We start from the raw sequence: 288358 nt of genomic DNA on the forward strand, positions 1-288358 counted from the left end.
ATGGAAGACGACTTGCGATCAGTGCACGAAGCACGAACATGGATACTTGTCGACAGGAAGCCAGGAATGAAGGTTGTAAAATCAAAGTGGGTCTACCGGATAAAACGAGATGAAAAAGAAGCAATTCACAAATATAAAGCTCGCCTCGTTGCAGTCGGTGCTAGTCAAGTTCACGGCATCGATTACTACGAAACGTACTCGCCAGTAGTCAAGTTGACAAGCTTACGATTGTTACTTGCTCTTGCTAATGAAGAAAGCATGCACTTGCGTCAACTCGACGTCAAGACGGCGTATCTGCATGGTGTCCTCGAAGAGGAGGTATACATGGAACAGCCGCCCGGAAACACAATGCAACCACACAAAGTCTGTGAACTGCACAAATCCATCTATGGCCTGAAACAATCCGGAAGAAAGTGGTACCAGACCTTAGACAAAACTCTGCGATGCCTCGGTTACAGACGACTCGAATCAGATAGATGCGTCTACGTTCTGGAAAACGCGAATGATAAGATCCTCCTGAGCGTTTACGTCGACGATATGCTTATGGCCGCAACTAGTCAGCATGCGTTGGTCAAGGCAATCGGTGACCTGGGGAAAAAGATAGACCTGAAAGACTTAGGAGAGCCGAAATATATTCTAGGCATTGACGTGAACCACGAAAAGCGTAATCGCTGCATAAAACTGCATCAGCGGAAGTATATCGACGAAATCTTGGAGAAATTCGGAATGGCTTCATGCAAGGAAGTCGGAACGCCGATAGTAAAGGGCTTGGGCACAAAACAAGAACACAACGTCGATCAAGGTGGCGTTCACCATGCAAACACGCAGCAACAGTGCAGTCCGAGAAACATTCCGTACCAAAACCTTATCGGAAGCTTAATGTATCTAGCCCAAGCAACGAGACCTGACATCGCTTTTGCTACTAGTTATCTCAGCCAATTTAACAACAACTTCACCGAATCACATTGGCAAATGGCTAAACGAGTGCTGCGTTATCTCAATGGAACGAGAAGCACCGGGATCACGTATCGTGCTTCTGGTTCTCAAATCACAGGTTACACGGATGCAAGCTGGAATGAGGACGAAACCGGCAAATCTAGGAGCGCCTACGTGCACATAATGTCAGAAGGCGCCGTCTCCTGGAAATCAACCAGGCAACATCCAATAGCCCTCTCAACCTGCGAATCCGAATATGTTGCCCTGACAGAAGCAATGAAGCAGGGCAAATGGCTGAAATCTTTCATGGATGAACTCGGTTTCCGACAGTATTGCACTGGGGAGGTGCAACTCTACTGTGATAATCAATCGGCGATTAAGCTAATTGATAATCCCATCCATCATCAACGGTCTAAACATATCCAACTGCGCTCCCTGTACGCGAGAAACGAAGTTGAGAACAAAGAGTTCAAGATGTCTTACATGCCAACTGAGCACATGATAGCGGACTCCTTGACCAAACCTGTTCCCAGGGACAAGAACGCCTTCTGCGCAAGAGGCTTCGGCCTTGGCGTTACTTAGCGCCAACATATGCTTATCACCAGCTGGCTTGGGGGGGAGTTTGTTGCCATCCTCGCCAGCTGATGTCCGACAACACAGGACCTCGACTGACTTCCACTTCTTCTCCAGTGAATAATAAAAAATAGCTGATTGTCACGGGGCACGCGATGACACACAGTCATTCTGCCCGCAGCCTCAAAACGATAACGATGCCTTTTGTCTGACTCTAGTCCTGTCTCATCACTTGGTCCCTGGCCACATCCAGCCCACCAACGCTCTGCCCTCAAAGCTCTCTTCACCGTTCTGGATACCATACGACTTCGATCCTTATTGTGAAGGGGCTCATTGTTTCATTCCCTGCACCACCACCAGCAATGGGGCAGAGTATCGCACCTCGCGATGAAACTCCCCATTCATCATCTCCTAATAAAGTTGTTGTTGTTGTGCGTTGTGCATACGCTGCCTGTAGGCTCGTCGGAGCATTCGCCGCCACCCGTCCCGTCGGCGCGGTCCGCTGCTATGCTGACCTGCTATGCAGGAAGGCGGACTTGCAGTGGAAAATTGCAAATTATCTGCGAAAGGGAATACACATTTCAAGATGTCATCGTCTAACACGGAAGAACACCATGGAAAGAAGCCCTGGAAGCATGAAAGGCGCTAACAGGATATAAGTGTAGTGCACCCTGGCCAAATGAACTCTCTGCATTACGCCATTGCGCCTCGTCGATTTTTGCACAGGGTCCATGTTTAGACTATGATTTTTCGACAAAGGGAGTAAAGTTCTTGAAATGTCGTCTCCTATTTTGAGTCAGTATGTCCTACAGGCCATATGCAGCCGCAGCACGACTTGTAAGTGTTTACCCTGATGCACCCGTGGCCTTGAAAGATGCGACCGAGACGCGATTCCTTTCCTAGGCGCTATACGGACAATGTTCCAGTATTACCGTAACAGACGTGCTCTTACACTCTACGGCCGGTCCGAAGGAGTTTGACAGGCGAAGGGGAATTTTTTACCGATCTCCAAAAAACTCGTAGAACTTTGCAACATGAAGTTCTTTATATGAAAATTATAGTTTTACACTTTATATCGTTTTGAGGTTATACAATTTGATAAAATTGTCCGTGTGTCCCATCACTGTCAGGGACGGATCTAGACCCAGGTTTGGGGCGGGGGAGACGTCGTGTCATTGTCGAAGAGCCTAATTGGGGAGGGAGAGGTGGAAGACTGCCTTTCGGAGGGACTGCGGGGGGCATTTCGGAGGAAGGGGCGCCACTGACTAGAGTGCATGTCTCGGAGACGATTTTGTCAAACGCGACCTCTTAGGGTGCAACAGGAGAAACAGTTATGTCTTAGCACCATGATTAGTAAACGGGTTTTGCAGGTTTCAAAGGGCTCTACTGCTGCCTTTCCGAACTGTGGTTGGCTGTGTGTGGTTGCCTCTGTTACAACCGCAGTAGAACGGCATGACATAAACCGTTAATGATATCCCGTTGGCACCATGATACAAGTCGTTTCGACCGCTTAGGACATTTTTTATTTTATTATTATTCCTCATGATGTTAAGCACTGAAGATGATGAATTTGCCATTTCGTCGTGAGAAGTGCAGTTCTGGAAGCGATTTTGTCAAATGCGACACTCTGAGGTGCAAAAGGGGAAATAGGTACGAGGCTGAGACTCCGTATTCTTAAAGGAACTGTAAAGTGAATTTCAACGCAGGGTAACCTTATTATTTTATGAAAGCCTAGGAAGAGTACATCTCAGTTACGAAATATTTCTTCTGGAATCCCTTTTTTCTTTTAGAATTCGAATTTAAAAGATTGCATTTAAACGCAAGGCTGAGTACTCCTTAAGCAACAACACTGGGTTGGCTTCTGTCGGCACGGCTAGTCTCGCCTTTCTCATCCGCGTCCCGGTCTGTGGCGGAACAGTAATGACCGAAATGTTTTGGGGTACGTGCCGTGTGATGTCGAATTTACCAAACCTGAATGTCTTCGAGCTTCGGATAGTCCAGCAGTCACGCCGGCAAAAGGTTTTTTTTACGAGGGCACACCGGAGACAGAACACGACACGATGCCATCCGCAGAATCGTCGACGGAGGATGAAATGCCGTCATCGCCGTCACCTGGCCGCGTGGGAAACCGTCTTTATGTGTAATGAAAATGTTGAGAGCCTCACAGCGGAAATGTGGTATTGCTCCTTCAGTTCAGGTGTACTTGCGGCAAATGCGTGCCGATGCCGACGGCAGAGGAATGCCTTTGTTGCCGCGAAATGAGACGTTACTGAAGCAGCGCAGCGGTTGCATTACAACAAATCAGTACTCTGGAATACAGTGCCCCGACACTGAGGTGTTCCAGGTTTCCTACTGTTACGTGAGAGAAATCGACGACTACGCCCTTATCAGGAACAGCGAAGTGAACAAGTGAGTTCATTCACGTGTATCTTCAGTTTGTTACCGGTAAAGTTACGTACCATCATAATTTTACGCTGCCCATGGTACATGCAGGAAGTTTCGGTACGTCGCCTACAAACAGTGGCCAGGTGGCTTTGGGGACCATTAGGAAAGCACTGCAGAAACGTCCTCAAAGCATGTGTTGTACATGCCATAAGAGAAAACTTTCCTTCTGAAGCATACACACGTTTTTGCCTTTTTGATGTGTGATGCTGTAGGTGCTGTCTGACAATGTGTATATTCCCTTTCACTGAGGCGAAGCTTTCACTTTTCTTTCAGGAGCTTGTGGGCAGCAATGAATGCCTGCCATCTTGACAGAGGTACACTGGATGGTTTGGTCGTGGACCCTGCAAAATCACAACAGTAACCCTTTCACGCACAATAGAGATCTGTTACTCTTCTGGAGTAACCAGACAGCCACGACAAAGTAAAATACATTCTACAAACATCAGAGCTTGTAAATATTGCTTTATTGATCACTGTGTTTGTAAATGAGCGTATGAGTGATAGCAGTAAGCAAACAAGGAAGCAAGGAGAACATACCCTTACTGTGTCCATATCAATTTGCAAGTGCTTCACCTCAAACCAACCAGTAACGCTATGTATGCATGCTTTTCTTTTTCTTTTCAGTGCACAGGTGTTTGCTACAAACACGTTTCAGTCCATAAGCTCTACGAGAGCATAGGCTATCATCTTGCCTATCAGGCATCACATGTGTTCATGACTTCATCAGTATAAGGAGAGCCTCAGGTGGGGACATGCCAATGTCTTCAACAGAGGCTTCTCCTCAGAGGCATCCCTATCATTGACTCCACAAGCATCTGAAGAAAAATTTTGGACCTTTTCTGTGCACATCCATCTTTGTAACACTTTCTCAATTTCTCATTGTAAATTTCCCATGTTTTCCCTCATACCCAGTCCAATTATAGTCATTGGTGCGTGTTCAGGGCTTTTGCAGACCGCTACTATTTCACTGTAGCTCACATCTATGCAAGTTGCCGTTGTTTCACTCAGGAGATGATCTACATCCTCTGCCAAGAAAAGATAGTATGGTCATGGCTAAATGTCTTCCCTATACTCTTTATATCAAAACATGGTCCCTCATGGCTGTCATGGATGTTGATAGCGTGCCGGGTCAAATCTAGACCCATTATTCGAAGTTAGTATACACTGTTTCCTGAATAACAGCTGGTTGACATATATGTAGGCTCATACTTCTCCACATGCTAAGCAGAAGCTCTGTATTTCCCTCAGAATTTCAGCAACACTAGTAAAGGTGGTTACAAATATGCTGCACCCGCGTGTTTAGGTCAGCACATGCACAGGGCTTGGCCGCAGCTTCAGGCTTTTTCTGAACCCTTTGTTACAAGATCCTCTTGTGGGCTACATGGCCCATAAGCATTTCCAAGCATGGCAATTGCATATTACAATTGGTAACCACAAGCTAGTTCTTTTTACCTTTTAGGTCACGTCATTCTTACAGATAGAATTATTGTAACGGAAAATTCAAGTACGCAAAGCTTGTGTGCCTTCTTTTGTATTATTTTTCACGCCCTCAATCCTCTCTAACAAGAATTTGTATTTCCTCCTCACCACCTTCTTTGTCCAATTTCTCTGATGTACATCAGTACAAATATCTGTACCAAGTGTTAAATGTACCACATCTGGTGAAGGACGGACTCTGTCCGAAAGCTTGTGTTTTAGTAAAGTTATTTGAATGTTTCAATCTCTTATTCACTTGCGAGTGCTAGACTTTTCCCATTTCTGCCTGTTGGCTTCCACTCTATGCTCTGCAACACGACCGTGAGTTCTGATAATCATACCTGTGTCGCGACAGGGAGTCTGCATCCTATCTGGTAGGTGTTGTAGGTGAGATCACTTGAATATTAATCGACTCGAGTAACCAGAGAACCTGGTCAACCATTACCATTACCCTTCTTCCCATGAAAGCTTCCCCCTGGTCGTGGAAACCATGCATGTTTCACAGGTTTCGCACTAGACCTGCGCTCGCCAACTCACAACTATGCAAGATTGGCTCTAGTGATGATACGAGCCGCGAAGATTGTCAACAACCTGAAACTATCGAACATATCCTGAAAGACGTGCACGATGATGTAGAGCGTGTTGGCTGTCCTGAAATATGTCAAAGCAAGATGTTGGTTCTCGTCTGCTTCACGTTGCTTTCACATGCATCCTGAAAGAATGCCGCGCATGTAATACTATGCGGGAAAACTACCTTGCACACTACAGGACTGGCGCGTTGGTGGACATGATATACTTCAGAGGTTCTTATGCGGAGCAATTCAGAAAAACTCGCAACCTCATGCATTTTCTTCAGGGAACGGGCCTTGCGCTAACACACCTCTAGCGTACCCCACGTCCGCAGTGCACCATCGTACTCTTCCATCCTTAACTTACCTGTTCTCCGACTCTTGACCTTCAACCCCTCCATCCCTTTCTGGCTATAGTCATAACGATGCCCACTCGCGTGTGGCCAACAACGGCGAGTCAATATCGACATCCTCCCCCCTCTGCGACCCCCCTGTGTGAGGTGCAATATTGCCTCGTCCAGTCCTGCTTCAAGTAGGATCTCAATCGAAGTTATCTCCGCTGACCACGCGCAGCGCGGTTCTAACGTCAAGTCGGCCCATGGCAGTGGCGACGTACTCGAGGTCTGCAAAAAGATCGTCCTGAAGAATGCAAGCTTTCTGCGCTAGCGCCACTGGAGCGGCGGGCTCGAAAATAAGGCGAAAAACGAGGGTGGCACTGGCGAATAGCGTGTGGAACACTAGCGGTATAGGATCAGCTCTATACTGTGGAGCTTTTGTAAGGCCCGAATGAATTCCGTTCCCAAGTGCTGGGATCACCTATTCAGCGTTCCAGGATACCGTCAGGGAAGGATAGCGGACGTATTTTCGTTACCGTTTCTGATACCAGGTTTTAATTTCGTTTCCGTTACTGTTTCCAGTAATGGAACGGCTGTTACAGAGCTGCGGGAGGACAGCCCATCCTGCGCTGTCAGCACCCTGTTTTGCCCAAGTGCTGCTTCGGTGTCACGCGTACACACTGTACAAGTAATTTTACGTAGTTGGGTTGCGCACATCTTGCAAGATTTTTATAGAAGTGTAGGAACATGTCTTCAGTCAGTCTTCCGTTTTCAGTCACTCTGAGTCCAGCAACCCATGATGGGCGTAACTTACCTTCATCCAATGTTGCATTCATAGGCGGACGCTCCCAGTAGTAAAAAATACTGCCATAGCCACGGTGAAATGAAGAAAGTACAAAAAAATCACATGCTGTCATCCTAGTGCTATGGTGGAGTAGAGTGCGTGGTGTCTATGTTGTGTAAGTCTCATGTCTTATGTCATGTAGGTAGGCACCCTCGATATTCAGTATTACGCTTTGTTTCCATGCTGTCGTGTAGTATTTAGAGCATTACAGGGAATGGAGTCATCAAAATACAAAAAGAAAATCAAAAGTCATTGAAATGCCATCGCAGAACAGTAACAACCATTACCCGAATTCAATACCGGACAATAATTTGCGTTTCCGTTATTGTTACTATCTCCAATTTAGGTAATATACCGTTTCTGTTTCCGTTACCATTACCGTTACCCTTCCTTGGATACGGTGTTCGTTATTCGGGGAAGAAAATCGTTCCCAAATTGATGCTGGAAGTCCCACAAGGAAGTAAACCTCGGCTGCATCCGAAGCCAGAGAGTGGCATCTCCGACCAAGGCAACCTGCAAGATACGTTCAATCAGACTTTCGTCCGAGGTTGCCGTCCTAGTCTGATATGTTGAGAGATCATCCGGGAATTCTGCGACCGACTTTTTACCGGTATACCTCAAGAAGGTAGGGACAGGTTTATTAAAAGGACTATCGCATCCGTCCCTGTCGATTTTGAAACTGTTATGCCGTTTTATTCCGCTTTTATCATTGATAATAACACAGAAAACCCGACCCGAATCGGTGGCGTTGTTCCTGTGCAGTTTGATATAACAAATGACAAGAGCAAACGACGCATATTGAGAATATTCCGTGGTTCCCTCTCTAGAAACGTCACCCACATAAGGCCAATCAGTGAGCGCCCTTTGGCGCGGATGAGACCAATCAGGGAGCGGCTGGAGGGAACTTGGAGCTGCCTTGGCGATCGACCAACAGGTGGACGGGCGAGCCGCCATACTACGGGACAGGTCACGAGAAACGCAAAAAAAAAAAAAAAACGCACACATGACGCAGAGCAGTTCTCTTCATGGGAAGCGGTAAGTTTCCCCTTCATATCCTCCTGGGTTTCCGGACCCATTTTTCAAAAGCTTTATCTATTAACTCGTGGTACTTGTCGGCGCTGCCATCAGGAATCACCTGCTGTCGCGGAATCTGTGGCTCTTCGATGGATATCTTCATCAGAGCGTCAACATGTGCAGGAAGCAATCGCGAACGTTCTGAGCAGAGTATTCGATTCATAGAACCATTCACGAAACCAATATTTTAGTGCGAGAGCCAAACGTGATCCACCGAGTGCACCGTACTCTCGCACGATGATCTGGTGTAACCACGTTAAACCGCTGTTACTTTTTTTATGCTTTACTCATAGCGTTCAAAACCAGTAGGCATCGTAAATATCAAGGTTTGATTTGAATAATCGAACTCCCCTGGGGGTGGGGGGGTCATGAGCAATTCCTGTGGGGGGGGGGGGGGTGTTCAACAAATTTTGCGGTGTGTGGAGGGGTGCTGGGAAAGTCACAGTGCTACTGTCTTCCCAGAATCACTTTTTTCACACGCACAGTTCCAGGAAGATACACTAAAAGGAAGCCAAATAAGATACACAGAACTTTACATAGACTACGGTACTGACTCGGCGCACTGCATTCGCACTGTGAATAGACCTGAAACCGTACTGTCGAAAATAAATCTGCCAGCCGTGCTCTGTCCGAGCTCACAGCAGTGTACCAGTTAATCCACAACACAAAGGCAATGTGTCACAACAATGTGTCACGACACAACTGCCCTACCAGTAAGCAGGACCACATTTATTTTTCAAAGCACCACCAATCATACAGGCACCGTTCCGCGTCTCGTCCCTCAACTTGTCATGTTTCTGACTCGTTTAATTTGTACTGTTCACGTATAAGGGAAATGTTGGGTGCTTGTTAAATCACATATTCGTCTTATAGAGCTACACATTCGTGCTTCATTCAGTCGACGATGCTAGGCCGCTCACCTTTCGGAAAACACAGCAGTTGCTATCAGAGGAATGCGTTTAACAAGCGTCCGCATGGCGCCTTCTCTCTGAAGAGCAGTCACCGCAGTACGTGGGTGGGGCTGTGGCCGCGACACTCATAATGACAACTACGCTTGAACTAACAACTGCGCTAATGAACTATCATAAAAGATGCTGAAAGCATACTTACAATGCGTCCTCGTTTTGACTGCTAGGTGAAAATTTGCGAAATCGATGACATGGAGACCAGTGTATCCTCGTCCGGGGATTCAGAGGCACTTGAAATCTTATGCTGACATCATCGATGTCCGAAACCTTTCGTTGCGAACCGGTTACCGCTATTATTTTTCCCGGTTCTGCTCCGGTTCGGGTTCAACAGTGTCATGAAAATTTTGGTTCGAGTTCGGTTCCGGCAAAAAGAACGGTTCGGGTACGGTTTTGGTTCGGGTTCGGTTCGACACACCGGTTCTTAGAGCCAGGAGCGTAACACCGTGTTACACGCAACATGGTCACGTCAGAAGTCACACTGGTAAGCGAAAGTCGGCGTGATTGCCGAGGACTTTTCACTAAGTATATTGCGATGCGAACGCCAAGCAGACGATCACGGAGACAATCACCTGCGCTGAGCTCCCATTCGGCCCATGTGCCAGGCTTACGTCAACATGGTGTTAGCTGCAGAGGGAGCAAAGGCGAAAAAAAAATGAACTGGGAAGTCAACTGGTACCAGTTCGTTCCCAGGTTGCACCAACTGGTGATCAACTGGTACCAAACTGGGCTACAATCCCCATTTTTTTCTTTCTTTCAATCATCATCTGGTACCAAACTGGTGGCAACTGGGCACTATGTGGTACCAATCAGGCTAGACTGGTGTCAACTGGAAAGTGAAGTGGTGCCAGTTCAAGCTGGCCTGTTGGCAACTGGGCTGGACTGGCCCTAACTGGAGAGTGAAATGGAACCAGTTCAAGCTCGACCAGTTCACATGCTTGGGGGAAGTTTCGGTTTCGGTACCGGGACAGGTTTACAATAATATTTACGAAGATTGCAAGAGGAAGTTATAGGAACGGTCAGAAAGTAACTTTAGAGGAGAAAAAAATCGTATTTCAATTGTCGTAAAGTTCGTTAGTGTAACCGAAAGCTAATTTGGAATTGTTATATTTGTATTTTGCGCGTTCCTGCTCCCGCGATAAACGATGCGTTTGCACCACTGATCTCTATGTATAAAGGCTGGATCGCGCATGGGAGAGGGGCTCGTGGGGGAGAGGCACGCATTCGGGCCGCCATGTTGGGAGGCCCTAAAGCGCTCTGTGCGCCCATAGAAAACAATGGGAGACAACAGAGATTGTGAGTATTTATTGCGCTGCAGGCGTTGATCGTTGTTGTCGTCACACAATTTTGTAAGGTGCCAGTATACCTGATGTATCCTAACAGTGCTTCACAGGTGTCCTGCCGTTCGATTCTTAATTACGTTATGTTTTGCATTCCCAAACTAGACCGTCACTGCAGTGCAGCGCTGGGGATTGTACTACAGCACATATTGATGACACCACTATCAGTGTAGTGTAACATGTTCTCTCCAGCATATTATGCACTCAAACTGTATTTGCCGCCGGGTAAAATGCAAGTGTGTTCGATTGAACCTCGGCAGAGCGATGAAACAACTTGCACCCAGTGCTGGTTTTGGGCAAAATGACACTTCATAATTTTCAAATAAATGTATAGAATGGACGCCTATTTATTCCTTGATAAAGAATGACTCACTTGTAGAATTTTCGGCCCTGTATCCTTTCCGGTACGGTTGGTACGACCGTAAGTGCAAGAAGTTGCCATGATCGCCGCGGCGACTGTTTTGGGTACAGTAAGATGGCGGCTGGTTGCCGCACGCTCGCGCTCCGTATCCGCGATCCAGCCTTTTACAATCGAGATCAGTGGTTTGCACATTATTGTGTAACTGCCGCTTGCTTCGCTCACTTCGTCATCGTCTGACGTGTTTTGATTTTTCGCGCTCGTCCTAGCACGCCTGAACTGAGCTTTTTGCTCCTTATGTAACGTAATCTGATATATAGACGTTGTGCCTATAATCTGAAGGATTTGTTTGCAAGTTAAGAGAGTGGGACAATATAAACTACAATGAGCGTCAACGGCTTGAGTACGGCGGAACTGGTGTCATGGGATTACAGCTCGGCTACAACTGTGGAGACCGCTTTATCGTGAGTACTATGCGGAAGTGCTTTTCCTTGTGTATCATTTAGAAATCACGAGAACCTCTTCTCTCTGTTCCGAGTCACATTCCTGGCACCTGCAAGTGCATGCCCTTTTACGAATAACATCCGGTTTATGATAACGTTACCAATGGAACTTTTTTTTCACAACGGCGTACGTTCACTGTTCACTGTCGTGTTCCAGATCCTTCACATGGAAACACGGATAGCTCTCGAACCAGCGTAGCACGCCAGAGTACTCGTCGTCTCGGAAAGCATGCGAACCTCTCAATTAAAATGCACAGCGTGCTTTACGAGGCCACGAGTGCTCGAATTGAATGACTGTCCAGGCACACACTACGATTTACATGTTGCAGTGGTAGATATGGATGTTTTTGCGCCGTCTCAACGTTCCAGAAACTTTAAGCTGCTGGGGCTCAACGAAAAATATTGATCCATCATGTACTACTAGGAACATCTCAAATACTCTGTTGGACACAAGATTCAAGATGTCCACAAGTCAATCATGCAAGGAATCAACCAAACTTGAAGTATTATATCTGTATTCCATGTAACTTTGTAGTCCCTCAACTGCCGTAGTTTAATTACGTTAAAGTTGCGTTACATGTACATCAGAATGTGCGTAATGTCTGAGTACAAATAAAATTCATTTTTGCGGTGCAGTTCCTTAGATCTGCTTTCGTTGGGAACAGCGATCCTGTAAAGGGGCACCGGTTACATTCCACTGGCTGTCAGCTAAACTGTGTTATCGAAGAGGGACTACTTCAACCAGTCCCAACTCAGCAATCAGATTTGCAACCGGTCCCACTTTCAACGGGTCTCTGGTACCACACTGGAGTCTCTGGAGTGGTCCGTGTTCGATAACAGAATTCAGCTGGTACAAGTTGCAACCGGTCCCAGTCTCAACTGGTACCAGTTTAAACTGGGACAAGTTGCAAAACTGATTGTTGAGCTGGGACCGGTTGAAGTGGTTCCACTTTAAGTGGTCGCTGTTCAATAACACAGTTCAGCTGGTACCAGTTGCAACCGGTCCCAGCCTCAACTGGTACCAGTTGAAACTGGGACAGGTTGGAAACCTGATTGTTGAGCTGGGACCAGTTGAAGCATCCCTCTTCGATAACACAGTTCGGCTGGTACCAGTTAAAAAAAATCGCCTGAGAATGCACATTTATTTAATATGTAATCACTTTTCGGATGAGAAACTTAGCAAAGTTGACTGTGAAGCGTTAACGAGCGTTACCGTATCGGTCTCGTGCATACGTTCAAGGATGGGATAGTCGATCCCTTTAAAGGAGCACAGAAAGACTCGAAAACAAATATGTCGGGAGAACTGTAAATTAGGATAACAAGCCCTGTGACACACATTCGCACAAACTGTACGAGTGTAGCGCGTAATCCTGGAGCGCAAGAGAGCTTTCAACCTCGCGTGTCAGAAAACCTTCTCCGCTGGGCTGCCAGTCTGCAACGTCATATGCCTCGCCAATACTGAGGTGAGCGCCTTCTTTGTTTCTTTTTGCTGTCGCATTTCGTTTCGCCCTCCCCGTGTCTCGACTGGTCGCTCTCGCAAGCAGATGATTCTCGGTGGCAAATGAAGAGCCCTCTGCAACCTGACGTCACAAGACGCGAGGAGCCGCTGTGTGCTCCCTTGCAAAGCAATTTTCTCAGTAAATTCGCACTTCCAAAGGAAATATTTTGCGTGACGGTTCCTGAAGGTTGTATGCTCATATGATGCTGTAAAAAAGTATATGTTCCAAGTCTCTTCCATGCTCCTTTAAGTCGCAGAGGCGCTTGTGGTTACGGCGGTGGAACGATCCCTGCACCAAGGCTTTGTGCCACCAACGAGCAGAGTTCTATCATGCGCGACAGGAGTTCTGCTCTTGGTGTGGCATTGGATTGGGGCACTGCAGATACCGCCCCGATACGCAGCCACCATGCGTTCCTTCGTCTGGTACGTTAGTGCTCGCGGGCCTGCTGGCACTGGTGGGTGTGGTCTTCGCCTGTCTTCCGAGCGGTAACCACGGATGTGCAAGACACTGGATCGTTCGACGCGTTTTGCAGTCCTGTGGCGGGGTATGGCGCACACCAAGGTGGTTCGCTTCAAATGCTCGCGCATGGGGCGGGAGCTGAAAAACAGTACAGAACCCAAAAGACCCAGAACGGAGACGAAAACGAAAGAACTAATGTAAGATTTATGAACAGTTTCACGACATTTTTAGCGCCGACAGAGGGAAGCGTCATAGGGCGCGGCATATGAACCGGGGGCCGGCGTGATTCTGGGAGAGAAATACGGAAACGCTCGGTCGAAAACAGGTCTCTTCTTCTTTGGGGAGACGCGTGTAGCGTTCCGTAGGCCATCGAAACTTAATTGTTGTTGTTGTTGTTTGTTCAATTTGGTTGTCTTGTCTTCTCCTACAAGGAGAACGACAGGCTTCGTCTCTAGTGTAGGACATATTTCCACAGCCTAAGTCAAATCTACGGATGTCGGGGAAAAGATTAACAACCGAACCGCGCTGCTTCCGCCGCAGCAGGCGGACAGACGGCGAAGGCCCCATATTAGGCGCCACTTGTAGGAAAACTGCTTTCGTCCCACGACGGCAAGTCCCAGTGTCGGGCGCGTCCCTGCCGTCTCTGAGAAAGGCACAGCAACCCATATAAGTAGAATGACAATGATTGGAATTATGGAATTACCTGAAGTAACTAGCGCGTTGAAACCACTGCGGAACGCAGACGAAGCAAACTGTTACTGGCCTTGTGGTGTACGCCTGCCAGCTGGCAAACGCGAGCCAGCAAAAATAAAATAAAATAAATAAATAAAAAATAAAAAGCCTTCCGTAATCAACCAGCTCCCCTTTTTAAGCCTACCTCAATAATACCTTAACAGGATATCCCCCAGTTTATCTACCTGTCTGCCGCGAGTCGAATTGCCTTGGAGCGTCATGGCTTCCTTGGAACATTTTGATCAGTACAAAGAACATTACAATTGTTTGGTTTAAAGAAACCACGTTTATGGGTGCCTCAGAAACAGAGCAACCCCACATCGCAGCCACAGATCCTGATCTCCGTTGCAGGGCAGAGACAACGTTGTAATGACCTTCTCCCTCTTCGTGCTGGTATAGAGTGGTACATTGATCACATCGCTGTATGGGACTTCGTATCCCTGAAAGAGGACACATAACCGCTGCATTAGACAGTGGAGACAAAATTCTTATTTTTTTCTGGGGAGAGCACAATACGGGGTGTGACTGTTAAGTAACGAGACTGGAGGAGAAAAGCGTGTTTATTATTACACCTGGAGTTCGGATCCCGGGATCCCAAAATTCCGGGATTTCAGCATAATTTCATGACCCCGAAATCCCGGGATTTCGCAAGGCCAAATCCTGGGATTTCGAGATTATAAATTTCAGCTTCCTTGACAACAATTATTCGGTGATACGAGTGAAAGGGAAAAAACGGGGTCCAATCAACTTTTTGTTTCAAGCGTCCCTTCTCCGACAAATATGATTAGCAATCTGAAACCGAACCAACCTTGTCGTTTACGACACATTACGACGACGTTAGCTGCTGACTCATGTGAACTACGCAAGCCATAGCGGAGAACAGCCCTCAAGTAGCATAAAACTCCCATGAAATCAGAAGGAGTCTTCCAGTGCTATACAACAAGAAATGTTGCAGAATCTCTTTCTCTCTCTCTCTCTCTGCAGAATCTCTCTTTTTGTTCTTTTGATCCTCACGAATACGTATATTTGAAACGTCAATATATATATATATATATATATATATATATATATATGAATGTATGACTGAGTACAGATGGACGCGAAAACAAATAGACTACAAGTAATGAAGAGACTTGGGAGGCCGTATAAGGGTTAAAAACACTTGCTACTTTTATTACATTAATAATTAAGGGGGCGCTAGGAATAGATTTACAGTTAGGGGTCGACGTTTCGGCAGTCAGCGCTGCCTTCAACAGAACTAAACTTGGAAACTTGGAAACTAAACTTTTCCAAGTTTAGTTCTGTTGAAGGCAGCGCTGACTGCCGAAACGTCGACCCCTAACTGTAAATCTATTCCTAGCGCCCCCTTAATTATTAATGTAATAAAAGTAGCAAGTGTTTTTAACCCTTATACGGCCTCCCAAGTCTCTTCATTACTTGTAGTCTATATATATATATATATATAGTATATATTTGAAAGTAAACAGAGAAAATAGAGACAGCCTTTTCAGAAAATTATAGACTCGGCTGCTGCAGACTAGAACACAACAGTCACTGTGGATGAATAAAAGGCAAGACGAGCAAACCGCATTATTCCATGCATCCACACAAGTGACATTCCCCCGGATTACTCCAGCGGATGATGCGAAATACTTCGCTGATTTTAGCGGCTGCGTAAGTAGAACTGCTGTATGTACATACGTATGTATCTTCTCGTGCACTTCTAACTGCGGGAAATATCCTGGGGCGCAGCCAGAAGATATTCCGTAGCAGACGACAAGAAGAGACGCATTTCAGTTCACATTCCGGCACGGTGTTGCAGTTTTCTTTCTTTTTTTTCTTTTTTCGCTTTTTTCTCTCGCTAGAATGTTCCGTGGGGATGACAGAAGACGAAAACTATATCGCAATTTGTGATAGCATTGTTGTGCAAGTGGATACAGTCCTATACGACATCCTGGGTATAGTTGCGAAAAAATCCCGATCCTGTCCCGGGATCCCCATTTCGAAATCCCGGGATTGCAAAAACGGCTCGGGATTCCGAACCCTAATTACACCATTCCAAATTAACAGCTATATCGTTTAACATACTCCCCTCCCCTATCTATGCAACGCTGGACACGAATTTTCTACTGTTGGAAGCAGTGCTCCAGATCATCATGTGTCTTGCCGTTCTGGACTTGAGTTCGGGGAGAGTTTGGAAATGGGTCCCCTTCAACGCGAACTTCATCTTCGGAAACCGATAAAAGTCCCTACAGATCCGGCGAATAAGGAGGGTGGTCCAGCACTGGAACCTTCTTATGGGCAAGAAACTGTTTCACCGAGAGTGCATTGTGAGCTGGCGCATTGTCCATGGTGTACAATGCACGAGTTGTTTTTCCACAACTCGGGCCTCTTCTTCCTTAATCTTTCCCTGAGATGTCCACCATCTCTGCTGTTATCCGAATGCTTAATTGGCGATGGACAGTTTCATTAATTTTTGTAACATTATGTTGTGTTGCTGCAGTGACAGGCCGGCCTGGTCTGGCGCCGTCTTAAACATCCTCCCGTCCGACGGCAAACCGTTTGTGCCACCGACGCACGTGACATCGCATTGGCACAGTACGCCTCCTGCAACTGTTTCAGGCACTCTCTCGGTAACTTTTTTCAATTTCACTACGAATTTCAGATTGGCCAGCTGCTCCAGTTTGACGCGATTCACGATCCCGGCAAGACAACCGCGTGGCTGTAGCCGTGAGGACCGCTGGCACAAACACAACAAGTGACAACGAGGAGCTACTTGTCACATTCTCTGCTGGAAGGTTCGAGGTCCGCTATTGCGCATGCGCTTCTCGCTCGGGAATACACAAAGGCTACGAGACGCGGAGTCTCATTATTTAATAGTCACACCTCCTATGTCAGCATGTATCGCGTATGTAAAAGCAACAAAGCCGAACAGCAATTAGTACCCGTTTGCTTGTTGCTTGTAGTACGTGTTTGTTGCCAACGTTTCCAATTTTTTAACTTCTTGATCATGAACGTGATCCTGATGTGTTCACAAGACCGGGCGCCCCACAAAATATCCAGGAACGGTTGGCCAGTTCCAAACGAGTGAGCAAATATAAAGGATGGGACGGTTATCAGATATTGTACTACGCAGTGTTCTACCCCGTTGACCTAACAAACATCTGGTTTTTCAATCACAAAGCCGACCTTATCTCATGGTCTTTGTTTTGCTCCCGCGTCAAGGAATTATTTGGCCAGCCAGCGTGTGCGTAGAAAGGCAGCCCCAGCGCAACAACGCCCGTCTTACGCCGACATGGTCCACCAGGCTCCTAATATGATTTCTCACTATTTGCCTCAACCCTCTGGCGATGGTATTATGGCTGCAGTATAAGGCGCACACGGTCTTCACCCCAGTACACAGCGTTTTCCCGTTCAACAACCAGCTAAGGTCCGCACATGCTTTTACTGCTGTATACGGGGTCATATCGCTCACTGCTGTCGCAAGCGCAGAAGAGCTATGTCCGAATATAAAAGCTATCGTGTCGCTTTTTCGTCCCCAGATACCTAGCGTTATCGGCAGCCATACTTCAACATACTACACCACACAGGACTGTCGGCCTCATGACTCCAGTAATACCCAAAATTCACCGCGTGATCGGCCACGGCGTTCTCCTTCACCTCATCCTCGCCGACCACGTCCGTCTCCTTCCCGCAATCGGCTTCACCCGACATCACGCGATGAAAACCAGTACACGTGGTCCGAGGAGGGCGGACTACGACTGTTCACGCTGACGAATCTCCTCCTCGCAACCGATGATGAGATTCGTCATCATGTCGGTTGACAACGTCATAGACCTCTACCTGAGAAACGTCATCGTGACGTTGGTAGACAGACTGAATCCGAAGCAAATCGCAAGGAGAGGGCTGGCTTCCACGAATGGACACTTGTTCGCAACCTCCTATTGAAAGAAAAGTAGGAGCGAAGGTCGCGTCCCTTTCAGGGACCATCGTAATACCCTCAAGACCGTGGTTTTCGGGCGCGACCTTGTTCACCTCTAGCTTCCAGCGTAGTGCAACTCTACCAAATTGGTGGCGCTGTCGAACAGTATGATGTCATTTTTTACAAACAGGGAGTGGTCCATTGTTCCTGCCACAGGGGTGACACAAGCCCGCCGTTGTTGTAACTACCCTCAAGCGGGTGCCTTTGGCAAAACTGCCATCTTGTCCTGGTCGCACGTCATCGAAAAAGTCATTTTGAGGTCATGTGACTACATACATGTCGTTTCGCCGCTTACCGACTTATCTCCGTCGTCATAAAGCCATGAGATGGACATATTTTGCCAACGTAAACTATGGGGTGCTCCTTCCGCAACATGGTAGCCCATTTTTCCTTAGTTTAAGTACATCGCATCGGCTCAGTGAGTCTTAACGCGCGGTCGTCATCACATCTTTGGAAGTCGTCAACAGTACGAGGCCTTATGTGCACAACTGCGCGTCTTACTGCGAGATTATCGGATAAAAATAATTACCGTGATCGAAAGACATCCAAAACGTCGTGCAGAAACAACAACCGCATTGTTTACAAACGGCGTGGCTGCCGATCACGGTCGCCGCCATCTTTAAGGTCACGTGTGCCTTGACGTTTGCTGTGACGTGCGACCAGCATGCATTGCGTTCGCCCAGCACGCTTTCGACTACGCAGCAATACATTGAGTGCCACCCCTGTGGTTCCTGCTCTCATTGCCACTGATGCTGCTACACGTACCTCACGTTGCGCAACAGACTGCGTGAAGCTTCGACGCCATATGATGACAAAAGGGCAAGGGTGCAGGCCAGCTGGTACATGGTGAAAAAATTTGGAACCCGAGAAAAGGACACAGGAGGGACGACACGACAGGGTTTGCTGTGTTCGAGAACGTGTCGTGTCGTCCCTCCTCTGTCCCTTTCTCGGGTTCCAAAAATTTTTTCGTCATATGATGAACCTATCCTTAGGAGCGCTGCGAGTACTGCTGTGGTGCTTGCTGCGGGATGCACTGCTCGAATTACAGCAGGAAATTCACGGTACCCCGTGGAGTTCGTTGTGTCGTGGTACCAAAGTAGTTGCGGTGAATCACCTCATCCCATCGTCATTCACGTAGTTGCTGTTGTTGTTGTTCCGTTTTCCTGCTCTCATAGCCTCATAGCTCTTGGATGAGATTTTGTCAAGGACTAGGCGGCTCATATTGACTGCGATGCTGGTGAGAACACCATGTTTGGCTTGCCACGTTATGACAGCGACATGTCTAATTCGTCGTCACGAATGTTACGCATAGCTTCTCATTTAATAGATTCCTAAAAGAAGAACGTGTTTCGCATGTCCTCACTCAGACATATAGGGTGATCTTCACCCTGAAGTTGTGATTCCTGAACAAAGGCATCCCGGGAAAGCAGGTATAGCTGCACCGTTCTGCGTTTGTGGCTCCGAAGAGGACGGCCTTCTTTTGTCACTGACTCTGTCTGAAATCCTCCTGTGCTGCACCCTCAGGGTTTTGTGCCTGCAGTCCTCGATCCTCACGTGGAAACACGAGTCGTTACAGCGTTGGATCATCCTGCTAAATTCCTCTAGGGGCCAACTCCTGGTAACTTAGACTCTGTACTTGAGTTTATGATCTCACCGACATTGTCGTTATTGGAGAGGCACAAACTATTGGCAATACCCAGCGAGTACTCGGCGTTGTTTGATATCGACAAGTCAACTTTTGGTGTGCACGCCATACTGAACACCGCATCAACACTGGGGAATCCAAACCGCTACGCCAACGACGACCGTCCCGTGTTTCCACCTCAGAGCGTGCCCTGATCGAGAAGGAAACATGCCGGCAAGAACATCATTTGCCCGTCCTCGATTCAGTAGTCCACATCGGTTGTGCTTGTGACCAAGAGTGATGGCAGCATACAGTTCTGCATCGATTATCCCCCCAACTCGTCAAGACCAAAGGAATCCAATGGCAAGAATCGACAATGGCCTCGACTCTCCGCAGGGAGCCATCCACTTTTCTTCCCTCGATATGAGGTTTGGAAATGGGGAAATACCTACGGCACATAAAGACAGAAAACAAAAGAAGAAGAAAACAAGTTCGCTACACCCTTACGGTCTTTACGAGCTAAACGTAACGCCGTTTGGGCTAGGCACTGCTTGTTTAACCAATTAATTATCCACTGTTTTGTACTAACCATTGTACCATATTAGAAGGCCATCGCGCTGTTTATGGACAAGCTAATAAAACTATATATAAAACTACCCTGGCCACGATCGAACGCATGATGGATTTTGTGTTGCAAGGTCTGCCCTGGAAAACGTGCCTCTGTAACTTGAACGATGCCATTGTATATGTTTCATCCTTTGAAGAGCATAGCCGCCGCCTCAAAGCCGTGTTTGAATTTTTCAGAGCGGCTAGTCTCCAGCTGAACAAAGCTTTACCTTGGGCTAGTTGGTAATCCATAGATGAAAAAATCATGGTCGATCCATCGGTTGATCCGACGGAAATGCGTTAGCATTAAAATATGAAAACCCTTTGGGAACTCCCCTTCACAGCGCTACACAACCCTTCAACGACCCTTCACAAACGCTACACGAATCTTCACACGACCCTACACAACGCTACACAACGCTATCGCAAGGACAGCATTCGCAGCTAAACGAGCCTTTCTGGCTTACTCCGATTCAGCTTTGCGGCGCAGTTTCGCAGCCTTCTTTCGCCGCCGCTGCTTCGCACAGCTGTCATAACCCATGGCGCATCAATGCAGACACGTCTGAATCTGTCGACCACCACAGTGGTCGACCACCACAGACCATAGACCACCACAGTGGTCGACACCACAGGGGTGGCATCCATGGTACTGCTCCGTAGACGAAAGCGTGCTGGGTGAACGCAATGTATCCTGGACAGGCCCTGGTCGCACGTCACAGCAAACGTCAAGGCTCACGTGACCTTAACGATGGCGGCGGCCAAACCGTTTGTAAACAATGCGGTTGTTGTTTCTGCGCGACGTTTTGGATGTCTTTCGATCACGGTAATTATTGTTATTCGATAATCTCACAGTAAAACGTGCAGTTTCGCACATAAGGCCTCGTACTGTTGATGACTTCCAAAGATGTGATGACGACCGCACTTTAAGAGTCATTCAGCCGATGCGATGTACTTAAACTAAGGAGAAATGGGCTACCATGTTGCGGAAGAAGTAGTTTACTCTGGCAAAATACGTTAATCTCTTGGCGTTATGACGACGGAAATATGTCGGTAAGCGGCAAAACGACATCTAAACAAAATCACATGACCTCAAAATGACATTTTCTATGACGTGCGACCAGGATAAGATGGCAGTTTAGCCAAAAGCATCCGCTTGAGGGTAGTTACAACAATGGCGGATTTGTGTCACCCCTGTGGTCGACACTATCGGCTGCTGCCTGCCGAGTGCCGACGTCGTGGCCTCGTCGCACTCTCCATGCGCCGTCTCTTTCACTCACCACGCATGCGCGCCGCGCCGTGGCTACAGCCAGACTAGGCCGCGGTTCTTGCGTATAGCGAGGACCATAATGCTAACTCATTTATAATCAGTAGACCATATATTCCATAGATCAAAGCAGTTGACTGTTAGCGCTCGTCCTGTGTGTTTGTCTTGCGCCTTCACTTTGTCCCGCCCCAGTAACAGTCACTACAGCGCTTGGAATTATTTTGATCTACTATTCTCCAGCCCAATAAGAAGTGTTAATTTGGATATTTCATTTCATTTTACTCTAAAGGCCCAAACAGGGCATTACACAATGGGGACAGCGAGTGCTTACAATAGTGCATGTACAATAAAAGAATGACAGACAACAAAAGGATCCAAATAGTAGTAAAAATTAAGAACTCTGAAATGTCAACTCTACGTACGAGTAGATAAGTAGCTGTCTTGTTGAAAGAGTACTTTTGGAGGTAGGTTATTCCAATAGTTAATCATATGTTGATGAGGCGACATGTACGAATTTTTTATGGGTGAGAAAATCGAGATGTTGTGGGGACTCGTGGTGGACAGTAGAGTTGGTGGAAATGGAAAGGCGAGTAGTAAAAGAGTTTATGAAAGAACACGAAGCTTGTAGTTTTTCTCCTGACACAGAAATCAGCCTCTCGGAAAGGCTCCTCTGCCGCTGCATGGTTCCATACCGCGTCGTCCACCAACTTTCCGACGTTGCCTACACGGTAGAACCCATTGTCCCGCATTCGGACCCCTGCAGCCGCTCCACAGAAAACACCCACGTCTTTCGCTGAAAACCTGGCACCCGCCACACTGACCTCATCGACGCCAGGATGGCTACACACTCGAAGAAGGGATATGTGAGACAGAATCAGCACCCCTCATGACCACGACGTTATCATCAGCTTCGGGGCGCGAGCATTCGAACCCTTAGGAACGGCAGCTGGTTCGTGATCTGCTCGTATTATAAGAAGTACCTTTTTTATTTATTTATTTTATTTATTTATGATACCCTCAGGGCTTTTGTTATATCTTTCCTGCTGTCATAAGAATATTGATATCGAAAGACGTAAGCTGGTGGCGCGCAGAAACAACAATGACTCTGTTTAAAACGGTTTGACAGACAATCACAGGGTGTGACGTTACGTCTTCGTGCCCGAGGACAACTTAAAAATAATTTGGTGACGCACTATATTCCGCACGCTCGTCACCGTATGTTCTATACCTATAGCATTGAATTTTTGCGTTATTTTGGTTGCAGTTTTATCTAAAGTGGTTATAATGAGGGCAATATTGTTCACTCTGTACACAGCTCCCTTCGTGAACGGAAATTGATAAGGCATGGAAGGCAGGGACAGGTAACGGAATCTTTTTCGTTTCCGTTACCACCTCTGTTACTGGCACTTATTTGTTTCTGTTTCAGTTTCGGTTACCGCCATTGCTGCTTTCGTTTTCGTTACGTTCCCGTTTCGGTTTTCGGTTCCGCCCCCACATCCAGCTTTTTATTTTCCTTCTTTCTTTCCTTCCTTTCTTTTTTTTTAAAGACCATTGAGACCGTGACAAAACTTAATCCCTCTACGTTCTGAAGTCTATTTTGAGGACTCCAGGGATACATGCATACAAGAGACAACGTTTATTCAAAATACACATATAGGTACGTGATTTCTGTGAACAGCTAATATGGACATGGTTTCCAGGAATGTTACTCACGCTTGCAACTTCCAGGTCACCATAAGCGTATAAGAACTATGCTTCTTCTATTTACTGTATACTACTTACTTATATGCTCCAGTTTGATAGTTCATTTTAGTTTTAGTTCTTCAGTTAATTTTAGTTTGCTTCATTAAGGCTTATTTCGTAAATTTATCTACATGATATGGTGAAGAATTGCAATAATTGGGGTCCTGCGGTACCGGAATTATTACCGTAAATTATTGTCGTTTCTGTTTCTGTTTCAGGTATTCTAACCGTGCGATATCCGTTTCCGTTTCTGTACCGTTACCTGCTATATTTCCGGTATAATAACCGTTTCCGTTTCTGTTACCTTTCCCTGATGGAAGGTCGGCGAGCAGTACACAGAGAGCTCTGGAAGCACTTCATCAGCTGCATAGAATTGACCTTACCTTGGGTAGCCACGCTGCCGTGCACGAAGGGATGGAAGATATACTTGGAGAGTTATGGCGACATTCTGTTAGATGACGCCCGTCGAACCGGCAGCCTTCCAACTGAAGGCCGTCCAGTGTGATAGACACGGTCGCTTTAGATATGCGGCCCTTCCATGATGTGACGAACTGCAGACTGTCCATAGGATGGTGTGTTACCCTGAAATTCATGAAAAATTCTTTATGCATTGTTTTGGTTCATTGGGGAGTACGTATACCTAGCTGAATGTTGCCGTAATGCATTTAAGAATGTGTCAGGACGGAAGAGCTCGGCCAAGTCCAGGTGATCTTGCAATAGCAGTCCGGCTTCTGACCTCTGCACCCAGGTCTGGACTGCCAGAGCACGGCTCACGACGGCGCGCAAGTACTGGAGTGAATCATCTGGTCCTTCCCATAGCGTTTCCCATTTTGAAGGGACCTGCGTGGTGTAAGAAATTGATGCAGTTGCCTATAAAGCTCAATCGAAAGCCACCGTGCGGGCAAGTTGTAATAATAATAATAATCATTAGGAGTAGATTTAGAGATTTAGACGTAAGATGATGAGTACGTTGTGTTGTGTACCGAGAGCAAAAGAAAAAGAAGCTGGAGGGAAAGTGACCAAAAATGTTACTTGACACTGTCAGAATTTGCAAATGCATCCACCAGGGATCGCAATATATGCTTTAAGCTTCTATTTACTGAAAGAGCTGCAGGCCCCATTGAGTTATACAGTGTTCTCTGCTTGCTCTCGATAGGTTCTTTCTCTTTTTTTTTTTTTTTTTTTTTGTTCGATGGTATGGTGTTATTCCAAAAAATATGGTGGTGCTGACTTCGTTTACCATTGGTCTAATTAGCGTGACCTCGGTACTTCCACTTTTCGACACACACGGTACTTCACACTTTTCGAGGCGCGGAGGCGTATTTAGATTTACTAAAGAGCACAGCGCAGCGAGGAAAAGGGCGCAGCTAATTGGTGGAGAGTGAGGAAGTACACTCGAACGGAGCGGCTGTGTCCTCAGACGCTTTCAGACATATGTCGGCACAGTTCCCTTAGAAGTCGGCCCAGGACGCACATTCCCCCACGGCGTGAGTCGTGACGTTGCCCACATACGTGAGGCCGACAACGGCAAGCCCTATCACCACCACCACCACCACCACCACCAGCGGCTGTGTTTCTCTGCCGTCAAGCCGCTCTGTGCTTGGTGCTTGCTTGCTTGCTTGGGAAGGCAGCACGCAGCGGCGCGTGGGCGGTATGTATGTACATTGCGGTTCAAGAGAGACTCATCTCCGCTCTATTGCGCATCCACCGGTGTTAGTTCCCTTTCTCGAACTCTCACGCGAACGAAATATGCCAGAACACCTAACCTAACTGACCCTCGGCCGAGACTCTCACGGGAACGAAATCCCAACACCTAACCTAAGTGACCCTCGTGCCGGACACTCAGCGCGCCCGCCATACCAATCGTTCCCAAATGTGTGTGAGTGCACGTGTAAAATCAAGACCCATTACACGAAAGAGGCATGATCACATATGAAAAAGTGATAGTTCTCAGATGAGAATACCATGATATCCCATGCCCAATGGAAAAAAAAGTGACATGAAAATTCAGCTGTCCAGTCTCGTGAAATATGTTCGCGTAGATACCACACCATGGCCGGCGTTGTCAAGCCCGTACCTGGCCCGGGCCTGGTGGCTGAAGTCGAGCCCGGCCCAGGCCTGCATAAAAAACGCAAAGCCCGGCCCGGCCAGGCTGGGGCTTTCGGGTAAGCCCGGACCCGTGCAGTGCTCTATCCTGTATTACCTTCCACTGTAGTAAATGCACTACAATACAGGGTGTTTCACCTAAGGTGATAAAAAATTATAATTGGCGACGTACTCGCCGGAGGATCGTCGGACTTTCGGCATTTACCTTCTGGAAACTTTTGCCATAATTGAGGAAGGCTTAGGACAATTTTTAATTGCGGTAAATTTACTTTTTCAATTGCACTTTGAAAATTCCCAAGCGAACCCCACTTTTTTTTTTATTACAGAAATATGATGTCCTCCACGGATAACCGCAGACCCAACAAATACTACGCACAGTATCGAAGGAGAAATAGCCGAAAAAAATTTGTAAAATTTACGCTTTAGCGCCGCCTGCTTGATTTTCGCAGAGAAGCGCGCGCGAAATCTACGTCTAGACGAGTGTCCCCGCCTTCATTTGTCTTGGCTTCTTTGTGATAAGACAGTTGTTTTGTTTTCTTTGTGATAAGTCGGTTGTCACCAGCATCAAGGTCAACGCGGCGCAAAGAAAGGTAAAACAAGAGGCGGGAACACTCCCTCCTCTCCCCGCAAATACCGTGCGTTTTTCTTGCGCAGGCGGGGCTAAAGCCAGATTTTTACTAATTTTTTTAGACTATTTCTGTTGCGATACTGTGCATAGTTTCAATTGGGTGTGTGGCTATCCGTGTAGGACTTAGTAGTTCTGTAAAAAGAAGTGAGGTTCGCTTGGCAATTCTCAAAGTTCAATTGAAAAAAAAAATAAATTTCCAGCAATTAAAAATTGCAATCCTCCGGCGAGTACGTAGCCAGTTAGAAATAACGTACGTAGCTTTAATAAACAAGAAATACGAGGCAGGATCACACGGGATGGGGCGAACACAAAGACGGAAGCTGCAAAACGAGATGGAGCACTGCACGGGCCGCATTCTTAGGCCCAAGCCCGGCCCGAGTACGGCCTTCCTTTGATTTACCCGCCCGGGCTCGGCCCGACGGCTGCATACCTAGCGCGGGCCCGGCCGAAGCACAAAGGATTCCAAGTTTCTCTGCCAAGCCCGGCCCTAGCCCGAGAAATTTATAGGCTGCCCGGCCCGGCTTTGTGTATCAGGCTGTACAATTTGACCGTGGATAACTAACAGAGGGGTAACACAGGTACGAGCCCCCGACTAATGTACGAGGCCGGGCCCGGCCCATAATGGTAAAACCCGAACCCACCCAGGCCCACAAAAAGAAAGCTTTACCTGGCCCGACCCACTGGCCGGGCCGCGCTCTGGTTTTCGGGTAAGCACGAGCCCGTGCATCGCTCTAATGCAGAGCAACTGTTCTGAGGCTGGAACACAAAGAGACGAACACGCTATAATCCTCAAAGTGCCTGAGAACATGACAGATTGAAAGTAAGATTTTTAAGTCGTCAGCAAGCCGTCGCCAGCGCAGCGTAGTGGTTAGCGCACTTTTTCGGTAATCGAGATTCCCGCTGCTGTCTGGCTTTTTCGACGACTGCAATATTTATATATTTCAGAAACTGCGAAAATGCAATTTCTCCACATTCCCTATTATGTGCCTTCTCATTGAATGCGACATGGCAACCATCGTCTCATGTAGAAAACTGGAAAGCTGATGGAAAGTTTCAGTGGACGACGACAGGCATCACGTGTCAGGTGACAGACGTGCTTGTTCTCTTCAGGCATGTCTACAGGTGAGCATACGAGGTTTGATCCAGAATTTTCGGGACTGGCACTGTCACTTCTGCAAAATCCTGGCTTTGCCTGTTGGTGGCTACCCCACCACCTTCGAAGTAGTCCCACTCCGCACGTATGCACCGGTCCCAGCGTGTCTGTCCTTTTTGGAACGTGTCTGGAGGTCGTGTTCGGTGAGGGTGGCAGTGCCGCCTGCGTTTCTGCTTGAATCACCTCATTCATATCGAAACAATGGCCTTTCATCTTCAACGTTAGTCGGGATCAGAGGTGGGGAGTAATGCATTACAAAGTAATGCATTACCGGTAATGCATTACTTTTGGGTAATGAGTAATGGTAATGAATTACGTTTTGCCAGCAAGTAATGAGTAATGGTGATGCATTACACTTTGACTGAGTAATGCAGGGTGGCATTACTCATTACTTTTGTCGAACGTTCATTGCGCCACGTGAAGATTGGGAACATCGAGGTTTTCTTCAACCCGCCTTTAACAATGAGCACAGGGCAACAAGCAAAGAGAAAGGCGCAGCCTGGGGAATTCTGCAAGAGTTCAACAGTCGGCGGTGTGTGTCACAATTGTCTACATGATGATATCACTGATTTAGCTTGTGCGCATTTGGAGTAAAGGAAAATCAATGAAATAGAAACATAGCCTCTATGAGGGTAATACGTAACAATTGCTGTAGGGGTTCACTGTTTTGGTATGGTACCGTGTTAGCTTCTCTTGTGCTGTCAGAGGTAGTTTTTCTGCCAGGACAGAACTGTAGGCTGGGCCTCATCCGCCGGCTCCATAATGCCAGAAAAGGCATCATCTGCAATAAATCTTATCTGTAGATTTTGCCTATCAGACTCACTCCTGCGGGGATTTAGTGGCACCGATTTGGCGATACTCGGGTGGCTATTGCCTATAGCAAAAAAGCAAGGAAAAAACTTATGCATGGCACCTTTGAGGCTTATGCCCTAAAGCGTAAATGTAATGCCAGAGTAATGCCATTACTTCGTTAAAGTAATTGCATTACTAATGCATTACTAATATCCAAAAAGTAATGAGTAATGTAATGCATTAGTTTGTTATACAAGTAATGAGTAATGGTAATGCATTACAAAATAAAAGTAATTTCCCCACCTCTGGTCGGGATGATACAGGATAGTCACAGGGAACCAAGTCTGGCGAGTACGGTGGGTGCAGGGCAACAGTCGTATTGTTTCCGGTCAAGAAACCCCTGGTGAACAATCAAGTGTGAGAAGGTGCGCCCTCCTGGTGCATCAGCCAGTTCTGCTGTCGCCAAGGTCGGGACGGACAAACTGCGCTCGTATGCCCCGTAACCAACTCCCACTTCATCAGCAATGTCTCGAATAGTTCCGCGCCGATCCTTACGAACCAGTTGTTCAATATTGACAACCACGTCGGGTGTCGTGCGGCTGAGGGGCATGCCATTGTGCTCGTCATCCTCAACAGAAGCCCTGCCGGCTTTGAACCGAGCATACCATGCAAACACCCGTGCAGGGCTTATACTCTTTTTCCCGAACACTTGCCCGATCGTTCGCAGTATCTCCGTAGCGTGCTTGCCAAGCTTTGTACAAAATTTGATGCGCGCTCTCTGTTCCGTCTTCGGGTCCATCACGAAAAACGTCGATCGTCGAGGGCACGGTACGACATAAACGGACATATCATGTGAACGCGTCCGCCCAGAAGCGTGTAAATTACCACACTGACTCTCAATGTAAGCTAGTGTTTCCAATTACCTTTGCATTGCGCCACAACAAGTAGTGTTCAAATGGCAACGCTAGTCCCGAAAATTTTGGATCAAACCTCGTATGTCACCCAATGTTTCTGGTAGGCATTTCTGTTTATCTCGAGTAACGGTCTATTCTGCATCGACGGAGCGTTTTCAGTTTGGGAGCCCGGCTGGACTGCCTTGGACCGAACGTCGCTCCCCCAGAGTGAACGTGCTGTAGTTGGATGTTTTGTATTTGTACAAGATGACATAATATAACGTGCGGCGCTGAAAACTAATAGGAACTTAACGTAGCATGGCGTGATGCAAATCAAAACCAAGGTTACATCAAATGTAAACAAAATTTGATTGAAATCAGAAAAAGTCGGATGCACAGCGTTGCATGTGCAAAGTATCCAACACGTGAATTTTCTCCGCGATCAAGCACTTCTTGTCGGCAAGACTGAGATGAAGAGGAGGAAATATCTGAGAGAAAGGCTTGTCTTTCTAACTCGTGAATGGTCTCTCGAAGGCAAAATGAGATGATTTCGACTAGATTATATTTAGTTTCAAGATTGTTGAGAACAGGCCCTATATAGTGGCGACCATCGTGTAACCGCATGGTTCAGAAAAACCGTTTCTGTTTCCGCTGCTCAGCCATTTTCGTTCCAGTATCGTCTCTGGTACCGACATGGGATTTTGTACAATTATATTGCACGAAAATGTAGAGCGTGGTCGCACACTCATTACCACAGTCACAAGATTAAAGTTAAAATGGAGCTATTGGATCTGAACATCGCTGCCGCTTGAACCAAGAAGCGATTTTTTGAGATCAGAACACCACTACGAAATAAATTACAGAATCCTATATAGTACGCGTCTCACATGCACCACATTCTGTAAAAAAAGCATTTGTTAGTATTGTTATGATTGCTATATATTATTATTACAATTGTTACGTTACAATTATTATACGATCGTCAAATTGTTTTTGTATTGTTTCTCTGTGTGACGCGAAACTATCATAAAATTAATTTTGTAATCTTGAGAAGTACGACGTCATGCAGTCTGCCACGCGTTTGACAACATTGCTTCTCGAAGGTCGATTTCCGTCTCCTTACGACAGCTGCCGGCTGTCTTGGAACATGTTGTTACTGGGAGTCTGGGCATGCGGTGACGTCACCTCTCTCTTAGAGAATCCGTAACTATCAAATTCTTTCGAAACTTCGTGGAAGTACGTTGTGTTCACTGAATGCATTTATATTATGCGTCGAACTCCAGCGACGTCCACATATAATACGGAAAAGAAAAAAAAAGTATATCACTGCATTTCTTTAGTCTGTATTGGCGCTGTAAACCCCAGTAGGTACGAAAATGTGATATCACATGTATAGCTGTGGACCATGTTGCACTTGTCTTGTTGTGCGCTCTCATCCAGATATATTGGCAGTGCCGTAACATGGTGCATGTCATTGTGATGTCAGTGCATAACGGTGTAACGGTTGTCATTGAATTCACGACCTCCACCTCTAGCGTCGCAAAATAAAGACTGTTGGCATCATTCGTCATCGAGCGCAGGCTGCAGCCCAGTTCAAGGATTTCTCCTGATTATTCTGTAGCCTTAACGGTTAATGCAGTATACAAAGAAAAAGTGAGCGGCACCCACGAAGGGTTGTCTTACGCCACATACTTTATCTTGCTATCGCAAGTTGAATCTGGTTTCTCTAGTGAATCTGCATTGCCCCGTGCACGCGCACTTATGGTCGTGGGAGCCTATCGTAACTGCTTGTGCTGGGTTACAGCTGTCATCTCCGCTAGGTGGAATCTGGTGCCAGCGTCGCCTATATCAACGACCTGCAAGTGCCAGCGCCGACTAGTTAGTGGCAGTGGCACCTACAAAGATTTGGTCTGACGCCACATAATTCATCTTGCTATTGCAGATGGATAACTTTGCCACTGTTTATCCACACAACCACTTACCGCTTCCTCCACTGGAAGGGCTCGTACCCACATACGGTACACATCTGCGGAAGCCGCCTGCGGGCAGCCGCTGGGCGGCTTGCTGTGAGTGCAAAGAGTGCTTGCCGCCCAGCTGCCGCTACCGCCTGCGATTTCCTCGGCTCTCAAGATATGGATGCTGACGACGCTGTCAACGTTAGTCAGACTGTGTCGGTGGCCGAAAGAAAACAAGAGCGTGACACAATGCCCATTGACCACCTGATTAGAGGAAGATGCGTGACATGCCGCTAAAAATCGTGCAGTAGTTCTAGCGAAGATAAAACCCAGAAGGAGCATGATATCTGGAGAATGCTAAGTAGTATGAACCACAGAGTCGAACCGAAACGCTTATCGGTTCAGTTCGTGTTTAGGTTCGATGATAAGGGTTCAGTTCTGGTTCAGCTCCAGCAGGCAACCATATTGATTCGAACCGGTTTTTACCAAACGGTTCGGTTCACGAACCGGTTCAGGGGCCACGGGTGGGAATGACGCACAAACAGGTAATTCGTTGGTGTGGTACAGTGCTTGAAGTGGACAGGAAGGCGAAACGGTCGTTCAAGATTTTGAAAGATTTTGCGTGCTATGGAAAGACAACATTAATAATGGTTACGCTAGGAGCATAACCATGAATTACCAGGGTCGACTGCCCCAGCATCTAGTTCATGTCGCGGTGGTTAACTAACCCACGAGATTGCTGGCAGAATCTCGGCAGGAATGTAACAGTCAACCAAGCCTGCTACCCTAGCCTAAGTCATTTAAGTCGTTGAAATTATTGATTACCAGTCGGTAGACGCGAATACACGTTAAGCAGCAAACGGCGCTTCATGGTAGTTGGATTGGCTCATTTTAGCTCCCCGACACTCGAGGTTCTAGCGTTTTTGATTAAGTTGAATTGGAACGGTGCGATTCTGAGCCCGGGGTCTTTATGAAAAAGACGCGTTATCATGTTATCACTGACCGCCGCCTTGCTACCATGTCGTCGTTAGAGTGAATAATCTGTGGAACAAAGACAGAGCACGGGAAGAACAAGTGCAAACAGAGAGTTCGATCCATTTTCGACCAGCTCCCGTGGCATAGTGGTTAGGATGATCGCTTTCCACGTCGAGACTGGGAGGTGACACGGGTTCGAATCCTGTCACCGGCTGTGCTGTCTGAGGTTTTTCCTGGGTTTTCCGAAGACTTTCCAGACGAATGTCTGCACAGTTCCCCCTGAAGTCGGCCCAGGACGCATACTAACCCCCCTGTTCCCCACTCCTTCCTGCTGTTCTCTCCCCATCTGTCCACGTTTGTACGCTGCTCATAGCCAAGTTGCTTCGCGGCGCTAACACGGAATTAAAAAAAGAAACACCCACTGGCGATTCTTAAATGCCAGTATGGTTGTTTTTACCTGTTTTATTTCATATGCAGAAAGAAAACCAGCTCGGTATTCTTTTCATCCTGACCAGGATGAGGGTAGCTGGCCCTTTACTTTGTAAGGACCTTATGTAAGCTCACACGCGCTTTGTGTCAGCGATCAATTCTGCAGTTAGGGCGGACACCCTGTATAGCTGCGGCTGACTGGTATATTATTATAATATATGTCACTTCAAAACTATTGTTGATCGCTAATCCTTATATATATTCATGCATATGTCTTAGAGATTATAGTCCATCTTTATTATTATAGTCCATAGAGATTATAGAGATTATAGTCCATATAGTCCATAGTCCATATAGACCATCTTTGTTGTTGTTAGTTCGTGACTCCAGAAGATCCAGAGCATTCCTGCAGGGAACGACTTTTTCGGGAAGGCTATGAAGCTAATAAAAGAAGAAAAAAAGACGAAGCTTTTCTGTCCAAGCCCAACATGCAAAGTTCCGCTCTTAGCTCCGTATGAACCGTTATTGGAACCGGTTATCGGTATTTTTTTAACGGTCCAGTTCCGGTTCAGCTACAAGATGGCGTCGACTGCTTCGGTTCGGTTCAGTTTCGGTTCGGCCAAAAATAACGGTTAATAATGGTTTTCGGTTCGGGTTCGGTTCGACTCTCTGGTATGAACACAAAGCTGGAATCTCTGTTACCGATGCTTAAAGTTATAAATGACATGGAAGAGGCAATCTCAGTTCTTTCTGATAAATATGACGATATTTTTAAACAACTTGCTCAGCAGGACACTGAAATAAAGACTGTAAAAAAGCCTCTGAAATCTGTCGACAAAGTTGATGTTGCCTCTACAACAGCACAACTGCGAGCTGGAACTGACGAATTGGAATGGCGTAGTCGTAGGCAGAACGTTGTTGTACATGAAATGAAATGCATGCACATGTTGTTGTACAATGAAAATTTGTAAACCAAGGTAAACGAAGTTGCTATGAAATTTGGCGTACCCAATCTACAGCACACAGATGTTGCAGCAATACCTACCTGCAAGACCTAGGAATGTGCCCCCTACAATCGTAAGGTTTGAAAATCCGCGGTACTTGGTTAGATAACCTGAAGAAACTGAGGATGCCTGGAACAGAGTTGCATATCACGGAGAATTTGATTCGAAAAATTGGGCCCAGAGAAATGATTATCGGTTCGTGTGGTATAAAGGTGGAAAAGCGCAAAGAGAGCGAGGCAGCACATTTTTTTTTATTGCGTGTTAGCGCCGCAAAGCAACTGTGGCTATGAGCGGCGTACAGATGTGGACAGATGGAGAGAGGACAGGAGGAAGGAGTGGGGGACAGGGGGATTAGTATGCGTCCTGGGCCGACTTCAGGGGGAACTGTGCCGACATTCGTCTGGAAAGTCTTCGGAAAACCCAGGGAAAACCTCAGACAGCACAGCCGGCGGTAGGATTCGAACCCACCACCTCCCAGTCGACACGACCTTGGTTACCACCAACGAGCGGACGTCGAGGCAGCACAGATCGTGAAATGTGAAGCTGGCCTGTCATCCCTAAACTGTAATTCTTAGGCATATTCATTTAGTTTTATTGACCTTGTTGATGCGAGGTGAAATGGATGATCCTAATTGTCTACTCGTAGCTCTAGATGAACTGGAGAATCAGATTCTTTTGACACCTTCCCAGTTCCGTTGTTGCATTTAAAGGTAGCGTAAGGTGGGGCAACACGTGACATTTTTTGCTAGGCGCCGCCTGTCTCAGAGATGCGTTCCTCCATGCTCTTGAAACGTTACTCATAGGTGGCACTTCACGCCCGCTTAATTGCACGTGAGAATTGTCTGGATTAGTGTATGCGTTGAAGAGAGAGAGAGAGAAAAAAAGAAGAATCTGTCACTTCTTCCTAGAATGTAAAGACCCGCCAAGGAAGCGCGGTTTTCTGTAGTCATTTTTCTTGTCATTTGTGCAGCAGCGTTTCGCAGACTTCTTCTGTCAATGTAAGTCCACATCTATTCATTCATCCAGATACATGCAAAATATGGGCACTCTTAGTTATCCGGTGTTGAACAGAAAAATTAATGCATCTGATCATGTGCACGGGGCAAGACGCGACAATTTAATGTAATTGAAGTTAATGAAATTTAATGCTATTTACAAACGGATAAGTCAACTATTATGTGGTGTAGTACTTGTTCCTCATTTCTTCTTTGCGCATTGCCTAGGATTTTCCAGCAAATTTTCCTGTTTTCTAGGATATTTGCAGTAAAGGAGATGCGCACGCAAAAGCCAGCGACCAGGGACACATCACACTGGCGGTGCCTTGTTTGCTAAAGACGGCGGAGTAAAATAGCACCGGGTTCTGTGTGGTTTTTTATTGGACACCATTTGGATGGTGGGGTTCAAGGGGGTTGTGTAAGGGCCCACGGGCTTTACTTTATCTGCTTGGATTGCAAAAACTAATTTGTATAATTCATTACCACGGCGTGTCTCGTCTTGCCCCGAGGGTTGGGGCAAGATGAGACAATCTGCATTTTTTAATTTCTTGTTGTGTGTTTATTTTAGACCGGCTACGCCCAGTCCTGCATTTACGGGTCACAAGCTCTAGACTCCTGAGAACGTGCATATGGCTAGTTTCTTCTTTTTCTTGAAAAACACGAAAAATAAAAATTTCATATTCAATTACAAATTTCTGTCTCATCTTGCCCCAACTTACCCTACCATCTGCTTTGAATAAAATTGCGGAACTTGACCAATTGGTTTCACGGTTAGATACATTTGATGTATTTATGTTGTGTGAGACATGGTACATTTGCGAGGAGGATGTAATACATTGTCCGAGATGCGGTACTTATTTCATGGATAGGACTTCCCGTCGTAGAGATGGCGTTTCTGTCTCACTAAAAAGATCTCTTGTTTGCGAGTTGCCAACATTTTGTTGTTGTTGACTACGCAACAGTCTGTATGAAAAATGGAGAAACTATTATAGCTGTTTGTTATAGACCCCCCGGTCGTCGCCTTTGAAATAATTTGTCATTCGTGGACAACTTTCTAAGCTTCGTAAATACTCAGAATTACGAAGTGATTTTGGGTGGTGATTTTAATATAAATCTGATTGGTGATGTCTAACGATCTCCTTGCTGTTATTTCTGGAAACGGTTGTAACAATTCGATTAAGACGCCGACTGGGGTTACGATGAATACAAAATCGCTTATTTTTCTCGCTTCCTTCCGACGAGCCGTCTGCAGTGTCGACTGGTCAAACGTGTTTTCAACGACTGACGCTGGTGTGACGTATAGTGTATTTATTCATAAAATCAAAGCTATTTATGCTTCTTTTTTTTTTCATGTGGTGTATGCACCACCAAGGAAGGTTCGTAAGGATTGGATTACATCAGATTTGTTCGTACATGAGACCATTAATTATTAATAAAGTATAAAGCTTGCAGAAATAAGTTAACAAAGCAGCTAAAGAGAGCCCAACAATTGTATTACAACACGGCTTTCGAATCCTGTCAGAGGAATACTGGAAACCTTTGGGAAGAAAATAATAATGCTTATTACTATTTCACGGCATGCCAGTGTCCCACCTGAACTACTTATTCATGGTGAATCTGTGGCCGGGAAGGACTTGACAGAAGCATTTAATGCTTCATGAGTTAATGCTTCATGAGTTAATTTAAAAAGCATTTAATGGGTCCACAACATGACAGAAATGCGCGTGTTACAGGGGTTACTGATTTCTATCATAATCAGCAATCCACGTATGTTAACCCAGCTACAAACTCAGAAGTAGAAGCACTCTCTTTATACGTATGAGAAATAGCGGGTGTTGCGATACAGATGGTTTGCAGATACGACCGATCAAGTATGCAATAGGTATTTTAGCTCCCGTCCTTACACATACATTCAAACTGTGTCTTCAGTCGGGCGTTGAATAAAGGTGAATAAAGGTGTTATTGAATAAAGGTGATAAACACTGTATAGCAAATTATAGGGCGGTCTCTGTTTTACCTGTCTTCTCTAAAGGGATCGAGATTATTATTTACACTCGAATGGTATTCCTTCTTTGACAGGCATAAAATAATTTGCGATGCGCAATTTGGCTTCAGAAAGCATATGTCTACTGAGCTGGCATTGCTTCATCAAAAAGAATATATTATACGTTGCTTTGAGCAATGGAGAGTTGCCTGTGCCCAGGACGTACACTAACCACCTGTCCCCCACTCCTTCCTGCTGTCCTCTCTCAATCTGTCCACGTTTGTACGTCGCTCATAGCCACAGTTGCTTCGCGGCGCTAACACACACACAAAAAACAGTCTAGATAGCTAACATGCTCACACTAGTAAATGCAGAGCAAGTCTCTTTTTTTTCGAACCATTTTTCAGGTCAATACACCCAATAAACAGCCTTCTTTTGGGTGTAATATGTGACGCCCCTGTTACACCCATCGTTGGAGTGTAGCATTTACACCCATAAGGGTGTGAGTTATCTAACACTCATTTTACACTCATATGGGTGTAAATAAACTTACTGTGAAAGCTGTTGACACTGTAAAGCTGATGCTTTAAAAGAGTTTCGACAAAAATTTACCGCCAGCGACGGCCTATTACCGCATTGAACCGCATGTTTCACAATGCACAAAGTTAAGATTGTTTTTCTGCCTCGAAACTGCTTACCTTGTGGTTCATCAGCGAAGTCCCAACATCTCGAACCTCTCTGGTGACAAGTGCCGTCCCCCGGATGACTTTGCTTAATGCAGCCAATGATGCGTGGATCTCCTGTACCAAGCGAATCCCGTTGTAATACTCCATTTGCAGAAAATTGTCTATCGGTCCACCAATCCTGGAGCTGTTCGATGGAGGAGTCACTTGCTTGTGGATAAGTTGTGATCCCTGCGATGATTCAAGTCCAGTTACCACTTCACAACATTTCGAATGCTACAAAATGCGCTGACAACGATCCAAGACGCGTCAAAATAGCCGTTTGTGTGGAGGCGCAGTTACACCTTTGAACTGCGACACTGTACCTGATTAAGTTTTTTCCACAGGTTAAGTACTGGAGATAGTAGTGTGCTCCATTTCGCTGCGTCGAAGCCCTCGGACTTGTCTCCTGGACGCATGAGCTGCTTGAGTTGCCAGATAACGTCAGCGCTACGCGTGCGCTGAGCCGATCTGTCTATGTTTGATGGCAATCCAAAATAGCTGGGAGAGTCTTCGTCGGCAATCAGTTGAGTCACTTTCAGGTGTTCCTGTAAACGTTAAAAGAGAGGAAAAGCTATACTTGCCGGATTTTATCATTGTACTTTTTGTACTTTGCGCAGCTATATGTACCTTGCCCACAGTGATGTGCGGTACTTCAAGTACCAAGTACTGAAGTGCTACTTTAAGTACATTTCTGAGTGCTTGTATTTCTAATTGTGTACTTTGCACTGTACTTTAAGTACTTTTGTCTATAGTACTTTCCTATCAAGTACCCAAGTGGAAATGCAAAGGTAAAAAATGAAAAATATCGAGTAAGATTTTGTAACTAGAAGCAGCATTTTTGAACAAAAAAATGATCGCTGTCCTCGTTTTTCATATTGTGAGAGATGCAAGCTGTATAAATCAGAAATAAAAATACTTTCCAATAGAATAGCTGGTCACCTGAGCAGCTGTAAACGGAAATTATGACATCTGTTACGGTTCATATTGATGGGTAAGCATTAGCTAGGTAGCCGGGTTTCAGAACTGCCATTTGCGAAAAATGCTTACGCTGTCATTCAATCAATCAAAACGTCAACACTTTATCAAATTTTGTCACCACCAACGGTGTCACGTGACGCTATGCAAACTAACATTGCAATGTCGAGGATTGAGAACACAGCAAAATAAGAATAGAAAAAGGAACATATGCCAGCAACATACACTCCTCCTTATTCCCATTTTTTGCACTTGCACACACATTGCAAGTTTTCCCTCTTCAAGGTGTACATCTCTGCGAAGCTAACTTTAACGCGACGACGGTTGACGGAGCAGCTTGAAAGCCACCCTGTCGGCGCTAAATAGAACTATAAGGAGAGAGCGTTGCGGGCTATCCCACTCGTGCTTTGGGAGAGTTTTTCGAGAATGGTCTTCCTCACGATAACCTTCCTCCGCGGGTCACGTCGAGACTGGGAGGAACCCGGGTTCGAATCCCAGTGCCGACTGTATGGGATTTCCCTAGGTTTTCCTCAGACGCTATCAGACATATCTCGTCACAGTTCCCTTAGAAGTCGGCCCAGGACGCGCATTCCCCCCCAGCGTTAGTCGTGACGTTGCTCACCTATGTGAGGCCGACAACGGCGAGCTCTTTCAGCACTACTACTGCTACTACCACCACCTACTCCTCCGCGCATTCGGAGCGGAGTGCCTGCTCCTCGACAAACACCCTCAAGCATGAGTAGGATAGCCCACAACGCTCTCTCCATATAGTTTTACTTAGTGCCGATAGGGTGGCTCTCCAACTGCTCCGTCAGCCGTCGCTGCGTTAAAGTTAACGTTGCAGGGAGCTGTACCAACTTGCCTAAATTACTGCTCTAACGCAGTTTCACTGTAATTGACATGTATTTTAGAGTACAATTCCGAGTACCTTGTGCTTTAAATTCAGTTTTAGGTACTTTGCTCATCACTGCTTGTGTGTCCGAGACGTCTGCGCCGCAGTAGCGACGAAGAGAGTACCCAGTCACTACAGTGTTGTCTACAATACAGGTACGCCGGCAGGAAAACGCGGAGTTAGTGAAGCCTTGTGTACAGTGAAATGTTGTAACGTGAGAGTTTTTCTTTCTATTCATATTTAAGAAGTTTTCAGCTTCAAATGTACACAACTTGGGACAACCTAGCTTTAACATAGCAGTCCGAGTCAGTGGCGTAGCCAAGAGGGGCTTGGGAAGGGGGGAGGGTTCGACCCCTACCTGCCACGGACCGCCTCACGGAAATCACGCAAATCCGAAGGGAAAAAAATGTATGAGGGGGGAGTCCACTGTGACCATCGCAGAAGTTCTTGCAGTTACCAGCGTCTATATGAGCAACATTCTTGAATACTTCTGAAACCATGAAATGTTCAAGCTACTTTGGGCGACATAACCTCGTCAAGTTGCCTCTCGGCAACTTTTTGCTTTGCCGTCCTGTCACGTAAATGATAAATAAACTGAATTGAACATGAGAGAACTGATGTTCTGAGGCTGGAACAACATAGAAAGGACAAATACATACAAAGCCTCGAATTGCCCAATAAATTAACGATGAAAGATGAAAGTCACTGAAAAGGTTAGCCAGCTGTAGGATTCGAACCCACATCTTCTGGATTACCTGTCCAGGGCTCTACCAATTGAGTTAAGCTAACACACATCCTCAGCGACTTCCAAGGGCGCGTCATCTGAAGGGACAAACCAGCTACTCTCTCTCACTCATCCTCCTTTCACTCTTACATTTTTGCTCACTCATACACAGATTCATGCGACGGGAACGACGCAAGCGGCAACTGTTGAACATGAGGGAACTGATGTTCTGAGGCTGGAACAACATAGAAAGGACAAATACATACAAATCCTCAAATTGCCTAAGAAATAACGATGAAAGACGATTTTTGATGATATTTGTCCTTTCTATGTTGTTCCAGCCTCAGAACATCAGTTCTCTCATGTTCAACACTTGCCGCTTGCGTGTGTGAAACGGCTACAAGCGACAGCAGCACGTCGGCTTGCCATTGTCGTTCGCCGTCCCCGCCGTTGCTCTATATGTGAACTAGCATCTAATCTGTTGTTAAGACGTTGTCCAGTCTGTCATACGTACTGCTCGTCACACGAGAGGGGCATTGCATAGATTCACATAAAGGGACATTGACATTGTTATTATTAGAGAGTTTTAGTAGACAGTTTTTGCATCTCCGATACGATACGCGCCCCGGCGTTGGTCTCATGGCGCATGCGCGACGCTGTTGGAACTTCGCTAGCGTATCACAGGTACAGATCTTCCCGAGGAATAGCGTACCGCGTTACTGGAGACTTCACGCGGCTTGCGGGGTTCCACGAATAGAAGAAGACTAGGCCAACTACGCGAGAAGCGAGATGGCGGTGCCCGTAGCATTTTTATGCAGCACAAGGTGATTGCCAGCAGTCTTGGGTAGTAACTAAGTTACTTTTAACTTGTAACTTTAACTAGTTAGTTTTGGGGGTAACTAGTTACATTTCCAGAAAAGTAGCTTTTAACTGTAACTAGTTACTATCTCTGCGAATGTAAGTGCAAGATGTAACTAGTTCCTCAAATAAATGTCGCCTTTTTTCTTTTTTTTTTACCCTGCCCCTACCCTACTTCTCCCAAACAAGGTCGTCCTTTCTTTTGTCCGTAAGTTGCCATAGGTCTCGTACCTTGAGCTTTTGTCCGAGCAGGGAGCTGGAATTCCAGCTTTGCGAACGGAGGGCGTCGGAAAGCGGATCAGGGTGAGTCATGTGTGAGTAATTGTGTCACTGCCATGGCACGGGGTCCTACCTCCTGTGCATGGACAAGGTCACTAGCGAAAGATTATGTAGAAAGACAAACTCTCCGGTCAGCTCACTTGCGCACCGACCAGTGCAATGGCTAGTCCTGCTCCGGTTGCTATGAAGCTTCCATGGCCGCTCTATGAAGCAACGTTCGAGTTCTTATCCTGGAAGGACGACAATAATTTAACTGTAAAGTGCGAGCTATGCAATAAGACGTATTCGGCAAGCAGGACGTCAACTTCAAACCTGAAAAAGCATTGTTCTCGTGTACGTCGGTCTCTACAGGCTACAAAACGCGTGCGTGCCGCCTCTTTTGCACCGCGATGCGCCACTTCGCGTGCACATGTCGTATTTTTTTTGTGTGTGTTTATGTGGGATATCCGCGTATTAACTTCGTACATTATGCTCATTATTTATTCGTCGTAGACACAACACCCAGAGTCTGCGACAAAGAAACGCAAGCGTGCCGAGTCCCCCATGAAGCAACCCTCATTGCCGTCATATGTACAAGCGCAGTCAGCCGGGTGCAGTCGGGTATCCCAGGGTGCCCTTGACAGCATGATACTTGACTTTGTGGTTGGCAGCATGCATTGTTTCTCTGTAGAGGAAAACCCAGAGTTCAAGCATCTGATTCGAACATTGCTGCCATGCACGGAGGACTGTAATGACGCGAAAGACGCTCGTGTCGCATCAAACACTGCATTCGGTGCAATGAAAGCGGCTGTGACAGCATCTCTCAGTGAGGCATCAACTGTCTGCAGTACAGCCGATTGCTGGATGGCTTGCAACAGGTGGGTGCCGCCGAGGTTTAAAAATCCATGAATGAACACAATGAAATGAACACTCGCAGTTTGTTCATTTTTCTCACAGAAGCTTTATTGGTGTAACTGTGCACTGGCTGAATACATCAACGCCGGAGAGAAAGTCGGCAGTGTTGGCGTGCCGAAGACTCCCAAGGCGTCATACCTACGACAGGCTGGCTGTGGAGCTCTACACCATAATGAGCGACTACCAGATCACAAACAAAGTATCCAGCATGGTGACTGACAACGCTGCAAATTTTTTGAAGGCGTTTCGGTAAGTTTGTTTCTATTGCACACCGGCGCTTCTGGATATAGCACGCGTTGTTAGGCCATAGTTCTTATTACACGTGGTCATATTCTTCGTTATGGACACGCAGCATCTTTGGCGGTGACAGTGCTAAGGACGATGACGAAGGCATCAGTGCGCACAGCATCACGGACGAGCTGCGCAGAACGCCAGATGATATTCAGCTTCCGAAGCATCACCGTTGTGTTGCCCATACTCTGAACCTTGTGGCTACCGTCGACAGTGTGAACGCGAAAGAAGACCCGTTGTACGGCAGTGTGTCAGATTCTGTGTTCACAAAATGCAAAGCACTGTGGAAGAAGCAGAAGCAGCCAGTGCAAGCTGCGGAAGTTATCAAGGAAAAAAATAGAAGGTACCTCCACTTATGTGGCTATGGAGTTCATCAACAACGTAGGAAAACCGATGCTTGACAATGTTTTCGACGCTTTGTGTCTACCCCGGCTAAGGCGGGATGATGTGGCCTTCATAAATGAGTACTGCAGGTATGTCCCTCATAAGCTTGTATGGTTTCTGCTTTTTAACCTTCTAGACTTGATATCAGCGCATAGCCATGCTTTTCAATGCAGGCTATGAGTGGTGTCGCTAAAGCTCTCGACATATTGCAACGCCAAGATTACATGGGTACATTGCTGCCGACAATCCAGTCTCTTCTTCGCCGCCTGGATACGCTGCCTTTAATGCAGTATTGCACACCATTAGTGACCATCCTATTAGCGGCACTGAGACGAAGGTAGGGACGATTTTTTCAGACCCTCTACTAATGTGCACAATATTCACTCTTTATATGTGTGAGCACCGCGGGACTAAGGTACACTCGCATTGCAGGTTTTCAGACCAGCTGGCAGAATCCAGACTTGCCATCGCTGCCGCAGTCCATCCACGTTTTAAGTTTTCTTGGCAGGTTTTCGTGGATCACCGCTTTCAGAAGACCAGGATGACGAAGGTTCACACGACGACATCTTTATTTTGCAAAGCACCCGTGCAGGGAGTGAGCTTGATCGGTGGAGGGAAAAGTCGCCGCGGTGGACTCCAGACCCTCAACGACTTCCCCCTTACCAAAGACATGTTCGTAAAATTCAACACGGACATCCCGTCTAGTGCGCCTGTGGAACGCCTCTTCAGCGTAGGGAGGGACACGTCTGGTGTCAAAATGGAAAGCTGACAGACGAGAACTTTGAAGAATAGCTTGTGCTTAAGTGCAATAAAAACTTTCATCGCACTTAAGTAAATGTAAATAAATGTGTGCTTTTAACAGTTGTATCACCTTGCCATGTTTTTAAAAGTAACTGTAATGTAACTAAGTTACTTCCTTTCAGTAGCTGTAACTAGTTACTTGACCAAGAAAGTAACTATAACTGTAACTTAGTTACTATTTTTGGCAGATAAACTGTAAGTCAGTTACTTTTTAGAAGACTTTAGAGACTGACTGCGAGTAACCCTTTCGTGGATCTAACGAAATGGATTGCAATAACAGAACTCCTCAACAGCGTCACATCGAAAGGCGTCACGGTTCAGGGTTCGGAATTTGCCATGCAGGAGCGCTACGACGTTATTAACTGTACCGTCTCCTTCCACGGTGTACTAAAACGTCAACAACGTCAGTCTCGCGAATCGTGGTATCGTTTGAGATTATCGTACCGAGTGCCGTACCAGGACGTTTCAAAGTGGTTTACTAAAACTCACTATTACAGTAGTACAAAATGTTACAGGACCCTGTTAAGCCTCCGGCTTTTTGCCCAAATTTCCATGCCACACCTCGAAGTGTGAAAATAAATATATCATATATTATTTTGCGGGAGCACCATACGTAAGGATTTCTGTGCTTGGTCGGGAAGATTGGCGACTTGCTCTCAGAATTGTTCACTGCTGGTATCATTTGAGATAACTTGAACGGGCACGAGGAGATGACGTCACAGAACTGTGACGCCGCTTTTCTGATGTGGTGCGACACACCATGTGCGTATGGTATATGGTCACTCTTTTACGCTGTTGTTGTTGTGGTGGCTGTAGAGGTTGGTGCTGTAGAAGCAGGCGACGGGCAGTTCTCTCGATGAGGTCATCCAGGAAGCCGGCGGCAGAAAGACGCTCGATTTGGTGACACTTGACGAGAGGAAATGCCGATGACTTGCGGAGGGAGGAGAGTAACGCGGATTTTACGATGCTGTTTTTTGCAGCCTTCGTGTGATGACTTGAAAAGGGAAGGAGGGCTTCCCGGAGCGCTGCTGGCACAACCAGCACAAATTCTAGATGTGAAATTGCATGTATAGGAACTGTATCACGCCAGGGTGTTTCCAGGCGACTGCGTCGGTGAACAACTATGTAGTAGCCGATGCAATGAAATGAAGAAGACAAACAGAACAGCCCCCTTTCCGCTATTCCCGCTATTTACTGTCTCCCGCTGGCGAATCTCTCCGAGCTGTTCATATAATCCAAACAAATAGTGCGAAGAAAAACATCGCACTATGAAGAGTACGTCTTACCCGGTGGTCTGCCTCTGAGGGCACTGAAACGCTAGGAGCCACACGACATCTGCTACCCGGAGTTCCCGAGATAACACTAGAGTCAAAGTACTGCCGCAGGTATGAAGCGAGCACTTCCATGTCAAAAGCATTGTCCACGCGTCCTCCATATACAGCAGTTTCGAAGAGCCCGCGTAGAAATCTCCATTCCACTGTTTGTCGTTCTGCAATGATGGTCACCACAATTAGAGGGCACTAGAGAGACCTAATTGTCAGAGCTGCATAACTGTGCGTGAGCAAGCTGTGTTTAAAGTTATACGAAGTGCTTGCATTGCGCACGCTTAAATAACAGAATCATTTGTTACAGTGAATCATAGCGTACCTTTAAGACAGTGCCGGCTAATTATGTCCGCACCAGCTTTCAAGTCAGCCATGCCGAACTCGTAGAATTTCGTCCATCCCTGAAATGTCATTCTGCCGTGAGTGCCTGTCGTAACCATGATTGTGCAACATGTGATTAAAGGCTATATGCATAACCTGTGGAATGAAAGTTCGCCGTTCTTGAACTACGGCGTGGAACCAGGCCAGTGCGAAGAAGGACTGTGAACAAAGAAGGTTTCCACCAGCAGACACAAAATCCGGAGTCCAACCGTCGTAGGTTCTCTGCAAGTTCCGCTTTATCCCAGGAGGTGCCTGGGCACATGCACAAACGATACATCACTCGCATAGCACGCCACTGAACCGACAAATTGCTTACGATCTTGGGCATTTGTGTTTGGTTACTCATCAGCGACTTTTAGTAGGGAGTACTCTAAGAAATTTCTTCCATAAATAGAGCTGTTTCACCCATTTCTAAGGAATAGCGCGGTTGGCTTATCATATTTTCGAAACCATTACCGTGAGCATCTTCACAGAATGTCGAACATCTCACCATGTAAAAATTGCTTGGTCCATGGTCAAATCCAGCACAACAACGGTGTGCCCTAAAAGCACTACTAAACTTTTCGGACACGGTAAGACATTGGTCCTCACTGTGAGGTGACTCATCACCATATTTCACGACATTACCGTCGGCAATGAGGTACTGTCCCTGGCGATGCAACTCCCAATCATCATCACTAAAGTAACGTCGTTGTTCCGTCCATGTCTACCGGCTATAGCTTGCACCCTGTTACTCTGTTCTTGTTGTTGATCTTCATAGAAGTGCTTCAAACTTCCAATCATACTGAGTAAAAATAAAATATTAAAGGAAAGTACCCTTCGAAGAGATCAAATTTCAAGGGGAGCACTCTCGAAACCGCGATATTGAGGTAAATCGTCGGTCGGATCCACTAATGACACACCTGCTACGGAAGACCCAAACAACGCTCCATAGTCTTGGAACAGGGTCAGCGCTTAATAACGCGATGCTGCTCCAAATTACCACCGTGGATGAAGCGAATTGCAGGCACTGCTATAAGCTTGAGACCACCGAGGACATCACAAAGAACTGCGGCGCGCACGAAGGGGCGCACCAGATATCTCTTGCAGACCGCAAGAATTATGCCCTAAAGGTCATTATACACTCTAGCGGTTCCCGCTCCGCGGGACGCATATGAGGGCCCATAGCTTTGAACTCATTTCTTCGCGTAACAGAGCTGTCTTGGAAGCCTCTATGACTTAGGCCCAACTTGGTTTTCGACTTCGAGTGCTGCAGAACCGTCAACCCGGCTCACTTCACACCCGCAACTTTTATCATGGTCACCTCATGTCTTCTCTTGACAATGTCCACAGCTGTGAGGCTAACAATTGCAAGCAAGTCTCCAAGATCATCACTACCACCACCACCACCACCACCACCGAGAAACATGTTTCACTAAAACAAGCTGCATAAGTACAAGTGCTGGAGTATTATGAAACCTCACGCAAGGAATCATTATGTTTGTTACTTTTTCTTTACTTTACCAGATTACTCACCTCGTACGTCACCTTGAGGCACATCTGTATTAAGACATTGGAGAAGTTTGGGTGCCCTTCTGTGGTAAGCCACAGACGGAAGTCTTGGTGTGGCTTCAATGTACAGAGCTCCTGAAAATTGAAAGTAAGAACTAAGAAGCGATGTAATGACGGCTGTATTCTATGATACTTTTTGCTCCACTGCATTTTAACTCGTAGTAGACATATACATTCGTTGCAATTCGAGTTCACGCCTTTTCCTTTCAAGACTGGAAACACGATTCCTTAACGCTTCTTGTACAATTGAATGAGACAGGAGAACAGAGATGAAGAACGAACGTTCTCTTCATCGGAAAGACAAACGATGCGCTGCTGATACAGAGGTGTATATTTTGTACTAAAAAAACCTGTATGTTGGATACCAAATGTTACGTATACGAATCGCAGAAAACAAGTGAGATGGTACAAGAACTGTGCCTGAACGCGCAAGTATGTCACCAATTGATTGATTGATTGATTGAAAGAAAGAAAAAAATGGGGATGTCACCAATTGACTTAGCTACTGTACCAACGACAACTACTGTAGATCGAAGGTTTTTGTCACTGCGGGTGTACATTATTCCCGGACAGGTACCAGCTCAGGGCGTCGTCATCGCTTGCGCGCAATATCAGCTAGCATGCAACCTGCATAATCACTACAGACATTAACAACCGCAACAAGAGATACACGTTCGTTGCGTCCCGACCCCTGCATCTGACTCACTTCTAAAAGAAGTGGCATCACCCACACCCGTTCAACATTCATTTCACGTTCATCATTCCCAACTTTACATGAATACGACACAAAGGTATCGTATCCACTTGTTGAATAGAATCCGCTCATGTAAACTGGTCAGCTGATAGCTGGTAGCTGAGTCGGTAACGTGTTGGCTTGCTGAGCTCGAAATCGCAGGTTCAAACCCGGCCGAGGACGGTTGCAATGTGGGGGAGGTAAACATTGCTTCCAGTCCCGTGTGTCGGAGATTTCCGGCGCACGTCACAAGAACCCCAGGTGCATGGTCGAAATTATCCCCAGTCCTACCCTGCGACACGTGCAACATCACCCATACCACAGGCAGACAAACCTTACGTGTAACATAACGACGCTATTATTATTATGTTTTTCGAGGCTGTGGATGCGCATTCAGATTGTGCATGTGAACAGAAGATGTGCATCGAGGAAAGAGGAGAGGATTATGTGAAGGGGCGTTCGGCTGCGGGTCAGTTGCGTCGTCTGCTACCAGTGGCGTATAAAAAATGGGGGTTTCGCGGATTCAACCTCATTGCCCCCGAAATGGTACCTATGGTAGTGCATTTGGGGGAGAGAAAACGAGCGTAAATTCCTCTCCCCATGTATAGTTCGCGTAGAACCCCTCTCGCTACTCTCTGCGATTTCTAGTCGAGTTGGCAAGATGACGGTACTAAGGAATTCCAAGCCACACTCAGTTTTGGATGTGTAGGTTAGTCTACAATGACAGATGCTGCAGGGCTTGCAGTGGTGGACAAAGTACCTCAAAATTGTTCTTAAAGTAAAGTATGAAGTACCTGGCATCATTAGTACTTCAAGTACGGTACAAAGTACCCAATTCCAAATGTACTTTGAGTGAAGTACAAAGTACTCATCAAGTATACTGTCAATTTAATTTGTATCACTTTGCATTTCACAGTTTAGTAGCTGTGTCTTGCTTTTTTAACAAAACTTTAGCCAGCATTGTTGGTAAATGCAATGAAGCCATAAAGTCCTACAGGTTAAGTGCTAACCCGTGAATATGGACTGTATCAGATGGCATAATTTGCAGTTACATGTACAGAGGTAATCAGTCAGCTGTGCTGTGATTATGCAAAATAGTATTATACCCTGTCTGATTCAAGATCACCCGCAAAGTGTGGTATAACTAATCTTCATGAATAACAGGCTAGGAAATTTCGGGGGGGGGGGGGAAGCGCAGAAGCCAACAGAGATAATACATCATTGGGCTTCCCTTGCTTCTTTTTGAAATGCAACATGTTTAAAAATAATATGAAGCAAATAAACGATGAAGCATAACGTAAGCCTTTCTTTCTCTATTTCCGAAAGCACATTTACAGAAGGGACCCAGATAACATAAGTAGGTACAGCATAAGGTACAGATAAGGGACACCTTCATTTCTATATGACTGTGCAATGTAAACCATTTGACCAATAAAAGAGACGTACAATGTAAAAACGAAAAGTGAACCTACGTGCGTCTTTCAGACTGTTACTTTACTTCATCATGTAATTTACACATTGTTATATAGAATGATTATTTACTGCCAAGGAAGGAAACAGGATAAAGAAAGCATTTCGAGAAATTGAATGTGGACATTTGGACACAAATTGGTCTGGTTGGGAGATATATAGAAGTAGCAATAGAATTAGTTGGTGATTTCCACTGCTATTTGCATTGGGAGAACTGAAATAGCAATTGACCAAGTAACAGTGCTGTCGGTTGCAGCGCCATAATGTGTGCGTGTCTTTGCATTGAATTCGTTTAACATAAACATAGAAACCTTGCTACTTTTCAACATTTCGAGCCTCTCCACAGTGGGTTTTCTTCAACAAATATGCTAGTTAAAAGCACAAAAATCTTTTTGGTGAAACGTCAGACTGGGGGAGGGGGGAATATACATCTATTAGTGGGACTGTTTTATTAAGAGCGCTAAAATGATGGCAAGACGACGAAAACACACAGCGCTATCTGTGTGTTTTCATTTTCTTGTTGTCATTTTAGCGCTTTTTTTATTTTTGATACTTTTTGAGATTTTTGTCTGGAATTTAAGTTTGGGTGCTTGAGTATTTGATGGGAAATTAATGGGGGGAAAAGTAATGTAAGTACAGTACAAATTACACGATTTGAAATGTACTTAAAGTAAAGTACAAGTACTCTCACAACAGTACAGTCTCTCAGTACAAGTACAAAGTACTCAGAAATGTAATTACAGTACTACTTGAGTACTTGGTAGTTCAAGTACTTCTCATCACTCTCAGCCGCGCAGCAGAGTCCATTGTGAAGAATGCGTGAAAAAGGGGTAGACACTACGTTTTCGACGTTTTAACGTTCGGTGCCAAGATGACGGAACACCGCAAACGGCAGTATTTGCGAAAGTGCGCGTCTAACTTTCCAATAAGACCCTGCGGCCTGAACTCCATGCGCGCATCCATGTAAACGATGGTGCATCATCTTTTTCCGGTTTCGACTGGATTCGATACGCCTGTGTGGCATTCATGTAAACGATACTAAACTCCGGGCTCTCGTCACGTTATTGAAATAGTTCACGGTCGCGGAGTTGCCACTCCGGAGTTGGAATGATTCCGGAATCATTCCAGATTTAGCAGAGCCCGGAATGGAATTGGAATGGAATGGCGGAAACTGTCCTAGGAATGGGATGGTCTGGGTGCCCCGTTGGCAGTTTTGGTTTCAACGTGCTGGTTTCTGCCCTCGCACCCTTTGCACCGCACCTGCGCACGGTCAAGAGTGAAATAACCTTGTCTTTGTACTTTTTTCGTTCTTTGTAATATCAATCTCCTCTAGCACTGCTGGACTTGCCAGTATGGTTACCGGTCCTTTTCTTTTATTGAGGGAATTAACGGAATGGAAATGGGTTACCAAGCCATTCCAGAAGTGGGAAGTGGCCATACCTTTTCATTCCGAGGAATTGAAAGGAATGGAATTATCGCAAATCTCCATTCCTCGGAATGGAATTGTAACGGAATGGGGGACCCCATTCCGCAATTCTGGTTTTTCACCTCTTATTTCTGCCAGACATGTTGCTGCCAAGCCATGATATACATGATATAGGATACTATAAGGTGTGCATGTACCACACATTTCTCAATGCGTGCAAGTACGACTATGTTGACCAGGCAGTGTAGGCCATTGTCATAGGGCCGAAAAACCCTGTGTCTCAAGCACGGTACAATTACCATTTGTGAGGCCCACGCGACCCGTCAAACGGTAGAGGCAAGTCGTGTTTTGTGAAGTCACCAACCAGTCGTGACGCTCCCGTAAATAAATTGTGATCAAATTTTTCAGCTGTAATTCAGTTATTGTCTAATTGACTTCGTGTTGCTTCCAAGCGCCATCACACAATTGCACTTCCACAACCGTAATGCTTCTAAACTCTGAAAACCCTACACGTAATTGTTAAGTTAACCAACTGCATATTTTGTATACCCACCTTCACAAGAAGAGGCAGCCAGGAAGACACAAGGTGAAGGTTTGTAAAGCACACCCATGACCCTTCTCGAGCTCCCGTCTTCAAAAGTTCCAGCGCTGCGTCCATTTGTCCTTGACCCATTGAAATCTGTCGATACAAACGCTACTTTTTTTCATCGTGATATGTAATCTACATTCGTTCACTGCCAGGTAAGAAGAGCTAACGCTAATAGAGGGACAGACTTGTAGAGCATGCGTATTTTCTGGTATACGTAATGTATTTTTTTAGCTGTACCAGATTTTTAGGAAAAAATTTTCCCGGGAACAGCACCGCGAGGGATACTGCCCCGACGACCTTTTTATTGGCCGCTCATTCGAAGACACGGCATCATGGTGGAAGACCAGCCCTTCTCTTGGCTGGCTCCCTTTAACGCAAGCAAGCTGTTGCACGCCAGGGCTCATGGGAACTTACAGCGCCTTCAAGCATTACGAGGCTGCCTGAGACGGAGGTAGAAGAAGAACAACAACATTCCCTGTGTGCGCAGCAGCAGCGTCAGCCTGGGCAAACCATAACCGAAGCAGACGACAGAGCAGTGTCCCTCAAAATTCCCATGATGGTTAGCGTCGCGCGCTTGGTGGCGTGCGCATCTTTTTAAAATCGGCTATTCAAAGATATGCACGAAGAGAACAGTACATCAAGATGTCATTGTCTTGTTTTGCGCTCGATTTTTGTTCCCTTGTAACACTCGTGTCCTCCCTATACTTATCTCCTACGTTTTTTTTCTGTTTCACGTTAACGTGTACGAATCTACACGTAACAACAAGGAATATATGATTACAATGGTACGGGGTGGCACACCGCTTACGCTGTGGTACACTACTCCATTGCGTGTTTATTGCGCATTAAAGGACCCCCTAATCCCCTTATTCCTCTTCCTTTCTTTCTTTCTTAACTATTTCGCTTATTCGCTTTCCGGCCCATAACAAGGTCGTCGGGGCAGTATCGCTTGCGGTACTGTCTCCGGGAAATAATTTTTGTTTCGTCTTCTTTTCCTCCCTTACTCCCCTCACTTGGAAATGTAACTTGCCGCCATTATTCTGAGCAGGCAGACCACATTTCTTTTGCTTAATAAACGTCACTACCACCACCACCACCACCAAAGGAGCAGTGAGGTAAGGTACCCGACAAGGTACTTACCTCACTACTTACCTCAGGTATCAGAATTCAATGAGACTAGATCATGTCTCATTCATGTTGACTAGATCATGTGGTTGACCAAGATGTACCTATGATCCAGTTACGTCTGTTACGGATTAAAGACAACGAGGCGTTTTGGATGGGCTTGTGCTCGAGGACATGCTCGAGTATTTCCTATTTTCTTTCTATTAAACATATACCCCCCTCCCACCACAAGCTCGAACAGGTTTTTTGGGACAATAAATCGCTGACCCCTGTGCGTTCGTTCTTCAACACTTTTTGGTGCCGAAACCCGGGAGGCTCTCGCAGGGGAAGGATCACCTGGAAACCGTCTCTATACCTTCGACACGTACAGAAGCGTACACGACCTGGGTTCATTCCTACCTCAACCTCACCATGGCACATCTCAACGAGCTGATTGGCCAGGGAGATCCTCGCGTTGAAGTCATAGAAACTACAGTGGAGTACCTGGAGACGAAACGTGAGTACGGCCTAGATCGGAGTAGATGCAGTACGAACAGGGACACGAGGAGACGATTGTGCGAGCACGTAGACTTCTGAGATTGCCCCAGAGTAGCCCGCCATCCGGCCAACAGCATTACATAGGGCAAAGACCCAAACTCCAGATCTTGAAGTTTTCTGGAAAGCTATCAGGAATGGCAACATTTTTGGGAACACTTTGCGATGCGATCATTCACCCAAACCAGGCCTTGGCTCCTGTGGAGAAGTACTTGACCACCTACGTCACCGGTGATGCAAACCGTTCCATCGAAGGCGTTCGGACCGGCGGCGATAACTATGAGTCCGCCGTTTCCCTGCTTCGATACAGGTACGGCAGGCCGGGATTGCTTACTGCAGAACACATTTGACCAGCTGCTGGTCCCTGCCCCATTTCGAGCTCCCAAGATGCTTCGGAGCTCCGACGGCTCTACGACGAAATCGCGCTGCGGGTAGCGGCTCTGGACAAACTGGGAATCGCTGAGGCGCAGTATGCGGTCATTTTACACCGTGTAGTAACGCGGTGCTGCCTGAAGACCTCGGTACACTTCCAGCAACGGAGAAGAGGGGCCTAAGAAGTCAGCAGCTGAGGACCTAAAAGCATGCTATCATTCCTGCAACTGCAAGTGGAGGCACGAGAAGAAGTGCTAATGAGCTGTTCCGATACGCCCTCATCAACCCCACCTCATCGGATCAGGGGGCTTAATCACTTCCATAGTTCGCGAGCCAACGAGGGGCGGAGCTCTCGTTAACACGAACACGTGACACGTAGCGCGTGACGCGCTTTTTTTCGTTAACGGGACAAAGGCGTAATCTCTTGCTCGCGTAACGACCAACGGTGTCGTCTGCCTAACGAATGTGTTCACGTGCTCACAGGCTTCATCGCCTACATGGCTCATGATCTAACGAGGCGCGAGGCACTCGGGAGCTCGAGCACGTGGTGTATGACGCGCTCTTTTCGTTAAAGTGACAGGGGTGTAATCTCTCGGTCCAGTTACGATCAAATTAGATCGTTTGCCTAACGAGTGGGTCTACCCACTCGTTAGAATGTGAGACATCTTCATTTGGAGATTTGCAGAAACGGAATTTTTGCGGAAACGAACATGTATTGCTCCACGACTGTGTACAAAATGACATGCTCCCCTATTCATCGTATTTGCACCAGTGGTTACATGAGGGCTGTGAGATATTCTCGAGAAGATGCAGATGAAGACGGGAAAGAAGACGAAGAAGTGACAAAGACAAACCATAGACAAACCATGCGAGCTATCCAAACAAAATTAAACAATCTCATTGGTCGACAAGATCGCAGCCTCGTTGGCAGCTGCAGTTCGTTCAGGGCGGTGGCATCACAACACGTAACGGCTCGTTACGAGCACGACAGCCTCAACGAAGAGGCTAAACGAGGAGCAGAGATTGTGCCACAGCAGGGCCTCGATAAGTTTCTTCGTTTCGTTATTCGTAACGACTTGCTGACGTTGAAGCTGCCCAAGAAAGATGGCGGAGTGATTCTTCGCTCAGGCGATCATACCAGCAGCTAACCGTGCCCCATGGATGTGATGGTGTCAGGATGTCTTTCAACTGGACGAGACAGATTTTGTGAAGTTCTTCCGTCCGCCAAGAAACTCTCTCCGCAACCGTTTGTGAGGACTTGTGACCGTGTACTTCACTCCGTCTTGATAGCTACGGGTGTTGTGATGAACAAGGAAGGCGAAATGGATGCATATAGTGGTGTTCGAATTGTTCTCTTTAATAGTACATTGAGGACATAGTGTTGATGTAGCAATGAAAGGAAGAGCAAAGGATTCTGTGGATTTTCTGAAGTCGATTGTCTTGAATAGTTTCACAACATTCTCTTGCTTCGCGGTGCTAACATGGAATTTAAACAGTTCACTGACGTTCTGTTTAAGCTCACTAGAAAACTGTTGCACTGCGAAGTTATTTTATTTTAGGCGTCAGGATGCCTTTCAACTGGACCAGATAGATTTTGTAAAGTTGTTCCATCCGGGAAGAAATGCTGTTCGCACTCTTCATGAAGCCTGACTGCAAGGCTGCGCGTTGTACTTCCATGCTTCACGGAAAACGTTACATAAAGTTAATGAAATAAGTGTACACGTTGAGGAGAACGAGCAGCTTCCTCCTGTTCTTTTGATACTTCTGGTACCACTACGTCTTCCCTTTCTGGTCTGGGACTCCCACGTGCCCTATAGAGCTCAGCGCACACTGGTTTTCGTATCATACTTAGGACCATTCTCACCCGACAGGATCGTCAGGGTAGGAAAATGATTTACAATTTTTTGCGTGTTGCTCGACGATTATCCTTACAGTGATGTACATGTTTGTTAATTATTTTCACACGACTAGCGAGCCATAAGCCGTGTTTACATGAATACGACACAAGCGTATCGAATCGAGTCGAAACCGGAGAGAAGACGATACGCCACCGTTCACATGAATGCGCATCGATCCCAGACCGGAGGTGGCGCCACGCCGTCTCATATCGGAAAGTTAGAGGCGCACTTCCGCAAATACTGCCGTTTCCGGTGTCCCGCTACCTTCGCACCGAACGCTGAAACGTCGAAAACGTAGCATCTACGCCGCATTTTCAAGCGTACTTCAGAATGAAATCTGCTCTACGGCTGCAAGTCCTGATGCTTCTGTTAGTGTAGACTAACCTACATATCCAAAACGGAGCGTGGCTGCGAACTCCCTGATATCACCATTTTGTGATCCCGACTAGGAGTAGAAGACGACGCAACTAGCCCGCAGCCGAACGCCGCTTCCCATAATCCTCTCTTCTTGCCTTGATGCGCATCGTCTGTTTACATGCACAGTCTGAATGCGCATCCACCGTCTCGACCCACCTCTGTTTAGCGAATTGAATGCGATACGCTCTCCTAGCGAACTGACGCGTTTACATGGGTAGATTCGATTCGACAACTGGATACGATACGCTAGTGTCGTATTCATGTAAACGCGGCTATATATTGAGACGGGAAGAAAAAGAAGATGACGAACGAGCCTGGGAACGAACATTAGCCGCGTTTACATGAATACGACACAAGCGTATCGTATCCAGTTGTCGAATCGAATCCACCCATGTAAACGCGTCAATTCGCTAGGAGAGCGTATAGTCTTCAATTCGCTAAACAGAGGTGGATCGAGACGGTCGATGCGCATTCAGACTGTGCATGTAAACAGACGATGCGCATCAAGGCAAGAAGAGAGGATTATGGTAAGCGGCGTTCGGCTGCGGGCTAGTTGCGTCGTCTGCTACTCCTAGTCGGGATCACAAAATGATGATATCAGGGAGTTCGCAGCCACGCTCCGTTTTGTATATGTAGGTTAGTCTACACTAACAGTAAGCATCAGGACTTGCAGCCGTAGAGCAGATTTCATTCTGAAGTACGCTTGAAAATGCGGCGTAGATGCTACGTTTTCAACGTTTCAGCGTTCGGTGCGAAGGTAGCGGGACAGCGGAAACGACAGTATTTGCGGAAGTGCGCCTCTAACTTTTTGCTATGACACGGCGTGGCGCCACCTCCGGTCTGGGCTCGATGCGCATTCATGTAAACGGTGGCGTATCGACTTCTCTCCGGTTTCGACTCGATTCGATACGCTTGTGTCGTATTCATGTAAACACGGCTACTGGAACGCAATGAGCATGTATGAGAGCACGAGAATGCGAGCTATCGGAAGAAATGAAGCAGTCCTATTGGTCAGAGAAGACGCAGCCTTGCTGCCAGCCTGCTCTTCGCTCAGGGCGGTGACATCACAACACGTGAGCGCTCGCAATGTGCAAAATAACCACAATGAAGTAGCTTCACGAGGAGCACAGATTGTGACCCCGCAAAGCTAAAGTTAGTCGATAAAAGCTCGCTAAAAGTAAAGTCGATAAAATTGCTCGTTTCGTTACGACTCGTTCAGCTGTCTCGTGCCGTTAAGTTGAACTTGTGAAACGATTAAGCCCCCTGGGCTTCTAAGGACTCTCTCCGGCCTGCGACACTGTCAGCATTAGCTGCCACAAACAGTACTCGTTGCACAGCAGGAAGCCCACATCCACTTTCGACTGGTTGTCCTTTATGCCTTTCGACGGAGCACTCGCTGCACGCGTGTACGGCGGAAGTGTCACCAGAAGACACAAGGCTCCGAATCTCTCGAGCAGGAATATGTATGTGTGGAAAGCCAGGCCACTTCGGACGCCTGTGCAGGTCAGCTGTCCCGTGGCAATTGTCGTTGGCGCCACCTTTTAGTTAACTGCGACATTCAGAGATGAGCTCGGCTACGAATGCAAGCGGTGTCCTCTGCTGCAACCCTAGAGAGCGCACCAAATTCGAGCAGCACCTGCGCAGACCCTCGGTCGGCAGTGGCGTCCAACGTCCACTAAACGACTGGCACGACAGGCCTCTAAACTATGTATTACGATGGGCAACGGGACCAGCAGGCAGAAAACCAATTCGTTTGCTCCTAGACACTGGCAGTCAGCGAACTTCTATCCAGCGCCAACTCCTCAAGGAATTACGCTGCGAAACTGTGGGAGAAGAAGATCACTCAGTGTTCCCCTTCGCCTCGATGTGCAAGCCCAAGAGGTATCACTGCGAGCGTGTCGAACTCTGCCTTGAAGCTATGTCGGATGCAAGCTCCTTTCTAGAGTTAGAAGCTCTTGGCACCGATTAACTGTGCCGTGTATTCAACCCCAGTATTCGACTGCCCTCAGTCTTCTCCGTCAACGTGGCTTGGATGTCCCAGACACAGGTTGCACCGACCAAATCGGGGTTCTCGTCGGGTCAGACTATTACTGGAAAGTAGTCACAGGCCGAGTGGATCGCCTTGATCGCCAGGCGCCCTTGTAGCTGTCGAGCGAAAGCGGTATTAATAGAGACAAACTGGTAGCGATGAGCTAAGTTGGATTGAAAGAATAGAAGGGTAGAACCGCGGACCCCGTAGTGGTTTAATTTGCCTAGAAGAGTATTAGGGCTAATCTTGTCAAACGCATTGGAGAAATCAACGTACACCCCCAGAGTGACGTTCTTTTCTTCAAAATTGTGCAAGACGAGAGGTGAGAGAATGTTGTTGCGTTCAAGGTAAAGAACTAGCCTTTTGTAGATAATTTTCTCAGTGACCTTGGAGAAGTGTGGGAGAACGGAGATCGGCCGATAGTTAGTGAGCTTGTTCCGATCACCTTTCTTGAAAATGGGTAGCACTTTTGCAATTTTCATTTTATCTGGAAATCTGCCACATTGTACGCAAAGATTTATGATGTGCGTAAGAAGGGGAGCAATAATGTGGGCGGCATGTTTCATGCACTTTGCGCTTAGATCAAATGCATCAAGGGCGTTGCTATTGTTCAAGGACTTAATGGTGGCAAGTAATTCAAGCACGTCAGTCGGACCAAGAAACAATGAATCAGCAGGGGACTCATCATGAAAGACTGTAATCACTGGTGCCAAGTGACATAGCCAAGTGATGGTTAAATGCGGAGGCAAGCGCTGTGCCACAAATTTCCCGACCGTCAACAGGGATGGAAGTGCAATGATGTTGAGGTTCACGTCGTTCCATGAGAGAGTTTAAATTCCTCCAAAGCACCGCTCTATTACTCACTTCTAACTGGTTTCTTGTACGCTATCTTGCTTGCTCGAAGCTCGCTGTTAAGGGAGTTCCTGAATTGTTTGTATTTGAGCCAATTGGCTTGTGTGCGATGTTCAAAGAATTTCGCAAGCAACTTGTTGCGCTTCCGCATTTTGCGCAAATGGAGTGACATTATCCAGGGTTTACGTGCAGTTTATGCGTGACGTAGGTTTTGACCTCGACCATCTCTATGAGATGGTCGTGGTTTTGACAGGAAAACATATGTCATGCGCTTCTTTGTATTTGCTCAACATAATTTTAAATGCTACATCAGGGTCGTTTTGCCCCAGTATATCATCCGAGGAAGTTCGATGTAGTGTTTCTTCGAACATCGTGAGACTTGCGACAGGGATAATTTGTTTCACGATGACTGCACTAGTCGAGTTGCACTAGTTGGTGTAAGACCACGACAAGTTCATGGACAAAAAGACAGGGTAATGGTCACTGATATCACTTGTTATGCTGCCAGAAATTACTGTAGATACATTGGAATTTGTGATGATGAGGTCCAGCAAAGACGATGTGGTCCTTGTTTTCCGCGTTGGGGTATTAATAATTTCAGCAAATCCATAACTGGATAGAAGGTCAATTAGCCTTGAGCTACTGGGAGACTTGGTGGACATATCGATATTAAGATCTCCACAGACAATGGCAATGACCTTGGTGTCGCAACAGTAGGTCAGCAAGCGCTCCATCGCATTGAGAAAAATCAGCATGTTTCCTGAGGGTGGCCGGTAAGCAGCGACAAAAAGATGGTTTCTACTAATAACTGAAAGTAATTCACAGTCATTTGTTGATATGCATAGTTCATTAACAAGCGCGACTCCTGGAAAGCTATCATGTACTAGCATTTGAAGGCCACCGCCTCGTTTCTTTTTGCGGCACCTGGAGTAGCGCATATAGCCTTGCAATTTATAGCACTCTTCGTCCGTTAGAAACCACGTTTCACTAAACATAATGACACTAAATCTGAATCCTAAACGGACATTGTCCGTTTCCTTTGGGTGCAAGATATGTCGTGCACATCAGACTCTGCGAGCCCGATTATTGAATGGCGCATGACGAGAGTCCCTTCTGGAGCTACTTCTAGCTCCTTCGTCCTTGCGGCAACTTTGCAGCACCCCCTTGAGTCAGTACGCGCAGACTACCCTTCGACGGTGCGCCGTCTACACACGGGATCCTACGTTGACGACTTGGTTGTCGGCTGCACATCCGAAGATGACGCCCTTCACGCGTACAGAGACATTTCAGCCATACTTGAGGATGCCGGCATGGACATTCGGAAATGGACCTTCAGTTCACCAGCCATTCGGGAGAAGACTCTGGAGGACGGTACTTCCTACGACGATGCCTCCTAAGGCGACCCCATCGTCAAGGTGCTAGGAATGAACTGGGATCGAAGCTCGGATCAGCTACAGTTGCGAACATCTCGGGCACTTCAGTTCGCTGCAACGCAATCCGCACAAAAGCGCACTGTGGTAAGAGCGTTCACTCTAGCGTACGATCCCCTGGGTTATTTAGCGACGTTCGTCATCGCGACTAGGGTTCTTTCTCAAAACCTTTGGCGCAGGGAGTTACTATGGGATGCGTTTCTTAATGACTCAGAACGCGCAACTTGGGAGAAGTGGAAGAAGGACCTATCTGAGATCATTCAGCTGAAACTGCCACGCTGTGCTCTCCCGCTCGAAAGCTCACTTCGGATCGCTCACTGTTTAGCAGATGCCAGTCCTAAGGCCTATGGTGCTGCCATATACCTGCGAAGCTATCCTGAGGATAAATCTCGACAGGTGCATCTAGCGATAGCACGAGCTCGTGTCACACCTCTGAAATGCGTGTCACTTCCCTGCCTTGCGCTCCTTGCTTGCCTTTTGGCAACATGACTGTACGGCTATGCGTCCACCGTACGACCAGTCACCTCGGCCCTAGCATACTTTTGGAACGACTCAGACATCGCCCTGCAATGGATTCGTGATAACGGAAGCAAGCGTCAAAAGTTCGTTGTGTCCAGAGAAACAGATCACGTCGACATCGCTTCCCCAAAAGTGGTCCCACTGCAGAAGTCGGGACAACCCAGCCGAATTGCTTACTCGAGGCGTTTGTGCAACCACATTGAAGAAAAGCACCCTGTGGTGGCCCGCTCTAGACTTGCTCTCTTCAGCCAATTTCAAGACGCAGTTTTCAACATTCAACCACCGGACGAGCTCCCCAGCTGTGCTGAACTCGAACAGCCTCAATGTAGTACGCTCAGTGAGCCGGCAGTCGTTCCAGTTCCTGTTGCAACGGCCTCTGAAAGTTGAATAGACATTCTTGCCTACAGCACGTTGTCGAGGGTTCTTCTCGTTACCGCATGAGGCTTCTGATTCTCCTAGAACAGCAGTCCAGCCAAGCTGTCTACTTCGGGTCCAATCACGTTTCACGAGATTACCTGTGCCGAGAATTTGTGGATACATCGCATTCAGAAGGAGTCGTTGCTGAATTCAGGAACGAGGTCACTGCATCATCATCATCAAGGCCTCGTCTTCAATACGCGCATTGAGCCCCTTCGTGAGTCGCGGGCATGATGCATGTCGGGGACGCATACTCCAGCTTTTGGGATCTGACAACGTGAAACACCCGATTCTGTTACCAGCGAAACATCGTTACATGGACCTCGTCATACTCGATGTACACGCGTGGGTTCTACACGTCGAGGTTCAGGACACGGTCACCCAAGTAAGGAACAAATTCGGGATCATACGACCGCGGCAAACAGTTCGGCGTGAGCTCCGCTCCTGCCTCCACTGCCACAAAAGTCACGCGAAATTTGCTACTGCCCCGATCGCCGCATTGGCCCGCGAGAAGATCAACCAAGCGGACCCATTTACGGTTGCCTGCGTCAACTTTGTCGGACTCATGCACGTGACTGGTTCCACTTCTCGGAAAACTTACATCGTCTTGTTCTCTTGCAGCGTCACCAGGGCGGTACACTTAGAGCTTGTATCCACCATGAACGTCGCGGTCTTCTTTGCGTTTCCGCCTTCTATTTCGAGGCGCGGCGTCCCGACACTTGTATACTCGGACAATGCACGGGCGTTCCACAAGTGCTCGTCTATCGTTTCGGTACTCAGCGCAACAGAAGTTCAAAACGTCGCCACTCAACGCGGTACTGAATGGCGCTTCATCGTCGAGCGAGCTCCCTGGTAGGGAGGTTGGTGGGAGCGGCTGATACAGCGCGCCAAAGAAAAGCTGCTTCACCTTCGAAGAGGTCACAACCATCTTGTGCGAGGTAGAAGCACTCGTCAACTCCCGTCCCCTCACGCATATCAGTACTGACCCTGAAAGAATTCGAGCCGTTCACCCCAAGCCATTTCCTGCTGGGCAGACAAGCTCCCTACCGGGCAATCCGTATGCAGTTGCACGGTCGGGCGTTGCAGACTTGCAACACAACTTCACAACCATGACAAAGGTAAGGGACCAGTTTTGGAACCGTTGGAGGCACGAGTATCTACTCCAGCTACGATCAGCCCACCGAGCGTCGCCAACCGCAGAAACTCTTCTAAATGAAGGAGGCATTGTACAAGTACAAGAGGGCAACATCCGACCTCTATTTTGGAAGCTCGGCCGCATCTCCAAGGTTATACGCAGAAGAGACGGTGTTATACGGGCCTGTTCTCTGCGTCTTCCTAACGTATCGTCAATCACCTGTCCTATATAGAGAGTTTCCCGTCTTGAAGTAGACATCCCGGAAGCCGCAGCCGGGATGATGTTGCAGATTAAAGACGACGGCGGGCCTTGGAAGGGTTTGTGAGCGAGGACATGCTCGAGCAGGTTTTTTGGGAAAGTTGATGCCCGGGCGTTCGTTCTTCAACAATGTCGAAGGAGCAGTGTGTTTACGCAGAAAAAAGGAGTATGTATCGGCTCAAGAGTGGCCGTTATATTAAGCAACTTGTACTTGCACTACGAACAAGATGAAAGAAGCGTTGGGGATAGCTCGAATCTTTCGCTATGCCGATGACTATCTGATGGTCACGGAAGAGGGCGCAGAAGGAAAACAGGGAAACGTGCTGTCGTTATTCCGGCAGTCGGCTCGGGATCTAGCATTTACAGTAGCGAATATAAAAAAAGATAGGCTCCACGTCCTTGACCTTTTGCTTATAAGCAAACGGAACCATTTCTGTTGGAGATACGAACAAAGGGCCCGGAACCCTCTAATGACTTTTGAATCTAATGTTTCAAAAACTATAAAACGAGCATAATACTGGGCGTTACCATGAGATCCAAGAAACTTTCGCACTGCAGATGACTAAGTGACTAGGTTAGAAGAAGCCGAGAACTGTAGAAAATCATATACATGGTGTCTCATGTAATGCTCGCGAAGCTTTAAAAAAAACACAAAAAACTATATTCATGGTCGAATCCAACTGGGTGTTGGTAAGAGTCGCTGAAGCTGTTAGTCAGTATTTTTCATTTATACTAATTAGCTAACTAATTGAAATTAATTAATTACCTCTTTAATTAGTGACTTGAGAGCCAGAGTGTCAATGGGCAGCTTGAGTAAGTTGAGGCATTTTCAAATAAGGGGTCGTCAACGCGGTACCCTTTACGGGTTTCTTTTTTTTTTTTTTGCCAAAAAAGAAAGCCCGCGAAATTTAAAAGAATACCACGTGACTGCCTGCTCGCGCGTTTGGCGCGCGTCGCTCTTGGAACGCCGTCACGCGCTTGTTACAGCAACGACATCCACATTGTCCTTACATGCTCTGCCAGACCTTTGTCCCAAGCTGTACCATTCATGACCCAAATCATCATTATCAATATAAAGCTATTGTCACCTAGTGTGGGAGAATCTCATAAGCAAAGCGGATAGTAGAACGACAGGTCAATAGTAATGCTGAAAGTGTTACGACAGTTTGCTGCAAGTTAAGAAGGTTCCGTGTCGTGTGTTTACTGAGCAGGGTGAAAATTAATTTCGCAAGTACGAATGAGTCCTTTTTACTCTGTACAAAACCGAGACCACCCACCTGATGGTAGCGATCCACTCCGACAACTCGTGCAGCAACCTCACGAATTTCTTGGGATGGGTCTGCACCTGGAGACGTTATCATGAGCACTGGCTCAGTAGCACAGGTCTCCGAAGCATGAAGTCGTTGCAGGTTTAGAGCTGGAGGCGAAATTTCTTTCAAACCTGGAAACCGCCATTTTGTGGTTAACTGTGCTCATTCTCATTCTCCACGCTACCACAGGCAATGGGGGAGGGGGTGGGTATGTTTATTAAGAAAAAAGAAGGGAAACAGGCAATGGGGTAGAGCATCGCCCCTGGCGATGAAACTCTACAGTCATAATCACCAAATACAGTTGTTGTTGTCTCCTTCGCGCGTAAAATTACATGAAGGAGGTAAAAAAACACCCGTATGGTTATAGAATCTGCAAAAAAGTGCTCGAAAATAACGAGAGTTATAGGATTCGGCATGCCGTGTAACAAAATAGGAATGTCACAGGGTGATCATTATAATGTGCTTTCTCCAGGTACTTTTGCTGTCTTGAGCTAGGGCTTGTTCAACTCTCTATTCTGATCGTGCTGTAAATCCCCCTCGTACGACGTGATATAAATGGTGGCCCTCACAGGGGCAACTTTCGTTCTCCATTTGTAGGGTCATCCAATTGCGTCATATGCAGAACAAGTTTTTCTTGTCAGCCGTGACTGCTATATTATTTGCAATGTGGTTATAAGCTGCGAAAGAACTGTTGTATGCGCTCTGTAGCTATGGTGCGAACTCGCATTCCATTCGCACGCTACTGTACGAAATGAATAACTGGAGTGGTTTCATTTGAGACTTTATGACACGCCATCGCTGGTTGGAGGTTTTATAAAGTGCATTTCGGGCTCTGCTAAAAAGTTTTTCTAGAGAGCTCATATTTGACACCTTACGACTGTAACACGCGGTTTGCCATTCTTAAAGGAGCACAGGAAGCCATCTAAATTTTTTTTAGTTCCAAACGCGTTGTGAAAGCAAGTAACTTAACTTCATGATTAACACACAAATTTTCCCTGTACGCGATATCTTTCCTAGAAAGAAACACACTCGAACATCGCCACGCGCGTTCCGGTCGACTCGCTCCGCAGGGTCAAACGAGGAGGAGGAGAAGGAAACGTCATCAGTGATGTCATTACGGTTCAAAGGGGCGACCGCACTTTTATTGAGGTCAGCGCTGACCGGCTTTCTTTTCCTTTTTCTTCTTTGTTGCTTTCTTCCTGTCAAGTGGCGAAGAATGGAGGACTTCGAAGTGCCTGCGCAATATCGACACGTGTTGCCACTTTCAGAGTGGGAAATTGAGACTCTGCAGAGATGTCGAATGATGAATTGTACGCAGTACGATTATATGCTTTACATGTCGGCGGGCACAAACTTAACCGGCGTTGTCGGTCACCATGTGGTAACCAAACAAAAGGTGGTGGGACAGCTCGGGTGAAGTCAAACACCTGGAGTGTTCGTATCGTCCATCTTTGTAGCTTGCCTCGGTTAATTCTCGTTGTTTAGCTCGGTGATTGGCAAGTTCACCATAAATTGTGGTGGTTTTGTGACATGCTTGGCTGTGTTGGTCTCTACAACAGCCAGTGCATGGTCAACATTTGATCTTTGGTCAACGTTTGCTGCCACAACGTGCAGGCAACGGCATTGCGATCGATTTCTCTGGATGTGGTCTGACAACGTGTCGGCAAGAACACACCTCAAGTGATGGGCGAATTAATGGTCATTGCGATGCGACGATCACTATGAAGCGTGAACTGAACAACGCTTAGTGTTGCGCTGTGTTCACACTCATTGCCGCCACACAACAGTAACAATCATCACGATAGGGAATGCGACAGAAAACGCAGACACACCAGCTCTCGTGGTATAGTGGTTAGGATGATCGCTTTTCACGCCGAGACTGGGAAGTGACACGGGTTGGAATCTTGCCACCGGCCGTGCTGTCTGAGGTTTTCCCTGTGTTTTCCGAAGACTTTCCAGACGAGTGTCGGCACAGTTCCCGCTGAAGTCGGCCCAGGACGCATATTAATCCCCCCGTCCTTCCTGCATTTTTCCCTCCATCTGCCCACGTCTGTACTCCGCTCATAGCCACAGTTGGTTCGCGGCGCCAACACAGAATTTAAAAGAAAAACACGGACAAAACAGTGTTCAACTAGCAAGTGAGCACAAAGAAGCACTGAAGACTTGGGAGCTGAAGAGCTGGGACAGGTTGACCGATTTTTGACTAGCGTTGTTCTGGGACTTCTCAATGAGGGTGGCTTCCACAATCTCACGGCCGAATCTTGAACCGTGCCTTGAACGGTACCTGCGGACCGATGTTCGATTACTGTATCTGATAAGTCGAAGAAAAAGCGAAAATAAACACTTCTTCCACCGCTGTGGCTTACGGCGTCGTTCCGAGTGAAAAATAGCAGACAACGTTTCACTAAACATCAAGTATGCTGTACCGAGGGGACGTCAAAATGACGTGAGCGGCTGGTCGGCTCGTTCCGGGCATTGCCACCTTATGTACGACCGCGATTTTAAAAATCAAATTCTGGTATATTTATTCAACGGTTGAATGAATCACTTCGCATGGTGTATTTTAATAGGCAGGTTAATGGATTGGCTTGAAAAATTGGTAGTGACTGATGTGCCTTCTGAGCTAGGACAACCCGCATGCGACGTTTCCTCGACGCAAAAGGGTCGAGGGCTCGACGGTTTCCGCTCGGCTACAAAAGGATAGGCTCCGACCTGTTTTACCAACGTCTGGGACTTGAGTCGAAGGGCGGAAGTGACGCGCTGTCTTCACCAATAGCTAGCTGCCGGATGTGGTGGCCGGCACAGCAGTGTGCTCACAGGAGACGTGGACAGGCAAAGGAAGTAGCAGACTACTAAATTGGCGTACGGACAAAGTGGGCAATACAATTGAAGACTTCAGTTGAATAAGGAGGGCACAGGAGCTTTTCTAATGGGGAAGGAACAAAATAATTAGAAAAAGGAAAGAAAGAAGAAGAAAAGTCGTACCCGGTTACAAAATACCCAGATTCTCGCGACGGCTGCTTCCCTCTACCGTTAACAGGCCCCACAAAATGAGGGAGCTGTTTCCGCATTCCTCTTTCAAAGGGTCTCTGACAAGACGCTGAAGAGACGTTTCCTGCAGTAGCTACCGATAGAATACACAAAAGCAACTTCACATACGAAAATGCATGCCTCAACACCTCGTAGTTTTCGTAAACTCGAATTTTAAACATCGCGGTTCACGCCGACGCTGGCACACCTAGCGTCAAACCAAGAAAACGTACGCATATATAGAAAACTCATCTGGTCATCCCACTGGGGTGACGTCGTTCGCCCATGCAGTCAGCGTGCAGAATGCCGTCACGTGATCGAGCATTACAACAGCAACTTTCAGCAAAAACCAACATTTTTACACCGATATACTGTTGTCATAATGTCTGGAAATAAAAAGTATGTATATACTTCGAAATCTGCGACCTGTTTTGTAACTGCGATAATCCAATTAGCGACTTCCATGGAAAGAGGAACTAGCTACGAGGCTACGAGCTTCGACCTACGACGACTTTGGGATCCAGTGCGCTGTTTCACAGTGTTATAGCGAATTCGGGTGGTCATTTCGTAGCAAAACGGCCGAGCGCTCGGAAATTGCTAGGTCGGCGACCGAGGTGGATCACGTGATCGTTGCCACCCGAACATGATTGCTAGAAATCTAGCGGTTTTAGGTACTTGGATCACGCTAGGGGCGTCGCGGTCGCAAGTCTTCGAGTTCTGTCGTCTGCTAAACCACGTGATTTCAACATGCGGGCCAATGAGGGCACTCGCCACCATTGCAGTGCGGATGTGACGTCACCGGATACAGTTGAGCAATCTGCTGCTCGATCGTTTTGAGACCGGGCAAAAAAAGTGCTAGCTAGCAAATTCCGAGCGCTCGGAAAGCGCCACGCGAACATGCGAGATTTGCTTCATTTTGACCAAGCGAACACGACTGCTCGAGATCTGGCAAAAAAAGTTGCTCCGAAATGACCACCCGAATTCGCCATTAGTGTAGTGTGTGTATTTCCAAGTTTTCTTTATTTGTATCTTTTGGAACAACGACCAATTTGTCGAGGTACACAGACTTCGTTTGACATGCCTCGGTTGTGTCGCCAAAGCGAGATTTCTCGGCGGGCATTCAGTTCCGTACGATACTGCGCGTTCAACCGCGGCGGCAGGTATGGTTGGCAGCGGTTTTTGCCAATCGTATTTGAATAATGCAGACTATGAGACGGACCCCTCAGTTTGAGTACAAAGAACCTCCGTCTACAGCAGTCCGCAGTGCTTTCTTTGAATCTATCCTCCAAGACTGTTGCATCTGGACGTGACGAGGTTAGTGTCTTCTGTATAATTTATACAGTGATTACTCTCCTTGTGAGAATTACGTTGTGGCATGCAGACGTTAGGAGACCATTTACGCAACAAAGAAAGATAAGGATGAAAGAAAAGTTTACGCACTAAATCAAAAGATATACTGTACAATTCCGAGTGTTGTTCAGAATGCAGCCATGCCATTGCAGTAAACAACATCTACAGTACGCAAAATGAAGCTGTGTATTCCGCATCTAGGTTTAAGATTTTAATTGTCACAGCAGTGTGCACCAATGTAGTTCATGGATTCCTTGAACAAGATGTGGAACCAAATGTTGGAAATACAAGGCAGGGTACAAGTTTTCATATATTTGTTTTCCTTATAATATGCAGCATACTGCACATAGAAAAGAAGGGCTCTGGATTCTAAACCAACGCAGTTGAAATCCTTAGTTTACCCCAAGCTGTACTATTGTTGTCTAATCTGGGGACACACCACAGAGGGCAACTCCGATAAAATTGCACTGCACACACACACACAAAAGAAAAAGCCTGGTGTACGACAACCATGTCTACAGGTGCGATGTGCTGGACCTTCGTTGCAAAGAGGCCCACCAGGGGTGCCACTACAATCCTTCCATCCATCCAGCCCCTCATCTCCTTCAAGACATGCAAAATACAGTTGACGAAGTGTTCACCTGGAAATCAGACATTTACACAAAATTGTCTTGCAAATTCAGGATCTTTTAGCGCCATCCCAAATACTTGCCATTACGGTATGAAATCCATCACTGTACCACCTTACAAGGTTCCACTGCTACGGACCAACTACGGAAATCGACACGAACAAATTTTTTCATCTGATTGGAAATGGCCTTCCTGTGTCCAGTTTCAAAACAGAGTTACACAAACTTGTTGAAGTCTTATTAGAGACAGGCCACTATGTTATGTATTTTTTTGTGTGTGTGAAAATGTGCGCAGATCGGTGCAATTGTGTATTTTATTTATGTGGTTGTCATCTGCTGTATGCTCGTAATGGTAATATCTCAGTTACCGCACACTGTATTGGTGCTAGGCACCTCAACAGGCTGATGCCTTTCGTGCCTGGTAGCCTCATTTAACTGTCTAGGAAATGAGATCCTCATAAATTTAATGGCATTTTTTTAACAGTGTTAGGGTGATGACTTCATGGAAGTGGAAGGAACAGGAGAGGAAGACATCTGCAATGGTCATGACAGTTGTCCGTCAGGTACGGGACCAATTTCTTTTATAAATGTGGTATATAGCGTGAAGTTGTTACTAACAAAAAGTTTTTTGTTCCCTTTAAAGGAATCTACAAGTGGTGAGCACGCGTAAGGACTTGACATATCTCAATACAACTTACACCTGCCTGTTGCACATGAGATGTGTGACTCTACTTACACACACAAGCTTCTGTAGGTTCGATGCAAGTATATTTTGAAACATGAAATACAGAGTGCTAAAAATATATCTGAGGTGAAAAATTGAACAGTTCATTGCAGTAATTCTATCTATTTATTTTCAGCATTTTGGAAAATATATAGAGATGGCAAGATTACCTCTGTTGTACTACCAGACCATCTGCTATTGGAGTTCCATGCCCTAGTTATTATATATAATAGCTGTTTGAGGCTATTACATATTTTTTATGCAAGTTTTGTGCCTGTGAGTTCGTGCAAATGTGCTCTGCAGTGATCATACTGGACAGAGAGCTATACCTGCATATAATAACAGTGACTAATGTTCTCCTGCCCATAAACCGATATCCGCACCCTTGGAAGCCACTGGAGAGGCGTGTTAGCTTAGCTCAATTGGTAAGAGCCCAGGGGGCTCAATCGCTTCATCGTCGTTACGGTCGTTACAAGCTAACGAGTGGCGGGAAATTCAAAAAGGTCGGCACGTGACATATTGCGCGTGACGTGTACCAGCCCTACTACTAAGTACTACTGTAATGGGGCACTGTGGGACTGCCAATCTGGATTGCGTTATTGTGGGATTATTTCCATGTCTATGGGTATTATCCATGCTTTTCATTCAAAATGCAGGTTTCTGCAGTATAACGGGATACTGTGAGACTTTCTATCTGGTTTATGATATTGTGGGACTATTCCCATGTCTACGGTGTTTATCCGTGGCTTTCATTAAAAGGCGGGTTTCAGCACTGTAATGGGATACTGTGGGACTGTCAGTCTCGATTACGATATTGTGGGGCTATAAGCAAGTCTACGTGCATTCCCCGTGCTTTCCATTAAAGTTTTCGCACTGTAATGGGGTACTATGGGACCGTCAATCTGGATTACAATATTGTGGGACTATTTCCATGTCTATGGGTATTACGCATACTTTTCATTCAAAATGCAGGTTTCTGCAGTATAACGCGATACTGTGGGATTTTCTATCAGTTTTAGGATATCGTGGGACTATTGCCATGTGTGCGGGTATTACCCATGCTTTTAATTAAATATGTAGTTTTCTGCACTGTAATGGGATAGTGTGGGACTGTCAAACTTGATTACGGTATTTTGGGACTATTCCTATGTCTACAGACTTTACCCATGGTTCTCATTAAAAACGCGGGTTTCAGCACTGTAATGGGATACTGTGGAACTGTCAGTCTCGATCACGATATTGTGGGGCTATTCCCACGTCTACGGGTTTACCCGTGGTTTTCATTAAAAACGCGGGATTCTGCACGTAATGGGGTACTCTGGGACTGTGTATGTGGATTACGATATTGCGGGACTACTTCCATGTCTACGGGTATTACCCATGCTTTTCATTCAAAGTGCGGTTTTCTGCACCATAATGGGATACTGTGAGTCTGTCAATCTGGATTACGGTATTGCGGGACTATTTCGTTGTCTGCCGATTTTACCCATGGTTTTCACTAAAAACGCGGGTTTACGCACTGTAATGGGATATCTCGGGAGTGTCTATCTAGATTACATTATTGCGGGACTATTTCCATGTCTACGGTTACTACCCGTGCTATTTACTCTATATGTGGGTTTCTGCTCTCTAATGGAATCCTGTGGGACTGTCTATCTGGATTAGGACATTGTGGGACTATACCGATGTCTACGGGTATTACCCGTCCTTTTCATTAAAAACGCCGTTTTTTTGCACTCTAATGGGATACTGTGGGACGGCCTCTCTGGATTGCGATGTTGTGAGTCTATTCCTATGTCTACGGGTTTTACCTATGGTTTTCATTAAAAACACTGGTTTCTGCACTGCAATCTGGACTGGACTGTCAATCTGGATTGCAATATTGTGGGACTGTTCCCATGAAAGAACATGAAAGAACTGATGTTCTGAGGCTGGAACAACATAGAAGGGACAAATACATACAAAGCTCCAATTTCCCAAATTAACGATGAAAGATGAAAGTCACTGAAAAGGTTAGCCAGCAGTAGGACTCGACGTATTAACGTGTGTATGCGTGAGCAAAAATGTAAGAGTGAAAGGAGGATGAGTGAGAGAGAGTGGCTGGTTTGTCCCTTCAGATGACGCACCCCTGACGCAGCCCTGTAAAGGCAATCCATGTGGGTTCGAGTCCTACAGCTGGCTAACCTTTTCAGTGACTTTCATCTTTCATCGTTAATTTCTTAGGCAAATTGAGACTTTGTATGTATTTGTCCTTTCTATGTTGTTCCAGCCTCAGAACATCAGTTCTTTCATGTTCAACAATTGCCGCCTGCGTCGATCCCGTCGTGTGAATGTGTGTACGAGTGAGCAGAAATGTAAGAGTGAAAGGAGGATGAGTGAGAGAGAGTGGCTGGTTTGTACCTTCAGATGACGCACCTTTGGAAGTCGCTGAGAAGGCGTGTTAGCTTAGCTCAATTGGTAGAGCCCTGTACCGGCAATCCAGAAGATGTGGGTTCGAGTCCTACAGCTGGCTAACCTTTTCAGTGACTTTCATCTTTCATCGTTGACTTTCATCTTTCATTGTTCCGAATGTCTACGGGTATTACACATGCTTTTCATTCAAAGTGTGTACTATAATGGGATGCTGTGGGTCTGTGAATATCGATTACAATGTTGTGGCGCTATTCCCGTGCTGCGGGCATAACCCATGCTTTTCATTCAAAATACTGGTTTATGTACCGTAATGGGATACAATTCGACCGCCAACCTTGCTTACGGTGCCGTGGGACTGTTCCCATGTGTGCGGGTGTCACCCATGCTTTACATTAAATATGCGGGTTTCTACACCGTAATGGGATACTGTGTGACCGCCAGTCTCGACGACGATATTGTGGAGCTATTCTCACAGGATACTGTGATCCAGATAGAGTCCCACAGTATCCCATTACAGTGCGAAGCATGGAAATAGTCCCACACTACCGTAATTCAGATTGACAGACCCACAATATCCTATTACAGCGCAAAAACCCGCGTTTTAATTAAAATCACAGGGAATACCAGTTGACGTGGGAATAGCCCCAGAATATTGTAATCAAAACTGACAATTTCACAGTATCCCACTATAGTGTAGAAACTCGCGTTTGTAACGAAAACAAGGGTAAAATGCGTAGACATGGGAATAGTCCTACAATACCGTTATCCAGTTGGCAGTCCCATAGTATCCCATTATGGTGCAGAAAACCGCATCTTCAATGAAAAGCACGGGTAATACCCGTAGACATGGACATAGTCCCGCATTACCGTAATCCAGATTGACAGTCCCGCAGTATGGTGCAGAAACCCGCATTATCAATGAAAAGCATGTGCAATACAAGTAGACATGGAAATTGCACCAAAACATCGTAATAAAGATTGACAGTCCCGTAGTATCCCATTAGTGCAAAACCCCGCGTTTTTAGTGAAGAGTACGGGCAATACCCATAGACATGCTTACAGCCTCAGGGTATCGTAATCAAGATTGACAGTCAAACAGTATCCCATTACAGTGCAGAAACCCACATATTTAAAGAAACGCATGGCTAATACCCGCACACATGGGAATAGTCCCACCATATCATAAACCAGATGGACAGTCCCGCAGTATCCCGTTATACTGCAGAAACCCGCATTTTGAATGAAAACATGAATAGGCATGGAAATAGTCCCACAATATCGGAATTCAGATTGACGGTCGCATAGTACCCCATTACAGTGCGAAAAACGCGGTTTTAATGGAAAGCACGGAGAATACCTCTAGATTTGCTTATAGTCCCAGGATATCGTAACCAAGATAAACAGTCCCACAGTATCCCATTACAGTGGAGAAACCCGCATATTTAATGAAAAGCATGGGTAATACCCGTACACATGGGAATAGTCCCGCAATATCGTAATCCATATACACAATCCCACAGTGTCCCATTACAATGCAGGAACCCACGTTTTTAATAAAAGCATGAGAAATATCCGTAGACATGGAAATAGTCCCACAATATCGCAATCCAGACTGACAGTCCAACAGTATCCCACTATGGTGCAGAAACCCACATTATTAATGAAAAGCATGTGCAATACCCGTACACATGGAAATTGTCCCAAAATACAAAAAAAAGTCACATAGACCACACATAGTCGCTTGGATTAAATTGCACGAGACATGGATTAAATTATGTGAACTGAGGATTAAAAATAATGAAAGGAGGATTAATTCGGATGGCAAAGGGATTAAATGTCATGGTATAAGGATTAAAATGTACGACAAAATGATTAATAACAGCGGAAAGAGCTGTAGTGGTTGCACAGAAAGGAAAAGGAGGTCATCTGCATGTATTAGCAGGACCCAATTTCACACTGAATTTTAAGTTCGAAAAAACAACCCTCCTCCCCCCAACTCGAAAAGGTCAGACACTAAACGCAAATCAGAAGGACTCACAGGTATCCTTACACACTGCAGCGGTTGTGTGCATGCACTACGTCTTTGCAGATATGCTATGACCACGTCAAATTTCGACGATGGTTTCCTTCTTCAATAATTTAATTCCAATGTCTCTCGTAAACATCTCCTCAGAGAGTGGTCTCTATGGAAGAACTGCAGTAACGAAGGAAATCTTACGACAAGCGCCATTTTTCAAACTGTTACACTCAATTGAAGGTGCTTAGTGCTTACACGCAACAAGCTTTAGCCTAAATTAGGTTTTTCACTGTTCGCACTTTCTTTTTTGAATATTTTGAACGATTCCTGTGTACTCGTGCCATCGCAAACCGGAGACACGAAGCAGCAGAACAACGTCATTCACATACACACTTCACTGAAAACGTTGGCTATCTGTGTTGTTTTAGTTCAGTGTGAGCACCGCGAAGCAACTGTGGCTATGAGCGGCGTACAGATGTGGACAGATGAAGGAGGACAGCAGGAAGGAATGGGAGACAGGGGGATTAATATGCGTCATGGGCCGACTTCAGGGGGAACTGTGCCGACATTCGTCTGGAAAGTTTTCCGAAAACCCAGGCAAAACCTCAGACAGCGCAGCCGGCGGTAGAATTCGAATCCACCACTCCCCAGTCTTTCAGTACGAACTTGGGTACCACCAACGAGCGGGACGCTATCCGTGGTCTCACGTTCTCAAAAGCAAGGTACATAAACGTTCGAAGAACTTGCACAGTGCTTATCGAAATCGTAAGACACCTAAACGAATCCGTCTGTTACTTTTCATCCATCCGCCGCCCAGTAACACGCACCGAACACAAACATAGCGGCCGCCACGGCGTGTACAATGCATCGGGTCTTCAGGGTTTTCTGCCGCCGCAGCCACCGCTCTTCTGTATCGGTCAGGGTTTCGAAATACGCAACCCGGGTCCCCTCCCAGTCTCCGCGTGGAATGCCATCATCCTAGACACAGAAGGTGGTTCTGTAATTGCCGTGATAGTTTTGTCCTGTGTCTAGCAGTGCACGTCCCGTGGTATAGCTACTCCCGTCACTGCTATCATTGGACCACGCTGTCACTGCCACAACCCTTCAGTTTCAACGCACGCGGGTCCAGCATTCACTATGGTAAGTGCGTTGCTCTTGGCGCTAACGCTCATGTTGATGCAGCTTATACTCACAGGCCGGAGCCATGAAGCGAATATCGTATTTGGAACATATGGCGAGGACTCACCGAGAACTCTTGTAACAAAAAACGTGAGGGCACTTATAAGGCGATCTGGTCTAAGGGCCTGCACAAGCAGCACTTGCTGGAAAGGTGACAGCATTCGTGCCACATGCCCCGGAATTTCTTGTTCGCAGTGACTGCTCTCTGCAAAGCCACGCCACATGTCCTCTTTCTCTAGTCGCAGTGGTGCCCACATGTCCGGGAATAAGTTCTGTAAGCGTACATCAGCTCTAGTCACTCTTGATCAGTATTCTGCAAACAATTTTCACTTTGAACCTTACTACCTTGAGAACAGCGACTGCGAGAGCACGTTCGTCCTCGAGCCATCCGGGAAGCTCCGATCTAATGCTATCTTTGTCGAACTTGAGGTCTGTCAGCAGCATACCTGTAAAGGCTTCCCATTCCTAGGATGGACAAACAATAGTCAAGTAGTTCTGTGGTAACATAGGGGAAAGTAGTATACATAGCCTCCTGCAAATTTGAAACAGTGGCACACACTTACGTTTTCTTTGAAAAGCTCTGGGTACATTCCATGGACAATATGCAGGGCAAATGCGAGTCGATCTGACTTTAACAGTCCTCTGCTGACGTTTTCGTACACAAGTCTCTGGAAACACTTGAGAATCTCTTCTAAACGTTTTTCTTGCTTGTGCTCTGACTGTGAATGAGATGGGTTGATTTTTATACAAACATCACAGTGATCCCAATGCAATTTGTTCACGCGTGTAAAGGATGTTCACGAAGGTGATGTAGCATACAGCAAAGGCCGTGTCAGCTGTGAGGTAAAATGGTCGTTCTCCCTAGCTACGACTCACACGAATTATTATTATTTTTCATGTATTACTGTCATGAATGACTTGTCATGGATGATATTTAGGCGGCAGTACTGTTGAACGTACCACGTGATGCAGGCTGCACGAGGACTGACTGCAACCACTCAACAAAAGCGATAAAACGTAGAAAATGTCGGCTGAGAGGTGACCCATAAAAAAGCAGGACCTGCTGCTACTCTGCATTCGTGTTGGCGACAGATAAATTAAGTTACGTAATACAATGACAACGAGAAAACAAAGTGGCTCAATCTAAAAAGGATGTTAAAAAGGAGAGATTAAAATCGAAATAGCCAGTTGGTACAACATGGGTGTAGAGAATAGGAGATTTAGAAGACCCTCACAGACTGATATGCTGCGGAGATAATGTTTCCTTTGGCGGGTAATTAGTTGACATTAATTAGTAACTAAGTAATGTCTGCAGAGAATCGTCTCACGTGAAATTGGATTGTCGGGATGATTTTCTCCTACTGACACCTACGAAACGACTGAGGGACATAAGGAATGTACGCGTAGATATTCTATAGCACTGCGAATGCCAACAGTCGGAAGAATTCCTTCCGTATCTAGGCAGAGACAATAACGTGGAAAAAGCACGCCACCTAAACAGGTGTAGTCAGGAGCCAGGGGGGGAGGGGGAATATGTTTAATACAAAGTAAAGTCCTGGAGTAAAAGTGGAGTAAAGTTGGAATTAAGTAAAGTCAGGAGTGAGGTATAACGGTCTCCCCTGTATAAACTGAAAGCTGACCTTTTTCAGCATATTTTTACGCAAGATTGTAAACATACAGAGGCCTTTGAATAAAAGCTTGATTCCTCCGATTGATTGGTTACCTGACTTTTCCTCTAAAATAAGGAGAAATAGGGGACACAGAAATGTAGGAATATGGCAATTTGACCGTCGTGACCAGGTTTGAAGCTTCCATCTGACTCGTGCGATCTAGTTTACGTTCGCTTCCGGCGAGGAATGGCGGCACTGTCGGAAATTCTTTACTATTACTTTTTCTTTTGTCTTGCTTTGCTTTCCTTCAGCGCTCTAAGGAAGTGATGTACTCGCTGCCAGCATACAGAACATGCTAGCAAATGACAAAACCATTATTTTCATACACAGGGATCTGGAAAAATCCAGTAAGTTTGTCGGATTTGTTGATTGCAATCAATTCCTTGACTGTTACTGTATAGAATGACATCAGTTTGACCCAGGTATCGCGGCCCTGCGTGTCGAGACAAGCGATCCTGTTGCATCTCCCATGGACTCTGATGTATTGAAAATTTGACAAACTTTAATTCTCCAAAAATCAGTGGATCGCTTCAAGCCTTCGGAGATGTGTCATTCCCTAGACAAACTCGAGAGGAACATGCCTGTACCTGGTTCGTGTAGAAATTTAGCTAGGTTCACGAGAACCCTGTGAACAAAAATCCCACATAGACTTTCTTGAGAGCTGATTGTGCCTTAAACTTGGCCATACTGTGGTCCTTTCTATATTAATGGCAAGCGTTGTGCAGGAAATAGAAAAATCTCCAGGCGCCCTCAATAAAATGATCTTAGCTTCTTACTAGCCCCGGCGACATCCGTTCTCATAAATCAATCAAGCGCTACATAACCACGCAGATGTCACAGGAATTGTATTCGAATTCAGTGTCCAGCGACACTCTCGTATTCTCTCACTGACACTCCTCTCTGTGTTAATTCACCGTTGCTATGCGTGTACCCTATGTATCATAACAAACTCTTCCCCTAATTTTAAATATACACGTAAATATATTTCTACCGCGGTGTTATGACGACTTTCGTCGCGGTCCTCCGTATTGTTAGCACTGAGTCTCGGGCAAAGCGGAATATTTTTACCCCGTGTTCTTTTGTGCACTTACAGATGTCTGCTTGAGAGCCATTTTGAAGAGGTTCAGGAAGGAAGGAAGGCTGAAGACATACATGCTGTTCAGCTTTGGTAGCTCACTGATCAGGAAATGTAGAGAACTTCCAAACGATGCCAGTGGTAAATAGGCTTGTCTTTCCTAAGAGACGTATTAAGACATCAGGAACGACGTTTGAATGAATCACAAGACACACAAGTCTCTGGTAAGTTAGTTAATTAATAACCTCATCCAGGGCCGCTTGCAGCTGGTGCGATTCTTTGAGAGATGCTTCAATGCCAAGACTGCTTGCCTTCGTACGTTGCAGTGAAGCCAAAAGAGGTTTGTTTGCCAATAGGTTACCATGGGCCGACACAAGTTGCTCAAGAAGCGAGTCTTCCAGTTGCACCACTTGAAGTTGCAACTCTTCCTCTTTTCGCAGGAGCTCACTCCGGCGTTGTTCCAGTTCGGGCTTTTCATGCTGTAAAACTGCCTGTAAGAGCTGCGGAGAAACAATTGATATGGGGCATTCGACACATCTTTTGCTGTCGTGGTTGCACGAAGTAAGGATAATACCTGCTCAGAGAGTCCAGCTCGTGTGGTGGTGAAATTCACGATGGTGACTACAGATGCAGCGTAGTTGGGTAAGTTAACGTACGGGTTACGTGTAGCCAAAAAAAGCTTGAAATCGTCGTTGTAATCCACTGTTCTCTCCCCAATCTGAATGGAATTCCTCGGCCCTGAAAATAATACTTGTGAGCAACACCTACAATGCAACATCTACTATTAAGCGGCACAAACGAAAGATAAACGAACGCTGTCACATGGTTGTTAAGGTGCTCCGAGCACCACGCAAAATATACCAATCAAATTCCTAGCCAGTTCTTTGTAATTGAAGTGTTATGGACAGCACTTTCAATGCCGTGACATCACTGTCAGCAATTTCCGGTTTCTGTACCCGCAAAGTTTCCTCAATCACCTTTGTCTCGGCCTCACATCCTTGCGACGTCCGCCAAGGTTCGGTTTGCTAACGCTTACGTGACCGTAAAACTGAAACCGGATGTGAACATGACGTTCGATTTCCTTGTTTATGCTTAAAGATGTTTCTTTTCTTGTTTATCCTTTATCCTTGTTTATGTTGAGATCTGAAAATCTGCCAAACTTTCACGGATGAAATTTTGCATATGGCACCACCTAATACCCCTGTCACAATGACTAATTTAGTGTAACTTTCAACGAATGACACTTGCACTTAGTAGATGGGTAGAAATCCAGCGAACCGGTAGAGATGTAGGAAGGGAGTTGCCTCAGGACAGAAGCCGCCGATATTTCGAACAGAGACTGTTCTTCTTCTGGGCCCAGAAGAAGAACAGTCTCTGTTCGAAATATCGGCGGCTTCTGTCCTGAGGCAACTCCCTTCCTACTTGCACTGAGTGTCATTCGTGCGCGTCATTCGTCATGCGTCGTGTCACCCTTTAGTGACACTCGGAAGAAAGTGCACTAATGATTTAGTGAGTTCCTCAAACTCAGTCCACTTCACTTCGGCGGACCGAGTGCGTAGCCTCGACAGCAGGCTCTGAGGTACAGGTAAAACTATTGGTAACCTTGGTAACCACAATATTTTAAGCAAGTACTTTAAACGACGTGCTTAGTTAATTTTACTACGCTGTAACATTGTGTCAAAACAACACGTAATTACTCCCGCTAGCAGCCTGTGAAAACTATGCAGTCTTGCGATCGCATGCGGCCGTATTTGTTGGGGTTATACGAGCTACCAGAAACGGAGCAACGTTGCTACGCAATACGCATTTGTGTCATATGTCAGAACCCAAAGGCAAATTTTTTTGATCAAAGAAACACACTCTTACGACGGGATAGTGGCGCACGCCTAAAACTTTTGCCGTCGTTCATTCTCGTATGTCGTCATTGTGGTGAAAGTGACATTCGCTTGGGAGGAGTGTACTTCACGAAAATTACGCTAAATTTTCCCGTGTGACAGAGGTGCATTTTACAGTCGAATATAACCCCCAGTTTGAAATCATTTGCAAGCTCCGGGTTGTCACTTTAATGTAGTTTCAGGTACAGATAAGTTTCAAATCTTCTTACAGAGGGATGACATGCGTAGACTCCGAGATTTGAGAGGAAGTTTGCCCGCCCTTTTAGTTCTAACCGCACCATTCCCAATTTCGGATTCTCAAAAAGAAGCTACATAATGTAGATATCTAGTGACATCAACACTTCTGATAGTGTTGGTACTAGGATTGAGCTTTGTTTGACGTACCTTGGCTGATGAGCTCCTTCCTTAGAAGAGGATACAGGATAGGCTCTATTCTGTCAACTTCCTTTATGAGTAAGGCTTTACCAAACCGAACGGCCAGCTCCAAAACAGTCACGAAGTTTGCATCCTGCGGTGGAGGTCTTACTTTAGATCAAACTAGACGGTACCACTCACAAATGCTTTAGAAAAATTTTACGTGTTGAGTAACGACTTCAAGATGTGAATCCCGGAGATGTCTTTCGAGCCATACTGTCGCTTGTCCCGATGGATCCACAAGAAACGGGCAAAGCGAAGTCTGTAAGATGATACATAGTGTACTTATTTTGTGCGGAGTGCCTTACCAAGTGGCGTGAACCCTCGTTAATATGATCACCACCGTTCCCGCAGATTTTGGTCATAAAGCGAGTCGTCATACTAACGAAAAGCGCACAATCCGCTAACCTCAGAGACCGCTTCGTTCCGGCCATTAGGTGCACAACAACAGCAGCAGCACTGTGTGACTTGGCCTCGTGGTCACTGCTGTTTTAAGCACTTCAGTGCTTTGGCAGTTCGAAAAGCCCTATGAGTAATTCTGAGGTCAACAACATCAGGAGTCATCCCTAACCTTGGTGCCCTACTTCAACACATGTCACCCTCTGCCTGAGGTATGTGTGTAGCCTCTCTCTGGGGCTACTCGGCGGGTCATATGACGTGGTCATAATAACGAGAAGATAATACCTGTGTTTGACCCTACTTGTGACAATAATCTCAGTCATTGTCGGATAAGCGGATTGTCATGCTAACAAGATGGATTTACATGGCGGCGGAACGGTATTCCCAGGAAAAACGGTCATAAAGTGAAGGAAGGGAGTTGCCTCAGGACAGAAGCCGCCGATATTTCGAACAGAGACTGTTCTTCTTCTGGTACTAGGCCCAGAAGAAGAACAGTCTCTGTTCAAAATATCGGCGGCTTCTGTCCTGAGGCAACTCCCTTCCTACATCTCTACCGGTTCGCTGGATTTCTACCCATCTACGGTCATAAAGTGAGTATGTCATATTATCAGGGGTCATATTAACGAGGGTTCACTGTATATTTCTTTTTCATGCTTTGTCTCATGCAAGACTCTACCACTACAGCAAAGTTCTAACTACCCCGATGTGGGTTTTGATATTGGTGCTAGGGACCTTGTTGGTACATAGCAAAACGGTATGAGCGAAACGGCGTTTACGTTGGTTCAAATGTCCTTGGGGCACAAAGACGCCCGACGGCAAACTTTAACTCACTGGACACCCAGACCAGAACAGTCCTTGCTTGAAGATCGCTTAACGTTATGACGTTCCATACCAGAAAAGCGGTTTATGTGACTTCGGAATACCGCCAGGAAAACTACTCCCCGAGAACAATATTTTCGACTTGGATACCTTGCTTAAGTCGTCAAATTTTCACTTTCACACTGTTCCAGTTTTGTTACCACGCAAGCATTGTATTCCGAATGCAATTAGTAGAAACATCAAAGGGAGGTTAATTTAGCAACTTAGCACGGTTAGCCCTAGCGTTCAGGAAGGTTTCAGTGGTCACATATCACCAAAGCAATGGATATTTTTTTAGATAAAAATCTTATCATTACCCGGGCGAGACACACTTGATGTATAATTAATGTGCAGAGTGCGTAACAACGGCCGCTGTGGCAGTCTGTTATAATATTTGCCATGTCCTACCTGCAGAATGATAATAGCGTTCTCCAGAGAGAGGGGATCTGCTGGCAACCCTTCTGTCTTCCAAGTCAGTTGCTGTTTTTCAGTACCAAGAAATGCACTTGGTACAAAGATTGGGAGCCCGAGTACTTTACACCATAATGTGAGAGCTGCAGCCCGAACATCTTCAGAGCAGCCAGACAAGTAGGTTAGAAATGCGGACGCTGCCAAGCAGCGCAACGGTAGCTCTTTGAGTTCTTCCTCCATTTCAGCGAGCTGTGAAAGGACAATGTACGATGGTCACTTCCTGCGAAACCTGTTGACACGTTGGCATCGATGCCTGTGTCTTGTGAAAGTATAGCCTGTATGGTCACGTAACCGCTGGTGAAAAAAGAAAAGAAAGAAAGTAACCTCGATTGACCCTGTTGAAGTACGTAATTATCTTCCCTCTTGTTAACATTTGTGTTTGGCTGAAAAACGAATATGCGGCATAGTTCGCTATGGGGAGCAAACAATACTTTCTCTGTATGCACAATATTAAGCACATATTTTTGGACATTGAGTGCACTGTAGAACAGTACTCGCGACATCTTTGCTGCATAAATCTTTTGAACAACTGGTAACGCTTTGTAGAACGCGAATAACTTTGCGGCAAGAAGTTTACCTCATTTTTGAACTAACGCTTAAGTACCTTACAGACACACAGTTGATACGTCATGAGAGTCCATGGGATAAGTTTACCTCAGCTTTGAACTAACGCTTAAGTACCTTACAGACACACAGTTGATACGTCATGAGAGTCCAGGTGATAAAACCTTTGTGTTGCGAAAATGTCTTCATTCGAGAAGCGTAGGTGACGTTGTGTAAGTATCGCGTGACATATCAGTCATACGCTCCGTAAACATGGTTCTACAGCACAACTCATTCACGTTCATTTGGAGTAGAATTTATGTCTTTCTAGTAGAGTAGAAAGTTACAAATCCCAGCGATCCGGTGGGAAGAACGCCAGGACAAGAGCCGACGATACTTCCAACAGCGACTGTTCTTCTCCTAAAAGAAGAACAGTCAGTGTTCGAAATTTCGGCGGTTCTCGTCTTAACATTTTCCCTTAACATCTTGTAGAAGTGGTAGTGACACCTGGATGCAGCGTGCCGGCACCACACAGTGGGTTCATACCAATACCCCTGTACCGTTGAACCTCCTTACAGGAGTACAGGGGGCCATCAAAAATATTTTCAGTTTAAGACATCTGATGAAAGTATATGTGTCAATTTGCCTAACAACACAAAAAAGGTTTTGATGCATGCAGTCTTTTTTTCTTTTTCAAAACAAAACGAAACAAAACGTACACAAACAAAGGACGCTGGTTCACTCTCGACTCGCCTCCCGGGGTGTAACAAGGAGGAGAGGGACGATCAATGACGTCATAAAGTCTGCGCGGTCAGTCGAGGTCAGAGCTTGTCTTTCTCTTTTTGTGCCTGAGGGCCTTCTTTTGCAGTCTGTATACCTGTTCCTTCCGCTGAGGGGGCGGAGTGATTAGGAATTGAAAGAATGACCGTGGGCATGGATGATTTTATTGTCCTGCTGGAGTCTCCCAATTTCTTCAGCACCCTAAACTGCTGACTAGCAGACTATACTCTATACATAGCGATCGCAGACGGTGTAGCGTCAGCACAAGGTCACAGGCTGGTACTGCTCTCCTTCTCCGTTGCGCACGGTTGCTTTTTGCGGCGTACTTTAAATTCAATTTATGCAATAGTTATGACTCTGCGGGGTGAATTACCTCTGATGGTGCATTTTACTGGCCTACTTCACAGCTTTATAGAAAGAAAATGGGGTGTTGAAATGACTTCTGTTGTACTTGAGGTACCTTCTTGTGGGAGTTCAGTGTTCCATTTTTTTTTTTTTTTCACTTAGCTTGCATGTCTGCTAATCCACACAGTATGTCCGCCTTAACCCTGGACATAATTGATGAGGTATACCCAAGTGTCTTCTTTTCAATTACTATAAACTGTAGTATATTCTAGGTCAAGCTGGACCAGCGCCTTATGGCTGCACGAGCACCTTCCTGAGCCGTTGTCCTTACTCATGAAAGATAGAAGTTCGGCGCAATCACTCCATACCGGCCTCGGTAGCTCAATCGGTTGTTGGCTTGCTGAGCTCAAGATCGCGGGTTCCAACCCGGCCGAGGACGGTAGGAACGTGGAGGAGGTAAACATTGCTTCCAGCACCGTGTGTCGGAGATTTCCGTGGAAAGAATCCCAAGTGGTCGAAATTATCCGCAGTCCTACCCTGCGGCACGTCCAACATGTCGCCACACTGGGCAGACAGACGTAACATCACGGCACCATTATTAATCACGACATTATATTCCCTTTGGTACTGACGGCTTTGCCGTTTGCAGGAAAATGACCGAACCTATATAGTGCGAGAAAATAATCCAAAAAAACGGCATATATATAGAGGTGTTTTTTGCCGCTCCTCCAGACGCGCACTTTCTCCCTTTCCATCAAAGGCGATGGACAAAGATCAGGAACTCTTATTCTCGCTCGTATTTAAAGAATGAATGAGGTGCCATTCAATGTGGCTCGAAACCTTGCTTCACCTGTCATGCTGTCCACTACGAGTGCCGAAACAAAAAAAAAAGCGAAAACCGTCCTATTGCGGGTGGCGCGGCCTGCAAATTGGCGACCGCGCTCAGATCTCCCAAAGAGGCGATGCGAGGAGAATAGATACCTGGTCTTTCCCTTTTCCACTGATAAGGGCAAGACGGTTCCCAAGCAGCACAGTGCACTGAAAGTCGAGTGCAATTGGGGGGGACGGGTATGCGGAAGGCCTTGAACAGGCTCGTGAAACTAAAGAACATTGATAAGACACATACCGTCCACCCCTATTGCACTCGACTTTCAGTACATTGTGCTGCTTGGGTTGCAACGCGAAGTTATCTGGAACAAGAGAGAGAAGGAAACAGGAAGGGGCGGGTGACCGTTTTGCTTCCGCAGCATCTCGCATTGTCTTGACGCAGAATTGAGCTTGGCCGCCAATTTGCGCTTTTCGAAAGGACAGCTTTCGCAATTTTTTCTGGCTATTACCTTAGTAATAGTGAATGTATTTTGTGTTCGAATGGGGTGAGTCATGCGTGCGCTTTCTGTTTCTGTCCAAAAAACGTGAGGTGGACTGGGAAACATCGGAGTTCAAATGAGAAAATTCAATTCCTCGCGAATTAAATTCCATAAAAGTGCTCAGAAGTAATGGCAGAATCTTCTTCGAGATAAATAGCATTGTTCAGACAAGTAGATTTTTAGATCGAATTCTATGACCCGTTAGGTGAAACACCATGTATAGGAAGGCTCTAGAGAACGGACATCGCGAGCCAGCATTAGGCTCCTCCTATGCCGGCCTGTGACAGCGCGCCCGTAGCCATCCTTTAGCAATGGACAGTGTTAGTTGACGAGTTTCTCTCCACTACATACAGCGGACCTGTTCCGTTTGCGAACAAACCTACAAAGTTCCTTCCTTCCTTTTGGTGGCAGTGGCAGCCACCTGAGTTCAGCGGGCTTACTTATATCTTGTCCATTCCAGATGAGTGTCATCTGATTCCTGAAACGGGAAGGCTGTAAACTGCGCCTGTCTTACGTTTGTGACGGGTTACGTCTAGCTGTGCATTCCTGGCTTATCAACTTCGGCTACCGTGCTATCAGGAATAAGGCCAAACGAGACTTTTCTGCATGCCACGCCGCCTACGTCTCTGTCATCGCTTCTCGGCTATTTAAGGATTTCGACGTCATTTGCACCTTCCTTTTGGCGGCAGTGGCAGCCACCTGAGTGCCAACGGGCTTACTTATATCTTGTCCATTTCAGGTTGGTTTTTATGACGTTTCTTTCTATCAAATCTGTGTGCTGTCACTGCTGCCAAAGTTCTTTTGCTCTTCGGTACACTTGTCGTTACTGTCCGTTGGTCATCCCTGTTCCTTGAAAGATGTCGAAAGACCACTCTAAGGATATACTTAGGGAGATATCTAAAATGCTCGCTCACTTCAAATCGGAACTCAAGACAGATATCAGAGAAGACATGAAACGTGAATTCAAGTCTTTCCGTGACTCCTTTGAGAAGGAGATTCGAAATGAACTTCGGCATATAAAGACTGATTTACAAAGGTTAAAAAATCTATGGAAAAGATGGAAAAGGAAAGCGGAGATCAGAGGGCTGAGTTGAAACGTATGCAGAACGAAAATCGCAAATTGACTCAGTCGGTGGAAGCCTTGCAAATATAAATTGTCCAGCTAAACCAGTATTCCAGAAAATGCAATTTAGAGATGCAGGGTATTCCCGAAGGTAAAGGCGAAAATCTATCAGACATACTTGCCGTCTCGCTGGTGCCATTCGTGCTAGTGTCACGGATGCTGACTTTGAAGCCTGTCACATAGTGCCGACAAGACTCGGCAAGGTTGACCATGTTATCGTACAATTTAAACTACGAAGCAAACGGGATGAGCTACTGTTTTTTTTTGTTTTGTTTTTTTCAAAGAAGAAAAAATTAAAAGGCTCCGACCTTGGTTTTGAAAGCGACAAGTCTGTCTATGTAAATGAACATCTGTGTCCGGAATTAAAGCGCCTATTTGCCTTGGCATCCCAACGTAGGAGTGTGTGCGGATGGAAGTACTTATGGTCACGAAATAGAAAAATTTTTGCAAGCCAATCTGATTGTACATCTGTCATTCACTTGCGTTGCGAGACCGATATCGAAAAGTTATCGTAGATAGTTATACTGTTATCTTGTGTGACCCCTTTTTACATGTTGTACTATGCAGTTTTCAGCTTTCACCATTTTCTTTATTCCTTTGTTCTTTTTTTTTTTCGATACATGCCTCATCCTTCCTCATAGAGTTAAAAGTTTGTTATTATTATTATTATTATTATTTTTTTTTTTGCTGAATGCCAGATCTTTAAGGTCAAAGCCTGACTGTCTAAATACTTTGCTTGACGTTATCAATGTTGATTTTCATGTTCTTATGATTACCGAGACATGGTACGAGACGGAAAGTTACTTTTTTTTACTGCCTGGTTACACTCATTTTTCCTTAAACCGTTCAGATATGTCCGGTGGAGGTGTATCAATGTTACGGCGTTCGCCTGATTTTCAATTGTTAAATGATTATAGCATATCGCTGCCCGATTACGAAGTTCTGTGTGTTAGACGGGAATGTGAAATATCAGCCGTTCTTTACCGTCCCCCGCAGGGAAATGTGGCTAACTTTCTTGAATTTATGGAACGCCTTTTGTGTTACGCTTGTGAAAATAGGTGTCAGCTATTTCTTGGTGGTAATATCAATATAGATTTTTTGACAACTTCCCTTTCAATGCGAAATTTAGAATCAATGCTTCCATATGGTTTCTCAAATCATGTTAAAGAGGCAACACGTGTAACGGAATCCACCAGTGCATTACTAGATCTCTTTATAACAAACTATAATGAAAGTGACATTATCTCTGGTTGCATAACAAGTGATATCAGTGATCATCTTCCAGTTGTTGCTTTCATTAGGAAGGCCTGTAAGCGACCACAGTCGAGTTTTACATATGTTCAGGACATTACAACTGATAGATTAGAATTGTTCAGTTCTCGGTTATCACTAGAGGCTTGGGATTTTTTATGTCAATGTTCGGATATCAACGACGCATATCAAGGTTTTCTCTCTGCTGTTAAGCGCATATACGAAACATGCTTTCCACTGAAAAAAATTTTAAACCAAAGCGTGCCAGAAAACCATGGATTACGTATGAAGCACTAATTCGAAAAAAGTATGCGATGTCCAACACATTCCTTCAAACAAGGGAACCTCTTAAACTAATGCAATTCAAGAAATTTAGAAATCACGTTAATATCACGTTACGAAAGGCAAAGAAATAATATTGATTGATTGATTGAAAGAAAGAAAAAAATGGGGATTGTAGCCCTCATCACGAGGGCCGGCTACCCCAGATCACCTAAGGAAAGGAATTCCAGACACCTCCACCATCACCCACTGGAGATGTCACGAAGCGGCGACGAACGCCACAGACAGGTCATAGCCCATCTTACAGCTTGGTGTCCCTTAAAAACTGTGTAACGGCTCGCAAAGCTGGCAGTTGAGTGCTCATTGGCCATGGGCCCAGCACCTTCTGCACTCCGAAGGGTCGATTGTCAACCCGGCCTAACGCGGCTACAAGTCTGTCACGACACTCAGAAGAAATAATATTACAATTGTCCCTTTGACGAATCTTCTTGTAAACGCTCGGAGGTGGTTTGGAAAAATTTGAAGGGTATCATAGGCCGCACACGGAACACTAATGATATAGAAAGTATAGTGTTAGATGGACAAGTTGCCTCAGGGAGTGACTTGGCGAACATTTTTAATAATTATTTTGTTAACGTTGGAATATCATTTATCATTCCTCATTGTGACACGTTTGACATTGACCACAATGTAGATTCATTATTTTTATTTCCTACAGACGTAGCTGAAGTACGTAGCGTCGTCGTTAACCTCAACAATTCTAAATGTACGGACAAGCTAGACGCCTTACAAATTAAACCAGTTAAATTCGCTGTTGATCACTTAGTATCCCCGTTGACGTTTATCTGCAACCTAGCTCTAAGCACTGGGAAATTCCCAGATTCTATGCAAATAGCCAAGGTAATGGTGCTTTATAAAGGAGGTGACAAAAATGTGCTAAGAAATTATAGACCAATTTCTATACTGCCTGTATTCTCAAAAGTCTTGGAAAGCATAATCCATACGAGGATTCTGAAATTTTGTGATAAACATAAATTGATTGTTAAGGAACAGTTTGGTTTTCGAAATGGATTATCAACTGAACATGCACACACATTAGGCATTTTTCTAGATTTCAGTAAGGCTTCTGATTCCATTAATCACAATATTCTTCTAACTAAGTTAAATAAATATGGAATTACAGGTAAAGCATTAGAGCTTCTTAGTTCTTACCTTCGGTCTAGGAAACAAATGTTTGAAAGCAGGTACGTCTGTTACACTAGATCTGAAAGCCGGCGTCCCTCAAGGAAGTATTCTCGGGCCTTTGTTATTTATTTTACATATTAATGATATTGTCTCTATTGAGAGCGAGGTGCAGTTCGTTATATATGCGGATGACACCACGATACTAGCTTCAGCTACTCAAGTGTCTGAGTTAGTATCGAAAGGTAATATTTTGTCAGAAAAATTGAAGTCTGGACTACGAAAAATTGTTTACATGTAAATACTGATAAAACTAAATGTATAATTTTCAGACCCAAAAATAAGCCTTTTTCGTTGGTGTCGCCGTTATGTTTTGGAAACTTAAATATTCAATATGTAAATAATGTAAAATCTCTTGGCGTAATATTTTCTTATAATATGTCGTGGAATGATCATTGTCAATATTGAACAAGTAACTGTGTAAGGTAAGCGGTATATTAAGTAAGTGTAGATTAAACCACCCAGCAAACGTGAAGTTTATGTTATATAATTCTCTATTTTTCTCTCAGCTCAGTTATTGTATCCTTGTATGGGGCACAACATCAAAAAACAATTTGCATAAGCTTGACGTACTGCAAAAGAGAGTCATGCGTATGGTTGAGGGATTGAATTCTACTGATCACGCAGAACATTTGTTTAACAAATTTGAGATTTTAAGAGTGGGCTCACTGTATAATTGCCGCCTACTACAGCTGTATGCACGGATGGTCAAAACGGGGAATTCAGATTTTCGTGTTTTTTCTTTACAATACACAGAAAGCGTACATAGTTTTAGGACTCCTTCGTCATTCATCCTTCCATTTTGTCGGACTGGATACGGGTTGCAATGAGTCACACATCGACTGCCGTCATTATTGAATGATAGGGCATTCAGAAACATCAGCATTGCCATGTTAAATAACGTCAGCATCAAGAGATTGTTTCTTTGTTAGAAAACTGCTTATATGTAATTAGTGTTGTTTTTCCTTTGTTTGTATTTTGCTTGCTTTTTCACCTATTATGCTTTGCCGTTATGATAATGTCTATGTAGTCTATTTTATGTCACTGTTGTCCGAATGTAGAGAAGCTATGGCCTTTGTCAAACCACTTGGGTGTTTTTTGCCATAGTTTCTCACACCATGTGTGAAATAAAATTCAATTCAAGTCACGTGTCATAACAGAACAATCTGACAGACAATCTGTGTGCACTGTGTTGCGTACGTACGACCTTCTGGGTGCGTGTAGAATTGAGCAGTGCTGTCGGTATCACACCATAAATGCGAAAATGTTGTGGATCAAATCCTATTGGTGAGATCGTATACAGCAGCGATAGCCCTTTGCTTCTCAGCAGCAGAGATGAGCATGTTACGGCCTATAACGCGTTGAAGCAGTGATATGAAGTGCTGTGCTAGGGGAATAAAGACACCGTAACGAATATAGCAAGTCCTTACGAGGACGAAAGAAATTCGTAGAAGACTACACACAGCTAACGGTCATCTTTAAGCTGCTCTGCGAACCAACGGAGCCCATGCTGATCCAAACCGAAACTACCCGCCATTCCTTGCTCCGGTCTCTCGACTTCACGTAATAATAAAGCGACGTACAAACGACAACACGCAAGCAAGTGACGTAGTGTAAAATATATATTGGGTATTTATTTAACATATACGTATGAGATGCGCACATAGTATGCGAAATTAAGAAAGCAAATCGAAGAATTTAGGAAGCTGCGCAAGTCAAATTCAGCGGAATGAACCAACCAACAAAAGGCAACGGCTTCCATGCCAAAGAATGGTGGCTCCGTTGTGGTAACGATTCCTGGATCAAGTCCGACCCCCCCTGCCTCTGAGCGATGCCCTCTCAGCCCTCCTTTTAGGGAGTGATGTCACGCTGATCTCGTTGTCGCCGGAGCTTCCGCAGCTGCAAGAGCAGCGCTGATTTTTAAGCTTCGTTTATTTAATATCTAAGTTTGTTTCGGACAACAAAAAAATAAAAAAATAGCCAAGTAGGTTATCGGCCGACGCTGAACTTAGTGGTATCTGTTTCACAGATGAGTTTCTGGATGCGACCGTCCCTTTAAGCCCCGAATTGTCCGGTAGCAACTTGAGACCGTACGGCGGAAAGGACGAAATCAATCTCCGTCATTTCAGCTTCTTACACATGCGCATCACAAGTATCAAGACACAGAAGGCGAGACATTTCTGCAAGGGGCACCAAGAACATTCAACCTAAGCTACAAAGGCTTCATGAAGGCATGTCATGTTTTGCGCTGTTCTCGTAATCAAGTTTCACACACCTGCCTGGTCCACCGGTGGTATTCGCCATCCAGTTGCTGTACCATGTCTTCAGCTGTTGCTATTGTCTCATTAGCACCACGCAAGTGAATCTCTATTTCGGCAGCTTCTTTCGTAAATTTGTTGAGCTTGTCCCTGAGCCGAGCTACTTCCTGGTCTACGTCTTCGAGTGCTGTGCCTAACCTGTTCATGCGTCGTTCTGCGTTGCTCAGGTTCCTTCGAGAAACGAGTGACTTCGTCTGAGAATTGTCGTCAGTAAGGAAGAAAATCCTAGTCTCTGGGATGGTGCACCGACAGCTTTTAATACCCCTGTCACACGGGCATTCCTTCTCGAATCCGAACTGCATCGAACTTCCCGAGCACGCTCGAGTTTTGACGCTGCTACACGGCCACTTTCAATGCGCATTGATTGATGCGCATAGTCAAATGAATAAACGGAACTCATTAATTTCGCGTTTTCTATATAACAGCGATATTAGTGGTAATTTATCGTATACCGATGTAAGCATCATTTGTAGCTTCGCGCGCATGTCCGTCTTAAGTTATGACAGTTCACCGGGGTCGAGGACGCAAATGGCGGCCGTCGAGCCGTCTTGAAATTCTCAATCCTGTTATGGGAACTGTCTTGAGTCAAGCAGGATCAAAGTTCGATCCTGCTTGGAAGCGGCCGTGTAGCGCTATCCGATCTGCATTGGGTTCAAGCAGGTTCGGTCGAGCAGGATCGAAAATGCCCGTGTGACAGGGGTATAAGAGTTCAGAGTGCAGCACGCTAGCAGTGTGCAAACCCCAAAGGATGGCTGATATTCAGTCAGATAAGCAAAAGGCAAAACATCGACGCAAGGGTTACTAGTATACATTTGCATGTTACTCAGGCAGGCATTTTAAGGCAGGTTTCTCTTTCACTTCACTCGAACAGTGACAAGACCATGTGGCTGAGATGAACTTGAAGTGAGATGTGATAATCTTCAGTGAACTTACAGCTTGAGTTTTGCTTGTTCCGACTCAAGAGGCTGTATTTTCTGAAGAACCTCCGCATACATGACGTTAGCCTTTACCCAGGCTGCAAGCGGAGCAGCAGCTGCCGATGCTCGCTTGGCGTTCTGAATGAAACGAATAATAGTATGTAATTGCGTTGTTCTTAAATTTACTCTTTGGGAATGTCTGACTTTTTGGTCGAACGATGCATGATGCTTCTTTAGAAGCTCGTGTACACTTCGCGCAATTTCTGGAGTAATTGAATGAGCATCGAAGTTCGTTATCTCTTCCTTCACCCCTCTCTTGGCAAGAAAGCTGAAAAAAAGAGAAAAAGAGACAGTTCATTTAGCCTAAGTTTTATATAACACTAGTCACAACGATCTATTAACAACAGCTATCACGTTTGTGGTCTCGCTGTTAATATTTTAATCTGCCTCGGTGTACCCGGTACAAGTTCTAATGTACTCCGTAGCAGCAGGCTACAGCCGATGACGACGACGACACTCTGAGCTTGCGCTCCATCGCGACGTCATACGCCACACGGCGCCAGCATAGCTCCCTTTTAAAAGAACGGGACGCTGTGGCTTGTCGCCCTTTTGTCCGGAGAAGGAAATAAACGTCTTGAACCAGACCCAGTCTCTGCGATTGCCTCATTGGTGACCCGAACCGTGGAGTCGAAAACGCTCGGCGACAGGCAGGCTAGCGACATTCCTTCTCAGTCTCTGCAACTGCATCAACCCGAGCACTACATGGGTCATATTGATACGGACAGCGCAGCGTGGCGATGGCAATGATTTAATGGACAGAGTGAGAACGCGCGTGACATGAGTCGCGTGAGATAAAGCGCTAACCGCATACGACGAATTCTCGACGGAAAAACGGCCACCGTCACCGTTTTTCCGGTGAGCCGGCGCGAGCAATGGGAACTTCACCGATTTCTCGACGACAGCGGTGGACAGAAAAATTCGGTGGTGGTGGTGGTGGTGATAGGGCTTGCCGTTGTCGGCCTCACGTATGTGGGCAACGTCACGACTCACGCCCTGGGGGAATGTGCGTCCTGGGCCGACTTCTAAGGGAACTGTGCCGACATATGTCTGAAAGCGTCTGAGGAAAACCCAGGAAAAACCCCAGACAGCACAGCTGGCACCGGGATTCGAACCCGGCGAAGAGAGGAAGCGGCCGCTCCACGGCAGCCAATAGGACCGCTTCACGCGCTGTCGTTCCACGAGCGGATGTGCCGGACCAGAGGCGGGCATTTCTGATTCCCGTATGGCTAACCTGGGAAGTGGGAAGGATGCTGTTGTCCGCTTGCTGCTGTCTGAGGGCGCTTTTGTAGCGCTTGCTTCGAGAATATGCATTGACCGCAAGAACTCTTCTGTGTGCCATTATAACTTTTCTATGTGTAGAAAATATTTATCAGTTAATTTGAAGTCAAAATTTAACACGGAGTAACGAAACGCCCGCTAGGACGCCACCGTCCGCCGCAGTGGAAATCTGTGCATGCGGTTCATCCCGCCGTTTTTCCGTCGAGTTGTCATGCCGGTAGGGAAGTTGGCCGTTTTTCCGTCGAGAAATCGTCGTATGCGGTTACCGCTTTAGTCGTCGTTATCGTCGTCACAATATTGTAAAGCGGTAACCGCATACGACGATTTCTCGACGGAAAAACGGCGGGACGAACCACATGCACAGATTTCCACTGCGGCGGACGGTGGCGCCCTAGCGGGCGTTTCGTTAGTCCGTGTTAAATTTTGACTTCAAATTAACTGATAGGTATTTTGCTACACATGGAAAAGTTGTAGTGGCACACAGAGTAAGTTCTTGCGGTCAAAGCATATTCGCGAAGCAGGCTCTACAAAAGCTCCCTTAGACAGCAGCGGCCGGCCGACAGCATGCTTCCCGGCGCCCAGGTTGGTCATACGGGCATCCGAAATGCCCGCCACGTCCGCTCGTGCAACGATACCGCGTGGAGCGGTCTTATTGGCTGCCGTCGAGCGGCCGCTTTCGCTCTTCGCCGGATTTATCTGTCCACCGCTGTCGTCGAGAAATCGGTGGAGTTTCCATTGCTCGCATCGGCTCACCGGAAAAACGGTGACGGTGGCCGGTTTTCCGTCGAGAATTCGTCGTATGCGGGTAGCGCTTTATTCGCCTTCCCGGCCAGGCAACCCGAACATTTGGTTCATTCAAGCAGATACGCAATTACCTTTGGCCAGCGTCTCTTCCAATCTGACTGTGTACAGGCACATCGTCGCAGCATGTCCTCCGGACATAGGTTTTTCCGAACACAGGGATTGGATGTAGTTCCGTATCAGGACCACTGGCTTTTTTTAAAGAAAAAATAATAAAAACAAAACGCTTTTACGTGAAAGAGGAAGTAATTAGTAACGAAATAAAACTGGAATGACCCTCGTAGATTGCGTAAAACGTATAAAAATCAAATTTTATCGCCGGTTTGTTGATGGCGATCCGCCATCTTGGCTGAGGACCATCTGACCTAACCCGAGGCACAGTCTGGACGCCCGCACCGCCTGGTGCGTGCCTGGAGGGGGGGGGGGGCAGACCCGCGACCCCCGTATCTGTAGAACCTAACTTAACCTAACCTCACTAAAGTGAGGTGATTTAGCCCATTTCAACGACCCTACCTTTCGCAAGACGGCAAGTTTCGAATCCGTTAGGCTTAGCATTCCCATGTTTCTCCTGTGCTAAAAGTGAATCAGATGGGGTGGTTTAAATGCATATAAAGAAACTTCTAGTCCACAGAGTTTTATAATTCTTACATTTTTAGATTCAGTACATAATCTTCCACTTCTATGCAATATTTGCTTTCCTATCACTTTCACTAATTTTTAAAAACGAGTGGTCCTAATACGGAACTACACCCCAGGAATTTCCGATGTCCTTCAAGCGCCTCTAGCTCACGATCCATATGCGATGCTCAAGTCTGCCATCATTGAGCGTACCTCCATATCGGAACGTAAGCGCCTCTAGCAACTGCATGCTGACCTCTGAAGAACTGGGTTCCACCCGTGGCTTCCACATTCCCCCACTTCGAAAACCGTTGCTTCCACGTTACTAGCGACATGGATGTCCCGTTTCGGCGTGCCATCTCTAGTCACCACAGACCGCGGCCGGCAGTTGCAAAGCCGTTTCTTCGACTCCTTTACGCAACTCCTCGGCCCCTCTCGGCTCAGGACGACGTCCTACCACCGTGCGTCCAGTGGCCTCGTCGAAAAGCTACATCGTCGTCTTAAAGCTATCCTACCACTCATGAAGATCGCACCCACTGGGCGAACCCTTGTGCTCCTGGGTATTCAAGTCGACCTCAAGCTGGACCTTGGTTGCAGCTGTGCAGAGTTGGTGTACGGCTGCGTTCTGCGACTTCCGCGAATTCTTGGAACCCATTAATCACGCCACTCCTCCGTCCTAGCTCTCAGAACACCTTCACCGTGCCTTTTCCAATCTTCGCCCTATGCCCACCCATGCCCGTTCAACACACCCTCCGGACCTCACCACCGCTACCCACGCCTTCCTGCGCAGGGAGGCCGCCAAGAAGTACCTCTCCCCTTACTCTGGTCCGCACCCTGCCCTCCAACGGTCTCAGGAAACCTTCCGCGTCTCCACCGAAGATCGGGAGGACGCGGTCGGCGTCCACATGCTGATACCGGCGTTCGTGGTAGCGCCAGCCTTAGCTTCGTATCTCGACACCGACAGCCCACAGCTGTGCCCTCCGCCTACCGACCATTTACCAGCCTGTACCCCCCTCAAGCGAGTCACCCGGGGTGACAGCTCCTCCCTGTCCCCAAAGGAAAGGCCCTGTAGCAGCAGGCTTCAGTCCATGACGACGACTTTCACCGCAGGCACTTTATCGCGACGTCGCACTGCGCGAGCATAGCTCCTTTTCAAAAGAACGCTGCGCGGTGGCTCGGTGCCCTTTTTGCAACGTGTATGCAATAAACGTCTCAAATCGGACCAACTCTCTGCGACTGCCTCATTATCACTACAACAGAGGCCAGGGAACTTTGGTGAAGTTTAGAGAAACCACGTTACCAGGTGCCTGTCCAGTCCCAAGGCAGCAACAGGAGATCATTCGTCGACCACCATGGGGCCACGAAGAAACCACGTGCGCCTCAACTACCTACAACCTTCAACCGTTTTCCCTTTATTTGGGAGAGGAACCAATGAGGAAAGGGCAGTAGGGGAGAGGGACACTGGAAAACTGCGCAGACGGCTGACCTACTTGCATAGCGGATTACAGTGAGGTTGTAACAGCTGAAATAACAACGGCCCCTTGAAGGGGGTGCAGAGGGAAGAAAGGCAGGAGGTGTCGCCAAGTATTTGAAGGGTGTAGGTGTGTTTAGGAGGGATGTGGATTAATCACTTACGGTGGCATATTCGAAGTCACAGATAACCTTAGACCTGTTGAAATAACAAGGACGGTTAAGAGCATCAATTATTTACTATATACAGTAAAACCTCCAAAGTCGGACACCTCCTTACCTCGGACAACTCCCCATGTCGGACAAGATTTCATCGCACGGGCAGGCTCCCATTGAAACTACACGGGGACGAAATTCTCTATGTCGGACACCTCCCTATCTCGTAAGTAGGACAGGGTTTTCCCTGCTAAGTCGGACAAAACCCTGGCCAAATTACCGGCCCACATCGGCCCATCTTTGCACCAAAAATACCCAAAACGAGCCAGTGGCCTTGACTTTCGCCCCTTTTTTTCCCTATACTGGTCTCAGAATTTTGTTGCTTTAGTTTTTCCGAGTCCAAAAACAAGTGCTGTCAGTGTACATCGTAATTCTTTGTGTGAGCACTTGTCTTCGGTTTGTCTAGAGCCTTTGAACGCACACTGCACCAAAGCAACGAAAAGTGGGCTGACGCTTCAGAGACAAGTCATCGCTGCTCAAAAAGCTCCAGAGGTAATGCCATTGAGTGGAATCTGAACAGAATTGAATCTACTAAAATCAGTAATAATTATCAGTGAAGAGTGGGTAGAGGTACCACTGCTACCAGGTACCACTCAGGACCATAAATTGAAGAAGGGGGACATTTCTGGCAAACAGCTGTGATCTTTTCCATTTTTTGTTTCCCTCATATTCTGTAACTCGGACACCTCTATAAGTAGGACACGCTTCTGCTGCACCGCAGGTGTCCAACATAGGAAGGTTTCACTGTACATTAAAAACAAGACTTTTGTGCAGTAGGCTGCACTTCTTCAGGTTTGAGGGCCTGTTACAAGTGGTGAAGCATATATCCGAAAACAAGTCACATGGTACAAGAGAAAAGGGTAACCCTTTTCTCGAAAGCCTTGTTTTTAATGTATATAGTAAATAATTGATGCTCTTTGTTTTTCTCCACACTCTACGAGACCTGTTGAAATCGTAGACCGAGAGCACATGCAGAAGGCAGAAGGCACATGAAAGACCGAGGCAGATGCAGAAGGCTACCAGTCCACAGCTGCTTTACGCTCACGGTAATGGAAGCGTTTTCGTATCCGTGGAAGTGTCTGGTACAGCTTTCGTTTCTTTCTTTTTTTTTCTCTCTATCCCGATTAGATGCGGTTGTACCAGGGGTACGGCTTAAGAGATCTCAGTTTGTATATAGCCCCTACTTTCTTTGTAATCTCGTTAACGCGTTTCCGTTTCCTTTTCTTCAACTACTGTCTTTCAGATCATTGCTTGGGCGTTGGGGAGGCTTAAATCTTGTGCTTGTCTCAATTGTTCGTTCATCATCTGCAATGCACGCTCTTTTTTCCTTTCTAAGGTGTGACGTTCGGCATGTAACCCGCAGAATCAGGATACCTTGAATGACGATGTCAATATCTCCTTACTTGCTATTTCAACGCTTTTTCGTCGACTTTTTTTCACCTTTTATTTCTGTCTCTGTTATTCTTCATTTCGCACCTTTTTGACGTTAGCAAAGACTATCACGAACCGTTGCGTACTCACCTCTTCATGCTGACCCAAGAAGTATCAAAGATACCCATCAGCCGCAGGACTCCTTCCAGGATATCTCGAATGACATCGGGTGGGGCGCGTAGTGACCGAATTTCAGAGAGTGAGTCAGACTTTATATTGCCGACGGCGGCCTTAGCTGAAATGGGGAAATATGGGGATTTGTTGACAAGCGATGGAGTCATGCGTATTTGCCGTCGTGTATTACTTTTTAACGAAAAAAACACTGTGTCACACTTTAGAAATACCCCGAAATTTGAATCAGACATGCCCATATACATATAATATAGCCAGCCATACATATAATATAGCAATGCATCCACCTTCCTGTATGAGCGGCTCAATCTCTGCCAACTCCTGGTCAATCTCTTTCTTCCGTTTGGACAATTTCTTGTTCTCTTCTTCCATCCTCGCCTTGAGGGCTTCCATTTCAGATTTCTGATCACTTGTACTCTGAATGCCAAAAAGAGTAAAAAAATAAAAAACAGGAAAAGAAACTGTAATGCTTGAAACTATTCCTGCAAATCTTGCGTGTACAATGTTAAAGTGGAAATTGTGCAACGTCGAATTCTTGTGGCATTATAATCATAGATTGAGAAGTTACCCGTCAAAAAGAACTCGTTACAAGTTAAGTTACCGTATGAAAAATGTAACTAAGTTAATAACAAAGTTCTTGAGCCTGAAATGTAACTCGCAGTTACCGAGTTACTTAAAAAAAGAACGAGATACTTCCAAGTTACTTCGAACACAAAATAGCATTACACAGGTGCAGCGCGCGTGACCAGTTGAGTTGGACCTTGAGTTGCCTACGGAGGAGTGCAACACGCTTACATCGTTTTCGTTTATGTCCAACAATAGACCTCTCACTGTTAGTAAACAAATGACGTCAAAGTGTTCGACAGCGCCACAGATTTGGTAGAATTAAACTACGCTAGAAGCTAGAGGTGAACAAGGTCGCGCCCAAAAGCCACGGTCTTGAGGTGGTTACGATATGGTCCCTAAAACTGACGCGAACCTCGGTCCTGCTTTTCTTTCAATGGGAGGCAGCGAACAAGTGCCCTTTCGTCCTACCCAGCCCCCTCCTTCCGATTTGTTTCGGTTTCAGTCGGCGTACCAATGTCATGATGACGTTTCTCTGGTAGAGATCTATTCGAACACTTTGCCTCTTACTCCCTGTGGGCGCACAATGGTTCAGCTTTGTTTCAATGGCAGCGGTTCTTACTTCCTGAATAAAATACTATCATTGATCGAATATCACGTTTTGTGGCAAAAAATGCCATTAAGAGAACCGGAGAGAAAGCACGAAAATATGTGGACGTGAGTGAAAACCGAGTTAAAAGTAACTTGGAACTTAACTTAATTTGGCAAAGTTACCCGAAAAAGGAACGCGTTCCTCTGAAAGTTAGCACGGCGCAAAAGTACCGAGTTAAGTTACAAGTTACCAAAAAAAGGAACTTAGTTACAGTAACGAGTTACTTGTAACGAGTTATCTCAAACTCTGATCATAATAGAGGACACTCACTGTCATACTCATTGTGATCTGTTGCAAGGCATCGTCAGCTTCGGCTTGCTTCTCGTCTAGAAGTTGTTTTTGTTTGGCAGCTTCTGCTTTTAACTTGTCCACATTATTTTTTGCTTCGTTGAGCTTGGATATGCCAGCCTGCACAGAACACCCACATCATGCCCAGTCATTACAATTTCGCACTGCCATGCCATGGAGCCAGTGTAACTCCAGCGTTCCTGTAAGCAGGGATCGGAACCGGTATTTTTTTCGGTCAGCGGTCGGGGCATTTACAGGGATTGGAACAGTTACTTTTTTCGGCCTCGGTTTAACCGATCCACGGGCAGTAATTTTGCTACATGCAAGCAAGCTTACGCTCACCGTACACGATTGTAAGAGAAAGGTGTGAGATAACCGTTCAGGTGAGCAAAAAAAAAGGTCGGTCAGTGGTACAATTAATTCACCTCTGAACCGATTCCCGAACCGATTCCCGAACCGGTAACCGTATCAATTTTTTTCGTTTTTTTTTTCAATTTTTTTCGGTTCAGTTCCGGTTCGGCTCAGGACAAGCAAAAAAATCGTTCGGGTTCGGTTCGGTTCAGGTTCGTCAGAAAATAACGTTTTTTTCTGGTTTTCGGTTCGGGTTCAGTTTCGGTTCCGATCCCTGCCTGTAAGCCTTTTCTCCTGACTTCATGCGTTATTGCGTACTATGCACTCCCCGTTGACGCATAGGTTGAAGAGGAATCGAGGATAAGTGGAAGGTTCGAAGCTAAATTAGTACGTCGCATCGATAAGATGCGTAAGCAATGGTTCCAAATCAATTTGTGTTATGCCCAAAACAGTGGTATGCTATTATGGTAACAGTGCATATTTACCGTAGCCAACAGTGCTCCAAAAAACAAGACAGACTGAAAGACAGGACATGATCGCTTACTTCCAACTAAGAAGGCTTTACGTACAGACTCATATTTTTAAACAATGACGATGATTCACGGAAAGGCGCTCTTAGGGTTGCCGTGTCACAGCTTCGTCATTCCTCTTGCGTGTGTGAACCTCTTTCTTCGGATAATGGAACTCGGATTGCAGAAGACACAAGCCGCGGTTACATCTCAGTCCTCCCTAGAAGATTGGTTCACACCGCATGACGGGAGAGGATTTGATGCGATAAACCAACTCGACCCGTCTCTGTCGCGTTCATGTAACCACGGCTTTACTGACGGGCTGCTTACATAGAATTGCGGGCCAGCAAGCTATATAGAAAATGCCACGAATCTCTTCCGAGCGCTTCTTGTCCTGAACACGTGGTTGAACCAATAGTGGGAATGCCCGGCAGTTGTGGCAATGACTGTGAGATGCTCCTGATGGTGTGCCTGGCATGGATGCGGCGTGCTCCCTTAATCTGTCACTAAAGCACATTCCAGTTCGCCCAACATACGAGGAGCGTTCAAGTCAAACCGGGACTTTTCATTTTTCGCAAAAGTAAAATGAACTTACAAGCGAGATTAGTTTTATTTTTCAACGTAATCTCCAGCTACACTAATGCACTTGTCCCAGCGTTTCATGAGGGCTTGGATGCCAGCAGCACTGGAAACTGAGGCCGCTAACCCACACATGCCGCGCGGTAAATGATGCCGGGATGCCAGCAGCGTAGAAATCCTTACTGACGCGTAGCAGTCATGATTGGACCTCATTCTTGACCTCGTCGTCGCAGGTGGCGGCCCCCAAGGAACGCCTTCAGTGGTCCGAAGAGATGGAAATCGCTGGGGGCGAGATCTGGGCTGTAAGGGGGATGTGGCAGCAACTCCTAGCCAAGTTCCTGTAAGGTGCGTGTCGTGAGATGCGCGGTATGCGGGCGTGCATTGTCCTGTAGGAGGATGACTCCTTTGGTGATGAGGCCCGGCTTTCCGAAACTGGAGGTGTTCATGAATGATAGTGTTCAACGTTCCCGCAGAAAGGTCCGTCTTTCGAGCCAGTTCAAGACATGTTATCGGTCAATCCTTGAGGATCAGGCGCTGCAGAAGTTGGATGTTCTCAGGAACTCTGACACTGGGCTCTGAGCCGGTCCGGGATCGTCCTGCACTGATCTACGGCCGTCTCGGAACCGTTTACCCACTCAAACGCTTTGCTGCGGCTAAGTGTATCGTGGCCATACTGAGCCTGAAGTGTTCTGTGAATTTCAGATGACTTTACGCCTTCATTCACGAGAAACTTCATGACAATGCGCTGTTCGATATGCGCGCTCACCTCGCTGTCGGCCATCTTGTCTAGCACGTGTCTTCTGTTTTGCACAAACATTGGACCACTACGTGGTGAACGCGGAGGCATGTCGCGTGTGAAAATGACGAAAAAGAACCAGCGGGAGCCGTTTGTACACTCAGGAGACAAAGTCCCGGTTTGACTTGAACGCCCCTCGTACATTGTTCCGCATTGTAAAGGAGTGTTGTACACTAGCTCCTGTTTGCATGGAACGAATTTGTTCTTATGGAGGGTTTCACACGCGATCTTGTGTGCATTGTCGACTAGGGCACATGGTCTCTAACTTTCCAGCGCTGTAATGGCAACTGCAACGCCGTATTTCATAGCCGGCTACTCTTAAGTTGTCCGACACCCCATGAATGTATGTCATGCAAACCGGGAGAATATTCTTCTTCCGCTCTTAGATAGCCTAGGTGTTGAGATCAGGGAAGGATAACGGACGTATTTTGGTTACCGTTTCCATTTTCGTTTCTGCTATATTTTCGTGTCCGTTATCCGTTTCTGATACCGGCCTCCCAATTTCGTTTCCGTTACGTTTCTGTTTCCGGTAACGGAACGGTTACAGAGCTGTGGGAGGACGGCCCTTCGGGCTCTCTCAGCACCCCGTTTTGCTCAAATGCTGCTTCGGTCTCACGCGTACACACTACACAAGTAATTTTACGTCGTTGGGATGCGCACATCTTGCTAGATAAAAATATATTTTAAAAAATGTAGGAACATGTCTTCAGCCTTCAGTCACTCGGAATCCAGCAACTCCAGATGGGCGTAACCTTCATCCAATGTCGCATTTATAAGCTGACGCTCTCAGTCGTAAATAATACTGCCATGGCCACGGTGAAACGAAAAAGAAAAGTACAAAATAAGTAACTAAAAATCGTAGGCTGTCAACCTCGTGCTATGGTGGAGTATAAACATGTGTTAATGTCATGGAGTTATGAGGACTTGGACGAGGTAAGCGAGGGATGCACCCTCGAGGTCCAATATTGCGCTTTCTTTCCATGCTCTCGTGTAGTATTTAGAGCATTACACAGAATGGAGTCATCAAAATACGAAAGCAAAATATGAAAAGTCACTCAAATGTCATCGCACAACAGAATTATCCATTATCCGAATTCAATACCGGACGATAAATTCGTTTCCGTTTCTGTTTCCGGTAATGGAGGACCGTGGTATGCGTTTCCGTTACCGTTAGCCCCTCCAATTTCGGTAACATACCGTTTCTGTTTCCATTACCATTACCCTTCCCTGGTTAAAATACCTTCCGCAACACTTACTCGCACGTCCTCAGGAATCACAGCCTTGCGTACCCCGCTGAAAAACAGGCCGGCTGAAAAGGCCCAAAAGCTGTCCTCCAGCAATTATGACATGACTTGTTGAAAGGAACTATCGCATCCGTCCCGGTCGATTCCGAAAGTAGAGTGCCGTCTTGCTCCTCGTTCATCACTGATACTAACGCCGAAAATCCGACACGAATTGGTGACGCTGTTCCTGTGCAGCTTGATGTAACACACGCCAAGAGTATATAGACGACGCCTATTGAGAGTATTCCGGGATTCCCTCTCTGGAAACCAGGGAAGGGTAACGGACGTATATTCGTTACTGCTTTTTGTTGTGTTTTACTGTGTTTGCGTTACTTATTTTTGTTTCCGTTAACCGTTTCCGATACCAGCCTTTCAGTTTCGTTTCCGTTACATTTCCGCTGCCGTTTCCGTTATTGGAAAGGCTGTTACAGAGCTGCCGGGGGACAGCCAGTCCGGCTCTGTCAGCATCTTGTTTTGCCAAAGTGCTGCTTCAGTGTCACGCGTACACTCTACGCAAGTAATTTTATGTCGTTGGGATGTGAACATCTTGCAAGATTTTTTAAAGAAATGTAGGGACATGTCTTAAAGGGGCCGTAAACAGGCCATCAAACATTTCTGAAATAATGATACCCCATGAAAGAACGCAGATCATAATACCCAAATATACATTTGGTTCGGCTCGTGCCAGCTCATTGACCCATATAACTGCTTTCAAAGATGAGTAACCAGCGAGCCTCTCTCCACCACGCATACGTCATATGGCTACGTAGCATTTTGCCGTCCAATCGGGGGGCCGAGCTGCGCACATGACGTTTCAAATTACCAGCCAATAAACATACTTCGTTATCAGCTGTGAGTCGGAGCGCTCAGTTTGTTTGTATGAAACGACGTTTTGCGCTCCGTGGTTCCGAAATTCGACGTCATGACATGACACGGCGTGACGTGACGTGACGGCGTGACATGACATGGCCAGCACGCTATCCACTGTACCACACGAGCTGGTGACGCGATGCCGCGTGGCTCAAACCAAAGTACGGCAGCCCAGTTGTCGGAACCATTCGAAGATGACGAAGATGTTCCATCACGCACCTACCCAAGATTCCGGAACTGTAGTCCCGGATATTCATTCGCGCTTGTGGTGTGCTGCGTGCTACTGCCCAGAAAACGTAGTGCGCGTATGATACCTAAATTAACCGCATTTCTTTTTCAGTTTGAATAGAAGGGGATTCACGTTCATCTAGTCCAATTCCGCATTTGAAATAAAATCATACGTGGAACACTCGATCGTAATTGGTGAGGAAAGCGCTACGTCAAAATGACGTAAAGTTAGAGCGCGGGGCGGAGCTAAAATGCGAAAATGCGAGCGCCTTTTGTTTTTGAGCGTTAGTAATTGCAAGGAGTTTTCACTGCCTAAGTTTCAATAATATAACACAAAGAAATGTGCACATTTTGTACCTGTTTACGGCCCCTTTAAGTCTGCACTCACACTGAGTCCAGCAACTCAAGATGCTTGTTGTCCAGCAACTCCAAGATGGGCGTAACCTTCATCCAATGTCGCATTCACAAGCGGACGCTCTCATTAGTAAATAATGATGCCATAGTCACAGTGAAATGAAAAAAAAAGTAAAACATCAGTAATTAAAATTCGTTGGCCGTCATCCTCGTGCTATGGTGGAGTATAGTCATGTGTTGATGTCATAGAATTATGATGACTAGGACGAGGTAAGGGAGGGATGCACCTTCGAGATCCAATATTGCGCTTCGTTTCCATGCTCTCGTGTAGTATTTAGAGAATTACAGGGAATGGAGTCATCAAAATACAAAAATAAGATGAGGTTCACTCAAATGTCATCGCGCAACAGGGACAGCCATTACCCAAATTCAATACCGGAGGATAATTTTCGTTTCCGTTTCTGTTTCTGGTAATGGAGGACCGTGGTATGCGTTTCCGTTATCGTTACCATCTCCAATTTCGGTAATATACTGTTTCTGTTTCCGTCTCCATTACCGTTACCCTTCCCTGCTGGAAACGTCATCCGGACAAGGCCGATCAGTCACGGCTCTTTGGAGCGGACGAGACCAATCGCGGAGCGACTGGAGGGACCTTGGTAGCCTTGGCGACTGAGAGGCAGGCGGGCGAGTCGGAATACTAGGAAACCGCGTCTGCTATGTGATCGGCTTGCGGAATGTTGTTCCTGGTTAGCGTCGAGCGTCTTCGTAAAGCCAGGAGCGTAACACTGTGTTCCACGTAACATCAGAACTCACACTGGTGAGCGAGAGTCGGCGTACTTACTGAGGGCTCCTCACTTAGTATATTGCGATGCGAACGCCAAGCAGAGGACCTTGGAGACAATTCGCCTGCGCTGCGCTCCCATTCGTGTGCGTGGCTTACGTCATCATGGTGTTAGCTGCAGAGGGAGCGCGAATCTTTAAACCTCGTTTATTTAATATGTAAGCTGTTTTCGGAAGAGAAACTTGGCCAAGATTGTGAAGTGGTGACGAACATTATCGTACCGGTCTCATACTTACGTTCCCGGATGCGATAGTCCCTTTAAAGCTGCCTTAGGGAGGAATTGTTCTGCAACGTTTGTAATATTGTGGCCCGATCATCCTGTCAGCAACCCGCACTTCGTTTACCTTTGTAGATGGCCATGTATTCGCCAACATACATAAAAAACGTTGAACTCGAACTCTTCTCCTAAAGCATTTTGGATCTTTTCATCGTATGCTGCAAGAAAGATCTCCCATAAGACAGTGGCAACGGGACAGCCAATGGAAATGTCACGGTAAACTTTAAAAACACGGTAAAGCACGGTAAACGTTTCCCTGCTTCTTGCTGACAGTGGATGAACGGTAGGCTCGCAATGGTTAAAAAAAAAAACACGCCACTCAGCACCCTGCACTATTCTGGAAGGCAACTTCATTCAACTTTAATCTTGTTCAGGACCATCGCTAGCAAGGTTGAAGTTGTTCCTGTCTTATGCGATATCTTTCTTGCAGCATGCGGCAAAAAGATCCCAGAGGCTTGAGGAGAAGAGTTGGCGACTACCACGCCATCTACAAAAGTAAACAAAGCGCGAGGTGCGAGCAGCATGAGGTTGCCAATATATTGCAAACGTTCAAGAAGAATGCTGAGGGGCGCAAGTTCACCTACGAAGTGCCAGTGAATGGGAAGCTGCAATTTCTGGACTTGAGTGTGGTATACTAGGCATCCATCACACGTGTAACCCAGATCAAGAAAAGGTGTGTTACCTTACAGCTCGGCACACTTAAGAATTGTTAAACTCGGCGTAACCACATCCTGCCTTAAGGCAGCTTTGAACAAGTCATGCCCTCATTTCCTGGAGCACAGTTTTCGGCCAACTCGGAAGGCTACGCTAAGCTGGGTTACCTGACGTGGTGTCAATGTGTTCCGCTCTCCTACCGCTGACAATGAGCGCTCCGCAGGGTAGCACTTCGTTCGAGGAGAAACAAGCTGGCTTTGTCCCTATGGTGACATTTTATTCCTCGTCGACCACTGACCACCGTGTAGGAAATCCCACGGGAAATCGTGGCGCAGTTTGATTGCTATTCGGTGGAATACTTATATGATAAGAGCAGACGCCTAATGTTGAGAGTATGCCGGAATTCCTTCTCTGGAAAAATGCAAATACCTAATTCAATACGCCACCAATTAGAGCACGGCCTAGAGCAAAAGGATGCCGCGGCTGTGCGGGCGTCTGGATGACGCCTTTCCATTGGCCTTTCTGCCCTGAGCGCCGCCCTCTCACTCCTCCTGTTACCGGGTGACGTCACGCTGATTTCGTTGCGGAAGCAGCGATGATCTTCAAAATTCGTTTATTTAATATCTAATCACTTTTCGGACGAAACAAATAGCCAGCTAGATTGTCGACCGAGGCCGAACATAGTGGTGGTTCATAGATGGGCTTCTATATGTGTATTTCGAACGGAGTCTGTTCCTCCTCTGTGCAGAACGATCTCTGTTCCAAATATCGGCGGCTCCCGTACTGAGCATCGTCCCTTAACACTTCCTCAAACGTAATAAAGTGTGGCATGGTAACATATTTATCAAACATCAGGATTCATTTCAGCAAAGAGATAAAAAAGAACTCAAGGAAGGGAAAACCGCGACGACAACGACAGGTTACGCTCCTGCACATTATCAAAGTATTTCTTGAGCGATAGTTAAAGCACAGTGGTTAAAGGGACAATAAAGTGCAAAAATTCCTCGCGGAAGTTCGTGATGTATGAGCGAAAGAAACCGCAATGTTCGCTTTCCCTCTCCTTCTCAAGAAGGCCGACAATGCGGAGCGAGCTCTCATTGGTCTCCTGAAACGATTTATCCAATCATCCCAGCGTGTGAGAAGACCAATCAGAGTCCTCTCCACACTATCGGCCTTCTTGAGAAGGAGGGGGAAAGCGCACATCGCGGTTTCTTTCGCTCATACATCACGAATGGCGCAACGAATAAATTCCGTTCCTTTTGTGTTGGTGTCAAGGTAACGGTAAACTTCATTCTGCGGGGAGAAGTTTTTGTACTCTAGTGCTCCTTTTACGCCGTTGAGAGGACCCATCGATCTCATCTTCACGGGAAGGTGCGAAATGTCTCCAGTTGGAGCGGGGGGGGGGGGGGGATCTATTTATTTGGCCTAGAAAAAACTCCAATGTCTCCAATGTTTCTCATGTTCCTTTGTTTTTAACTCTGTCGGTCGCGTGTGTAAGTGAGCACTTTTAACAATGAGAGGCAAATATTCTAGCGCTTATCCCACACTTTGTTCCATGTGGCGAACGTAGCTAATAAAAATAAGCTAAGAAATATATCTCCCAATGCGTGACTTATTTTCGAGCGCACTGCCGCGGAGGAACGCTGCTCGGGCGGACAGATTCTACAGCCAGGGCGGGTTCAGCAGGAAACTGAGCCGTCATCTGTCTTAACATGCCGGGTTCCAGGGGAAACAACCAAGCAACACAACCAGTGCCAGTCTCGAAGTGGGAAGCAGTTAATAGACATTGACAACTAAACCACGGGAGCTAGTAAATAAATATGCTAAATGGTCGTTAAATATATGTTGAAAACGTTAATGGAAATGATAATACATAAATATGTTAATTGTTGTTAAATATGTTGGTGCGCAATGTTAGGACGCCGCCTGACCCGTTCCCCGCCGTCCCTTAGTCTTCAGGTGAGAAAATGGAAAACCTAGGACAATGGCTCTAGGAGTTGGCCCATTGGCATAGGCAATACGTTCCTTGCATTCCTGCGTATTCCTGCATAGGCATTACGTATCCCTCCTTTGGAGTACTGTCTTAAATGGGTCATACCTTTAGATGATCACGCCGTTTTTCAATTCTCGACATCTTTGTGCAGTACACGTCGCTGTACGTCCGCACAAGGCACGAGTAACGATGCGGAGACGTTGCCACGAGGTCACTACAAGAGTTGTGAATCTTCAGGAAATATGACAAAGGTGCAGACGCTAAACATGTCTCTTTGGATACAGTATCTGACCCTCCGTGTTCCCTGAGGATAACCTTGGGGATCTAGAGGAGCAAAGAACAGATTTATGAAAAAATGCACATCATGTGTCAAGTAGCTGCGTTTTGTGTAATAATTGTTAGTAATGTATACGAATCACAATTTCACGTACATGTTCCATGGTATCTTTGCTCCAGGAAGAAAGCCACATGACACTACAGCGTTTGTAGAATGATGGGTTACTTTCGCACGTCCTTGCAAAACTTGCATCACGGCAGTCAAAAATCAGCACCATGTGCAGGTTTCTCCTCACTCCTACAAGCAATTGTGTATAACCAATTCATCAATGAAAACTAACCCGCTAACATCGGCAGCATGATCTGGGTGTGGCGGTTTTGCCTTAACAGGAAAACTGCTGTGGAGATATTTGTACCAAGCAGCAATATTCTGGAATTTAGTCACCGAAATAAGAGATAGAAAAATACTGTGCGTACTGTGACAGAAATAATTGAAGATGTGGCCGCGAAAGTCTTCTTCAGCCGCCTGGTTTCGTATGGACGATAGCAGGGGTTCCAACTCTTCAGAAGCGAAAAGCCCGGGCACCTCTCCCGCTGCGAGTAGCCCATTCAGCATCTCTGTAATCTCGGGTACTAAAATATGATGGTCTTCAATGAGCAGCACGGTTGGCTGACCGTCGATACCAGCACACTGTAGGATCTGGGCGAAGGATAATTCATTATCATTAATCGCACTGGCTGTCTGACTTCGGAAAAAAATAATTAAAGAAAGGCTCCAAACTGAAGTTTTTTACTTCGCAAACAAGTTAAACAAGTTAAAGGAGTACAGAGGGCCACCCAAAAAAATTTCAGATTAAGACATCTGATGAAAGTGTGTGTGTCAATATACCGAATAGCGCGAAAGGTTTTGATGTGTGCAATTTGTTTCCCAGAAAAAAACTCACATAAACATAGCTCCGCGCCTTCACCCTTAACTCGCCACTCCAGCTATAACGAGGATGAGGAGGTATGATGGCACGTCACCGATGACGGCATCAGGAGACTCGTTCTGGTTTGCCGGTCAGTGGGGGTCAGCGCCTTGCCCCTTTGCCGCCGTAAACCTGTTTTGCCAGTTTTCTCGGAGAATTTTGGATAGAAGGAGCGGCCGAAGCATTACCGAGCAAGGAGAAAGGCTTTATCAGAACCCCGAACAGCCGAGTAGCAGACGACAGCGGAGTAGCAGACATTTCTCTAGGCCAATCAGCGAGCGTTCTCCTTATAGCGTCACCGCGAGGTTCCAGGCAGATCACAGGCTCGTACTGCTCTTCACCACCGTTGCGCACGGTCGCTTTTTGCTGCGTATTTTAAATTCAATCTCTGCGATAATTATGACTCTGTGGTGTAAATTACTTCGCATGGTGCATCTTACTGGCCTACTTAACAGTTTTATAGGAAGAAAACTGGGTGTTAAAAATGACTTCTGAGCTACTTTAAGTGAAATTGTGACAAAGTGTGGTGGTCTAAGCGAACTATAGCTCGCCAAGATTACCACTGCACAATACGAGCTTATAAGCTGGTATGCATGTATGGAAGAACATAATATTCAACGAAGAAAGGCGCACTTCTGCAAAACGCCGTAAAATTTAATGCTTATTTTTTATAAGAAACCTTGGACAAAGGGGGGGGGGTAATGGGAAACATGTTGCTGCCAGTCAGAACGAGAAACTATAGTTTGAACCTTTCGACTGCAGGTCATCTATGGTACACCATAGAGTACTACACCACGCTTGCATTTCGGCATTTCTGGCCGCCAATCTTGGAAACCGGCTCACTCGTTGGCATTGTCGTCACGATGAGGGTCGTGGCAAAAGTAGTGAGCAACGTTTTCTTGCGAACCATCCTGCCACAGTAAACGAAGGGGACCGCGGCGGTAGCTGGCGCCAGCTGTTGTGTTACCCTTGGCAGTCTTGTAAAGTCATTGTCTTGCATCACGTGGCCACTGGCAGTCCTAGCAACGTGGCCGGCAAGATATGTGGTTTCGTCAGAGTGCTGTCATCGAACTTCTCGTTAAAGTCCCTGCTGCAGAAATTCATCAGTGACTTCAGCGTACTTATGGAAGCGTGTGACATAGAAGTGTTCGTAGGTGGATCAAACTCTTCAAACGTGGGAACACCAGCATGGAAAATTATCCTCGTAGCGGTCACCCTTGGGTAGCTTCAACACGGCACAGCAAAGCAAGAGCGGATGCTATTATTCAGGACATCAGGCGTGTGATTGCGTGCATCATAACCGGAGCCGGAGCATTTGGATATTATAATAATAATAATAATATGGCACAATGCAAAGATTGGAGGAGATGATTGGAAGCTTAGGCTACAGGAAAGTTTGTGCGCGGTGCGTCCCGCGCTTATTGACCGAAGACCACAAGCCTCTGCGAAAGCCATCACTTCAGAACCGTTGCAGCCATATCGACACGAAGGCGACGAATTTTTGCTTGGCATTGTGACAGGTGACGAAAGCTGGCTTCACCATTTGAAGCTTCAAAGCTGCTCGCAAGCACCATCACTCCTGCTCGCTATGTCCATACACCGCACAAGCTCCGCCGTGCATTAAACGACAAACGTGCAAGACCAAACATCGCCCTCCTTCGTGACAATGCTCGCCCGCACGCCTCACGTGGGAAGACCTACCACACCCACTTAACAGACCCGACTTGGCTCCCCACCGACTACCATTTGTTCGAACTTGTGAAGTGCCAGCTGCGCGGACAACATTACGAGACAACAGAGGCTGGATGGCTGGAACGGATTTGTACCGCAGGGGAGTTTTCAAGCTTCCAGAACTCTGGGACAAATGTGTATAATGAAGAGGCGATTGTGTAGAAAAATAACGGGAAGACTGAAGACTAAAATGCAGTGCCGCTAAAATGGTGCATGTCGTTTCCCACAATCAAAACATGATGTTTTACAATAAATTTTTACTCATGACTTTCGGTACGGTCCTCGTATCGCTAGTTGCACCTGAGCGTTGTGAATCTTTCGCCTAAAGTACAACTTTACCGCATAACACACCGTTGCGCCGAGTGATCCGAACCTTTGCAACGATCACGTCGAAGCTTCCCTAAAGCTGCACCAAAAATCACACAGGGGCAACTGACACAGTTCCGAGATGAAGCAACCGAGAACTGTGTCGGTAGGGCCTCTGCAACCTGCGGACTGGCTTGAGGGAAGCACACTTGTTGCTCAGAGTTGTGGAAATAGACCTCTCCCTGTATGTAAACAAATGACGTCACAGTGTTCGACAGCGGCACCTATTTGGCAGAGTTGAACTACGCTAGAAGCTAGGGGCGAACAGGGTCGCGCCCGAAAGCCACGGTCTTGAGGGGATTACGATGGTCCCTCAAAAGGGACGCAACCTTCGGTCCTACTTTTCTTTGAATAGGAGGCAGTGAACAAGTGCCCATTCGTGGAACCCAGCCCTCCCCTTCCGATTCGTTTCGGTTTTAGTCTGTCTACCAACGTCATGATGACGTTTTCGGGCAAAGGACTATTACTTGGATCTTGTAACGCACAACCCTTACTCGCTACAGTTTTGTGAAGTTATGTATTACTGATTACCTGACCTCATGCTTAGTAATGCATTACGAATAACATTAATTTATCAAGCAATGACATTACTTTAGCCAGGTCCCCCATACTCACCTCGGAAAAGCCTGCAACGAAGAAGGCCGCAACTAGATACCCCACTCTTGCCGTTCCGGATCACTTCAGCGCGCTAAGTTTAGCGGCAAAATGTTTTTGTTGTTTTTGCGAATGAATCTAGTCTTTATATGTCAAAATAAAACGCGTATAACAACCTTCTGTGTCGTGTTTCACTTTTTGGTCCCGTTTTTAAACGTGTTGAGCGATCGGAAGGATCTAGCGCACGGCTGCGTGCATCACATATCGTACCTGTTGTACCAGGCGCCGCAGGCGCAGTCGCCCATTTCTCCTTGGGTGACTTGGCCTGGCTTGGATTGTGCTTCAACTGGATCTTTAGCGCGCTACAATCAAACGCAAGCCAACGTCTGGTAACAATGGGGTATCTAAGGGCGGCCTCCGGCATTGCACGCATCGGGATAGGAGCAAATACATGGGAAAATGGCGACCTTTGGGGACCTGACTTTAGCATTACATTTTCCTAGATGTTGCAACAATTGTGGTATCCTCTATCGAGGTGGCCCGCGCCGCGATGGACACAGGACGTTTTACACTGCTGTTACCGAAAGAAATATTTAACTCCCGCCACTTATCGAAGCAGCAGAAGGAAGAAGAAGAGGAGGAGAAGTAAGATGGGGGGGGGGGGGACGGAGAAAAAACACCGCCTTGTGTTGTGGATCCGTGTTTCGTTTACCTTGTAATTAAGGCGTTCATACTTTCAATGCACATCGGGGAATAATAAAGTTGCGGTGAGCGGTACAAATTCTACGACACAGTCCTACTCACGGGTTTGAAGCACGTGCTGTAAATATTCGATTACCTCGTTGCACATTTGCAGAAGGGGAGGGTACAGTCGTATTTTCGTTACAGTTTCCATTTTCGCTACTGCAATACTTTCAGGATATACTACAGCATTGTGACTTCTGCATATTCTGAAGTAATACAGGGTAAAGTCAGGAAATGGCACTCTTATGAATGTCGTCTGAAGTATTTTCGGCTAATACCCTGAAATGAACAAGTGAGTTATCTCACCCTGACGGGAGGAATCACGTGTTACGTCACCTTCTGACGCCATCCGCTCAAACGTTGCCTGCCTGCGTACTGTTGATGAGGCCCAACAAGGCCGAAACAGCTGTCCAGTACTGGCATGGCGACGTTTGAGTTACAAACATATGCTATACGTGCAGCCAAAGAGCTCCGACTATTTTTTTCCTTGTGTACTTCGCTGGCTTTGCACTGGGCTTTCAGTGAGCGAGTTATCTCACCCTGACGGGAGGAATCACGTGTTACGTGACCTTCTGACGCCATCCACTCAAACGTTGCCTGCCTGCGTGCTGTTGATGAGGCCCAACAAGGCCGAAACAGCTGTCCAGTACTGGCATGGCGACGTTTGAGTTACAAACATATGCTATACGTGCAGCCAAAGAGCTCTGGCTATTTTTTTCCTTGTATACTTCACTGGCTTTGCACTGGGCTTTCAGTGAGTGAGTTATCTCACCCTGACGGGAGGAATCACGTGTTACGTGACCTTCTGACGCCATCCACTCAAACGTTGCCTGCCTGCCTACTGTTGATGAGGCCCAACAAGGCCGAAACAGCTGTCCAGTACTGGCATGGCGACGTTTGAGTTACAAACATATGCTATACGTGCAGCCAAAGAGCTCCGGCTATTTTTTTCCTTGTATGGCTTTGCACTGGGCTTTCAGTGAGTGAGTTATCTCACCCTGACGGGAGGAATCACGTGTTACGTGACCTTCTGACGCCATCCACTCAAACTTTGCCTGCCTGCGTACTGTTGATGAGGCCCAACAAGGCCGAAACAGCTGTCCAGTACTGGCATGGCGACGTTCGAGTTACAACATTTACGACGGGTTTTTAATGATTAATACAAAAATAGCAACAGAAAATGAACCCCACGTTTAGGGGACCTTTGTGGGACTAGCAGAACTCGTCAGGTGACGAATTCAATATATTGACAGCGATATTGAATCATTGGGAGTCATGATGGCGATTCGCAAGGGGCCACCGTTTGCGGCTGCCGTGGCATTGGCCGACACACCAGACTGATGAGCTCCAATAAGAGCAAAACGGTCAACAGATGATGCGCAATGTTTACTGCAGAATGCAGAAAGAATCCCAGCCTGGTACATACTTTTAATTCTGACCAGCATTAGGGTGGCTGGCCCTTTACTTTGTAAGGGGCTTACGTAAGCTCACAAGCGCTAGTGTCAGCGATCAGTTCTGTGTGGACACCCTGCATAGCTGAGGCTGATTACTATATTATACAGGGTGTCCCAGAAAACGTGTCATTGAATTATAATTATAAAAAATTATACCACCTAGAGTCATGCGGTCAATGGCATTTGTTCTTACTGGGTTTTTGCCCCCTTTTCATGTGAATGTCGTGTAACGTAAGTTTAATTATGTAAATTTTTGCGAGCTTAAGTCGGAAATTTGCCTAGTAAAGGTCACTTTTTTACCCCACCAATGTGAAGACCGTGTCTAATTTAGTCAAATTAATGATAATTGACAGGCATATTCAGGAGCTATCTCATCGCAAAAATAGCCGAACATCATGCTCTACGGAGGTCGCACAGAATAGCGCACGATGAATTTTTCACCGCAATCTTTGTCAGTCCGACGTAAGGAGGCTGGAAGACCAGCCCTCCACGACATCGCAGAAAGAGATAAAACAGACACGGCTTATCACGTCCGACTTTCGCTGGGATAATGCTTTCACTCTCCCAATTTTAGGAACTGTTACTTTTTCTACTATCACTCTGTGAGCTGGCTTCGGAACCTCCTTTCGTCGCACTGAGAGCGATTGCGCTCAAAAAGTCATCGCGCGCTATGGTCCGGTGCTCCGGAAAGCATGATATTTGGCTATTTTTTCCGATGGGATAGCTCGTGAATATCACTGTGAATTATCATGAGTTCGGCACACAGTGAATTCGGCACGCTCTTCGTATTTGTGGGGTAAAAAAGTGACCTTTACTTGGCAAATTTCCGAGTTCAGTTCGCAAATATTTACATAATTAAACTTGGAGTACATGACATTCACATTAGGAGGTGGCAAAAACCTAATAAGAACAAATGCCGTTGACCGCGTGATTCTAGGTGGCGTAGTTTTTTTAATTATAATTCAATGACACGTTTCCTGTATATAATATATGCCACTTTGTGAATACTACCGAAAACTGTCGTGTCGTAGATCCCTAATCCTTATATATATTCATGTGTATGTCTTAGACATTAGTAGTCATAAGTTTTACGTTACCATCTTTGTTGTTGTCATTTCGCGACTCCAGAAAATCCAGAGCATTCCTGCACGGCACGACTTTTTCGACAATCAAGATCCCAGTAAACCACCAATGTCCCACGGATGTCCCGAAATTGTCTCAGACATCCCCGACATCCGAATGTCGCATAGGTGTCGTTGGTAGGTCTGTTTTCAGTCGTAAAAAATGTGCCCTGCCGTGGACGTCTATACTATGTCCCACTAATATCCAGTGTCGCGAGCAGTTGCGCATCATTGTGCGCCGCTGATGCACATCACACGGTATGTGAAACCAGCAAACAGCATCCCGTGCCCTTTTTACACTTTTCTTTTTCTTTTTTTTCTGCCAATAAATCCCACACCCACGTGCGATCTTCTGTCACATGTTGCGTACTTCAGGTGAGCGCTTATCTTTCGTCTTCGTTCTTCTATTTTTACGGCTGCTTGTCACCACAATAAGTTGATTCGGAGCTTTATTTTCCGAACAAAAACATATAAATGATTCGCAAATTCATTGCAGTGCTAGATGGAGCCACTGCCGTATCGTCATTAATCGGGCCGGTCTCCGATCCAAGCCAAGTCTGGTTGTTGCTTTGTTCGCGCGAAGAGCAACTGTAACACCGGCGTGCAGCGGCAGATGCGAATTTCATGACCCGTACGTTGAAAGCAATCAACAACTACTGTAAGTACGATGACTACCTAAAATGCGGCAGCGGTTCTGTATAGCCATCTGTACATCCCAGAATGACTGGAGGCAGAATGCACAAGACTGCAACCGAGAAGTATATAGGCTTAAGTGCGCTATCGTGCGTTAAATTATATCGCTACTGCGCTTCAAGCATGCCAAAGCACCGGCAAAAGTATGTTAATCAGAAGGCTTCATTGCGGACTCGTACTACGATGGCGCTATTGGGTGAAACAGCGGGAACTTCCCAGGCGCAGTCAGATCTACTCATTCTGGACGGCCGTCCACCGCCTAGTGCAGAGACGCTGTCACAGATGTCCACTGGAGATAGCGAACATTCACCGCTTTGTGCAGAGCAAAGTAATCCCTCGAATGATGTTAGCGACAGTACTACCGACAGTAGCGAGGCTGCAACACCCCTGACGGGTCCCGAGCTAATGATGCATATGCCTTCTGAAGGCCGCCCTAATCTTGAACTTCACAACGCTGGTGGGGCAGGTTCGGAGAGCGACTCTGGCAGCTCTGTCTGCAGTAATTCTGAGGAACGCAGAAGATATCACTTGAGTGATATTCAAACAGGTCTAAGGTCATGGGCCATCCGCAATAACATAGCGCTGTCCTCTGTGACATCCCTGCTAAAAGTACTTCGCATGCATCCCTATTACGAAGATCTGCCGAAGGATGCTCGAACACTGATGCGAACTCCTCGAAATCCAGGCCGGCAGATATCTCGTATGGCACCTGGTGAATATTGTCATTTCAGCTTAAACTCAGGTCTCAAGGACGCTTTACGTCAAACAACAGTTTTGCCATCACATGTTGAGCTTTCCTTTAATATCGACGGGCTTCCTTTAGCAAAAAGCTCAAAAACTGAGATGTGGCCCATCCAATGTCTGGTGAAAGGTGAAAATTCCCCACCATTTCTTGTTGGCGCCTATTGTGGACGATCGAAACCGCTTTCCCAAAATGAGTTTTTGAAACGTTTTGTTGAGGAACTGCAGGATCTACTTCGTGAAGGCATTACAATAAATGGCAAGGTCGTTCATGTAACCTTTCATTCTCTAATATGTGACGCACCCGCTCGTGCTTATGTTCTGTGCACAAAGGGGCATATGGGACATTCAGTGTGTCCAAGGTGCACAGATGAAGGTGACCATGAAATGAATAGAATGTGTTACTCTACCGCACCAGCACCTCTGAGAACAGATGAGAGTTTTCGCCTGCAGGCGGACCCAGAGCATCATCGGGGCACGTCAATATTAACAGATTTGCCCATCGATATAATCAAGAAAGTCCCCCGTGATTATATGCATCTGATATGCCTGGGAGTTACACGGAAATTGCTGCTGCTGTGGACTAGTGGCCCATTATCGGTCCGTCTGGGCCCCAGGGACAGGGCAATGATAACAGAAGCGATCATTGCCATGGCAGATCACATTCCAAGAGACTTTGCCAGAAAGCAGAGATGCCTAGATGATCTCGACAGGTGGAAAGCTACGGAACTTAGGCTTTTCCTTTTATACACTGGCCCTGTTGTGTTAGAATCGGTGCTTCCCAAGCCACTGTACATACATTTTCTCACGCTGCACTCTGCCCTATCTATCTTTGCTAATGGATCCCTGTGCCACAGCCACTGTGACCACGCTGCATCATTGCTGGGACATTTTGTAGGAACATTTGCAGATCTATATGGCAGTCATTTTGTCTCCTACAATCTACACTGCCTACTACACCTTGCAGATGATGTGAAAGAGTACGGCCCCCTGGATTCCTTCAGCGCTTTTCCATTCGAAAATAATATGCAAGCACTGAAGCGAATGCTGAAGAAACCAGGGGCGCCACTGAGTCAGCTGTACAATCGCTTGAAGGAAATGCAACTTGATAGAACTCCGCAGCCGCTAAACAACAGTAACAACACAGAGTTCAGGGGGCTTCATAATCGCGGTCCACTGCTTGCATCCTGCTCCCCGCCGCAATATAGTGCTGTAAAGCTTTCTGACTTCATGCTTACATGCACAGGAGCTGATAGCTGTTGCATGATAGTTCAGATTGTCAACTTTGCAGTACTGCGGTCATCCAGGCAACCTTGCGTGATTGGCCGTGAACGCATGACACGGTGCGATCTGTTGGATAAACCACTGCCATCATCATCACTTTGCATTGTGATTGCATCTCATCCATCTGAGCTAAAAGCATGGCCGTTAGAAACAGTCCGCAAGGTTGTTCAACTCCCTCGCATGAGTGGAAGCGTCATTCTGCCTCTGGTCCATTTGTAACGTGTTCTATTGCTATACATGATTTGGGGACTAGCTTGTGCATTGGAGACTACAGGCTTATTCATACTTGCATACAGTCAGCACATGTTGAGGACTGTCTTACAGATGCAATACGCTATTGTTGAGTTCGTTGAAACCAAGGAAGTTGAAGTCGTCCCATGTTCATGGATCCGTGGGAACAAGTGCCTGTGGCCAAATCGGCCATCAAATAAAGTGGTGCGAATGGTTAAGAAGGGGTCTCCCCCGGGGATGGACTGTGCCGAATACAACGCACAAGTTAAAGGAATATTCGGTGGGTTAAGCACCTAGCAGTGATGTACAGTTGATGTGAATGTTCTCATGTCATCAAATTTCAGTGTCGTACCGTGATGCAAGGTTGAAGCTCCCTATTTCTGGATTAACCTCAGACATGAACTCGGATGTTCCGGCAAAGAGAAGGAGGGTGCCAAGAGTAATCGAAAGTGAAGACGACTTCCCACCTGTGCCCGGGATCTTTATCTTGGCTGCTAAAGGTATTCGCTACTCAGTGCATGCTTCAAGTGTGACACCTAATACCTTACACAGGCCACGACGAGGCAAGGTGAACATCTGTCTGGTAAGTTGCTCAGCCAATCTTCATGTCTTGCATCAATTTAAAAAGAAATCATTACAGCTACCACACATCCGTGGAAGGATACTGCAGTAAGTTTGTGAAATATAAGTCTGTGAACTCCGCGGCATATACGGCAGCAGTATTGCGGTTGCTAATTGCCACAATAAATATTAGATCCAACAATAAATATGAAAAAAATTTCCACGTGGCTGTGCTGCACACGTAATATAAGATGCTGCTCGAGGGGGCCGGTCCAAAATTTATTATTTAATGCAAGTGTAAGTTAATAAAGTAAACTTTTCATAATGCTGCAGGGCCATCCTCGCGGCGCTCTCCAAGATCGGACATTTCAAGCGATGCAGGTGTGTGAATTATTCAGGAAAAATACTGATAATTTACTGAAATTTGCTGCCACGGTATTCATCCCTATACGGTATTCATCCTATAGATGATTGTCGCACAGGAACACCAGCACACACTCCTGTGCCCCTTGCAGTACCATCTCCATCTGGCATGGAAAGTGATGATATTTCTGTTGGTAGGTCGTCTCACATAGGTTGAGAACAGGTTTAAATATTGCATGCTGAGAAAAAGCGAGAATAGCTGTCATATTCGACATTTCAGCACGAAGTGAGACCATGCACTCCTCAGCGACCAGCATGGATGATAGACCACTGCCCCGGCGTTGTATGTATTCGTTTGTGGACATTCTAGTATAGCCAATTTTCATCTTCAGCTGTCATATTCGGCATTGCAGCACGAAGTGAGACTGTGCAGCCCTCTGTGCGCAGCACAGATGAAAGGTCAATGCCCCTACGTGGTATGTATTCGTTTGTAGACATTCTGGTATAGTGAATTTTCATCTTCACTTGTCATATTCGGCATTGCAGCACAAAGTGAGACCATGCACCCCTTGGCGACCAGCATGGAGGAGAGACCACTGCCCCGGCGTTGTATGTATTCATTTGTGGACATTCTGTAGCATAGTGAATTCTCATCTTCACCTGTCATACTCTGCATTGCAGCTCGAAGTGAGACTGTACAGCCTGTTGTTCCCACCATAGAGGAAAGACCAATGCCCCTACATGGTATATATTCGTTTGTGGACATTCATTACCCACAGTGAATCTGTCTTCAACTGTCGCATTATAACTTCTGTTTTTGCATGAACAATTCACATTATACGATGGTGGTAAGAAAACAGCAGCTGTACAGGCAGGTTTATTCTGCCAGCTAGTGATTTCTTGTTTTTTGATGAAATTATTACACAGTAAGGTGGACTCCTTCACTATTTGCAGAATTCCAACGTCAAGTGCTCCGTATGCTAAACATTATTAGACTCAACCAGCAGCAACAACATGACGTTCTTCATAGCCTTGTGCCTTCAAAGATTGCTGCTGTAGTAGCAGACGACGCCTTCGTTGTTCCGAAGCCACTTGACTTCATCGAGCAGCTGCAAGAATTTGAAAACGGACTCACATCTGAAACCGAGAAAAAGCTGGTACGCATTATCTGGCCTTGTTCTCTGTGACACTCTGTATTGGGTTGTGCTTTTTTTGCATTTCTTGTGTGCGTTCCACATCCAGGCCTGCATTGTTTACAGGACAATGTTGCATCCGTACAAGTGGGAAATTATAGTGGCCCTCATGTGTTGGAGGCACAGCCGTCTCGAGGCGGGCTTCTGTCCGGGCAGGGTAAACGTGAAGCCCCCACCACTCAAGCTTTTTTTTTAATAATACACAGTCATATCACATCTATAAAAGTTTACAACGGGAGCACGCTTTATCGGTTCCTTTTAAATCTGCATGTCCGGGATGCCCGGTACCTGTTTCTCCGGCTCGCTACACGGCTCACTTGCGTATCTGACTGTGTCGTCCATCACACATTAATACAAAGTCATATTAACGCTGTAAAAATAAAAGGTATTTCCAAATCTGTAGGGCACCATCAATCCGCATAGCCAAACGCCTGCACCGCCTTGTTTGCCTCGCTCAACTAAATATATGTCACTCGAGCCCACGGATGCTTGTCTGCTCTCATGCTCTGATTTCAAATGGGTGCATGGAAGCAGAGAGCAGAACCCTCGACGTCTGACACTACTGGGTGTGCGAGTGGTGCTTGTGTTGCGTTAAGCGAGCTGAGTTACAACAGTGTCTACTAAGGCAGCCAGTGATGCCAGTCAAAAGACGTTTTCGCCTGTCCGGTTCCCACGCCAGTACCGCCGTCTGGGACAGGGGAGAACGTCTTTTGAGAGAAGCATTGGCAATACTGAATCTCGGCACTAGTATTAGTGTGCTTTCTGTTTGTATCCACCCGTCCTTCAGACACCTCCTGTGACCTTCTTTCAACTTACTTTATCCTCAATTCCCTACTCCCCTCTCTCTGCATCCCACGCACCCTCTACGTGTTCTTGAAGTTCCTTATTATCGATTAAATCTCTTGCTGGTTTTGAGCCTTCATTTTGTGTTTACGTGTCCTGCCCATCACTCAGGCTTGCCTATCAATGGAGATTATCCACCCACTAGCCTGCATCTATGCCATTCTATCTATTAAACTGGGATGCTTAAACAAAACTTGTTGTCAAAACACAATGTCTCCCTGTGTATCGTTCTTTTTTTGAGGAGGGAGGGACTTGTTTGCACCTAACGTATGATTTCCTTATTTGTTTCAGGTTGTTGAGCTAGCACAGCTGGGTGGAAGCACCTGCAAAATGGCCGTCAAGCGCATGCTCTGCCACCTCCTAACCAATAACCTGGGAATGCTGTACAGTTGGCTAGGTAACAAAGGAAAGGAGAGGTTCAGGGATCTTAAGACGGTCAACATCATTTTGCGTAAGTACCCAACATAAATTCACCATTGTTCTTGTGATGGCGCTTTTTTGGCACGTGTATCTCATGATTTTATGTGTCTCCGGATTTTTAGGTATTTGCCTATAAACCCTAAATGCAACATTTTTGGGGTTGCCTGCCTTTTTATCGATATTGAATGTTATGTCAGCAGAGAAAATGGTGCCAAGGTCGCTTACCACGGGATGGAATCAACCTTTGGAGAATAAACAGCTCATCTGCGTCCTTCCTCTGTCCTGTCCTATCTTCTAAAATACTATCTTCTAAAATCGGCTCTATTGAATTTCTAGCCATTTTTAACATTTTTAGATGCTACAACAGCATTTTTTTAGAGCTGTAATTGCGGGATCGTTCGTCTTTGTCTTTGGTTTTCTTCAGTACCTTGGATTGCTAGAGGGGTCCATGTACATTTGATCAAAAGATTTCGCCCCTCATTGATGCATCTACCTGTCTGTCCGATGTAAACTCTACCACAGGAGAGGGGAATTTCGTACACGACACTTAACGCGCCATTCCACGTAAGTCGACATATGTTTTTTACCTTGTCGCCTTACGTGGAATGTCGCGTAAGTGTCGTGTACGAAATTCCCCTCTCCTGTGGTAGAGTTTACATCGGACAGACAGGTAGATGCATCAATGATAGAGCTAGGGAGCACGAAAGATCGTTAAAAAGTATGGACAAATTGCACCTACCCACTCACTGTAAAAAAAGCAAATGTACCCCCGATTTTAAGTCAATTAGGATTCTGGGCAGAAGCAGAGATAAGTTTGCCCGTGAACTTTTGGAGGCATTCTTTATCGGGAAGAAAGGTTCTCTCTGTATCAGCGATACATCTGTCTCGCTTGCCTCGGGTGAGAGGCGGTTACTTGAACAGGCGAAGAACTAGATTGTCTAGTAAAACTTTTTAAGTTGCTTTGGTTGTTCTTATCTACCTGCTTTTCCTTTTTTGCTCTTTCCTGTTTCTTGCCTGTAGCTGCGCACCCTTCAGTGCAGTAAAGTTTAGTTGGAATAAGCGCCCGTGTGTGTCTTATGTTCCTCCCGTGGTTGTCGTTTTCGCGCTGTGTTTTTTCCCGGTCTAGCAATGAATTACCAACTAGCCCAACAAAGCATTTTGTTGAACTATATATAAATAAACACCCTGTATATTCCCATTCGTGGCGCCGTTCATATTTCTCACAAACTTTGCTGTTGATGAATCAAAATAGCACATCAAAGAAAAAGTTGCTTGAGAGATGGGCGAAGTTACGATTCAGAGGTGCTAAGTATCCCTGCAGCGACTTCACAGAAAAAGGTGCAGCAACAGCTAAAGACTGTGCAGCGCTTGCCGTTTTGCCTAATAACCCCTCCGACTCCGTCGCATGCACTCTAGTCATGCCCCGTTGCAGTGAACACCCACTTTTATGTCCCATACTTTGTATTTAAAAGTTTGTACAACCTGTACAGATTCTTGAAATGGGCAACTGCCCTATCCGACATGTAGGTAATTGTTGATGCAATGGACCGATTTTCCTCCAACCATAAATATCCCCAGAATTTTTCGTAGCGTGAAAAAAGGTCCCCGTCATTCTTTTTACAGGTTTCAATGGCGTTGGCAGAGAGTCTTAAACTTTCTTTGGCGCATCTGCAGTCCTCTTCGGACTTTATCAGTCACAAACTGTACCTTCTTTCTCCCACACAGAAGTCACATATATCATGTTTCTGTACAGTGTGTAATTTTTTTCTCTTCAAACTTGATGTGGTTTATTCAGTAACTGTTCTCGAAGCCCTATTTTGCCTTTATTTCACACAAGAGTGCGCTTTTCAGTTAGCTCCAGGAAAAGCAGAACAGCATTACCTGTTGCTGCGGCCTTTACTCAGATGACACTGCGGGGTACTTTGCACCTCTGAAACGTCACTTCGCCCATCCATGATGTGCTCTTTTGAGTCGTCATGAGCAGCGTTTGTGAGAAATATGAACGACGTCACGCATGGCAGTATATGGGAAGCACGCTGTTGAATTAACACATTTTCCGTAGACCGCCCCTCACACAGTGACGTGCTTGCTAGGAGAAGAACGGACATTTCAAGACGAACACAATGATACAAATTACTTTTCGGTATCACAATTGAAAGATCAGTGAGATGCCGAAAAAGTGCAAAATTTTACAAATGAGGAAGCTTCGACTTCATAGCTGGACAAACGCAGACCACAGAATCTTAAGAACCTAGGATACAATGCGACACACCACTGACAGCACGTGAAAAAAAATCACCTGAATATGTTGAGTGGTTATGAAGATACATGGCGTCAAACTTCCTAGGAAGCGCTGTGGTCGACACATTCACATATGAATGATAATTAATTAAAAAATAACTACCAACTATATTCAACTGCTTTCAATGCCAGTATACTTCGTAGGAACTAGGTGTCGATATATGTTCGAAAGAAAAAAATCCGGGAGGCCAGCCGGACCACCCTACCTGATTCTGCGTGAAATTACCCTGCTGTTGTTTAAGATTGTGTTAATTGGCCTTCACCCGTGAAGAAATGTGCATGCTGCTTGTTGAGCTGGTAATGGTCATTTTGAAAGGCTAGGGAGCCTGGCTGGTTAAGCCATATACGGAATGCTGTTTTAGCTGCAGCATTTTTTCCTTTGTCATGTTCAACTTAAAGGAGCATGAAAGTGACTGCCGAAATATGTTTTGTTTTTTGCTGCGATGTCTTCTGCAACGAATAAAATGAGCTCCGGCGAAAGAACGATGAGCGCAAGTAACCTACAGAGCGTGCGCAAGGCTGTGTTCTGCACACCTTTAAAAAGCCCTCTCCACATCCAAAGAGTGCATCGGCGAAGGAGAAGACGACGTGACGTACCACGGGTTCCGGTACCAGTTCCGGCAGTACCACGGGTTCCGCCACGTGACGTGCAACGGCACAGCTCAAGCCTCGGTAAGCCGCGGGTGACCCGGAAGAAAAAACGAAGAAAGAAGGCCCTGAGCAGCTTCTACGTCATACGGGGCTCGTGTCTCTCGTCCGCAACTGCTTTTTCCGACTGTCTTTATATATTTTATTGCACAGTGACAGCACACTGTAGAGCTAAAATATTTTGCATGGTGACTCCTTCTGGACAGCTTCACAGATGAAGCAGGGTTTCGAGTCATGTTAAATGTCACTTCCATGCTCCTTTAAGAAAGAAAAGAAATCTTGTCTGTCAGGGGGCTCTCAAATATTACTGCGCCGCAGATAGGATGGCAGGGCACAGAGACATCACTCTCCCTCCTTTGCCAAATGATGTAGTCCATCACACTCACTCTGCTTCCATATTGACTGTTAAAACTGGCTGCATGACACTACGTGAGCCCTCCCTCATGGCGGCGCTGCAGTGTTTCTCCTGGCGCGCTATTGTCTCCTTATCTCCAACGGCATATGTAGATGACGGACTAGATTTCTTTTCCTTAAGTTGAACACGAGTATAGTTGAGTCACCGCACGTGATCATCCGGCAGTGAGCCTTGCACTTCCTGCATATGTGCAGCTTCACAATAGTTTAGGTCTTATATGTGGGATACGGCAAACCCGCGGGCTATGAGCAGGTATCAAAACTTTTCGAAAACGAGATGTATTTAAATGAGGATGTCAGCTTTCCCAGAAAAGCACTAACTAAAACGATTCGTAACTTTCATTCATAAACTGCACTCACAAAATACCCCTCAGATGTTTTACGCAAGGCCATGTAACCCACCTGTGGGAACAGTATCCACTCAACTTTCATAGTCTCAACATAAAAATTCTGCAGGACTTAAAGAAGCACCCATTAGCGCAGCTGTGTGTCCACCTCTTGGCAGCGGAAATCAGTAGCCATTAGTGCACTAGAAAAGCAATATAAAATTTCTCTTTCCAGATGACTGCTATGCTTTCTTAAACTAGTTTTTATTTTCAGGTCGACACTCCTTGGTAGTCACGTGCACGTCCAAGCTTAAAAGGGGAGTCCAACTGCAAGGGTCAAATGGCATGGCTCACCTCTTGGGTTCACTTCTGAGCGAAAGTTAATTCTCTTCTGTTCAGCATCATCACCTTCGCTATCCACACCAAAACCACTGAGTGCAGCCTCATTTCGGTGGCATCTGGACCTTGGCACACTGTGTGAAATGTTTGAATTTGGACTGTACTATTTTTACATTCCTGTATTTTGAGGCGAAAATCAGTTTCCTGTGCCTTACCCATTTTGCTTCCTCTTAGCCCCTTGAAATTTGTTATGACATTCTTCTACGCTTCGGGAATGTGCATTCTAATGTGCGTGTCATTGCCCATTTGCATTCATATGTATGTGGTTTGCGGTTTGTCTTCGTGGTCAACAGTAATGGTTCACTTGGTTATTTCGTTAACGTTTTCTGGTTCACTTGTTCACTAACTATAACACTGTAACCTTCATGTTGCATAATTGTGTTTTACTCTACAGCAGCCACCCTGTGCTCAGGCTAGTCTTCATTTTCTATTCGTATTCCACCTTGTGCAATTTGTGTTTTACATTCCCTATTGTTGTGCGCAAGGCACACAGAGCGTGTCCCAGCTAACATAAGCCAAGCCTAAAAAATATGGAGAGCTCTACATGGATAGAACAGTTGGTGGGCTACAGTTTGTGGGAACACTTCTGGTCACAACCTCTGAATTTTATTTTATGTTCCCAGCCGCTTAGTTATGCACAGTTAATTTTCTAACTTTCTAATTACTCATTTAGGGCAGACTGCAAAGGTGTAGAGAGTGTTGAAAAACATGATTACCAATACTGAATACTAATACTTATTAATACTGATTAATTATTAATAATTACTGGCATAGATATTTTTTACTGCTAGAATAAAGCGCTCAAGATACAAAATCATACCACATAACGACCTCCAGGCACAGCTCTGCTGTGTTTCGGTTGTACAGCCATCAAGTGCATGATAAAGAAACCATGTTCCGGTTCCTTAAATGAGTTGTCAGCAGCTGTCTCTCCACTCCAAGCCCAGATAAGCTGAAGACAGTTCATTTCTCAGCACATGATTGAGGGCTGTGTGTGCGGGTGGTTGTATGGCACATTTTCCAATTTCGTAAGCTGCGTCAAAAAGTCTGAGCAAGACATAGGTTGGCGGAATCAACTCTGTTGGATGTTTCTCCACAACTTTATTCCTAGGCTCTAAAATTAGCAAATGAGTTATCCATAACTAATTAGCTTGGCACATTTAATAAAGTATTGCAGTGTACGGCAGTCTATGGGCAGTTTGGTCCGTGCAGATGCGTTCCATCTTTTTTAAGGTTTGGTCCATGTGAGCTGGGACGCCCTGTACATTGGCATCGTTGATGTAGTCAGAATCACATTTTTGTTGTAGACTTTGCAATATGCCTTGTGTCTCTGCTCCACATTGCTTTCCCTCAGGAATTCCGGCAGCAATTCTGTGCTTAGGCCAAGCATTCTTTTACGTTTCTTTTATTCCAGTTTTAGAGTTTATGTATTATTGTGGGGTCTCGAGCAAGGCTCCTTGTTGCCGAATCCAAACCCTGCTCGCCAACATGTGTGTCTTTGTAGATCCTTATCGTTTTTATCATACATGTTTGTCATATCCTAGTCAAATGCTTTAATTTATATATCACCTATACCTACTTTCCAGTGTATGCATATGCTTTATTTTTTATGCATATATATACAGGGTGCGTCATGTACGTGTCATTTGACCTGTGTAAGAAAACGGCTCAACAGAAAAATATGGGGTAAGCGGATACCTTCCAGTCATTCAATTTGCCACCTACTAAAATTACTTTTAACGACTTTTAATTGAAATACATGAATTTTTTAAATTGAACTAGGAAACTTGCCTAGTCAATGTAACGTTTTTCTTGCTAAATCAGATAGACCGTGGTTGAATTAGCCAAACCAACCGCAAAATATGTTATGTAGTACGGCGGTTATGTCCACTAAAGTCGTCCGAAAATTTAGGTTTTTATTTGCACGTTTGTCAGCAGCGTACTAAGTCTGCCGCCAAACAGCGGCATGAGGAAGGCATATCACTATCCACCTGACAGAGCAGCTGCAGATAAGGAGGAAAAGGAGGAGGAGGAGTGTCGTTGGGAGGAGCCCGAGAGGTCTGCCTGCCTGATTAGGCGGCATGTTTCTTGGGAAGGGAAAGATGGTGGAGAGGAAAGGGTGAAGTGGAAGACCGGGCGGAATCCGCTCGGGGGGAGGATAGCTGCGTCCATGGGCCGACTTCAGGGGAACTGTGCCGGCATACGCCTATTACACATCTGAGGGAAACCCAGGAAAAACCTCAGACGGCACAGCCGGCCCGCGGATTCGAACCGCGGACCTCCCAGTCTCCAAGCGCACGCGTTACCGCTGCGCCACCGGAGCTGGTGGGAGGAAAAGGAACAAGAGACGCCGCGTATATGCAGATAAGCGGGTTTCTGATTGCTGGATGCGAAAGCTACCGTTGCCTTATTTTTCAGTTGCTCTGTCGATCAGGAAGAGAGTGGTATACCCTCTCACGGCGCTGTTTTGCGGCTGACTTAATGCGTTGCTGAAATATGCGCAACTAAACCTCAATCTTCGGACAACTTTTCTGGACATAACCACTGTACTACGAATGGTATTTTGCGGTGGGCTTGGCTAATCCAACCACGGTCTATCTGATTTAGCAAGAACAAGGTTACATTCACTAGGCAAATTTCAGAGTTCAATTAATTTATTATTAATTTATTTATTCATTTATTACTAATTAATTAATTAGTTAATTAATTTATTTATTAAAAATTAATTGATATCAATTACATGCCAAAATTATTTTTAGTAGGTGGCAAATTTAATGGCCGGAATGCAGCAGCTTATCCCATATTTTTCTGTTGCGACGTTTTCTTACAAAGGTCAAATGCCACGTTACATGACCCACCCTGTATATATATATATATATATGAGACTCCCAAGTCATGCTTTACATATACATACCTACTTCAGATCTGCTTTTTTTCCCTTTTATTCATGGAGTGCCTGTCAGGAGTCAGTGTCACTACAAAAAGGTACAAATAAAACAAACCTGAACCAGTACATTGGCTTGGAAGATTGCCTTCAACATGAAAAAACTAGAGGTCCACAGGAGGAACAATGGATGTCCTATTCTGACCCAAAAATCGAGAATGGATATATTTGGGACTTCCTCAGGATCACAAAATGAGGAAGAAACCCTGATCCCCAGGATATCCCACGTATGTAAACGGGGCGTTTCCAGATATCCCTGAGACATTGGAACATCAGATACCGTATATCCGCAGGATATCCTTTGGACATATCTGGTTTACTGGGGAAGGCTACGAAGCTAATCAAAGAAGAAAAAGACGAAAACAAGTAGTTTTTATTTTCATGCACAAATGCAAAGTTCCGCCCATAGTTCCGTATGAACCCTTATTTGAACCGGTTACCGGTATGTTTGTAACGGTTCAGTTTCGATTTACCTCCAAAATGATGTCGACTGTTTCGGTTCAGTTCCGGTTCGGCCAAAAATAACGGTTAATAACGGTTTTCTGTTCGAGTTCAGGTTCGCTTCGACTCTCTGCTTCCACGTGCGTCAGTCGGCCGCAGGGATCAACCGGCTAACCCAAACCTATAGAATTTATCCACTGACGTCATCCCTCAGAGGGCAGTAGCTTTGAAAAAGTGAAATCGCCGCCATTATGTAGGTCCGTCGAAGTTTGGTTGCGGTTTTTTCTTCTCTGCCAGGTGCAATTTACAGGTTTGTCAACGTCGAAAACATGGAAATTACTTGAATACGGTATAAATCCCACACTACAATTAACGTTGAAAGACCAAACGTACGGTGAATGCGATGCACGTGAAACTGGGCGGTCAAAACCGGAGGTACCTACATTATGGCGGCACATCTGCTAGGTACAGCGGCGCTGTCCTGCGGATGACGTCTTCTGAATCAACTCTATTCCCTAGCGCAGACTATTTCCTTTCGTCTGTATCAGTGGGCCGAATGCAAACCATTTGTCGGACTCTGGGACACCGGCGCCCCTCTTATCACATCTTCTTCTCCCTATTATTTTGTTCCTCAACATCAAACATCGAACATCACATCTTCTTCTGTGCGGGCTTCAGTCAGTCCTCCTCAGGTAACTGAGGATGCGGCTGCAGAGTATGTACCACTGCGCCAATCTACAAGGTTGCAAGCTCATTGGCCCAGACTGTGTGCGCGCTCCGATTGGTCGACAACGTTTTGAAATCGCATTTTGTACGTGCGCATGTGTGTGGAGCGTCCCGGCATCCGTTTCAGCATAGTTTCGAAATAGCTCGCATCGGTCGGCACGGCGTCCGTCCAGTGGCGTAGCCACGGGGGGGCTAGGGAGGGCTCGAGCCCCCCCTACTTGCCACGGACCGACGCACACAAATCGTGCCAATCTGATAACATAATATATGTGTGTGGGGGGGGGGGGACCAGTGTGACGATCGCGAAAGTTCTTGCAGTTCATGGCGTCTATTTAAGCAGCTCTCTTGAATGGTTTTCAAAGTATGAGCTTTTCAAAATACATACTTCCAACCTCGTGACACCACCTCATTGGTCATGACAGCCTATACATGTAATCGTACTGTGAACGTCTAAATCAACTATTTGCGTTCCTTTTTTTAATCCTCAGTTTGCAGTGCGCACAAGTATGTGTGTGTTGTCGACACAGAATCAGCGGGGGGGGGGGGCGAGTTTTCGTATCGAGCCCCCCCTACCTTGGAGGTCTGGCTACGCCACTGCGTCCGTCCTTTTGTGTTCCGTGTTTCGGTGATGTCAATCGGCAGAACAGTTTGTAATACTACGCGTGTTGTGCTGTTCCTGGACACGACTATTATCCCACGTACAGTCTACCAACTACAGAACTGGAATGCTTCGTGGGTTGGAGCGGTTGGAGAGTGAAGAACGCGTTCGGGCGCCGTTGGATTTTGAGGCCTGACAACAAAGACAGGATTACGATTATGTGCCACACAAGTGCCTTCCGCTCTGCAAGCAACGAAAGAAGATGCTCATCATAAAATCGGCGGGCAAGGCGTCCTCTTGTGTTCCGTGCTTCGGTTATCTCAATCGGCAGAACAGATTGTAGAAGTGTTCGCTGGTTTATTCACGCGTCGATGTGATTCAACGTGTGTTGTGCTGTTCCTGGACACGACTGCTATCCCACGAACACTCTATCAACTCCGGAACTGGAATGCTTCGTGAGTTGGAGCGGTTGGTGAGTGAAGAACAAGCGCGGGCCCCGTCGGATTCCGAGAGCTGTGTTCGTTTTGCTTCAAGTTCGAACTTGATTGCAGTGCGCCAGCAACGCAGTGGACTTTGTATTCACAGTGCACCCATGTATCAGATCTCTGAATCAGTGCTTTAGGTCAAATAAATATTTCTTTTAGCCAAAAGAAGCTTCAGTTATTTTCAATATCGGGTAACGGCGGTAGGCGTGAAATCCGGTGGAAGTCGATGGTAGCCAGAACCGGCCGAAAGGTCAGCCAAAGTTAAGGCTCCTGATTGGCCGACTGGCATTGCATAATTTCTACAACGTTGCACTCTCATTGGTCGTGTGCCCAGTGTTGTGTGAATTATCTCTAACTATGGGCTCTATGGGGAGATGTAGTAGCCTGCTCCAGCTACGCCATGCAATCATTTTCTCCCAGAATTGCCGTGGCTCCATCTATGAGGGGTAATATCAACCTGAGAAGGAGTTTCACTCTTCCGTCAAAAGGTGGCGTCATGTTACGACGCTTTTTTTTTTTCGGTGTTCTCCGAGGTTGTTGCATCGTTTCATGTGCCGTTTTGGAAGCCCGTTTAAGAAACGTCTTGTAAACGAAATTTTTTGTTTCTGGCACTGCGGTAATTGTCAGAAACGATGTTTAATGATTACATAGCTACAAAGGCATGTCCGATTATATCGACATATCGAGTACATCTGATGATTGGTCTGGAGTCTGGCTTTGGCTCCTTCTTTGGCTTGGAGATGCCGATGGCGATAGGTGCGCCTACTATCTTGACATCCCCTTTTTTTCTTTTTTTTTTAGAGGTTGAGTCTCACGACCGGCTTGACAGAGTCAAAGTTCTGTCGTCCTCTGTGTCGTCGTCAAAAGTTGAATGAGTGACTTGCTGGAGCACACAGTGCTCAGCACTTCTTGTCTGAGTGTCTGTACTGTGCTGTACTGCTTTTGTTGGCCGGACGAAAGATGTATTGCGGCGATGTAGACCTTTCTGTGTTTTGACAATTACCGAACGGGGTTCGTCCAAGTGTCGTATGACACTACCAGGGATCCAGTGTCGGTGTCCTTCCCACACTTTGACTGGTTGGCCTACAGCCATTTTTGGTGCTTGCCGTGTGTGCTGATCACCATACCTCTTCTGATGGTCACGTTCTGTATTCAATTTGTGTCTCACACCTTGTATTATCTTTGGCTGTAGTAGTTTGTTGTGCATTGGAATGGCGGTTTTTGTTCTTCGGCTGTACAGTCTCTGTGCTGGTGATCCCGGCCCTTCATTCCTTGGTGTGTTTCTTAGGTTGAGGAGGGCCATTTGTATGTCACTTCCATCTAAGGCAGATTAGTACACTCTTGGCTGTCTGCACTGCTCTTTCAGCGAGGCCGCTAGATTGTGGGTATCTCGGACTCGAGGTGACATGATGGAATTGCCAGTCTTTGGTGAAGTTCTTGAACTCACTTGAGCAGGGGCCGTTGTCGGTTTCAAGGACCTTTGGTATACCGTGAGTGGCTAACCATTCCTTCATGACATTGACAACTTCCTGTGCAGACTCTCCACGTAGTTTTCTGAAATCCAGGTAACCCGAATAGCCTGTCTACAATGACAATATATGACTGTCCCTCAAAACTGAATAGGTCTGACGCCACTCTTTCCCAGGGTAGATCGGGTATCTCTTTCATGTGGAGTGGTTCCTTTGTTGGTTTTCTTTCTGTGGCTTGGCATGTTTTACATCTTTCTACATAATTTCTGACGTCTGTTGTTAGGCCAGGCCAGTATAGTGTTTCTCGTGCCCTCTTCAGGCAACCGTTGCCGCCAAGGTGTTCTGCATCTATCTGTGATAGCAGTCTTTTCCTCCACGCTTTGGGGATGACAATTCTGTCGTTCCTGAAGAGTATGTCCTCATAAACTGCAAGCTCATCTCTAAAGGACCAGTATAGTTTTAGTGTTTCACTGAGTCCTATTGTGTCCCTTGGCCAGCCGTTTAGTGGTTTCCACGACTTCTTGAATGTCTTTGTCTTCTGCAAGATCTTTTTTGAATTCGTTCATCGTTTCTGGTGACATAGGTGCTGTTGCCAAGACTTGCAGGTTTGTGTGCAAATGTCGGCGGACTCGTTATCGACACAGTCTCTGCTACGCAAGTCTGCAATGACAAGCTCTTTGCCTTTCTTGTAGACTACTGTTGGTGCGTACTGTTGTACATCCAGCAGAAACCTTTGAAATCGGGGAGGTGCTCTACTCAATGGCTTTCTTGCGATGCTCTCTATTGGTTTGTGATCGGTCTCAATGGTCAGTGGTCTTCCATATATATATTGATGGAATTTCTTGCACCCATATCTGATTGCCAGTGCCTCTTTCTCGATTTCTGGATAATTCTGCTGAGCTTCTGTCATTGCTGCATATGCATATGCGACAGGATTTCCTTCTTGTAACAGTACTGCTCCCAAGGCTTTGGAGCTGGCATCAACGGATATGGTTAGTGCGTCATTGACGTTGTAATACTGCAGTGTCGGGGCAGTCTTTAGTGCCTGTTTTATTTCTGCTAGCGCTTGCATCTGTTCTGACGTCCAAAGGAAGTCTGAATCTTTTGTAATGAGCTTTCTGAGCGGTGCCGTCTTGTATGCAAGGTTCGGCACAAACTTTTGCAAGTACTGTATCATACCTAGTAGCCTTTGTAGTTCAGTCTTGTTCTTTGGCTCGCTGACTTGATCAATAGCGGCTACTTTGTCTTGGTCAATCTTGAGTCCTTCTGCAGTTACTGTATGACCAAGAAACTTGACAGAATTGCTGTCAAACACACATATGTCTCTATTCAGCTTTGCGCCGGCTTCTTTCAGTGCTTCCATGACTTTGTGTGTATATTCTTGTAGCTTCTCGCTTGTTTCGGCATACACCAGGATGTCATCCATGGAGTTGACTGTGTTTGGCATACCTTCTAGGATTCTGCTAACTACCTGTGGGAAAACCTCTGGTGCTGTAGCTATGCCAAATGGGACTCTCTTGAAGCAGTACCTGCCCCAGGGTGTGCTGAAGGCCAGATACTTGCCCCTTTGTGCGTTCTGACACTTTCATTTGCCAGAAACCTTTCTTTAGATCTAAGAGGAGTGAACCGCTTGGCACCTCTGAGGTGAGCAACAATCTCTTCCACAGTCTTGAGTGGGTAGTTACGTCTGATAAGAACCTTATTGAGTTCTACTGGGTCGAGGCAGATCCTTATTTTTCCTTTCTGTTTCACAAGGACCATCTCGCTGCAAAATGGTGTTGGTTCCACGACTTTTTCAACTATTCCTTTCTGTTCCATGCTGAGGAGTTCCTGCTTGACTTCCTCCATAATCGCATATGGAACTTTTCTTGGCGGCCTGTTCACCAAAGTATTAGTTGCTTCCTCTTTTATGTCAGCATCATACACAAAGTCTTTTATGCAGCCCATACCTTGAAATATTTTGTCGTCCTCTTGTACTGTTTGGACAGTGTGCACTCATCTTACCAAGTTGAGGGTCTCGCACGTGATATGACCTGAAGCTGGTGTTACATCTGAGTCCACAACGAAGAATCTCAGCTCTGCTGTCTGTCCATGTACATTGCATGTAGCTCTTACTTCTCCAATCACAGGAATTTTGTGATTGCTGTAGCAAGGGGATGAAACTCGCGAGTTCACTTGCGGACTAAAGTGAGGCGCTGCGAGCTTTTCACGTCATGAAACGTCAGAATTTTCACGTCGAAGCGCGAGTTCTCAACCGTCACGAGCCCATTGGCTCCTGAGGCCGCTAAGTGGAAGGAAGGAATTGGAAGTGGAAGGAATAAGTGGAAGGAAGGTCTGCTTCGCATTGCTTGGTGCGACAACGATTCAAGAAGGACGAATACTGTGTTTTTCCGCTACCCACTCGATGACAGGTAAGTCAGTTCATATTCCATTCTGCCGCTTAGCATAACATAGCGCCACACCTGTGGCATATACGCAGCAGTTTGACAGGTAGAATTTTGGCTTTCACGTTTCTGATCTCTATCTTTCTTGTTCAGGTATAAGCACTCAACCCATATCAGCTTCAGAATAGCATCTGCATGAATACAGTAGAATGGATAAGCCACTCAAAGTGGTTGGGGGATCATCGTTCGGCATAGCAGCTCCACAAGTTCCTTTGTGGCGGGTGAACCAGCTGCCTACACAAGCAGCAAAGGTATATGGACATGTTCTCTGTCATGCCGGATCTCTGAATGTCTGTGCCTGTGCGGCCATTATACTGTTGTTCTACTGCGAAATCTTCCAAGTGAGACACCAGTGAATGCAAAGTTGCTTCGGCATATAATTCGAACTTCAGAAACAATGTTCATATCATGTTCGTGTTTTGCACAGCTACAGCAGATCGCTGTTTGTGATTTGGAAACATCTATCTCGAAAAATAAAGCGGTTTGTGTAACAGAAACTCCCAACGCCTGTCGCATTTTGTTATTTATTTCACTCGTCGCGAACGAAGATCCACAACCACCCAGAACCGCCAAAGCGGGGGAGAGGGTAGAGAACAGATGAGAGAGGGAAAGGGGAAAGCATCCCCAGCGTCACTGGTCACGCAGGGAGACAGAAAAAAGCAAAGCAAAAAAGCTACTCAACCGTCGTCCAACGATTGGCCCAACGCTAGAAGTCACGTGAGTTTTTCCCGACAATAGAAATATACTACACGTTCATCCCCCTGGCTGTAGGACGAGATCCTCTTGACAAATGTCTCAAACACCTGAAATCCCATTTCTTGGACTACTTTGTATGGGAGGACATTGCACTTGGCTCCAGTGTCAACTTCATAGTGACCTTGGTTCCATGTTTGAATTAGATTTCTTCATGCCACGCTGTCTTGTTTTCCTCAGTCTTCAATTTGGACACGTACATCTCTTCTGTGTCATGTTGTCCATCAATCGTGTGGACGTTGTGTTGTGCTAAGTTTCTGCTCGTTCGGCACACGGCTGCAAAGTGTCCCATCTTCTGGCATTTGTTACATGTTTTGCCATATGCGGGGCATTCTCTAGGTTTGTGGAACCTTCCACAAAATGTACACGCTTTCTTGGTCCCGTCTTTTTTTTGTGTTTGCTCTTTCATCTCTGTGTGCATCTTTTGTGTACTCTTCGTTTTCGTCTTCATAATGGAGTCCACTACCTTTATATCTTTGTTCGCTATCTCTTTGAGCTGTTGAGATGTCTGTTCACTTGCCCTACACGTGCTGACCGTTTTCTGCAGACCGATTGTCAGATCGTTCAGTAATTTTTCTCTGACGTCGTCGTTCCTGATACCGACGATAATACGGTCTTTAAGTAGATCATCTGTCAGCTCGCCAAACTGAGATTTCTTCGCTTGGAGTCGTGCGGCGGTAAGGAACTCGTTGAACGTCTCGCCTTCTTTCTGCTTTATTTCGCTAAACTTGTATCTTTCATAGGCGTGATTAGCTTTTGGCGTGAAGTGTTCCTTGAATCTCTGTTTCACGACTTCCAATTGCTTCTTTTCTTCATCGCTGAGGGAAAGCGTTCTGTTCACATTCTGCGCGTCCGGACCGATTACTGTCATGAAGTTGGCGACTTGGACTTCTGGGGGTTTCTTGTGCAGTTGTATGGCTGTAGCATACCACTCATAGCTCTGTAGCCAATCGTTCCATGTGTTCTGCGACTGCGATGACACATCGAGAGGCTTGGGCGTTTTCAGACCACAGTCTGCCGTAGTTTCTAAATTCCTACTTGCGGATTTTCTTGCCTGTCTTTTCCGGCGCCGTCTTCTATCCGTTCTTTTGCGCTACGCTGTTCCTTCTCGAGGTCTTCTGTCTTCTTTTGTTTCTAATCCCGCTTCTGACACCATGTCAGAAACGATGTTTAATGATTACATAATTACAAAGGCATGTCCGATTATATTGACATATCGAGTACATCTGATGATTGGTCTGGAGTCTGGCTCTGGCTCCTTCTTTGGCTTGGAGATGCCAATGGCGATAGGTGCGCCTACTATCTTGACAGTAACGACACACAAAAAGCCACCACCGGTATAATAGATGATGCATTTGTAACGTCGCGTGCCTGAGGCTGGTAATGCCCCTTATAAAAGCATAGCAAAAGACACATCATAGGTGCAGGCGGTGCATAACGGAGCACCAAGGGCCTTCTGCAAAGCATTTGTACAGTGTGTGCATTGTCCCACTCTCTGTAGTGTGTTGTGATCCTTTTTACAGGCAGTCAAAAGGGGCCTGAAGTGGATTTTGGGACTTACCCTGCCCCATTTCATCGAAGTTCCTCAGCTGCTTCACATGACAAATTAGTCCAATTTTTTTCTCGGCTGCAGCAACTCTTTCAGCGTTCGGGTTTGGCCTTTTGTATATAAAAATGCACCAAAAGAGCAGTGGAAGTCATCCTGATGATGTGCTATAGCACACTTTCACGTGTCCAACAAAGCGTTAACGATCTATCCCAAACCTGTTCCCTACTTCTTTCCGCGTGCATCATTCAGCTGCATACACTAACGATCTAACGCAAACTTATACCCTGCCGCAGGCGATTTCCTTCCGCATGCATCAGTGTGCAGCATGCATTAAAGGTACTGTAAAGCAGCAGTCAAGCTGTCAATATTGGCAGCGGTGTTTGAAAGTTTATTCCGAAAGAAAACCACAGTGCAAATGTTATGTGCGACAAAAACTCTAAATATTTTATAATCGCGACTGAAATTGCTGTGAAAAGACGCGGGGCGACGCCTTGTGAGAAACAACCGCCCATTCCTCAAACAACAGTGTTACATGTCCCCAACCATCTATCGGCTAAGTCATGGGCTAAATAGCCGGCTTTTTGAACTACCTTTGAAAAAAGTTTGTTCAAACGAGATACTCTCAAAATGCTAGAACGTTGGCAGTACATCGTGGAAATGTGTAATATAAGTGTAAACAGAAGCACCATGAGAGTCACCTACGCAAAAATGCACCACGTCCGCGAACCGGCGTGGTGATGGTCGCGGTCCACAGATGTCGCTCTGTGCACCCATTATTATTGGCATGTTTATGTTCGCCGCACTACATGGGGGAACTGCGGAGTTCTTGTCGGGTCTTAGACACAAGGTTGTAATATTAAATCTGAATATTCTAACAAATTAGGAGGTGGATTTGGACGAAATTTGTGGCGTTTGTATATTGAGCACTTAGGCTGTCACATGAGCCAGCAGTATAAAATTGTACACCTGCTTCTTTACACTACCTTTTACGATCTAACGCAAACCTATTCCCACCGCAGGATATTTCCTTCAGCCTCATCAGTCGGCCGCATGCATTAAGGATCTAACACAAATATATTCCCTACCACAGGCTATTTCCTTCCGCCTGATCAGTCGACCGCACGCATTAACGATCTAACTCAAACGTATTCTATACCGCAGGCTATTTCCTTCCGCCTGCATCAGTCGGTCGCATGCATTAACTATCTAACCCAAACCTATTCCCTACCGCAGGCTATTTCCTTCCGCCTGCATCAGTCGGCCGCTTGCATGAACGATCTAATCCAGACCTATTCCCTACCGCAGACTATTTCCTTCCGCCTGCATCAGTCGGCCGCATGCATTAACGATCTAATCCAAACCTATTCCCTACCGCACGCTATTTCCTTCCGCTTGCATCAGTCGACCCATACATTAACGATCTAATCCAACCAGTGCCCTACCGCAGGCTATTTCCTTCCGCCTGCATCAGTCGGCCGCATGCCAAACCTATTTTCCCTACCGCAGGCAATTTCCTTCTGCCTGTATTAGTCGGCCGCATGCATGAATGACCTAATCCAAACCTATTCCCTACCCCAGGCTATTTCCTTCCGCCTGCATCAGTCGCCCGAATGCATTAACGATCTAACCCGAACCTATTCCCTACCGCAGGCTATTTCCTTCCGCCTGCATCATTGGGCCGCATGCATTACATATCTAACCCAAACCTATTCCCTACCACAGGCTATTTCCTTCCGCCTCATCAGTCGGCCGCATGCCATTAAGGCTCTAACCCAAACATATTTTCTACCACAGGCTATTTCCTTCCGCCTGATCAGTCAGCCGCATGCCATTAAGGCTCTAACCCAAACATATTTTCTACCACAGGCTATTTCCTTCCGCCTGATCAGTCGGCCGCATGCATTAACGATCTAATCCAAACCTATTCCTTACTGCACGCTATTTCCTTCCGCCTGCATCAGTCGGTCGCATGCATTAACGATCTAACCTAAACTATTCCCTGGCACACGTTACTTCCTTCGGCCTGCATCAAACGGCCGCATGCAATAACGTAAAGTATGCTAACCTAACCTAACTCTGTCAATTAATTAGCAAAACATGATAGATGTAATAGTAAGCCTGTGTACCGATTACACCCCTCAAATTTGCATATCAATTATACCATGTCCTCTTCCTCTTCCTGTCTCTCTCTGTGAGTTTGATGCCGCCACCGCCTAGAGCGTGCATCGGGTGGGGATCCACCCCACCTCTAAAAAAAAAAGTTGTGCTCACCTAACTTGAACGCTACGGAACATGGCTTGTAAATATTGTTCGACGTCTTCAGATTATCCCCTCTGCTTCTGCTGGCTGAGCCATCGCCATGGATATCAACTTGAAGCAGCTAAGCTTACGAATATCATTCCCAGCGCCCTCTGGAGCAGTTTCATTGCTATAGTGCAGCATATTTTCGCTTATGTTATCCGTTTCTGATATCAGCCTCCCAATTTTGTTTCCGTTACGTTACCGTTACTGTTTCCGGTAATGGAGCGGCTCTTACCTCTTACAGAGCTGCGGGAGTATAGCCCGTTCAGGCCCGTCAGCACCGCGTTTTGCCCAAGTAGCGGTTCGGTGTCAGGCGTGCACACTACACAACTAATTTCGCGTCAGTGGGATGCGCACATCTTGCAGGATTTAAAAAAAGTACTGTAGAAACATGTCTTTATCGCATAGAGCGTCGTGCTCAATCTCTGAGTCCGGCAACTCGAGATGGGCGTGACCAGACATCATCCAATGTCGCATTCATGAGGCAGACGCTTTCAGTAGAAAACAGTACTGCTATAACCCCGGTGAAATGAAAAAAAAAAGAAGAAAAATTAAAAAATCGTAGGCTTGCGTCCTCGTGCTACGTCGTGGAGTAGTGTCGTGGAGCTTCTTGTGTTGGTCGCATGAGCTGACGTCATGAGTTATGAGGACTGGGACGAATAATCGACTGGTTACCCTTTTCATGCTGTCGTGAAGTATTCAGAGCATATAGAACAGCATATATGCATAATAAATGCATATATGCATAATCTAAATGAACAACCACAAATAAGATCAGGTTCATCGTATAGAATGATTTGCTGTTCAAAGACTCCATTTGGCGATTTCAAATGATAATTCAAATGGTAATTGCTGACTTTAGACAGTGCCTGAATTTTGAAGCCCAAGTAGTGAGTAACGTCATTACTCACTACCTGGCCAAAATGGAATGCAATTACATTATTCATTACTTCTCCAGAATATGAAACGAACGAACTAGCATTACCATTACCGCTAATGCACTACCATGCAATGCATTACACCCCATCTCTGTTGATGTGGATAAATTCGCTGTCTCTGTATTAAACGTGTCAACTTTGTACGAGACCTTGTTTTTGTATGTTATCTCTACGTTTTCTAGTCTCTACGTTTTTCGTAAATCGTAAGCTTATTTGCTAGCTCCTGACTCCTGGGATACAATATAAGCTTCACTTCCTGCTATCAGTAATGTCAGGGGTTGTCCTTGTGCTGGGGTGTTTAGGTGTGTTGTGTCTGTCTGGTGCTCCTCACCTTATCAGAAACTGTGATTTGTAATTCAAAACTAATTGTCATATAGACTCACTACACTACGTGACATCATGGCGATGCGGCGGCGATGCTGTCCATTTTGGTGGGCTAAAATCGCGCGATCATCGAGTCACTGGGTGCTTTCCGTCGTTATTAGAGGCATGCCGCAAAATGCTGTAGCTATTACTACAGCTATTACTACAGCTATTAGGTAGAGAAAGGTCAAATATGCCGTACACAACATGCGGTTTCCTACTCCCTTTTGCCCACCAGCGACGTCTGCTCTATGCACATGCGCAGATGCGCCCGCTTGTTTACAAACAGAAGTGGGGGTCTATAGCCGGTATACAGATTAGTGTCGCGCAGACGTGACCCCGAGTAGTGTGTGAAACGTACCGTTCTGAGCTCTGCCTTGAAGTTGCGGACACCGTAGTCTTGTGTCATCTTAGGTGTGAAGGTCGTCATTCCGTGCATGTGTGCAACTAATCCAGCAGCAAGTCGACGTCCGGTTCCGGCGGTGCCGGCCAGGAGGACCGATCCGCCAGGCAATGACAAAACACGGTCGACGTAGGCCACGAGCTCCAGTAACTCGGGGTATAAAACAGCATCTGGGACTTGCCGCACTTCTTGCACTGTATAAACGTAGTTTAACTTGAATAGCATCGCTCAATGACATACTTGCACAGACAAAGAATTGTCTTTGAAAGTAAGCAATCGAAGCATAATCTGTATCGCTAAAGTAGTTTTTAGACTATCCCTCATGATAAAAACGACTAAAGCGTGATCGCTGAATTAGACTCTAGAATCGCTGAATTAAACTGAACATAGCTTGTAAATATTCACAAAAACAGTACACCGCAGCAAATTATTTTACTAAACACGGAATCGCACATGTATAGACGTCGAGGAAGGGAAAAATAGGACGGCAATACAAAACCCAAGTGGAAGTGATAAAGAAAGCAAAGGACTACGAAGCGCACAGAAAGTGTGCAAAACAAATTTTCACAAGATGGATTCACCGATGCCAGACACAATGTCCGGATGACTGAATGAGCAGCGTCCCCGTGTGCAAGCACTTATTGGCAATAACAAACTCCTGAGAGAGAATTTTTCTTATGTGACCTAATTTTTCATTTTAGCGACGAAGATTGCAAGCTAGCAGCTTTTTAAAGGAAGTGAATAAACTGCGGTCCGTGCACAAAGAAGTTTTATGGTTGTTCCCTAGAACGATCATATATTAGCTGCTACCGATCTTCGACGCGACAATATTGTGAGGGACGTTGCTATTGATTGTAAGCCAACGTTGTGCTCTGTTCCGCTTGTATAATGTTCGTATAGCGCGAAACATTGAATTTGCTTCCATCGCCTTGAATGCTTGCAGTGTGGAGCGATTGCTTCCTTACTAGAAAGCGTGCAGCGCCGTTTCATCCGTGTCTTATCTGATCGATACGTTAGCATGTGATCACCTACAGTTGTGAATACATCAAAGAAAAATTCCATGGCCTCACTTTAGCCCACCGGCTTCTAACACTTGACCCCTTTGCACGAACTACTTATATTGACTATCCCAAGTGTTCATCTTGCGCTCTTTCACGTCTACCTACTCTTTTGAAACACTACATAGCACGCTGAAGGTCCACCATTGCACACAACGATACCCCTGGTTTGCGGAAAGGGCGAGGCGGACGCTTTTTTGTGACAATTAACATTTCAGCACAAGTGTAAAAAGAAGAAGGAAAAAAAAAAAGGCGGTACGCCATCCGTCCAGTCAGGAAAAATAAAGAGACAAACGATATACAGTCAACCCTCCTTTTATGAACCATCGAATTTACGAATTCCCTCGGTTAATGAACGGCGCCACAAGAAGCCAATATTTTTCCTTGTATTTCTCCACTCGCTTTCTGAGAGCTCGCTCAGCGTGGAATCACATCTACAGTGCGATACGGTACTTCGCGCACTAGGCGCACAAGGCAAGTGCCAGACTTCTATCGCCTCACCTGAACAGGATAAATGCAGCCGAATGTATGGCGCAGAGCACAATTACGGAGTATTTTCAAAAATAAACGTTACCTAGTACATTTGCCGTCGTCTTTCAGCCGATTTATCTTCAGCGCACCTTGCACGTCGATTTATGAACGATTTTTCGAGAAACGAAGGGTGCCTATAAATCGAGGGATGACTGTAATGGGTTTGGCTAGTACAGATCGCACAAGTAATCGGCTGATGGTGTTCAAAGTGGACGCATTCCTCAAAACTGTCTGGTCTCCGAAAAACGGGGTTGTAGTCGTGCTGTTCATCCTTTGGAAGAATTCGGTTACTTTTTGCCTCGTTACTTACCGTACATGTTCAGCGTCTTCCGGACAGAAGTTTCCCAGTCTGTATTCCGTATTTTATCGAGAGGGCGACCTAATTCGGAGACTTTGTCACCCATTCTTGTGATATAGAAGCTATCTGAAAAAAAGATAATTTACATTGTGGATGCGTCCTTTCTCACCCATTGTGTCATACACATAGTACGAGTTATGTATATAGACAGGTAATACGCATTGTGGTGGTTCTGAGATTGGAACGAAGAAAGAAGACAAATCGGCGGAGGCAGTATTCGCCTCTACAGCTGGCTGCTCGCTAGCTAGCGGACCCCAGCAGACGCACTCAATGAATGATAGTAACAGCAGACGACAGGTTCCAGCCTTCAGTGTGTACCAGCTTGTCTGTGCCCTCTCTCTTTTGTCGACGACGCGTATATTTCGCGCTGATCCGACACATCCCAACTTCCCTTTGTGTGCAATGGAATTTCCTGGCTTACAGAACTCAAACAGCAACAGCACTGTTCAACTCCGTAGTGCAAAACTACTGCGGAGAAGGATATTCAAAGTCCAGAAGTGGAAGAGCAATGAGACACTATGACAGGAGTGGTGTGAACGAAGACAGCAGGAAACCACGCGCGAGTTATGTTATTTGTACAATTTCTGAAGCGTGTCTCGTGTAAGAAGGCTTGAAACAGGGCGATTTATTCATGGGCAATCATTCTTTTCTCCGCCATCTTGAGGATGACGCAAGCGCCTGTATAGGTAGTTGGAGAGGCGATGCTCGGGTGTGCTCAGGATCGGACGTTCCGTAGGCGGGACGGGCTTGTGGTAAAGTTTAAAGGGGCGGTCTCGTGCCCCCTGCCCCTCTCATAAAGCGTACCATTCGATTGCCCTTTGTTGAAAATGGAATACTCTGAATTTACCCGACAAAACACGCCACAGTTATTATACCACCGAATTAAATTGATGAAGATTGCAGAGCATGCCGCGATCTGTGTTGGCAACAATAAGAACAGCCACGTCGCCCAGCAGAAAAGTCCGTGATAGGATACAGAAATCGTCTGCTTTTGCGCGCTCTAGTGCAGCGGCGTGAGCAGACGACTTTCAGAAGTTACTGGGCACCGCGGTATCTGTCTTACATTTCCTTTCAGCTGTCAGGTGAAAAATGCACATTCTAAGAAGTGGCAAGCACGGTGGTTTAGAACAACTATGTTAATCCTCAGAGACAAGTTAAAAGTCGCAGGACAACCCCACCCACAATCACTAATCTGAAGTCGCCGGCCATCGGCGGTTGCGGTCGAATTACAGCTCCGACCAAAAATATATTACGCGCGCTTCCATTACACTACCCGTTGCACACTAATCATGCTTCTAAATGAAGTGTCGCTGAGACGTACATGGGGAAGGAGTGCGTGTTTATTTAAAAACTGCATTAAATACTCGCAGAAAGAAAACACGTGACTTAGCTTCCACGTATCCGATTATGCACCACATTATCGGAGACCCCACAATAAATGCTCGGACTACATTCTCCGCTCGCGGAGGTGACGGTCTCGTACAGCCGGGGCGATTCCGAAACTTAGCCAAAACTAGCTTCACGAGTACTGTACACATACAACTGTCAAAGTTTCGTTCGGAATAACCAAGTCGTTTTCGAGGAACTTGTCGAAACGTGCCGTAATAGCAGACGACGAAAAGTGCGCTTCTCTCGTGCATACGTCACGTATGACGTCGGCCTGCGGGTACGTCGTCGTTGTCATGGTCATTGTAACTTGCAGAAGCACCTTGGGTTGAGTCATCCCCTTTGCTCTCGAAATGGGGACACTCAGGCATATACCTTCTTATAGGAAAATGCCGTAATCTCCAAGCTCCATTCGTTGTGTAGCTTTCGGCGGTCCCGTTTGCGGCTGCCTCTATATATTCTAGGCAGTGAAGGCAGGGTTTCACGCTCATATAATTAAGGAGCAATCATAGTACAGGCTTGTAGAAGCTCTGCCCGCTGCCTGACTTCTCCTCTCTCTTTCATTAGGACCAGGGTGAGTGACAACCCAAATTCTAGCAAGGACGCGACGATTCTACTCTCCTTCGTATCAAATGCAAATTTTTAGCTTCCGTTGTTCTTACAAAGCGGTGCTGAATGTGTTGCATTGTAATTGTGATTGAAATCGTACTGCGTGATCCGCTAACGAGCTGCTCACCACGAACTTCTATTATCCGAAGCAAATAGTGTTCTTACTAGATACAGCGACTGGCTAGCTGCTAATAAGCTCGCTCCGAATATTAATAAGTCAAATTATATTATATTTCACCCGTATCAGATGCACATTCTGACAGCTCTGTATGAACACTACCTTGCGGGTAAGGTCATACACAGAACAACGTCTACTAATGTCTTAGGTCTCACAATTCAAGAAAACCTTAGCTGGAAGCCTCGTATTTCAAATGTGCGGACTAAGATTGCCCCTGGCCTGTTTGCGCTTGCCAAAGTCAGACATATTCTTCCTATGAGACTTGCTTTACTCTTATATCATGCCCTAGTACAAAGCCATATTAGCTATGGTCTTGGGATACATGGACTTACTTATTCGTCTAACCTAAATGCATTGAATATTTGTCAAACGCGGGCACTTAGAACAATATTGTCATTAGACATACAGTCATCAGTGTCTTTTGCGTTCCCTTTATTACATGTATTAAATGTTTTTGACTTGCTACAGTTAAAGCTAGCGCTCTTAGTTTATAAACTTCTAAACAATTTGTGTGATCCATTTCTGATAATACTGATACTTTTTTCCTCAAGGTATGAACTCCGAACTGATGGCCTTTCACTTACACTCCCGGCACCTATAGGTCCAACAGTGATCAATTTACCGTAGCATTTACAGAAGGGAAGGTGTGGAATAATCTGCACTTAAGCCTACGTCAGTCTCTATAAGTTCGGAGTTTCAAATCAAAGGTTTTGCAATATTTACGCTCCCAGTAGTCTATACACTGTATCTATCTTTTTTTTTTTTTTTTTTGCAATATCAATGTATCGATATCTTTTGACAAGTGGTATACGTACTGGTGCTTCTTTGTGTACTCTTTTTGCTTTCTCCACAAGACAGTATAAGAATACGTCAAAGTGGTTGGTTATAGGTACTGCACCACAGGCTTGCCATGCAGACCCAGTGTTACATGTATTGCATGAAATGTCATAAATAAACTGAAACTGAGAACTGAAACTGATACTTATTTCCTGGGTATGTGACAGAAGTTCGCACGCGCGCATTAGCTGTATAAAGAGATGCCAACTATTTGACAATAAACACATCGGTCGCTGGTAAGCGTGAAACCACGTGCTGCTGACCTAGTTGTAATCGCACAAACTCCGCAATATCAAGGTCAACAAGAACGCCTCCCTTTATCCAACAACGTTATTAAGAAAATAGCGCTAGACATGGAACAAGTACATGTTCAACAGAGGACAATACTCAATGGTTTGTCACCCGTTGTACATTTCTTTGCTGGCCTCCTTGTGGAGGAGGAGGGGGAGAGGAGGAGTGTCGTTGGGAGGAACCCGAGAGGTCTGCCTGCCTGATTAGGCGGCATGTTTCTCGGGAAGGGAAAGGTGGTGGAGAGGAGGAGAGGAAAGGGTGAAGTGGAAGACCGAGCGGAATCCGCTCGGGGGGAGGATAGCTGCGTCCATGGGCCGACTTCAGGGGAACTGTGCCGGCATACGCCTATTACACATCTGAGGGAAACCCAGGAAAAACCCCAGACGGCACAGCCGGCCCGCGGATTCGAACCGCGGACCTCCCAGTCTCCAAGCGCACGCGTTACCGCTGCGCCACCGGAGCTGGTCCTCCTTGTGTACACCTCAAATTCAGGGATATACTGGTCACGTCATATATGCAACAACTCGTTCGCGTACTCGTTTTATTTTTAAGAAATGTTGGTGATTCTGTGCAGCACATACCTTTTAAAAATTCCAAGTTTAGATCACCACTCCAGTCAGCACGTATGATACCAGTCAGGATGGCGTCGAAACGTGCTCGTGAGTCGTGATCGGAGAGCTGGTCACGAAACAAGCGACAGCACTCGTATGCCCATGGCTCAAGCGGAGATGTTCCGCTTTCCAATGTGTATCGCAGAAGCCCAAAGACCCACTGTGTCAGGATCTTCGGCGTGAACACGTAGTGGTTTCTGTCATCCACAGTGAACTTTGTCTGGACCTGCAGACACAAGCGCCATACTGTAAGGACATAACGTATGACGTCGTTGTTCCTGGTTTAGCACATCGTACATTTGTTGGAAAATTCCACACGATGTCTCTTGAAAGTACTTAAAGTGGAATGTGTGCTCAAAAGTACCTGCTCCAGAAGTAACAGCATGGACGAAGCCAAGCGCTCAGCCTTATCAGGAGACGACCAGTCTGATTTCTTCCCTGCTAAATGAGTCAGGGCAGGACGAAGATACGCTGAACATATCGAAACTAGTTGTTCTCTTTCAGGGTAACTGAAGGAAAATGAATATACCACTGATAAGCCGGGACACAATAACCTAGCAAACTTTGGAAAATGCTGTGGTGTGCTGTACGAATGACATAGCTGAAGTGTACTTACTCTAATGATACAACCTGCACGACAGAAGTGAACCGTGTGGACAGCTGGTGCCTGCCAATGGAATTACCCAAACTGAGCGAGCAAACTATCTGGATTCCTTCCAAGTTCACCCACACTAGATCTTGATCGTAAAACCCCTCGTAATTTACAACCTGGAAAGAGATATTTCCAAAAAGTTCTAAGATGGGGCAATTTCACCAAGTGTGAAAGTTGACTTACTTGTTGCAACCAAGCGACAAGTTGGCAAGTACCCCACTTGTCTGGTTTTGGTAAGTTGATGTCACGGAGATGAAGAACTAACTTCTCCGTTTCTTTGGGCCGCAAGCACCGCCCACGACTCGTGGTGACAGCAACGCAACACTCAGTCAGTTTTTGCACAATGTGTGTCGGTGATGTCTGTGCTGAGCAGTGCACGACAGTGGTCTGTACTGAACGAACCTTCTGCAAGCAGTGCTGCACCAGGACACTGAATTAAAAAAATGTAACTCATCAAATTCCCACAGGCCCAAAGCTTCATTGTCGCCACCAAATGTGGACTATTGAAAATATCGTAGAACTGCGAGCAGCACCTTTTACCACATCCTTCTGGTCCAACAATAAGGACTGGTCTTGTTCCGAAGGACAGAAGCGGAAGAAGAAAGTCGACCATTCTCAAAACACAGCCAGTTTCCACAATAGGTGCTGGACAACATGCAAGGGATGCTAGAGAGACTTCTTGTGCACCCTGCGCATCAGTCGGCGTGAAAATGAATAAGCGATATGAAATAAATACGTGATGGTCACTGCGAATGTCATCGGTACACATCACCTGTGGACTGTATTTGTCAAGGCGATCTCTTCGTTTGTCGTAATATGTGTCGATTGCATGATTTGAATCAGGGATAGCCAGTTTTGCTCGGGATAGTACCTGCACGTGCAAAACAACTGCATCATGACCCCGTGTTTCTTGTATACGGTTTCGGCTTGGCACGACCACCATGATCGTCTTGCCGCCTCCGGAGAGGAAGAATGAGTAACGATACCTCACAAAATAACCTACTATAATGCAGGCACTCAACTCACCTCTTTGGCTAACTTTTCTTTGCTCGCTTTGTTTAAATTTGCTGCAAATCCCCGCACAAGTGCCATTGCGAACTCTTGCTTTGTTTTGATGGCTTCAGACAAGTAAACTAAACCAGATTTCACGACGGCGGCTGCTGTTGTGTCTACAGAAAAGTCATTCTGAAAAAAAAAAAAAAAGACACGTATAGGTAACTCTCTTTGAAACTAAAGAATTAAAGGCTCCGTGCACTATTCGCTTTTCACTCATCCTGCGTCACAGACGGGATGGCGGGACAACCCGTTTCATTTGAATTCCTCCCAACATCTCGGAATAGAAAGAACAACACGATTCGACTCCTTGGCAATCTTATTCGATTCCTTTAATTAGAGCAGAAAAATATAAATATTTTTGGAAACGAACAAACAAACAAAAATGCTGGCGAGCCGAGCATCGCCAGAGGAGTGACAAGTTCACTTTGGTGACAATGAGCGGCGTGTTTCATCGCCAGAGGCGACACTCTACCTCATTGCTCGCGGAAATTTATTTATTAATTTACATACCACGAGGGCATTAAGCAATAAATTTGTGCTGGATTTGACCATGGACAAAGCGATTTTGTGATAGTGAAAGGGCGAGAGTCTAGCTGATTTAAAGACACACTAGTCCCGAATAATATTCAGAATGAACCTCAAGGAGAATGGACTGGACTCTTCATCTGATTCGCCTGTAGTCTTGAAAGGTTGGTATAGTATGGACAATGGAGAATTATGTGTTCCAAATTTACCAATGATGGCGGTGATGATTGTGATGGTGAAAGGGCTTACCGTTGTCGGCCTCACGTATGTGGGCAACGTTACGACTGACGCCCTGGGGAATGTGCGGCCTGGGCCGACTTCTAAGGGAACGGTGCCGACATATGTCTGGGAGCGTCTGAGGAAAACCCAGGAAAAACCCCAGACAGCACAGCCGGCACCGGGATTCGAACCCGCGTACCTCCCAGTCTCGGCGTGACATGGCCAGCACGCTAACCAGGACAGACCACTTGTAAGCGATAACGCGAGCGAGCAGTAAAAGCGCCATTAAGTCGCAGTCAATGAATTAACGTAGCACGACGAGGGATACTTCGCGGCCTACGCAAAGCGAGCGTTGTGGACCAACTGTTCCAATCATACAGGACGAAAGAATGTCGGTTGGGCGCCGACGTGAGGCCACATGCTCAATTGAGCGTCTAAGAATGGACCGACGGTCACTTCTAACCAGTGCAATGCTCCTTCGTCTGTCAGAAGAGAGAGCTGCCACTGCGGCGCGGTGAGCCTGCTCACTGACTGTCGCTCCACATTGGGACGGAATCCACTGGAGCATTAGCCTGTGGCAGCATTCGCGCACCTTTCGGTAAGCCATCAGCAGGGCCGGCGAGAGGGTGGGCCAGCCGGGAATGGTGCCCCGGGATCCGGCCACTACAGGGGCCCGCGGTACCCAAGGCCTGTCGTAATCATAAAAAGAAGAAATACTTGGACTGTGTTATCGAGACGTGAGGGGCCCGGGCAGGACCAGTCCCTGGGGCCCGTGATTTCTCTCGCCGGCCCTGGCCAGGCAGCACTTCCGTCACCAAGGTGAGACGACGACCCTCGTATGGCTGTATTCTCAATGGCTTGCAGCGCAGGCAACAGACAGACTATGTATTCGAGAAAGAAGAGAATACCATATAGATCCGCAGTTGATGTTTGATGGGAAAGTCTTCGCCCTTGCTTCAGATGGCGGCCGACTCAGACTTGCCGTTTCTTGAGGCCTCATCCGTGCATATCGGTATTGAAATACACAATTTCTCTGTTACCGGAGTATGAAAATGGTTTTGAACGCCGTTATGGGAAATTTGGCCTCTTTGTTGCCGAAAATCTGGGAGATAGTGATGCAAAGCTATCGACAATCGTATGATAGTTGAACGTCGATAGAAAAAAAGAAAAACGAAAACTATCGATAGTACTATCGATAGTCGGCTATCAGAAAACTATCGAGGAGCAGATAAAAATAGAAAATGTGTCACTCCTTCAAGTTTTACAATACAACTCAGAGCATCTTTCCCTCCCACGCTCATCTTGAGCTTCTCATGCCGCTCAAACCAACCGCAAGCTCATGTGATACTCTCTGTACTGGATTGACTGGCGTTACAGTCTCATCAGTGCGTACGATTTTATGATGAACATCTTCTTTCGCCGCTTGCAGTGCTGCTTCGTACATTGGAGCTAAGTGGAAAGAACTTGTGTCGCCTGTGATTCTGTTTTCGTTTTCACCATGCCAGTGCAAAAAACGAATATATATTATTGTATGTAGATGTATATGACTATTATTGCGCTACCTCCTCGGAAATTCATGAGGTCAGCGCCGAAAACACAGCTCAGACGAGAGATGGCGCTACGGGAACTCTGGACAGAGCAGCGTTTACAGCAGACTGCCAAGGCGGGAGAGCGATGTCTTGCTTTGTCGTAGCGAGGGCCTGCAGACATGAACAAACGGTCGCTCTCTTCCCATAGAGCAAGGAATGCTGACACCCTGCCCGACTTTTGTCATGAAAAAAGGGCGAGGGGGGGGGGGGGCATTCTGACCCGGCTTCCTCCCGCAGATTGAAAAGTCTCCGCTTATGTGTTGGTGGCCGCTGTCTACGCGCTGCAGTAAAGCCAGTTAGGCCTGTCGTAACCCCACACGCTTCATGTGAATGGCTCAGATAATTAAAATCAATGGCTCTCGAAATACACGGCAAGAAATTGAGTGTGCATCATTCACTGGTGGGCATGCCTGCCACCGACAGGAAAACGACAATCACGTTTGAGTTTGATTGTGAACGTGACACGTACGCTGTATCGTACCGATTCTGAAAACCATATCGGCACTTATTTGTATGCAGCAGCAACGCAATTCAGCAGCTATAGCAGAATACAAGCAGCCAGCACTGTCTGTGTTACGAATACAAGAATCACTGCGCCATTACTCCCGCCTATGATTTCGTCGCCCTCCCTTTCCAGCGGCTATCGCTATAGACTAAGCTCTTCAATATTTCACCGAGCTATCATGCCTTGCCGTGGATACATACCCCGTCATAAGCCGCTGGTTTTTTATATGAGCCCTGGCCTTATGGGAAAAAGGTTTGTCCCCTCAAGTTTAGTTGGTCAGTTGGTCAGCGCAGTCGTCATGTCCTACACAGTCAGAGAGCAAGAACACACATCTTGATGGATGCGTCCACGACAGAAGGAGGATCCATGTGCTCGTACGTTCCTCCTGAGCTATCCGCTGAAGGGTGTGCATGTTTGTCTGATCGCACGTCGTCCGGCGCAGAACAGCTCCATGGTATTATCGTGGCGTAGCAATTAATCGAGTACCGTGCAACCTGTAGCTCTTGGGTTATCTGCAGCGATTCTAGGCCTGGGTTAAGGGGGGGGGTATGTTTATTATAAAAAAAATGAGGGAAAGGTTAGCCTACGCTCGACGGCTTGCTATTCCCAACAAAGAAAGCAGAGTGAAACCACGCTCGTATGCCTCCTCAGGAATATAGAAAGCCGAGATGATTTTCCATCGGATGCCACCGAGCCGTCAGTGTAAATCTCCGTTCGATTCGAGTGCAGGGAGTGGAGATGTTGCAGCGTAAGTTGGCATGCCACAACAGCTGGGACATGGCTCTTTTTCGGAAGACCAGGAATGGATGTGTGCACGGGGGCAGACATAAGGTCCACAGTGGCTCCGTATAGGAGACCAAGGTACGCGATGGTGGGATTTGGTTTTGTAGGCGCAGACCAGCTTAGCCGTACCCAGAAGCAGGGCAATAGTGCATGCCATACGTGCCGTAATAGATAGCGTGTGTAAGCTTGGAGGGTTCCGTGTCCCGGAGGATAAGCAGGGAAGGAACCCGCGCTTCGGCGATAGCAGAGAAGGTTTCCGTGGTCTTCAGGACTCCCAAGCAAGTGCGCTGGCTACGAGCTTGAAGATTAAGCAGTTGCCGTTTCTTGAAGGGGGAAATATCGTGCAACTCAGGCAAGCAGTAGCGTAAAGTGCCCATAATAAGAGAGTTGTGTACTTGGAGGAGGTCGGTGCATGAAGGACCCCAAGAGGACCCACAGAGGCGGTGTAGCACGTTAATGTGAGCGCCTGTATGTGGGCAACGGTTAAGAGCAACGGTGGGTTATGCAGGCCTCCCCCTCTGATAGAGGATGCTCTTAGAATTCATCATTCAGTGCTGGGCGTAGGCATCATGACATTATCCTGCAATAGACGTCAGGACATTCCGGTATACCCAAGAACGAAGCAGCGGATGCAGCAACGTCACGAGCATACCGGTCCCGCCCGCTACGTCCTGTGTACTTCACTTGCTGTGACTCTGGGTTAATAGTCTCATCACTGAACAAGAGAACGTGCAGGGACCTTTGTTTAGTGGATCCGCACGTGAATCGACACTGAGCAGAATAGATCCGGACCTGTCATTTGTTGTGCCTGCATCGTTTCATCGGCCTATGGAGATATTATTCCACCGGTTCCTGCTGAATACCCCTTACAGTGGACGCTTCTTATACCAGATCGGGAAGGCAGCCTCCCCCAAGTGATCTACGTCGGTGTTATGGAGAATATGGATCACATCATAATGTCCTGTGATTGCTGCAGCGAAGCCAGCCACCAGTCGAAGTCGAACCAGGCAGCACTGCACAGTTGACCTTTTAGCTCGGACAGTGGCACCCCCAAGTCAGGTGTCGAGCGTCCGGCGTTGTGGTTAAATATTTCCGCGACATCGAGGAGGACCATAGGAATCTTACGGAGAGAGGTTAGAAGGAAACGCGGGGAGGAGGATCGGAAGAAAGCAAAGAACTTAAACGGTGCTCTTCCCTCTCTCAAAGTATGCGCTCGGGGGCAGCCATATTGAATCAGCCGAGGAAACGTCGCGTGTCTCTAGCCCTTGAAAGGAGGTGCAATTCCGAAAACTGTTGTCAACGCTTGGTCCCCTGCTGCCGTTGGCTACGGATTTTGTCACTGTCCATTCTGCGGTTTCAATAAAGCAACGTGATTCCGAACCCTGCTGTGACAACCCCGTAACCCTGGTCAGAGGAGTCATGCCGCTCAAAGGGCTGCACTAAGGGAACTTCTTTATTTATACTTCGACTGTCAGGAAACTAACAGGCAAGGAATGGGAGAAGTCTGGCACTCGCAAGTGAATAAGATAAGTATTTAAAGAGATTGAAACACTTATTTCACTGAAAAACAAGCTCTTTAAATACTTACCTTATTCGACTGTAGGTGCAAGAAAGCGTCCGTGCGACGCTTCTTTCCGAAAGGTACGTTTTCGTTGTTGTTTGCCGAAATAACAGAAAAGAAGAAAAGAAGAAGAAGAGAGTGAAAAGTAATTGGGATAGGTTTACCCGCAACATGTGTCAACCTAGTGTGGCGGTATTCTGCATGTGCCGTAGGGGGCGAAGAGAGTAAGAGACAAACGCGGTCTCATGAACGGTGTGCCCCACAAAAAACAAAGATAAAAACGAACTTTAAAGTGTTCGCGTCAGATAATTTTTCTATTCCCAAACGTGCAAGCATTGATGTTCGTGCGTATAAGGCCAAGGGAATTAGAATCCACCGTGCTGATTCTTTGTTCTGGTGTGGTAAGACAGGCTGGACGTAATAGATATCTTAGGTTAATGTGTCACCCGTAATGAAGTAAAGCAAGTTTGGGTTAGTTAAGTAACAATGTTTACACATTGCACGCCGTTCACTGGCGGAAGACTTGGACACAGTAGCACAGCCTCCTGCGCGGTTAAAAAATATGTAAACGGGCTCAGTTGTGTCCGTGCCGAATTGTTTTAACTGAAAACGTCACGATCGCAGGTTCTTTTGCTCCTTTGCGGTACTTTAGTTGGATAAATCATAGTTTCTATTCATTTATTCAAGAGGACACGGGCTCGCTGTGCGCGCCGGCAGTCGAGCCTGCGTCCGCTGCTAATCTTCGGCGCTCCCGTAGCTCTCTCGATCGCTTGGTGCTGGACTTTCGGGCCTTTTTGGTTTCCGCTCGAGCCGCCCTTTCTTCTAGTTGCCGTTTTCTTCGATTATGATTATATTTTAGTATCATATGTACCGACATTGTGGAAAAAACTGATATTTCAACTTTACAAATTTATAAAATTTTGGTTACTGTCGTTGAAACAGATATCGTTTAAGGTCCAGGTACAGCCTCTCAAGCGCGTTCCAACGACACCTCGGCCCACGTCCTACACTCTTAGAAAAAAAGAGGAGGCGTACACCCTTTTTGTGACACTTATGCTGTTCATAATTGTCACAGAAAAGGCGTACGCCTCCCGTTTTCAACAAATCAGGGCAGATAACGATATCATTCGAGATGATGGTTGACTAGGAGCGTGCGATGCGGTGAAGTTCATTTTTAAGGGTGTAGTTCAAGCGTTAGCAAGATAGACCGCCCGCAAGGGGGGTGTGCTAACCCTCTTGCTCTGGGGTTTGGGTAGTCCAAGAGGACCACCCATCACAGAAAACATGCGAGCAGCCCTCAGTAGGCCTCGTTGGGATGCTCCATGTACCACGGTAGGAGAATGATTGACGAAGTTACCCATCCGTGGTTGTTGTTGCCCGCACTGTACGCGTATACCTATATTTCCGTCTCTTTCGCACGCGCCCGCCACACCCAGGGATTGCGTCAGCCGCCGCAATGACCTTGTTAGCTAAAACCTTACACGTGCAAGCTATCTGGATTTAGTCGGCTGGTTGCTATCGTTTTATTACTCACGGAGATATCGCGTCATGAAATTCGGCATAATTTGTTGCATCGTAAATTTTGACCTCCTACCAAACCAAGCTTATAGACGTTTTGACGTCAAAAATGTCCATGGACAATACCATAAGTAACTAACCTGCAGGAAAATACCTACGCGTCTACTGGCCATTACAATAACATAAGTTGGGATATGGTAAACATTATTCACTAATATTTTGAAGCTACTCAAAATTACATACTTACACATTTCATCACCCACTCTAAAGCTTTGTAGAAGTAGTCATCCAGTAGCTGTCTGAAAAACGACTGTGCATGTTGGGGTTGGCCGTGGAGCCATGATGCCACTAATGCAGTAACTTCAATGTTCTCGATACTGAAAGTAACACAAACGCGAGATTCAGTCAAAGGAAAAGAGTTGGACATTCAGCAGAATATCGAATTCTCGTTTACACTCTAAAGTTCATGGCGTGTTACTAAACTAACCATGTCTAACACCGCATGCCACGCTCCGGACTAACCGCGCGAGAGAATTCTATTCTTCTTTTTCATGATTTGTTGAAAACGGGAGGTTGAATCGGATTGAAAACTTTTTGTAGCGATTTGCACGTGTGTTAAATGCAACAAAAAGGCGTACGTCACGTTCTCAGGGGCCCATATACCACGCTCTCCCCTGAAATCAGAAGCGGTATCATTCTGTGAAGTGGTCGCCGCAAAGTTTATTAAGATATTATATGGCACAGTCCTGTTCTAAGAAAGTACACTGGACTACTGACACGTCATGGATTCTGAATTTACAACGACACGTACGAGGAACGTTGGACACAAGACTCCTAAAACCGAATTTCGGGCTGTTGAGTACGAAATAATAATAAAAAAAGTTACTAAGCTCACAGGTGACACCACAAGACAAACACCATGGCTAGCGCGATTTCGTAAGTAAAAACAGAAGTCTGAACAAAAACAATAACTGATACATTATGACGATGACAAGAGGTGTCTCACTGCAGGGATTGCAGGACCCTATTAGATGTGAGTTATTGTGCGACTGAACTGGGGATAAAGTAGTTGAACACACTCACGCATGACAGGTGAGGCATGCACTGTCGGCAGATGCCTAGAAGACAGTTACTTATTCTGTTTTGTACTTACTCATAATGTTTTGCGTATGTTTATGACCGCCTCGTAATTCTAAGAACTCTAATGGACACAAAAAATTCCAATATACGTAGTATGCTATACAGGGTGATCTTCATGAGGAAAACCCCATTGCTCTCATCAATTAATTTTAAAGGATGATGATCACCTTCTCATGGCAAACACAACGATATCTCTATTTGGCGAGGTTGGCGAGGTCTATTTAGGTTCGCATGTGTGGCAAAGCCAAGACATCGGAAAGCGGAGCTCGTGCAACTTGTGTATCCGAACAGTGCACAGCCGATACAGAAGGGTGATGCTTTCTTAGAAACTGAGTGAAATCAGTTATCACGGCCATTACGAAATACTGTTTCCACTTCCACAGCCTTGTAAATACATGTGTATGTGTACTACTTTTGGTCACAGAAAGGGGCCCATTTTTTTCTTTGTCAAAAGACAAAAGACATCGAGAAACAGCTGCCATCCCCGTTTCAACACACACGCGGAGCAGGGCCGCGTTTTGACGCGCTCATCACGAGTGTGCACCGTTTGGAGCAGATTTTTTGCAGCAATATAAACGTGTAACATCGTGCCATGTCCTAGCAAAATATAAATAAAATCAAAAGGGGCATTTTCGAGAAACGGTCGCGCAAAATATTCTTGTTTTTTCGAAAGATACCCAAATTCTTGCTTGTCTTAGCAGAGACCTGCAGACAGTAGCTGCACGACATATATACCAAATGAAAGAGCATTGAAGTCTCCGTAAATTAATGCCAAGTATCACAATGGCCCACATCTACAGCCGGAGAAATAACGCGTTGAAGTTGGAACAAGATTGCGCGTGGCGAAAATTTGGGCTTGGCCCGTTGGGCTGTGTGTATACTACAGCATAAAAAAATTCGCAAGGATATCTTTTAAAACTCAGGGTACATGCGCGTGCAAAAACAGCGATACTGAAACACTCGATTTCAGGACCGGATTTTTCGTTGTTTTTTTTTTCTTTTTTTTGTGTACAAAAAACTATTCAGCAGAAATTATCCGTATGCCGCTATTTATCATCACATACGATGCGTTTCTAAATATAAAAAATAATGAAAATCCAGGAGGTCAATGCCTGCAGTGGGAGTGAGTCAGTGAGTGAGTGAGGAAGGAAGGGAGGAAGGAAGGGAGGGAGTGTAAAAATAGGTATCAGACTGATGTGTGCTTTACACCTCCAATATACCAATAGATACGAAGAGACAGTGCCTTAAAAACCAATTACCGCTCTTCTCGAGCGTGAATTTACCAGTGATCACATAATTGTTGTGGCAGTTTTTGCGAGTCGTCAAGTTTTGTTATATACATGCGCGAAATCACGACGGAGGTCCAACTTTGCCTTCAGGCCCATAGAAGCAATACATCAAACTTCAAGCGAACCGAGAAGAAAAGTAATACAGTGTAGCGCCTTGATTCTTGCTGTAATAGTCCATTTCGATGACTTTCTAACCTAATATGTGGTGGCACCAGTGAAATATTTTACCGATTAAGGAACTTTTAGAATTAGGATGCTGGCCAGGGTGCATACGAATGAATACAAATAGTTCGGCGAGAATACCTTTTAAAGTTAAAGTAATGGGTGTGCGAAATCAGCAAAGGTGAAACACTTAGGTTCACAACGAGATTTTCTCGATTTTATACACTACGTAAGATACGTAGATCTAACCTTACGTGAGATGGGTTAGGTACAAAAGTCTGAACTCTTAATTGTTGCCAACATCACTGAAATTTCAACAACATACCGACAGAAAAAATATGCCGGGCTGATGCGTGCTTTACATGACCGAAAGTAATTGTTCTGAGGCTGGATCATACAGCAGAGAAACAGAACACAAGCCTCACCGCCGCTGTCTGGCTTTTTCGATGACCTTCAACTCTGTGCTTCACGCCGCCAATATACGAATAAAAAAGTGCGTGTGTTGTCGACTGTCTCAAGTATTACGCAATACCAAAATGGCAGCCTTGGCAGCCGTGGACCAGTGGAAAGATTCGGAACATATAAAGTAGGAATCTTAAACAACGGACTGCAATGAGCTGTCCTGAGACCCGGGATCTTTGACTCAGAAGAGGAGGAAGCACTTTAAAAAATGAAAAATTAGGTATGAAACGAGATTTTGAAGTATTGTTTTTACACCTGCACTGTCGTGGGTGTAGCTTGCGTGGGTCGATTGCTGCAGGTGAAAAAATCAGGTTGATGATGAAAAGTAACTGTTCTGAGGTGGGAACACACAACGGACGAACACAAGCATCATGGTGCCTAAGAATCGTTCTTGCTGTCTAGTCTAGTTCATTCGTTCGGACAGTGTGTGGAAGCCGATACGATTTAAGCCGCACGGAACAAAACTAAGCACTAAACACAGCCATTGCTATGATTCCTGCTTACCTAAGGAAGATCATTCCCATGCGAGAAACCGTAGCAGGGGACGCGCAGCTCAGATCATGTGTCTCAAAAATAAAGTTGACGTGTGGACCAAATTGAATTCGTTCACCCGAAGGCATCGTGAGCAATCGGTTGTCGTCAAGCACAGAGTTCAGTGACTCGATCCATTCCGGGTCGATGTCGCCGTCACAGACGACCCATGAAAGGACTCCTGCAGAAAATACATTTTCAAGCAACGTCTGCATAACGCTATGTTTCAGCTGAACTCTCAAAAAGGTTGGTCAATAAAGGAGGAGCTTAAGAAATGATATCACCAGGCGGTTCTCGAACCACAGCACGCGCACTGGCGGTAAGGACTCCATCGTGCCATTCCCTGGTGTCTATGTCTATGTAGCCAAGCAGCTGGAATTTAATAGCAATACGGATAATCGATTATGAGAAAGATTTAGGCAGAAAAAGGGCAAATCTTAACAGCTATAGAAATTGTAACCAGCTGACTGCATGCTGTAAGATCAGTAAAAGTTGTGGTAGGTTACCTGCTGCCTTGGCATAGCTTTGGGATTGAATATGTGCGTTTGTATTGAATGCCCCAATCGCTTCAGGGCATTCAGAAGCAGCTTCCATAGCGTAGTCTTCCCAGCTCCACTGGGCCCCACGACTACAACACCCATTCGTTGTTTCAGTTGCTCGTGGAGCTCTAGAACTTTCCGAATCTGTTTATGAAATGATAGAAGTGATTGCTCCCATGATCTCGTCGTTCTTATCCTGTGGCATCATTGATGCTGTTCCAACGACTGGGTGAGTTGGAACAGCATAAGAAGAAGCATGAAGAAGCATGAATAAGAACAGGTGGAAGAAGTGCAATTGGGCTCACTTGTGTTTGATTCTCGATCAGCTTTAACTCCTCGCAAGCCTCTTTTACAGCTTTGATCAGATCGGCGTCCTCGAATTCAGTGAATTCAATGTCTGGAATGACGTCTTTGATGAGAGCATCAAACTGCTGGCGGTCTCTGTGTGATAGCTTGGGGAGAGTATTTAATCGCAGCGCTTGAACGGCCAAAGTCGTCTCTGTCTTCTCGTCTTGCACTGTAACGTATATATCGGTTGAACAGGACATGAAAATAGTCCGTTATAGATCATATGAGTATATTTCACGAAGTCATCTAAACCAGCACTATCAGAATCATTAACCCTGGCCCCATATTTAGTGAGTCGATTTAGTTGTCTGTAACCACGTCATATGATGCTAACGCTAGTGCGGTGCATTTAGGTGTATCAAACCAACTGACCATCCCAGCTTCCACTTTTGTAGCACCTGGGTCATTCGCTGACCGCTAACAACCCATGAATACAGAGCAGCGGTTCCTAATTGTTCGTGACCAATCTTTCTGCATAAGCTCCCGCCGCCATGTGCTCCGCAATACTGAATGTGAGCTAGTCAAAATGATCCACGAACGATCCCATGTATTACGGTCTACCGAACCGATCAAACGACTGCATGACTTTGCCATCGTTCATGCGCAGTCATTATGTTTGCGTCGTTCGCATGCACGAAGAAACTCGCGTGAAGATTGAGCTGGGGCACATACATGTTGTGTCATCCTTTTGTTTGTTTCCCAGCACAGGTTTTCTTTTTTATCGCTTTTAAAGTACGAAACAGCGAACAGCCCAATTGTTAACCATTTTCGATGGCACATACAGGGTGTTTCAGCTAAATTCCCGGGCTAAATAATTCGCGAACGAGTGCACCATCGAAGAACTTTCTTTTTTATATGTATCTGTCCGATACCATCTATAAGCTGCGCACCGTGTGAATGTATGGGAGGCGCTTATTGTTTAAATAAAAATTCAAATGAGTTTCGTGAAAAACATAACTTCTAAAGCAGGGCGCTGGCGGCATTAAATTGGGTACTAGCCCTTTTAGGACCATCAGTGGCCACCTTTTAGAGAAAAATCTGCCACCATTGGTTGCAGTAATTAATGGTTTCGGTTTACATATTTTTGTTGCGACTGATCGCGGTGAAGCGCAAAAGGACGCTCTTCCACTCCCTTGTTCACCAATGAATTACGTGTTCTTGAGCTTACTTCGCAACGGGGAGTGCCGAAGAAAAGGTTGGGTCAATGCTGTGCTAGTGAAAAACATGTGATATCAATGTATTATGTAATCAACTGTGTTTCGTCCGTTTCTTTTTTTTTTTTTTTTTGCGTGTTAGCGCCGTGAAGCAACTGTGGCTATGAGCGGCGTACAGATGTGGACAGACGGAGAGAGGACAGCAGGAAGGATGGGGAGACAAGGGGGGTTAATATGCGTCCTGGGCCGACTTTAGGGGGAACTGTGCCGACATTCGTCTGGAAAGTCTTCGTCGAAGTCGAAGAATTTTCGTCCGTGTGATCATAACAGAGAAAGGGCGCATATCACTCAGGTATGCGGGGTTGGGGACTGGCGAAGCCTGTCTGAGGGTGTTACTTTTTCTTCAGCACTCGCCGTTGCGAAGTAAGCTCATGAACACGTAATTCACTGGTGGATAAGGGAGTGGAAGAGCGGAAGAGTTTTGAGCTTCAGCGCGACCATAGCCACGACAAAAATATGTAAACCGAAACCAATTAATTACTGCAACAAATGAACCGCTTCGGTGGCAGATTTTTCTCTAAAAGGTGTCCACTGAGGGTCCCAAAAGGGGCAGTACCCATTTTAATGCCGAGGGCGCCCTGCTTTAGAAGGTGTTTTTTCACGAAGCTCATTTGCATTTTTATTTAAATAATATGTGTCTCCCACTCATTCACACGGTGCGCAGCTTGTAGGTGGTATCGGACAGATATGCATAAACAGAAAGTTCTTCGATTAGTGCACCCGTTGGCGAATTATTTTGCCCAGGGATTTAACTGAAACACCCTGTATATTTTAAAGGAGGTCCAGTAATACATTTAACTCCAACAGCATCAATAGGCGGCAGTGGAGCCGACCGATAGTCGTGGTCTCATTCAGGCTTCAGGGACAAATCATCAGCTGCATTACGGTAGTTCTCCCGTGCATAGTGCAAACTCTAATTATGTGGTTTACAAATATGCAGCTCTGTGAATTTTTTAAAATACCTAATTAAATTTTTGAAAAGAGGGAAAGTGGGAGGCTGCAGACTGCACTTGACCACTTTTGCGACCAGTGTGCACGTCTCTCTCCACAATGTTTCGAATGTAGTCAGTCTCGACTGCAATTCTGGCTTTTCTTACCTGTTACAGCTTGTGATGCACGTGCACTTTTCAACAGCTTTCCAGAGGCTTGCAGGACACTCTTGAGTGCGCGCAATCCCCAGTCGTAGTGTTGCTTATGTGTCAAAAGTTCCCTAAAACGAAACAGCTAATAGTAAATGCGTGACACTTGCTCAGTGGTAGTGGCGATGTTAGATCGAGGACAGGTTCACACCTTGCCAATCGGAAGAGAGCCACAAGTTTCGGTCCTATTATGTCGGAACACTTAAACCCTTCGGCAAATAGGAGCACCCGGGCGATGACGCTATCGTCTGGACGGCACATAGCAACAGGACGAAATAATTGCTTCAAGTTATCCGGGAGCTTTTGTCGACCGCCATAGCCTTTGCCAGCTGGGTTCAACGTAATGAAGATGCCTGCGTTGCAATCCATTTCCACCTGCAAAGGATACATATATTCTGAACCAGAAGCGTAAGCTACGCCTCCATTCAGAACGACTGCTTTCGCTTAAAGGGGTTGGGGCACTTTCATAGATGTGGTTCATTACATCATGGACGCGTTGTACTGCACGCCATAGTACTAAGGAAAAATGATTTTTTTCTTCTCTGTGTCGTACTTAGCGAGATACACGCCTTCGAACACATTCCCGAGCGAAGCGCAGACGTCACAGAGCTCAGAGCTGTGTCCATTCCCATTGGCAGCCGTAAGCACGTGAGTTCTCGTGCGCTGCCTCACAGGCGGAGGCGAGGGCAAGGGCAGGGCCACTAACGCTATCCCTTACTTACGCCATCGCTTTTGCGTACGTATCGTAAAACGCCATTCTGAAAAACGATTTCCGCTGAAACGCAACACGTCGCTATTTTCCTTGTGGGGGTATTTTGCTAATACGAGTCCCGCTAACTTAGAGGCCTCCAAAATGAGCTTCCCTCTCCTTCTCCTCTTTTTTCCCAAATACTCCGACATACGCAGTCTAGGGGTACCATTGGAGTGCACGGGACCACTTTTTCCTATCATGCCAGATGGGATCATTTTTTCCGGGATCTTTCTTTTCGGCCCCCCCCCCTTTTTTTTCTACGTCCTCCTCCGTTAAAGCTTGTGACTGACGAAAGCACTACTGCGACTGAAGATTCGTTATTAAATAGCATCTGGGTATTTTTACAAAACGATTCGTGCCTCCTGTGTGCGATACCTTACCTACGTTTGCCAAGACAAAAATTTTGAACTCCTTTAATGTGATGTCAAGTAAAATGTATGACCCGTAGCCTATTTGGTCAATCAGACGTTTCATTACAGGACGCTAACAAATCAGGAGGGTACAATTCGAAATGAAAGATAACTTGTTTTTGATGTGGAACAGTTTCACGACCGTTCATATTCCGTACACAGCCACTGTGGGAGGAGGAAACCCAGTGTGGATTTGTTTTTCTCTTGGGAAGTGGCTAATGGAATTCAGCTATGTACAGAATGAGCCTCGAAATGCTCAATCGTGACGTTGCCCGCTTAAAGCGTGGCAAACCTCCGCGAGGTGTTTTCACTACCACCGCCACCACCGGCCCCGGTGGACCAGCCGGTAGCGTGTCCGCTTACTCATATTAAGGTTGCGGGGTCGATCCCGGCTGATGATGCCACCAACTTGGTGTTAGGGTACAAGTTGCTTAGGGTACAACGTTCCACGCCGTCTTCCGCGTGGGACGTTAAATACGGTGTGCAGTGTGCTGAGATTCATGTGCACGTTAAGGGTCCCTGAGGTGGGCAAAGGTGATCCACAGACCGACCGCAGTGGAGTCGCTCATGAGGCTAGTTGTCTCGCTACGTAAAGCCACGAATTATCAATTCTAGCAATGGGAATGAATAATAAAGATTGTACGAGGTTCGTTCAGGGTTGGCCGAGACCTATATATCCCCATAAATACAATAGAAAATGGGGGAAGCACCAAACTACATCCGTTTTTTATGCCTTTTGCGTAGAAAGAAGAGGGCTCATACACTGTGGAACGTCGTTCCTCCAAGGTGCTTCATAGGGGAACCAAACAAGTCGTATTCGCTTGAGCATAAGTCTGGTCTCGAACGGGCATGTGGCAAAACCTCCCTGCGCATTTCAGCCAGGGTTGCCACCGTCAAATTCGTCGTGCGAGGCCGCGCGCATTGTCATGAAGAGGAATGATCCTTCCGGACAACGTCTCAGGCCTTTTCTTGCGAGTTGAATTTTGCACGGCTCTCTTTATCAACGTGGAGTAGTACTGGGTTAATTAATCGTGACCCCTTACTCCTAGAAGTCCACACGGATGACACCCTGCATGTCCCAGAAGACAGTTCCCATGGACTTCCCAGCAGACGGCTGCATCTCGCTTTTCTTTGCCGGCGGGGTGACGTCGCCATTCCGTGTTGCTTTGTTTTTATTTGTCTCTGGGCTGAAATGACGCAGCCAGGTTCCATCACATGTGATGATTGATTGCAAAAATTCGTTCCCCGCGGATTGAAACCGGTTCAGCATCCGCTCAGAGATAAAATTGGGGAAAGTAACGCCATGCTTTCCCTTTCCCGCCGCGACCTTGGAGCAATAATGGCGGCCGCAGCACCTGTTAGCATGCTATGGCCGCCATTGTTCCTCCAAGGTCGCGGCGGCAGAGCTCTGACGATGGCGGCGCTTTCCTCAGAGTCTACCACGCGCGCTCACTTCTGGTCATAGGTGAGGTGTCGGGGAGCCCATCTTGCACAGGCTTTGCGGAACAGTAAGTGTTGGTGAATGATTGTTTCTACACTGCCGACACTAAATTACTCTGGGCGGCAATGTCCCTAACTGTTACTCGCCGGTTCTCGAGCAGGGCTTTTCAACGCCTCCTATGTTCAGTGGGGTGACTGCAGTCGGATGAAGCTGTCCATGTGATTCGTTCACAGCTCCGTTTCCCGTACCCTTCTCTTCAGCTGGTCATATACGGTGCAGCGTCCAGCATGAGGGCCGCGAAGAGCCCCACATGTCATCCCCCTTTTTTTCCTTCTTAATAAACATATCCCCCATTCCCCAGTCTTCTTTTTATGTCAGTGTGTGCGTCACAATGTCGTCACTTAATAAATGGCCGAGGCTTCATGATCTCGACTTCACAAACTATCATTACCTCATATCAAACAGCGATTTATCGCAAACTTGTGCAATAATCTTAAAGACATTAGTGGCAAAACAGGCACGTTGTGTCATCCCGAAGATTGTCCCAGATCTCGTTTTTTGTCGAGACTGTTTGAGACAGTTTTGAGACAGTTTGAGACTGTTGTCAACACGTGTTGACAGCAAACGACAGCATGTCACCATCCTGCCAACCCTCGAAAGAACATGGGTCAGACCCGGTACTGATTGAGATGTTCGCCGCCCAGTTGGGAGCTTAACGGAGCAAGGCAACGGCAACGGGGGATTGGTTGGAGGTTCTGAGCACTGTACATAGTACATGGCACGTACACAGTACATCACTTAAGGTTCGAGGTACAGAATTTGAAACGAAGTTAAAGTAAGGCACAAGTACTCAGAAATGTACTGGAGTACTGTGCACATTAAGTACTCCCCATCACTGGCATTAGCCAACCTTCCCCAAACTAAGCCGATAAGGGACGTTCTTTGTGTTGGGTCGGGATGGTTAGTCGCATGTGTATCCGGTTTCCTTCAGCCGTTAGTACTGGTATGCACATGCACGTCGCCTTGTAAGTCCAACGGCGTCCCGTCTACTCCTTCCTCTACTCCTTCCTCTTACTCCTTCCTCTTGTCCTTCCTCAGGTGCCCTTCCGCTGGTTCTACTCCATTAACATTATTGCTACGAAAAGAACTGTGTGCGATTTCTGAATAATTAAACACCGTAAACTGGATCAACGTTACCATTTGTTTCATGCTTTTAGGATTATTTGTCATGCTGCTTGATCTTATCCAAAACTGTACCTGTTGTCCAAGAAGTTGAACATCACGCGCTCGGTTTCCTAGCGACGTCTGTATCTGTTGAATCTGGGCTGACACTGCAGACAGCACCGATTCTTCTAGTCGGTTAAACTCGTCGAAGCAACCCCAAGCACCACATCGTACAAGACCCAGGAATATGCGCCCCATTGACTTCACGTCAATGCCCTGTAAAAGATATGTTTTTTTTTTTTAAGTTGCTCACTTTCGTGACGGCGCCTTCTTGTGTTACCTCATCACAGTTGAAGACCAATACTTGTCTTCCGAGAGCATTCCCGAGTGCTTTGACTGATTCTGTCTTTCCCGTGCCGGCAGGTCCGTATGGGTTGCCACCAACGCCCATGCGCATTCCTTAAAAGAAGTGATATTGAGCATTGCTCGAAAGCCTGTTTAATTCATCTAATAAGTAATTTCTTGTGTTCTGTTCGAAATGGGAGCAGCACATGTCACTAGGACAGTTAACAGAAATACTGGCTGGTGAAGAAAAGTGACCCCGAGCCAGAGGTACGCACCGAGAGTCACAACAAATTCAGGATTTGTTGTCATTGTCTGTATGCTCCTCTGTGTCGGGGTTACGCTTCGCCACGTTTCACCAGTTGGCCTGCACTTTGAGTCTTATCCGTCTTCTTCTCATATCTCATCTATCTTCTATCGTCATACCGAACCGTGAAGGGTGTAACGGGCCGTAAGGGTGACAAATCATGCGATGAATGACTTCTAGTGTGTACTGGGAGGTCTGAACGCAGGTCTGGACAGAAGGGGCTGCTTCAAGAAGTCATAGCAGCTCGGTGTGCCCAAAAGAATCTAGAGGCAATCGACAAATAGGGCTGGCGCCTGTTCTGTGCAGAACTGTCGCCTTTTGTGAGCGCTGCAGAGTTTCGAGTGTGGCACGGAGGCTGAAAGACATCCTCCCACCCAGAAATCCAGTGGGTGTGCTCGTGTTGGCTCTCAAGATGTCAGATAATGAAACTGCACGTGAGTGTCCTGTCTGCAAGTACGCAGGCTGCAAACATAGAAATAAGAACCCGGTGATGGATACCCCGAAGCGCCGAAAAATTGAACAAAATGCCGTATGCACGAAGCGGAAGAGACTGATGAACCTCTACCTGAGAAACGTCATCATGACGTTGGTAGACACACTGAAACCAAAACAGATCGGAAGGGGAGAGCTGGGTTCCACGAATGGGCAATTGTTCATTGCGTCCTATTGAAAGAAAAGTAGGACCGAAGGTCACGTCCTGTTCAGAGACCGTAGTAATCCCCTCAAGATCGTGGCTTTCGGGCGCGCCCTTGTTCGCCACTAGCATTGAACGTAGTTCAACTCTACCAAACTCGTGGCGCTGTCGAACATTATGACGTGATTTGTTTACAAACAGGTAGAGGTCTATTGCATTGCCTCCCCAATATCTCTATATTTGCTGATGACGTCTGCAATTGACGTCGCAACGTACGCGATGACTCTTGGGAGACCGAGACTGCCTTCACCATTCACTGGGCAGAATTTGGTGTCGACCCCGAATGCCTCAACAACAGAAGAGCTTCCATTCCGAAGTATGGATTTTCGAAGTGACTAATTATGTCCGTCATATACTATGTCTGTCATGTCCGTATGTAACGTAAGGTGGGGCAAGGTGAGACACGGGGCAAAACACTACATTTTTTGCTGGAAGGGAGTTGCCTCAGGACAGAAGCCGCCGATATTTCGAACAGAGACTGTTCTAAATATCGGCGGCTTCTGTCCTGAGGCAACTCCCTTCCTACATTCTACCGGTTCGCTGGATTTCTACCCATCTACATTTTTTGCTTGACGCCGCATGTCTCAGAGATGCGTTATTCCATGCACTTGAAACTTTACTCATAGGTGGCTCTGCATGTCCGCTTTATTGCCCATGAGAATTGTCCGGATTGGTGTATGCGTTGAAAAGAAAAAAAAATCGGTTAATTCTGCCTGGAATGTAACGACCAGCCAAAAAGGCGCGATTCTCTGTAGTCCTTTTTCTTATAAGCTGTGCAGCAGTATTTCGCAGGCTTATTCTGTCAATGTAAGTTTACCTCCTATTTCTTTATTCATTCATGAAGATATACGCAAAATATGGGCCCTATTGGTTATCCGGTGTTGAACAGAAAAATTAATGCATCCGATGATATGCACGGGGCAAGGCGCGATAATTTAATGTGATTTAAATTTAATGTAATTTAGAAACTGATAAGTCAGCTATTAAGTGGCTTTATGCTTGTTGCTCAGAGATTTCATTTTTTGCATATTGCCTAGGATTTTCCAGCAAATATTTCTGTTTCCTAGGTGTATTTCCAGCAAAGCAGAAGTGCGCGCAAAAGCGAGCGACCAGCGACACGCCAGACTGGCGGTGCTTTGTTTGCAAATAAAGGTGGAGCAAAAGTGCCGGGTTCTGTGTGGTTTTATTCCACATCATGTGGGCGGTGGGCTCAAGGGGGTTGTGTAGGGGCCCATGGGCTTTACTTTGCCTGCTTGGATTGCAAAAACTAACTTGTATCGTTCATTACCATGGCATGTCTCATCTTGCCCCACGCGACGTCTCGCCTTACCCCGAGGGTTGGGGCAAGATGAGACAATTCGCATTTTTGAATTTCTTGTCCTGTGTTCATTTTAGACCGGCTACGCCGTCCTGCATTTATAGGTCAAAAGTCCTAGACCCCTGATAATGTGCCTATGGCTAGTTTTTTTTTAACACGAAAAATAAAAATTACATGTTCAATTGCAAATTTCTGTCTCATCTTGCCCTACCTTACCCTACTCACTATGTAAGCGGATGATGTCCACTGAAAATGCACGTGCGAGAGGTGATTACAGTGACCTCCACTAATTGTAATCGCGGAATATGGGATTAGATTTGAAAGACAGGGATGGAACCTGGGAGTTGGCTTTGCCTGTGAATGAGCCTCTAGTTGGAAGGTAATCCATTACTCGGTAACAGAGTGGAACTGACAGCCATCTATGAAGCGCTCAACGCCATATCCGGTTCACAGGCCGACTCGTTGTCCATCTTCACGGACAGCAAGTCAGCATTGGAGACCTTGGCGTCGTACCGGTGCGACGTACCTTGTACGACCGGTACCTTGTACCGGTACGACGTGGTACCTTGGCGTCGTACCGGCGATCTCCTCACGCTTGTAATCACCAGATACAACGAGCTCCTGGCTTCCGGCCACAGCGTACGGCTCCTGTGGGTACCAAGTCACGTCGGGCCTCCCGGAAATACCCGTGCCGACATTGCTACGAAACGTGCCCATACCACGGCTGCCTTGAGTCTCACCATCCCGCTTTCAATGTCAGCCTGCCTGCTCCAAATACGTCGCGTACGCTCTCGCTGCGTCCAAGATTTCATAGAACGTGCCATCTCGCCCAATACATTTCTGCACTCCATCGACCCAAAAATGCAATACGTCCCTCCCCCAAACATCACGAGGAGGGAGGCGTCTGTTATCCACCGTCTGCGGTTAAGCGTGGCTCGAACGCCAACACGGCTTTTCCAACTCAGCACGCTTGACGCCCTGCTGCTGACATGTGCAGCCTGCTCTACCGAGGGCAACACTTCCCACCTACTCCTCCACTGTCGCCTGTTCGCCGCTCCTCGTGCTACTCTGATGGAGCGGCTAGCTGCCCTAGGGCTGAGGGAGGTCTCGCTGGCAACGCTACTGGGCCCTCTGCAACGCCCCATTCAGTGGCGCATCGGAAGGGAACTCGTACGCTTCCCTACTGAAACAGGGCTCGCGCTGAGCCTGTGACTGCGCCTCTTTTCTTTCGCTCTTTTCGTTTTTTCTTCCTTTTCTTCTTTTTATTTTTCCTTTTTTTAAGCGGGAATAGCAAGTCGGCTTCTGGAGCCAGGCTACCCTTTCCCCTCTTTCTTTGTTTTTTTTTTTCTGCAATAAACCTATATTCCCCCCACCCCCCCGGTAACTGAGTCAGTGGCGGATCCACGGGGGGAGGGGCGTATTTTAACTCTGGCTCTCTGAGAGCTTCCAACATTTATTACGCGTACAGATGTAGTCGTGTATTTAGTTCTAACTTACATTGTCGAGCATCTTTATGGCACCGACCTGTGTCGTCTGCTGCAGCATTCCATAATGCACTCCATAACACAAGCAACCGCGTTGTGTGTCGTCCCTCTGTGTGCCCAGACTCAGGCATTTACATTATGAAGTTCATCCACCAGCTAGCCTGCATTTACGCCATTTTGTCAAGTACAGCATTCCTCGCTTATCATACAATTATTATTCAATTGAGTGATGTAGTTTCATGTTGTTATCGTGATTACTGAGCTAGTACCGTAGACTCTGGTATCATGATGTGGAACATTCCTTGCAAATGCATGTATGACCAGCGTGCTCGAGAACACCCACGTATTGCACACAACTGGTGTCGTCTGGCAACCGCGTCACCCATACCAACCGGATGTGCCGTGTGCGGTTGGAGGATATCCTGTGTCGCTTTGCTCATGTGACGGGCGCTTCGGTCGAGGCTAGTCTCTCACATCTTCCAGGTTCGCTTCGGAAATAGGCTGCGTCCGGTCCCCACTTTACTGCTGTTTTTCTCAGTGTGCGTTTCACCCGATGTCTTTTGCTTAGTCACAACGCACACACAGGAACGAAACTCTATGATGAATCAAGATCACCTAACAGCAGCACATGCAAACACAGCGTATTATGTCACGTTGATAAACCTGTGAAATTTCTATTATACGGGAAAACATAGGAAAATATGTTAGATTGGCAGTTCTCACCTTGTGTCAGTGTGACGAAACACCGGTCGGTCAAAGGAGTTCGTACCAACTTCGGTGCATTGCCCTGGTATTCGTAGGTGTATTCGAACTGAGCATCCACCATTCTTACGACAGCTGTCCCTTTAGAAAGGTAAAACCTGCCGTGAAAGACACAGTTGAATTGTAATTATAGCCACAGATTTTCCCAGGTTCTTCTGACACACGTCAAAATAACAACCTTAATTGCTTTTGCCAGTGCCAGTCGGACGTCTTTTCCACATCGTGGTCAAGAAGTTCGTTAACCATAGTAATACGATGCACACAATCTAGAACCAACGCTTTGAGCTTCAGCTCTAATACAGGGTTGTTTCCAAGCTCTATGTTAGTGTAATGATCCAGCTGAGACTTTGTTGCTTCAAGGAGTGACTGTAATGTGCCTTCTGTGATGGCTTCTTCGCATGCCTCCGTAAACCTTATGTCTTCTGCGAGGCAGAGAATCTGCGTGGAGGAACGCAATTTGTGGTGGTAGTCGCGTTTCATGTTTGATACTCAATATAACCTTTTCTTTGCTTAATGAGCGATGCGTAAAGCTGGAACTTGCCTGAGACGGATACTTAGAAGGGTCTTCTCCGCCGGTAGTTCCACCTTGTCTTGAGTCCAAACATTTTAAGAGGAGCTTCTTCAACGTAACTTTCATTTGCAAAGCCAACTCGCTTAGCCATAACTGCATAGAGGTGTGCATAGCGTTGTAGTTATACACCTTAATTATGCGGTTATGTAAGGCAGTAAATTAAATAACACGCGCTACGCACCTCAACTTCGGAAGCGATGTGAACAGGGGTGTCCAGCGGAACGTTCTCTCCGTCTAAAGATTGCATAGCGACAACGGTGTTTGCTAGCTCATCCAGCTCAACAGTGTGGATGCCACTAAACAATTTCTTGAGGTGCGCTTGAATGACGGAGGGCTTTGTTGCTTGACCCAATATCTCCAAGAGATCCTCGTCACCAAGGAAATAGAACCTTGGAAACTTTGATCGTTTCAGCTGTAATAGAAGCGCTTTTATCGCTAGATGAAAACTTTTGAATGCAGTGCGTTATGTAACATGGAAGCGCGATCGCCATGACTTATACATTTGGCGGTTTTCTCTCTCTTTTTTTTTTAAGTCCCACTACAGAGCAAATTGTGTCTTCGGAATCTTACCGAATGTATGTTATTGCAATCCCCGTGTTTCACACTGTATTCTCCCAGAATGTTGTTTCTTTATGTGAAGCGCAAGTATTACAAAACGAATTTCTAGTTCAAAGAAGTATGACGTCATAAAGAGCGCTATATACAATACGTCTGGCAACATTACTCCCCGATGGTCGATTTCCGTCTCCTTGGGTTGGGTAAAAAGCCGATATGTCGCGCTGTTGTTAGTGATATGGTGCACTCCCGTGGCAGAGGTGGGTCAAAGTTTTGCTCCGGAAAGGGGAAAAAACTGTTCCATTGGCAGAATCGGGGTATGTGTGGACTGTTCCATTGGAGGTGCAGAGGCAAACATTTTGCTCCAAGGGGCAATAGGTTTTGACCCAGCGATTTCCTTGGGGCAAAGCCAGCGAAACACGGCACAGAAGAGCAGGCATGCGCGCGATAAGTGAGGCCGTAATATAATGTTCGAGCCCCCCCCCCCCTTTTTTTTTTTCATTTTACTCGTGTCTCGCGCAGTTTTGTCGTACGTCTCTTGAACAGTGGAAACATAGCGCGTCCCGCGCTCTAATTATATGGTTCGATTTTGTCTGCTTCGCGTTCACATTGCCACGTATCGGTTGCGCTGCTTCTAAGTCCCCACCTATACGTGCCAATGTGAACGTGAAGCAGACAGGCGAAAACATGGCGGTTTTCCTGCGGTATAGGCCATAGGAAATGCATGGGGTGAGAATTTGCTTGGTTCCTAACTTTTTTCTACAAAATGATAGTCTTTAAAAAATATCGATGAAACTTCAGGGGAATGGGTATCAGCCTGCAATGTTCGAAGCGCCAGAGACGTCGCCTTCCATTTTTATGACACGATCGAAATGTGTAACCTTCGCTAAATTCACCCTGCATTGCCTACCGCTTAAAACGACTGTCACATCATAAATGTTACCTGATGCTACATAATGTTTTTGAATCTGCAGCATTACCAACTCATTTTTGTTCGGGTGTCCGTCTATTGTCTTTTCTGTGCCTGTTAATTGAAAATTGGAGCAATGACGTGACATCATGGCTCGAAACTGTTTCATTTGTCGAGCTGTCCATCAGGAGTCACCATGCAAAATATCTTCGCTGTGCGGTGTCTTGTCACTGCGCAATGACATCTACGAAAACTGCATGTGAAAGCAGCCCCGGGCGGACGGCCGACATGATCATCGCGTCCCCTACCTTTCTTCTTTGTTGATTTCTTCTCGCTCCCGCTTGAGGTGCGCCGGTCTAGGTCGCGTATCACATGCCAGGGGAATAGGCTATGTTACGACGTCCCCTCATTGCCCCATACACTCTTTAGAAGAGTAGAGGATTCTTTATAGGTGTGTGGAACAGAGGCCTCTGGAGCGCGGCTGCGGGTCACCAGCGTCCGCCGGAATTTTTCAGGAGCTTATTTTATTCCCTGCATTACACGCCGCAGTGAAAAACTACACAAATAAAAAATGGGGGCTACCTCGCTGATTCTTTAAATTGTGTTTCCAATAGAGGAACTCGGATACCCAGCGCATGAGCTGGATCTGCACGTTTGACCTATTGTGTAATCGCACGACATTGTTAAAACTGTTTCCAAGCTATGATATCCTTTACCGTTTTGAAATGATTAAATTCACAAGGCAGCAACAGCTTTGAAGTTCGCAGTCTATACGTCCAGCAAATGTAACGATGACTTTCTTTCAACGAGAAACGCGAGGAGTCTGTCATCCGTCTTATTAGCCTTTCTCCTATCGAAATGCATCTCTTGCATGAAGAAAAATCTTTACTTAGGCTACGGTTACCCGTGTTTCATTTTGGAGAGTCACTACATTCCTCCCCCAGAACTAACCGTGCATACGTAAACAGTCGTATTTGGAGTACTTTGGCCTATAGCTATGCGCTGCTACTCCAGACGCTCCGTGTGGCGAAATGCCTTCATTTCGAGAAATACGGGTGTTCCTCGAGAGTCCTCGAAGCAAAGCGTGTATATAACAGAGATCACCGAGCGAGCCAGTCTCCGAGCACTCAATGCATAACGCTGTTCTACCCAAACGAATCCGTGCCAGTCCAGTTTCCCTCTTCCCGTGATGCCTAAGCCTGTAAGCACTGTCCTCGTGGTGACTAAAGCCTATTAAGGTGCCAGTGAGGTATCATTCATTATGTTTATAAGAGGAAAGACATACATTCGGCATGTATTATTATAGCGCTTTGAGAAGTAACGAGGAAATATTTCTCTCCGTACCTCTAAGAATTGATTCAATGCCCTTTGGCAGCGTCCTAGCTGGTCTGTTAGATTATTCAGCGTCGACAAAAGACCAGGTATGTTTGCCAAAAGCACTATACGATCGTCCTTTGCTACACTGTCCAAGATGGCCCTGTAAGTACAGAGAAGGGAATGTCCATCAGACAGCAAAAGAAAGGTGCTATGCTATGTGACATCCGTCATATAGCTTTGATCCCTCACAAATGCAGAATTCGTGTGGTGAGTAGGTTTTCTTATATACCTGAAGTCGTCACTAAGATTCTGAAAACGAACGGCTTCTGATGGGAGCGCTCCTCTTCCAAGTATTGGATCCAAGTATAGCCATCGTCTTTGGTTCTGGTTGAGGGCTTTGAGAGCTTGGTCCAAGAACTGAAGCCGTTGTTCCCACAAAATGGCACGGTCGGCGAAGCGTTCGTAGTACCTTGAATCTTTCAAAGACTGAACCAGGCACTGTAGATCTCCCACCTGAAACAATTACACGGAAATGTTGCTTGCAAAGTAGAAGGCACACGACAAAATAGGGAATTCCATACTAACCTTGCTAAGAATGTCAGACCAGTCCTTGATGATCTTCGTGTCGTTTCCGAGCGAGTCCTTGTGGTCCGTTAGGGAGAAGCGAGCACTACTGGACCAGACATCTAGCTCATTGAGGGCTTCTCGTATGGTTACTTCGCCTTGAGCCCTGCTGTTTAAGTCCTGGATATGTAATTAAGAATACCTACAATTATCTCTATTTAGTTAAAGGGGCTTTTAAGGGGTTGGTGTTTGTGGATCTCATAGGCTACTGGAAGCAGGTATATTCTCAACTCAATGCCCATTATTTCGAATACACTCGAATACACGCGATGTGCGCTGGCTGTGATGTGTGTGTAATGAGGTGTTCCACGTCAAAATGACGAATGGATAGGTCGTAACCACGAAATGTGCAATCTGCCAATAGAGATAACGTATGAATTGTTTCACGAATTGTCTCACTAGAAACCGTATTTTATTTTTTTTTATGAGGCGTACAATACAAGAGATGGACTTCATAATCACATAAAGGCGCTGTTATGACCGTGTCAGCACTGCTCTAGCTTCTGTTGCGCATCTGTAATCCGACCCATACTCTCCGCTCGCAGTTGGTAGGGCTCATGGAGGAAGGTAACTAAGGAGGGAGCACAGCCGTTCGTTTCCGAATCACGAAACTGCAGCGGAAGTGACGACATATAGTGCACGCCATATAGATCAGGTGACTGGAGCCGACCAATCTGCTTTGAGTAGTCGCCACAACTGGGACAAATAAGCCAGACCTGCATCTTTCTTCTGTGCAGAATCTTACAGACATCGAGCTGATGGATGTACCTTGTCCGTAGCTTGACCGCTTCTTTTATTTAATCCCTAATTGAAGTGGAATATTCGACCCTCTTCATGAGCCCCACAATCTCCATTTTATTTTTCCACGTGCCAAACGAGACCGAACCTAATAGCTCTATCACCTAGAACCCATAAAAAGGTGTCGTAATGAAAGTCTCGAAATAGTGTACACGACATAGTGATGATACTCTAGCAGAACGCAAATCATAATTACACAGATTGCCAACATCATCACAAGAAAGTATCCACGACTTCCGGAAGCACCAATGCTAAGGAAATAACTGAGTCCACTTTGTGTGTTTGCAAATGCGGGGCAAACCCGTTAGGAAGCCGGGTAGACGAACTAGTCTTGCTGGTGTTTGTGCCTACAAACACCAGCAAAACTTCTCGGTCCGTGTGTGCTCACTTAATGCGCAGTGGGTTCCTTACCTTGAGCTGATCCTTGTTATTCAGGATATATTTTTTTGATTTAAGGATATCAGCGAAGGTGAGTTTTTCAACTGCAATTGGTTCAATGCTAGTGATTTGAAAGAACTCGGCCCAGTGCTGTGGCGAAAATACTTCTCCACGACAATACTTCAGCACGCCAAGCAGGTCCTGAAATGTGAATGCGCGCGTTTTGTTAACTGCAGTGACGATGAGACATGCACTGAATGAGAAGCCTGGGCATTGATGTGTTACAACTGCTCTAAAATCATCGTTACCATCTATGGAGACGCTTTATTTTAGTTTTTCTTCAAACAAAGCTATCCTCATTGTTTACCTTTTGGCTGTCAATCTCTCGGTAAAGCACAGCAGTGACTGTCGTCGCTGAACTCCCTTCTTTCATTTTGTGCGTCCAGTCGCTCAGAAAATTTTCGTATTTGTGGAGCTTGCCCCTAAACAAATCAAGAACAAATGCAGAAAAGAAAACACACGTAAAGCGTCACGCCCTTTGTAACGTGACAGGTTCGTTCAGATCAAGCAAAGGAGCAAGGAAATTGTAATTACAATTGCTCGACACCCTACGTAATACCACGACCCCTTGATAGCTTTTACATATCCAAATTTTACGCTACGCAAGTCGGTCAGCCTTGCGCGCATCCCCTCAGCTTTTTCCTCTCCCCTCGTGCACGGAGAACTGTCTCATTGGATCGCTTTCCAATAAACCGCAACAACTGCACGTGAGGTCCACGTTGCTTCTTCACCAACTCGCGTGGCTGAGTGGTCAGAGTGCTGGACATGGCACGTGGAGACTGGGGGTACCTGGGCCCGGTACCGACTGTGCTGTCTGAGGTTTTCCTGGGTTTTCCTCAGATGCCGTCAGACATATGTCGGCACAGTTCCCTTAGAAGTCGCCCCAGGACGCACATTCCCCCAGAGCTTTAGTCGTGACGTTGCCCACCTCTGTGAGGCCAACGGCGAGCTCCTTCATTGGCACCACAACGTTGCTTCATCTTTTTCACCATAATGTTGTGGCGCGTTCGCGAATGCCCCCCTATTGTTGCCTCCTGAGTCAACAGCAGCTTTGTCTCATGCTATCTCCAACCTTTCCCTTCTCTCACGTGGGCAGAGACGTAAATGTCGTATGGTGTTCGCCGGGACGACATACCTACGGCGTAATTGCCGAACGCTGTAATATACAGGTTGTGTGCAGATAAACCTAAGTGGCATTTGCGCACTTAGCTAGTTCTCTACTTAACTGACGAACTTCCAGTGGCGTACGATGGCGCATTTATCGTTGCGAAAGCTACAGAAAAATCGTGGAAGCTATACTCGGCGTATAAAATAAACAGAGCGCCGAAAACATCGGCTTCCATGCATTAGAATAGGGCAACATGACGGTCTCTGGTGAGTTGTAAGGAGGTAATGCTAGGGACTCTACCGCTGAGTATCCATGTGGGATATCGTTTCGGTTTCTGCACCCATAGCTCCGCTAGCGGTACCTCAATACAACTTTCCTGAGGCCACCATGTTGCCATATTCTAATGCACGGAAGCCGATGTTTTCGTCGCTCTGTTTATTTTATACGCTGAGTATGGCTTCCGCGATTTTTCTGTAGATTTCGCAAGCATAAATGCGCCATCGTGCACCACCGGAAGTTCCTAGGGTAAGTAGACAACGAGTTACGTGTGCAAATGCTACTTACGCCTGTCTGCACACATCCTGTATATGCACAACGAAATCTACAAGAACGCTATGAAAAACATGCGATGTGCGATGCAGCGTTACCTTAGAAACGGGACACAATATGCTGTGGTAGTTCTCATATGTCATTCAAAAAAGAAAAAAAGAAGAAGAAATCGTCTGCCACGGATACCGCGCGATTTCAGCGGCGCATACTGTCTATCCGCTTTGGTTGAGTAACGCCATGTCCATCGCCTGTGCTGTATCGTGGAGTAACGCAAAACTCACCGATTCTCTTCGGCGCTCTCTGAGAGCGCGTGCGAAGCACAGACCTGTTGCGTGCTCTACAGATATAGCTACGATTATAGTTCCTGTGCAAGAACGCATCACATTCATCGTACAACCTGTTGAAGCTAAAAATAGAAGACTTATAAACGATTAAAAAGTGCTTTTCGCATCTTTCCTCATGGTGTTGTGAAATGAACGTTCGTGCATGTTTGATCACAACAGAACCGCATTATTCTTTCAGAGACAACTCGTTCACAATCCTCTCATGATCTCTTTTAAAAGCGGTAAAAACCCCGGCGCAGGGCAACATGTAAAAAAACAGTCTTCTTTTACTCGTTGATTAAAAAAGACGTTGAACCACATACAATGTGAACGTACGATGTAGACGACGTAAGCTAACGATATTTTGACACTGTAGAGGATGTAAGGTTAATACAATTATGGAGATAAGGATATCGCTCTACACAGTAACATTCTTGAGCATGTAATGTGCGGCAGTTATTATCGCGATATATCCAAAAGGCCAAGGTTCCAAAGCCGATAGATTTGAAAGCCAGTGCTGAAAGGCACGCATGCAAGGCTTCCACATCCATGTGCAACGCCCGAGTCGCGGCCATTAGTAAACAAGGTATGTCTGTTATAATGCGCAGCCGCGAAGCAGAATTAACAGCGATCCCAAGCGTGCGGCTAATTTAGCTCAACAAAAGGAACTACGAAGCGAATATTACACGTTTTTTACCTGGTAATAATCCATTCCTCTTGCGTCAGCTCTTTTAATTCGTTCTGAAATTCCTCAAATAGGTGCCACATCTCTTCCGCTTCGTGAAGCTCAGACTCCAGTTCAGTCAACAGTGATATGTCAGGTTCCGGAACGCCAAACTGCTTGGCTTCAACACTATAGTAGACACACATTAGGTATCATGCGTTGTAGTGGGAATCCCGGGCTGATGCATGAACGAATTATGAAAGAAAACACAAGCTGATGTACAAGAACTCACATGAGGGCTTCTTTCGTTTTCAACAAGGCATCAAATTCGACCCTCATCTCTTTCAATATCCCGGTTGCTTTCTCCACAGCAGCTGCATCCATGTCTGTTACCTCATTCTGCGGCTTGAAGTGGTGCCAACGCGCACCGTAACGTTCGAGGTCGCTTTCAAAGTTTTGTACTTTGGATGCCATGTTGGCTTTCAAGATGTCTACCTGGAAATCATAGAAGATTGTTCATTACCACAGCTGTTGGTTTCCATCGCTTTTGAGAAAGGAGAAATTTCGCACCTGTCTCGAGACAATATCCCTGTGTTCTTCGAGCATCCTGTCTAGCATGTCCCACTGACTCTGAAGGTGCGCAACTTCTGCGATAGACTTCCGTGACCATCGACTTAGTATTTCATTCTTTGCGTCTGCATCTTTGTATTTACTCAGTAACTGGAGAGAACAAAAATGCAAAGTTCATGCCCAAGAATTAGGGACAAAACATAAAGCAGGCTTCACCTAAAGCGGATCCCATAGAGCCTGTGTATTATGGAACGAAAAGCGCGTGCTACGTATTCTGCTGGCAGCGCTTTGCATTCGTTCTCTAATGGCATCTTGCCTCTGCCAGGACAAAACTTTTGAGCAATTTTTTGGTCATGAATAGTGGCATCTTCAAGGTTCCATTCGGGTTCCAAATTTTGAACCTGTAAAGGAGCCTTCCATTGCCGCACGATCACGTTGCGGCGAAACCTACGTTCTAGGTCACGCGCAACCACAGGTTTGGGAAATGGCTCAGCGCAGAAGAGACTACAAGAGAAGACAAACAGGAAATAACAATACGGGGAGCAAAGATTTGTGTGTAACATCCCGTGGTAAGGGTATAGGATATAAAAACTTGACAGCTGTTAGGAGAACTAACATCGTCGAGGTTGTTATAAAGAGCAAACGTGTGTACATTATGGCTGTTACGAAGTCTGTTGGTGTCTGCTAAACTCTGAACAATCAAACAAAACATAAAATAAAAGTGTGGTCAGAGTGAACGGCACAACAACAACAACAATAAATGATGACAATGAGATGGGGTGTTTCACCGCGGAGGTGCGTGCCCTACACCACTGCACATGGAACGTTATGTGAAGATGATGAAGGTAGGATGCAACTACAAGAAAGAACTAAAATTAACGGCAGAAAATGGACCAACGACAGCTTAAGACGACATGTACTACTTCGCGCAGGAAAATGTGATATCTGAGGTTCTACGAAGTGCTAAGGTTGTCAAACCAAGTTTATAGAGGATAGTTTCATAATTATAGACACCAATATAGAATGTACAATGACTTCAAGGGCTTCGATGGTGCCATTGGGTCAACCTCTTATCTTTGAAAATTAGTGAAGCTAATTAAGTATACCATTTTAGTTAGCCATCGAACACTGATGCGACCGGCTAGGAAAGATATCCGAGAGGCTTCGGTTTGGTTTCTTCTTTCTCGCTCTCTCCTTTCTCTTTGTTTGGGGGAGGGGGGCGCTTATTAATACCTGAAGACAACTTATGATACAGCTATAGGATGTCACGCTTCCTCGCGAACGCAGGAGCCTCTCTAGTGAGGAAAATGCTATTGTAAAAGGCGGCCACTTGGCCCATTTGTGTTATAACACATTACTCTCCTCTCTTTTGATCACAATAATGCTCGTTGCCTTGTCAATGTCATCTGCATTTTTTAGCTACACCTCGAAACTACAACAACAATAACAAAAAGGAGTTAACAAATCACGACTTTCTGTTGTGTGAGTTTGAGTTTGATTGGCGATTTTCTGGCGACTTTCTGTTGCTGTCATCTTTGAAATTATATCTATCAAACTCCATCAAAATAAGCACAATTTCAGACAACGAAAAAAAGGAAAATATCGTTTTTGCGTTCCTGTCTTTTATTTTCCATGCTTAATACAGCTAACGCCGTAGTGGATGAAATCTATCTATATTGCAGCCTAATGCCGCGTGTTTTTCGACAGCAGTACTCCCGGCTTTTCTTTTCGTCTGTGGAGAGGGTGCTAGCGGGTGTGCTGTCTTATCAGCGTTCTTCTGAAGATTTACAATGTTGATCCAGCCGTACATGCCCGCGCTTTCAGCAGTACTGCTTGGGATTGTGTTGTTCGCTATTGCGTCTTTTTTCATTCGTACATCTTTATTTCTGTAGGTGTGAAGAAGAGTTTATTGACTGGTTGATAAGGGGGGGGGGGGGGGGGCAACTGCGTGCACCACGTAAAAGTCAGTTGTGTAGCATCGATTGTTAGTACGTATGAGTCGAATAAATACGAATGAAGCACGATGAACATTTGTACACATCAGAGTTAGTGTCCTCTTCATGTTGGGAGAAACTTCGCATGGCTGCATATGCGATCACAGTGTCCTCCGTTAGCTTTGAAGCCAAAATAAACAGGGGCACTTCAAACCACCTTACTCAAACTGTGACGCAACATTTGCCTCAGCTTGCCGTCGTCTGGATCTTTGGACGTCGTTCCCGATTTCCGTTCTTAGCTCACCTCGCGTCATAGAGTCGACATCTAACATGCGTGACACGCGCCGTTCGAGTTCGAGTTCGACACTTAAACGGGGCCTCTTTCCTCTTGGATGCCACCTTCTTCAGAGTACGTGACGTAACGTTTCTGATATCTCCTAGCCTGTGGTGCAGATGAATTTTCTTCTATCCTTTAACATATTTTAGCCCATCCCATGCTGCGTCCCTTTTGTTTGTTCGCCGATAATGTAGGTTCTCTAAGGCGCAATTTTTCTTGTCTAGTCCTTGGCTAGAAAGCCATCCTAGTCAGCGCTGCTGCATGTGGTTCATCGCGGCGTGATGCGAAAAAAACATGTATATACGGGGTCACGCTCTCCTGTCCGTACCCCTTGCATTTGGTTCCCAGATCTAGAAACATAGTTAGGACGTTTAACGTCTCCTGACGCAGATCTTTCCCTGCAGTATCTTGCTCAAATTCTTTTACCACACCTCTGAAAAGATCCTATAACAACTGTGCTCGTTCAGCTCTGGTGTCCGAATAGAGGACTAGGGTCACAAGGCGTGGTAGATTATCAAGAAGTAAATCGACATTCTTTCCTGTTAATGATGTGAATTTAGCAACTTCCGTTTCGCTGTCAGTGAGCAGTCTCACATTCGCACCAGATCCCTTTATAATGTCCACCGGATTTCTCACGGACGTGTCTCTTCCTTTCGGGTGGCGCCCTTATTAGCAGTGTATACGTCCTGCATTTCCAAGAGCAGGTTTTCAAGAAACCGTTCGACTATTCGTACCTTCCTGTGCAAAACATCAGGGACAATGAAGCGGGGTTCTATGGAGAACAATGGGGGATGCCGCACTGAATTTTTCATGTTACCATACATGACCTCAATAACCTCAATCCTAACCTGATAACCTCAATCTGCGTCTGCTTCCCACTCGCCGAATAGTAACTTGTGAGTGTTTGTGTTCCCTTAGAAGTCGGCCCAGGACGCACATTCCCCCAGGGCGTCAGTCGTGACGTCGCCCACATACGTGAGGCCGACAATGGTAAGCCCTATCACCACCACCACCACCGTTTCACAAAATTGACTATCATAATAATTCCTAAGAGGATCGTTAATCCAATCAGCTTATATGCATTCCATTACCGATGCCAAGCAATTTAAGAAATGTTTATGCGACCGCTGGGGAGGGGGGGGGGGGTGACGTGGAAATTCGAGCGATCTGCATGCCTACACTGGCGGCACTTTGCTCGGTGAAGGGACGAAGAGGGGGAGATGAAAAGGAAGGCTCACGCGTCTGGCTGATATGACCGTTGCGCTGCATAGTCATTTTTCAATTTCCACGTCGTACGTGTTGTCATTGTTTGCTCCAGTTGACCAAAATGTTTCATGTACCTGTTGATTTACCTCCACGTATCTGCGCAATTTTTTCACGTGGTTGTAAACCTTGTATGCTGCTATGTTAACATTATTCTACCAAATGTTAACCTCCCGTTTGTATTGCCTCATGGCCGCGAGGGTAAATAAATAAATTAATCTGGAGGTCTCACAGCACAACAACCGTCCACCTTCGGCGTATAAATTCTTTGAGAGCGATAAATCAGCTTCTTTTGCGGGACTCGTCGATGCCACGCAACTACTGAAGTTTCTCTCACTCCTTTTTTTTTTTTTTTACAGCGGCTGCAGACCGGCCACTGCTGCACGGCTCATGATGTACTCGTACCAGGGTATCAAGCGCGGAATTATTGTTTTATCTGTATCTTGTAGAGTTGCCCACTTCATAACGGCTTCCGCGTTAACCCCACGACAGACAGAAAGGCGAAGGCGATTACAGCAGCTATCAACAAAACCCGTGCACAAAAGTAACGACTGACTTATTGTTTTGTTTGATTTTAGTGACTTTTTTTTTTCCTTCCATAGTTCATCCAATGAAATCATTCCTTGTTCATCAATATATCTACTGGATCTGATAGCACTGCGGTCTTGCCTTGAGTCGGAAGAATGCTAGGACGTTGCCAAAGCATTCGCTCTGCGCGCGTTCTTGCTATTGTTCTTGTATGCAAGAGCTTTTGTGCCCGTATAGCTCTGCGGCTGAGAATTCTGTGAGTCTGCGACGAGAGTACGAACAGATGGGCTTTCCTATATGTCTTCAGACTGCCTGTGCGCCGTAGAACGAATAATTGCTAGAACCGCAATCCATAATCTGTATGAGAATATACAAGGAATATATTACACATCCGTGAGAAAGCTGGTAGACATTATAAAGGGATATGGTGCGAATGTCAGACTGCTCACTGAGAGCAAAACGGAAGTTGCTAAATTCACATCATTAACAGGAAAGAATGTCGATTGACTTCTTGAGAATCTACCACGCCTTGTGACCCTAGTCCTCTCCTCGGACACCAGAGATGAACGAGCACAGTTGTTATGGGATCTTTTCAGAGGTGTGGTTAAAGAATTTGGGGAAGATACTGCAGGGAAAGATCTGCGTCAGGAGACGTTAAACGTCCTAACTGTGTTTCTGTATCTGGGAACCAAATGCAAGGGGTACGGACAGGAGAGCGTGACCCCGTATATACATGTTTTTTCGCATCACGCCGCGATGAGCCACATGCAGCAGCGCTGACTGGGATGGCTTTCTAACCAAGGACTAGAAAAGAAAAATTGCGCCTTAGAGAACCTACATCATCGGCGAACAAACAAATGGGACGCTACATCGGATGGGCTAAAATATATGTTAAAATAAATATAAACAACTGTTCATCGTGCTTCATTCGTATTTATTCGACTCATACGTACTAGCAATCGATGCTACACAACTGACTTTTACGTGGTGCACGCAGTCGCTTATCAATCAGTCAATAAACTTTTCTTCACACCTACAGAAACAAAGATGTACGAATGAAAAAAAGACGCGATAGCGAACAACACCCCAAGCAGCAAAATGTACTGAAAGTCGAGTGCAATAGGGGTGGACGGGTAGGTGGAAGGCCTTGAACAGACTCCTGAAACTAAAGGACATTGATAAGACACATACCGTCCACCCCTATTGCACTCGACTTTCAGTACATTGTGCTGCTTGGGACAGTCCCAAGCAGTACTGCTGAAAGCGCGAGAGTGTACGGCTGGATCAAGATTGTAAATCTTCAGAAGAACACTGATAAGACAGCACACCCGCTAGCACCCTCTCCAAGCCGAAAAGAAAAGCCGGGAGTACTGCTGTCGAAAAACACGCGGCAATAGGGATAGATTTGATCCACTACGGCGTTAGCTGTATTAAGTATGGAAAATAAAAGACATTGACGCAGAACAATATTTTCCTTTTTTTTTCGTTGTCTGAAATTGTGCTTATTTTGATAGATTTTGATACATACATTTTGAGAGATGACAACAACAGAAAGTCGCAGGAAAATCGCAAATCAAACTCAAACTCAAACAACAGAACGTCGTGATCTCTTAACTTTTTTTTTTTTTTTTTTTGTCGTTGTAGTTTCGAGTTCGTTGTCGTTGTAGTTACGACAAATCTACAGTATCTAAAAAATGCAGATGACATTGACAAGGCAACGATCATTAATGTGATCAAAAGAGAGCAGATTAATGCGTTATAATACAAATGGGCCAAGTGCATGACCGCCTTTTACAATTGCGTTTTCCTTGCTTGAGAGGCTCCTGGGTTCGCGAGAAAGCGTGACATCCTATAGGATGTATCATAAATTGTCTTCAGGTATTAATAAGCCCCCTCCCCCTCCCTCCCCCTAAAAAAAAAAGAAAAAGGAGAGAGTGAGAAAGAAGAAACGAAAACGAAGCGTCTGGATATCTTTCCTAGCCGGTCGCATCAGTGTTCGATGGCTAACTAAAATGGTATTTTAGTTAGTTCACTAATTTTCAAAGATAAGAGGTGGACCCAATGACAGCATCGAAGCCCACATTTCCCACACATTTCCCACATCACATTTGCCTGCGCAAAGTAGTACATGTCGTCTTAAGCTGTCGTTGGTCCATTGTCTGCCGTTATTTTTAGTTCTTTCTTGTATTTGCATCCTACCTTCATTATCTTCACATAACGTTCCATGTGCAGTGGTGTAGGGTACGCACATCCGCGGTGAAACACCCCATCTCATTGTCATCATTTATTGTTGTTGTTGTTGTGCCGTTCACTCCGACCACACCTTTATATTATGTTTTGTTTGATTGCTCACAGTTTAGCAGACACCAACAGATTTCGTAACAGCCATAATGTACACACGTTTGCTTTTTATAACAACCTCAACGATGTTAGTTCTCCTAACAGCTGTTAAGTTTTTATGTCCTATACCCTTGCTACGTGATGTTACACACAAATCTTTGCTCCCCGTATTGTTATTTCTTGTTTGTCTTCTCTTGTAGTCTCTTCTGCGCTGAGCCATTTCCCAAACCTGTGGTTGCGCGTGGCCTTGAACGTAGGCTTCGTCGCAACGTGATCGTGCGGCGATGGAAGGCTCCTTTACAGGTTCAAAATTTGGAACCCGAATGGAACCTTGAAGATGGCACTATTCATGCCAAAAAAATCGCTCAAAAGTTTTGTCCTGGCAGAGGTAAGATGCCATGAGAGAACGAATGCAAAGCGCTGCGAGCAGAATATGTAGCACGCGCTTTTCGTTCCAGAATACGCAGGCTCTATGGGAGCCGTTTTAGGTGAAGCCTGCTTTACGTTTTGTCCCTAATTCTTGGGCATGCGGTCAAGAAACTAAAACGTCGAACTCGGGCTGTTGGTAATTCCTCGCAACCAAAACCACAAGAAGGTAACGGCCAGTGGTCAAAGACAGTGAACTATTCGCCGTTAAAGCATAACTGGGTCATTCAAATTATTATTTCTTTTCTTATCAACTAAACTCAACTCTTGCAACGTTTATTTGCTGTCTCACATATTTACCACGTTAGCTGACAGTGATGACAACATATTCTTACCTGTTCTCGTGTCGTAACGATATCTGCAGACCGTTTTCCGAGGTCAGCAACTTCTTGAGCGGTCTGTGGCCGCGCTGTCAACGAAGTTGTGGCTTCCTGTAGAAATTTCTGCACCAGCTGAGCATCAGCCATGATAGAGCGCTGCAGGACGCGGATCATCCCTTGCTCGAGGTCGGACAGTAAGTAGTCAACGTACGCTCTTACAGGAGCATAATTTACAACCACGCATTCAAATTTTTCTTCCTCTCTGCAAAGCATTGGTGCAAATGTCAGCAGCAGCCAAACCAAACAAAAAAGCGTACACTAGTTATTGCACCAACAGCGCAACACAACAGAGGTTCGTTAGAAGATTACGTGTTTTTTACAAAGATAAAGGTTACTCCGTCTATTTGGTCAATCTACGACGGGCGTTCAAGTCAAACCGGGACCGTTGAATACCCAGAGACATTAGCGCGTCCTGTTAGTCATGCTTAAAAGGGACAAGTATCGCATACTACAGCATGGTGCGCTAACGTCGCGGGGAAACGTCAGTCACGTGTTAAACAAGATGGCGACCATGCCCATGAGTGCAAACTAGACCGCGCAGGAGAGTATTTGCAACGCGCCGTCAAAGACGTCGGTTCCTGTACGGCGCACTGATGTGTTTGCCTGTTCATATACGGACGCATGGCCACTTTCGGTTTTGGGTTCTTAGGGTGGTCACTCTTGAGACTGACCATGACATCGCAAATATAGTCTCTGTTTCTGAAAAGGATGTGCTTGTTTTCTATTGATAAGTCTTCCCATTCACAGGAAACGTACAGCGTAACTTATGCCTTCATGCTTTAATTTTGCATGGGGACAACAAGTGAAACATCGCTGTAATCGCAACGCATCATCGAAACATCGCAGTGCCTACTGCGTACCGAGGTGAAAGGTGGAGGCAAATGATTCAGGTACGAAAAATGAAGTGAGTTACCGCGTCTGTTTACAAGGTGCCAGAAACGCCGCTGTTAATTCGTCAATTAGTTAATTATTACCATTCGGGTTCCATTTTGCATGATGATTTTTCATGATGATTTTTTATAACCCTCTCTGTAGTCCGCGTACTTCTGCTGCGTTACATCAGAGCGCAAATTATGTACGATTTACCCCGCATCCGTCCAGACTTGGCGTCCCCACTCCCCATGCTTAGTGCGTACCCCCGAGTACCCCCCCCCCCCCCCCCAAAGTGAAGGTCTGGATACGCCTCTGCTCGGAGCCCACTGCAGTCGCTCAAGTGAACATTCATCTAGTGAAACCTCTGATCCTTGAAAACCGACCGTAACATGTTCCCCACTTGCCTAAGAGACGCGTCATGTTTTAGAAACTCTGCGGACACAATCCGCATGAACACCTACAGTTCTTACGTTGGGTACCCAGACAACTACGTCATGCAAGCAGTATACCTTGTGGAATGTCCGTGACTTGAGCTAAGCCGAGGGACGCGATGAACGCCATCAAGTACTTCCTCGGGAGAGAGAAAATAACCTAGGTGATTTATGTACTGACGAAAGAACACGCGCGCCGCTCCCCGTATTGTTTTGAAAAAGGTGAATGTTCTAATCCTACCGTGAAGACTGCTGGAAATGTCAGCAGAATGTTGCAACTAAATATACACATCAAAATGTTTCGCGAAAATGTTTGATAGTTTGGCTCGAAGCATAGCGTTCGTTGCTAGGTAATTTTGAGGGGAATATATAAACATACAGCGATAGCTTGCTAAACTCCTGGCTTCTTGCTTTGATGACTCTTAGGTTCCTCTTCCAGTCATCCGCAGTCACACAGTTCCCTTCGATAAGGTCTTCTATGTTCATTGAGCCTAAGGCCACCCAGTCCTGCAGAAAGAGTTTCAAATATTAAACAATTTCAGTGATGCCTGCAACAAGTGCGAATTTCACAATGGTAATCCTTGAAAACGATATACATGCTGTCCTCAATCGGTTCGAGAGTTGTTTCCTGTTACGCGGGTATGTTCAGGGATTAATAAAAAATAATAATAAAAAATTGTGACAAACGAAGCCGGAGGGTCAGGATCGTGAGAATATTCCTTCGTTCCTATTTCCAGTTTGTGCAAGTTATTCTTCGATAGTTGTAATCTATAGTGCAAGCTGGCGTTCGCTGTGAACGAGCGCTCAGCCGCACTGTACGAAAAAATTATGTAATCCAACTGTACAAGTGACTGCTGCTAACTCTGTTGCCGGCATATGTGCCGTAACCTATATGCTGCACAAAATCCGTTTGGTGTTCACGTTGCACAGCTACGGACTGGGCTTTCGCAGTTTAATATCCCTTTAATGTAAGTGGCTCTCTTTTCGCTTACGGAAGCTGTGCAGCGTGCACACTAAACGATTTTTTTTTTCAGTAACTACTTCAAAGCACATATGCCGGCAACACCGTTAGCAGTCACTGCCGTGGAAAATTGCACTTTTTTATTATTATTACGGTGTGGTCGCTGCTGTCGTTTTCCATGGAATAACCATTCTCAAACTCCGCCGGCATACGTGACCCTTCGCTCACGTTGCGGTACATTCTGGTCAGTTAGAAATTTAAGAAGGAAGGGAAACAGCAGTGTGTTTCTCTAAGTAATTCCATCATGCTGGCCCTTTTCGATCGCGTTCGCTTTATTGGGTGTATATTTTAATTTTCTTTTTGATGCCACATATCTTATTCTTCGAACCATTTTCCGGTCATAGTTTCGCTTTCACATGCAATTGTTAAATGTATCGTAAAGGAGTAGAAAATGTATTTCTTCGATAGCCTGTGCCCCCAGTACTTTTACGTCACAATTTTCGTCCCAATTGCGCTCATAGTTTTTGAAGGAGCAATAAAATGACATTTATCGTGACTCGAAACCCTGCCTCGTCTGTGAAGCTGACGGAGAATTTCCAAAAACAGACGGAACAGTTGCGGACCACAGACACGATTGTCGCGTGACATAGAAACGGCTCTGTGCCTTTTTTCTTTGTTTTTCTAGGCTAGTGCGTCGATTATAGATGTGTAGAGCAGGTGGAATCCTCCTACATGCCGCACCGTGCCGCTACGTACCGCAACCGGTAGGCGCGCTCGGAGTGGTTTTGCAGAGTTCAGGAAGCCGTCGAAAATATGGCGTGTGAATGAGCCGGTTCAAAGCAGTTGAGTCTCAGTTGGATGGTAGGGTCGTTGCGCGGACGTAGGGCATCGTTGGGTTGGGAGGCATCCACAGAGTTGTCTGTGCATACTCGCCAAGCGTGCCATGTGGTGCCCTTGTTGCTGGGGCGACGGGGACGCTCGACGGGATGTCGTGAGCTCGCGCAGTGTCCGAGAACGTGCCCCAGGATGCGATGCTCGGCAGCATGCCATCGAAGCTGTTGCAAAATTTGGGATGGTTGAACGCCGAATTACGCCAAACATGGTGTTCGTTGTTCGGGTCACCAACCGAAGAAGGTGTGGTGTTCCTCTGCATGAGTCCTGACCGGCGGTGATTGAATGTCCCAGCGGGCAGATGTGCGTGGCCTCACACTAGGACGGTGCCGGTAGAACTGACGAGCCAGCACGGTAGCGCGTGGCAGCAGGGTCACATCGTTGTCGTCGTCAACGCGCCGCCACACATGCGTTGCATTTATTCGTTGCAGAACACGCCGCAGCGAAAAAGGACAAACATATTTTGGGATCACTTCAGTGCTCCTTTAAGAAAAGTAAAATTGAAAAATTACGGGCAACACTGTGTGGAAGCTGTAACCAACTACACCTTGTTCGTCAAGTAGGGCGGCAAAACCGTATGAGATGCGCACAACACTGGGTCTAAAACAAAAGGAGTGAGGAGACAAAAGGAGAGGAGGAGAGAGGCTACGTGTCGGCAACGTAGGAGCAGCAAGCCAGTCGGGAACACAGTTGCTCCACGAATTGAGAATTATTCGCCGCCAGACGTTGCCCCGAGACAATTTACCTAAATTTTGCTAGCAAACTAAATAATATCGAGCATTCTCTGTAACATTTTTAACGTGTTGGACTACCGTGTAACGTGTTGGTTTACAAGCAACAAGCTGTTGAAGTACGCCATCAACATAAACTGCCTGGGTGCGCTTTACAGTACGTTTTACAGTGAAGCGAATTCCCAATAATTGTACGACACACTCCGCAATTTATTGTTGGACAACAATTTTTCTCGAACTGAAGGGAAAACATCCAACTATCTAGTAGGACAGTCTCTGCTCGAAATATCGGAGTCTCTCGTCCTGAGGCACTTCACTTTACAATAATCTAGAAAGGTAGACAATAATCTAGAAAGGTAGACAACAAAGCTGACACAAAATTTTATGGTCTGCATTACTTTTTTTTAAATTCCGTGTTAGCGCCACGAAGCAACTGTGACTATGAGCGGTGTACAGACGTGGACAGATGGAGAGAGGACATCAGCAAGGAGTGAGAGGGGTTAGTATGCGTCCTGGGCCGACTTCAAGAACTATGCCGATATTCGTCTGGAAAGTCTGTCGGAAAATCCAGCACCCGGTGCGGAAATTCGAACCCGCGTCATCTCCCAGTCTCGGCATGGATAGCGGCCACACTAACCACTATGCCACGGGAGCTGCTCCCTACATTACGTATTTCCTCTGAAAGAAAGTAAGCAAACAAGGAGCAATTCGCATTCGCAAGCATTCGCAACGAGCGATTGTGACGTAGGTACTGCATTGGTGCATATTTGATACCTTGGTCACTGTTGCCAACTAGCTTTATACAGTCCAGGTGAAAATACTATTCCGTTTTATATAGTTTGATTATGTGTGAGTTGGGCTGTGCTGTTTATGGGACGGATTCTAAAAGCGCTTTCTTTTCTTTTTCTTCTTTGGAATGTTTTTGCTTAGCGAATCCAACTAGACTCGTTCCGTGGTTTGTAATGGAATCCCAATGTGACATCGTTATGTGAGCACCTTGCAAGGTGCGATCATCACTCACATTGTCTCACCTTAATTGTTTCTGTAGCGCCTTCGAGGTTGATGAACAGTTGCTCAGCACGGCGATACATGGCAAGATATTGGTGCGAGTTTCGTTCAACGATGATAGAAAAAATAAGGGAGCGGTCCGTAGAGATGTCGTCACTCACTCCCCGAAATTGCACAGGAATAGCCAGGAATTTTTTTAGTTGTTGGTAATATTTCGCCCGAACCTCTTCTAATGGCGGGCGATACTGCAAGCTGGCATTCCTATAGATTAAACGTACGGGAATTTAAGAGTGTTTCGTACAATGATAGGATTGCGGGAGCTGTGGGCATCCAAGCTGACCTGTAGGTAAGGTCTACGCGGATCTCAGGGAGGTGCTCAACCAATGTCTCCAGACAGAGTAGATATTGATACTCAAGTGCCTTGTAGAGCTGCCTGTCCCAGTGTGCTCGCCAGGGACGCATGTTTTCAGCAGCGAAGCCCTGCAAATATGTCATATACCATAATCTTCTGAACGTCTTCGAATCTAATTGAGACACTGAGAATTTAGACATCAGTCCTAACCTGTGACATGCATAAGAAACCCTGTTTTTCTCTTACCTGTTCTGATAGCTGAGCCATAAGAATCCGGATCTCGTTCAGGGAATCCTTCCAGCGTTGCTGCTTGGTCAGCAGGTCGGTGGTCATCAGGGCTTGCACCTGCAATAGCCAATTACAAGATACGCTAACACTCATGGGTGCGATTATTAAAAACTCCACACGTAATGAAGTACACATGGTTTTCAGATGCCCAACACCACTAAGGTAACTTTTTTTTATTTTTTGCCCTCGACGTATTCTGCAACGAATAAAATGAGCGTCCGCGAATGACGGGGGCAAGTGTCCTGGAGCGCGCGTGCGAGACCTCTGTTCCGCCAACCTTTAAAAAAATCCTTCACTCTCGAAAAAGTTGATTGATTGATCGATTTGATGTTTTGTAGCGCAACAACAACAAATATGTTGGAAAGTGCGTACGGAAAATGAGGGAAGGAAGAGGAGGGCATGTCGTGACGTAAGCTATTCCCCTGGCATGCGACTCGTGACGCACAGGCGGAGCTAGCTCAAACGAAAAAAAAAAAAAAAAAAACGCCGCGTAACGGGTTGGCTTCCTGAGCCCAACATCGCGGGTTCGACCCCGGCCTAGAACGGTAGCAATGTGAGGGAGAAAGACGTTGCTTCCAGCACCGTGTGTCAAAGATTTGTAGCGCACGCCAAAAGAATAACCCAGGTGGTCGAAATTATCCGCAATACTATACCTGCGGCACGTGCAGTATGTCACCACACAAATAGACTGATACACCTTACGTGTAGATCTACTGCAATTCTGCTAATCTACCAATTCCAAATATACTCCAATTACCGTAGGCTGAGAAGAAACAAACAAATACCATAGGCAAGGGGATTGGCAACGTCACGAGAGGATCGTGCGGCCGTCCTGGGCTGCTTCCTCTGAGAGCTTTTGTGATTGCGTCGTGACATTACGCCGTACAGCGAAAATACTAGAGGTAATTGGAGTAGATCTACACGTAATGTGTGTCAGCCTAGTGTGTCGAAATGCTGCGCGTGCCGCAGTGTAGGACTGCGGATAATTGCGACCATCTGAGTTCTTTTGACGTGCGCCGCAAATCTCCAACACACGGTGACACACTGTGAAAAAATACTATTTTGCATGGTGATCCCTGATGGACAGCCTGACGACTGAGGCAGGGACTCTAGTTAATTGTACTGTTCATTTCTTCTTTAGCATTGACTTTTCTAGTCGTTCGAGACGAGCTTTCAATCATTTCAGGTGTATATGCACGTTGATGTGTTTCGTGCTGTCCAGTGTTGCATGCACGTACGCGGAGTCGGTCTTCAATTCTGGGCAAGAACTGTGGTCAAATGAAGTGTAAAGCCGCAGGTTGTGCAAGCGTGTCTTGGATATGTAGGGGTGCTGACTGGACACTGAACTCACTGCTCGAGCCATTCATCTATCTATGCAGTAGAAATGACGGCCTTTTCTTCAATTTCATGTCGTAAGTGCATTCAGTGCAGCGATGTGCGTACCTGAACAGCATAACTAGCACAGCTTTCATTCGTGGCAACCCAACAGCATGAGCTCATGCCCTTCATTTTATTGACCAGTCCCTTGTAAATGGCTTGGGTTTTTGCTCACCTTTTCAGATATACTGATGTGATGCTTTCGGAGAGTTCGGTTCTGTTGAGACAACTTTTCGACCATGGTTCGTAGCCGTCCTATGTATGCTGCTAGAGCTTCGGGCTCATCCCACGTAACAACGCTTTTCTCGCCAATGGCACGGGTGAATTCCTGTGCGGCCGCCAACATCATAGGTCTCTGACTTAGCACCATATGGTCAGCTATCGTCACGTAAAAATTTGCGATCTGCAGCCAAACATTACGCCGTGAGGTTTTGAAAACGGGTACCTATTGCTAAAGCTTACCTGTTGGAGGTCCTTTGCTTGTCGGTAATGCTGCTTTGCCTTCGATTCTAAAGCTTGAACCTTGGCTGGTATGCTGCAACCGAGAGCTCTTAGTTGTCTGACTTCTCGTATGAAAGTGACGAGCTGCGGACTGTAGGTTACTTGCGGGCGACCCTTTCCGTCTAGCGCCATAACGGGCTGGCCTGTATTGAAGCTTTGTAGGGAGAAAAAGCGCCAGAATCATACATAATCTTGTCATCACGACATGTCATTACTTGGTAGCACAACTAGCGAGAATAGCTAAGAAATAGCTCATTCGAGCCATCTAGGTATGAACAGGGAATAACGTAACGTGGCCTAAAAGGTTGTGTTGCCGCTTGCATGCCATATAGGTTAGTGACTATAGTAGTTTGCCGCAACGATGCTTAACGTCCGCATTCAACAACGTGGTGCCTAAAGTGTAAAAAGCTTGTGCTGTCGTAGGGACAGCTATGATCATGCCGACAGGCATCCTTGCTTTTTCCGGCACCTTATGAATGTCTGCTAATAATTTGTGCCGCAGATCATATGCACTGTCTTCTTCCATGCGTTTTCAGGCGTATCAGATTCTCAGCACTTTGGAACGTATTTAACCTTCATCGAATCCCGCAACATACTCCTTGCCTCTGTTGCTGACTCCCTCATCATGTGGAATAAGAATAGGTAATCCGCTCAATTGTCCTTGGGGACAGGTTTGGTTGAGCAGTTGTACCGAGGTTGCACTGCGGTGTTCCTGGTCCCATGTATTCTACTATTTTCACTAGTAGAAGACGCTGTCTGTAAACTTGACTGGCAGAAATGTCACACTAGATTGGACTGGATGAATCAAAGAAAAATATAGCGATTGTGGCATAAATGAGGACGATCTACTGGAGGAGCTCCATACTGGGAATAGCCTGAGTGTGGATAGAGGAAGACTGACGCCACGACACACACGTCTCTGACAGTTGTTTCTGCCCTGCCGTCATTTATCCCTGTGATCAGACTCGGAGGTTTTCACTGTACATATTGATTGTGGTACCAAGTGTCCCAGAATATTTAAACCTGACCCCCTATCAAGGGCTCTGGAGTAATGAAGCTTGATGAAAACTGAAAGGAACTAAATACATAAGTAAGTGAAGAAGAATGAGAGGAAGCGCGGAATGAAAGAAAGTGCGAGGCTATTGGGTGACACAGTCGGGTGAATGCGAAAGTGAAAGAGATTTGGCATGTGGCAACATATTACATAAAACCAGCGCTCTAAACTACGATGTAAGTCGTCGAGGTTAACACTAATAGGCGACGAGTGTGTGCTAGACATCTTCCGCAATACCGCACATGTATAGCAGCTGCAAGGGGCAGCTTTTCCGGCATATGCTAGTGCATATTCCACGTGCAATGGGGCAGGGTACCGCACCACCGCGGTGAAACACCCCATCTCATCGTCATCATTTATTGTTGTTGTTGTCAGCAGGAAGACACAAAACAAGATCTCCAGCATGGACGGGAAGAGGAGATTGAGGTGCCACAAAGGATATGGCTGTAAAAGGATGAACTGGGCGTTGGCTTGACATGCTTGCCCGAACAGCACAACAGCATATACCGAAGGACGGCACAAGAAAAACGCTTCTAACAACAATCTTTACTCGAAGACAACAAATACATTCCCTGTAGTACACCTACGGGCAGGTTCCCGAACGTTCTAGCACGGCCCTACCCTTCTCCTTCGTCCGAGAAAGTTAAACTCAAGATCTATGGATGCTCGATCTATCTAGACTCGATTGATCTTTCAAATCGCAAGTTAGGGCGGGTTTCACACGAGCGACCTGACAGGAAGAAATCCGCTTTCGAGTAACGTCACGTGGACCAAAGAGTCCCTGTTCGCACCGACCATTGACCGACCGATGGATCAGAACACACAGGTCCGTCTGCAACCACACTTATCAGGCGGAGTGAACGAGTTTTCTCACTTTCTTGCACTGTGGTTGAACCGAAAAAAAAGGGGTTTTGTACTTTGTGGTACACACACACACACACACATATAAATGGGATGATGATGTGGTGGGTCATTGTCCGCCGTTATGGCGGTACACTGCCCCATTGCGCTTGTGGAAGGGATGATAAAGTGATGATGATGGAAAGGTGTCCTATTAGAGATCGTTCATTAGTCCAGTGCTGGAGAGGAATCGGAACTGAGAACGCAAGATACACGGACAAAGAATGGAGAAACAGACAGGACGGGCGATAACTTCCAACTAAGTTTATTGAAGAAGATGTGAGGTGTCCGACCATGGCCCGAGAATTTTGGCTAAGTCGAACTGGCGTTGATCGACGCGTTAGAGAGCAGTTTCCATGAGGGTCCGCTCGCGCTCGTACTGTCCGCAGACCAGGAGGACGTGATGGAGGTCACCGCGCACACCACATGTGGAACAGAGGCTGGACGCGCCGACACCTGAGGAGGTGTTTGAAAGCTGGTGTAAAAGCCACATTAAGTCTCAGGCGGTGGAATACTGTGGCGGGGGAGAGTAAGGGGCAATGTGAGGTCAACGGAGTAAAGCAGAGAGTGGTGGTGATGTCATGTTGCCATTGAGACTGCATCATGGGGCCAGTGAGGCTTGAGACGAGGTAACGGCGATCCCCTTGAGACAAGATGATGGGGACACGGCGGGTGCACTGGTGCGCGCCTGCGGCTGTTCGGTCTGCGTCCTTGTTTCCGCTGATGCCCATATGACCCGGGATCTACTGGAACACGATAGAGTGGCCCTGTGCGCTTGCTTTCTTGTATACTTGTAGGATTTCAATGACCACAGGACTGAGGAAGCCGTGAAGTCCCATAGCTGCCACACACTTTAGCGCAGATCTGGAATCCGTAAAGACGACCCAGGAGCGAACGGGGCTGTCAGTAATTTTCCGCAAGGCGAAAAGATTAGCATAAAGCTCAGCGCATGTTGAGGATGTTTTATGCGAGAGATGATGGCCATCTGAAATTGACTCGGAGGGAAAGAAGGCAGACGACAAACTTCCCCTCGTGGTTGAGCCGTCCGTGAAAACTGCGGTGGAAGTCTCATAACACGAGCTCATCATATCGAGAGTGAGCTGCTTCGTCACGCATGCAGCGGCGTTGCCTTTCTTCCCTGTTAGCCCAGGCACCGACAGGGAGATGCAGGGTGTCGGAAAAGTCCAAGGAGGAGTGCTGGGAGCTGTGGGTGCGACCACAAAGTCAGGTATGCTAGTCTTCAGTTGAGAGACACATGGGTGTACGCTGCTGTGCTTGCGTGTCCGGAGTTGCCTAACTAGCGGATGCCGCCGATGGTGAGCTAGAAGGCGGAGGTACTGCCGGCACGTCTGTCCGTAGCGAAGCACTTCAAGCGGGGCTTCCTTAGCCTCAGCAATGACCATATGGGTTTCTGCCGTCCGACGGACTCCCAAGCACACTCGGAGACTGCGCGCCAGAGGCACTGAAGCTTATGGACTGAGGCAGGCGGAAGGCCATTCAACACAGGGAAGCTGTATGCAAGTGACCCGCGAACGAAAGCTCGGTGGACAGCCAAAAGCGACGCGACGGCACTGCCCCACTTCATGCCTGCCAGATGCCTGATCACCGCAATCCACCGGTGGACCTTTCTTCCAAGCTCGCTATGTGCTTCAACCAAGACAGCCCTGTCACAGGCGTCTACCGTGACACCTAGGAAACGATGAAAAGGTGCACTTCTCAGCTGTACACCAGCAACGGAAAGAGGGAAGCGATGCATGTTCCTTCTCGTAAACGGGAGTACCACAGACTTTTCAGTCGAGATGTCCATGCAGGCCGTTGCGAGGTAGTGCTCAGTAGTGTTCAAAGAGTGTTGCAGGCGCCGCTTGATGGTCGGACGGGATTTGCCGCTGGTTCAAATGCAGATGTGATCCGCGTAGATCGAAATTGACAGTTTCTTTCCAATGCAGCCCCGAAGACCCGCCATGGCGACGTTAAACAGAATTGGGCCCAATACGCTCCCCTGTGGAACTCCATGAGTCATCGATACATGCTCCGTATCCCCTTGATGGGTGTGAACGAATAGTTGCCTGCCATGGAGGAAGTCCTTAATCCATGAGATAGCTCCGGAGGGTAGGCCGGCTTGGGTGATGGGATGCAGGACGGAGGCGTGACTCACGGTGTCGCAAGCGCGTTTAACATCAAGAAACGCAGCCACCACTGTCTCCTTACACGCCTTAGCTTCTTCCACCGACGTAATGAAGTCAAGAACAGAGTCCATGGAAGACCTGTGCTGGCGGTATCCTGACATTTCCTGCGGGAAGAAGGAGTGCCTCTCGAGCCACCACTCGATTCTGTGGAGGATCATGCGCTCCAACAACTTGCCAAGCTAGCCAAGCTCAATGTCCTGAAAGAAGACAGCTGAGAGGGCGATTTTCCCGGCTTCAGTAGTGGGACAACTAGCGCTTGCTTCCAACCCCCCCCTGTCAGGTACTTTCCCGGTTCTTTAGGACTTGTTAAATATCTCGAGCACTTCTGACATCGCTCATCCAGGTTACGGATAGCCCGGTACGTGATATTGTCCGGGCCTGGTGAAGATCGAACACGTGACAGCAGGAGTGCGTTCTTTAACTCCGAGAGCGAGAAGTCACTATCCACGTCCGGATCAGCGATGGCTGGACTAGCTTAAACCTGTTCTGTCAAATAGGTCATGTCGCTCATGAAAGCCGGTGAACGCGCTGCCACGGATCGAGTACCAATGGTCCGACCGAAAGCCATAGCCACTTCACCCTCTGACTTAGAAGAGAACAACGCTACAGCACCTAGCTGGTTGCGGTCTTCTAGGGATCAGCCATACTTTCGCAGGACTATCAAAAGGCGACAGCGTTTCGCAGAACCGCCTCCAACGTTTTCGGTCAACAAACGCCAGTTCCTTAGTTACCAACTTGTTCATACGGCGAGCCTCCACCACATCCTCCAACAGTCCAGTCCGACGCGCTTTGTGCTCAGCTCGCCGACGGCATGCTCGCAGCTGCTCCACCCGTGGGTCTGAGCAAAGATGACCAGGGACCACCTTCACAGGCCTGCTAGACGAACGAAGCGCTTTCTCAATGCCTTCAGTCATCTGATTTGCAGACATGTCTTCGCGGGTGCTTTCTGCGCATAGCGAGCGAAAGGACGCCCAATTCGTGAGGGTCACAACTTTGTGCCGAAGTGTACGTGAAAATTTGTTAAACGTGATGAAGATCGGAAGATGATCGCTCCCTCTACCGTCCAAACCCACCGTCCATGTGATGTGCCTGGAAAGGTAATTTGAGCACAAAGATTTGTCCAAACAGTCGGTCTGAAAGCACCGACCCATGAAGGTGGGAGAACCATCATTCAGAAGGTGGAGCCCCATGTCTTCTATGACGTTCGCCCAAATTTTCCCGCGACTGTCCATCTTTCTGCTTCCCCACAGTGAATGGTGTGCATTGATGTCGCCGACAACCATAAAGGGAACAGGGAGACCGGCGAACACATGTCTGACGCTGCGGGACGTAATTGTAGCCGACGGGGGAATGTACAAGCTCACAACAGTCAGAGCTGTTCGGCCCATCCGTACCTTGCACTCTATGTAGTCGAAGGGATCACGGTAGGAGCGCGTCCACATAGACGTTAAGTCACTCCTAACGCACACAATAGTTCGAGACTGGGATACGCTATCCAATGTGTAAGTTTTGTAACCGCTGAGGCGAAAATCTTGATGGACGTAGGCCTCGCAGATGCGTAAGACAGGTGTCTGAAACTGTAGAACAAACGCTTTCAAATCGGGCATCTTGTTACGCAGACCTCTTCCGTTCCACTGCATGATGGTGGCCGACTTATATAGTCGCTCCATTCTTGGGAGAAAAAAGATCATCCGCCGCCAGAAGAGCTTTGACTTCAGGCAGTTGAGCCGCTCCCGGGAAGGCGGCGACGACAGCTTTCAGTGTATATATCGCAACTGGCTGGACGCCGTCGGCTGTCCGTGAGGAAGCCTGCTCCGATGACTGGTGACATCCGCGTAAGAAACCATTGGTGGAGCAGAGACTGGTGTACTGGGGTGAACCGTGGTGCCAGTGGCTGGTGGTACTGCTTTGCAGCCGTCAGATATCTGAGGCACCACAGGAGGGAGTTTTACCGAAGAGGAGGATGCTTCCTTAGCCCGCACTTGCGTCGTAGGTGTAGTAGCCACAGGGCGGTCTCTCCCTTGGAGATTCCTCGCCGATCCATGGTCACTGGGCAGGACCGCTGCTTGATGCCGTTGAGTGGCCACCTTCTTTTGGATACACCGCGAATCAGTGGCCGCATGAGGACCCCCGCAGTTCGCGCATCGAGGCTGCCGCGTCACGGTGCACTCCACTAACGTGTGCGGACCGGCGCATGTCTTGCATCTTGTTGAGCAGTTGCGGGCGATGTGTCCAAAATGTTGACAGTTAAAGCACTGAACGGGAGCACCAATGTATTCTCGCACCGTATACTGCGAAAAACCCAACGACACAGTATCCGGGAGCTTTACGTTGGACTTGAAGGTCAGGATAACTGATTTGAGTGGGATGGACACATCCTGACCGTCTCCTCTGGAAACGTGCCGGACTTGCCGCCGTGCTGACACCACACCCGAGTTTTTCAGGAAAGACGCAATTCCTTCGTCCGTATATGGCAGGGGAACACCGGTGATCTTCTCATTGTCAGAAACGTAAGACTTCGCAATGTGTACCAGCACATCGATGCCAGCGACTGTCTTCAGAGTAAGCAGGTTCTCCACGGCGCCCTCAGACGACACAAAGACGCACATGCTGCCATCCGTGTTTAAGCGGTGCTTCCTAATGGGCTCCTGAGCGGCGGCACAGATATCCCGGGCAACAGCATTTGGATTGACACGCCAGAAGGAAACCCCCGGCTGCTTGGGAGTGAAGACAACCGGTATGCCATCTGAGCGGTTCTTCTTGTAGGTCACCAGAGTGAAGGGATTGCCTTCATTGTCGTCCTCATTCATGACTATCGGATCCGCGATCTCCGTAAGCGACGACCAGCAGGCCGGGGCCTGGACATCATTACGCATTGAGACCTCAGACTCACAGTTCTCTGGGCGGCGAGCCACCGGGGACCGACTGCGGTGGACCGGTGAGGAGTCGCGCCGGACAACGGCGGGAGGGAGGTCGTCACTTATCGGTGCCGTACGGCAGGGCAGGTGCTCTTCCGTAAAATTCACTGTGGAAATAGTGGAAGGAGCTAGCGGAGCTGTGGAATACACGTCCGTGTCGCACGAGTAGTAGAAGAGGAAAAAAAAGCCTTTGTGGCACATTTTGTCTCAAGCATTCCACAATGCAGGAAACCACTGCACCAACGAAATAAAACAGAACTGTTGTCATCACTATGGCAAACAGAACAACACAGGTACAGAGAAGTTTGAGTGCAGATACGGGTGCCGAACAATACTCGTCAATGACAACACAGATTTCGCGGTCAACGTCTTCGCGTAGGAGCAGGGTTGCTATGTTGCGGAGTCATAAAATATCTACTTAGTGGAAAAGAAAAGAAGGAACTTAAACTACACTGTGTTTTCACTCCAGCGAAGGAGAAAGGTAGTGTCAGTTCTGAGTCTGGGCACATGCTGAAAGCTATTTACAGAACAAAGCGACGTATGCATATGGAAAACGTGAACTGCCATAAACTCCCAATTCCACGTGATGCCCAAGTGAGTATCGTATTTACAGATCCACTTGCTTCCAGTCATACCCTTATTTTCCCTATTTTTCCTTGCTTCGTAGAGACCCGTACGCGATTCCTCTTTTCTTCTTACGCTGTTCTTCGAATGCCTTCTGCTTCAGTGGTTAGAGCTATAAAATAGCTTGCCGAAAGAAAACAAAACCAGACAAAAAACGCCGCTCCGTCCTCAAATCTCCCGTCGACACAGGGATCGTTTGTAGGTCGGAGGCGAACTTCTTTGCTTTCTCGTTTCACTCCCTTTCGGTGTTGGTTGCTCCACTAAACGGCTCTCACTCCCTGCAGTCAGAAACTAGTTCCGTCACTGGAAACTGTTAGCCCCCCCCCCCCCTTCTCTGGCCCTAATAGAGAAATGCAAAAGTGAAACCAATCTCGGTCTCATTAGAGCCTCTAAATAAGCTACGCTTCAGGGTATCGACACTGAGTTCCAACAGCGAGCATGCGCCATCTTGTTTCCGCGCCACGCTACCCACGCGCACTGCACACTTTAGTGCACGATGCGATCAATCGTGCGCGGGTGAAATGTTCCTGTCGTTTGCAAGCAGCAGTTGACGACCTAGAGCTCACCGTGACATCCTCTGGACGCTCTAGTTGACAATACATGGATTATCCCACAGCAATCATACACGCTTCTCTATCCCACGGGGAGCGTTATATTAGCTGTCTTTGATACTCAAATGGGGATGATACCGGTGTGGTGCGGAAACAAGATGGCACTCCTGCTCTCCCTTGGACCTCAGTGTCGATACTCTGAAGCGAAGCTTATTTAGTGGCTCTAGGTCTCATGAGACATCCGATCCGATCCGTCCACCCTCAGACATGGCGACATTTGAATTATGAGCTCGTCGACCAACGTTGATTTCGGCCGGGTTCCGTTTGCTCGTATGCTTTACTGAAGGGTTTTAGTACAGCTCCCTGCAACCTTAACTTGAACGCCGCTTTGAGCGGCGGAGCGGAAGGAGAGACATCCTGGTGGGATGCAACTGAAATATTACGAGTGCGCGTTTCCCGCTGTTCCACTAGCGGTGTAGGAGTGTCCGTTGTTACTCAAACGCTTCGAAGGCGGCGTTGCTCTTTGAAGATACTGTTGTGGAGACCGCGATTGTTTGCGTTGTTCATGCGAGATGCGCGCTAGGTGATATCGCTAATATCGGCGATATCCGAGGCGTGACCGCGTTTGCAGCTAAGAACGATCTCGTGCAAACGAATTGAACTACGGCCTAGTACTTAGTCTAAATTACTAAGCTTTAGACTTAATCTTACTGTTCACGACAAACTTGAGTCAGATAGCCTGGTGTAGCTGTTGACGAACATCTTCAGTAGAGTCCTCACATTCAACATGTTTGTAGAAAACTTTCCAACCTGCTCTCTGCTCTTACTTGCACGAGAACTGTTTCCTATTTGCGGACAACGCTGGGTATCTATTTCACACTTGGTCCCTCATATTTGGTTTACTGTACAGAATCATGGGGCCATAGCTACCAGTCTTATGTTGAACCTATTCTTAGGCTACAGAAAAGATGCTTGCGAATCATGACTTTTAAGAAGACCCTCGTTTACAGCCCTTCGTTGTCCTTATTTCGAAATTTGAAAGTTATTCCTTTTGATTACGTTGCTAAACAACGTACAACTTTACTTATGCACAGTATTGTTAATCGTAATTTTCCTTTTTCGGTTCCCTTGTTGCTTCCCAAATTGAGGTCGGCCAGAGAGAGGGATTTAGAGAACTTTAGCCTTAGGAAGGTGAATAATGTTTATGGTTGTAGGTCTGTGCCATTCCAAGGAGTTAAGCTATGGAACTCTCTTCCCCTATGCACAAAAAAAAGTCACCTAACTTTAAACCCGCCCTCACTAGGCTCTGTTTTGAATGGCTCCACTAGATTTGTCTAAATCAGGTAATATATTCTACGTAAGAGCGTATAAGTTTGTTGTTTGCATCGGTTTTTAGTTGTTTCGTTGTTCTTAAGGTTTCCCTTTAGTTGTCGTTTTGTCTTGAGTTTACTTTATAGATGATTCATTATTCTTCCATGCTGTTGCAAGCGAAATTGCTTATGTAAATTATAGTACTAGACACATTACTAGCAGACTACTATGGGCCTGCACGTGTTCGGTATTACCATTGTATAAACAGCCAATTCAATTCAATTCAGCTTCGGTAATAGTGTACGAACTTGAAACGCGATAAACGAGGATAGACAGAAGTGCATCACAAAATGATCCAACTGACAAATGACTCAAAAAATTAATGCAGAAGGGAAGTCAGCTGTAGTAGACGTGAGGAGTGATTTACGCATCCTGACAGAGGGCACCGGGACGGCGATTGAAACATGACGAGTTGTGCCTTTTCATGTCGCTATATTTCCAAGTGCTCGGGACTGTCGCCGCATCCTTGCGTAACTGAAAAACTGGCATACAGGTTGACATACTCTTACCGTGACACCTACACGTAAAGTTAAGTACTGGAAGACCTCAGAGGAAACTGACTTGAGGGTGATGGCTAGGTTCCTAGCTGCAAAATGTCAACCACGTGATTCGGGTCATTTTTTTCATATAATCGATCCATAATAATGCCGCTCGCGGACAGCAGTAACAGCCGCGACCCGGGAGGAGGACGAAGTTATTCGTTGCTACCAGCGCTTAATCAGCGTTTTCAAAATCAAATAAACATGTGGTGTTGTGTCCATCCTTGCATATTTCGTTTCAAGTTCCATCACTGATGACCCGTTCTGGGGAACAAGATCGTTCTTAAGGCCGGCTCGCATGGTGCGTGTTTCTGTGAATATCGCGCGGCGTAAAACTCTGCATGGCTACGCGCCGTGAAAAAATACGCCTGTCAAACCGCATGTGGCGCAGATCCTGCTGCTGCGTGCACAGCGGGTTTGGCAAATGTGTCGAACTGGCAGGACAAGAATGGAACAGTCTACCTGCTGATCTTAGACGGGTAGAAATCCAGCGAACCGGTGGGGAAGTATGAAGGGAGTTGCCTCAGGACGAGAGCCGCCGATATTTCGAACAGAGACTGTTCGAAATACCGGCGGCTCTCGTCCTGAGGCAACTCCCTTCATAGCTGCTTATCCGTTTGTTAGTATACGTGAGGTACCGGACTTTCGAAAGCGCTTGAAGATGTGATGTGACCTTCTCATACTTGTATTGCGTGTTTATTTCTGTATTATATGTGTGTATTTTATCCTCTCCTGTTACGGCCCGACCGGTCTAACAGTAATAAATTGCCCGGCCCCACAGGTCTAACTCTAATAAATAAATAAATTGCATTCGATTATCCTGACTTCGAGCAAACTTCCACGGACTTTCACGAGCATTTATATTTTACGCCGTTAGACGTTCTATATTATACCAATCCTTCCTCCGCTCCTGACTCTGCCCTAAGTATGTCGTGTTTCGTGGCACAAGACGGTTGTTATAATTTCCATATAGAGGTGTTTAATGTATTATTTCACTTCTTTTCACACGAGATAGTTTTCGTTCCATTTTCACGAGCTCACTTTGAGAAATCATGGTTCTCAATGGGCACCAATCAACCCTAAATAACGACATGGCGCTAGATAACAACTGGTAATTTCAACAAGGTCACAAGCTCAATAACAATGTAATATTTGCCTTCTTTTATTTCTGTCACCCCCTAATGATCCTAATGAGTCCGCGAGAATTATCAGTGTTCGTTGAGCGCAGCTTGAAATTGCAGCGCAGATTGAAATCTTTCAATCTTTCAATTTATTTTGGTAAGGAAGAATTACCTGAGCGCTCCTTCGAAAGCTTCAGCGTTAACATCACGGCACCAACGGTCAAATTGCTCCGTGATTTGTTCCTGCAAATCGTCCTCCAGATCAGCGACTTCCCTTAGAAGGTCGCCGTAGCCATCGAGGTCATCCAATAATGATTCTGCCACTTTCTTCACGCCTTTCACCTGCATTAAAAACAGTTAATTCACATCTCCCTGTCACATATACAATAAAGTCTGTTTCTGCTGGAGGTATAAAGAAGTTCCGTGATAAATTCGAATGTAAATTTGTGGCACACCTTAACTTCCAGTTGTCGCATGCACATGATCCTTCCCACAACTTCAGGAATTTCATTCGTCTCAACGAAGCGCTGGTGCATTTTCTCTTGCTTGACGCTCCGAACGTAGGTGGCCAATTGTTCCAGCGTAAATTTTCTGGAGGTCGTCAGTGTACTTCAGTTATGTCCCACCGTTCACAAACAACACCTTGAAAATTTGAAGTTCTTTTACGTACCTTTCTGTAGTGAGCGCTTTCTTTATGCTGTCTCTCTTGAGGAGCTCACTATGCCTGTCGAATTCTTGCAGCATCTACAATGCACGTGCAGCATACAATAAAATACTCAGTACTCTAACGATATCAGGCTCCACGTAGAGCTCACGGTTGGTGAGAATTCAAACAAGATTGTCTCAACCAGGATTACTTGTTACATACATACATATACATATATATATATATATGTTCCTAGAGCTCCTGCTAATTTCCCACCCCCCTTATATATATATATATATATATATATTTATTCTGTGGCGGCCCTAGTGCCACCGCGGGCTGGCGCGAATAAACGTGAATCAGTTCTCTTCTGATCTTTGCCAATGAAGGTTGTCTCCTCGTTCCTTCCTTCATTTTGGTGACAGAAGGTCAAAGAACGCTCAGCGCCTTCCATGGATCGAAATCCTACCAGCGCAGGACAGTTTCCAGACCAGGGATCGCCCCTGCCCGCTCCTTCACTGCCTGTTCAGGCGGTATCCATCAAGATTCCCCCATTCTGGCCAGCTGATCCCGTCCTCTGGTTTGCGAACACCGAAGCACAGTTCGCACTCCGCGGCATAACGGCTCAGCTCACAAAGTTTTACCATGTCGTGGGTGCCCTCGGACCAAGCGAAGCCAGAGGAGGCACAGTAAGCCAGTTTCGCCGCCGCGAAAATAGTGTCGCCGCTGGCATTTCCCGCCAAATTCCGGCTATTTACTTTCCATTGGCTCCGGTCTCCCACGTGATCCTTCTCGATCATGATTGGCTGAGGCTCATTTAACCGGTGGATTCGCCCGCGTTCGTTTCTCCGAGGCGCCGACCCGTCTGACCGTTGTGTAGCTCGCGTCTGCGTATGAGAGCAGGCGGTGATTTCGTTTCGTGGATTTCGAAGATCTTCGAGCCATGGATGAACGCCTGAATGAAAGGTAAGCAGACAAACGTATGATGCATGTCAGTGATCAGACGTTTAATACTGTCGCCTAACTGTGTGCACCTTGCCCCGTATTACATCACTTCCTGCCGGTTATCAGTCATGATCTGGTTGATGATTCTGCGTGGCGTTGCTTCTTGCGTTTTGTTCCGCTGTTTGAATGTGTCTGATGTTTAATACACTGGTGTGCATGAAAAGGAAAACAGCGTGCATCGCGTACGCAGGGCTCCTCTAATTTTGGCATTAGTCGACATTAGACGCGTAACGCTGGCATGTCTTACAGAGCGTATTCAGCCAATTAACGTTGCCTGTGCTCCGGTTTACCATATTATTAACAGGTTCCCTTGTTTTTTGTTTTTTCATTCAGACACCGACAGCTGTTCGTGGCCCTGCGATCCGCGAGCATGTGGCCCCTGTCACCAGAAAATTCGACAGTTGTGCTGGGATGAAGCGGATGGCTTCTGCGACTCATCACGTGCTATAGATATGTATAATAATATATACTTTCTCCAAACCGAATAGGTTCCCTTAAGGATTGTATAATATGATAGTCACGTTTTCTGTTGCTCGGCGCTATTTATTCTCTGTTTATTCTGCAGTATTCTGTAATAATCGTGTAGATTTACTTGCATTCAAATGTTGCTTCTTGTGTATATGTTTACCGTGTCAACAAATTTGTACATGTGAATTCCTTCGTCTTCTGGATTTTCATTTTCTGCTTCCCGATAATATTAGCAGATGACCTGGCGAAGCGCTCGGAACAGGGGGGCGGGGGAGAAGATGAGTGAGAGGGTGTGGAGAGGGCACGCAGCGCACATGCGCAGTTCGATCAGCCAGCGCGCGCTCTTTGGCGCCGTTTTCCGGCTATTTTGTCGTGATTCGTTACGGATGATCACGTGGTCAAGGGGGGCGGTGGTTTTCGTGGCGAAACTGTGGAAGCTACAGCTGCACTCGACTGGCGAAGCTGCGGGACGTCATCACAGTTCCCCCCGCGGAGAACCCTTATGACGCACTCAAGAGCGCACTGACCAGGCGTACGACAGCTTCGAAGCAGGAACGCCTGCGACAGCTGCTCACAGCTGAGGTTCTCGGAGACCGGAAGCCGTCCCAGCTACTTCGCCGTATGCAGCAGCTGTTGAGCGACACGGCGTCGGCACTCGAGGAGTACATCATGCGCGAGCTGTTCCTTCAGCGCCTTCCGAACACTGTGCTCATGATCCTTACCACCTCCAGCAGCATCTCTCTTGAAGCCTTAGCGGAGATGGCTGACAAGATGATGGATATCGCTCCGCCTGCTATTTTAGCAGTCTCGCCTCCGCCTGTGCCATTGCCTTCGTCGTCGGAGCTACAGGTTTTGCGAGACGAAGTGGCTCGCCTTTCGGACTTGGTGATTTCCAATCTCCGGTTCAGCCAATCGCCATGCCCAAGGCGCCGCTCTCCTCGCCGCTACAGTCGGCGTCGCAGCCAGCCTCCCCGTTCCCAGTCAGCTAACCCCGACGTCTGCTGGTATCACCAGACCTATGGCGACCGTGCCCGCAAGTGCCTGCCTCCGTGCTCCCGCCAGGGAAACGCCAGCGTCAGCAACTGATGGGGACTGGCCATGCTGAGTAGGTTTCCCACCGTCCCCGCCTTTTCTACATCTCGGACCGGTACTCTGGCGTGCGGTTTCTGATAGACAGCGGCGCGCAGGTGTCTATCGTCCCCGCGTCCCGCGAAGACCAAGGGCGCCGTCAGCCAACCAACTCTCTACAGGCAGTCAACGGCACGCCTATTTCCACATTCGGCGAGAAGCTCTTGACCCTGAGCTTGGGGCTCCGCCGCGAGTTCAGATGGCTACTCACTATCGCCAATGTGCCCCACGCTATCATTGGAGCAGATTTTTTGGCTCATTTCAGGCTTCTGGTCGACATGCGCCGGAGACGATTAGTAGACGCCACTACTGGCCTCGTGATCCACGGCGTGCAGACGGCAACACCCACTCTTGGACCGATGTTCCGCACTCTACAGCCGACGTCAAGCTATGAGGCCATCCTGCGCGAGTTCCCAGCGCTTACGCAGCCTCCTGATTGGAAGCGCCCGGTGCAGCATGACGTAGCCCACCATATTGTAACCTCTGGACCACCCACACACGTTCGCCCGCGTCGTTTAGCGCCAGAGAAGTTGAAAGTGGCTCGAGATGAATTCGCCCATATGCTAGACCTCGGCATCATTCGGCCTTCTTCGAGCACCTGGTCATCAGCTCTGCACATGGTGCCCAAAAAGACTGGGGACTGGCGCCCTTGTGGAGATTATAGGGCTTTGAACGCGGCCACCGTCCCGGATCGCTACCCCATTCCCCACATTCAGGACTTTACTGGCCATCTTCACGGTGCTACGACATTTTCCAAGGTTGATCTCGTGCGCGCATACCATCAGATACTTATGGCACCCGATGACATCGCGAAGACCGCCATCACCACTCCATTTGGATTGTTTGAGTTCCTGCGGATGCCGTTTGGCCTGCGGAACGCGGCGCAAACTTTCCAACGCTTTATCGACTCGGTCATCAGAGGTCGCGTACATCGACGACCTCCTCATTGCCAGCTCCTCGCCACAGGCATACTGACCATCTTCGAGCGCTCTTCGCCCGGCTCAGCGAATTTGGCATCGTCATCAACGCCGCAAAGAGCGAGTTCGGCGTCGAGGAGCTGGATTTTTTTGGCCACCACATTACCAGCTCTGGCATCACGCCTCTACCTGCTCGCGTGCAGGCCATCCAAGACTTTCCGCAGCCGACATCTTCGCGCAAGCTCCGAGAGTTCCTCAGATTACTCAACTTTCACAGAAGATTTGTACCTGGCTGCGCTTCCATTTTTAAGCCGTTAGAGGCGTTACTCGCAACAACGAAGAGCCGTTCATCATCGCTCCCCTGGTCCCCCGAAGCCCTCGACGCGTTCAAGAAGGCAAAGCACGCTCTGTCCGCTGCCACGATGCTTGCCCACCCTCAGCACGATGCCCTCACCAGCTTCATGGTAGATGCATCGTCAACAGCCGTCAGAGCTGTGCTGCAGCAGTGGGTTTCGAACTCGTGGCGGCCACTATCCTTCTTCTCCAGGAAGCTCAAGGACAGAGAAACTCGCTACAGCACCTTCTCCCGCGAGTTGCTGGCAGTGTATCTTGCGGTGAAGTACTTCAGGCACTTCCTGGAAGGCCGCAAGTTCTCCATATACACTGACCACAAGCCCCTGCTGTACTCTTTCATTTCTTCTGGGTCTAACTACGCGCCCCGTGAGATTCGCCATCTCTCGTTCATTTCGGAATTCTCCACCGACATCCAGCACGTGAGCGGCCTCAACAACATCGCCGCTGACGCACTCAGTCGCACCAGCGCAGTTTCAGCAGAATCACCACAACACCCAGTCGCGTTCTTCTCCTGGGAGGCCTTGGCCGAGTTCCAGCGCTCGACGAAGAACTTAAGACATTCCGTTCCAACACGAAGTCTTCGTTTCGAGGACCTGCAACCGCCAGGGGCAACAAGTCCCTTCGTTTGCGACGTTTCGTTGGGAAAACCCCGACCCTTTGTCCCGGCGCCCCTGCGCCGCAAAGTGTTCGAAGACCTTCACGCCTTATCCCATCCTGGAGTCCGGGCATCGCAGAAGCTGATCTCCGATCGCTACGGCTGGCCACACATGCAAGCCCAGATCAAGCACTGGACGCGTTGCTGCCAGCCCTGCCAGCGAGCTAAAATACAGCGTCACACATCAGCGCCTGTAAGCAGTTTCCTGCCTCCAGATGTCCGGTTCGACAAAGTCCATCTCGACATCGTTGGCCCTCTGCGACCTTCGCAGTGCCAGCGATACATCCTCTCGGACATCGATCGTTTCACCCGATGGCCCGAGGCAATACCCATCCCAGACATAACCGCGGCCACCGTTTCCGCTGCCTTCATGAGCACGTGGATTGCCCGTTTTGGAATTCCATCCAGCGTGAAAAACTGACCGCGGACGGCAGTTTGAGTCAGCGCTTTTTGCTGCCCTGACCACTCTACTGGGTACGCACCGCATCCGCACGACTGCCTATCACCCGGCGGTAAATGGCTTGGTGGAGAGGTTCCACAGCCAGCTGAAGACTGCCCTCAAGGCGCAACCTGACACGGCCTCTTGGACGGAGGCCCTCCCAGTCGTCCTTCTTGGCCTTCGCTCCGCTAGCAAGCCTGACCTGGGGTGCACGTCATCCGAACTCGTGTACAGAACTACGGTCCGGCTTCCCGGCGACTTCATATCCCCCAGCAAGACCTCGGGTGTGCCGGACGCTGCAGACTATGTCAGCCGTCTTCGGACCATCTTCGACACCATAGTGGCCGTGGCTCCCGGCCACGGCTCTTCGGCCAAGCCGTTCGTCCATCAGGACCTCCGTACCTGCACGCACGTGTTCGTACGTGTCGATAGCGTATGCAAGCCGCTCCAACCACCCTACAACGGCCCTTACCCCGTCGTGAGTCGCACACGAAAATTTTACACCCTCCTCATCAACGGGGAACGCGACCAGATTTCTATCGATCGGCTGAAGCCCGCCTATATGGAGTCGTCCACACTTCCCGCTACAACCTACTTTCCATTGTCGATTCCCTCTCCGGACTCTGATCCTGCCAAGCTGCGCCGTCAAGTCCGCTCGGCACCAGTCCTCGAAACCATCCGCTCCATCGCTTCGCCTGCTCACGAGGGGGGGGGGGGGGGGGGGCTACTGTGGCGGCCCTTGTGCCATCGCCACACTGCTGGCGTGAATAAACGTGAATCAGTCCTCTTCTGATCTTTGCCAATGAAGGTTGTCTCCTCGTTCCTTCCTTCAATTCCATCAAAAGATGGGAGGAGACGAGGCTAAAAGCTTCGCAGCTTGAGAGGTGCCTCGACTCCTCTACAGTAGCAGCAACTGCGAAGGCCATAGAGATCTAATATATACTCAGAAAGGAAAGATAACAGGAAAAGAAAAAGAATGAAAAAGTGGTAACACTGCATTGATCATTTAGGCACAGAACCCTGGTTACTACAATGAGGCACACAACAACAGCACGACTGCGCTGTAGCATTAAAAAAAACGAAAAGAAGGGCACGTCTCTTCTTAAAGACAGCTGCACCATATCAAGATTACAAAAACATTATCAGGATATTGTGTTGAACGATAAACATATTTTGATCTAAGAGTGGGGACGTGAACAAAACAGGAATATATGTCTCCATATATTGGTTCCTCCAATCACGCAATGAGTCTTTTCATTCGGGTTGCAGCTTGGCCGGTTTCCTGCAAAGTAACCATAGGTAGTTCTACCTCTGACTTCTGGCTTTCATGCTGCTCATTCCAGTATACGAAATCATGCTGGAGGAAACATATCAAGGTCAAGTGAAATAAATACGTGTTTGGCTGGTCACATTGCTTTCAAAGGTGAGGATGTATTGTGTACGTTTATTGCGAAGAACAACGAAGGGAAAGGTTTGGAATGCACGAGACGGCTTGCTATTCTCTTAAAAAAAGAAAACTGCCTGATGCGTAACCATACTTAACACTGCTTCTTCACTGTTCGCTGCTGTTGAAGCCATCATAGCTTGTCAAGAAGTTCAGTTTCCGGCAGGTCGACTGATCGCAAACCGTTAGTTCTGACCGCATCCTGCAGAAAGAGTCGTGTGCTACCGGTGCAAAAACGTTGGATGCTCATTTGGCAGGCAGAGGACGCAAGGAGGCGCCATTAATTGGATCAGTGTCGTGGGCTCCTCTTGCCGAAGAGTTAACGAGGTCATTTTCATATGGGTCTCCAAGGCTTGGGGTCCATTGGAGCCACACACAGTGACCCATGGCCATGAGTTGATTGTGCACGTCAAGAATCACGGAATCGATATCGTTCATCATTTACAGTGTGCATATATGTACAATGGGAAAAGGGAGTCCAGTAAAAACGTAAATATATGCGCTCAGATGAACCAGTTACCCACGGTCCGCATGCGCGCAATGTTTTAGAGCGCAGCCCCTAGGCTCCCGCTCCTGCATTGAGCGGCGTCGCCGTTGTTACCGGCAGAGCGAACGAAGAGCCAAGCGAAGGATCAAAGTGCGGGGGGGCGTGAGGAGAAAAGCAGCTGGGAAGCGTACGACGTGAGTGAAGAGGGCGCGAGGAGGAAAGCGAAGAAGGAGGGTGTGCCTGGAAACCGGAACGCATCTGATTGCAGTTCGATGAGCTTGGCTCGAAACTTGTGGCTGGAACCATGGCGGACGCAAAATCGCACAATGAAAAAGTCGTGTACCGATATGCCGAGAGACATTCGCAAATGTTGGTATAAGTGGCACTGAGTCGCGCTACAGACATAGCCGGGCTGTACCTCACCAACGTGGACAACGAGTTTACTACGACTTCGCAACGACTTCGCAACGACCTCACAACGACTTCACTAACTGCAGTGCTACCTGAAGAAAGTACTATGTGCGGAAAATAGTGGTGTATAACTAGAGCTGGGATTAGCGGGACACACAAAAGATAATACTAAAATCAGGACTGTGAAGGACCAGATGTGACTGCTTAACCTCACAGCCCAAATGGACGTAGAGTGAACAGCGAAGACGTTACACAAACGTTATTTATAGTTTCGGGGGCCCCGTCCAGTTCCTACACTCGAAAGGGTGTAACGCGACACCGTCGATCTGCCCCGTCTCTGCCGCTTCTCGGAAAGTGTCAGTTTCTTCGGTTTGGTCTCGAACTCTCGATCACCATCCGTGAGGGAAGGCAGTTGTGCCAGAGCTCCCGAAGGAAGAACAAGGGTCTAGGACCGAAACGACAGGAGGGAGAAAGCGAAGACACAAGGCAGCGGCCACTGCAACGACTCGGAAGACAGGCCAACCCATCGACAGGGCGAAGACAAGGATTTGTGAGCCAGCTTTTTTACTCCGTGCTCATAATAAAGGGTCTCTGACCAGAAGCTAGAGAGACTTTTCCGCAGTGGCTACCGATAGAATACACAAAAGCAACTTCACATACGAAAATGCATGCCTCAACACCTCGTAGTTCTCGTAAACTCGAATTTTCAACATCGCAGTTCATGCCCACGCTGGCACACCTAGCGTCAAACCAAGAAAACGTACGCATATATAGAAAACTCATCTGGTCATCCCACTGGGATGACGTGAATCGCCCATGCAATCAGCGCGCAGAATGCCGTCACGTGATCGAGCACTACAACAACTTTCAGCAAGAACCAACATTTTTACGCTGGTATACTGTTGTCACAATGTCTGGAAATAAAAAGTATGTATATACTTCGAAATCTGCGACCTGTTTTATAATTGCGATAATCCAATTAGCGACTTCCGTGGAAAGAAGAACCGGAAGAACGAGCTACGACCTACGACGACTTTCGGGCCTTTCGGGATCCAGCGCGCTGTTTCACAGCGTTAGTGTAGTGTGTGTATTTCCAAGTTTTCTTCATGTATATCTGTTGGAACAACGACCAATTTATCGAGGTACACAGACTTCATTTGACATGCCTCGGTTGTGTCGTCAAAGCGAGATTTCTCGGCGGGCATTCAGTTCCGTACGATACTGCGCGTTCAACCGCAGCGGTAGGTATGGTTGGATGGGCGGATTTTGCCAATCGTATTTGAAGAATGCAGACTATGAGACGGACCCCGCAGTTTGAGTACAAGGAACCTCCGACTACAGCAGTCTGCAGTGCTTTCCTTGAATCTATCTTCCAAGACTGTTGGATCTAGACGTGACGAGGTTAGTGTCTTCTGTATAATTTACACAGTGATTACTCTCCTTGTGAGAATTACGCTGTGGCATGCAGATGTTAGGAGACCATTTACGTAACAAAGAAAAATAAGGATTAAAGAAAACTGAAGTTTACGCACTAAATCAAAAGATATACTGTACAATTCCGGGTGTTCTTCAGAATGCAGCCATGCCAATGCAGTAAGTAACATCCACAGTACGTAAAATGAAGCCGTGTATTCCGCATCTAGGTGTAACATTTTAATTCTCACAGCAGTGTGCACCAATGTAGTTCATGACATCCTTGGACAAGATGTGGAACCAAATGTTGGAAGTACAAGGCAGGGATCCGGTACAAGTTTTCTTCTATTTGTTTCCTTATAATATTGCCACGAATCATCTTCGAGAAACTTCCAGGGCAGGCACGAAACGGTACATCTCATCCCGGCGCATGCTGAAGAAGCAAGAAGATTCCAGATATATCGCCTGCTCTCTGGCAAACGCACGTGCTGTTTCTAGAGTTTCCGGCGCGACGCTTAAATGCTTGTGCGCTCCAGGCTGCAGCATTCATTCTTTGGACTCAGTTGTGTTCAGAGAGCTATCACTCTTGTGCTTTTGCTACCAAGTAGTTTAATAAACCGTTTGCTGTTTATTTGACGACTCGCCGGCCCATTTCGCTTCGTGACAATATGCAGCATACTGCACATAGTAAACAAGGGCTCTGGATTCTAAACCAACGCAGTTGAAATCTTGAGTTTACCACAAGCTGTACTATTGTTGTCTAATCTGGGGAAACACCACAGAGGGCAACTACGATAAAATTGCAGAGCACACACACAAAGAAAGAAAGAAAGCCTGGTGTACAACAACAATGTCTACAGGTGCAATGTGCTGGACCCTCGTTGCAAAGAGGCCCACCAGGGGTGCCACTACAATTCATCCATCCATCCAGCCCCTCAGCTCCTTCAAGACATGCAAAATGCAGTAGACAAAGTGTTCACTTGGAAATCAGACATTTACACAAAATTGCCTTGCAAATTCAGGATCTTTTAGCGCCATCCCAAACACTTGCCATTACGGTATGAAATACATCACTGTACCACCATACAAGGTTCCACTGCTACGGACAAACTACGGAAATCAGCAGAAACCGTTCCTTTTCCGAACAATTTTTTTCAGCTGATTAGAAACGGCCTTCCTGTGTCCAGTTTCAAAACAGAGTTACACAAACTTGTTGAAGTCTAATTAGAGACACTCTGTTATGTATTTGTGTGTGTGTGTGTGAAAATGTGCACAGCTCGGTGCAATTGCGTATTTTATTTATGTGGTTGTGATTTGCTGTATGCTCGTAGTGGTAATATCTCAGTTATCGCACACTGGATTGGTGCTAGGCACATCATTAGGCTGATGCCTTTCGTGCCTGGTAGCCTCATTTAATTTTCTATGAAATGAGATCCTCATAAATTTATATGGCATTTTTTAACAATGTTAGGGTGATGGAAGTGGAAGGAACAGGAGAGGAAGACATCTGCAATGGTCATGACAGTTGTCCGTCAGGTACGAGACCGATTTCTTTTATAGATGTGGTATATAGCGTGAAGTTGTTACTAAAAAAAAATTGTTCCCTTTAAAGGAATCTACAGGTGGTGAGCACGCGTAAGGACTTGACATATCTCAATACAACTTAGACCTGCCTGTTGCACATGAGATGTGTGACTCTACTTACACACACAAGCTTCTGCAGGTTCCATGCATGTATATTTTGAAACATGAAAGACAGAGTGCTAAAAATATATCTGATGGTGAAAAATTGAGCAGCTCATTGCAGTAATTCTATCGATTTATTTTCAGCATTTTGGGAAATATATAGTTATGGCAAGATTACCTGTGTTGTACTGCCAGACCATCTGCTATTGGAGTTCCATGTCCTAGTTATTATATATAATAGCTGTTTGAGGCTATTACATATTTATTATGCAAGTTTGTGCCTGTGAGTTCCTGCAAATGTGCTCAGCAGTGATCATACTGGACAGAGAGCTATGCCTGTATAATAACAGTGACTAATGTTCTCCTGCCCATAAACCTATTCCTAGGGTACATCTGCACCGTTGGAAGTCACTGGAGAGGCGTGTTAGCTTAGCTCAATTGGTAAGAGCCCTGGATCGGTAATACAGAAGATGTGGGTTCAAATCCTTCTACTGGCTAACCTTTCCAGTGACTGCCTTCTTTCATCATTCATTTCTTAGGCACTTGATGCTTTGTATGTATTTGTCCTTTGTATGTGTTCCGGTCTCAGAACATCAATTGCCATGTCCAAAAGAACTGGAATAGGCCTCTACAATCTGGAACCCATCCCAACATCTCTTAATCGACAAAGTAGAATTTGTACAGAACCGCACGGTTTGTTGCTCGTGATTATCATCCTTTTTCCAGCGTCTCAGCCATTAAAGCCCAACTGTTTCTTACTCCTTTGATTACCAGATGAAAGGTATCAGGCCTAGCATGCTTTGATAAGTTATATTACGGTCACCCTCCTCCCCACCCCACTTACTGTCAATCCCCTAACAAGTTACTTCCAAGACTTGATGACCCGCACAAAGTACTTGCTCCACCTACACGAACAAAAAAATTCCTCTACTCTCCGCACCAGCTGATGGTGTCAAACCGGAATGACCTTCGTGCCCACATACCATCGGAACAAAATATATCTTCATTTATTTCCAAGTGCTATGATCATTTTCAGATGGAATGAATTTCTTTGTGGTGAGCGAACGAATTTTGTGTATTTTTGTGTACATCATTGTGGTATTTGTCTTTTTTGGATACAAACCTCCCCCCTTTATGTAAATCCCTTCACAAGGGTCTTTAAAGTAAACAAATGAAATGAAGTGTCAGACACCGTTACAAAGGCTGCCGTCTGTATCAAGTCAATCATGATTTTTCGCAGAAGCCCAATAATGTATGACGCTGCATCACATATGCTATTTTGGAACTATCTCTGCAGACATATTATGAAGATATTATCTGAGTGCCACAATAAAGTGTATGAACCACATTTCATGTTACATCATCTTTGACTACAACATGCCTATTTGAGTATTTGAGCAGCCCAAGATACAAAGCTTGTTTCCTCAAGGTCTACATCCTACTCGAACTGGGTGCGCACTTTGCACACAAAAGGAAGATTGAGAATGAAAAAATGGCTAGGAAGCAAGCGAGCTGGGGTTTTTCATCATACATGGAAGATTGAGGTTTTCGATAGTCAACTTGTGTAGTGAGCACTTCTGGAGGACTGAGAGCAGGAACTGGAGGTCACACACAGGGTAACCTGCATAACAGTCTGATTTACTTACTGACTGAATGGGTGGGTGGACAAAAGGATGCGTCAGAACAGGATTGGATTTGTGTCTGTGGTGGAATTGAGAGCCCAATGTAATTCTTACTAGGCGGAGCTGGCTGATGAGATGGTGCTTTGTGCCAGGGATCAGCACAGTGGTTTATCCAGAATCCCAAGCATGAAGGGGTGTTGAAAAAAGTTGGGGGAGGGGGGTCATTATTATAGTTACATCATTACCGACATGTGTCTACAACTGAAATTGCAAGGGCACCCCCTGTAGGGGGTACTTCCACCTAGTATCTTGGGTATTTAAAGCATGTAGTAGTTACTATGGGAAAGGCTTTGTGTATCCTGTTCACCGCGCAGACTGGTGTAACGATTCTCTTGTTTTTTCCAAGTTTGTGCAACACCCATCTCACGAACTGTTGGTATGTAGTGTATCTATATTTTGTATGAGACACGCAAGCTTTGAACAAAGCTAAAGCTAGTAGGACGCCGAGTATTAATTCAGCTGCACTCTTTCTGAATAAGTGACGAACAATAACGAAAAGTTCAGGATGACTATTTTGTATTGAAACCAACCAGCATGATTGTGCATGAGACACGCTTCTTACTTGTAAATATGAGCGCTAGGTTCGTGCTGCCCTCGAAGCTCTAAATATGGTACTTTAAGAGCAGCTCCTTGCACTCCACTTACTTCTTTCAGCATTATTATGCATGAACCACTCGGGCCCCTTTACACGGCGCCGTCAAACACGAAATTTACACAAACTGTTCATGTGCTTCATCATGATGGATGCTGAAAGCTCATCTAACAGTCTGTCGTTGGAACTTCCTCGTCACGCTGAAGTCGATACGCGGCTCAACATTTCAAAAGCAAGGCCTCCAAACTCTGCTGCACGTGTCGAGCGAGCTGAGACGTTCAAGCTCTATGGTTAAGAACCGGGATGACATGCTCAGCGCACTGTTGTCGCTGGTTTTTGTCGCTTTGAAGGCTGTCGTCTCCGCTTTCCCTGGTGCTTCCCAGTTGCCTGAAGTCAGGGCTCTTCTGGCAGCGGACAATCTCTTTTTGCCACACAATGCAGCAAGCGTGTAAATCTGCTGCCATATTGCGGTGGAACGCGCGTGGCCTTCGGAATAAGCTACATGACTTGAAAGCATTCGTTCTTCGGCATCAGACACCAGTACTTGCTATTTGCGAAGCGTATGTCCCGCAAGACTTTCGACTTAGTGGATATATCACTTACACATTGGACAACACGTCTCCGTCTCGAACCATCATCTGCGTAAGAAATGACCTGACCCCGGCACTGATTCACTCTCGACGTGACCCATTTGACTACATTGAGTGTAAAGTACGCATGGGCCGTACCGTACTGACTGTTGTGAGCCTGTACATTCCCCCGTCGGCTACTGTCACAGCTCGCAGTATTAGGGATATATTTGCCTGTCTCCCAGCCCCGTTTGTTGTTGGTGGTGATGTCAACGCACACCACCAGCAGAAAGGTTGACACCCGCGGCAAAATCTGGGCAGACGTTATAGAGGATCTGTGACTGCATCTTCTCAATGATGGGTCGTCTACGTTCCTCGGCCGGTGTTTTCGGTCAGACTCTTTAGACCTATCTCTGTGCTCAAAGGATGTATCCAGGTACGTGTCGTGGGCGGTTGGCCTGGACGGTCGGGGAAGTGACCATCTTCCAATTTTCATTGGTTTTCAAAAATTTCTACAGAAAGAACGGCGTAAAGTTGTAACGATAACGGATTGGTCAGCCTTTCGCGCCTTGTATTCCACCAGCACCCGACCTGACCTCTCAGCAGCCGAGATGGCAGGATGCATCGAGGAGGCCCTTCGTTCATCAAGCAAGTACGTTAAAGTCGGGGGGAGATGTCCGCCTGGACATCTTGGCTCAAACCCTAGGGTTGAAGATCTGCGGGCATACTGTCGACGCGCCGAGCGCACAGCTCGTCGAACTGGGTTGCTCAAAGACATCCAAGAAGCCCGCCGCGCGTGCAAGGCAGTCACTAACGAGCTGGCTGCGATTGATGGTAAGCGCTGGAGGCAGTTCTGCGGATCGTTGTCATCTTTTGACAGCCCTGCGAAGATCTGGCGAGTGGCAAGAAGTTTAAGCGAACCTCCCACGAACCAGCATCCCTTAGGTGCGCTTGCGCTGTCCTCCTCAAAGTCCGAAGCAGAGGTGGCTCAGGCCTTCTGCAACACCATTGCCACTCCTTCGAAGGCTGCAAGTACAACGTGGTTTTCTTCCCATGTGACTACCTTAGTCGAACGGATTCAAGCTGCGCCCATAGTCACTGACCCGGACTACGCGACCCGGACATGGATATGGACTTCTCACTGGCCGAGACAGAAGCGCGCTGCTGCTGTCTCGGGTTCGGTCCTCTCCTGGGCCGGATAACGTCACCTATAGGGCTCTCCGCAACCTCGATCAGAAATGTGTGAAGTATCTGCTGGAGGTATTTAATAGATCATGGAGGTCAGGGAAAGTACCCGACAGTTGGAAGCGCGCACGTGTTATTCCGCTGTTGAAGCCAGGCAAACCGCCATCGCAGCTCTCCTCCTTTCGACAAGTGAGCCTGACTAGCTGCCTTGGGAAGTTGATGGAGCGCATGGTACTCGCTAGACTGGAGTGGTGGCTCGAACATCGCCGCGTCTTCCCGCAAGAAATGTCAGGCTTTCGAAGGCACAGAGCAGCAATAGACTCGGTACTCGATTTAATCACTTCTGTGGAAGAGGCAAAGGTGCGCAAGAAGACTGTGCTGGCTGCCTTTCTCGATGTTAGGCGGGCGTACGATACTGTCAGCCACGCTTCTGTCCTCCATGGTCTAGTTGATGCCGCCCTGCCTTCCAGAGCTCTCTCATGGCTTACTGATTTCCTTCATGGACGGGAACTGTTCGTCCGCACAAGCCAGGGGGATACAGACTTTGTCGAGTTGACCCATGGGGCGCCCCAGGGGAGTGTTCTGAGCCCCATCTTATTTAACATTGTTATGGCTGGCCTCCGAGGTTGCGTCGGTAGGAAAGTGGCTATCTCCATCTATGCTGATGACATTTGTATCTGGACCCGTGGTAAATTCCGTCCTGCCCTCCAGCGACGCCTCCAACTCGCTCTCGATGCTATCCAGCAGTACCTGTCACTGGCGGGCTTAGACATATCGACGGAGAAGACAGTAATACTTCCTTTTACAAGGGGGAACATGAGGCCCTTCCAGCTTTCCGTTGCTGGCATACCGTTGAAGCACGCGTCTCACCATAGGTTCCTCGGTCTCACTGTTGATGCTAGGCTCTCTTGGCGGAAGCATATTGCAAGCTTGGAGATCAAGATCCACCGTTCGATTGCAGTGATCCGTCGCTTGACAAGCATGAGGTGGGGCAGTGACACGAGCTCTCTGTTGGCCGTCCACAGGGCTTTGGCTCGAGGGTCCCTCGCGTATAGTTTGCCGGTGCTTAACGGCCTGCCGACATCTTCATATCATAAGCTGCAGTGCCTCCTGGCGCGAAGGCTTCGTGTGTGCCTCGGCGTCCTCCGAGTAGCAGAGACCCGAGCAGTTATTGCTGAGGCGAGGGACACCCCGCTGGATGTTCTTCGCTACGGTGAGACCTGCCGACTTTTCCTCCGCCTTTTATCCCATCATCGGCGGCACCCGCTCGTATCGAAGATCTTGAGGCGCAAGCACTGCAAGGTCCGCTCGGTGATGACTCAGCTGAAGCCTAGCGTCCCGCTTTTCGTAGTGAAGACAGTGGCTCCCAGTGTACCTCCATGGTCTCTGTCAAGTCCAGTCACCCGCGTAACTGTTCCTAGCCTGCATGGAAGGAAAAGGGAGACAGCCCCTTGTGTCGCCAAGCAGCTTACTCTGGGCATGATGAACGACAACTACACGGCGTCAACGTCGGTTTTCACTGACGGGTCATCTACTCGGGGTGGATCGTCCTCGGCATTTGTCATTCCATCTCAGTCAGTCTCCTGTGGTCACCGTCTTTCTCACAGAACATCGTCTACGTGTGCCGAGCTTTACGCCATTCTATTTGCTATGCAAAAAATATCAGCCAGTCCAGCTCAGTCCTGGGTCGTCTTTACAGACTCAAGACCCGCGCTCCAGTGTGTGGCCAACTTGGGGATACGTGGATTCCTCGGTCCTGTTGTCTTTGACATCCTGCAAGCTTATAAGAAGGCGACCATTGCAGGGCACACTGTAGTATTGCAGTGGATCCGCGGACATGTCGGTATCAGCGGCAACGAAGAAGCAGACAGAGCCGCATTGAGCACCCATCAGCACTCAGCTTTTTCCGCGTTAATGATGTCGTAGGGCGACCGAAGACACCTCCTCTCGACACTCACCGATCCCAAGATGCAGGCTCAGTGGGACCACGACATAGCTCACTCCCTTCTCTCTGATGTAGACCCCACGCTTTCTCTCGTCCTTCCTCCGCGACTACCGCGATCCTTAACTGCTCTCTTCCACCGCATGAGGCTCAACGTTGCCTTTACACCTGCCTTTCAACACCGTCTCGGCTCCACCTCGTCTTCCCTCTGCCCCACTTGTGGAGTACACGGCGACCTCAGCCACGTCATCCTGGCTTGTGGGCAATACCACCACGAGCGTGCACTAATGGAAGTCTCTATGCAACGCATTGACAAGCGGCCGTTCAACCTAGCGAAGATCCTCGGTCCGTGGTCGAACGCTGCCCACCAGACGCAGGGCTTTTCGTCTTCTGGCGGAGTACTTGTGCTCCACCGGTCTGGCGGTACTCTTTGAAAGCCCCCATCATCATCCCTTCATCCTCTCCCAACGCGAAATAGGGCAGTGTACCGCCCCACCGGCGGTGAATCGCCCACCCCATCACCATCCAATGTATGTGTATGTGTGTGTGTGCACGTAGCAGGTGCCTCTCAGCTGCTGAAAGGTAGCTGAAAAGCTGACTTGTTGACTCCGCTGTGCTTCCACGTCCATATTGAAAAAGCACCCCGCAATACAGAAGTTGCGTAAACCACCCGAACTTCCGATGTGGACTTTCCACCAATAAACGTCGCGGGCGTTTTACGTCATACACATGGGAAAACCATTGCATAATAGCTAGAGTTTTGCGCTGATCGCACGAGTTGAGGGCAGAAATCGAAACCGCTTTTCGGCTCCTTGTTTGGAATAGTTCGCGGCTCCGCACAGACGAAACGTTTCAGTTGTAACTTGGAGGCACCATGTACGTTCGTTATCCATACAAACAAAGACATTGACCAGGTTCAGGTCAGAGACCCTTCAAATATGTGTGCCACAAAATTTGGTATGTCATGTACTTCCTCTCAGCGTGGACTCACGCGTCGGTGGCGAGCCTTCACAGGACAAACGCGGGACAGGAACCGCTGAAAAATCGGGACACTTTCCGGGACAACGTACCCAAGTCTGAATATATCCAAACTGCTTTTAATAGCTTTAGGTTATTTTTACTTGTTTTGCATCATCGAAACCGGCAGTATATTCTCGTACGTCGAAGGATATGCTCAGGAACATGTCAAGCGTCGTTTTGCTCACGCTATGACTTTTCTCGGTCACCTGACTTTCCCTGACTCGCTTGCTTCGTGTTTCTTTCTCTTGTGAAGTTGTGAACCCATTTGCTCTTGAATCTTGTTTCGATTATTCCCTCACTTGATAACCAGAAAACCAGTGATGGGAAGTACTTGAAGCACTCGGTGCTTAAGTAACACTTAAAATACTTTCTGGGGCACTTTTACTTTACTTCCAAGTCATTCTGCTGAATAATATACTTTCTACTTTACTTGAAGAACATTTTGCTGTGCTTGCCATTCAAGTACTTGAAGTATCCTGCTGTGAACCTTGCTAGCTCACTGCACGACAGCCGGCACCGCATCCGACCCACTACCACGGTCTTCATTGTGGTGTTCACAGCACTGCGCCTCGACCTATTTTAGCCAGTTCTCAGTCCTATGGGAACCGACAAATTGGCACGCCTCAACGTGCTCTTCCGTTGTTTGCTCATGCATATAGCGTATCTGTGTGGTATGTCTGAGAGGTTGCGTTTGAACATATGTATGTGCATATTAGTCTCCGCAAAGGGCTAAAAGGCGTAGCACAAAAACAGCATGTTGTATTTGAGAGTACTTAATAAGTACTTCAAGTACTTTACATTTCTCACTATTTTGTACCTTACTTATAGTATTTAGCACCTGCAAGACTTTTTACTCTACTGAAATACATATTTTTGCAAGTACTTAATACTTTCCTTTAAGTTCTTTTCCTGGTACTTTGCCCATCACTGCAGTAAACTAGTTCGAAGACAGCGGTTGTGTTTTCTGTATCTCCCTACTGTGATGTTTATTTCTACAGAGCAGCAGATACCAATAAAAGAAGAATAAAATAAAGAATAGAAATAGAATAAAAATGAAAAAGAATCGAGAAAATCCGGCCCTGAAGTCGAGTGTCTCAGTTTTGCCGTTTTTGCACGCGCATATCTCCTGAGTTTTAAAAGATATTCTCACAAATTTTTTAATGCTCTAGTATATGCCCAGGTCAGCAGGCCAGGCCCAAATTTTAGTGCGCAGGTGCAACGCTCTGTGGTATAAAAAATTGCGAACATGCTCCAGTGTGCAGTCTTGTTTCAAATTCAACGAGTGATTTCTCTGGCTATAGATGTCGCTTATTGTTATACTTGGCATCAATTTATTCAGATTCTAATGCTCTTCCATTTGGTAGACCTCTGGTATAGCGGTCGACTGATGCCTTCGCAAAATGATGTAGCCTGAGCCTGATGTAGCCATTACGTCAGAGTTAGATCAGTATTGCATGCGGCTGACTGATTCAGGCGGAAGGAAAGTAGCCCGCGGTAGGAATACGGTTATATTGGTATTGCTTGCGGTCGACTGATGCAGACGCAAAGAAGTAGCCTGCGGTAAGAACACGTTACAGTTAGATCGGTATTGCAAGCGGCTGACTGATTCAGGGGAAAGGAAAGTAGCCCGCGGTAGGAAAAAGGTTATATCGGTATTGCTTGCGGTCGACTGATGCAGACGCAAAGAACAGCCTGCGGTAAGAACACGTTACAGTTAGATCGGTATTGCATTCGGCTGACTGATTCAGGGGAAAGGAAAGTAGCCCGCGGTAGGAATAAAGTTACATCGGTATTGGCGGTCTACTGATGCAGACGCAAAGAAGTAGCCTGCGGTAAGAACATGTTACAGTTAGAACTGGCATTGCATGCGACCGACTGTTGCAGGCAGAAGTAACGTAGCCTGTGGAAGTTATAATAAGCTAGGGTTAGATCGGTATTGCATGCGGCTGACTGATGCAGGCGGAATGAAGGTAGTCCTTCGTAGAAATAGGTTATATCGTTATTGCATGCGGTCAACTGATGCAGGCGAAAAATAAAAGTAGCCTGCGGTAGGAATACGTATTACATGCGGTTGACTGATGCAGGCGGAAGGAAAGTAGTCCGCGGTACGAATAGGTTATATCGTTATTGCGTGCGGTTGACTGATGCAGGCGGAAAGAAGTAGCCTGCGGTAGGAGTACGTTACAGTTAGATCGGCATTGCATGCGGTTGACTGGAGCAGGCGGAAGCAAAGCAGTCGGCGGTACCGCGGACTAATAAGAGAGGACTACTACTAAGATACCACTCAAGATTTCCTGAAAGGTCTGAGAGGTCCTTTCAATAAAATTTTAAACGTCAGGCAGGACCCTTTAGCATACCACCTCTGAAGGGTCTGAGAGGACCTTTAGAGAAAATCTGGAACGTGTTATAGGACCCTTCAGGCAGTCCAGAGGGGCCTGAGAGGAACTTTTAGAGAAGATCTGGAAGGTGTTGTAGAACCATTCAGGTAGCCCTGAGGGGTTTGAGAGGACTTTTCAGACAGCTTTGATGGATTATGCAACACCTCCCAGAGAAACTTACTACATGGATTGCGCGCCGCGGGACATGCTACCTCGTCCGCGTTGCAACCAACTTTTCGCATGTTTCTGAATTATTACTCCAAGGTACAGGTATCGTGTAAACCTTGTATTGCCGCTCCTCCTTGAAGATATTGTTCTTGTAATCCGTGCAATATTGCACTGCACATAAGTGAAAACGTTTCCGCCAGGCGCCAGCGCATCAATCAGTCTGTTTTGAAACGTCGAAGTGTGAGGACGCCGGCCGCGGATCCCAAGTAATTCACGTTTTGTCTTCGGGATTTTAGCTGTTTTTCAGATATGTAGACGGTGTGCCAGATGTGCTTTTGTGAGTGACAGGCATTCCTGTTCCCTTTACGCTTTTACCCCTGTTCGCAGGTACGCACTATGAGCGCTGATGGGAAGATCGTTACAAACCGCGCTCTGTGCCTGTGTGTGGTATGTTATATATGGCGTCTTACGCAAGCAAGGCAAACTGGACGGTGCATCGCGAGCCCCCAAGTGTACGAAACGCAGACGAACATGATCACCGAGAAAGTTCTTCAAGAAATTTTGTCGTCGTCGCTGTTCGTTGTTCGGACATTGCGAATATGTGTCCCATGAGTTTACGCTTTGTGGAATACGACTGTATGTGTCGATGAATGTACGCTTTCGTAGAAATGTGAGTGCTAAGTTGAGTGAGGTGTTGAGTTGACGTGTGAGTTTCCGTTGCTGCTGTTTGCCGTTTCGTGTAGTTTCTTGCGTGCGATCCTTCAACTCATATTAAATATTTACAATTCTGGAAGACATCTGAAACAGTTATGTAATTTTATAGCAGTTTGCATGCCTTGAGTATATCTGTACAATCGAAGGAAGTCAATATATATGGAGGTTTGTGACATGCACTTGTATCTGTTTCTATCTCTGGTGTATCATACCACTGTATGATTCTACCGCTCGGACGACAGGTGCAGTGTAGAAAACGAAACAGTACATTGATATTCCGATATTGCATCAGGGTCCTCTCAGCCTGAGAGGTCCTTTCAGGCTGTGAGGACCTCTCGGTAATATAACACATCAGACCTGGGAGGTCTTTTCAATGGTGTAGGAATAGGCTGTATCGTTATTGCATGCGGTCGACTGATGCAGGCGCAAGGAAGTAGCAGTTAGTACAGTAGTACAGTTAGATCTGTATTGCATGCGGCCGACCGATGTAGGTAGAAGGAAAGTAACCTGCGGTAGGAATAACAGATGTAGGTTTATATCGTTATTGCATGCGGCCGACTGATACAGGCGGAAAGAAGTTACATGCTGCTGGAATAGGTTAGAGTCAGGTGGCTTCATCTAAGCCTCGCAAGCCGCAGGAACGCACTGCACGCTCCGTCGACACTTTAGGCAAAAATATACGGGCAGTTCATCAACACTGCCATCACCGGAAAGGTGGCTTCACCTAATGTACGAAGGCGTTATATGACGCCGATTTGCAGAATGGCGACTCGTACCTGCTGTTTAAGCAGTATTTATCCATTACGAGATTTAGAGTGTACATTGGGGTCGTTCTGGTGGCCGGGGATAAAACCCGCTGGAGACAGCAGATTAGCGCGCGAAGGGGCGACGATCTAAAATCCACGATGGGTCGCAGGGAGACCATATAAACCAGGCGCACTGCCGTTCCTGCCAATATTTCGCAGCGCAGGTAGAGGGCTTTTCCCTGTGGGTATTTGTTAAATATATAGCGCAGCGTCTTGGCCCTTCCTGAGTCCTGGTTGGACAAACAACTTTATTCTAAGATGATGAATGAGGAGTTTCATCGCCACTCGCGATGCTCTACTCCATTGCTGCTGGTGATGTGGGGAAGGAAATAATGAGCCCCTTCACAATAAGGATCGAAGTCGTATTGTGTTCAAAAGGGCGAAAGAGCTTTCAGCACAGAGCGCTGGTAGGCTGGATTCGGCCAGGGGCCAAGCATTTTTTTGATAGAGAGAAGAGACGAGAATCCAGCTGACTAAGGGACCCGGAGAGTGCTGTTCGGGAAGGTTTGTAGTGTGGGCAATGAAGAAGAATGTGCTCCAGATCTTCTAGAGCACCGCAGCGACAGCATCTGAGAGAGTCAACTTTTGTCAAGCGGTAACGCCACTGAGCTGTAATAGCCATATCGAGCCGCATTCGATGAATTAATGCAGCATCTTGACGAGAGGTGTTTCGTGGCATGCGGAAAGCGAGCGTTGGATCAACTTTGCTCAGCATAGATGGGGGGAGAATGTCGGGTTTCCATTGGCGGGAAGCCAGGGGCGTCGCGAGGCGTCGCAGAATGGAGCGACAGTCTCCTCGCAGCAGTGCAATACTGGTCCGCTACCGATACGGGAGAGCTCCTTCTGCGGCGCTGTCCCCCTGCTCATTCCCCACCACACCACAATAGGCTGGAACCCACTGGAGAACCAGCATGTGGCCTGCTTCGTACACTTGGAGAGTCATATAGAGAATGAAGGGGGTGGAAAATAAAGTGACTGGTTATTGGGTATCGTCTTCTCACACAAAATGAGAGTAATCCAAACTGGGTATGGGCTTTAGTGTGTCACCTAACGTTAAGCCGACCTATGTGGGAGTTGTGATAGTCCAAAACTGACTAACTGTAGCCACCATTATCGACCTAAGCACTATGCTTCAGCATCCTTGCCGCCCTGGAATACATTGCTGACTTGCCACCTGAAAAATGGGTCGTCCTCACCGACAGCAAGGCGTCCCTCCTCCCCTTGATGTCCTCCCGCCCCAACCTCATACAGGGTATACTTAGCCTGATCATACAGACGTACAACGGGCTCCGCGCCAATGGTCATTTTTTTATCCCTCCAATGGGACCCCGGTCACGTGGGTCTGTCCGGCAGACATGTACGTATCTTGAGTATTGTATTTGAAATACAGTAATTTAAATATTTTTCAGTGTTTTGCATCTTGCTAATTACTTTTCAAGAAATGTATCTGGTAATCTAATTTAAATACTTTTTTCAAGTATTTTCTACTCAGTATTTCAATTACTTTCATTATTCTGGCTCATAGTCTCGTGAGGATTTTTTTACGAAGTGCCCTGACGTTTCCTTCTCCTCATCCTACCGATGACAGGTCAGGGTAGGGCAGTCAAGAGATGACCTCGCAATATTTGTTCTCTCGGCGTGTACGGAGTAGCAGGACGCATGTTAATCCTCCTGGATGTCCTATACTCATGCGTGTAATGGGGTCCCCTACAACCCTCTTGTGACCCAGAAACAAAACGGGACTTGTACCCAGTGGCGTCACTAGGGGGGTGCGGGGGGTGCGGTCCGCACCGGGTGAGGCGACGGTAAGGGATCCGTTAATGGGGCATGGGATGGGGCGAGGGGTGATGCAAACATCCCCCGAACCGGGTGACGCGTACCCTAGCGACGCCACTGCTTGTACCTCTGGCCGGTTTCCATGCAAGAAGTGGCTCTCAGGTCGATGGTCTAACCGCTTCTGGAATTCGGTGAATTCCGGACCTGCTTTTGGGATATGCCATTGACCTGAGTGCTGACCTCCTTCAGCTTTGAAATATACCATATAAGGAGAGGATTTCTAAGGGTTGTTTTCAGTCACTGTTGGCTGCGCGCATGATCACATCTCAGGATGGAGCCCCACACGAAGGCTGCGCCTGTACTTCTTTGGCCTTATCTGAGGCCCTATTTCAAATGTGTTCCCGAAACAGAGAGTAACGGCTATAAAGGCTATCGTGGTGTCTGTTCTTTATGCCGAGTACGAAAGCATCGTGTGAGTATCTTAATTACTTTTTCAAGTATGTAGTATTTTACTCAAAATACTTTTGTTCGTAAGTAATGTGTACTGTATTTCAAATACATTTTCGCTGATGTACACTATCTTATTTCAAATACTTTTTTGCGGTATTTTGTACATGTCTGCTCCGGTAACTCACGCGCAGACGCGGCTGTAAGACGCGTTGCCGCAGCTGCCACTCCTGCCACATCACGTCTGCCCTTTACCGTTCCGGCCTGCCATCTATCTATTCGCCGCCGGTGTGCTCCCCATGCCCAAGCGTTCAAATATGAGGCTGCCTGCTATAGCGGTCACATGCAGTCCATCGACCCCTCGGTTGCCTTCTTCATTGCGTCTCACTGCACTCGCCACGAGGAATCGCTTCTGCACCGTCTCCGTCTCAACGTTGCACGCACGCCATTGCTACTATACAAAATGGGCGAATTCAGCTTCCCCTTGTGTTCCAGCTGTGGCGAGGTGGCTGATATTCCTCATTTTCTCCTGCACTGCCAGCAGCACCTTCCCCGACGTGAAGCACTCCGTCACCCTCTAATGCAGCTTGGGTAGAGCACAATTTCCATAGCCACCCTCTTTGGTCCCGTCCCTCGGCCTACCCAGTGGGCAGTCACCACAGCCCTGCTCCGCTTCCTGCAAGATTTGGGCCATGCGTCCACTTTCTGACCGGGCTTTCTCGAGCTATGTCGTGCCTGTGTGACTGTGGTAACATCTCATTACGGCCGAAGTCTCATTACGGCCGAAAGTCTCATTACGGCCGAAAATCCTTTAATCCCCAAGTGTCTCGTTACGGCCAAAGTCTCAATACGGCCGAAGGTAGTCTCATTACGGCCGAAGATGTCCCATAACGGCCAAAAAGAAAAAAGAAGCATCCACCATATTAGCTGTGTATATACTGTGTTTTATGCTTCCCAAAATGTGTCCGAGGCGGTGTGCCCCCACGGCTTGTGTCACACACAATGGTTCATGCACACAATATTGCGACAGTGTTTCATGCATCCCTCAGGACAAATGGTTTTATTGTCATATGTGTCACACGATATTTGTATGTGTTACGCCATTTTCTCTCAGTATTCAAGCAACATCCTACTCGTTGGTTCTGTGAGCGAACTGTGTGCGTGTTCTGAAAAGTACTCCACAAGGGAGCCCACTGGGAGCTCCAGGAGCCACATGACCTATGACCATGATCTTCTCCCCCACTAGCTGCCTTCTACAATTTACGTCCACCTGAAATTTAAAAAAAGTACATAGGGCACAGAACAAAATGACATATGCTTTCGTTTGATGATGACCATGAGACATATGCTGTCAAGCAGACTTTTTTTCCATATATTCAAAACATATTCAAGAATTATGGACAACAATGACAATTACGTCATAATGATGCAGCTGCATAGCCAGGAAAATATTTCAGGAGGTGCTTTATGAGGCTTGACATGGGGTGGAGGAGTCCCCCTCGTCAGTGCTTTACCCAGACCCTCCCTACACCCCCCTAACTTTTTTGCCTGTGCACCCCCTACAGGTTGTGCCCTTGTGATTTCAGCTTCAGATACGTCTGTAATGATATGTTAAGCTGTAATGACGTAACTATAATGATGACCCCCCCCCACAATTTTTTCCAACACCCCTGTCGTGCTTGGAATTCTGGATAAACCACTGCCCCTCGTTCATTTTCGTGGGGCACTACATTAGGGCTTATGCCACTGCACTGATGTCACAATGTTATAAGTGTGTGTCACTCTGGGCATTCGGAATTCCTCTAAGCTACAATATGTAAATTCAGAATACCACAAGGGTAAGCATCAGATGTTACCTGCAGGCTTCATGCTGAAACGCGTGTACGCAAAACACTTCCGCCGTGGTGGGCGACGTCGTTAGTGTAATCATACACGCAAGACAATTGCGGGCACATGGAGTAGTGGCAGCAACCTGAAAACGATACATTTTCTTGCTTTATATGAGTAATCAAAAATATACATTCCCACATGTTTCGTTTTGTCGTTTGCAGGAAGCGCTAATAAGGGAACAGCACTTGGTTGGTCACATGCAAGCCACAATGCGAAAGGTGCCGATATTTCGATTACGCGATCAAAAATTAAAAGTCTACAACCATGCACACTTCCCCATGCAACTACTTCCCCAGCATCGTGAGACATGACACCATGTATTCACGTATAGTATAATGTGAAATGATATGCAGGAATGAAAAAGATGCCAACATACCTGTAATCCAGTGTCCCATAAGTTTGATTCGATTTTCTGGCAGCTACCATGAAGAGCAAATGCACGATTCACAAGTTTCGTTTCGCCATTTTCATTGCTGTTAATTTCGCAACCGTCAAGCAATCCCACGTGACCTCCTTTGGATCAGTGAAAAGTGAAAATTACTCGCGTCATGAACATATATGTTCATCTCAGCGCAAATCACGTTTTGCATGCTATAGAAGGGAGGAGGGATCAATACTCTTCCTTTCGTGTTTTGATATCTTGTTGTTTTGCTACTCTCACTTTGGTGTTCGGATGGTGTCTAGCAACGTTGGGTACCTCGTTTCTTGTGTGAGCGAGTGGTTGCTGTTTACGACGTGTTCATATATCGATTTGTAGTGCTGTAATGTGCAAATTAGCGGACTTTATAGCGGCTCTCTATTTTCCGTCGTTGTCTTTCGAGCAGCGCCTGTTGTTCCGGTACAAATCGAGTTGAATGAATCGCCACAACCCCAACGTACGTATATCGCGCAGGGCGCAGTATTGACCAAGTCCAGCAGGAATTCTGGTGAGTAATGCTTTCGTAGATTGTCTGGATTAGTAGTGTGCTGTCCACACATAGTTTGATTCTCATACGAGTAATTTAAATGAATGAAAACAGTCGAAGTGCCTGTAATAGATGTAACTCGGTATCTGTTCGTAGGTTTGCCTTGTTTCTAGTTGGTTGCGCGTTTAGGAACAGCGAATTTATTCGAAGACGATAAGATACCGACAGTGCATCACCGTACAGCAGCATTTACTCGTATCATTGTGAGCCATATTTAATTTGTTAAAATTTGTCGTCATATTTCTTCAAAAATAAAAGCGCAAGTCTGCGTACTTGAATTGATCTCCTTGAACTGCTTACGTCGAACGTCTGCAAATGTTGTACTTATGTGCCTTCGCGCACCATACTAGGCACAAAAGCATATCTGATTAGAATAAATACTTCAAGAGGAAGTCATTGAAATACATTGTTATTTATAGCTGGTTTTCCATTCCAGGCATGGTATGTGGCTGCACGGAGGATTCCGAAAAAGAAATACAACATGGCTAATAGGATGTTGCTGCCCAGGGAGTCCTGGCCGAAGAGGTGAGCTGTTAAGATCATCATAACGTTCTGTTGTGAAGTGAGAAATTTTGCAGTAGTGCACGAATGTTAATTCGTGCACTACCTTTATAAAAAAGAAACCAGAAATGGAAAGTTATGCATGCATCATTTCATGAATTGTAATGTATCACTATTTGATATTCACATGTTTCCATTAAGGGAATGAACTACTGAACCTATATTCATATAATGGTCATGCTCTGTGTTTACCTGGAAGTCACATTTTCAAGGCTTGTCATTCGTTTGTCTAGATGAAGATTTATGTTAACCTTGTATGAAATAACAGACACGTATCAACACATGTGCAGCTTGTGCACATTAAAACCAGCCATGTAGAGACAAATGCTTGTTTTTTTTTTGTTTTTTTTAAATATTCTAGCCTATTCATGGTTGCTCTTCGCTTTTTGCAGGTTTATTCATTCCAGAAACAAGAATTGTACAATTGTAAGGCAAATGGAAATAAACTGACGTCGGCTGAGATAGGTGTCCCGTCTTGGCCAGTGACTGTAGGATGGCTCCAAAAGCGTCACAACAAAGCCAATATTCATCTAGCTCTCTACAAGTAGCTAACTCCACATAGTAGCCTGCTTCACAGCAACATCAACACTACCTTGTGGGAGTACACATTACACAATATGTTGCATTGTGCTGTGGTATGATAACATACCGTTTGTCTCGCAATATGGTATATAAATATGATAAGGGCCCTAAGGGCACAGTGCATGCCTTATACCCTGCTGAATATATATCCATACCTGGCTGCGACATTGCATATCAATGCAGGTTACAATACACATTTTCACATTTGGCCGTTATGAGACATCTTCGGCCGATATGAGAGATCTTCGGCCGTAATGAGACTGCCTTCGGCCGTGTTGAGACTTTGGCCGTAATGAGACACTTTGGGATTAAAGGATTATCGGCCGTATTGAGACTTTCGGCCGTATTGAGACATCGGCCGTAATGAGACTTCGGCCGTAATGAGATACAATCGTGACTGTTTCCTTTCTTTCTTTTTCTTTTTTATATTTGGTTTGAGTTTTCTTGAATAGCAAGCCGGCATCAGCCTGGCTGACATTTCCGCTTTTTTCTTTCTATTAAACATATCCCTCCCCCCCCAAGCCCGATGTAGTTTTGGAAATGAGGGTATCACATTTTACCAAGAGAGTACCATCTCGACTGTGCACATGATGTTCTCAAAGACACAAACACGACAACGAAGCTTTCCCTTATGCTTCGTTCCTTGCAGTTTTGCAGTTTTACTGCACAAACTACTACTACTACTACAGTTTTTTACTGAGTAAGATTTTGACGTCCTATGACGAGTTGTGATGGTGATCTCTGATGACGGCTATGGATGCTGGTATGTTATGATAAAATCGCGTATATACGGGCATGCTGGTGGAGGAACTATATAGTGAGAAAGCCAGAGTGTTGGTAACAAGACAGAAATAACACAAATACAACAGCTCAAAAAGGGCTCTCTGTTCTTGCCCCCGCTCAGGCTTTTTCACTGGCGTGTTACGATACCGATGCAGATTCATGTGTATGGCGTTCATGGATAAATGTGATTTAAAATGAGCCCTTAAGAGATATAATGGGGAATGAATAAGTGCTGACTTAAGGTGTGAACAAATGCTTAAGAACAGCAATTTTAGGCTGTACGTCGTAAAATCCTGCTAATACAAAACAAATACTTGCAGACAACAGATACCGATATAGGAAAAGTTATGAATACAGAAGCAGAAAAATTGCTTACTGCGAGAGTGTTTTCTCTAGCTCTCGTGAATACCACTCGCAGCCTTCCAGCGACCCTGTCTTCCGCGTCTGCGAGTCGTCTCTGAAGCTGTTCCACGGATAGCTTCCATTTTTCTTCTGTATAGGGGCTGTACCGCAACGCAGCGGAAGAAGCACCCAAGGGGTCGAAGGTGGCGTTCAATCCCATATCTTTGTGCTCTTCTTCGGGTATTAGCTCCATCAGTTGATGGTGTAATGTCCGCAAGGACAAAATCTGTCGGGAAAGAGTGGTGACGCTGAACGGGTCGAGCTCACATATTGGCGTCAGAGAAAGCAGCTCCATACGATAAGGAGACTATCCCGACAGGGTCAAAATCGACTTTCTCCCTTTCTCTCTCTTTTCTTTTGTTATTATACCCTGTGTAACAACCCTGCACGGCAGACTAGATGAAAGCGACAATGTCCCTTGTACCCTTCCCCATGCAGCGCCGCAATTTGGAGCGGTGGCGCAGGTCATCCGTGCGTTTATTACCCTTTCAATTGCTGGTACCTTGCACTCAAGCTTATGTTATAATTTTATCTTTGTCCCATGGGATATGTGCCTGTACGAAACTTATATTTTTAAAAATCATCATCATTTTATACACTTTGACGAGAGTGGAGGGAGGCTGTACTGTGTACCCTTGCTGTCGTGTGCCAGCTTTTGCGGCTGAATTTTTACCTTCACAATAATGATGACGATCCCACGGGTCAGTGCCGTGTATTAAAAGGGTGTCTGTCCATTCCACACACTTTTTGAGGTATCTAACCAATCACAGGTCAAAATACAGTTGTCTATTATTACATCCATCGAGTACTTATACCTCACCCATATTTACTTGGTGCCACCATTTTGGAGAAAATTGATGGATTCGGATTGAAACGGATATCACTGGTGACAGACCAAGACGACGGATTTTGCGCCCACTTTTATCAACGCCATCTGAATGGAGAGATGCATGTTGGGAAGGCTCAGAATTGCAGAAACGGTTGCTTTCAGAAGTGATTGGCCAGGAGAGCGGTACAACCATGGGTACAACCGCTTCCTCGTAGTAGACGACTGCCGGTATGAACTTTTAAATCACGTAAAGTAAGTAGATCGAATCAAAAATAAGCAAAGATGTATGTATACATAAAATTCAATAATATAATGCAAAATCCTAAGTGTAAGGGTCGTCCTTCTTGCTATTTTCTTGGTGTCACGGTCTTACATATAGCCCTAACGTTAGCAACGAAACATCCCATTTTCGCGTAAATAATGATGGCGGAGCGACCGTTGAAGCTGATTTTGCAGGTACGTACAACAGTATATATATATATACTCACAGTATGAAATTAAAGTAGTCTGTGATAATTTTTTGTCACGAAATCTCCGCTTCGGCGTTCCAAGCACCATCCTCCATTTTGGAGAAAATTTGGTGTCATGGCAGCTCCCATGGAAAACGGCATCAACGAAATGCGCCTAAGTTTGATTCACAGGTCTAGCCTCTTTTTTAGGCTCCTCCTAATGGCCAGACTGCTTTTCATACACGACACTGCCTCTACGTCTATGTATAGCGCCCCTAACGGATCAAGCGGACGGGACTCTGCATGGAAGTTACTGATTATGACATGGTCGCTGTAGTCTATTAGGTCGTTGAAACAACGCGTTATGCCGAAGTTCGTCTCGACTGCGCCTCTATAGATCAACGCTTCACCGTTTCTGCATCCTGCATAGGCAGCCAACAAATATCGTCAGCAGTCTGAAGTGTCATTAAATAAATGTAGTTCTTTCAAACCAGCTATGAGTACCACGATCTTCACTAACTGATTTTCATCAAGCGTTCTGTTGCTCCTCGTTCGAAACTGCGAGTGTCTGAATCAGACAGACTCCTGCCATAACAAATCACAGAGTTCTGGGTAGGAAATAATATCTTCACCTGTCGTAATCTTGCCGCAAATCCCAGTACATAAGCTGGCACGAACGGATGTCCTTTCCATGGATGTGCCGGGAAATTAGGCCAGAAGACAGCAGTCAGCTTCTGGCAAATGTCTTGCCACGTCAGGCATACGCTTACTGCTTGCTGGAGATGGTCTTCCACTTCCGAAAACCTGCCGTACCAGAAATCTGTGCCTCCTAGAAGTTTCTGGATGTGAGCCGCAGTACTACTACCTGCAAGAGAAAGTCATGCGATACGGGGAACATTAGTAAATCGAAGTTCGGAGCATTTTAGACCCAAGTTCAATTGCACGATATACAAACATACCATGCAGAGAGCGATGAGTTCATCGCGGATCGCATCTCGGAAACACCCCAAAGTAGGTGAGATCAATGTTCTTACATTAGCCCGGTTTCACACTAATGTGGCGTTTTCGTGTCCGTGAAATGAATCCGTGTTGGGACATCTTGGGACCGCTCGGTGATCATCCGTGTGATCACCATGTTCGAGACGTGTGCCTGTTTATTTTTCTATGTTTTTATTTTTCTCACCTTTCAGAGGTTCCACTGGGGTTCATGTATGCCATACACACTACCGTATTTCCTCCCGTGTGGCGTGTCCCCGACAATAAATTTCTCCCACGCCCCATCCCAAGCGATTTTCACGGAACGCACTCGTCTTTAACTCCGTGTTTCTCCTCCGTGTCATATCAAAATTTGTAACGGGCAGAAAACGGATCAACATTGCTCAAGCCTGCTATTCACACTATCCGAGCCCGCTTCATGAAAGTTATTGCATGTCCGTCTCTTGCACGTGTTTCTCGAGCACCACACTCCCTTGACAACAAGGAAAACTGTTGAATCCGTCGAGAGTAAGCAGACAGAAAAGTTTGGAGTTGGGATTCGCAGATATATCGAATAAAATAGTGTTATTGCAGAAGAATAGTGTCGTGTTCGAAGCATTCTGATAGGGACTTTATTAAATACACTAATGCGTATATTCGCTATGTGCATTAAATTATGCCTTAAATGCGCATCATGTCAAGGTCAAGCTCAATGAGATATACCTTGACCGTAAGTAGTGGCATGCTGGCATGGCGAACGGTAGCGGAAAAGTAGCGGCATAGTCATACGCGCCGACTGCGGGGGGGGGCTTGGGGGCCTGAGCCCCCCCGGAACTTTCTCAGGGGGGGTCAGGCCCCCTCCAGGAAGTCTACAGAGCTGACACTTAAGATGAAAGTTTCGAGGGGTATCCTAAGAATCGCGTGTTTCATGCGAGTGATCATGACAGTCCTGTAAAAATTTGCCTCACAACGTCGCAACAATGAATTTCGGACACCTTGCCCGACGACCTCTGTGGATGAAAGAGGGGGGGGGACGTTGTGCCCCGGCCCCCTCCGGCAGATTGAAAACTCTCCGCCTATGGGCATAGTAGATAGTTTTTGGGAACCGGTTGAGCACGCCTGGTACGATCAGTTGGGAGAGAAGGGAGCGACGCCCATGCGCTTTACCTCCTGGGGATTATCTTCCCGCGCGGCGATCCTCCTGGCGGCTTAGAGGTCACGATCGGTCGGCTTCCGATAGTTCTCTTTCTGGGTCTCATCAACGATGCTGAAACATAGCCGCCGCCGCCGCCGCCCCGATGGATTCTGTTTACTTGGCAGCAGCCACGTACTCCTTGGATGGCGAAATGGTTCCTCACAAAGTTTCGTTCCTCGGAAACCTCACGGTGTGTTGGTATTGCTGGTTCATCATTAGTCGGACTAAAGGTCAGAAACTCGCCGTAGAAAACATCGGAAAAGACCACTGCCGCCATTTTGAATGCCGTTCGATGTGGCGATGCTGTGGTGACTTAGAACCTGTTCAACGGTTCCATTTTGTAGATTGTACAATATCTTATCGGTCGAATATACGTGTGGGAGTACGCTTATTATTCTTCTGTGAAATAATATCTACAGTGCATCGGAAAAATGTTTTCCTTCTATTCTTAACGAGATATGGTGCCACATGTATCGCGGCGTTTTTTTTTTTTTTCCCCTTCGGTTCCATAAAACTTTTTGGCGAGTCTCCGGTCGGGACCCTCTGCCACTGGACTACACAGTCCACACACTGATCGACCGATCGACCGTGTCCACCGCGCCGATTCCCAAAAACTCCCTCGCATTTACGTTAAGGCCTCTTCCGACATATATCAGCGCGCTAATATAGCGCTACAAAGCGGCGCGCAAAAACAGCGCTCACTGTTATGGGACGTTCCACACTTGCAAGGCGGCGCCTGCGCTATAATTTAGCGGAAGTTCGGTGGTCGTTTCCGGTCTCTCCCATCACGGCGCCGCCGGAGTTCGACTGACTGAACTGAGAATTACCAGACATTTTGGATGACAGACTCGCCGGTTCCAATGCGTTCGCCGTGGCGAGAAATGTGGGAGCAAAACAACTCCACGACTTCCGCGACGTCATCGCTAAAGGATCTCCTCATTGGTCAACGCGAATGTAGTGCTAATATTGGCGCTGAAAAAGTTGACACGAGCTCAACTCCGGCAAGCGCTAAATTTTAGCGGTTTGGAGCAGTGCGAGGAGGACAATATCGCGCTATTTTCTAGCGCCATACGGCAAATCGCTATATGTCGGAACAGGCCTTTACTTTTTCAGATTTGTAGCGACGGTAGTATTGTGTTCCATTTTTGTCGAGTAGCGGGTACAGCACTGGTTTCATCTGGTGGGTGGTTCTCCGTGACTACCCGATTCCCAGAGCAAGAGAGACTCACTAGCGCTTCCTGGGTGCACCGTGCCGCCACCCCTAGCGGGCTGACTGGACCCTCATTTCCCCCTGTCTACGACGCACACATCGCAAACTTCGTCTGCTAGCTAGGCTAGCTGCTGCGGCTAGGGCGTGTTGTCTAGGACCTTGGCTGCCTTGAGAGTGATTATCTTATAGTTGATAGTTATAGTGATAGTGCCGTCCTTTTTTCGGGTAGATGGCAACATCTTGGTACTTCCGTATGTCTTCTTCAGTATGTGTTCGGCATGGTACTTCGGTAGTGTTCTCTCTTCGCATGGGAAGCGCATGACAAGTAAGACAGGATCCAGACCATCACTTTGTGGGCGGGTGCTTTGTCGAAGCGCGTAACTGGTAACGGAAGAGGGGAAAAACAAACAGATAACCAGATGGTTTTGGGGGCTGAACACCAGGACAGCGCAGTCAGCGCCGGGATTCGAGCCCGTGTCACCTTCCAGTCTCGGCGTGGAATGCCATCATCGTAGTCACTAGGCCACGGGAGCTTGCTACAGTAGCTCTCACGGGGATTGTGTAGCCGCGCTTGAACACGTCATGTCCAAACATCAGCCAATAAGTACAAGGCTTATACGCTGCGACATACTCCGCCTCAAGAAAACTCGGAGGGCTTGCTCTTAAGTGCTACCGCATTTAAAACGGGAATGTGGTCATACCGTGACTATTACTGCATTATTGCCAGCAACATACGACATATCGCCGTTTCCCGTTACACCATTTCGCGACGTTTAACCCTTTCGGCCCTGCAATTATTTATTTTGGGCCAGATTTTTTAAAATTTACTTTTTGTTACTACTGTGCACCCATATAGTATGCTTACATCAAAAAAAAATATTCAGTTCATAGTTATTTTGTAAAATGGCTACGTGTCGTCAAAACCGGACCCCAGAGCTCAATGGTTGTTGATTGCGGAGGCATATGGGAGACTAAGGCTGCGATCTAGTGAATGGTAGGACTGACTGAACGCGCGTTTAATGACGATGGTATTCGAATACAAGCAGCATGAACATATGAAGTCTAAACCGTCTTCACGTGATAGATATTTGAGGACACTGGTACGAAATCAAAGGTTTTCGTAGGGTTTACTTGATTGCGTCGTTTTCGTAGGGTTTACCTACAACGATTAGGATTTCTGTCGACGCTTTCTATGCTGCAGTTATATACTCACGACAACTGGGCAATATGGATATTGCATATTCTCCGAGGCGAGCGGATACCACAGTGCGAGCATTGCGGGACAGCCTTGTCCGTTATGCATATACTCATAGTTTGCACTCATCACGAACACCATCGTCAACAACACTGTTCTTCTTCACTGTTTTACAAGTATGTGATTCCTCTTCACCCAGCGCTTTTGCTGGGGGACGAGCCTCTCATCAGTTTTAACCATGTGTACAACTTTTTAAGAGACGTAGGTTACCTAAACGACCTGTGAACATGCAAATATTTTCATTGCTTTTTACCTTTCCTATTTTGACTTTAAATGAAATCGATTATTTTAACTCGCTTTGATAGGTTTGGCGCACTATGACCTTAGTTGTCTGTGTGCCATAAAAACCTGAATCATCATCATCAACTCGCTTTGATTCATACCATTGTCGTGGCGCTCTATGGCCAAAGTTGCCTTTGCGCCATTAAAATCCTAATCATCATCATCATCACCTTGTCCCCCTCTCGGTACGCTCATGCCTGCGTCACCAGAATCTTCCAAGGCACGAGACGGGGAAGATCTAAAATCACATCATTATTTAACCCCTAAAATTCACGAATTTCCTATATCTGTCCAAGTCGGTTTAACGAACGAAAGCCACATTTTAGCGCCCGTTAGGCTTAGTAGGGCGGAGACGACTGAACAGCACGGTGGTATTAGTTAGTGTGTATACGGTGGACAGCAGGGTGCTGTGGTTTATCCAGGATCTCAAGCATGAGGGTCTTGCAAAAAACTTGGACCGAACATTGGGTAATTTATTCCATGAGCAGCACGCTTTTTGGTATGCACTCCGAAAACAAATGCATCGATATGGTGCGTCACTCTTGTAGATGGTTGCAAGCTGTCACCTGGTCAAGCTGTCAGCTGAGAAGAGGTGTGATACTGGTGTGATACTGGCGCACATTTCTTCTCATTATCACGATGGTTCACTACGTGTGCCCTCGTACACTTCTGTGCACTTTTCGGTGCCTTCGCTGCTTTATCTTTGCTCGATCGTCCCCTCGCCTCGCTCCGACCTAATCCAGCAATCAGGCATGTCCGTACCCCTCCCCCTCATGTACGTCCTTCGAGAAAGAGCTCCTCCCACCCCCAGAATGATGGTCTGGAAGGCAACTATTTGAAAATCATGAGAAAGTACCAAAATCAAGAAGATTATCGCAAGTTATGGGACAAGTGCTGCGTGAACTTTCGACATACGCGCCCTATTTGCACAATCACTGAGCCCTGATGGTGTCAAAATCGCCCAAGTGGTTAACACCCCGGAATACAAAATGTAAGCGCGCACCGATCAGTTTCTCAATGCAGTGATGTTTCCTAGGTCTCGCTTTATGTCATAGAAAAAGATCAATGTCGTTACCCTGTAGAGAAAGCCACAATAAAGTGACAAAGTTCACCCATTCCGCGTTCATAACCACGGCCCTGCTCCGCCATGTTTAGCGCTTCGTCTTCGTCTCGGCACGCGACTAACGAAAGAAAATTGATGCTGTCGACGCGTGCGATGCCCAACATACAGTTCTATGTCGGTTCCAGTGGTTTGGGTTCTGTTTCCGAGCCGCACGCGCACTTTTTCTGACCTGTCCGATTTTGACGACGCCAGGGCCGAAAGGGTTAACCATTTTCAACTACTGCAGCGGCTTCATGATGGCGCATGGTCAGGAAACAGGTGCTCGCCTTATTGGCGTGCGTGTCACTCAAGAAATTTGGCGGATCTTCCATGGAGCCATGCTTATCTACCATCAGTGGTTTTCAATATCTGTCATTTGAGGAGAACCCGTGATCGGGCCAGCACGACCTCAAGGATCCTACTACACTGGGGCAACTGGTGTAGAAGTGAGGCGAGCTTGATGTCATACAAGTAGCAAATTCCTTAATTATTTAATTGTTTCGTTCTAATTTATATAATTCCTTAGTGTTTCGTCGCAAAATGTCGCTTGAGCTTTGCCGGACTCATTCACCTGTTTCGCAGTTCTTCCCCATACATAGATAACGCATTGTGGGTTGCGGTGACTCATGCCTGTAAATCCCAAGTACACGTAGGCAGGAGAGTAGCTCCGATGCTTCTTTTAAGTAGCTCCGAGTTTCCAAGTGCTTGTAACGCTTTCGAAACACAAGAGAAGACCAAAAGCTAGAGCTGCTTGTTGAGCCAATGTCCGTCTTTGGAAAAGTCTTTGCAATCACTGTCAGCCGCTGCAATCTGATCCCAATGCTCTATGTCAATCCCAATGCTAAAGATGAAATGCCGAGTACGGTCCGATACCAAGGCTGTCCGAAGGCCAGCCTTGGTATATATAACGAAGTATAGGTCAGGTATACATAACGAAGTATAGGTGAGGTAAGTTTCACTGACGGGTGCTGAACAGTATCCCTTTTGCGGACTTACGCTAAGGTGAGCGGGACCGCGACTGAGAAACACCCATCTATATTATCATATGATAATATAGATGGGTGTTTCTCAGTCGCCCTACCTGTTTTCACGTTGCTGATACACTGCGTGACCTTTTTGCACGGCTGATCATCTCTCTGAAGTTCGTGGATCTGATAAACTCGCCACGGTGATGATCGCAAACTTTCAACTGCTACAATATTCAATGCCTTGTAGACAGAGGTTGAAGATTTTTCTGTATGCATCTGTGGTAAGGTGTAACTTTGCACACTCGAGAGGCAGACTCATGGGCGCCGTTAGCGGCGGTTTCAGCAAGTAAACACTGCCGTTGCAACATAATCACGAATTATTATATATTTTTTCTCTCTATACGCTCCAGAACCGTATAGGGTTTCTCAGCCAAGACTATGTAGTTGCGGGCGCAGTTGACGTAGAGAATTAGATGCAAATCCCGTGCCATGAAAACCACCACCCCAAACATTCTGCCCTGCTCCCCCCCCCCCCATGGGAAAATCCTAGCGGTTTCCATGGGCAGACTGTTTTTGTGCCAGCTGTGCATTCACAGCTCTATTTTTGTGTTGAATATGTGTTCCTTAAGGGTCTGATGCTTGAAATGTATATCCATGCTGTCGCAATAATGTTCATGTCACAATAAATTCGTAGAGACTTCTGTGTAGTATGGTGCCACTCGGGTGGGTAATGTGGTTGCCGCTCTCTACAGTTCCCGCCAGGGCCGCTGTTGTAACTTGCACCGTTGTTGGTTATTAACTTTACTCTGTCCCACCATTAAAGGTTGAAAGTTTGACGTTCCCTCTCTCTCTCTGTCTCTTCGTGTTACCTTCGTCATCTCTGCTATTATATAATTTAGGAGGACTTATTTGCTATCACGCTGGCTAATTGAACACAGGTGTGGTTGTTTTCTTTCACTGGGGGGTAGTTTCATTTATAATCGAATGATGCCCGCCGGTCACATTTTTTATTTCTCTCGAAAAAATTATATGTTATCCCACCCACAAAGAGATGCAAAAGGTGCCTGACCGCAGGTCTCTGCGATATTTTCTTTTCTGTCCACGGCGCTTCGAAGCAACCGGCGTGATTTCGCGGCTTAAATTTTTTCCAACTTTGTGGCCTTGTATCTCTTGAACGAGATGTCCCATTTCAACGAAATTTTTTTCTTCTGAGAGAGTGGATGGTGCACGTTCCACCGTGTGCTATTAAATTTATATTGTCAAGAGAAAAGTATACGAAAAAAAATTCCAAAAACGCAACCGTTTTACCGCAGGTTTGGAATGTCATGGTCGCGGCGCTGGATCTCCGACTGTGATGTTCTTCACATGAGCAGAAAGATCATTCTTTGCTCTTTCGTTTGACGTCAAACACATTGTTTTATCTTCAGCCATTATCCTGTAACAACGTCGTGAACACGGAAGGGTAGGGGAAAATTCTCATTTTCGCGGCAGTTTTTACCCAAAAAGGACATCTTGAAATTTTCCAATATTTCGTACTAACATAGCTGAGACATAGCTTTTTCACGATATGCAATAAAATGTTTGCTTATTTTGGTCCAAGAGGGTGCGCAATTTTTTTTTCGCACCCCTATAGGCAGCGCTCGCAGGGGTCAGACAGACGTACAAAGAGTGGACTTCTACCCCACCCCCTGATTTTTTGCTTTCGGTGAGGGTGCCGTCATGCCGAAGGCCGATTATAGTAATATGAACAGATCACTGTGATGTCCGCAGACAAGCAAAAGTTCGTTGCTTAGGCTTTCCCCCCGGATAATCCCTGTGGAGTTGTTGAAATACTGCAAGAGTGTTGCCTGTTACGTGCTTGAAGGAAATCGGGTATGGGAACATGACATTTGTAAATACTGTGGCTTTACCGAACCGAAGCGCGAGACGTCTATTCTCTCGTAATTTTGTTTTGTTATTTGCTGGTTTCTTCTACTTGTGAACAAAGACGGAATTGGAAACACTCAGGTGATATGCCACGATGCCGACAGATCGCCCAAGGACTGGTTGCAAGGTCTTCCTGGGAATGATAGGACATGTCCGGTCCCTTATTTCTTCAAGGTAAACTCCTTTTAGAAATATTATTTGAAGGAGTTAGCCTTCCAATGGGTGAGAAAGTCGGGGCGCTGCGTGGGAAAAGATGGTCTTTATCCGTCTACGGGGTTCCCGCCGCCGTCCACATTTTAGGACAAGGGCCATGCTTTCTTCGATGCTACGTTTGGATTTCGTTTTGTCGTCCGCGTAGCGTGTACTTCTGCACTCCCCATGGCCAGCCATAGCCACACCAGAAGTCGACTATACTGCACGGGCTAAACTCAACGCCAAAAGAAGAAAAAAAATACCCTGGAACAAGAACTTCAGGCCGGTATCGTTGATAGGATCAGGGCTTTTGAATACCATCTTGAGCACCTCCGAGGCAGTTCATGTCCACGACACCGACGAAATATGTGTGAACTGCCACAACACGTTTCGGCTGCAGGTTGCTGAGGCAGGGCCTTTAGGTGAACAAGATCCTCCGGTTTCAAGCCCTGATGACGCTGACTTCACTGACCCCACCGAAATTGTGCAGATTGTGAACAGGAGCATATCAGAGCAAGATATTGGTGTGAGCCCACTGAGGCACCCGTAGTATAGACAAAGTAGAAGAAACAGAAGTAGAAGAAACCAGCAAATAACAAAACAAAATTACAAGAGAATAGACGTCTCGCGCTTCGGTTCGGCAAAGCCGCAGTATTTACAAATGTCATGTTCCCATATCCGATTTCCTTCAAGCACGTAACCTTGAAGGGATTAACCGGGTGGGAAAGCCTAAGCAACGAACTTTTGCTTGTCTGCGGACGTCACAGTGGTCTGTGCATATTACTATAGTCGGCCTTCGGCATTACGGCACCCTCACCGAAAGCAAAAAAAAAATCAGGGGGTGGGGTAGAAGTCCACTCTTTGTACGTCTGTCTGACCCCTGCGAGCTCTGCCCAATAGGAGTGCGAAAAAAAAAAAAAAAATGCGCGCCCTCTGGGACCAAAATAAGCAAATATTTTATCGCATATCATGAAAGAGCTATGTCTCAGCTATGTTACTACGAAATATTGGAAAATTTCAAGATGTCCTTTTTGGGTAAAAACTGCCGCGAAAATGAGAATTGTCCCCTACCATTCCGTGTTCACGGCGTTGTTACGGGATAATGGCTGAAGATAAAGCAATGTGTTTGACGTCAAACGAAAGAGCAAAGAATGATCTTTCTGCTCATGCAAAGAACATCACACTCGGATATCCCGCGCTGTGGCCATGACATTCCAAACGTGCGGTAAAACGATTCTCCGTTGCATTTTCGGGATTTTTTTTCGTATACTTTTCTCTTGACCATATTAATTTAATAGCCCACGGTGGAACGTGCACCATCCACTCTCTCAGCAAAAAACAAATCGTTCAAATGGGACATCTCGTTCAAGAGATACGAGGTCACAAAGTTGGAAAAAATTTAATCCGCGAAATCGCGCCGGTTGCTTCGAAGCGCCGTGGACGGAGAAGAAAATATCGCAGAGACCTGCGGTCAGGCACCTTTTGCATCCCTTTGTGGGTGGGATAACATATATTTTTTTCGAGAGAAATAAAAAATGTGACCGGCGGGCATCATTCGATTATAAATGAAACTACCCTGGGGTGATGTAAATATCGGATAAGCAATAATCGGATCTATCCATTACATTGACCATGTTAAACTTGCGAAAAAATGATTGGGTGGAATGTCGACAAGGCACGTTACCAATTTAACGGATTATCTTCTTTTGATAATGGAGCAATCTGTTAAAGGAGCAGTCTAGAGGCCCACAACTTTTTTTCTGTTTTTGGTCAGTATGGAATGTTAGGCGGCCGAAAACAGTTTTCCCACAATTAGTGCAACCGTAGTTAAATTGGGACGCCTGCAATAGCTCCCCGAACCTCTCGAGCGCGAAACACCCTCCTTCGCCTTCACGATAGGCACGTGATGAGCGCCACCACACACGTCACTATGTGACGCAAGTGGTGAGGACGCTCCTCATTGGACTTGGGATCACATGATCGTGTTGAGCAACATCGCCCAGGCCGGAGCGTCTGCTACCGCTTGGGAGACGCCATGCGTTCTCCGGCTTCGTGATGTCCGAAACGGAGGGTTTGAAGGCTGTCAACGACACAACCACGATTTTTTGGGACCGCAGACACCACGGGAAGAACGAGTGGTGCAGCTCGAAATTAACTGCGTTTGTACAGCAAAATCCCGTGCTTCTCGACAGTGTGCAGCCTGTCCGACAGTTTTCACCGCGCAGTTGGTTCAGTGGCTAACAGGTGGCGCCACAATACCGCTTCGCAATAGCTTTCTGCTGCTGTGAATTCTGAGATTGCACAGAAGCCACGGATATATTACTCTTGTGATCGTAATCTTATTTTCTCAGGCTGCGTATATGCTTCTTCTTTTTTAAAGAAAACGTGATATAAATCATATAAATAATAGAAGTCAACAAGAAGCAGCCAGCAATGTTCGTAGCAGACGGTTTTTCCTACGAACGAATGAGGGGCTCTCTACCACGAACGTCACACTAGAGTGGGTGTGGTCTGCAGTTGGAGCGCTCCGGCCTGTCACCGCGGCAGCGATTTTCCAAATTAATTGCACCGTGGTGATACAACTTTGGACCGAAATATTTTGTGGGAATGCTTTTCACATACTGCTTTACAAGATGACAGCAGTTTTCGACCATGTTAGATACCACTTTAATGCTCCTTTAAAGGGACCGAAAAGTGAAAAATAACCCCCATATTTTGGCCCACCATCCTGCACATTATCATTGTTTGATAACACAGAGAAAGCATTACCTCACAAATCGGAATATTTTTTACGGATAAATATTTTGATGGTTGCCGGAACATGGACGGTGCTGCCAACAAACGGCAAAAAAGAGTAACTTGGGTTTCAGGTCCAGGGCGTCCGGGATTGGTCAACCTGTACCACGTGACAATTAGTTCCTAGAGAACAAAGTTGACACACATTATCGTTATAACTAAACGTCATTTTAAAAATGACGTTCACTTCCAGGCATTTGAAGAACATAGTTTCTATACTAATAAAACATTCAGCTACGACGCGCCGTGCCGTTTGCAATGCCGTCTGCAAGGCCGTCTGTGTTATCGCGCTTATTGTCTACGCCGTGGGTGGTCATACCGGCAGCGCGAAGCATAAAGTGAAAGGCTGTGAAAGTAATCAAATCACTTGTCTGTCACTGTTGTGTCACGTATTTACGAATGCCTGGTGTACGTTGTGGCGTTCGGGGATGCGGAAATCGTTCATCTTCGACGACGGGCGTTTTCTACCACAAGATTCCACAGGACAATGCGCGAAAACGAAAGTGGTTCGAAGCACTCGGCTATGAGATACAGCAGTCGTGTCGTGTGTGCTCACCCCATTTTTCTGCCGATGACTACGAAGATGCCGCAGTTGGCGAAGTGCGAAAACGTCTGAAGCAAACTGCCGTTCCGTCACCTGTTATTCTGCTTCGCATTGGTGTCGGGCTCAACACAACGTCTCAGGTATGTACAGGTGTCACACATGTATAAATTATAATATAGCGATGACGTATACCATTTATCTTGTGTTATCCTACCTACTGGGCATTGTGAACATGAACAAATTTAATTTTAGGGACATTCCGGTGTTGAAGTGGCGCCGGACTGCTTCGTAGTATGTAGAGATCTCATCATTTGGTCATCTTTTGAAAATTTCTGTTTCGAAATAGTTTTAAAACTGTTTCAGGTCGACTGCAATGATTTCATGGACTTGTGCATGGAAGTCACCGTATCGGATGACACTACTGATGCTGCCAGCACATTGTCCACTGCAATTTGCACTGCAGTTTGTATGCACTGCAATTTGCAGTGCATACGCCTTTTCTTGCTTTCTGTTTATTTGCCTGTTATAGAATGCCAGACTTGTTTGATATTGTTTTACTTGCTTTTCTTTGAAATCTTAATCCTTTCTCCATGAAAGTGTGTTCCACAACCTACCTCCTATCTCCATACTCACAAAGTGCATGAAGGTGCACCTAATGCTTCCTTATCCATGAATATGTATATACTGTTACGTGACGCCAGTGATGATAAGGTGGCCAGCAGAACTTTTTACTCATATAAAGTGTTGTGACTGCTTATCTGAGGTTTTTGTTCATTGAAGTTAACTATACTGCAATGTGACTTATTGACTTGACTTCGTCCTGTACTTCTCATACTATAGAGTACAAACTCTATAGTATGAGAAGTACAGGACTGCACATACAGATTTGCTCATATGTTTTGTAAGTGTCCGTCTGTGGCATCATCATGCCACGCAACTCTTTGAACAGTGAGGGGAGGTAGGTTCCTTGGGAGAATGAAAAAGGAGATTGGTGTCACGCATGAAAAGCTTTTCTACTTTTAACCAACTGTCAAGTGACCATGGCAAGACTAATGGAAAACTTTGCAACCACTTACGTACCACAGCATGTTAAAATATCACTGTCATTGTCCGCGCTATGTGGCTGTAGCTGCACTCTTCTTATATCATGCTTTCAGATTGTAATTCCAGTATTTTTTCTCTTTTTTTTTTCCTTGTCTTTCAGTTGCAAGTCTTCGCACAGGTGCATAACAGGACCCTAACCACAGATCATGAAGAGAATGGCGTAGTCCAGGGCACAGAGGTGGATACAATTGCAGCAGAACCCTTTTTCTTAAACAAGGACACTTCTAACATGCATATTGTTGGTAAAGACCTCATATGTGAATTTTGGGCTGCTACCAATGGACTTCATTTGACATACAAACACCCTAAGGTCATAGCTTTATAGTTTCTGTATCTTAACATCAATTATGCACAGATGCACGTATGCAGCTTCTGCACGTCAAGCTCAAGGAAATATGCCTTGCAGTACTATTCACTGGCCCCACACAAATTGTCAAAGCACTTCTAACGCTTTTGGACACCATAGGATTTCCGTCATCGCTCTGAGGCAACCCATTACTCCATTTCAGCACATTACCTCAAGAAATGGGGTAGAGCCCCATAATATTTATTGCAATTCTGAATGTAGAGTGAATCTAGGTACCTTGATGCTCTTTCGCTCGATGCAGCAGAAAAATACATGCGAGACAATTGAAAGGGTACAACAGAAACAGAGTGTGTATTGGAGCAGCCCATATCCTTGATCCTACCTATGCCAAGTTACCCAATTTCGGACTCAAGTCATTTATTGCTCTCCCGATTCTACCTTCCCTGAGATTATGTGGTTCTACACGTGCTGCATGGACGCTATCTTTTTTTATTCATGCTTTCCGTTTCTTGTGCTGTTGAATAATTGTGAGTTTGCAGCCATCATGTTGTCTATGTTGTCATGTATGTTGGTGTGCACTAATGACCTTGTGAACATGCTAAATCTTTTTCTAGCCACAACTTCCACCTCTGCACTGTGCTGCGACTGAAGAACGTCGAGTAGTCCTACTTTTGGACGGAAACTACATGAGGCAGTAACATCCAGATTTCTAAAACTCTTGTCAGCAGACATTTGCTGTTTCTGTACAACTTTCATCGTATTTCTGTTGTCACAATTAGCACACTCTCGAAGAACAGTTCTCAGCTTCATCTATGTGCTCCATTATTATTCCTGTACCCTTTTCATCAACAGGAGAATACAAAAGCACATATATGGTAAAATGTAACTTTCTTGTTAAGCTCAAAAGTGAAAGGCAAAACTGTTTATACTTCCATTCTGTATCTTATCTTTTTTTTTTCAGGTTTTACAGCTCTATGAAGTACATGAAAACATCAGAGAGCAGAATGTCCTACTCTGTCTCCTAAATTGCTGGACATTAAAAAAGAAATATACAGAGTTGTGAAAAAATGTTGTTTCGGCTGTTTTATTATATTTCAATTAATTGTTCCGAGAAGTCTGTTGCGTACACTGAAGCCAGTTTCTATTTGGAGGACTGTCAAAATTTCTTTACAAAAGTATCTCGGTCACAGTCACCGAGAACTTATGAAAAAAAGAATACGTGGGTACAGTCATTCTCATTCACAGGGACTGTTCACAGTAGTTTTGTTGTCGAATGGTGGCGAATCGAATATTGTGTGCAGAAAAGTGTCAGTGTATTTCATCTTAAAAAATAGCATTGCAAAGGTAGTGTGTGCCTGTTACTGCATAATAAATTATGTAGCCATTTTGGAGTGCTCTTGCCCACACCGATGCTGCATGGTTAACTGAGGTGAAGAGGTGCAGTACCATTTAAGTCAGCACTAAGGACTTTCTTTACAAATGTTAGTTGGTCATATGATAATGGATCAGTTACAAGTGCTCCTTTTAGCGAAATCAAGTTAAGTGTTTTCAACCGTTAATTATCATTTGCAAACCTGGTCAATCTCTAGTGTATAAAAATTATAAACACAGTTCAGGTGAAGTACAATGATAAAAATTTGTTATTTACTCTCCATATATACAAGACATGAGTACACTAATGTACAAATAGATATGGCCCCAGGCATCCATGCACAAACATAATAATTACAATATTGTGTGACTATCTGAAAGGAAAAAGCAATGAAAAAATTCGCAGCAAGCTAGAAATGAAAATTTGCAGGCATCAGTATACATTTTTACAAGTGTGCAGGCGGTTCAAAGCCCTTATACACATCTGATGGAAAAGCATCCCTAATGGCATGCACCACGCAGGCAGGAAGAATCTTCCTATGGTGCTTTCCCAGACCACCCCATATCCACCTTGTGAATTGCCGATAGGCGATATCACGGAATTTCCTGCAGAAATAAGGTTTTTCCATTCAGTTTGCGGGTCAAGTAGCTTGTAAACACGTACTCACTTGTTCACGGCGATGTCACGTATGTTGCCATACTCTTCAGTATCTCGGATGTACGTAAAAGACACTCGCAGAACTTCGGTGTCGAGGCAGAGTATCTCGAAATATTCGTTGTCTGTAATGCAGTTGACCGTCTGCTTTTTAAGGGACGCTCTCTACCTCCCGGCAGCACAAACACTCGTATCCATCGGTTTGCACTTCCCGCAAGAACACCTGCACAACGAAAAAACAGCGCTTGTTTCACCTTAAACAAGTGATTCTCCCTAATACATATAAATTTCACTAACCAGTCCGCGTTCCCGGTACGATCAGATCCTGGTGAGGACGGCGGTGACTCCGGTATATCTGAGGACGATGAATCTTCTGCTGCGACGCACACACTTTCCGGCATGCTATCGTACGAACAGAAGTTCGGTGCGCGCGATAGTTCTAGAATGCGGAGTTCTAGCGCACTCAGGTTCGGGAGACTCGACATTTTCGACGTAGAAAGTGGTTGCAGACGCTCACAGCCACTTTCGTTTTCACCGGATTAGCGAGTGGAAGCGCGCGTATTACATGCGTCCTCGACAGATGGCGCGGTGTGATGCCATTGTTGAGAGACTGCCGGTTTCCTACTAGGTACCTAGACATGCAATCATCGAAAATTCGATTTAAAAAAAACTACAGCGATTTCAGCGGAGTTCTTTGACATTTGAACTTTAGAAGGTTCAAGCTTTTCACTGAACATAAAGTTTCGATAGGTTTATATTCACTTTTCGGTCCCTTTAATGTTGGTAAATGTGTTCGCACCCCACACTAAATAGCCGTATGTGATGTTCAGAAAAGTGGATGCGTTGTACCTGTACGCCATCAGTTTTGCTTGGCACGGCAGTGTATTTCTATAACCGCCCAAAATTCGAATGACTCGAGATATTTTGTTAGTGATGTAACGTACTGGTTTATCCAGGCCATTCTTTCGGACACCAAATGACTTAACTTAGTCAATGATGTCAGATCCCAGAACAAGAGGTGGCGTATATGCGTTAGAGGTTTATTTGTTTTATAGAATATAAGGGCATTAGTTTTCTCTGCATTGATTTTTTAAAGTAGTTAATCGTTCACCAGCTGTTCAAAGTAGCAAGGAATGGGTTCGTTTCCGAGGCTAAGTAAGCAACGAATTTGCCCTGTAGAAACAGGCTGGTATGATCAGCTGATAGACAAGGATCTGCCCCAGAACAAACACACGTGGCACTAATAAGTTATTGACCTTTAAACTTAGGACACGTCAAAGGTGACCTGTGTATCTGCATCGATGCGTTGATGCGTTGCGTCGGAAAGTGAGAATCTTATGGGTTCCGCCTAACGGGGAATGAAGTTCTGAAGAATGGGTCTTCAGGAAGGTTGGAAGAGAGCCCCATGTACAAAAGTTTTGCTGCGTCGTGCAAGAGAAATTGCTAACTAATAGCGAATTCCGCAGCACTGGTTGTTGTAGTTAATAGGCTTAAGTAATAGTAAAAAATTACAGTAGCACTGCGTGTACATTATACCGGTCGTCTCAGTGAAGCATACATCGGTCGTTCATTGGTTCATTCACTGGTCGCTTCCTTCGTTTCTTCGCTGAACGCCGAATCCCCATAACCAGGTCGAGGACGCCATCAACTTGGTGACAGCGTACAAGTGTGTGTGTGTGTGTGGGGGGGGGTGATATGTTTATTAAAAACAAGTGGCTTTCACACGCTGTCTTCGGCGAAGAGAGTTAAATGCAACGTGTTCTGTGTTGAGATTTCAGCGAACGTTAAAGAACCCCCTACACTCTAAGAAAAAAAAAAGGAAAGAAAGAAGTACTTTTACTCCTTTTGGGGGACTAAATGCATTGCCACAAAAATAGTCACTTTCGGGAGTGAATGCACGGGAGTACATGAATGTCATAGACTGGAAACCACATTTCACGCTCTGTTCTAAGAGGCCCAGATACATAATTCGAGTGCATGGATGAAAATATTTTGAATCAAACCGTCAACTGTGATATATCGAGTGATATAAAATCCTGCGACATACATAGGGCACAATCTGCCTGACCTTCCGCGCATTTTGCATGAGTCGCTCTGTAAGCTGACATGCCACACCATATAGGGTGTTATGGTATATAGCGTTAGAAGTATGATGTAATACAGAAGTGTAGACTATACTGCATAGTATTGTATAATAGGTAGTCCCACAGTATCCCATTATAGTGCAAAAACCCGCATTTTTAATGAAACTGCATGCTTTTAATCAAAAGCATGGGTAATACCCGTAGACATGGAAATAGTCCCACAATACCGTAATCCAGATAGACAGTCCCACAGTATCCCATAACAGTGCAGAAACCCTCATTTTTATTGAAAAGCATGGGTAATACCCGTAGACATGGGAATACTCCTACAATATCGTAATCCAGATAGACAGTCCCACAATATCCCATTACAGTGCAGAAACCCACAGTTTTGTTGAAAAGCATGGATAATATCCGTAGACATGGGAGTAGTCCCACAATATCGTAATGCAGATAGAAAGTATCCCATCACAGTGCAGAAATCAACATTTTTGGTGAAAAGAATGAGTAATACCGCACACATCGGAATAGTCCCACAATATCGTAATCCAGACAAACAGTCCCCCAGTATCCCAATACAGTACAGAGACCCGCATTTGTGATAAAAAGCATGGTAATACCCGCAGACATGGGAATAGTCCCACAATATTGTAATCCAGATAGACAGTCCCACAGCATCCCATTACAGTGCAGAAACCCGCATTTTATGGAAAAGCATGGGTAATACCCGTAGAGATGGGAATAGTCCCACAATATTAGGGAGTTTTCGGGAACTGGTGCGGCGCATACGGTCGATCAATCAGTCGGTGCGCGGTACAGTGGCAGGAACCGACCGGAGGCTCGCCAAAAAGAGCCATCTCTCGTTAATTATAGAAGAAAAACATTTTTGTGATGCACTGAAAATATTCTTTCATAGAACAATAATAAGCGTACTCCCACACGCACATTCGACCGATACGATATTGCACAATCTACGAAATGGAACGTTTGAAGAGTTCAGTTGAACAAGTCATCACAGCATTCCCACATGGAACGGCTATCAAAATCGCGACAATGGTCTTTCCCGACATTTTCTACGTCGAGTTTCTAACCTTTAGTCATTACTAACGATGAACCAGAAATATAAATACCCCGCGACGTTTCCGAGGACCAAAACTTTGTGAGGAACCATTACGCCATCCACGGAATACCTTGCTGCTGCTAAGTAAATGAAATACATCACTGCGGCGGCAGCCATGTTTCAGCTCGTTCGGGGGGTCCCCGGAAGAGAACGATAGGAAGCGAACCGATCGTGGTGAACCTCGAAGCGTTCAGAAACAGGGTGTCGAACCGAAACGTTTTTCGTTCCGGTTTTCGTTCCGGTCCTATTGTAAACGGTCCGGTACCGGTTCTGCTCCGGATGAAAAAAATAACAGTTCATATCGGTTTTAACTGGTTCCGCTTCTGGTGTGCATATTCATTCCCAGAAAGAAAAAAAGTTGCAAAATGTAAACCACTTTATTCCACATACATGGTATTTAATATTAATAGGCAGCAGTGAAATTGGTAGCTCCTGGTTCCTGTAGGTGACTGTCTGTTCAAATAGGCGTTCTCCTTTCTTGAAGCGCATGACATAGACGGACTTCTTTGTCGCGACGTCATACGTAAAGTACTTTCTTGCTGGATTGGTGCGACCGCGTCCCATGCGAATGTCTGTTGCTGCTTCCTAGCCAGCAAGCACCAGCGCACGTGTACAACGCAAATCGAGGAACACCTTCACTCACAAATGCGCTCGACGGCTCCGTTTTCTTTTCTTCGTGTCCTGTCCACAAAAGAGCGCCAGTTCAAACGCGCCTGCCCTCGCGGATACGTAAATGCATTCAACTTTGCTGCTTTCAAACAAGGGACGCGTTGCGCGACATTATCGATAGGATAGAGAAGCCGTTACGCAGCCCCCTTGGGTCGCTGTTTAGTTCAGGAGAGTTTGGGCGGATGAAATTAAAACGAACACTACGGTACATTGGTATTCAGAGTCAAGACCGGTCCCATGTACCTCTAAGTCTATTTGCGCGAACAATAAAATGCTACAAAGGGAGTCTAAGGGTCACAGTATACGGACATACATTCCACCGTAACCGTAACCCTCATAAAGTATCCATGACATGACTTCAGAACGCACGGCGTCAGGTTCATTCGCCTATTCGTAGTTCAAACCGGCGAAGTTTTTTTCTTCGACCGAAAACCGTTAAATAAATTTTTCGGTTTCCCTCCTGAGCGAAAAAAACGTATACGGTTTCGATTCTGTTCCCGTTCGCACCAAAGTAGCGTGTGTTTTTTTTTCGGTTTTCAGTTCTGGTTTTCGGTTAGCTCCGACACCCTGGTAGAAAGATCGCTGCGCGGGAACGATAATCCCCACGAGGTAAAGCGCATGCGCGTCACTCCCGTCTCTCCCAATTGATCGTACCGGGTGTGCTCAACCGGTTTCCGAAAACTCTCTATTGTAATCCAGATTGATACTCGTACAGTATTCCATTAGAGCGCATAAACCCGCATTCTGAATGAAAAGCATGGGTAATACCCGTAGACATGGGAATAGTCCCACAATATCGTAATACAGCTAGGTATTCCCACAGTATTCTATTACAGTGCAGAAACCCGCATTTTGAATGAAAAGCATGGGTGATACCCGTAAGTAGTAATGGATGACCACGACTATCAGAAAACGCACATCTTGGTCTAAACACGATTAATTAATTAATTAATTAGAGCTAATTTGGACCCCCACAGTAATCACCACCCTCCAAGGAGTCACCACACTAATTTGGAAGCATCTAACTCGTGGTCATAAAAAGAAAAAGCAGATAGAAATAAAGTGGGGAGAAGGAGTTAAGTTTAAGATCAACGACGCCAACTTCAAGAAAGCGGTCCGGAACGGCCGCTGACCATCCCTGGGCGACGGAGCACAGAGGCAGGTTGCAAAGCATTGCAGCTATGGCCACCAGTTCCGGACATCCTGTGACGTCAGCTGTGACGTCATCATGACATGTCTCGGCAGGTTAAGACAGCTCTAGACATGAGAGGAGAAAAACACTCATAATACAGAGGCTGGGAAAGCAAGAGTAAATATGCTGACCATCAATAGCTACCAACAAAACGAATTAGTTACACAACAAATGAGCCCAACACAACAGCAGTCACGGGGATCGCAGAACGATGCGACTGCTCCATCCGACAGCCAGGCAAAGAACTGAATCGTAATGCTTTTTTCTCCTCTATAAAGTCACGCATCAGCAGCCCCCTAGCGGTTACTTTTTCAACTAATTTCATGATTAAATTATTAAGAATCATGCCAGCACTACTCTCGTTCCCAAGGCAGAAGAAGATAGAAAATGGCAGGGATGCCTGGACAACAGCAACCAGCGCCCGACATGCACGGGCATGAAAATCATAAAAAGGGGGGACAAATTTATCTCGTGCGACAGAATTAGTTACACATCACATCACTCACGGGGAGCGCAGAACCATGCGTCTGCTCCATCCGACAGCCAGAAACAGACCTGAATCGTAATGCTTTTTACTCCTCTATAAAGTCACGCATCTGTCCCTCTTGCGGTTACTTTCTGAGCTAATTTAATCGCGAAAATTATTAAGAATCCTCCTAGCTCTATTCCCATTCATATCAAGGGTGCGGCAGCGCTAGCATCATCGTCAAGACAAGAATGATCAACAAGTATCTTTCTTGTCAAAAAAGAAAAAAATACAGAGCGTCAAGAAAGGAAAGCATGCATGTCGGGGCATGTCAGGAGCACTGTTACACAAGGAACAATCGCACGAGTGCTGGGCAACAGAGGGAAGCAAACACAGAAAAACACTTGAACAGAGTGAAAAAGACACTCACCATCATTTTTCACGTACTGCGCATTCCCTCATTGTAAATCAGCTCGACACAAAATCCACCGTTCATCAGTGACGAAACACACATTCGTACCCCGTCAGAGGCAAGCAGAATCCCACCGAAGCTACGCTTTTCCACTCACGGTCAACACAATTGCTAGGAACAGAATTAACGCGCCCGCTCCAGTCAGTGTCCAAGAGAGAAGTGAATCCTTGTGCCCTCTGCAGGCCTTGCTCATTGGTCGTGACGTCAGCCTATTGTCTCAGGGCTACAGTTTTTTTTTTCACTAATGCTCAACTGGACAAGGTTCACCTGAAACAATAGAGTTGTGGTATGACGTAATCTCCCATGCATGCACCTGCACGGTTGAAGGACGCGCACGCTGTAGACAGGGGACCTGTTACTTATTGTATCACTATCCCAAGATTATTCCCTTTATTCTTCTATAACGATTGCATAGGAAACTATTGCAGAAAAGAGCCATGCATGAAAGCTGATCGTCGGAATTAAGCATTTCAATCCCAAAATCTTACTAAATGAGACTCGCAAAAGAACAAAATATCCTAACACCATCAATGGCTAAATACGACGAGCTCAGAAGAGATGTCCGACTCATCTGAGAGCCATCGAGATAACTGAATATCTGAATATACTGAACCCGCGAAGCCGCCTGACTAGGCAGCTGAGTAGACCCCTTTGCTTGTCACTATTGGAACAGGCTTGCCTAGCCGAGGCGCCTGTGGCGCCATCTCGTTGTTCACGCAAGAAATGCGTACGGCGCAAGTGCAGCAGGTACTAGCGTTTCCCGCTGTCAGTCATCCCAGCTGTCAGATGGTCAGGCGTATAACTAGACTGCATCGACGCGCACTAGGCGGTAGCCGACTGAATAGCGGACTTGGCGAGATTTGGAACGAGACTTAACATGGCGGCACTTCTGGTTAGACCGCCAGGCAGTCGACTAACCGGTGTATTGGAACGCAGCCTAAGAATCGTTCTAGCGCTACTCCCATTCAAGGCAGCACTATCGTCAAGACAAGAATGTTCCTTGTCATAAAGAAAAAAAAATACAGAACTACATGCAGAAGAAAAGCACGACAGAACAGGTCAGGGCATGTCAGCACATGTTTGTCAGACAAAAAGGGGGGGAAAGCGAAGAGAAACACTTGAACAAAGCAGAAAACCAGCTTCAGAAAACCAGACACACACACACTCCTCTTATTCAAAAACAGTGCTCATCATAAATTTGTCCAGTACAATGCACACCATCCTCCATTTTTCTATTGCTACACTTTTTTCCAGTAACGGTCAATGCATTGCTGCAGGGTAGTTTCATTTTAAATCGAACAACGTGTGAAAGTCGTATTTTTAATTCGCCCAGAAAAAAATATATGTTAGGGGACAGCTCAAACGATGCAAATTGCGCCACGTGCGACGCTCGTGCGTGGAGTAGTTTCCGCGTGGGAGAGGACGAAAGTCTGAGGCTGCTTGAGCGTGTTTTCTTCTGGACCGACTTTGACGGGATCTAGCACCGCTGATTTTTTGCCTAGGAACTGGAAGTTTTTTGTGATTATAGGCTGCACCATAGACACTGTCGACAGCCACCCACAGAAGTCCGAGGGCCACAAATTTTCTGTGAAAAAATGCCAAACTTGGCGTAAACGTTCAAAAAGGCAAAAATTTGTTACCAATTTGCTCCATGACGGAACGTCTGAGGACATCGAGCTTAGTGCCATTCGATAGGACGTTGAAACAACTTTCGTTCTGTATAGAGTTAATTTTTCTCAGCCCAGTGGTTTCTGTGTTATTAACTTGAGAATCGCACATGGTAGGCAAAAATTGCCAATGTTGCATCTCAATTTTCTCAAAAATGCCATCTTCGATTTCCTTGATTATTTTTGAAAAGGTCGCGTCATGTCTCTACTTTAGACCCCAAGTGAGACAATCTTTTATTTTTACCTGAGAGACGCACAGCGATTTTTTTTTTTTTTTTGTCAGGCAGGGTCCACGAGACCACGGCCTTGGGCGCCCCATCCACGAGCAGGCCACCTTCAACCTCTTCTTTGCTACACGTCACCCGTTGACAGAGAAATCAATGACCACACTGCGTGAGCTTGTTGTAGTGTCCCCAGAGCATCACTTTACGTTTACCCAATGGTCTCCCAGTTCCGTCAGGCTCATTCAAACCGTGGGAGAGTACATGAGTTGCCTGTGCGCCCTTGACGAGAAGCCCCAGTCCACGAACATACCGACACAGCAGTGAGAAGAAACGAAGCGCTTCGTAAAGACCTGGTAACATTGACAAAGACTGGTAACATTGTAGCTTTTGTTTCAGGTTGCCGCCAGTCCCCCAGGAAGTGTGAAAGTCACATCCTTTTCATTGGTAAAAGAACGTTGTGGAAGTTTCGAAAAACGTAAAATGTGCCCATTCCGAGACCCCTGCAGGTGATGGATGCCACCATTGGATTAGCATCATCCGATAGCTTTAGACATGACCTTTTACATGATATAGAGTGACTGGGGTTCAAGGACAACAAGTGACAAGGGTTCAAAAGGATTACTGAAGACAACACCGAGGGTTTAAGGTACTTTTGGATACCGGAAACGAGGGGATTTAGTTGTGCGTTGTTCTGTCGGAAATTTTGATTCCCACGGTGGCACTGACACGGCTCGTGGAAGGCGAACCTGTTATACTTGAGAGCTGCAACATACTGTCATCACTGCGGTCTTACGGGCTTTGTAGTACTCGTCGTGGTTCCGAAATAACGCTACGGGGCATAAAACTAATTAAAGACAGCGTGCACAGCTTCGGAACTATCACTTATTGTACCCAAACTAAGAGACGGCTGCAACCACGCGGCCACAAATTTGTATTCTCAGGTGTTGTAACTTTCTGTCCCCTGCAGCAGTAGTTATGCCTTCTTAATATTAACTCGCACGACAGCCTCATAGCGTGCGTATGTGCATTGCCTCAAGCATCGTATGTGCGGGAGAATAGTGAATATGTATACGCGCGTACGCACACGTCGTGCGTGCGACTTCCATGAAAGTACGTAATAGCAAGTTCAAGGCGCCCACGAAAGTATTGCCCTGCGTCTCCAAAGGCAAAAATAAACATACGTACCATAACTGCAAAATAAGTACACAATGCAACATCTGGGCAATAAATTACAAAGCAAAGACTACGAAGTAAAACGCGCTCGTAAACATATGAGGAGCACATTTGTGTGGAAAAATCGCTCCACGGAAAGGTAGCCCTGCGTCTCAATCAAAAAGAGAAAAGGTACTTTACCAGCAGCGCAAAGTACAGGCATAATTCTGCCCCTGTGGAATAAATCGTGAAAAATAATCTGGCGTTTTAGAAATAATTAAGATCGAACATGCAAAATTATCGCGTACCACTCGTGGTTTTGCGATACTAGTTGGACAAAAAATTCGTGAAATGTCATGTAAAGCTATCGGACGATGCTAATCCAATGGTGGCAGCCATCATCTGCAGGGGTCTCGCCATGGGCACAATCTACGTTTTTCGAAACTTCCACAACGTTCTTTTACCAATGAAAAGGATGCGACATTCACACTGCCTGGGGGACTGGCGGCAACCTGAAACAAAAACTACAATGTTACCAGTGGAGCATCTTTACGATGCGCTTCGTTTCTTCTCACTGCTTTGTCGGTATGTTCGTCGGACTGGGCTACTCGTCAAGGACGCACAGGCAACTTGTACTCTCCCACGGTTTCAATGAGCCTAACGGATTTGGGAGACCATTGGGTAAACGTAAAGTGATGCTCTGGGGACACCACAACAAGCTCACGCAGTGTGATCATTGATTTCTCAGTCAACGGGAGACGTGTAGCAAAGAAGAGGTTGAGGGTCGCGTGCTCGTGGATGGGGCGCGCAAGGCCGTGGTCTCGTGGACCCTGCCTGTCAAAAAAAAAATCGCTGCGCGTCTCTCAGGTAAAAATAAAAGATTGTCTCACTTTGGGTCTAAGCAGAGACATGACGCCACCTGTTCAAAAATAATCAAGGAAATCGAAGATGGCATTTTTGAGAAAATTGAGATACAACATTGGCAATTTTCGCCTACAATGTGCAATTCTCAAGTTAATAACACAGAAACCACTGGGCTGAGAAAAATGAACTCTATACAGAACGAAAGTTGTTTCAACGTCCTATCGAATGGCACTAAGCTCGATGTTCTCAGACGTTCCGTCATGGAGCAAATTGGTAACAAATTTTTGCCTTTTTGAACGTTTACGCCAAGTTTGCCATTTTTTTACAGAAAATCTGTGGCTATCAGAGTTCTGTGGGTGGCTGTCGACAGTGTGTATGGTGCAGCCTATTATCACAAAAAAACTCCAGTTACTAGGCAAAAAATCAGCGGTGCTAGATCCCGTCAAAGTCGGTCCAGAAGAAAGCATGCTCATGCAGACATTGACTTTCCTCCTCTCTCACGTGAAAACTACTCCACGCACGAGCGTCGCACGTGGCGCGATTTGCGTCGTTTGAGCTGTCCTCTAACGTATATTTTTTCTTGGCGAATTAAAAGATACGACTTTCACACGTTGTTCGACTTGAAATGGAACTACCCTACAGACACCTGAAACACTGCGTGACGTCATCACATCCCGTCTGAAGAAGACAGCGGCAAAGACAAAGACTCCTATTATTTATTGAATCACAAGATTATTTCCTTTGTCCTACTCTTAGTGTTATTCATTCTTACATTAAAATTCAACAAAAGCACCGTGCATATTGGCGATTTGCACCCCAAAGGCTCATCATGGTCATTAGAATCACAACACCAGTAAACTACCACTGATGAAAGATGAAAGATGATGCCTGCCTCGATCCCGTTGTATGAATGTGTGTATGAGTGAGCAAAAATGTAAGAGTGAAAGGAGAATGAGTGAGAGAGAGTAGCTGGTTTGTCCCTTCAGATGACGCACCCTTGGAAGTCGCTGAGAAGGCGTGTTAGCTTAGCTCAATTGGTAGACCCCTGGACCGGCAATCCAGAAGATGTGGGCTCGAGTCCTACAGCTGGCTAACCTTTTCAGTGACTTTCATCTTTCATCGTTAATTTCTTGGGCAAATTGAGGCTTTGTATGTATTTGTCCCTTCTATGTTGTTCCAGCCTCAGACCATCAGTTCTTTCATGTTAAACTACCACTGCTCTTTAAAATAATAAGTGAGACCACTCAACATCATCACCAGGCTTATGTAATACATGACCCTTTCTATGCTCATATACGCATTTTCTGAGGCTACACTTGCGAGCAAAAAGGCGCGTAAGCCTGGAGGCAAAGTTCCATTCGCGCTCGACGGAGGACTATAGACAGAACGCTGCTACGGGAACATGATTGCATTCCTACTATATTAATGATTATTGCGTTGCAGTTTAGAAAGACTATCACAAAAAGTCCGTACTACGCTCAACTATAATTTAGGAGCCCTAAAATTCTACTTTCTATGGAAACTATAATTGCCCTGTTACCTGGATCACTATAAATCAAGCGCTCCAATTTTTTCCCTCTTCCCATTTCAATCTTGTCATGCAGTGAAGCAGTCTCGCAACCAAAATAATTAATTTCCCTGAGGGTTGCATCTAACAAACAAAACGCATACAAACCCTCTTCTCACGAATTCAGCTGTACCATGCGACTGTCTTCTGCGTAAAATCGGTGAAAAAAGGAAAGGGCAACAAAAAACTGTGCGCACTTGTGCTTGAATTGCAATGGCTTCAAAAACCGAAGCATACGCTAATAAACTAAGAGAAAGACACCCATCACATCGCTATCAGATAATTCTTGCATAATGCTACATACACAGCCGCATTGCCCTTGCGTAAAGAAAGCACAGGACAAGGGCAGACAAATTCCTTTGAGCGAGCAGGGAAAAGGCTCAGGAATAATACCAGAGTCACCACACATCGCTACGCGTCTAACACAAGACGACAACAACAACAAGATACTAGCGGCGGGTAAACTTGCAACACTGCTAAACAAGTTCAGACATGCCATGATGACGTCACAAATCAAGAAAAAAAAAGCACGCACGCACAGACAGCAGCTCAGGAATGCACAAGGAGACATGCTTTATAGGAATTTCTACTCCACACTCAGATACCAGCATTTCTGCACAAATACTTATAAATGCAAACAGCTTACTCCATCAACATATTGAGGAAAGTGAATACTACCACTCAACAACATCTAACAAAAAAACAAACAACAAAGAAATTCAATTTTTTCATGAACTCAGATAGGCCAAGTGGCTTTCTTCTGCTCTATGTGGACACTGACTGTTTCACCTCAGCTACATTCTGACTCTGAGTAAAAGCAGTGAAAGAAGAAAGAGCCGTGAAAAATTACACGCACTTGCGCTCCAATAGCTGTAACTGCAAGAAACAGTAGCGCACGTTAATAAACTGAGAAAAAGGCACTCACTTCTGCTATCAGGAAATTATTGCATAATGGGATACAGACAGCTGCGTTGTCCCTGTGTAAAGAGAGCACAAGACAAAGGTATACACAAATTACCTCAAGCGATTAGGGAAAATCACTTCTACTCGGGCAGCATATTACGATATATGCCGAATTTTTTACGGGTGGAAATTGCAAGCCACTGCTGAGCAATTACAGACACACACGCGCGCACACACACACACACACACGCGCACGCACGCACGCAGGACAACGCATACAACACACGACAGGGAAAATGCTTAACACGGAGCGCTCAGGAATAATCGCAGCGCTACCGCACACCGCTACGAAGCTCGACGGCTAACACAAGACGACAACAACAAGATATTAGCGAAGGGCAAAAATTTGCAGCAAGAAAGACACTACTGAACAAGTCTAGACATGCGACATCGAATGCGAAAACACTGGTGATCTGGGAAAAGGCCTAGGCTGCGGCGTAACATCATAGAGCATACACAAGTTCATTTTTCGATTTCGCGTAAACTAAGCGCGGTCTGCTTGGAAAACGACGCACACATTTTCTTGGGGAGCAGAGAAATATAGGAATTTCTAATCCGTGCTTAGGTAGCAGCGTTTTTGATCTAATACCTATAACTGCAAACAGCTTACTCCATCAACATATCGAGCACCCAACGAAATCTAACAAACAACCTTTCGGCTTCCTTCTGCGTAAAAGTAGAGAAATAAGAAAAGAGCAGCGAAAATTACACGCACTTTTGTTCGTGTAGGAAAAAAGAAACGAAGTAAACGCTAATAAACTCAGATAAAGACACTCATTTCTGCTATCTGATAATTCTTGCATAATGCTACATGCGCAGTTGCGTTATCCCTGCGTAAAGAAAGCACAGTACCAGGGTACACATCCCGTAATCGAGAAGGGAAAGTCACTTCTTCTCGGACAGCTTAATACGATAAAGTCTGAATTTTTGCCAAGAAAACTAAGCTTGAACACACCTACGAGCGTGACAGGCACATACTAACGACAAACGAAACACTTTTTCGCGAGCGCGCTTTTCTGAACCAGGGACCCCACTTGACAAGTAAGTGCTATCTGTTTCCCTTTTCGTGTGACACGAGTGATACATTTATGTACTATTGCGTGGAATAGTGGTTTTAAAAAGTAATTGTTATTGCGTAATCTGACGGATTGAACGAGCGTTTTTAACGGAAAGGCCACGCGACCCTGGTGAAGTCCTTGTTTTGGGCAGGCTATTTGATGACTTCTCGACGACGGTCCTGTTGCGCTGAATTTGATATGCTTTCCTGAAGCGGTGTGCTTTGTTAACGTGTGGTTCAAGCCCTTTGCTCCAATTCTATCAGTAGAAGTGAATAGGAGTGTTTCGTTTGTCGTTAGTATGTGTCTGTCACGCTCGTAGGTGTATTCAACCTTAGTTTTCTTGGCAAAAATTCAGACTTTATCGTATTAAGCTGTCCGAGAAGAAGTGACTTTCCCTTCTCGCTTACGGGATGTGTACCCTGGTACTGTGCTTTCTTTACGCAGGGATAACGCAACTGCGCATGTAGAATTATGCAAGAATTATCAGATAGCAGAAATGGGTGTCTTTGTCTCAGTTTATTAGCGTGTAACTCGTTTCTTTTTTCCTATACGAGCAAAAGTGCGTGTAATTTTCGCTGATCTTTTCTTATTTCTCTACTTTTACGCAGAAGGAAGCCGAAAGGTTGTTTGTTAGATTTCGTTGGGTGCTCGATATGTTGATGGAGTAAGCTGTTTGCAGTTATGGGTATTTGAGCAAAAACGCTGGTACCTGAGCACGGATGAGAAATTCCTATATTTCTCTGCTCCCTAAGAAAATTTGTGCGTCGTTTTCCAAGGAGACGGCGTTTAGTTAACGCGAAATAGCAAAATGACCTTGTGTATGCTCTATGATGTTCCGCCGCAGGCTTGGGCCTTTTTTCCGATCACCAGTGTTTTCGCATTCGATGTCGCATGTCCAGACTTGTTCAGTAGTGTCTTTCTTGTTGCAACTTTTACCCTTCGCCAATATCTTGTTGTTGTCGTCTTGTGTTAGCCGTTGAGCTTCGTAGCAATGTGCGGTAGCGCTGCGATTATTCCTGAGCGCTCCGTGTTAAGCCTTTTCCTCGTCGTGTGTCGTATGCGTTGTCCTGTGTGCATGTGTGTGTGTGTGGTGTGTAATTGCTCAGCAGTGGGTTGCAACTTCCACCAGTAAAAAAATCGGCATATATCGTACTATGCTGCCCGAGTAGAAGTGATTTTCCCTGATCGCGTAAGGTAATTTGTGTATACCTTTGTCTTGTGCTCTCTTTACGCAGGGACAACGCAGCTGTGTGTATCGCATTATGCAATAATTTTCTGATAGCAGAAGTGAGTGCCTTTTGCTCAGTTTATTAACGTGCGCTACTGTTACTTGCAGTTACAGCTATTGGAGCGCAAGTGCGTGTAATTTTTCACGGCTCTTTCTTCTTTCACTGCTTTTACTCAGAATGTAGCTCAGGGGAAACAGTCAGCATCCAGGTAGAGCAGAAGAAAGCCGCTTGGCATTGCTGAGTTCATGAAAAAATTGAATTTCTTTGTTGTTTGTTTTTGTTAGATGTTGTTGAGTTTCAGTATTCACTTTGCTCGATATGTTATTGGAGTAAGCTGTTTGCATTTATAGGTATTTGTGCAGAAATGCTGGTACCTGAGTGTGGAGTAGAAATTCCTATAAAGCATGTCTCCTTGTGCATTCCTGAGCTGCTGTCTGTGCGTGCGTGCTTTTTTTTTCTTGATTTGTGACGTCATCATGGCATGTCTGAACTTGTTTAGCAGTGTTGCAATTTTACCCGACGCTAGTATCTTGTTGTTGTTGTCGTTTTGTGTTAGCCGCGTAGCGATGTGTGGTGACTCTGCTATTATTCCTGAGGTCTTAAGCCTTTTCCCTGCTCGCGTAAAGGAATTTGTGTGCCCTTGTCCTGTGCTTTGTTTACGCAAGGGCAATGCGGTTGTGTATGTAGCATTATGCAAGAATTATCTGATAGCAGAAATGGGTGTCTTTTTCTTAGTTTATTAGCGTATGCTTCGGTTTTTGAAGTCATTGCAATTCAAGCACAAGTGTGCACAATATTTTGTTGCCGTTTTTCTTTTTCACCGATTTTACGCAGAAGAAAGTCGCATGGTACATGGTACAGCTGAATTCGTGAGAAGAGGGTTTGTATGTTTTTGTTTGTTAGATGTAATTAGAACCACGGTGTGTTGAGGAAGTCAGCTGTCATAGGGATTTGTGCAGAAATGCTTGCATCTGAGCGCAGGACAGAAATCCCTAGCACGCCGCCCTCAGTGTAAATTATTTTGGTTGCGAGACTGCTTCACCGCATGACAAGGCTGAAATGGGAACAGAGAAAAAATTGGAGCGCTTGATTAATAGTGATCCAGGTAACAGGGCAATTATAGTTCCCATAGAAAGTAGAATTTTAAGGCTCCTAAATTATAGTTGAGCGTACACTCTAAATCAGGTAACGCATATGTAACGGTTAAGTACCGCTTGACCAAGAGGTACATTTTTTAAAAAATTTACCTCTTAAAATTAAGAGGTACATGCGCCCTCGCATGCGGTACATGTAACGGATAGCGCGCAGCGATTTAGGCCTACCCGTCGGGGTGGTCCCCCTCCTCCACGATATATTAACAGCCCCAGGAAGCTACGCTGCACGATAAATATAACAAACAAATACCTTTATTCGAAAATTATATCCATTTCAGGATTGATGCTTGTCCATCGCGAGCGTGCATTGTCATGATGCACAAACGCCGAACACACGGGGCACAACGTATATGGATGAACGATGACCACTGCGTCTCTCCTTCACCACTGCAGCTGCTCTGTGGTCACGCTTCTTTATCTCTTCCACACCTTTGGATAGCTGTTCTTCCCAACTTCCGTTTCTTCCGCAGAACGTAACACCAACCACAGTAGACGATTGACTCACCCATTTACGACATCGCTTGATGTAACCTAGGAGAAAATACAATGTAAAAAAATCCAACAACCGAAATAGCTTGCCTGAAAAACATGCTTCCTTGCTTGTGTAATCCAGGTGTAAAATGCACTCACGGCTCCTCTAATTCACGCATCAACGTTCGTCCATGAAGCACAAAGTTCGTTGTCTCCGTCCCTCAGTCGTTGTGTCCAGCCTGCCGGTGATCAGGACCACTGGGAATCAGAGCGAAGATGAACGAAAATGCGTCGTGAAGACGAATAATTACTTCAGAGATATAATACGCACCTTAAATGACTTCAATCTTGAACGCGTCGAACGAATTTCTTCGAAGACCGAGCAGACTCGTCCTCGCTCCCCGACGTTTCAAAACAAACTGATTTGCAGCGGTTGCAAGAAACGAATTCTTCCCAAACATGCGATCCCTCACGGTCATGGGTTCTAGTTATTGCACTTCTTTGACAGAATGATAGTGCTGATCCATTACGGCACTGCTGCATAAGGGAATTTATAGACTGGTATTCGGAATCACACGAAATATTTTTGCAGCGCATGGATATCGTGAGAAGGCGTTCGTACTCATGCGCCGGAAACACGCGGTACACATGAGGTACAGCTGCTATAGATCGCGCTTAAAAGGTACCTTGCCGGTACGGATGGGTCCCAGAGCCCATGTACCGTTTGAATTTCGCAGTGGTCGCGGACTGTATCTGCTGGTTGAGGACTGCACCTCATGTGTACCGCCTGGCCCAGGTGCGGGTCCTCTTTCATGCGGTACATATCGGGTGTCGGATTTAGAGTGTAGTACGGACTTTTTGTGATAGTCTTTCTAAACTGCAATGCAATAATCATTAATATAGTAGGAATGCAATCATGTTCCCGTATCGGCGTTCTGTCTAGTCCTCCGTCGAGCGCGAATGCACCTTTGCCTCCAGGCTTTCGCGCCTTTTTGCTCGCAGATGTAGCCTCAGACAACGAGTGTACGAGTATAGAAAGGGTCATGTATTACATAAGCCTGGTGATGATGTTGAGTGGTCTCACTTATTATTTTAAAGAGCAGTGGTAGTTTACTGGTGTAGTGATTCGAATGACCATGATGAGCCTTTGGGGTGAAAATCGCTAATATGCACGGTGCTTCTTTGTTGAATTTTAATGTAAGAATGAATATCATTAAGGGTAGGACAAAGGAAATAATCCCGCGATTCAATAAATAACAGGAGTCTTTGTCTTTGCCGCTGTCTTCTTCAGACAGGATGTGATGACGTCACGCAGTGTGTCAGGTGTCTGTAGCAATGCATTGACCGTTACTGGAAAAAAGTGTAGCAATAGAAAAATGGAGGATGGTGCGCATTATCCTGGACGGATTTATGATCAGCACTGTTTTTGAATAAGAGGAGTGTGTGTGTGTGTGTTTAGAAATAGTTTGATGCTGGTTTTCTGCTTTGTTCAAGTGTTTCTATTTTTCTCTTTTCTCACTTCCCCCCCCCCTTTTTTGTCTGACAAACATGCGCTGACATGCCCTGACCTGTTCTGCCATGCTTTCCTTCTGCATGTAGTTCTGCATTTCTTTTTGACAAGGAACATTCTTGTCTTGGCGATAGTGCTGCCCTTAATGGTGAGTAGTGCAAGAACGATTCTTAATAATTTTGCGATTCATTTAGTTCAGAGAGTAACCGCAAGGAGGACAGGTGCATGGCTTTATCCAGGAGGAACAAAGCGTCATTATTCAGTTATCTCCCTGGCTCTCGGATGAGACGGACATCTCTTCTGAGCTCGTCGTACTTGTTTTTTTGCGAGTCTCATTTAGTAAGACTTTGGGATTGAAATGAAATTGAAATTCCTAATTCCTACAATCAGCTTTCATGCATGGTGCTTTTCTGCAATAGTTTCCCATGCAATCGTTATAGAAGAATAAAGTAAATAACCTTGGGATAGTGATTCAATAAGTAACAGGTCCCCTGTCTACATCGTGCGCGTCCTTGAGTCGTACAGGTGCATGCATGGGTAATGACGTCATACCGCGACTCTATTGTTTCAGGTGGACCTTGTCCAGTTGAGCATTAGTGAAAACATTGTAGCCCTGAGACAATAGGCTGACGTCACGACCAATGAGCAAGGCCTGCAGAGGGCGCAAGGATTCACTTCTCACTTGGACACTGACTGGAGCGGACGCGTTAATTCTGTTCCTAGCAAATTGTGTTGACCGTTAGTGGAAGAGTGTAGCTTCGGTGAGATTCTGCTTGCCACTGACGGGGTACGAATGTGTGTTTCGTCACTGATGAATGGTGGATTTTGTGTCGAGCTGATTTACAATGAGAGAATGCGGTGTACGTGAAAAATGATGGTGAGTGTCTTTTTCACTCTGTTCAAGTGTTTTTTTTTTGTGTTTGCTTTCCTCTGTTGCCTGGCGCTCGTGCGATTTTTCCTCGTGTAACAGCGCTCCTGACATGCCCCGACATGCATGCTTTCCTTTCTTGACGCTCTGTATTTTTTTCTTTTTTGACAAGAAAGATACGTGTTGATCATTTTTGTCTTGACGATGACGCTAGTGCTGCCGTACCCTTTTCTCTGAATGGGAATAGTGCTAGGACGATTCTTAATAATTTTCGCGATTAAATTAGCTCAGAAAGTGACCGCAAGAGGGACAGATGCGTGACTTTATAGAGGAGTAAAAAGCATTACGATTCAGGTCTGTTTCTGGCTGTCGGATGGAGCAGACGCATGGTTCTGCGCTCCTCGTGAGTGATGCGTTGTGTAACTAATTCTGTCACACTAGATATCGTTGACCCCCCCCCCCCCCCCTGTTTTACGATTTTCATGCCCGTGCATGTCGGGCGCTGGTTGCTGTTGTCCAGGCATCCCCGCCATTTTCTATCTTCTTCTGCCCTGGGAACGAGAGTAGCGCTGGCGTGATTCTTAATAATTTAGTCATGAAATTAGTTGAGAAAGTAACCGCTAGGAGGGCTGCTGATGCGTGACTTTATAGAGGAGAAAAAAGCATTACGATTCAGTTCTGCGCTCCCGGTGACTGCTGTTGTGGTGGGCTCATTTGCTGTGTAACTAATTCGTTTTGTTGTTAGCTATTGATGGTCAGCATATTTACTTTTGCTTTTCCAGCCTTTGTATTATGAGTGTTTTTCTCCTCGCATGTCCTCAGCTGTCCTAGCCTGCCCAGATATGTCATGATGATGTCACAGCATGTCCGGAACTGGTGATCATAGCTGCGATGCTTTGCAACCTGCCTCTGTGCTCCGTCGCCCAGGGATGGTCAGCGGCCGTTCCGGACCGTTTTCTTGAAGTTGGCGTCGTTGATCTTAAACTTAACTCCTTCTCCCCACTCTATTTCTATCTGTCTTTTTCTTTTTATGACCACGAGTATCCGGAACGGCACATCTTGGTCTGTACTCGAGTTAGACGCTCCCCTGTCAGTGTGGTGACTCCCTGGAGGGTTCTGATTACTGTGGGGGTCCAAATTAGCTCTAAATAATTAATCATGTTTAGACCAAGAGGTGCGTTTCCTGATAGTCGTGGTCATTCATTAGTACTCCCGTAGACATGGGAACAGTCCACAATATCGTAATCCAGATAGATATTCCCAAAGTATCCCATTACAGTGCAGAAACCCGCATTTTTAATGAAAACCACGGGTAATGCCCCTGTACATGGGAATAGCCCCAAAATGCTCCAACAATGTCACGTAACCCATGAGTAGTCACGGTCAAGTGACTTTCATATCAAAGTGGATTAATTTGCGTGTCAAATGGATTAAATTATGTGAAACGAGGATTAAAATACTGAAGGAGGACTAATTCTGATGCATTCCCAGAAATCCGGGACACGGTTTCTTGAAGTTGGCTTGACCGGCGTACTCGCTGCCCTCCATTGAAGCAATGCATTCCACCTGGATTTGTTAGAATATCTGTTGACGCTGAGCTTTAGAAAGAAAAGCCCACACATGGGTGTTGCTGTGAGAGGCCCATCGATGGTGCACTAGTGGAATGGAAGCGCAAAAGCGTCGCAGTTTTGTTCCTGGATGACTTATTTTCGCCGTGGTGGCTTCATGGCAGAATGCACTGGTGTGCTATTTTTGTTGTACTTGGCTAAAAAAATTGGTTCTCCGGAAAATGCGCATGTAGGACATGAAAGTTGAATTTGTCTTGTACGCTTTGCGACTTTGTGCGCTGTTGTGGGACGCTCCTATTTTGTTCCCACGACAAAAGAAGTATTGACAAGCTCGGTGTGGCTTGCGAAGCGTCTGTACCTTCATTCCTGGACGTAACACTATTGGCATCGTTGGCGCAGTGGTAAAGATGATGGTCACTGGTTTCGGGGTCCGTGGTTCGATCCTCGGCTTCGGTTTCTTTTTTTCTTTCTTCTTTCCTTTTCTTTTTTAGTTGAGGTAGTTTAACAGAGGTAGGCATGAGAGTAACGACAGGGCGAGAGCGTCAGAGTTTTGGCTTAATAATGCTGTATTGGACCTATATCACACTGCATGGCGTTCAGTTTGATTTAGTTGCCCTAATGCCTGTGCAGTTAATATGTGAATAGCAGATGACTTCTCCTTGCACTCCCACTTACTTCACCGCTACAGGAATCCCCGTTTTGTACAATACCACCCGCGTTTGTTGTAATGTAGATTATTGTCAATCATTCAAAATAAATTTAGGACTTGTGGCATAAACGCCCTTTCTTGACTGTGAACTCCAGGTCGATGTGACAACGGAATCAATTATGTGGGTCAACTTTGACGCGCTCTAATGGTAAGGGTATTCAAGATGAACGAATTACCACGCGTGTTTGTTGTAGCGTTGATACATGATACATTTACCATAAATTTCGGACCTGTAACGAATGCAAACATCTCAGGGAAAAGAGCTGTAGCACAAAGTGACACGCGTGTTTATTGTAGTGTAGATGCTTGTCCATCATTTACCATCAGTTTGAAACATGTGGCTTAAACGTCCTTTGTTGCCTGTCGTTATTTTATTCCCCCCATTCCACCAAGCAATGGGGTAGAGTATCGCCTGTTGCGATGAAACTCCCCACTCTCCAAGGCCGAAAATAAAGTTGTTGTTGTTGTTGTTGCCTGTCAAGGCGGAACTCATCAAATTTTCATTGATTGAGGTCGATCTGACACGGGATCGTCACGCGGGTACACTTTAACGCTCTGTAATGGCGAAACTAATTGAAATGCACAGAATGCCACGCGTATCTGTTGTAGTGTAGATGCCTGTCAATCGTTTACCATCAATTTCAAACATGTGACTTAATCGTCCTTTGTTCCCTGTCAAGGCGGAACTCATCAAATTTTCATTGATAGAGGTCGACTTCACACGGAATCGTCAGGCGGATACATTTTAACTCGCTATAATGGGGAAACTAATTGAAATGCATCAAGTGCCACGCGTGTTTGTTGTAGTGTACATGCTTGCCCATCATTTACCATAAATTTCAAACATGTGGCTTAAACGTCCTTTGTTCCCTGTCAAGGCGGAACTCATCAAATTTTCATTCATCGAGATCGATATGACGACAGATCGAGTCCTGGTGAAAGCCAACTTGGACGCGCTCTATAGTGGTGAAACTAACTAGGATGCACAAAGTTGCAAGCATGTTTTTTGTAATGTCGATTTTTTATGTAATGTAGATCAAACTTCTGGCTTAAACGTCCGTTGTTCCCTGTAAAGACACAACTCACCAAATTTTCATTCGAGGTCAATCTGACGACGGAACCAATTATGCGGGTCAGCTTTGACTCGCTCTAATTGTAATTGGAATTAAAGTGAAGAAATTCCTACGCATGCTTTTCTCAGTGTAGATGTATTTCAGTTATTTAACATAAATTCCGGACATGTGCCTTAAATTTCCTTTATTCTGTACCTCGCCAAATTTTACGTTCTCATGCAGCATTGTGCAAGGCCGTAACCTCCTTACATACGGGTTAACTCATTCTTATAGCAAAATAATGAATATGTTAAAAATACCATGCGTGTTTGTTGTCATACACATGATGTCCCAGCTAAATGTTACCATTTTTTTAAAAGTATATCTGTAACTTTTTCCGAGGTGAAACCAATTGCAATATATCATATGCTGAAGGGCGCTCTCTGGGAAGGCATTAGGAGACTTCTAAGGCAATGTCTTAACTAACTTTCAATAATTAACTTTTTCATTATGAATGCTACGAAGTTGTTCCAAGGAGAACATCTGACCTCTTCGGTCACCAAATACCAAAGCCGTTTTCAGAACAAAAGTCCGTTCGATAGATCGTTCGCAGAAGAAAAAATTGTGAAGGAACACCATTTCTTTATTTTATTTATTACGCATCTCGAGAGTGGCGTCTTTCCTTCGCCCCCAACACGAGAGAATGGAAGAGCACACTGTCGCCTCTTGCGTCCGTGAAAAAGGTTTTAAAAAAGACGGAAAATGCAGCTCAAGATAAGCGCAGCTCCGATAGAGTCACCCCGATACATTTTTTTTTGTTTTTGTTTTCTTTCCGCAAGTTAACCAATCTTCCACGCATGAGTCGGCACTGTGCTCTTTCACTCTCTCGCATCGGGGGTCATCGAAAGACGCTTTTTCGAAGATGCACAATGAATAAAATAAAGAAAAAAAAGTTGTTTCTTCATGATTTTTTTTCATGTGATATATCGAACAGACTTTTGTTCTGAAAACGACTTCGGTATCTGGTGACCGAAGAGATAAGATTTTCTCATTGGAACAACTTCGTAGCTTTTCTAATTAAAAAATTAATTATTGAAAGAATTAAGACGTTGCCTTAGGAGTCTGCTAATGCTCTCCTAGGGAATGCCCTTGAGCATACGCTATATCTCAAATTGATTTCATCTCGGAAGAAGTGATAGATATATCTTTTAAAAAATATGATCACATTTAGCTGGGATACCCTGCATACAGGGTAGGTGAAGTAAGACTGAATGAACTTGATAAAATCCGCGAATGATTTTCAAAATTACTTTCAAAATTACTTTCACGCAAAAGTCGTTCAATGTATCTATTCCGTCCACGACCAATTCAAAGGTGGTGGCGTATAAACCAATAGCGCAGCTGTCAACTAACATTCGCGATAAATCATTATAATTAAAAATAAAATAAAAAAATTAAAATACGTTGACTGCGTAATTGCAAAGATGTAGAGCATAACCCTGAGGGGCCTACGCCGCAAGAACCGAAATCACAGAAACTTTTTGCGCTTTAGTAAACAAAATGTGCGAACATAAAAAATAATTGTACACTGTTCGGGTTTTGCGGCAATTTCTCCTCTCCCTGACTCGGTGTTACCACTTCTCAACTGACAACAGGTTGTTCCTGAAATCATGGAACAGCCCGCTTTGCCCCTGGAGCGAGGGAAATAGCGATGTTGTTTCTCAGTCTACATTATCATAAAACGTGCCGTACTTGATTTTCTTTGCGCGTTATCTCATTTCACCTGCACAACACAGTTCGCGATGTGATGCCATAAACGTCACACAATAAAACTACAAATGCATTACTGTAAAAACCTGGCAGATAACAAAAAGGCAATCACCGATTCCGCATCTTAATAAATGTCTGCTTTGTATCAGATTTTAACGAGAGAAAAACAACGAGGACGCTAGCAAGCGGGGGCCCCCATGTTTTGAGGAACAGCGTGATGTCAGTATCGTCAAACGGTGACAGTGAAGGTGATAGGAAAGAGCGGCTGCCGAACTAGCGGCAGCTCTCGACGATAGTGCATTTTCGCTCATTTTTTAAGGGCACAGAGAAGTTTTACTGTTTCGATTCCTGCTGACTAGACTTCTCAGGGTTGTGTTCTCCCAATTTGGAATTGCGCGCTCAGCTTGTTTTCAGGAATTATGAAGATTCATTACAAAAATAATTAACGGCCGCACTAATTACATTTATAATACACATACCGTCCACAACTATTGCACTCGAGACATTCTGCTGCTTGGGCATCTTTCTTCCTTTTGTCTTTGACTCGAGCGCCTATTTGAGCAACACCTCCAGGATATGGAGAAGGCCTGTCCCTTGCGTCGCATTGGAAGGCCTGCTGTTACTATTGTGGACGCTGACATAAAGTAAATGAAAGAACGAACGAGAAGAAAGCTCGAAGCAGGTCGCAGGCCTTCATATAGGTGACGTAAGCGTGCGTGCCCTACATTATTTAGGAAGTGTTGGTTTCTGCACTTTCTTGTGCCGAACGTGACTCTGCTTTCACCTCTAGATGTTCTGAAAATAAGCAGTCTTCCGCTTGTTTATTTTCTTATTTTTATTTCTCTAAGGGAGGGAGTTGATAACCGACAAGTATTCTTGATGGTGCCGGGAAGAGACTAAGACGCAAAATTTGGAATTAAGTATTGAAGTGTCCTCATGATAAGGCCAAGAACAAACTGAAGCGTACGATACAGTGATCACTGAGTAACAAGGTGCAAGTAACAAAGTGAGGTGTGGTTACTGATTTTCGCTTTCTTAGCTTATCGAGCACAATTTCTTTTCAGCATAATGTAGGATAATTTCTGGGCTTTTCCTCAGACGCTGTCACACATACGTCGGCACATTTCCATCAGAAGTCGCCCCAGGACACACATTGGTCATCGTCGACGGCATCCCCATTCCCCACAGAGAGAACAAAAAATGGACCAGGGCTAGCCTTACAAGTAGCAATCACCCCATTCCACACGCTACGAGCAGCACCCCAGAACTCTGAGCAGCAGCACAGCGAAGAAAAGTTTGGTAAAGCTTATCAAAGCTGATTCATCACGTTTTCATTCTGCGCTGGGCAATTGCTGCTGATAGCCGGGCTCCGCAGCGCGATATCTGATGTACAAATTCCCTTTCTCGTCTGCCCACGTCTCATTCCATCTTCCTTCCTCCTCGCCGCATACTTTTCTTTCAAGTTGGCTTTCTTACACGTTCTTCTGCTATCAGGCAGAACCTGCATCAGAGGAGGTGTCCCTGAATTCTGGTCATGGGAAAAGATTTAAATGTAATGGCATAAGGATTAAAATGTACGACAAGGGGATTAATTACGGCGGAAAAGCTGTAGACACCGCTGCCATCGCTGTAGCAACACTCGTATGCCTTTCGCGTAGAAATAAGTGGGATGCTGCCGTAGCCAGTGCAGGGCATCATTCTGGAGGGCTTCATCTGTGTGGAACGTCTCTCTTCCAAGGTGCTCCTTACTGGGCCCCCCACAATGGTAATCCCTTTTGGCTAAATCTGGGCTGTAAGGGGCATGGGGGCAAAACCTCGAAACTCATTTTGGCCAGGGTTGCTACCATTAAATTCGCCGTGTGAGGTCGAGCATTGTCATGAAGAGGAATGGCCCTTCTGGACAACATCAGCCTTTTTTTGCGAATTGCTTTCCGCACGGCATCCTTTATCAACGTGAAGTGGTGCTGGGCGTTAATAGTGACCCCTTGCACCAAGAAGTCCACATGGAACACCCGTCGTGTCCCAGGAAGGCAGTTCCAATGGGCCACTCAGAAGACGGCTGCTGTTTCGTTTTCTCTGACGGCGGAGAGCCTTATGTGGCCGTTCCATGTTGTTTCTTATTCTTTCTTTTTTGTTGTTGTTGTTGTCTACGCGGTGAAATAATGCATCCAGGTTTCAGCACATGTTGATACCTGATTGAAAAATTCGTCCTCCTCGGATTGAAACTGGTTCAGCAGCTGCTCAGAGACCGCCATGCACGCTCCCTCTGGTCACGAGTGAGGTGCCGGGGAACATAAATTGCAGACTTTGCGGAACAGTAAGTAAGTACTTGTGAATGGTTGTCTTCACACTGCCGATACATGTCACGCCTGGCTGTAACGTCCCGCTGGTTCTCGAGGATGGTTTGCTCGACGCCTGGGGTGTTCACTGGTGTGACTGCAGCTGGATGAACGTGTAGATGCGGTCCAATCGTCACCATATCCCATCCTTCGCCAAACTGTCTGCACCATCCTGTGCACTCTTCTCCTTCACAAGGAACTTGCTTATGTACCGCTCTTCCACAGCTGCGGACACACTATTCGCCGCCATGATAGCTGCCGCTGCACGTGCCGCTGACCCGAGAAGAATTGCACTTCGTCCTTTTGAAGTGTTATTCAATTACATTTACACTTGAACGACCCTTGTATCTGTAAAGTCACACCCTCAGCAGTGAAGTAACTCATGGGTCAAATAACACGTCGAATCGCGAGAGGTGAAAGCTCCCGGAGTACGTGAAATATACGCATAAATGATATTTCTGACGCGTGAACTATGTTTAATGTCCCCGAAACAGAAAGAGGAACATTTTCTGCAAACATTTTCTATAAGTGCAAAACAATGCGGTCTTAATGACAAAATTGCTGTGGCAAGCTGTTTAAAGTAGCCTACAATTCCTTGTAAAGGCCGCAAGCTCGCGACAGAGCGCAATTTTCTTACCAGGCCCTTTGGCTACATGCAACAATTTGTAATCGCGACGGGAGCAAAAGTGCTGCATACTCATGGAGGAAAGAAGAAAACGAGGTGCCCCAACGGCTCTTCGACAGAAGAGAGAATCGTGGGGAAGTGACGTGAGGATAGGAGATGAGCTGTAGATTATTTGGAGCCGCGAGAGGGTCACGTTACCTGAATAGCCCAATGAGGTCGCTTTGCACACGCCACTTTGGTGGCCACTTCGGCGCGCTACCACCACACCTCTCCAAGTATTCCGAAAGCATGCGTTGGAGGTTCCCATAGAGATGTATGTAACCGAAACCGGAAAGCGCGGGGTGATGTCACTGGAGTGGCCCCCAATCTCGGCTTCATTTCTCGGAGCAGTAGGGCTCCTCCGGAGCAGTAGGGACAAAATACAATTTTCCATTGTGTTTTGACTCAGTTTGGCCTGCGTCGCTCAATAGATGGCGCGCAGTCGCTCGGCTCTGTGTGCCGCAATCTTGGGAATAGGTACAGCAAGTTTTCGGTTGTATCTACCGTAGCATACATGCATCTGCTTTATTTTCTGCACTTGAATAAGTAATATACCTCTAGTTCCAGGTTATTTTGTAAACGCTGCCAGCATTCGAAAACGCTATTATCAGGACTTGCTTCAGCTTCTGTATTTGTATTCAACTTGGAGTGCTTGCTTAGCTGGCTGCAGTGCCGTAACAATAAGTCGTGTTTGAGACAGACTGACTGGTGCTTGCCCTTCAGTAGAGCAGTCTGGCGCACACAGTTGACATGGCGCAGATAGAGAAGGAAAAAGAAAAGTGAGCCGCTCAGGTAAGAGACTGGGCGCCAATTTCCAATGTAAGCAATTGAAGCAGAACCTGTAGAGCTGAAAGTAATTTTTAATTGAGCCGACTATCACATTCCCTGTTTCCTTATGCACCTTGCAATCCCTCAATACGCTTCACAGTCTTACAACGTTGCTTTTCCTGAATCGAAGGCTTATTCCTCGTAGCAGCTGCATACCACGCCAATTTGGCCATGTAAACGTAGGCAAGCGGTATGATTTGTATATGTGTATAAACTTGTCGACTGCCATCGTGATAGACGACGATATAACGAAAAGAGATCCCAAACAACTCCAAGTATCTGGGTACATGTTGAGAAAGATAGCTTGGAAAACCAGCGACGCAATAATGTCTCCGCAAAGTTTTACGGTTGTTACCACGACGGCGGATTCCGCTTCTAATGCTTTAGTTAGAAAGAAGGCGGCACAGTAGGTGATTTGTCCCATCATCAAAAGGCTTCCCAAGAACGCACCAGAGAATAGTCGATCGAAGCAACTGGTCAGAAGAGCAGCAATCATGCAGACCAGTACACGGATAACACCGCTGTTAAAGCCCAGGCTCTTCCGACTAATATTACGCATGTGCCGCACAAGCAAGGTGAGTATACTCATTGATATAACGCCGCCCAAGGCATAAAAAACACCGGTCATTTGATGCATCCGAACGTTCCTGTCCTTGTCTGCAAAGAGCACGCCCGGCCTCACGACAAAGAGCACGCCTATGAACGCCAAGGCTATAGAAAAGCCTTGCAGGCGATGAAACTTCTCCCTCAAAAAGAGCCAAGATGTGAGAGAGACACCGAATGGAATTAAGGAGAAAATAATGACTACGTCCGAGATGCTTAAATAGATAAGCGCCATAGCTTTGCACATGAGGAGAGCTACTGCAAAGATGTTCCGCAAGAACAGCAGCGGTTGCAACATACCAGCTCCGAATTGAAGACTTTCGCGTGAGCTGCTTGGTATGGTCCCTGACAGTATGCCAATGGCTGCATAAAATGCAATTTGTGCTTTTGGGACTACAATGAGGCGTTTGATGAAAATGTTACAAAGCGCTTGGGCTAAGCAGTGGAGGAGAGTGAAGACTACGCCGTGAAACTTAGGTTCCGAGAACAGCAGTGTATCCAACAGTTCGGAAGAAGTCTCACTATCCTGGGCCATGACAAAAGACATGGCTGCGCGTGACTCGGCAAATGCGCTTCTCCTACGTCGGAGTAGATTTTCGTCATACATCACGTCTGTGCTTATTTCGTTGGTAAGTTGTTTCTCCCTAATAGTAGACAAAGTACGTTCACGAGATGTCACCTGTCCCGTGTTTGACGCTGAATTTGCCGGTGACGGAATATAGGACACTAATCCGTAGCGCTCAAGCCGTCCAGCTGAATCCTCTGTGATGCGTTTTCTGGAACGATATACGGGACTGGCAGCTGCTTTTGGTAATCCGAAAAAGCGTCCTGGAGAGCTTGCGCCAGACGGAGCTGGTGACGCCATAGTTCGGGCAATCATTCCGTGAGGTGGTGTAGTTGACAAATTGTCGAATGACCGTCTCCCGGATGACAAAGTGTCCATAGCAGCGGATGAAGATGTTTTCTTCGTTTTCTGGAGGCAAGGTGGTATGAGCGCTGTCTGTGGGTCCCGTGTCGATCCTGAAGGGTGCACTGGGGAGGAAATCAGCGGTAGTGACGCAGTCAGAGAATCTCTTTTTACTTTCGTCTGCCGTCCCTGGGGTGACGAACTTGGAGGTTCACCAACATTGGTGAGGGAGTCTCCTCTCAATTTCACAAAGCGAAAGTCTGATGATATGTCGCTTGAGTTGGAAGGTGTATGTACCTCATGTGATTTCCGCCCCGGAGACTCTGAAGAAACGTGAGGAAGGAAAAGTCTTTCTAAGGAATCTTTTCTTAATTTTCTGATGGCCATGTCCGCCTGATCAGTGCTGTCCGTTGCGGTAAACTGGTCGGGCAACTTCGTCGTACACTTCTCCGTTGTCATATCTCTGAGTGACGGAATTTCCGTGAACTGCTGAGGAACAGTGCCATTCTGTGGCGGCTCTGTGTGCTCACGGGAACGAGAGGGCGTAGGACGAGGTGCACCGCTAGTGCTAGACGATGTTGGCGTGATCGGCACTAAGTGAACCATTGATCCTCTACTCAGATCACGTGCGTTTGATGGTTCCGCTTGCCGCATGCCCTCTGCATTGTGGCCTTGACTAGAAGAACAAGAGGATGCAGGAGCTCCTTCAAGGCGATTCCCTCCAAGTGCGGACTTTGAAGAAGACTGCATGGTTGCATGCTCAAGACCAGCTTGGCTTTTTTTCGCCACTTCTCGTGATATGGAAGCATTTGATGATGCTCGAGATTGTTCACTTTCTGTACCCTCGTCCTGTGTTGTAATGTAGGTTGTGTCCCCCGGACGTCTCTCGGTGCGAAGAAACGGCTTTAGAAGGCGCCATACAGATGAAGATCCAAATCGTGCAGCACTGAACTCCGAATCTGACCATAAGGAGCGCAATGAACGACGTTTACGTTTTCGGCCTTGGGGTTTCTCGTTGTGATCAGTCGCTGAATTATTTGATTCGTCTGCAGCCGAAATGCCTTTGGACGTCGACGCTGTCACCGTAGTAGGCGGTCCATCTCTTGAAGGAAGTCGCGGTATAACAGTACCTTCTTCTGCTTGTTGGATTTCTGGTTGAAGGTCGTCGACATCAGAAGGCATCAATGAGCCACACACGTCATCCTGTGTTTTTTCAGAAGTTGGGAGGGGTGCGTCACGAGCCGTCTTCTTGCCGTCCTTCGTTCTCAATACCCGTTTCATAGTGGTCACGTAGAAATGCTGTACTGGAGAGGCCTGAAGCGTAGATGGTTTCGCTGCCGACGTTCTGTAGCAGGTCGAAAATGTAAGAGCAGTTTCCTCGTGCAGTGTGCTGCGGCATGCGATCACAAGTAATGGTTTGTTCTCTTCGTTTTTTTTGTGTGTGTGTGTGTGTGGTACCCTCGGTCAGCGCAATTCATTTTCCAGAAGTTTCAACTGGGAATACAAAAAGAGAAGGATAATACGTTTTCGGTTTTCTAGAGACAGCTGCCACCAGGCCCTTTATGTCGGACGCTTCCAAATTCAGTTTAGGTTTTTAGTGTGATGTGTACTAATACTTTGACATAACTTCATGAATCATGTCAACGAAGGGATTATTATGAACAATTTTGCATTTGTATGCGTACGCGCGGTTTCAGAGAAAGAAGGCATATTTCCGAGCTGTTTGGCAAGCGCTCATTTGCTATCCTCCAGAAAGCATCTAATGTCTGTGCAGCCTCTCAAACCGCGAAACGACGTCGAAAGAAATTAAAACAACTTTCATAGTGTGGTTGCGACATTCTGATCGATGTGGCTCATTTCATCATGCGCACATTGTATCTCACAAGCGTATTGAAGAAAAATAATTATTATTTTGCTACGTGTCGTACTTAGCGAGGTATATAAACCCTTGAACAGGTGTACCCGTCAATCTCCGTCAAGCTCATTGGTAGTCGTAAGCATGTGACCACTCTCGCTCTTCAGGGCGCTGTCAGGTAGCTGTGTTACCTTTGGCCGGCAGCTTCCTCGCTATGCTCGTAGTAATAATAACCAAACAAACCAACATCGTTCGAATGGGAAGCAGTACGGAGCCACATGTATAAGCCTACCTATTGATTGCAAGCGGACAGTCGCTTTATTTACAAACGGAACAGCAGATGGTTACGGGCGACGCCATTTTTATGGTTATGTGCGACGTTCGCGGTGACGTCAGGTTAGGACCTGTCCAGAATCCGTCACGCTCCCCCGGCACGCTGTCGTCCATGGAGCGGTATGTGGAGCGCACCACCGTGGTGTGTTTCAGCCTCACAACAGTTCCTTTCCAACGTGCTCATAAGATGCCACTGCCTCGTTGTACTGTTGTACGTGTGTGTGTGCATAAGAATAAATGCAGGAGAGAACGTGAAGAGAGTGAGTAGGTGTCCCGTTAGTTAAATGAGGCCCCATGGTAAGTCGTCGGAAAGCAGATGCCAGCGTAGCGGAATTGGTTAGCGTACTGAACCGGCAATTGAGAAGTGTGTGGTCCGATTCGCGCCGCTGTCTAGCTTTTTCGACGACTGCCATAATTCAACTTTTCGTATTTTTAGGCATCTTGAGGCTTGTGTTGCTTTCGTCTGTTGAGTGTTTCAGCCTCAGAACAGTTACTTTCCAAATTTCTGGTCCTTTTAGAAGAAAATGTACACAGCCGATAGACAAATGACACGAAGGAGTGTCTGAAACTCTGAGTAAACTGATGTCGAGCACCTAAGTAAGGGTCACAGACTGCCAGAGAAATGATGCATTCAAGTTGGAACAGAGTTGCACGCTTGCGCATGTGCGCTGTGCGATACCATAGTTCATAGAGCCCACAGCTACCTTGTTTTCTTCCTGAAATCCTGTCGAACTTCAGCTTACGCGCGACGTCACGAAAGAACAACTGGTGTCCTTTGTTCTTGTCGTCGAGATGCTTCACTTCATACACAAGCATTTCCGCTACAGATTCGGGTAGCGGCGTAACTGTATCACTGTGACAACTACTTTCCACAGAATGGAAAATATAGAGTGCAGCAGATATAAAAAAAAGAAAAACGCGAGATGCCCGCTGGCAAAACAGTCGTACTTGCTATTGTTTTTGCCTTCTTGTCACTCTGGCAGACATGTTTGACAATCCTCTGCGCTTTCAATTACTCTGATAAGAGAAGGGCTAATGAGAAGTGGTGCAACTATGTTCTAGCATATCGGAATCTATCCATTATATTTTCTTGCGTGCATCCGCTTACTTTTCACCTTTTCACGAAATGCATAGACTCCAATATCTGATACTGAGTAATATGAACAACACTCTTCAGGCAGAACTTCGCCACATAACACGCATTACACAGAATGGTTATCCGTTACATTCAGCACACACCGTTATCACTTCTGGGGCTCACGTAACGCTTGCGACGTTTCTCGATATCGACAACGCCTCTCCGCCTATCGCCAGAGGCTCGGCTGGTTGCGAGAGCAAGCGTCTCTGCGAACCGATACTTTTGTTTATACTTCTACGTCAACTAAAACGTTAGCGGATCGAGCTATCGCTTCGAAGATTACGGACGTCCACAGAACTGTTTCAGGAGACGCCGTCAGTCTTTCTGTGACTCGGAGTGTTACGGTAAATACATCTAACGACGGGCTGCGTACGCTGCAGCAACGACTTGCCGATGGGACGACAGCGGGTACGACGATCGGCATTTTCACCGTCCTGTAACCTCGGAATCCGTGCTGCGCAGCTGTACTCATCTACGGAGTGTGTGTAGTTTGCCGTGCTGGTAACAGTGACGTATATGGTTCTTATTCCTATAAGTTCTTAGGCATATTGAGGATCATGTTGTGTTCGTCTGTTGTGTGCTTCATTTGAGGACAATACTATCCCTATTTGGGTATATTGAGGCGTTTTAGTGTTCTGTTTTTAATGAAACTGATAAATTGTGAGATTCCCTCTTCAAAGCTCTTCTCTATGTTTATATTCTGTGTGCATCGCCTTCTACGACATTCCTCCTTTTAGTCAATTGTTCAACAGGCTATAATTCTTAAGTCCGTACGCGTATGCTACATAATGATATTGTTTCATGTGATCTTCACAGTTTTATTGAGTTGAATCGTTTTAAGGAGAGTATTAACTCATTTTGTGTTAAACTTTTGCTGTCATATGTTACTTAATTACATTTATCCATTTTTTCGCGGCCAATGTTTCCTTAATTAAAATGCCATAGTTTTATATTTGCGCGTTTGTTTTGTTGATTCCTGTTGAATTCTTTACTTGGGAGTGCTGGTCAGGTAGCTGTGACCTAGCCGTCGGCAGACACCAGACAAGAATAAAGTCAATCAGTCATGGTTTGACGCCCTATTGATGTTCGACGCTATTGAACCTATTAATCAATAAATATTAAGAAATAAAAATAAATAATATAAATAAATAATATCAATCACTGATTCAGTTTTCAAGCCCTATTGACGTTCGACGTTATCGACCCTATTGGCTATTTGATGTTTTCATTTTGACGCCCTACAGGTGACCCTCAGACAGCCAATGTCTGTCTACCTTTCACAAGACGTTGGACTCCTTCTCCGTGAGGCCATCGGTGTTCTGCTGTCTCAAGTGTTTAATAGGGTGCCATAAGGCACATGGAAACATATTCTGTACAATGGAAAACGTTCTATGTTTTTCAGTTGGGTATGTGGCCCTCTTTTACTCACATGCAACATCTAAGTTATAAACGTTTTCGCTAATGTTTAGAAGTCATAAATCCGCACACGAAGGTACATGCAGAGCTGTTGCAACCTTAAGTTTGGAGGACCACTCTGTGACTCTCTAAAGTACGTGGAACGCCAAGGTTTTGCCAGGGCTGCTCGAGGACGACCGGCTCAATGCAATCTTCGCACACGTTCTTTCTGCAAGCACCGAGGGCTTCACAGGAACATCGTTTCGTGTGCTCAGAAATGTTCGCTGCTTATTACAAAGCTACCGGCCTCCTCCAAGAGCCTCCTAGTATACAGGGTGCTTCGCGTAAGACTGACCAGAATTTTTATAAAAAACCTATGAGAGTAGCAGGCGGACATCCTCTCGAAGAAAGTGTGCAACTACGAGATGACTAATTAACTAAAATTCATTAACTAACTTTTCAATTAGGGGATTTCGGGCAAAAGCGAGATGGCAGATTGAGGGGCTATCCTGGTTGCAAGCCATTTCACGTTTTACAAATCCTGAAGCCCGCACGTGCGTTAAAATATCCATCCCCGAATTTTGATATGCAAATGAGCCGAAACCGAAACCGCGGCGACCGGCAACGCGGGGAGTACAGCGCTCATTTTACGTCAAAGGGCCACGTGATTTGGAGCGGTGAAGATAATTGGCGTAGGTGCCACTCAGCTGGCCAGATAAACCGTTTTCCGGCCCAGATAAACCTCCGTCGGCGTGGGTGATGCGCTTCTCAGGCGCGCTTTGTCGGTTTCGGCTCACTTGCATACAAGAACTCGGGGATGAATATTTTAGCGCACGTGCTTGTTTCAGGGTTTTGTAAACGTGGAATGGTGTTCAACGAGGATAGTCCCTCAATCTGCTATCTCGCTTTTGCACGAAATTCCTTAATTAAAAAATTAATAAATGAATTTCAGGTAATTAGTCACCTGGTAGTTACATATACTGTCTTCCAGAGGATGCCCGCCTGGCCGTAGAGCTCAACTGCAAAAACAACATCTATGCTGCTCCCATAGCTTTTTATAAAAATTCTGGTCAGTCTTACGTGACGCACCCTGTATAAGAGGCTATGTCCTAGAACTCTTAACCTACGATCTGTCATCTCTTTGTACTTGTCCAAAATTCATCCTCTCGTATTAACCTCTTTGAAGTGCTACCGAAAGTAGTTGGCGGTTCGACCTCGATTTTAGAATGTGGCATATTCTCAAAACGCGAAACGGAAGCTCGATAACATAGGAAACGTCATTTTGACCTCGCTTCTCACGTGTGCGATTACCTTTACGGAGAAAGAGTATTTAACCATGGCAACCAGGATTAAATCTCCTGTATGGCGCTGCGATCCACAACGCGGTACAGGACATTGTGGAGTACTGGGCATATTTGAGAAATCGCATAAGCACCATGGAGCACCAGATATATTTGAGAACAAACTGTACCTATTGTGTCCAAGAGGTTGACCATGCGAACTTGTGGGTAAAGTGGCACAACAGAGTCTTGTTTCCAGATATCTTCTAGCATACCGAAGGCAGCCTCTAGTGTTTCTTGACAGTCAGACAGTGGAAGAGACTCGAGAGCATTGAATTGCGTAGCCAGAGGCTGCAAGAGTGACTGAAAGACCAGAGCACGTTTCCGCACTTTCACATCTGCGCTGGATGAGGTTGCCATTTCTTGCCAGAAGAGGTGCTCGTCGTGCGGTGAAAGTATACCTGGAACGCAGTCACATTCCCATTACTTGGACAATCACGAACAAGAGAATAAGTATTGAGGCAGCAATAGGCATTTCGGCGTACGTACTTGCACTGACGTGCACTAAGCAGCAATATTGGAGAAGCGTATTCACCATGTCCGTTCATGAAGAGGGTAATAGACAGTCAGGGTGCTTAAGATTATACTGTGAAGTGACGTGGAAGTGCCCCAGAAAGAAGGCTTTCAAATGTTGTCTTCAATATCCCTGCATCCTTTGAGATACTTCTCACGAACATTTTATAGCATCGCAGACGATAGCAGGGTGGGGAGGACAAAGGGGTAAAGGGAGAGGATGGGATGATAAGAAAAGCAGATGTTCGTTTACATTTCCGAATCGTCTGAATTTGTCTGCATATTATCGGCTTTCAATATATCGATTATAATCTTACGAGGGTATTATTATTTTACGAAGGTAGCCCCGACTGACACAAGTCTGAAATTACGTGCGGTGTACATCTACACGGACTTCACCAGCCTTCTCTGAGACTGAGGTGTCAGAGTTCTTCCTCTCGGGAAACTGCATTTACATTAACTACATTTACAGAGGTTGTTCACCTACCAGCCACTGTTTCATCACCTCCCATGCTTTCTTCTTTCTGAGCAAGAGACGGCATCTGTTGTCTCACTAGGCTGCTGAGTCCACCTTCGAGTTGTCCCAGCAGTGTTTGCAGTTTAGGGCTCGCAGACCACCTGAGAAGTAAGTTCGCCTTCAACTTACGTTTCAGTTACAAGCGCTCAAGCACCTCCAAGAAATGGTAGCAAATGCTCTCTGATATGAACATGAATATGTATTATCTAAACGACAATCCTGCTGCTACTCTAACGTTCGAGCTACCTTGATGAAGGAACCCTGCCGAAGATTCCAGTGGAGAACAACCACAACGAAATCTTGTGTGCTTTTTGGTAGATAGAGCAAGAGTTATCACATTCTTCCCTCTGCTGCGCCGTCTTTCCAGGATTACAGCACTTTCCAAGAGCGCCCCCCCCCCCCGCGTGAAGAAACTTTGCCTACGTGCTCTCTGGATGTGTGCCCCCTGCTGACCGCTACCCACCTATAGCCATGTTCGGCCACCCACTCGAACGTCGCCCGCCTGCGCACAGCTGAAGAGGTCCAACAAGGCCGAAACAGCCGTCCAGTGCTGGTGTGGCGACGTTTGGGACTCGTTAACAGATGTTCTGAGTGCAGCCAATGAGCTTCGGCTATTTCACCCCTTTATATGTACGTCGATGGCTTGGCACAGGGCTCCCAGTGGTGAGCCTCTCACTCTGACGGGAGGATATCACGTCCTACGGACCTTCTAATGCCACCCACTCAAACGTCCCCACCTGCGGACTGCTGAAAAGGTCAAACAAGGCCGAAAGAGCGGTTCAGTGCTGGTGTGGCTATCCTCGCGTTTGCTGACCAAGAGCGAGGGAGACTCCGCCTCCTGGATGCCGGCCAATAGGAGGACGCGGAGACCAGGCCCTTCCCAAGCCTCT

General features: G+C 46.3%; 3 protein-coding genes and 4 long non-coding RNA genes across 7 annotated transcripts; 4 read left to right on the forward strand and 3 right to left on the reverse strand.

The window, feature by feature from the left end:
• Positions 1-14384: 14384 nt before the first annotated feature.
• On the reverse strand, positions 14385-170655 carry LOC135394443 (cytoplasmic dynein 2 heavy chain 1-like). The gene is made up of 49 exons (XM_064625182.1): positions 170399-170655; positions 170182-170318; positions 165654-165772; positions 165407-165589; positions 161699-161922; positions 161506-161618; positions 159152-159363; positions 158814-158990; positions 158592-158679; positions 158281-158488; positions 154971-155100; positions 147994-148152; positions 147740-147838; positions 147501-147655; positions 147151-147397; positions 146932-147083; positions 146680-146824; positions 146286-146541; positions 142356-142469; positions 140415-140650; positions 108125-108347; positions 107803-107945; positions 107477-107695; positions 98619-98756; positions 97420-97549; positions 97091-97235; positions 91331-91454; positions 91143-91264; positions 90167-90380; positions 80896-81147; positions 79394-79492; positions 79201-79324; positions 77496-77659; positions 77167-77421; positions 76938-77081; positions 74740-74895; positions 74522-74641; positions 74244-74448; positions 62803-62966; positions 50504-50629; positions 46286-46396; positions 44867-45022; positions 44712-44790; positions 44351-44553; positions 37290-37511; positions 36940-37155; positions 23968-24167; positions 23711-23909; positions 14385-14548 (listed from the first exon to the last, which is right to left on the reverse strand). Exons 1-49 carry the CDS (start codon positions 170464-170466, stop codon positions 14396-14398), a joined length of 8028 nt encoding a protein of 2675 aa, XP_064481252.1. The 5' UTR covers positions 170467-170655; the 3' UTR covers positions 14385-14395.
• LOC135394446 (uncharacterized) lies at positions 118135-118687 on the forward strand. Its single transcript, XR_010422905.1, has 4 exons — positions 118135-118157; positions 118215-118243; positions 118469-118516; positions 118603-118687. It is a non-coding gene; the product is annotated as an uncharacterized LOC135394446 (long non-coding RNA).
• LOC135394445 (uncharacterized) lies at positions 118919-119488 on the forward strand. The gene is made up of 4 exons (XR_010422904.1): positions 118919-118974; positions 119045-119107; positions 119180-119242; positions 119453-119488. It is a non-coding gene; the product is annotated as an uncharacterized LOC135394445 (long non-coding RNA).
• On the forward strand, positions 119626-124970 carry LOC135394447 (uncharacterized). Its single transcript, XR_010422906.1, has 3 exons — positions 119626-119655; positions 120826-120985; positions 124918-124970. It is a non-coding gene; the product is annotated as an uncharacterized LOC135394447 (long non-coding RNA).
• LOC135395823 (cytoplasmic dynein 2 heavy chain 1-like) lies at positions 170634-193159 on the reverse strand. Its single transcript, XM_064626912.1, has 17 exons — positions 192943-193159; positions 191349-191447; positions 191091-191230; positions 190774-191011; positions 187539-187666; positions 185811-186057; positions 178648-178797; positions 178370-178572; positions 178111-178266; positions 175741-175855; positions 175407-175574; positions 174159-174317; positions 173863-174086; positions 173601-173733; positions 170973-171203; positions 170762-170884; positions 170634-170642 (listed from the first exon to the last, which is right to left on the reverse strand). The coding sequence occupies exons 1-17, from the start codon at positions 193135-193137 to the stop codon at positions 170634-170636; spliced, it is 2718 nt and encodes a 905-aa protein (XP_064482982.1). The 5' UTR covers positions 193138-193159.
• Positions 193160-205630: 12471 nt separating this feature from the next.
• On the forward strand, positions 205631-207737 carry LOC135395824 (uncharacterized). Its single transcript, XM_064626913.1, has 2 exons — positions 205631-205867; positions 207114-207737. Exons 1-2 carry the CDS (start codon positions 205631-205633, stop codon positions 207735-207737), a joined length of 861 nt encoding a protein of 286 aa, XP_064482983.1.
• Positions 207738-229928: 22191 nt separating this feature from the next.
• LOC135394444 (uncharacterized) lies at positions 229929-231353 on the reverse strand. The gene is made up of 3 exons (XR_010422903.1): positions 231131-231353; positions 230721-230836; positions 229929-230134 (listed from the first exon to the last, which is right to left on the reverse strand). It is a non-coding gene; the product is annotated as an uncharacterized LOC135394444 (long non-coding RNA).
• Positions 231354-288358: the final 57005 nt, after the last annotated feature.

Source organism: Ornithodoros turicata, chromosome 5 (assembly GCF_037126465.1).
Source record: "Ornithodoros turicata isolate Travis chromosome 5, ASM3712646v1, whole genome shotgun sequence".
Lineage (NCBI taxonomy): Eukaryota > Metazoa > Arthropoda > Arachnida > Ixodida > Argasidae > Ornithodoros > Ornithodoros turicata.

Coding starts and splice junctions, on each gene's coding strand:
- LOC135395823 (XM_064626912.1), bottom strand. CDS start 193,137: ATGGTGCTAAGTCAGAGACCTATGATGTTGGCGGCCGCACAGGAATTC. Junction 178,267..178,369: donor AAAACGAAAGAAGCCCTCAT/GTGAGTTCTTGT, acceptor TGTCTACTATAG/TGTTGAAGCCAAGCAGTTTG. Junction 175,575..175,740: donor GAGAGATTGACAGCCAAAAG/GTAAACAATGAG, acceptor TTCACATTTCAG/GACCTGCTTGGCGTGCTGAA.
- LOC135395824 (XM_064626913.1), top strand. CDS start 205,631: ATGGATCGAAATCCTACCAGCGCAGGACAGTTTCCAGACCAGGGATCG. Junction 205,868..207,113: donor GCGAAGCCAGAGGAGGCACA/GTAAGCCAGTTT, acceptor CGACTGGCGAAG/CTGCGGGACGTCATCACAGT.
- LOC135394443 (XM_064625182.1), bottom strand. CDS start 170,466: ATGGTTAACGAACTTCTTGACCACGATGTGGAAAAGACGTCCGACTGG. Junction 142,470..146,285: donor AAACTTGGAATTTTTAAAAG/GTATGTGCTGCA, acceptor TCTTTTTTTCAG/ATAGCTTCTATATCACAAGA. Junction 74,449..74,521: donor TCGCAGTCGCTGTTCTCAAG/GTAGTAAGGTTC, acceptor GTACGCTTACAG/AACTTATTCCCGGACATGTG.